Source organism: Jaculus jaculus, chromosome 9, assembly GCF_020740685.1.
Source record: "Jaculus jaculus isolate mJacJac1 chromosome 9, mJacJac1.mat.Y.cur, whole genome shotgun sequence".
Taxonomy (NCBI): domain Eukaryota; kingdom Metazoa; phylum Chordata; class Mammalia; order Rodentia; family Dipodidae; genus Jaculus; species Jaculus jaculus.
In genome coordinates this window covers 62,460,749-62,749,106 of record NC_059110.1, presented here as the reverse complement: position 1 = coordinate 62,749,106, position 288,358 = coordinate 62,460,749, and the positions used below count along the sequence as shown (strand labels likewise).

Genomic DNA, 288,358 nt, shown 5'->3' with positions numbered 1-288,358 from the left:
TTACTTTTTTTGATAGAGAGTTTGATAGGTGTAGACCCTCTTGTACCCCATGATTGATGGTAGCTTGATATTGGAGAGTGGGCTTATGTTTGGGCATGGTTCTGACTTGTTTCCCAGCTCCAGCTATGGGTCTCCTACCACTGAGGGGATCAGTTAGCCAAATCAAGAGCAGTTGGTTCCCCATCATGGCTGTGTGCCACTATTGCACTTGTGTGGGCATCACATCAGGTTATTTGTTGCTAATTAGGTTAGACAATGAGTTGCTTGGACAGATATTGGTCATTTCTCCCAGTTGCCCATGTAGCACCTTCTGGCGCTAGACACGCTGACTGTCTGGGGACTGACTCTCTCCTGGCTTCCAGCCATGCCATTCCATTTTACGTGTCGGAAGCTCTGTATTCTATCTACAACCTCACAAAGTTTGTCTTCTCATGGTAGTAGCAGGTAATAAATAAATAACCAAATTAGCATAATATGTTCAGATAGTAGTAAAGGCCCTGAAAAAATATAAGAGAATAACATGATGGAGTAATGGGTACCACAGGGCTGCACATCTGGACTATGTTTAGGGACTCAGTAGAATCACTTATTAAGCAGAACTTTGGCCTTTCCAGATCCCAAATCCTTTATTCCAGACAGACCAGATATCTCCTTTACCAGTGGGCTAGCCATCATTGCCCCTTCCTTTCTGCCTTTGTTCACATAGTGTTCACACCTAAAGCTCCTACTCATTCATCCAAACCCTCCCCATTTTTCCTTCATCTCTGTTGCACGTCCCTTTGCCTTGCTAGGCCAAACATCCAACCAGAAGCTTATGGTAAGAAAAGGTTTATTTCAGGCTTACAGATTCCAGGGGAAGCTTCACAATGGCAGAGGAAGATGGCTCACTCCATCATACATCCATAGCAGAGAGAAAACTGCCAGCACCAGCAAGCATGAACAGCGCTGAGAGAGCTCAAGCTGGCTCTCAGCAACACCTATTTGAGCTAGACTCAAGATCTGCTCCTAGTGACACACCTCTTCCTAGCAGCAAGCTCAGTCTTAATAACAAATGCCTCAGGCTATGGAAGACATACATTTATATTCAAACCACCTGGTAGATCTCTCTACTGCTCTCCCCCTTAACAAAGCCCTTATCTACCCCACTCATGTTGACTCTTAACATCACACACTGGCATACAAGACTTATCCTATGGGAAGTAATTTCTTTGAGTCCGGTACTCCCTTTGAGTTCTTGGTACTCACTTTGTTTTCCTGCTGTCTGGCACTTGACAGTCATTCAGTTACACTCACCACCCCATGCCTGAGTGTCCAAAACCAAGCCGACTACTGGAGAGTCAAGAGTAGAAAGTTCAGATACACTGATAATCTAAACACATCTCTGTCCCAATCCCTTTTCCCACTTTCTCAATTACCAGATCATCCCAGAAATGTACACACTAAGATCTGAACACTGAGGCATTCTGCAGAACTGTCCCCTAGGGGAATTACCCTTGCCTGGGAGTGGGGCGGGTTGGGGGAGGCAGACAAAAGCAACACACTAAGGCTAGGATTCTCTTAAGGAGATAAGGAAATAGGTCCGGTCTGACCAGTGCCCTCCCCAACCCATTCCTGTACTTCTCCAGGGCATTTGGTTGACTACTGGCTCCCCTGGCTCCACAATCCTAGGCTGCGTGTGTCACACACTTCAAGAGCTTCAGCTATGGCATACTTGTCCCAGGCAGTCTCACTTCTCCATTCCTCAGCCATTGGAAACAGCAACCAAAAGGGAGGGTTTTCAAGGCAGTAACAAGGCACCTGAGCCCTTGTAGAAAATGGGTCACTTAAGGACACATTGTTTACAGTTGATGGGTTTCCTTCTATCCTGTTGCTGTGGACACTCAGTTTGGTGCTTGGCCTATCCTCGGCCTCCTCCTTGATTCTTTCCAAACTTCTGTTTCTAGGAGGAGGATTCAGGGACCAAGGGAGTCATGAAATCCAGGACCAGGAACGATGATGTTGGATTTTTGCTCCTGCACTTAGGCTGGGCCCAGGTTCCAGTACATTGGGGCATGTGACCCAAACAGAGACCGTGGGTCAGAATCAACCCATGAGGGGACGTATATCGGGGCGCTCATGGAGTAATGGAGGCTAAAGCATGCTGGCAGACCTTCCACCCCCGCTCCCGCAACTTCAAGAATTCTCTTCCACATTCCTTCCCAAGTTTACTCCCCTGTCCTTCCATTAGTGAGGCCTGTGAAGGTTAGGAAACTTTCCCCTCCCCCAATTCTAGGGCAGTACAGAGCTCAGCATACGTCCCCCTGGCCCCCCAATCGCGGGACAGAAAAGGAGCGAAGCTGCAGGCTGCTCAGGGTACTTCCCTGCATCCGCCGCAGCGCAGCGCGCTCCCGCCCCCGCGACCTCTCTCCCTCCCACGCCTGGACGCCGCTGGGCGGCCGAGGTGGCGGTCACGCGGGCTGTAGGCGGCACGTGAGGGGGCGTGGCCACGCCCAGGATCCCCTCTCGCGGCTGTGACGTAAAAGTCGGCCGCTTCCCTCCCCTCCCCCACCTCCCGCCCAGAGAGGCGCGCGGGGCGGCGGGGGCGCGCGGGGCGGCGGCGGCGCGCGGGGCGGCGGCGGCGCGCGGGGCGGCGGGGGCGCGCGGGGCGGCGGGGGCGCGCGGGGCGGCGGGGGCGCGCGGGGCGGCGGGGGCGCGCGGGGCGGCGGGGGGCGCGCGGGCGGGGAGCCTCCTCCCAGCGTCTCCGGAGCCTGGCCCGCGGCGCGGTGGGGGGCGGGCCTGGAGCGGCAGGGCCAGGCGGGGCGGAGGGGAGCGCGGCTGGAAGTGAGGACCCCGCCCCCGACCGCCCACGCGCGGCTCTGGGTGCTGACGCCGCCGCCGCCCGCCCCGCCGGCAGGCCCGGCTCGTGACTCTGCTTCGTGCCGACAGAATTCCGCAGCGGCGCTGAGGTGGGGGCGGGAAGCCTCCGATGTCCCCTTGAGCCTCGGGACGGCTGAGCGGCCAGCCGCCTCACCTACCCAGCCCCCTTTCCTGGGAACAAGGCAGGCTGTTCCCCTGCTGAACCCCTCTTCCCGGCCTCACCTTGGGACTCAGCCTGTGTTTCTCGGTTTTGCTAGCTGCTCCCTAGGTATAAAAATTGCTCTTTCTTCCTCTGGATCCCCCTGTCCCCAACCCCGGAGTCTGTGTGAGCCCTGGCAGCAGAGGGGCCAGGAGAGATTATAGAGGAACACACGGACTATCCATACAGCCTCTTTCATGGACACCTTGGAACAGAGCAGTGGAAAAACAAACAGATCTGTTGAACCAGGGGAGATGGAATCAGAACACCAGTCAGTTTCCACCCTCTTTGTTGATCACAAAGCACATGTCAGACCGTGGAGTAAATATTGTGGTTTGATTCTGCCCAGTGCCCTTGCTGCCCCTGGTAACTAGACAGCAAGGCCTATTTGCACTTTGGTATGCGGCGTTTCTAACGCGGGGTCTCAGATGTTTGTTGGACCACATCCACGTAGGGTTAGAAAATAGACATTAAAAACATGAGGTGTCCTCACAAATAGGACCAGTGCTCCCTGACGCAATGCCCTGCAGCATCTTCGCACCTCAGTTAACTTTTGGTGACTTAGGGTGTTCCCTGAGAGTGAAGGCCCACTGTGTTTTAATCTTTATGTAAGGCACTGAGGAAACAGTTATGACATGGGCCCCATGTTGGGGAGTTTGGGGTATAGCTAGAAGGAAACCAATAAATAATTACATCACAGTGTTCTACTAGAATTGGATTGTTCAAGAGGTGCAACGAGAACATAGGGAAGAAATTCGCCCCACCTGCTGTGGTGGCACATTCCTTTAATCCGAGCATTTAGGAGGCAGAGGTAGGAGTATTGCTGTGAGTTCTAAGTCAGCCTGAACTAGAGAGTGAGACCCTACCTCAGAAAAACACTACCACCATCACCACCACCACCACCAACAAAAGAAATCTGCCCTGGAGAGTGCATCAGACAGCTGTGTTAAGTATGCTGTAGTTACAAATGAGCCCAACATCAGTGGCCAAAAAACAATATAGGTTTTCATGTGTCTGACATTTACATCCACCCCATTAGATCTCACCTGCAATTGTGCTTCCTGCTTTCTTCCTTTTGGAACCAAGAACAACAGTGCAGTTCCTATGTGGAGCTGGAAGTCTACTGGAAGAGGGGAATTAGAGGTGATAGAGCCAAGAAGTGACTTCTGCTCCCAAGTGCCACACATCACTCCCATATACATTTCATTGATCAAAGCAAGTCATATTATTTAAGTCAGCTATAAATAGAACAGGAAAAATAATTCTTCTATAGAATCAGACCAATGAAAAATGTTGGTGAACATATTAGCCTACCACATGCAGGAAATTCTTGAAAAGGGAAGCTTATTGACAGTCAAAGAGAGATAAACTGTTCTGACACATTTAGGACAAGCCAATCATCACTCACTGAATAATATTTGCCCCTAAATACACATAGCAGAAGGAAAACACTGCTCACCCTTGCCCACCAAGTAGAGCTTTTAAAGGGCTCACCTTGGCCCCGTTCCAGGAGTTGTCACTAAGGGATGTTGTACCTAGTCCCATGGAAAATGGACCCATATTACAAACAACAACAACAAAAAACATCTTTCATGAATGTGGGAATATCTCTAACAGAGAAATGGTCTTGAAAAGACCCCAAAATTGGGCTGGAGAGATGGCTTAGTGGTAAAGTGCTTGCCTGTGAAGCCTAAGGATTCCAGTTCAAGGCTTGATTCCCCAGGACCCACATTAGCCAGATGCACAAGGCGGCACATGCATCTGGAGTTCGTTTGCAATGGCTGGAGGCCCTGGGATGCCCATTCTCTCTATCTGCCTTTTTCTCTCTCTGTATGTCACTCTCAAATAAATAAAATAAACAAAAAAAGACCCCAAAATCAATTGTGGCTAGGATTTGGCACTCTCCCTGCCATGGCCTGTGTTCAATTCTTGGTCAGGGAACCATATGTTAGATTTTGGAGTTCAGATAGAGCTGGTTTCTTAAGTCTTTATTGTAATGGTAGAGAGAGGATAGAGGAGAGAACTGGAGTACATGCACCAGAGCAGACCAAGATGGAGGGTAAGAGTGAGAAAGAGAGAAGAGTAGATAAGTGGATGCATGCACCTGGGCTAGGAAAGCCAAATAGAGGGCCAGAGAGCAGATTTCATGGAGAAAGAAGGGAAACTGTCCTGCAAGAACAGGACTTAGGGTATTGGGGTAGTGGCTGGACAGGGGCTGGCTAGTGAGGGTGGTATTCCCTCTTCTTAACCCGGAGGTATCCTCAGTTACCATAACAGGAGATGATTCCAGAATCCCAGGATTAGCTAAATCATGGACCAGTGGGAGGGGCAAGAGACAGGGATGGGTAGACAATTCTGAGACTGAGTTACCATGTTTTAATCCTTGAAGACATGGAGTCTGTTGTCTTGAAGAAGCTTTAGTATTATGGTGTATGTTCAAATCTCAGCAGTATATCCACTCTTACCTGGTGACCCTGGTCAAGAAACATCTCATCTCCCCACACTTTTCACTTTCTGCGTTTCTTTGAATGTCAAAGTTGGGACACCTCTTGGCCAAGACCATGTGGTGACAAACACCCACTCAAATGCTGGAAAGCAAGAGCAAAACATGGGAACTGTTGGATGCTGTGCCTCACTCTCTTTCAGGATGTCTTAAGGGTCCAAGTATACTTTCCTCCTTGCCATCCTCTGGTTCCCAAGGTAAAAGAGCTGCACCAGGAAGATGAAATAATGGGCTCATTAGTTGAAAAGCAAATATTCTAAGAGATTTAGGAATTTCATAGTTGCAAATGGCTAAAAAAAAAAAAAAAAATCCAGCTTACTCCACTAAGCTAAAGTCATGGATTTTTAAAATTTTCACATAATTAAAAAGTTAGATTAGATTTTAGGCTTCATGTGTAGCAGCTGAAAGTTCTCACCCTTTCTTTCTGTCTTTCTGTCTCCCTCTCCCTCTTCCTATCCCCCCCCTTCTCTCTATCTCTCTCTTTCTTCTTAAAGCCATGAGGAGTAACATCCATTCTCAGGTAGGGTCTTTCTGCCTGGCTGAAAGGGTTGCACAAGAACTTTGTATTTCACACTCCTATGGATTCAAGTCCAATAAGAAGTTATGGCTGTATCTCTCCCTGTATTTATGTTAAAATTCCATAGGCATCCTGATCTAGGTGTGATAGCTTCTGGGACTATGAGGCTGCATTGACTTGGGCCTAGGCTTTGAGTCTGAGGGGAGCCTTCCTCAATGTAAGGGACAGGAAGATGGAAAGTAGTTGGTTCCTAGATAGATACCAGGATAATGAGCAAAAAAAGGTCAATGGAGGCTGGGGACAGAAACAGAAAGGATCTAATAACTAGCAGCTAACCATTGATACAACAGTGCAGTGACCATCCACCCGACTCAGTGGCTTACAATAATTAATCTAAAGTATTTTCTCATTTGTAGGTTTTTGAGGTCATTGAAGTATTTCTGCTTCAGGCTGTCCAGGTTAGCTTTGGTCAAGGGTATGGGCTAGGCTCATATCTGATCAATTTTATGTCATCCTCATTGGAAAGGGATCCGCGTAGTACTGTATCCTCATGATGAATGGCAGGGGTGCCTGGGAGGGAGCACAGCAAATCTCTCAAGGCCTTGGCTTTGAATGGCCATACAATTAGTTCTGCCCATATTTGACCAAAGCAGTCACTGCTCAAGTACAACATCACTGGGGCTGAGAAGCCTGGAGAAATATCATCATTTCAATGTCACAAAAAGTGAAATCAGGAGACTTCCGGTCAAGATGGCGACCGCCTAGCTGCACTACAGATAACAAGGAGAAAAAAAAAGATAGATGCAGATCCTAAGAAGAGAGCTGCCCCAACATACCTCAAAAGGGGCCCAACTGAAACTAAGGTCAACTGGCGAAATAAGAAAGGGTGATGTTTTCCTGTGAACCGGATACCAGCACAAAGGGGAAGGAGACCAACACAGAGAAAAATCAACTCCTACCAAATCAGAGAGCCAGAGCCTCAGAGGCCCCCAACACCTCAGCACTGAAGCAGACCAAAAATGAACCCAACATGGCTCAGGGAAATTTTGCGGAAGAGGGGGCGGAAAGAATGTCAGAGTCACATGTTGGGTCATGATTTGCAGAGACATTTATCATACCAATAACTGGGGGCTAACTCCACAATGCTCGACCCATTTTCATTAACAAGGAGGGTCTAATGGGAGGGGGTAGATCACAGATGAGCCTAAATTATGGTACCAAACTGCCTGTATTTATTGAAAAGAAAACTAATAAATTAAATTTAAAAAAAAAAGAAAAAAAAGTGAAATCAGGCCTGGAGAGATGGCTTAGCAGCTAAGTCACTTGCCAGCAAAGCCAAAAGACCCAAGGTTTAATTCCCTAATACCCACATAAAGCCAGATGCACAAGGTGGCACATACATCAGGAGTTTGCAGCGGCTAGAGGCCATGGCATGCCTTCTCATTCATTTTCTCTCTCTCTCTTTCTCTCAAATATAAATTAATTAAATATTTTAAAAAGGGAAATTAGTAATAGGATTAGAAAATGTAGCTCTGGGGGGTAGGGAGATGGCTCACTGGTTAAGAGTGATGTTTCACAAGCATGAGGACCTTAGTTCAACCCTTATTACCCAGATAAAAAGTCAGGCATGGCCACACATGCCTGTAACCCACATTCTTTTTTATTTATTTATTTATTTATTTGAGAGCAATAGACACAGAGAGAAAGACAGATAGAGGGAGAGAGACAGAATGGGCACGCCAGGGCTTCCAGCCTCTGCAAACGAACTCCAGACACGTGCGCCCCCTTGTGCATCTGGCTAACGTGGGACCTGGGGAACCGAGCCTCGAACCGGGGTCCTTAGGCTTCACAGGCAAGCGCTTAACCACTAAGCCATCTCTCCAGCCCTGTAACCCACATTCTGAGGGAGACAGAGATAGGAGGATCGCTGGGACTTTCTGGCCAGCCAGTTTGATCAAAAAATGGTAGTTCCAAGTTCAGTCAGAGGCTCTGCTTCAAGAAAACAACATGGAAGAGTGATAGAGGAGGACACCTGATATTCTGCTCTGGCCTTTACATGTGTGCACAGGGTACACTCAATTGCACACTCATGTTCATATTCTGTACATACAGATGCCACACTACACACCCCCTCACACACAAATAGGCTTCTCAGAATTTCCCAAATTCTACCTGCTTGTGGTTTTATTCAATTATCTTTTGCCCGCATGGCCATGTATAAAAAGACTGCATGAGCAAACCTCATATCAAGTACCTGTCCTCTATAGTGTCTTCTTACCCTGGCCCCAACTGTTAAGCTTCCTTCAAATTTTCTTGATTCACTTGGGCTCTTTCAAAAGTACAAGGGCAGTCCAGGAGCTGTGTTGTTAGGTATCAGTAACAAGTGAATAGACACCTGTTTAGAATGTTATGAAAGGCATTCTTGATTGATTTGTATGTAGAGATTGATAAGATTGCTTTTTGAAGTCCTTCCCACTGTAAGAACTCTGACTTTGGGTATCCTATCTCCTTTAGCAGTTGTATTTTAGGATATGAAATATAATTTTTATTATTTATGTGCACAGTGTGTATACAGCCATGTTGGCACCATCGTTAGCCTCCTATCTGTCCTCCCCTCCCTCCAAAGGGACCCTCCTTGTTGGGGAATGAGGGTAGTGAATTATGGGGTTAGCCATCAGTAATGGGGAAGAGGTAATGTCTCTGTGCATAATGTCCCAACCTGTGGCTCCAACAATCTTTCTGCCTCTTCTTCTGCAAATTTCCCTGAGCCATGTTGGGTTCCTTTTAGTTCTACTTCAGTGATGAGATCTTGAAAGCTATCTGGTTTGGTAAGAGTTGAATGTTCTCTGTGTCTATCTCCTTCAACCTTGTGCTGGTACCAGGTTCACCAAAAAAGCAGCTCATTTCCCCAATTACTCTTAGTTTCAGCTGGGGCCCTGGTGAGGTGTGATGGGCTGATTCTCTCCTAAGGTTCTGCATCCATCTGAAAAAGAGACGCAAATTCTCCAATGGAGAATGAAGTCAGCACCAGATAAATGGGATAGCCATTATTATTTTAGAAAGAATTTAATACTTGTAGGCACTCTTGAAGCCCACAATTGATGGGAGCTTGATAATGGAGAGTGGGCTCGTCTTTTGGATATGGTTCTGACTTGTTTCCCAGATCCAGCTATGGGTTGCATTCTACTGAGCAGATCCATTAGCCAAATCAAGAGCAGTTGGTTACCCACCATGGCTGTGTGCCACTATTGCACTTGTGTGAGCAACATGTCAGGTTGTTTGCTGCTGAATATCTTAGACCATGAGTTGCTTGGACAGATGTTGGTCATTTTCCCCCAGTTGCTCCTGTAGCACCTTCTGGCACTAGATGAGCTAACTCTCTGGGGACTGACTTTCTTCCAGGTTCCATCCAGGTCACTCCATGTGCTGTACCAATAGGACATAGTGTCTTTGGCAGTCAAGTCTTGCCACTAACCTTTGGTAGGTCATCAAGTACTCTGACAGAAATCTGTCTTCTTTTGGAAAAGCTTGTAGGTCTCTCTGATCAACAGCTCATTGTGGATGTTAACCACATGCTGGTACTGGGAGTTATAGGCCAGTGCCAAAGAAAAAGAAAGAATAAAAAGATAGGTGATATATAATTTTGATGCAAACTTTTAGTTTCTTTCTCTTGTTGCTCTTAATCCATTGTGTCATGACACTACAATAGCTTCATTTTTTAGGCATGTACACATGTGTATATATGGGAGATGTATGTGTGATTGTATGATTATGCAGAATGTGTATGTGTGCACATTCATATGGAGGCTAGAGGTTGATGTCCGGTGTCTTCCTCAGTGGCTCACCACTGAAGTTCTTGAGGCAGGATTTCTCACAGAACTTGCAGCTCACTAAAAATGTATGCTTTGGGGATCCTCCTATCTCTGCCTCCTCATGCTAGGAGTGTAGGCATGTGCTACCATACTTTTTTTTTTTTTTTTTGCAGTTTTTTAAAAATTTTTTTACATGGGTACTGGGGATCCAAATTCAGGTTATGCTTGCATTGCAATTACTTTAGTGAGTGTCATCTTCCCTTCTCTACAGTACATTCCTATGTTCACAAGAACCCTATCTGTCCTATGTTTCCTGGGGAAACCTCTGAGGGCTAGGAATTGGAAAAAGCCAAGTTTCTCATCAGCCACATTTCTCTGTTTCTTTTAAAATACATTTATTTATTTATTTATTTGTTTGTTTATTTATTTATTTTTGAGAAAGGGAGGAGAAAGAATGCGTATGACTGGGCCTCCAGCCACCTCAAACGAACTCCAGAAGTGTGTATCACCTTGTGAATCTGGCTTACATGGGTTCTGGGGAATTAAATCTGGGTCCTTTGACTTTGCTGTCAAGTGCCTAACCACTAAGCAATCTCTCCAGCCCTCTTTCTTTCTCTTAAAAAATTGTGTGGGGGGGCTGGAGAGATGGCTTCATGGTTAAGTCATTTGCCTGTGAAGCCTAAGGGTCCATGCTTTTCTCTTCAGATCCCACGCAAGCCAGACACGCAAGGTGACATAAGCACACAAGGTAGCACATGCATCTGGACTTCAATTGTAGTGGCTGCAGGCCCTGGCGAGCTAATTCTTTCTCTCTCTCTCTCTCTCAAGCTCTCTCTCTCATAAAAAAAGAATAAAAAAGTTGTGTGTCAGGGTGTTGGTCCTCTTCTTCCACCTTGTTTGATAGAGGATCTGTTCTGCTGCTTGTTTGCTGTTGGGAAGGCCAGACTAGCTGGCCATTGAGCTTCAGAATTCTCCTGGTTCTGTCTCTTGTTACTTCAGGTGTGCTGGAATTACAGATGCATGCATCGTGCGCATCTGGCCTTATGTGAGTGCTAGGGATCTAAACTTTTACCACTGACCCATCTCCCAAGCACCAACAGAATTTCTTTATAATGCATTTCTTTTCCCTTTTAATAGCATCAGGTGGAAGAGCCATCTTGAAAACATTAGTCTGCACCATTATGAAGGAAAAAGGGAGGAGGGGGAGAGAGAGAGGAAGAATAGGTGGAGGGAGAGAGAAAGAAGAAGTGGAGGGAGGAAGAGGGAGGGAAGGGCCTTAAAGTCCTGCATTATTGGCTAACTTGATTGTCAGTGATTATGGCTTCAGGCCTCCCTTGTTCTTCCTTTTTCATCATTGCACGTGATTTAGTCCATGTCTAATGTTAGTTATGAAAACCTCTTCACTTGGTTGCTTCAGAAGAAATAACTGGTACTGTTTGATTTCACATTAAAAACAAATACTGAGTGAGTGTGATAACACTACTCATACTCATTGCAGGTAGTGAGCACAGATTATGACCTGACCCTGGTTCTGTCACTTACCGGGTGTCTGACCTTAAACAACTTACTCAGTTTCTCTTAGCCACAATATCTTTATCTGCAAGATGTGATTATAAAAGGATGTTTTAGACATAAGGGGTGAATGAGTTAATACTTGTAAAGTGCTTAAAATAGTTCCTAGCACATATATACTCAATAAACCTTAGCTATTATTATCCTTACTTTGAGATAGAAGATTTGCTACTGTTCTCAGATAACTCAGACTCAAGGGGAAAATGGTGCTGACCACACAAGGACGCATCTATTCTTGCCTACAGTGATAAGAGAATGAGGGATGCACAGGAACTGAGTGAAGAAGAGTTATAGGGAGGTAGTTTTGCATATCTGTGTGTCATGCACATGCATGTATGTGTCCATGTGGAGATCAGAGGTTGATGTTGGGTGTCATTCTTGACTGCTCTCTTCTTTATTTGCTGATACAGCATTTCTCACTTGAACCCAGAGCTCACCAGGTACTCCATCTCCATCTTTGTCCTGTGAGGGGGCTTGCTTTCCTTATATTTCTGAGTTTGCAGCACTGTTCACCTCCAGGACAACCTGATTCCTTCCTTATTCTGAGACTCTGTATTTGTGTTCTGCAGCACTATCTACTACTGGTGCCCAACAGTCTGCACACCTGCTCCTTGTTGAGCTCTGTATGCATACTGGGAATTCCACTAAGCTTGGCTTCAAGGGGTCCCATTCTCTCCCTCTCGCTCTCTCCCTCTCTCTCTCTCTCCCTCCCCCCCCCTCTCTCTCTCACACACACACACACACACACACACACACACACATTCCCATTTATAGACACAGGGTGTGGTAAAATTAAAACAGGAAATTTACCATTTTAAATGTAGAGTTCAGGTACATTAAAAACTTCACAATTTTGTATGCTCCTCACCACTCTCCATTTCCAGAATGCTTTTATTCTTAACATACTCTGTTCCCAGTAACTCCTGCTTCCCTGTCCCATTAGTCCTTGGTAATCTCCATTGTACTTTTTCCTATGACTTTTCTTATCCTGGGAACTTCAGATAAGTAAAATCATACAGTTTGTCATTTCATGTCTGACTTATTGCCTTTAGCACAATGTCTTCATGATTCATTCATATCATAGCATATATCTGAATTTTATCCCTTTTCTAGTTGAATAATATTTCACAGTATGAACACTGTACTAGTTACTTTTGTTGTTGCTGTGACAAAAGCATTTTAGGAAAGGAAGAGTTTATTTTGGCTTCTTATAGTCCATCATGGCAGAGGAAGCACAGTGGCAGGAGCTGGTCACATTACATGTGCAACCAGGAAGCAGAGAGTAATGAATGCTGGTACACAGTCAGCTTTCTCCTTTTTACGCAATCCAGGTCCCTAGTCCATGGAATGGTGTCACCCACAGTTAAGGTGGGTCTTTCCATGTCAAAGTAATCTAGATATCATCTCACAGGATTGTATGGAAGCTCATTTCCTAGGTGATTCAAGTTGACAACATAAACCATCCCATACACATTGTCTTTATGTAACCATCTCTGGATAGATTGTTTCCACCTTTGGTTATTGTGAATAATGCAGCCATGACACATATATACTTGAGTTCTGCTTCTGATTCTTTTGGGCGCATGTTTGTTTATGCTAGTTTCACTAAAAGTTAGTAGCCAATTTCCAGCTCTTTCTTCTCAGTTGTCCATAGGGTGGTGAAGAGCACCAGCACACCATGTTAAAGATGTGGCAACAGCAGCAGATTAGGCAAGGAATCCAAAACCCAGGTGATGGGCACATGAGTTCCAGGACATACCTGTCTGAGGACAAGGGTAGCTTCTATCCCCTTTGCTGATGCATGTTTAGGACAAGTGACCAGGATGTGGTCAATTTTTTTAAAGAATTAATATATTTTGTGCCTGTATGCTTAATGTTGGAATAGTCTTTTGAATCACCTCTTGATGTCTGCTACTCTTTTTATTTTCTTTCCTTTCCTATCTCTTGGCCACCCTGAGAACCAGACAAGCCAGTCAGTACCCATCCATGTGGTCAGTGACACTTCAGCTGGGTCCCCAAGTGTTCTGTTTACAAGACCAGAGGTGTGATTTTTCCTCAGCAAGGGTGGGATTTCTTTTGACCTCCATCCAGAGCTTGCTGTCTGCAGTTCAAGGAGATCAGTTGGCTCTGGCTTGCGTGAAGAAACACGCCAGGGAGTCTGCTGGAATAGGGGAACATTGGTCCAGTGAAGCTGGTGCGCGCCGCGTGACTGCGGTCCTGCGGTGCATGTGGGAGGAGGTACGGGGAGGGTCTGTAACTTCTACCCAAACTCCCTTTTGTTTAAAAAATGGAGCCTCACGTAACCTTAGTGGGGTGGTGTGCTGTGGCAAACCGCACTTGGTTTAAAAAAGGGGAGCTGCAGTCGAATTCCCCAGTCTGGCTCGCAGGTGGTCTGTTAAGGGGTGTGGCTTAAACCATCGGGTCCTTTGTCCGCCGCTTCGTGCTACACAATTATACAGCTGTCTTTAATAGCACAAAAGATGGGGTACAGGAGGCACGAGGACTGTGTTAGAGAAAGCAGGTGGAGGAAAAACACAAGATAGCCGTCTCTTTCCACCTCTCAGCTTGTTTCAGTTCATGGCGAGGTGTGGCGAGGTGTAGCTGGGTGCAGGAAGACGCTCTGAGGACAAAGGCTTGACAGTGGTGGGGTCGTGTGGCGGTTTGGCAAAAAGAGTTGTTTGTTAGGAGGCCCGAGGCAGCCAACCTTCCTTCTCTCCTCAGAAAGTGCGCAGGATGGAGGGGAGGGGCGGAGCAGGAGGCGGGCTTCCTGGGCAGCAGAGGGTTAATCCCAGGGCGCCCAAGGGTATCTGGGGCTTGGATTGAGGATTTTTGCTTTTTATTGTGTGTGACTTAGGGATTTGGCTCTGTTTTGAATGTTTGAAATATTTAGGGAGGATGAAAACTATTCATGGGGTTAAAGGATAGTGAAAAAGCAGCTTTTGGGGGATAAATCATAACAAATATGTAGGTGGAAACTGTGATTAATCCTTGGCTAGTAACTATATGGTTCTCTGACAGCATCTAAAGAGAGGCTAATGAAGGTGATGCATCAAGGAAAGCCTCTCTGAGGAAGTGATGTTTGAACTAAACCAAGCAGAGGGTATAGAGAAAGAGCATCTGAAACAGAGGGAGCGCCCTAAGATGCTGAGGCAGTAGGGTGGTGTGTCCAGTGAATTTTAAACTTTGTTTGTTTGTTTGTTTGTTTGAGTGACAAACAGAGAGAGAAAGGGAGGGGGAGAGAGAGAGCGAGAGAGAGAGAGAGAAAATGGGCACACCAGGGCTTCCAGCCACTGCAAACGAACTCCAGACACGTGGGCTCCCTTGTGCATGGCTAACGTGGGTCCTGGGAAATAGATCCTCGAACCGGCGTCCTTAGGCTTCACAGGCAAGCGCTTAACCGCTAAGCTATCTCTCCAGCCCTCCAGTGAATTTTAGAAAGGCTTCTGTAGTTGATATTTGCATTTAAGTCATGGAAGGCACTGCTGAGTTTTGAGCAGAAGAGAAACATGACTTTTTGTCTTGAAAGTCGTTGGTGCTAACCTGAGGAACGCTGGTGGACATGAAAGGGACTAAACAGGTCCTGAGCTCCAGGATGGCTCACAGTGATGTGATATACTGTTTTTCAGGCCATCTGAATCTGCCTTGCCTCCATAACACCTCATTGGGCACCCTGTAATGCTTTCAGCATTTCTGTGGATTAAGTTCTAGGTCTGGCCTTCCCCCCCCCCCCCAGAAAGGTGTGGGAATACAATGAAGGAAGCTGTTGCTTGGGACCTAGTACTGGCCCCCGTAGATAGCAAATCTGCAAACCTTTCAGATATGTGGGTGAGGGAATCATCTCGGAAACCTAAGGAATAAGTTGGTGCAATAATATTTGCCTTCTATGTGGGGGGATTGATTGATGGGGTTGTGAAAGGAATCACAGTCTAGCGAGTGGAGGAGGGTGAGCAGGAAAGGGGAGGGATGGTAAAGGATGAGGACAGTCCTCTTGAGACCTGGACCAGGACAGAAAAGATGAAAAGGAGAGAAATCATTACAAAATATATATGGTAAAGTTCAAATTTGTTTGTGAAAATCTAGTTGTGAGTGACATGGGAAAAATGAAATTAGAATGTTTTTAGGAGTGTCTGAGTGGATAATAATGTCATTCCCATGACAAATACTTAAGGGAAAGAGTGTATATTGGGAGATCAGCTCTGTTTTGAAGATGAGATGTCTATAAGACATTCAGGTAAAAACAGATGCCAAAAAATATGAACTTTTCAGGAAAATGGATGGATCTGGAAAGTATTATACTTAGTAAGTTAACCCAGTCACAGAAAGTCAAACATCACATGTACTCTCTATATGTGAATCTTAGCTACAATGATTGGACTTCTATGTGAGTTGGACTAAAACTCAGTAGCAGAGGACAGCAAACTAGAAAGGGGATACAAAGGAAATAGAAAGTGGCAGGGGGACTTGAAAGGATAGTATTGTATATATGTAAGTAGAACAGATTAATGGTGATGGAAAGGCCTAAGTGAGGTCAGAGGAAGAGACTGAGGGTATAAATTAATCATATGGAACCTTACATTTTGGACAATGGAACAACCAGAAGCCATAGATTATTAGAAAATTTTCAGTGCCAGGGATGGAATACCTTATAGTTAGTTGTTGGCCAGGGAGGTCTCTGATGTCCCCAAAATATTACAGGCTATTGCCAAAGCTTTTGGTTTCCCACCAGGAATAGATGGTAAGACTCTATTTCTGAAGACTCCACATACTTGGGCTGCAATGTCACTGAGAAATCCTGCTGGAGCTGAGCTGAAAACCTCCTCCATGTAGACCAGCTGACAGAAAGCTGGAAAAAGTTGTGCTGCATGCAATTCAATGGGAGAGAGAGAAATTACCAGTGCAGATACTCAGCAGTGGACACTGCAAGCCTTAAATTTGGCCAGCCAGGCCAAATGAGCCAACAGGTGCAATAGTGGTATGTCTGTTATGGGGGAAACCAGCTGCTCTCTAATTGGAATGGATGCCTACTCCATGGGAAGGAATACTTCCCTGACACTGAAAACCTATAACAGGGATAGTCATGCACCTGAGGGGTGAAACATCTATTGCTGTCAGGCTAAATGAATATACTATATTCATCAAACTGCCTGGTAAGCACTTCTCTTAAGGTTCATACTCATACATTAATGCTACTCTCACTTTTTAGAGAACCTTCTCTTTTCAGATGGCAGTGACCTTGGAATGACTTAGAATGCACTATGGTGTTGAGAAGAAGTGACAGAGGAGTGCTCAGCACTGAAACATCTCTATCATACCTTTCAAGGCTCAGGGTCCATTGCAGAAGAGGTGGCAGAAGGAATGTAAGAGCCAAAGGAAGGGTAGGACTCCTTACAATGTGCTCCTACAAACACAAAATGGCCTGGATATCCATGATCTCACAGTGCCGGACACTACCTACACAAGACCATCATAATAGGAGGAAAAGATGATGACATCAAAATAAAAGAGAGACTGACTGAGAAGGGAAACATATGACAGAGAGTGGAGTTTCAAAGGGAAAAGTTGGGGGCAGGGAGGGAGGGAATTACCATGGGCTATTGTCTGTAATTACAGAAGTTGTCAATTAAAAAAGTTTAAAAAACAGGTGTCAAAAGTTGTTGGACATAGAGTGGAAAGTCACTGGATATACAGGGGAAAGCTAGGGGTGAGGTCTGGATTAGAGATGTATACTTTGAAACTGTCAGTAGTTGAAGCCATGGACTTGGGTGAAATTATTTAGGGTGAACCATTAGAGTGGGAAAAGGTAGGACTCAGGAAGACTTTGAGGAAATGGACGTTCCATGGTAGAATAAGGAGCCTCCAAAAGAGAGAGAAAGACCACTATATCGTCCTCAAGAAAGGTCCAGGAGGTTGTTAGGATGGCCATGGAGGGTGAGTTACCTCTGTCAGATGTCCTTTAGAGATCAGGGAAGAAAAGGAATGAAAGAAATTTTTTAGATCTAGCCATAAGGTGATCACTGATTATATTAGTGAAGTCAGGTTCATGGAGTGAGGGTAATAGAGATTAGTTTGCTTGAAAAGAAGAGTCAATGGAAAAGGAAGGAATGTGGATGATTCTTTTAGAAAGCATGGCCATAACTCTAACTAGAAGGAAACAAAAACATTGGAAGTTTTGTTTCATTATTTTTTTCTCTCTCTCTCTCTCTCTCTCTCTCTCTCTCTCTCTCTCTCTCTCTCTCTCTCTCTCTCTGTGTGTGTGTGTGTGTGTGAGAGAGAGAGAGAGAGAGAGAGAAAAGGGAGGGGGAGAAAATTAGTATGCCAGGGCCTCTAGCCACTGCAAATGAACTCCAAACACATGTGTCCCCCTGTGCATCTGGCTTAAAAGGGCCCTGGGGAATTGAACCTGGGTTCTTTGGCTTTGCAAGCATCTTATTCTCTAAGCCATCTCTCCAGCCCTTGTTTCATTTCTCATGAAAAAAGCTTGCTGGTGTTCTAATGAGTGAGCAGAGTAAGAAGAGAGATGCATCTAAGGTACAGAGTGAAAGTGGGGAATTTGTGGTCAGAAAAAGGATTGAATCTAGAGCAAAGATGAATGTTAGTCTTGTGGGAAAGCAACAGTGAAGATGATGGTGATAGTGGGTCCAAATACCTTAGACAGGAAGGAAGTTGAGAAGTTGCCAAATGTTGTATATGTATTGCACTGATAGGACTTACAAGAGTCCTCACTCAATGATTGGATGTGAGACCTATTATATAGAAGGGAATTCATACCTAGTACTATAAACCTGGCCAAAAGCCTGAGGCTAGGGACATAGGCCCTAGGAGGGAAACCTATGAGTGTTCCTATGCTAAATAGAAGGTCAATTATCTTCTAAATATTTATGTTTATTCCCATATAATAGTGATGCTCTCGGCCTAAATCACAAAAATGCACAGAGGTTAATGCAGAGATTCATAGCTGGCAAAATTATAGAGAACAAGTGGCTATTGCATGTTCAACCCTAAAACAGGACATCTAAACTATCCCCTCCAAGGCTCAGGGAATCTCATGGAAGAAGAGGCAGGAAAAAAAAAAAAAAAAGTAAGAACAGGAGGATGGGAAGGAGAGCTATGAAATGCTCTCTTGTGGATATAACATGGCCATTATACTCATGAACTCACAGCAGCTCTGGTTTCTTACACACAGTTGAGCCTACCAATATTTCATCAAGTTAGGGGGAGGGCTCATAAGACTCCACACTTCCCCAAGTGGTTAACAGCAGCCAATAGTTGCTAGGGAATGGGAAGTCATGTTCTTTAGTGGTGTACCCACTGGTAATTTTCCCATACCTAAGTAGATAATCTCCCACCTGTCTTCATGCAAGCAACACTAATTTAACTTAGTGGGTGAAAAAAGTATGCTGGGGATTAATTGGCAAGAAAAGATTTTAGTGGGAGATATAGGGGATAAAAGGGTATTTGGGAGTAATCATATCAACATACATGTATGAAAGAATCAAAATTTAAAAAGCTGGAGACTGGTGTGGTGGTGCACACATTTAACCCCAGCACTCAGGAGGCAGAGGTAGATGGATTGCTGAGAGTTAGAGGCCACCTTGAGACCACATAGTGAAGACTTATGACCCTCTGGTGTCCTCAAAGTATGCCCTCAGCTCTCTAGCTCTCTACATTAAAAATTATACATCTAAAAATTGTATATCTATTAGAACAATAATGTAATGTCCCATATATTTTAGTTCTAAGTATCCATGATCAACTACTACCAGTAATTTTTGATGGCATCATTCTAGCTCTGTTGCTTTCTGTTTTCATTTTATTGTGGTCACATATAGCCAGTATTTTATTTATGTTGATATGACACAGCCAATGCTAGGATCTCATTATTCCATTACAAATCAGGAACACATTTCAATAGCAGGATCCTCCACCATCATACATAGCACATATAATATCCTGCAACTACAGTGTTTTCAAAGGGGATTGGTGTCCCTTTTTTTCCCTTCCTTTCCCCCTCCTTTTCTTGCCTTCCTCTTCCATCCCCTCCACACTCCTCCCTTTTCTTCCTTTCTTCTCTATCCTTTTCTTTTGGCTTTAACTTACTTGTGCTGTGATCAAATGCCTGACAAGTAGCATAAGGAGGGAATATTTCAGCTTACAGTCCCAGGGGCACAGTTCATCATGGTGAGAAAAGCATGGCAGCAGGAACAGGAGGCTGGCTATTCACATTGTATGAGCAGTAAAGAACCAGAGGTGAATGAGAAGTAGAGCCACCTTCTATGTTTACTCAGCAATAAATGAAAATGAAATTATAAAATTTGTAGGAAAATAGATGAATCTGGAAAAGATTATACTAAGTGAGATAACCCAGGCTCAGAAAGTCAGTCAGTGCATGTTCTCTCTCATATGTTGATCCTAGCTTCAAATGTTTACATTTCTGTGTGAATTTGCATAAAAGTCAGTAGTAGATGCCAGGAATATAGAAAGGAGCCATGACAGAGGGAGGGAGGAAAATAGGAAGGAAAGGAGGGAAGAAAGGAGGAGGGAAGTGAGCTTAAGAGGAGGATACAGTAGATATGTAGGTAGAATAATCCATATCGAAACTTCTATGCTAGCTAAATTATATATACTATTTATATAATAATATATAAATAACTATATAATAATACATACATATATATATATGTACATATATATATATATACGTCTGGCTCTAACAATCTTTCTGACCCCTCTTCTGCAAATTTCCCTGAGCCATGTTGGGTTCCTTTTAGATCTACTTCAGTTATGAGGTCTTGGGAGCCTCTGTGTCTCTGGATATCTGGTTTGGTAGGAGATGAGTGTTCTATCACTATCTCCTTCACTCTTGTGCTGTTATCAGGTGCACCAAGAAAGCAACACTCTTGTTCATTACTCTTGGTTTCAATTGGGGCCCTGGTGAGGTGTGATGGGCTGTTTCTTTCCTCAGGATCTGTGTCCATCTGAAAAAGAGAAGCAAATTCTCCAATGGAGAGTGAAGTCAGCACTGGATAAATGGCATAACCATTATTAGTTTATAGAGCATTTAATAGGTATAGGCCCTCTTGTAGCCCATAGTTTGTGGGAGCTTGATAAAAGAGAGTGGGATCATTTTTTTTTTTTTTTTGATATGGTTCTGACTTATTTCCCAGATCCAGCTATGGGTTCCATTCCATGGAGTGGATCAGTTAGCCAAATCAAGAGCAGTTGGTTACCCACCATGGCTGTGTGCCACTATTGACTTGTGTGAGTATCATGACAGGTTGTTTGCTGCTGAATAACTTAGACCATAAGTTGCTTGGACAGATGTTGGTCATTTTCCCCCAGTTGCTCATGTAGCACCTTCTGGCACTAGATGAGCTAACTGGGAACTGACTCTCTTCCAGATTCCAGCCATGTCTCTCTATGTTCTGTACCAACAGCATATGGTGTCCACTACACATTTATTGTTTAAAAGTGTGTTGTTCAATTTTCAGGAGCTAATGGGATTCCTGGTGCATCTTTCTTTTTTTTGGTCAATTTCTAGCAATATAGCATTGTGATCGGATATCAGGCAGGAAATTATGTTGATCTTCCTAAATATATGGAGGCAGGCTTTATAACCCAGTATATGATCTATTTTAGAGAAGGTTCCATGGACTGCTGAAAAGAATGTGTAGTCTGTAAATTTGGGGTAGAATGTTCTCTAGATGTCCGTTAGGTCTAATTGATTTTGATTTATGGTTTTGTTGAGCTTTCTCACTTCCCTGTTGATTTTATGTTTGGGTGTTCTGTCTATTGATGATAGTATAATATTGAAGTTCTCAACTATGATGGTGTTGGTGGTTATTTCTGTTTTGTTTTCATGTAGGCTTTGTTTTATGAATTGTGGTGTACCTGTGTTTTGTGCATAGAGATTGATTATTGTGATATCTTCTTGTTGGATTGTTCCATTGATAAGTAAGAGGTGGCCTTCCTTGTCTTTTTTGATTACTTTTGGTTTGAAGTCTATTTTATCCAATATTAGTATAGCTATACCTGCTTGTTTCTTATTTTTGTTTGCTTGGAATATCATTTTCTACCCTTTCACCTTGAGGAGGTGTTTGTCTTTAGTGGTGAGGTGGGTTTCTTGAAGACAGCAGATTGAGGGGTCTAATTTTCTGACCCAGGCTGTTTGCTTATATCTCTTGATGGGTGAATTAGGACCATTAATGTTTAGGGTAACGACTGTGAAGTTTGATTTAATCCCTGCCATATTGTGATGGTTTATGTGGTTTGGTGTTTTCTTGGACTTTGTAGTTTTTTGTGCCTTCTCTGAGTTTGGTTATTGTAGTCTCTTTCTTGTAGGCACTTGAGGCTCATTATTTGATCCTTCTGTGTGGAGAATTCCCTGACATACTCTCTGCAGGTTTGGCTTTGTGTTCATATAGTTATGAAGCTGAGTTTTATCATGGAAAGTTTTTATTTCACTATCTATTATGAGGGATACTTTTGCTGGGTAGAGTAGTTTGAGTTGGAAGCCATAGGTTCTAGACTTTGTAGTGTTCTATTCCAGGTCCTTCTGGCTTTCAGGGTTTCCATTGAGAAGTCTGAAGTAATTCTGATGGAGTTACCTTTATATGTGATATGTTGTTTCCCCCTAGCTTCTTTTAGGACTTTCTCTTTGGTATTAATGTTTAGAGTCTTAATATGTCTTGGAGAATTTCTCCTTTGGTTCAGTCTGTTTGGAGTTCTGTTAGCTTCTTGTAACTCGGTGGGTCTTTCTTTTGAGAGTGTGGGAGTTTTCTCAAAAATTTTGTTGAATAAGTTCTTCATGCATTTGATCTGAATTTCTTCTCCATCTGGTATTCCTAAGATCTGAATGTTGGGACATTTAAGGGTATCCCATAGTACCCTCATGTGCTACTCAAAAAGTTTTTTGAACTTATTGAAACTTTTGCACTCATAAACTGTTCCTTCTGTTTTGTCTTCCAGTTCTGGGTTTCTATCCTCCACATGGCTGACTCTATTCTTGAGAGTGTTTATAGAGTTTTTGGCTTATTCTATTTGGTTTGTATTTTCTACTGCTTGTTTTTATGTGGAGTTTCCATCCCTCTGCTGAGTTCCCTTTTTACATCATTTTCTGATTTTCTTAATGCTTCTTGGAATTCATCTTTGTATTTCTTTATGCTTTCACTGAGCTTAGTCAGCTGGTTATTGAGGTCCTCTGTTTTTTGCTCTCCTTCAGATCATTTAACTGTCTTTGGGACACTTCCTGGTTCTTTTCTATTAGGTCTAATCTAGTGAGGACAGCATTCATGTGATTATCTGCCCTTTGTTGCTTTTCTGCAAGTTCTGCTATTTGCTTGGTCAGGGTTGCATAACTTGTATCTTCATTTTGGGTTTCTGACCCTATTATCTCTTCCATGCTTCGATTAGAGACATCCTTTGTGGGACTGGACAATCTTGTTGGGTTTACTTGCATTTGATTTTTCATGTTATTCCTTTTGCACTGTGGTATGCCCATCACACTGTAGGAGTCTTATTTAATTTAGGAGGAAGCTGTAGTTTACCCTTGATTGTGATTATTTTCTTTTGTGTTTGCTTCCACTAGGCTTCTGATGGAAATGGGGCCTGCATACTCACAGGGAAGGAGCTCTTGAGGCTCTGGTGGGAGCCTGGGAACTTGATGAAGGGGCTTGTTGTTTCATGATTCAGGGTATGGGACTGTGTGGTCAGGTGGCCAGAGGGGACAGGGGGTAGGGAGAATGGGACAAAGCAGGCTGGTGTTGTGGCTGGGCTTCAGAGCATGGGAGGATGGGAGCATATGGTGGTTCTGCAATGCTGAAGGGTGAAGGGATAGGACAGCAGGTTCCTTGGGACCCTGTAGCAGGGGGTGGATGTGACTGCTGGGTTCTGTGACAGGGCAAGGCAGGGATATGAGATTGCTTTCGGTCAGGTGACACATGGAGGTCCCGTGTGGTGGGAGAGCCTAAGGAGAGGGTACCCTAGCTTTCTGGTCTGGGTCTGCATGCAGAGGTGCAGTGGAGGTCCCTGGTGGTGGGGGGACTGCTAGCTTGCTGACCTGGGTCTATGTATGGAGGTGGGGGATGGCGGTGAGTGGGATGGCATTCCCATGTGGAAGTCCCCTGGGGGAATGCTAGTCTGCTGGCCTGGGTCCTTGCATGGGGGTGGGGGTTGGCAGAGTTCTTTTGTGGAGCTCCATGGTGGCGGGAACACCTTGGTGGGTGGGGGGAAGCTAGAATGTTGGCATGGGTCCTCACATGTGGTGGGGGACGATTGTGAGTGGGACAGCATTCACACATGGAGGTCACCTGGGGGAGCGCTAGCCTACTGGCCTGGGTCTGTGCACCCATGGGCGTGGGGGAGCTGCAAGTGGGACAGAATTTGTGAGCTTAGAGGTGTGCATGGAGCTATGCTAGCCTACTGGCCTGGGTCCCCTAGCCTTTGATTAGTCTCTGAGGAATCTGTAGCTGGGACTATGGCTAAGACAGCTGCTTGAGGGGGCTGGGGGGACTGGTGGGCTACCTGAGAGCTTGGGAAACAGCAGATTCTCTAGTTTGTCCCTCTGTCCGCTCCCATTGGAGGTCTATTGGAGTCCGCTCACCCATAGAAGACCCAAAGAACCCTAAATTATTGCCTTTCCTTCCCCAGGAGGTGCAGTGCCTTTAGGAGGATGCCATCTTGACCGAAAGTTGCCTCTACTCTCCCATTTTATTTTTATTTTTAGTTTGGGCAGAAGTATCCTGAGGGGGTGAATAATATTATGATCAGAAACAATAGATTGTTACAAGGAAATTTCAGTTCCAGAGGTGGGATCCCTTCCAAAACATTAAAAACTTCTGCCAAGGCTTTTGGTTGCCCACCCGAACTAGATGATAAGTCCCTATTGCTGCAGATTCCACATGATTGGGCTATAGGTCACTGAGAAATCAAGCTGGAGCTAATCTGGAAGCTTACTTTCTATTGACTAGCTGTCAAGTTACTGGAAAATGCTATGTAGCAGCCTGTCAGGGGAGAAAATTCATCAATGGTCTTAACCAGCTGTGGACCCTGGAAGATTTATGGCAGGCCAGCCAGTCCAAATATACCAAATGGTGCAATGGTGGCATGCCTGTTATAGGGGAAACCAACTGCTCTCTGACTGGACTTGAGACAAGCTCCATGGGAGGGAATTCCTGCCTGATAGTGAAAACTTAAGGTAAAGCCTATGGCTTGGGAGGTCATAAGCCCTGATGAGGAAACTACTACTGTTGTCCAGATAAATGGATATGTCTATTTCCATCTATATCTACATCTATCTCTCCATCTATATCTATCTCTCCATCTATATCTATATCTATATCTATATCTATATCTATATCTATATCTATCTATATCTATATCTATATCTATATCTATATCTATATCTATATCTATATCTATATCTATATCTATATCTATATCTATCTATCTTTCTTTCTTTCTTTCTTTCTATCCATATCTATATCTATATAAATGTATATGCCCCTATATTAATGCTACTCTCACTTTTGGTTAGAGAACCTTCTCTTTTCAAGTCGCGGTGACCACTTGGGAGACTCAAAACTCACCAAAGTGCCAAGAAGAAATGAGTTCAGAACTGAGTGAGACATAACATGTCTATTATACCCTTCAGGGATTGTGGACCATTGTAGAAGAGGTGGTAGAAAGAACATAAGAGCCAAAATCAGGGGAGGACTTCTTTGCAATACTGTCTTCCAGATACAAAGTAGCCCTGGTATCGATGACTGGTGCTACCTATACAAGACCTGCATAATAGGGCAGGAAAAAATGATGACATCAAAATAGAAAAGAGACTAGTTGGAAAGAAGAAGGGATTCAGTGGAGGGGGGATTTGTGTAGGGGAATAGTGGGGTTGTGGGAAGGGATTATGGCCATGGTATATTGTCTATATGTATGGAACTTGCCAAAAAAAAAGTTTTAAAAGAGTCAAAAGGAGGAAGAGGAAAGGAGGGGAAGGATGAAGGAGAGGACAGGCTATAAAACCTCAATGCCTGCTCCCTGTGACCCATTCTCTCCAGCAAAGTTCTACCTCTTAAAGGTTCCAAAACCTTCTTAAACAGCACTGCCAGCTGGGGACAAAGTGTTCAAACACATGAACCTATGGAGGACATTTACTTTCAGTCCACAAAACCTTTCTTGCCCCTCTTACCCCTTCCCTTTCTTTCCTTTCCCCTTTCTCTCCTCTGCCTTCCCCTCCCACTCCTTTTTCATTCTCTTGCCTATTTGCCAAGTTCTTACTGTTATATAAATTTATACAGTTTGGCATGCATGCATCTCTTAGGTACAACACTGGTTTCCTGGATACAGAGGTAATCTTTCCCAGTGGATATGGAGGACCAGTGAGGGTGCAGAGAACAGCCATAGGGTCTTGAAGGATCTGCTACACAGGGTATGGTGAGAAAGGTCATCTTTACTGGTGAGAGAAGTTTGATGGAGTTATGTGGGTTCAGGGTCTTTTTAAGATGTAACTAAATTCTGAATATCATCGTTCTAATTTGGAGGATGGTGATTTTTTTTCTAGCCATTGTTCTAACTTTCACATAATAAAGCTATGAATTCAATGTACATTGTAAGTAAAAAATGTATGAGATGAAAATCTCTATCTGATTTTTGGCTATATTATCTCATTAACTCTAAGGGTATGATGCTATTTTAGGTTAGTCACGATGCTCTTTTAGGATAGATATAGAAAGTCACTGGTTCTCTACATATTGAGCATTGGGTTCATTATTATATTACTATAAACTCCCCTGGAAGGTTGGAAGCAGCCATCCCATACCACAGTCCATGTGTTTCTTGTGGGATAGCTCCCATGAATAAACCAAGTAGGCACAGTCTGGGAAAGGTTGTACTGAAGAGGATCATTCAAGCTGGAAGATAACACTGAGAAATAAAGGACAGTGAGGAGAGGTATCAGTGGATGACCTGGCTTTATGAGAAGGACATGGTGGCAGAGGGTTTGAGCATAGCACTCCAGTTTCTCTAACCTTCTGTCAGTGAGCATTGTGAGCAAATGACTTTACCAGAATTAAATGAAGAATGTCTGCCAAACACACAGTCAGCACTCAGCAAATGCTAGTTTTGGTTTTACTAACTTAAGGGATGAGTAGAAGCAACAGAAGAGGGGGTAACAGAGAAGAGGCAAGTCTGACAATACCAATGAAAGCACAGGAAGGAATGCCACTGGCAAAGATACGTTTCCATCACAGGGCTGAAGAAGGAAGGGTTCTCCCTCTTTTCCTTTTCCACCTCTCAACACCATCCATTGGTTATAGCTTCATCATGTTCTAATGTACTAAAGTTCACATGTCCTAAAGTCAGCCATTTCACTTTTACAGTTCAATGTTTTGAGTATATTCACCTAATTGTGTAAGAATCACTATTGCCCATTATAGAACATTTTCACCACCTCTAAGACAAACAAGACCTAGGGATACAGTTCAATAATGGAGCACTTGCTAAACAAGTGTGAGGCCCTGGGTTCCATCCCCAGCATGCCAACAAAACAAGTAGCCTTCTGCATCCTTCAGCCATTGCCCTCCACCTCAATCACCCTGACCTAAGGAACTCACTATTTGTATGATTTCGGTGTTGAATATTTTGTGTAAATCAAATCAAAATGCATGATAAAGTGAAATATAATAAAATGTATAATGAGCAGATGGCTTTCTAAAATTCCCAGTTTTGTGTTTTTAATATTTTAAATTTATTTTCAAGGAAAGAGAGAGAGAGAGAGAGAGAGAGAGAGAAGAGAAAAGGAGGAGAGAACGGACCTGCCAGGGCCTCCAGCTGCTGCAAATGAACTCCAAATGCAAGCACCACTGGCTTTACTGGTGAATTAAACCTAGGTTCTTAGGTTTTGCAGACAAGCAGATTAACTGCTGAGCCATCTCTCCAGCCCAGTTTTTTTTTTTTTTTTTTTGAGGTAGGGTCTCAATTTACCCCAGGCTGACCTGGCACACACTCTGTAGTCCCTGGCTGGTATTGAACTCACAACAATCCTCCTACCTCTGCCTCCAGTGTGCTGGGATGAAAGGTATGTGCCATCATACCTGACCTAAAATTGCCTTTTTAGTTGGATATGTTTCAACACAAGGAATAAAGTACTAAGGGTAGAGTCTTCAGCACTACTAACAAGTGCCCATGTGTGCACATATATATATATGTGGTAGGGAAGGGCAGGATTTGCAGACTCAGATCCTACAATGCTCTCCTGTTTACCTTTTCTTTTATAATGTACTTAGAAGAGAAAATTTCAAAAGCCAATCAATTATAGCACTCAGAAAGCAGCTAATGAGTCATGGCTGAGTCTGAGACCCTGGTGAACACTGCACCAAGCAAGGCTGGGGAATCTCTGCCTGGGAGCTCCCATCTACAGAGACCATAGGAATAAGAGACTAATGCTCATCTGGATGTGGCAGACAGGATAGAGAGAGGTAACATGAGAGTGGAGTCCATAGCATATGGGATGGAGGATCACCCAGAAGACTGTGAAGAGAGGCCATATGGAGACACTGGCCTGTTCTCTAAGGAGTACACTATGTAGGGAGGACTCAGGACCCATTTGTGTTTCTCAAGATACTGACAGCACTGTGTGGATCTGAAATGGTGTTGGGTGATGTGGAGTGCCAGCACATAATAATATTTAATGCCCTGCAATGAACAATTCTTGACCTTTTAATTCTGTTTCAAGCCTCTAAAGTTGAAAAGAGCACCAACTTGGTGTGGTATGCATCCAACATCTCTCTAATACCTGCTGATTTCCTCTTCCAGTTAAAATAATGAGACTCAGAATCAGGAATCACTCACAGGAGTAGTGTTTTCATCTTGGAATTTCATGACATTTTTTTTTGTTTTACAATGTTTATTATTATATAAAATGCTTGGTAAAGGAGCTAGAGAGATGGCTCAGCAGCTAAAGGTACTTGCTTGCAAAGCCTGATGGTCTGGGTTTGATTTCTCAGTACCCACATAAAGGCTGATACACAAAGTGGCACATGCATGTGCAGTTTGCTTGCATTGGCAGGAGGCCCTGGCATGTCCATTCTCATTCATTCATTCTCTCTCTCTTTGCAAATGAATAAATAAACTATTTTTTTTAAAGTTAACAAATAGCTAGTGATGGGCAGGAGAGATGGATCAGTGTGTACGTGACATGCTAGAACATAGCACAAGTGTCTGTAATTCCAGTGTACCTACAGCAAGAGGGAGGGGAGGTAGAGGCTGTGCCTCAAAAAAATATCGAATCATAAAACAAGGTGGAAGGTTAGGATTGAGGCTGTTTTCTGACTTCTACAAAATATATCAAAGCACAACACTCATATACACACAAATTATATACACACTATAAAAATAAAACAAAATAACCTGGTGATGGACATCTCATATTGTTTAGGTTTTAGTAAGTCAATGTAAAGAGAAACATTAAATAACACCAGGTGGTACATAAATGTGACAAAGATGGCAATTATGGCACACAAAACTACCCAAACCAGGTAAAAACTGAAGAGTGTCATGATCAGCTTCAGTTCATAAAGTTTGTGACACATGAGAACAAGAGAAATGCCATCAAGCTTAGCTTAAGGGACTTCTGACACCATATATATCATGTTTTATTAAAATTAAGTTTACAGCTTCATCACCTAGCAGGCAGACTCCTGTTTCAGGAGGCCATGTCACTGGGGCAGATCTGAATTCTAGCATAGTGGTATGCAGATAGGTTTGGAGTGTTAGCTGTACTTGCTTGTGGTGCTAGCAGCTTGGTGGTGTCTCTCTGCTTGGATTTATGAGTGGGAACCATCTTCTTCTGCCATTTGATGGAACTCCCTCTGGATCTGTAAGCTTGAAATAGCTCCTTTCTCCATAAATGGTGTGTGGTTTGAATGTTCATCCCGACATCTGACTCCAGCATCCTCACTATGTTGTCAGTGCCAGCATGGTGTCGAGCACACAGAAGTTCTTGGGGCTTACTCGCTGAAGGCACTAGTGAATGAATGAGTAAGCAAGCAGTTGTCATCTGGGTTATTGCCCCAACATACTGTGTAGTTAACCTGAACATCTATTATTGTTCATTGCAGAGCTTAACCAAAGTGGCTGCAATGTGCAAGGCACCCTGCCCTAACTTCCTTGAGATGTCTTTATTTTTAGTCAATATTCAATCTACTTATTGTGTATAGCTGGAGTCAAGATGAGATCAGCTGTGGGAAGATGTGATGTCTTCTTCACTTTGCAGCAGGGATGTTGGAACCAGGCAGACCTGAAGCTTCATTTTGCCTCTGATGCTCAGTATCTGGGACACCTTGAACCATTTACCTTTTGAAATGTCCTCTTAGGTGTAAAGTGATCTTAATATACTAACTCACATGATGGTCCTGAGTCACCTCTGTGACTACCACCAATGAATGAAAGAGTCAGAATAAGGGAAAGATGGGATGAAGCACCATGACCCCAGGTCTGTGGGACATGAAGTGGCTCCTCTCCCACAGCAGAGTACCTACCTGTTAGTTGAATGCTGAGGATGTGGCAAAAAGTCCGAAGCCCCAAGCTTTGTTTAACCAAGCAAAGGGAAATTCAGCAAAATGGGCAATATATATACATATACATACACACACATACACACACATACACATACACACACATACACATACATACATATATATGTATGTGTATATGTATGTATATGTATATGTATATGTATATGTATATGTATATGTATATGTATATGTATATGTATATAGTACTAGGAAAATCACTGTGACCCTAAGTCTTGTGGCAGGGCCAACAGCAGGAGCTCTTGGGCAGGTGACCCAAGAGACTTGCTAACTGTTCCCTAGACTGCTAACCATCTGGCTGCTCCCTCCTTTCCCTTTTTCCCCCTGAGGGATGTGGGCAGTGAGATGTTGGCATGGTGACCAGACAGGCTGTTCCCCCTCTTCTGCATCCTGAGGTGACAAAGAGATCCCCAGGAATAGAATGGGGCCCTGACAGTTCCATTGGCTCAGGAATGGTAGGGAGAGCCCAGTTCAGGAACTGAGGTGGGGGGGCTGGTGCTCAACACTACCTGGGAACAATGAAGCCATTGCCCTGGCAACAGAGTACAGCTTCTCCTAGGGCCTCAAAGCTGGGTCTGGGAGGGGGTGTCTGAAGAACAAGAGGTTGGAACCAAGATCCTGGGTTGTTTTCAGAGCTGTCTGTCCCCAGTGAAGGACTGAGGGCCCCTTTCCAGAGAAAATGAGCAGAGCCTCTGCTGGCCCAATCTCCAAGGTCATAATAGAGGTTTTGTTGTAGTAACCTTGCTGAGGGGAGAGGGACACCTCACTGTGGGGCCAAAGAGGATTTGTCCCTATGCCCATCCCCTATCCTGGCTCCCAGGCCTCCTCAGGGCTTGCTAGGGGCAGCTGCTGATTAAATCAGGACATGGGTCTGACAGGATGACAACTGTAACCTTGGGCTGTCTTGAAAACTCTGGTATGCTTGTAGATACTGTGGGCATAATTGGGCACTGTGGCATTGGGGTAGTCAGTGCAGGGCTGCGTTCTCTGTTTCAGGAGCAGATCCTCCTCTCGAGAGCTCCTGCGGATGTTGTACAGGTGCCCACTTCCAGGAAAGAGAGTCTTGACTTCAGATCTTGGCTCCATTATTCCAACTGTAAGACCCTGGGGGAAGTGGTTTCATCCCTTGGAATCTGACCTCATCTGTAAAGTGTGAAGAATACCAGCATGGCTCACAGGCACTGACTAGAGGAGGAACCCCTGAAGTCTTTAGAGTATAGCTGGTCAGTGTGCACCTGCTTCATTTTTCAACAGCGCTCAGCCCATGTGCTTCCCCCTCCAGGCCACTGTGGCTCATTGTAACCCTACAAATGTATCTCTGCTCTACACAAATTGTCCAGAGACCTGTCCATGATGATCTCCATTATTCCTGAAAGGCTCCTTGTTGCTTATGAATCCGTGAGGAGCAGTCTGCAGAAAGGCACCACTTGTGGTGATGGAGCTACTTTGAGAAGATGTGATTACAGATGTCTTTTGCTAGTTTGTATTTCCTTACTCACCCTCTAAACTTGGGGTAATTTTGTCATCTCAAAAGCAAAATGTTAAGAAAACATAAAGCTGCATCTTGCCAGAGGCCTATGAGCTCAGAGGTGTTGGGAGTGTACCTTCTTCCTAAGGCCTGGGGCTTGTGCTCATTGCACTTGGAGAAAGTGGCAGGCACCCGCTCAACTGCTGGCCTACCTGAGCCCTGCATCTCATACCTCACCCACCTCCACAATTATCACCTAATGCCACAGTAAGGTAGCCTGAGTGGATGTTAGAGGAATGGAGGTGGGAGACTGGCTCACAACTAGACTGTGTCTTTTCAGAATCCATGGCTCCCTCTTGTGGTTGTGAGGCCTCATGACCAGCTGCTTTCTATCCCTTGCTCTTGGCAGATGCTCAGAGCAATCAGGCTTGTCTGGAAGGGATGCATCCAGCCAGCCTCAGAGTCTGAATAGAGCTCCAAGGCTCATTCCCACTTCTTCACAAGCAACAATCTTACTGAGGTCAAAATGCAGTTGTTCTGAGAAGGACTTGTCCCTGAAAACTGCACTGCTAAGGTCAAGAGGCTGAGGGCAGCAGATGACTTGGGGTTTTGACCACAAAGCTGATCCCAGAGTGGGAAAGATTTCACGAGAAGTTCATGGGATATTTATAGATACCTGTCAGATCACTATCTTACACTGCGTTCATCATGATGTGTGTGGACATAAACAAACTCAAGAGACCCGTACTTGCTATTCTCAAGTGCTTTAAAGCAGGTTTATGTGTTCATTCCAGTCTGAGGTCCTTAATCCAAGGCCCATGATATGAAAACCATGAGTGCAGGGGCATTTTCTAGGAGAAAGGCCTAACATTGTCATCAGTCTCTTAAGACATTCAAAGAAGAGGCTGGGGAGACAGTTCACTGGGTAACATGCTTGCTATGCAAGCATGAGGAACTGAGTTTTATGTTCAGAACCCATGTAAACTGCCAGGTGTGGTATTGCATGTCTGTAATCTCAGTGCTAAGGTGGAAAAGACAGAGAAAACTTAGGGCTTACTAACCAGTTGTTGAATTGACCAGTAGTTGAATCATTGGCAAAAGACTTTGAATGAATAAGGTGGAGAGTGATTAAGACACCCAGTGTTGAACTCTGGCTTCCACATGTGTGCACCTCACCCCCACAGGATGCCCATACATATATGACATAAACATGTATGCATGCACACTGCACATATACACATGCAATAAAAGCATTAAGACCAAAAACCTCAGCTGAAGCAAATAAGATTAGAACATTCTCTTCCAATGGTGTATGGGCTTCTTCACCATTTTCATCTTGGGAGGTGCAGAAGAATTCACAAAATATTGTCTTTGCTTCTATCTAGTGCTCCTTTGGGTGGAGTTTGAAAGACTCTCAGGCTCATTTCTTTCTAACCACATTTCATTTATGTCCCCAGAATGACCCAGCTTGATCACCCTCCTTAGTCACCAGCTTTGTATCCAAACAACTGTTAGCTGTTTCCCAAAAATTCCATCCATGTTAACAAGGCACAGATTTGTCACTCTCAGGAGTATTCAAATGAATGTGATGGCATTATTGCAAGTACTCTTGAATCTTCCTCCAGTATGCAGAGAGAGAAGAGAAAATGAAAGTATAATCTTTTGAGGTGACTGTTTTGTAGGGTTTGGCATATGAGTCAATAAATGATGAATTTAAATAATAGCTGAACTAGAAATACCCAAAGGTTAAAGGGAAGAGAAAGGAAGGGAGGAGGGTACTTAATAGGTTGATATTGTATATATGTAAGTACAATGATTGTGATGGGGATGTAATGTGATGGAAAATGGAATTTCAAAGGCGAAAGTGTAGGGGGTGGGGAGGGAAGGAATTACCATGGGATTTTTTTTATAATCATGAAAAATGCAAATAAAAGTTAAAAAAAAAGAAATACCCAAAGGTGACCTAAAGGGCTGAAAGAATGTACAGAAGTAGTCAGAGAATGGACAGAAAGGAAGGGTCACTTCAGCCAGGAATGTACTACCATACAGCACTCAGGAGATATTCAGGTCTAAATATATAGCTGAGGTGGTTTGCCTGGAATGCATGAAGCCCTGGGTTTGACCACTATGTAGAACCAGGAGTGGTGCCTTATTCCTGCAATTCTAGCACTAAGGAGGTGGGGGGCAGGAGGATCAGTAGTTCAAGGTCATCCTCACCTACATAGAGAGTGTGAGGACTGTCTGGGCTACATATGATCTTGTCTCACACAAAAAATTAGATATTTAGACACCTGATATGGAATTCTTTGAATAAGACCAGAGTTCCTGGGATGAGATAGAAACACAACCAGGCAAGCACACAACCAGAGCCTGTAGCACATGTTCCAACAGGGACTGTGCAGGCACCATGTTCACAGAGTTCATCTACATGCTACCAAGTTCACCTCAAAGTGACAAGTCTTCTCAGAGCTATGGAGTAGGCAAAAAACAAAGGAAAGAATCTATTTTTCTGGCCCACTGAAGGCAAAACTTGGAAAAAGGTGTGTTAGATCACTTAATAGCCTCAATTCTCCTTGCCTCCCTTGTAGCCAGGCTGGTTGATATGAGACTTTTGGGAGATGGAGAGATTGCTTAGTGGGTAAGGTGCTTATCTTTAGCCTGACGGCCAGGTTCAATATCCCAGCCAGATGCACAAAATGGTATATGTGTCAGGAGTTTGTTTATAGTGGCAAGGAGTCCTGTACTCACTCTTTCTTTCTGCCTGTATCTGGCTCTCTCTTAAACAAACATTTGGGGCTGGAGAGATATAAGACTTTCAATGCTCTCCCCTCTCTGACGATATTAGAATTCTTTACTTCTAGGAAATGAGATAATAACAGACTGGTGTCATTTAAAAGGGCACATGATTTTTAAGAGCCTCTGACATTGACATAAGAAGAATATTCTAGTTAGCTTGCTGGTTTCCAGTAGAGAGTGAGAGCTGTATGAAGCAGAATCGTCCCAGCTAATGTGCCCAGCTCAACACAGCCTGAAGAAGAACCTCTCACCAATGTCCAAAAGCAGATTTCACAATGAGGCAATCATCAGAATCCTGACCCTCACTCTAGCCTATCTCCAATCAGCTTACTCTTTGTCAACCTGGAAAGCTAAGATATGCTATTAAATAGCTGTTGTTTTAAGGTGCTGAATTTTGCTGCTGTTTGTTACACAGTGATAGCTGAATGACACAAAGGCACCTTTACCAGAGATCTTAGTAAGTTTTCCAATGACAAGAAAGTACAGGGACTTCTTAAAAACGAATTTTACTCACCTTTCAGTATCATGTAGCATCCATCCTCTGTTATGTAGAGAGGAGCTGATATAAACATGTAAGTACAAAAAAAGTAGAATGTGGGCTGGGGAGATGGCTTAGTGCTTGCCTGTGAAGCCTAAGGTCCCATGTAAGCCAGGTGCACAAGGACGCAAGCATGCAAGGTCACAGATGTGCACAAGGTGGTGCACACATCTGGAGTTCGATTGAAGTGGCTGGAGGTCCTGGAGGGCCAATTCTCTCTCTCTCATAAAAACTAATAAAAAAGTATAATGTAATTAAAGTGTCATAACAAAGAGATCAAAGGTTAGAGAATCCCAGAATTTTAAAAAGTGTTCAGGAAAGAGCTGTGATTTATTTTAAAGAGACAGAGGTCTTTCTGTGTTGCCCAGGCTAGCTTCAATCTGCTGTGGTTTATTGATATGAACCACCACATCCAGCTTTTGAGATGGGAATCATGAAGGAAAGTGAGGGTTTCAATAGACATTGGACATTCTTGTAGAGGGATTTGGGCTCCATGCTGTAGGACTGGGCTGCTTTCCTCAAGCAGGTCATCCCATTCATCAGGCCAAACTGTTCTTCTACAAGCATTCTATTTCCAGGCAGCAAATCCTCCTTTTGTTTACATGCACGTTGTGTGATGTTTGTGTTCATATGTGTATGTGTGTGTGTGCGCACACACACACACACACACACGTGGAGGCCAGAGGTCAATATTGAGTGTCTTCCTCAGTTGCTCTCCACCTTACTTTTTGAGACAAGCTCATTTATTACCCTAAACCTCACTAATTAGGCCAGACATGCTTGCTAGCTACCTAGCAAGCCCAGGGACCTTCCTGTCTGCCTACTTAGTACTAGGGTCACTGGTGTACACTGACATGGCAGCATTTTATGTGGGCACTGGAGAACAGGCCCTCATGCCTGCATGGCAAACATTTTACCCACTGAGCCATGTCCCCAGTCCCAACATTCCTTCTGAATGGAGAAGAAATGCAGGTCTTGAAGAAAAGCTCCTTCAGTCATCTACAAACCTTTACTGAATGCTATGTCAGGCAGCAGGGACTAGATCCAACCTTGAAACATCTGTGGATCCTGGGAACTCTAGGGAGAGGAAGATAGATGGGTGAGCCCATGATTACAGCAGCAGGGAAGGTAGGAACTCAAAGGAAAGAAGGCACCACTTTGCTTGCTATGGACAAAGAGGGTTCTCAGGCAAGATGGGAACCAAGGTTTTGAGTCTTTATGGGAGATTTTGCCAGACAGACATAGGGTGAGAAGACATTGCTGTTTGTTAGGGCTTCATGCTTTGCCGTGATATCTTTGCACATTATTCTCTCATTCCATTATTGCCTTAGCTGCTGGCATCAACCCCTTTCCCCCAGATGTGGATGGTATCTACACTTATATCTCCACAGAGCTTCAGACTATTTATTACCAGTTGTCTCATATCACTGCATGGGAGCCTTACACCTCAGCTGGCCTCTCTCATGAGAGAGCTCCTCACCTTTATCTTCAAATCAGAATTTTTCATGGAGATTTCTTTTCTCAGTGAATAGCCCTATCTTTTTCTTAGCAGTTCAAGCTAGGCTTTTCATTCTTCTTCATCCCACTGCCAGTGAGTGGGTCAAAAGTCCTCTTGATTGGTCCTTAATTAGTCTTCCCTCCCCCCCCTCTCTGTTTATCCTCCCCTCCTTCCTCTGTTCCTTCTCCTTTTCTCCCCCTTCTCTTTTATTGTAGTAAGCATATATCACATAAAATTTACTATCTCACTCTCTCTCTCTCTCTCTACACACACACACACAGTTTTTACCCGTAACCACTGTCTATTTTCAAAACTTTTAATTATCCCATACTGAGGCTCTGTCCCTATTAGACATTAATTCTCTATTGAACTCTTCTCCAGTCCTGAATAAGTTCTATACTACTTTCTGTATCTATGATTTTGACTGTTCTAGGAACCTCATCAACTGAATCAGGCAGTATCTATTCCCTTATGTCTGGCTTATCTATGGTGTAACAATAGTAGGATTCCATTCACCTTTTAAAACATTTGTTTTATTTTTATTTATTTATTTGAGAGTGACACAGAGAGAGAGAGAGAAAGAGGCGGGGGGGGGGGGGGAGAATGGGTGCGCCAGGGCCTCCAGCCACTGCAAACGAATTCCAGATGCATGTGCCCCCTTGTGCATCTAGCTAATGTTGGTCCTGGGGAATTGAGCCTCGAACCAGTGTCCTTAGGTTTCACAGGCAAGCGATTAACCACTAAGTTATCTCTCCAGCACTCCATTAACTTTTAAGGTTGAGTACTATTCTGTTGTATGTTTAGACCACATTTTGTTTATCTAGTCATCTGTTGATGAACAATTGGGTGCTTTCACCTGTTCATGATTGGGAATAATGGTACTATGAATATGTATAGAAATATTTACCTGAGTCCTTGGTTTCAGTGCTTCTGTAAACAATTCTGCATGTGGAATTGCTCTTTTGGATGGTAATTATTTTTTTGCTTTAAAAAATTTTTTTTACTGACAACTTCTATACTTACAGAAAACAAACCCATGGTATTTCCCTCCCTCCCCCTCCCTCAACCTCTCATCCCCTTCCCCTCCCCCACTTTCTCTTCATAACTCTGCTGTCTGTCATAACTCTTCTCTCTATTAGTCTCTTTTTAAATTTGATATCATCATCTTTTCCTCCTATTATGAGGGTCTTGTGTGGGTATTGCTGGGCACTGTGAGCTCTTGTATATAGAGGCCAAATTCTGTCTGGACAGTTGAATGTAAGGAGTGGTACCCTTCCTTTGGCTCTTACATTGTTTCCAACACCTCTTCTGCAGTGGACCCTGAGCCTTGGTGGGTGTGAGATGTTTCAGTGCTGGACACTACTTCATCCCTTCTTCTCAGCACTATATTGCCTTTTGGGTCATCCCAGTGGTCATCGCCATCTGAAAAGAGAAGCTTCTCTAACCAGAAGTGAGAGTAGCATTAATATATAAGTATGAACATTAAGTGTAGTGCTTTCAGGGTAATTATTGAGAGTAATATATGTATTTATCCAGACAAGAGCAGGCTTTATACTCCTAAGGCTCATGACCTCCCCTGCCATAGGCTTTTGAAAAGGTTTTCAGTACCAGGCATGTATTCCCTCCCACAGAGTGGGCCTTCAGTCTAATAAGAGAGCAGTTGATTTTAGAGAAGACATGTCATTGTTGCGCTCGTTCAGTCATTTGGCCTGTCTGGCCAAACTTGAGGTTTCTAGTGTCCACTGTTTTCACTGCTGATGACTTCTGTCTCCCATAAGACTGCATACAGTGCAGCTTTTTCCAGATTTCAGTCAGCTGGGCTACAGGGAGAAGGTTTTCTGTTCAGTACCAACTTGATTTCTCAGTGACTTTGCCTCTCAGGTATGTCAAGTCTTCAGCAATAAGGTCTTACCATCTCTTTCTCATGGGAACCAAGGACCTTCGCAATAGCCTGGAATGTTTTGGAGGCAACAGAGACCTCCCTGGCCAACAACTCACTGGAAGGTAACCCATCCCAGGCACTGAAAATTTTCTAGTAACAATCTATGGTTTCTGGATGTGCCATTATTCAAGAAAGTAGATTTTCATATGTCTTATACAGAATATCTTGAATTTTGATTGACTCTCCCCCCACACCCTTCTTTTATACAATCTCTTCCTCTGACCTCACTTAGGCCTTTGCCCTCCCTGTAATCTGTTCTTCTACTTACATATATACAATATCATCCTTTTAAGACCTTCCCTCTACTCCCTCCCTTATAGTTGTTTTCTAGCTTATGGGCTCTGCTACTGATTTTTGGTTCCAGATCACATACAAGTCTATACACTTGTAGCTAGGATCCACATATAAGAGAGAACATGCAACATTTGGCTTTCTGGGCCTCAGTTACCTAACTTAGTATAATCCTTTCCAAACTCATCCATTTCCCTGTAAATTTCATTTTTCTTTACTGCTGAATAGAATTTCATTATGTAGATGTACCACATCTTTATTATCCATTCATCTGTGGATGGACATCTAGGCTGCTTCCATTTCCTAGCTATTGTGAATAGGGCAGCAATAAACATAGTTGTGCAAATATCTCTAAGGTAGTGAAGAGTCATTAGGATATATGCCTAAGAGTGCTATAGCTGGATCATCTGGCAAATCTTTTTTTAGAGGTCTCAAGAACCTCCACACTGATTTCCATAATGTCTGTAACAAATTACATTCCCACCAACAGTGCAGAAGGGTTCCCCTTTTACCACATCCTCACCAATATTTAATGTCATTTGTTTTCTTTTTTTTTTAATTAATTAATTAATTAATTAATTTGAGAGCGACAGACACAGACAGATAGAGGGAGAGAGAGAGAGAATGGGCGCGCCAGGGCTTCCAGCCTCTGCAAACGAACTCCAGATGCGTGCACCCCCTTGTGCATCTGGCTAACGTGGGACCTGGGGAACTGAGCCTCGAACCGGGGTCCTTAGGCTTCACAGGCAAGCACTTAACCGCTACGCCATCTCTCCAGCCCTCATTTGTTTTCTTGATGGTAGCCATTCTGACGAGAGAGAGAGAGATGGAATCTTAAGGTAGTTTCTTTCTAAAATTTTTTTGTTTATTTATTTGAGAGCGACAGACACAGAGAGAAAGATGGAGTGGGGAGAGAGAGAGATTGAGAGAATCGGTGCTCCAGGGCTTCCAACCACTGCAAAAGAACTCCAGACGCGTGCGCCCCCTTGTGCATCTGGCTAACATGGGTCCTGGGGAATCAAGCCTCGAACTGGGGTCCTTAGACTTCACAGTCAAGCGCTTAAATGCTAAGCCATCTCTCCAGTCCCTCAAGGTAGTTTTAATTTGCATTTCCTTGATGGCTAAGGATGTAGAACACTTTTTTAGATGTTTATATGCCATCTGTATTTCTTCTGGTGAGAACTCTCTATTTAGTTCCATAGCCTATTTTTTGATTGGATTGTTTGATTTCTTATTGTTCTGTTTTTTGAGTTCTTTGTATATTCTGGGTATTAAGCCTCTGTCATATGTGCAACTGGGAAAAATATTCTCCCATTCTGTAGGTTGTCTCTTTGCTCTATTCACAGCATTCTTTGCTGTACAAAAGCTTTGTAATTTCATGAGATCCCAGTGGTTTATTAGTGGTTTCATTTGCTGTGCAATTGAGTTATATTCAGAAAGTCACTACCTATGTCATATGTTGAAGGGTTTCCCCTACCTTTTCCTCTAGCAATTTAAGAGTTTCAGGTATTATGGTCCCTCATCCACTTGGATTTGATTCTTGTGCATGAAGAAAGACAAGGATCTATTTTCATCTTTCTACATATAGATAACAAGTTTCCCAGCACCACTTATTGAAGAGGCTGTCTTTTCTCCAATGAATATTATTGGCATTTTTGTCAAAAATCAGATGGCTGTAGCTGCCTGGATTAACGCCTGGGTCCTCTATTCTGTTTCATTGATCTACATGTCTGTCTTTGTGTTTGTATGTTTGTTTGTTTACTATGACTTTGTAATATAGCTTAAAATCAGGTATGGTGATATCACCAGACTTTTTTTTCTTGCTCAAAATTGTTTTGGTTATTCAAGGTTTTTGTGCTTCCAAATGAAATTTAGGATTTTTTTCTATTCCTGTGAAGAATGCCACTGGAATTTTAATGGAAATTGCAAACATGTAGATTGGTGTTGGTAAGGTTGACATTTTCACAATATTGATTCTTCCAATCCAAGAACATGGGATATCTTTCCATTTACTTGAGTGTTTTAAAGTTCTCATTGTAGAGTTCCTTCACTTCCTTGGTTACATTTATTCCAAGGTACTTTATTTATTTATTTAATTTGAGTCAATTGTGAATGGGAGAATTCCCTGATTTTATCCTCCGTATGTTTGTTGTTAGTATACAGGAAAGCTACTGATTTCTCTGTGTTTATTTTGTATCCTGCTATGTTGCTAAAAGTGTTTATCAGTTCTAACAGTTTGCTGGTAGAGTTTTTAGGGTCTTTTATGTATAGAATCTTGTCATCTGCAAATAGTGATAATTTGATCTCTTCCTTTCCAATTTGTATCCCTTTTATGAGTGTCTCTTGCCTTATTGTTATAGCTAAGACTCTCAGTACTATATTAAATAAAAGTGTAGAGAGTGGGCACCCTTGTTTTGTTCCTGAATTTGGTGGAAAAGCTTCAAGATTTTCACCATTTAGTATTATGTTGGCTGTAGGTTTGTCATAAATAGCTTTTGTTATGTTGAGGTATGTTCCTTCTGTTCCCAGTTTCTGTAATACTTTTACCATGGAGGGATGTTTTATTTTGTCAAATGCCTTTTCTGCATCTATTGAGATGATCATATCAGTTTTGTCCTTCAGACCATTTATATGATGTATTACATTTGATTTGTGTATGTTGAACCATCTCTGCATCCCTGTAATAAAGCCAACTTGGTCAGGGTGAATAATCTTTCTGATACATTCTTGTATTATGTTTGCCACTATTTTGTTCAGAATTTTTGCATCTATGTTCATGAGGGAGATTGGTCTGTAATTTTCTTTTTTTGTTCTGTCTTTGTCTGGTTTTGGTATGAGGGTGATGCTGGCTTCATAGAAGGAGTTCGGTAGAATTCCTTCCTTTTCTTTTTTATGGAAAAGTTTGAGAAGCAGTGGTGTTAGTTCTTCCATGAAGGTCTGGTAAAATTCACCAGTGAATCCATCTGGGCCTGGATTTTTTTTTAGTTGGGAGACATTTTTCTAACAGCTTGGATCTCAGTACTTGTTACAGGTCTATTTGAATGGTTTATGTCATCTTGATTTAATTTTGGTATGAATCAGGGAAATCTATTTCTTTCAGATTTTCAAACTTAGAGGCATATATATTATTAAAATATGTTATTATGACTTTCTTAATTTCTTTGGTATCTGTTGTAATGATGCCTTTTTCATCTCTAATTTATTAATTTTTGTCTCTTCTCTCTTCTGGTCAAATTTGCTAGGTGTTTATCAATCTTGTTTATCCTTTCAAAGAACCAACTCTTTGTTTCATTGATTTTTTTTTTTGTTTCTATTTTATTAACTTTTGTCCTGATCTTTAATATTCCTTTTCATCCACTGATTTTTGGTTTGCCTTGTTCTTCTTTTTTCAAGGCCTTAAGGTGAAGCACTAAATTGTTTATTTGTGAACTCTCAATTCCTAAATATAGGCACTGAGAGCTGTAAATTTCCCTCTTAGGACTGCTTTCATTGTGTCTCCAAGGGTTTGGTATGTTGTATTATCATCATCATCCTTTGATTCTATGAATTTTATTTCTTTTTTATTCCTTCAATGACCCACTGACCATTCACTAATGTACTGTTTAGTCTCCCTGAATTTCTGTATTCTCTCTAGCTTTTATTGTTGCTGACTTGCAGTTTAATCCCATTGTGGTCAGATAGAGTACAAGGGATTATTTCAATTTTCCTATATTTGTTAAGATTTGTTTGTGACCTAATATATGGTCTATTTTAGAAGTTGTTCCATGTGCTGCTGAGAGAAGTGCATATTCTGCATCATTTGGATGGAATGTTCTGTAGATATCTGTTAGGTCCATTTGTTCCATGACATCATATAATTCAGACTCCTCTCTATTTCTTGCGGGCATGACCTATCAATTGATGACAGTGGGGTATTGAAGTCTCCCACTACAATTGTGTTTGATGTTATCTGTGACCTTAAGTCTAACAGTGTTTGATGAAACTGGGAACCCCCATGTTAGGTGCATATATGTTTAAGATTGTAATGTCCTCCTGCTGGAGAGTTCCTTTAATTGGTATAAAATGACCTTCTTTATCTTTCCTCACTAATGTTGGTTTGAAGTTTATCCTGTCATAGCATTAGGATAGCAACCCCTGCTTGTTTTCTAGGTCCATTTGCTTGAAATACCATTTTCCATCCTTTCACCCTAAGGCAGTGTCTATCTCTATTGAGAGATAAGTTTCCTGGAGGCAACAAATGTCAGGATCCTGCCTTTTAATCCAGTCTGCAAGCTTGTGTCTTTTGGATGGTGCATTGAGGCCACTGATAATCAGAGTTATTATTGAAAGGTATGCATTTATTCTTGCCATTCTTCTTGTTTTGTATTGTTTCCTGTTTTCCCTTTACTCATTTGTTTTAACTGCTATTTTGAGTGTGGTTTATTTTTTTCAATTTCCTCCTGTGTGTGTTTGCTTTCTCTTCAGTATAAAGAATTCCTTCAAGTTTTTTCTGTAGAGCTGGTTTAGTTGTTATAAATTCCTTTAGCCTGTTTTTTGTGGAATGTCCTTATTTCTCTATCAATTTGGATAGATAGTTTTGCAGGATAAAGTAATCTTGGTTGACAGTTGTTATCTTTCAGAACTTGGAATACATCATTCCAAGCCCTTCTGGCTTTTAAAGTTTGTGTGGAGTAATCTGTATTTATTCTGATGGGCTTGCCTTTGTAGGTGATTTGCTTCTTCTCTCTAACTGCTTTCAATATATTTGCTTTGGTTTGTGTGCTTAGTAGTTTACTTATAACATGATGAGAAGAGGTTCTTTCCAGATTTTGTCTGTTTGGTGTTCTAAAAGCTTTTTGTATCTTTATCTGCATTTCTTTCCAGTTTGAGGAAAATTTTCTTCTATGATTTTGTTGAAAACACCTATTAAGCCTCTGGATTGAAATTCTCTTTCTTCTGTTATACCCTGAATTCTTATGTTTGATCTTTTCATAGTGTCCTGGATATCTTGAAATCCCCATTCATGCCTTCCTATTAGCTTGTGTTTCTCTTTGTTGGACTGTATTAGATCTGCCACCTGGTCTTCTAGTTTAGGTATTCTGTTCTCTTCTTCATCCATTCTACTGATGAGACTTTACACAGAGTTTTTTTTTTTTTTTTTTTTTTTTAAATTTCATTGACTGTATTCTTCAGAGCCAGGACTTCAGCCTGGTTTTTCTTCAGTATTTCTATTTCTTTACTCATGTCTTACAATGACCTCCTTATTTCATTAAGCTGGTTTCCTGTGTTCTCTTTTAGGAGTTTGTTTTCTTCTTTAATTCTTTTGTTTTCTTGTTTGATTCCTTTTATTTCTTCTCTGATTTCTTTGAGCATAAATATCATTTTCCTGAAGCCTTTGTCAAGCATTTCATCTAAAACAGTCCCATTGGTGATCATTTCTGATGGATTTATAGTTTTTGGTGGGACTGTATTATCTTGATTTTCTTTGAGCTTCTTGTATTATATTGTAGCAAGTTTTGCATCCTGTATTGATTTGATGCTTGGGTTTTCTACGTATTTGCAGTGTTCGCAGACGTGGCAATCCACTTCTATATACCTTCAGAATATGAGCTCAAGGTGCCAGGTGGAGCTCTTGCACCCCAATCAAGCCACAGAAGTAATCCTAGGGGTTTATTTTGCTTGCTAAGCAAGTATTCTAGCGCACTGGGTGGAATAATTTACTGGCACATTCTAAACTTCAACCAAGTAACATACACAATCAATAAAAACCAACACAAAGTATGCAATTGTGGGGATTAAAACAAACAGATAGTCATATAATGCCAAAATCCCTAAGGGTGTGTGTTGTTCTACACCCTTAATCTTGTCAGCTGGGAGGTAGAGATTTCTGCTCTGAATTGGGTTCTAGGTCAAGCTGGATCTGGATCAGACACTGTCCCCAGTAATGACAGAAGCAAAAAACAAAGGCCCTATATGTATATGAAAGCACCAAAGGCAATAAAATTCAACCCCCAAATACAGGTTATTTAAAAATGGTAAAGCCAACCAATAATATATACCCCATAAACTGCCCTGACACGGAAAGAGAGATTAGCTCTTGCAGGACTGTGTACCTGTTTCCCCCCGCCCCCTCAGTCAGCCTCTTTACCTTTTGGGGTGGCTTCCAATCTCACCAATGCTGACTGTGTGCCTCCATCCCTCCGTGTTGTGCTGTGCAGCTGTACCTCTGATTAGCTCTGCTGGCTGTGCTGCTACTGGGAGCTGAATGCTGGTGGTTTGCGATTCTGATGGTGGGGGATGGGCGAGTTCAGACTTCTGAAGTTGCTTACATTTTCAGTACCTCTTTAGTTGATCTCAATTGTCTTTCCTTCAGATTTCTTAACTTTACAAGAAGGCTGATGGAGTTGAAAAACCTGTTGCTTGGTCTCTGCTGCTGCCGCCACTGGCGTGCCTGGCTGATCTGCGCTGGGCGGACAAGTGAGGATGGGTAGCCACGATGGCTTCAATGGGACGCTGGCCATTTTCCTCCTTTCTAGTGGGTCTTGGCCTCTCTGGCTTCCCTGCTGTGTCTAAGAATAGCCTATACTCCTTCACTTTTCTGAAGAAGTGGATTTTGCTGGGTTTTGGCTTAAATCCCTCCCTAGGCTAATTTGGCATGGCTCCTATGATGCCATCTTTACCAGAAGTTGGTAATTATCATTATTTTTTTTATTATGGCTTTTATTCATGTATGCAATATATTGTGATTGCATTGTCTCCCCCATTTTCCTCCCATGTTCCTCTTACTGCCTATTCCCCTTCACCTTTCTAAGTAATCCCCCTTCTACTTCTACGTTCAAGACTTTTTTTTTTTTTAACAGAAACTCCAGCTAAATTCATTCGGTTATAACAACTATATGTTTTGTCTTTCATAAAGAAAGAAAAGTATTTTTTAAAATACCTCTTAATAGCCAGGCATGGTGGTGAATGCCTTTAAGCCCTAGCACACGGGAGGCAGAGGTAGGAGGATTGCCATAAGATTGAGGCCACCCAGAAACTATACAGTGACTTCCAGGTCAGCATGGGTTAGAGCAAGTTGGTAATTATTTTTTAGAAACTTTTTTATTAACAACTTCCATAGGTATAGACAATAAACCAGGAAAATTCCTCCCACCATACCCATTATCCCCTCGCAGATCCACTCTCCATTGAATCCCTTATTTTTCCAATTAGTCTTTCTTCCATTTTGTGGTCATCATTTTCCCAACTACTATATGGAGATCTTGTGTAGGTAGCGTCAGATAATATGAGGTCATAGATATTCAGGCCACTTGTGTCTGGAAGAGTACATTGTGAACAGTCCTACCTTCCTTTGTCTCTTAACCTTCTTTCCACCACCTTTTCCACAATGGACCTTAAACCTTGGAGGTGTGATAGTGATGTCTCAATGCTGAACATTATTGAATGGTAATTCTTATTTAGTTCTTTGAGGAGCTGCCATCCTTATGGCCACAGCAGCTCCACCACTTACATTCCTACTATGCATGCACATGGATTCCCATTTCTCAGTATTCTTGCCAACACTTGCTTTTATAATAGCTATTCTAATGTGTGTGAAGCAGAATGTCCCATTGTGGTTTTTTACTCTCATTTCTTTAATAATTAGATACTGAGCTGTTTTGTGTGCTTATTTACATTTGAGTGCCTTCTTTACAGAAGTATCTAGTCACCTATCTTGTCCATTTTTGGATTATATTGGTTTTTTGAGCTTTAGAAACTATATTTCTGGGTATTCATCTTTTACAGATACAGGATTCACTAGCATTTTTTCTACTCTTTGCTTTTTAATTCTGGCAAAGCTTTTTTTTACATATAAAGGCTTTAAATTTAGTGGTTTGATTTGTATGATTTTTCTTTTGCTGTCTGTGTCTCAGCTATTCTTTTTTTTCTAGAAATTTATTTATTTATTTGAGAGAGAGAGAGAGAGAATGGGCATGTCAGGGCCTGTAGTCAATGCAAACAAACTCCGGATGCATGTACCACCTTGTACATCTGGCTTATGTGGGTACTGGGAATCAAACTTGGGTCCTTAGGCTTCGCAGGCAAGCACCTTAACCACTAAGCAATCTCTCCAGCCCTCAGCTATTCTTATTGAAACACTCTCTCCTGTATCCCAACATCTCCACCCCCTGGCACTGAACTTCTGACAATCCTCCTGAATAAGCTCCCCACACCACATGTTAGGATCATGGAACTCCAGTAGTTCTCTCTAGAGAATTGTTCTTAAAGGAACAAGTACTCTGTCTCTGATTCACAATGTGACTGTTCCTGCCATGTTGTACTACCATCTGCAACCATACCAGAGGCCAGACATCCCTTGCACTCCGAGACTTCTAAACCATGAGCTAAAAAAATCTTTCCCTTTTTATAAAAGAATGGCTTTGGTTATTTTGTTGTAGTCATGCAAAGCTATCACATGTTACTCTCAGTACTTCACTCAACTCTCCATCTCCTTCCACACCATTATACCATAAAGGCTAGGCCATGAAGCCCACCACTATGGGGAAGAATGGGTGACAATACTGCCCAGAACAAAGCTTCTTGAAGAGGGAAGGGGGAATGCTATAGGTGGGATCCTTATACCAGGATGAGCAAACAGCCATTTGGAGATGAAGAAAAAGCCAGGAGACAGCAGGATGATGGATGAGAAGCTATACCATGGTCAGTGACAGAAGCAATGTCCTTGCTGGGAAGAACAGACTACCTCCTGACAAGGGAAGCAAAAACCAAGGGTGGTATTGGAGAACTCCTAGCTAGGCCATGTCCAAGTCTCATCCAGTGTTTTGATGTTAAGGTTTTCTGTGTCCATATTGCATCTGAAAAGAGAGGAACAAGGGCAAAAAAAGCAATCTCAGATAACTAAAATTTTCCTTAAAGTCACCTCACCAAACTGGACAATAATGATAATATATAGCTGAAAAGATACCAGTCCAATTGGACCAAGTATGTCGAACTGGGAGAATGATAGGGTAGGGAGAACAAAATAGACCTTTTATAACTGAATGTGAAAGAAAGTTGGTTTCCCTTTTGCACCTGAGTTGAAATATATGATCATTCCTTCCACTCTAGAAGCAATTAAGTTTATCACTGCTGGTGGTGAGAGCTAATTAGATAGAGCAAACTGATGGATGGGGAGTGACATGGAGAACTGAGAGAGGCATCTTGTTCTGGCCAGTGCAAATGCCTCAGAGGCAAGGTGACATGTGACTTGATCCTTATGATTAGAGACCACCCAGGGGAGAGCCAATATGACATAGACCCAGCAATGAAATACAAACCCTAAGATCTGGAGCTGAGAATATCTTGAAATGATTGAAGAATAGAAAAAATGCAATCTGTATAGAAAATGATGATGAAGTGGGGAGGCGCCTCTCAATGTGACATAACTTGCCACTGCCACCACAGGCAGGAACCAAGTGTGATTTGGTTTTGGACTCAAAATGTTTGCCTGGCACTTGTTTCTGCACTGAGAGCTCCCAGACTTTGGCTATCTTCCAAGTTTTTTGTCCTGAGCCATGGAACCATGCTTTCCACATGCCTAGTCTATCATGTACTTGGCCTAGAAGGTGGTGGTATGGCTACAATCACCTAGAGTTAGTTCACCCTACTTGCAGAATCAGTTGTGCTTCTTCCTAACTATATACTGGGATATTTAGTGAAGTCAGATTGGTAACTTGAAATAGGCTGGGGGATGGGGGTATTTGCATCACTGGAATTGAAAAACAGTTCAAATCAGCACTCCTTTCCCCTGGAGAGCCAATTGCTGTTCCACATTTACCAGCACACTGCCACCTAGAGGACAAGAGGGCTCAGTAAAAATAAAATGGATACTGGGTTTAACAAGTTCTCAGTGATGTGGCTGGTCTGGGAATCATTACTTGAGAACTAGTGGGTTACAATGCACTGCATGAACATGTTCAAATGAAAGCCTTCCCTCCACCTCTCCTCCCGTATTTCTGGGCCATCTTCCTACTTTCAGAAATCTAGGGATTTGCATGAAGCCTTCACTTCTACATCAGTCCCTGTGGCCAAGGATCTCTAGGTCTTGTAAACCGACCCTCATCAACCCTTCTCCTCTCTTCCATTTTCTGCCCATCCCTACTGTCTGGGGCCTCTCTTTTCTGTGCTTTCTTTCCTTATCAGCCCATCTACCTAGTTTCCTGGGTGAGTCCCCAACTTTCATCCTGTGCCCTTCAGTCCACTCTGCATAATCCTGCCAAGTGGTCTTGTGCAACATCATCATTCCAATCATTGTATCTGGAGTCTGGAAGATGCCAGTGGCTTTCAGCTCATCATTTGCAGGAGTATATCTGTTCAGAGCTTCCATCTCTCACTCCTTACCAGCACTAGACTCAATTAGAACCTGGTCCCCTAGAACTGTCCCCAACCCTCCCCAATTCCAGGCTGTGCTGGAGTCTTATGGGAGGTCTTGGCATTGTCTCTTCTCCTGTCCCAGGGTTCTAGCTCCAGAAGAACTGAGTTCATTTTTTCTAAAGTTCGTTTCCTCTGTTCTTACTACTGTATCTAACATACACGAGACTCTTGGGTGGGGTTTGGGTTGCCCTAGAAAATGACTAACAATTCATTGATTTTAGAAATGCTCGAAGCAACACGAGTAAGGTGGAGTTAGAAAGGGATAGCATGAGCTAGCAGTCTAGTTGTCTCCAAAGTTCAATCTTGGGTATTTGGAAGAAACATGCATCAGAATGGTCTCACTCAAGGGGTCTCTACACACCAATACCTCACCTGGTGGAGACAGAGTGAGGCTCCTGGGACCTCAGGGGCACTTGGGCACTGGCTATCTGTACAGAGGCCAAATGTGCTCCATTAGCCATGTGCCTCACCTGTGTGGCATGTAACCGTGGACACATAGTGGTGGGTACTAAGGGAGGTGAGTAGGCATTAAAGACAGCACTGGACTGTTTGGTGAGTCAACATGAAGGGAGGAACATGCCAGAGAGAGTAATGCTAGGAGCCCATGGGAACAAACCTGCTGCTGTCCTCACCATACCAACTTGTATTCTCCTAGCTGAAAGACTCAGAGCCTGCCCCATTTCACAGCCAGAGTGCTTTTACAGGCAAAAATCACATGGCCAAAGACAGCTTGTGGGAGGAAAGGGTTTATTTTGGCTTACAGATTGGAAGGAAGTTCCATGATAGTAGAGCAAAATCTGGCATGAACCAGACATCACTTTGTGGCCAACATCAGGTGGACAACAGCAGCAGGAGAGTGTGCCACACACCAGTAAGGGGAAGCTGGCTATAGCACTCATAAGCTCACCCCCAACAACACACCTTCTCCAGGAGGCTCCAATTCCCAAATTGCCTCCAGCTGGGGACCTTGTATTTAGAACACATTCATTTATGGGTGACAACGTAATTCAAGCCATAAGCCCTGAGCTGTAAGTTCTGCCTACTCTGGAGGAACAATGATTATTTTCCAAGGAGCCAAGGTGGAGTTGGTTTTGGGACCTTCTTTGAGGCCTTCTCCACTTCAGGCTCTGCTTTGGGTAGAGCTTACTGTATAGAACGGTGCTAGGCAGTGGGACACACCACACAGTGGCCACTGTGACAGTTCACTGTGACCAGTAGAAGGGAGGAACTGATTTGTACAGTGTATTCTACTTTAATGTATTTAAGTGTAAATGTGTATAGGCGTAGGGGCACTGTCCACCTCTCCTTTCATCTGTGAATGACTGTTATTGAGTACTAAGACACAGATCTCCATCTCTGTGCCCAGCTGCCCTCTGTAGGATTTAGAGAGGAATGGACAGAAGTGATAATTGATCTTCCCACCAGACTCCATGGATAGATGCTGGGACAGACTCTGGACTCAATCTCTGAACCCTGAGTGGGCTTAGCAGACAAGTCTCCAGCTCCTGCCAGCCATTTTTATAAGGGTGACATCTGCTAAATGACTGGCTGGGCCTCAATTTCAATAGGAAATTGGACTTACAATGGATAAATTAACTTGACTGAGACCCAGAACATGCACTGTTTTTTTCCGTCCCCTCTGGGTGTGTCTATGAGGGTGTTTCTGGAGACTAGCATATGAATTAGAGGAACAGTAAAGCAGGTGTCCTTCCCTTTCAGGGTAGATCTCATCTAATGTGTGGAAGGCCTGATCAGAACAGAAAGGTAGAGATAGGCTGAATTCTCTCCCTATGATGGCTTGAGCTACAACAGCAGTCTTCTCCTGTCCTCAATGCTCCTGATTCTCATACTTCCAATCTTGGACTTGAATCTACACCCTTGCGGTTCAGCAGCTTTGCGGCTCGCCACAAGCTTTGCAGCTCGAAGAGGAAGGATCATGGGACTTCTAAATATCCACAGCCACATGCCAATACCTTATAATCAAGTACATGTCATATGTATGAATCCCTAATATGGGGCTCATTTAAAAACAAAACAAAACAAAACAAAAAGCTTCCTCCCTAGACATTTTTAGAGAGACAAGGCATTCTGTGGGAGGTGTGTACAGAGATTCTGAGGTTGGAGACCACGTCCTAACTCTAGAAGAGGCAACCTTTGGATTAAAACAGGAGTTTGACCTCACAGCGTTAGTCCATCTGAGCCCTTTTTCCTACTTTAGCCTCACAATGGGTTTGATTTTTATCTCAGTAGTGATGCTTAAGAATCCAGATTTTGGGGAAAGGTCAGGTGTGCTATTGACCTGGCTTCTTTAAAATTCTAGTCACTGTGGTATATAAAGCACTTATATACCCTTACCTCCAACTTTAATATGTACTATGCAGGATATCACATTCCAAAAATACAGCTAACTTAGAACCAAGAAAATGAACCAACACCAGCAATGGAGTGGGAACTGTAGCTTCATAGTGTACAGATCTGAGAATTCCTATAGGCCCATCAAGAAACCATGATGATAGGCCCCAGGAAAGGATGTGAATTCAGCCTCATGGATAGCTGAGAACTGGGCTTCATGTGAGGCCAGGAGCCAGGGACAAGGGACCTGAAGCCGGGCATGGTGGCACATGCCTTTAATCCCAGCACTTGGCAGAGGTAGGAGGATTGCCGTGAGTTTGAGGCCACCCTGAGACTACAAAGTGAATTCCAGGTCAGCCTGGGCTAGAGTGAGACCCTACCTCGAAAAACAAACAAACAAACAAAGAGAGATCTGAAAGCTCTTGCCAAGGAAGTAAAGATATTAGGACCCTGAGCTTCCTGATGGTGAGAAGGTAAGAGTCCTCATTCATAATCTTCATACACTGTGGAGACAACCTAAGTATTTCTTATCCTGAGCCCAAGAAACATAAAAACCTATTAGACTTTGTAGGAAATATGGCAGAGATTATCTCAAAAATTTTCTGATGGGAAAAACGGTATCTTCAACCTCATATAACTCATTAATTATAGGCATTAATTCCTGATGAAAAAAAGGCAAAAAACCACACCAAATATGAGAAAATCTAGCACCATCTATTCACGCATCCTTTTCGTCATTTAACAGTGTTCTCTAGACACCTACCATGTACCAGAATCCAGAGATACATCAAGGTATAAAATAGATACAAATCCTGCATTCTTGATTTTGGGGTGGTAGCTAATAAATATCATAAAAAGTAGACCCCAAAATTATGAGAGCTAAGAAGAGAAGCATAGATAGGATAAGAAATCTGTGGATGAAGTTATTATAATTTAAAATATGATTCAGGAAGGCTTATAGAGAAAGGTGATGAGGTAAGCCAAATGGTGATTTGAGAAAGAGTATTTTAGGCAAAGGGAAGATCAAACACAGATGCCCTGAAGTAGAATCATAGCTGGAAGTTTTACTGCCAGGAAATCAGTGTGTTTGAGGAAGAATAAGATAGACAGTAATAGGAGATGACGCAAATGAAGTGAGCCTGTTTGGATAGTTTTATTTTTATGGGTTTACATGTAATAAAATACATGTTCAATAGATATAATTCACTCCTGATAAACAGTCTAATTTGAAACTATTTAAGTGGTTAATAGAAAGGCTAGAATCCATAATGCAAGGAGAGATTATGAAATATAATCTGATGGATCCAGATATCTTACCAGTAAAAATGTGACTTGAAATAAAAATAGGAACAAATGGGTAAAACAGTAGACTTAACAGTAGATTACAGCTCTTAGTTACTGAACTGGAAGATAAATTTGGAAAAAAATACAATTTGAAAACATAAACATTTCTCCAGGAGTTTACTAGGTACTCTTGGTGCAAGTGCCCCATCCCCCAAGCTTGGAGTCACTGTCTTAAAAAGTCATACTTTTGAGTCAGTGTTCAGAAATGAAACAAAACCCTTAATAGACAGGGAAAAAGTAATTCATTTCTAGAATGGAGGAATACTTCAGTGGCAGGATTGAAGATCTATGCTAAAAAAAGCTAGCATTTGTTGGCATCTGTCCATGTCCCAAGTGTTTTCATATGGGTCAGGAGCAATGGGAGGGTCATATATCCCTGTAGTAGCTTCTCCATACATTTGCTAGTCCTTCCTGTTTTATTTAATCTTCACTGTTCTTTCAGTAGCTCCTATTTCCTGGCATCTCTTCTCTCTGATATTGCTAGAGCTTTTCTATGGTATTGTTGGTTCTGTTCACCATTAATTCAATAGTGTAGGAGCACTTTCAAACAACTGTTATGAGCCAGGCAGGGGATAGACTTCGATTAGACATGGATCTAAGCATCTGACAGACAACAAGATACACAAGCAGCTTATTTCAGATTAGTGTGATGACTATGGGCTATCAACACATGGGCTATCTCAAGCACCATAGAAATGTGACATTTGGTGAATATGCCTTGGAAAACCAGTAGAACTAAGCAAGCTCAAAAGGGAAGACCCAAAGCAATTGGCATCCTAGGTAGTGAAAAAAGCTACATTTAAAAGTATATTGTGTAATTAGGGCTGGAGAGATGGCTTAGCGGTTAAGCGCTTGCCTGTGAAGCCTCAGGACACTGGTTCAAGGCTCAATTCCCCAGGACCCACGTTAGCCAGATGCACAAGAGGGTGCACACGTCTGGAGTTTGTTTCCAGTCCCTCTTTATCTGCCTCTTCCTCTGTCACTCTCAAATAAATAAATAAAACAACAAAAAAAGTATATTGTGTAATTGGAAAAGGAATAACACAGGGACAGGAAAAAGGCCAGTGTTTGCCAAGGGTTAAGGGAAGGGAGGCTTATTTACAAAGGAGCATTATTCTTAGGGTGATAGAAATTTTATTAAGGTTTTTGTGGTGTTGGGATCAAACCCAGGACTTCACATAAGTCAGCCAAGTACTCTACCAAGGAGCCATACCCCCAGCCCATGATGGAAGTTTTACATACTGATGGTTGTGGTGGCTGTGGTACCATAAAGCCCTTGTCAGAATTTGTAGAATGTTACACCAAGTGAACTTATTGTATGTAAATTTTTAAAAAGCCAACAAGCAATTGTTGCTTGCTGTGTCTGAGAAAGATAAATGTGAAACTCTAGCAAGGTGGGCAAATGGTGGACTTCACTTAGGCACACATTGCTTTATAACAAGCTTCCCGATCAGACTTAATATTGTTAGCAACAAATGAGCTTGTTCTCTAAACGTATCTGATCACACTAGAAGTAGCTGGACTTCCAGAGTTTGCAGGCTATGTCCCATCACTCGGCTTCTATGAAGTGATAATCTTCCAGTTCAGTGAATCAGTGTTTGGAACAGTTCTGGAAAAGTGCAGAATGTCCTCAGTGGGGCCCTCTTTCATAGGGAATGGCTCATTAGTACAACTCTCTATAGCTTATTGGGATGAAATGTGAAGCTCAGTGCTCATGTAAGGAATCATTATCTTGTGGCTTATTCTTCCATTCCTGGGAAGGTCAATGTATCATGCTAGGTTTATCCACCAGCAACACCCGGAATGGACCTATGATGGATTGTGTGGCTACTCATCTTGCTGCTGTGGAAAGGAGGACACAGACAATCCAGGAGTAGGGTAGTCAGAGGCAGTTACAGTGAAGCTCTACAGTGCTCCAAACTGGCCTCTATCTAAAGAAAACCACACTACAGGCCTATTTTGCTCATAAACATTACTTTTATTTTTGTTTTCAGTATGTGCCTTTGAAGATTCCAAAATGTTGGCATTTTCTGATTCTTCTGGGACCAAAGGTAAAGGCATATGGAGTCCACCCAACCCTGGCTCGTGGCTCTCCTCTGTGATGTCTCAGAGAGTGAGCTGATAGTCATGCCTTCTTCCAAGATGGGTAACACAGTGAACAAAGAATTAGTAAAACACAGACTCATCTGTAGAGGAACACACACACACACACACACACACACACACACACACACACACACACCTGTTATATAGGATTTCAATGTACTGTTTTCCTCGTGATTTGTAATTAACATACAAATGAGAAAGATGTTACATACTGCTGACTCCCCTGCCTAGCCCCCCCTCCCTCCCCAACACAAATCACTTACAATGGTCAGGTGATCCTAAGAGTTTCTGCTGTTGTAAATAGCTTGTTTTTAAAATCATTTCCCCTTCCTCCCCTGAAAACTACCTCTGAGTTTGTAACATAGCAGCATGAAATGGGTGAGACTGGGGACAGTGAGGACAGCTGATGACTCTAGGGACAACAGAGGCTAAACAGGAATCAGATAATGGGCAATGTGGTTCTGGCCATCCCAAGGAGGAAGCTGGCTAAATCATGGGGAACCCGAAGGGTATGAAGGCTTTAGAGACAATCTCCAGAATTGTACTAGTTCAGTATTTACACAAGTATCTTTAAGGTGTGTTTCCTTTTAAGAAACTTGTATTTCTGAAGGTGCCTCTTTTCTGAGGGTGACTGTGGGAAGAAGGAAGTTAAAAACCAAACCAAACTCATTCCCACATATGGAGAAGTCCTGGTGTAAGTCTTACATGGTTATTTCCACACATCATTAAAGCAGATACTGATAATGGTTGGGTTCTGTTCTGAATCTGTTTGAAAGTGAGAGTGAGGGAAGAGGAGGGTACTAGGGAGAACGCCGTCCCTTCTTCAGCATTAGGTGACACTGGATGGTCTGGATTCGGTTCTTGGCTGGGACAAACTCAGGTTGCAGCTTCAGTGTTGACTCATACCACACCAGTGCCTTTTCAAACTCTTCCTGTGAGGGGCAAGGGACAAATATGAGAGGGATGGCACCATCAAACTATACCTCTTTGTTCTCAAAAAGCACCTAGTGATGACGATATTCCATAGCGTCTTCTTAATGGTCTCAAGTCTGCAGTGAGCTGAGAGGTAGGGAAGGGGGTAGTGACCTCCATCTTCTAGGTACAACATGGTAAAGCAAACAATGGCCAAACACAAAGAGCAGGTGGAATGGGAAGGAATGACTTGCATGAAGGTTAGACTTAGCCATGAGAATCACAGTGGCAGTACTAAGAACTAGAGTCACTGGGTCTCTGGATGTGCCAGGCACTGTGCAAGGGATCTCAAAAAATCCTTCCACTGAGCACAGAGAAACCTCTGAACTCAAGCCCAGTAAGCGCTTATTACACATCTGCCTAGACTTTCTAGCTGGAAAGATGGAGCAAACTTGGGTATCTCAATCAGAATTATAAACTTTGAAGTCTGCGTTCCCTAACATTTAAAAATATGACCAAGGTTTGGAAATAACCACTGCTATACTAAAGGCAATAGTCTTTTACTCAGACTAATACTTTCAAAGAAGAATCCAAACCAACTGCTTGCTGAAGGAGAGACAGCACTGCCCATTCATAGCAGTAGACTTTACATTTACTGGGCACAAAAACAGTCTTCAGTTTTAAGAAGCAGAGAGGAAATCTTTACATTTCATAATACCAACTTGGCCAGATCCTACTTCCTCCCCTGGAGTCAAGAATGACATAAACAGCTGGCATCCAGATTGCTCATTTAATCAGCTGGTAAGAGTGCAGGGAACAGAGCCAGGTGGCTTTTCTAGGCCACACTGGACAGAGAATTGTCTTGGGCCACACATTAGAGCATTAACCTGGCCCTCATGTTACATTTAGTTATGACAAGTCAGGTGGTAAATCACTTGCTTAGCATGTGGCCCTGGGTCTGGTATCTCTTTCTCTCTCTCTCTCTCTCTCACACACACACAGATAAATTATGAAATCAATCTTTATTTTTGACCAGATGAGAAATTTGGATGATGGCTTTACCACTTTCTCTGTAAAAAGTATGAAAGTAGTGGGATTACAATATTTGATAGGCACCTTTACTATGTGTCATACAACAAGATGCCTGAACAGGGAGATGATTAGGAGTCTTATTCCTAAGGAGCTTACAGTCTAGAGGGAGAGACAAAAAACTTTTAAACACTATTAAGTATTTTAAAACACTCATATAGGCCTGGGGAGATGACTCCATGGTAAGAGTCCTTACTGCTTACTGTGCAAGCATGAAAACCTGAGTTTGATCCCAACCACCACATAAAAAACTAGACATAGCTGTGCACACCTATTATCCCGATGCCAAGGGGATGGAGACACAAGGATCACTGGGGCTTGCTGATCAAACAGTATAACTAAAAAACAGCAAGCTTCAGACTCAGTAAGAAAGTCTGTCTCAAGGAAAGTAAGGTGTAAGAATGATAAAGTAGGACACCTGATGTCCTCTTCTGGCCTCTGCAAGGGGGGGGGGGTATGCATGTCTGCTCACACATATGTTTAACACACACACACACACACACACACACACACACACACACACACACACACCAATTACACAAGTACTAGGGCTGGAGTGATGGGCTTAGCAGTTAAGGTGCTTGTCTGAAAAGCCTAAGCACCTGGGTGAGACCAGGGTTTGATTCCCCAGTACCCCACATAAAGCCGAATGCACAAAGTGGCGCATGGAGTTGGTTTATAGCAGCTAAAGTCCATGGCATGCCACTGTCTCTCTTTCTGTTTGCAAATAAATAAATAAAAACATTAAAAACCACTTTTACAACAAGATGAAAATTTGGTAAGGGAAATATGCAGAGGGCACCATGAATACAAGGACAGGGACTTAGCTCAACCAGAAAGCAACAAGAGAGCTTTTGAGCATGTGTCTACATGGAGTATAAGTGAGTTTTTCTGAAACCACTGGTGTTTCCAGAGACTGTGATATAAATTTGTCTCTATTATTAGTGGCAAAAGTTGTAAGAGGTAGCTGGAGAGATGGCTTAGTGGTTAAAGGTGCTTGCTTGCAAAGCCTGAGAGCCTGGGTTCAGTTCCCAGTATCCAAATAAAGCCAGAAACACAAAGTAGCACATGCATCTGGAATTTGTTTGCAGTGGCAAGAGACCCTGGAGTGCCCATTCCCTCTCTCTTGTTCTCTCTCTGTACTTGCAAATAAATAAAAATATAGTAAAATAAAACTTATAATGAAGAACAACATATGGAGTTATACTTAGATGGACTTCATGTTATTGAAAAAAAAAAGTCCAACCTTTCAAATCCCTTTTTCATAAAATTTACCCTTGATAGAATTGGTAATTTTAGAGATACAACTTATGGGAAACTGGAGGTCAATGGTATATTCAAAGAGGTCTTGAAATCAATAATAGGTCTCTGGAGCCATAGCAGAGTTGGTTTGACTAGCTCACACCCCATCTCACCATCGCCACGTAGACGTTGCCCAGTGTAAAGTGGTTCACAGCAAAGTGTGGTGCAATCTCTACTGCCATGGTGGCTACGATGACAGCATCATTCCAGAGCTTGGCATTATGCAAGATGTTGGCCAGGCTAATGAGGGGCACATCCTAGGAGATGGAAGGAGAACAAGAGATGGAATATTGATTGAGCTTTCATCCTTGGTTTTTCTAATTGTAAGGAATATAGTCCCTGGTAAATGATACTGTAGTGCAAGTCTGCTGTGTGCTGTTTGTGTCTGCGACTGGCGCCCAACACTGAAGTCTACACCAAAACATATCAATTACCTCTTTCAATGACAGTGAAAAAAAAACTCTTTCCCCTTGGTACTGGGAATTAAACCCAAGGCCTTGTGCATGCTAGACAAGTACTCTACAAGTAGCTTAATGCCTTGCCTTCGAAGAGCAAATAACGAGCTGGGGAGATGGCTCAGTGGTTTAAAGTGCTTGCTTGCAAGGCCTCATGGCCTGGGTACAATACTCCAGTACCTATATAAAGCCAAATACACAAAGTGGTGCACGGGTCTGGAGTTGCTTTGCAGTGGCAAGCAGCCCTGGTATGCCCATATTCTCTCTCTCTGAAATAAATAAAACTAGTAAAAAAAGAAAGGAAATAAAATTAACATGCTAGATGAGGTATGCAATATGTTGAGTGATGCAGTTGATTTACTCTTGCATTACTGCAGATTGCCTTTAGAAAATCTATGGACAGAAAAACTTGCCCATAAGCCACAATTTGAGTCATGCTCCAGGAGAGTTATTAGAGTATTTTGCGCAAGAACACACTGTATCTCCTACGACAGCAGGCAAACTTCTGCCCAGACCAAATCCAGCTGCTGCCTGTTTCTGTACCCTTTTCATTCCTTGTTTCTGTGGCAGTCTTCATAGTACAATGGTAAGACAAGTGGTTGTAATAGAAGCTGCTTGGACTGTGCAGCAAATGTTTTATAGTTTGGCCCTCTTCTGTTGGCCAGCAGTATGATGCACAGAGTTTCATCCTGAACAACTAGCAACATTAGTATCACATAAGCTTTCCCCTTTCAGTGTGTTATCTGAGTAACTGTTGGCAATCTCCCACATTGTGCTGGGTGCTATAACAGACATAAAAGAGACACAAAAAGGGACTCAACTCTATCCTAACTGGTCATGCTCTGAGTGCATGTCCTTAGATGAGGTCGAAGTCTTTAGAAAGTATGGGATCTGGATTAATGCAGAACTCAGCATACACAGTTAAAAATGTGCTATAAAATTGAACATTTTGAGTCATAATAGTAGCTGGCTCTTTGGATAAAACTTCTGCCCAGGATTGTGTGTGTGTGTGTTAGAGGAGGACTGTATAAGATATGAATGATGGAAATGTGCTTTTGTCTCTGCGTTCTAGTACAGAGAATAAGCCTTACAGTTTGTGGAGATAAGCTAACCCCAGGAAAACTCTGCTAACCACAGGAAAACTCCTAGTGTCAGTCTGCTTAGCCAGGGTAGTCATTGTATGAAGAGGCTCTAAATACAAAAGAGGCACTAAGTAATATATGTCTTGCATGACCTTAAGACCTTCCTTCATGCTCTAACTTGTTGAGAGGGAAGGTGCTTATTAGTGGGGACAGTTCCCAGGCTTGCTGAGCATAGGAGCTAAGTATAAGGAAAGCTGGCTGAAATCTCAGAGAGGACCATGGTGTGGAAGTTTCTCACTTCTGAGGACCACTCACCTTCATCTGGTGTGGAGCATAGTGCAGTGCCTGGCGCAGGCAGTCAATGGCCTTCTTTCCTTGGCCTTTCACTCTCCAGTAGAGGGCTGCCATGCTGGAAAGGACCCAGGATGTCTGGTTCTACAAAAGAATGGTCAGCTAAGGTTGGTGTCTCTTCAATAACATGCTCAATTATTACCACAACTGAGGACAGTAACACAAGTTACCACCATTTACTTGAGGATTTACTAAGTCCCAGCACTCTGCTAAGAACAATTCTATGAGCTTGGTACTACAATTTTGCAGCCTTTTAATAGACAAGAACACTAAACCTTAGAGAGGTTAAGCACTGTGTTCAAGGCCACTGAAGTATTACACAGTAAAACTATATTCATGTCTCTGTTCTATTTCAGAATAGGATGTATGCAAAGTGATGTTGGAGATAAGCCCCTCTCCATTTCTTCTCTGCTATATATAAATAAATACTACTTTTAGTTTCTTACACAACTTTCCATAATTTTTACTTATTATACAAGAAAGTTTGAATAAAAATTATATTCTCATCTTTTATTTATATGGATCAGCATGTTTTCATTTTTTTAAAGTCAATGGTATGTCTTGGAAATATTTCTCCAAGTTTCCTTTTTTAAAAAATTTATTTATTTGATAGCAACAAACAGAGAAAAATGTAGATAGAGAATGGGCACGCCAGGGCCTCCAGCCACTGTAAACGAACTCCAGACACGTGTGCCCCCTTGTGCATCTGGCTAACGTGGGTCCTGGGGAATTGAGCCTTGAACCAGGGTCCTTAGGCTTCACAGGCAAGCACTTAACTGCTAAGCCATCTCTCCAGCCTTTTTTAATAGCTGTATAATATTTCTTTGTATGAATATATCATTATTTACTTGGTTAGGTTATAATTAATGGTCTCCCTAATTTTTCACTATTACAATGTGGCAAAAATAACTTTGTATAAGTGTAATCTTACATTTGTGTGAGGGTATGTATAGGATACATTTCCAGATGTAGCCATGCTATGTCTAGGGGATATACACATTCATTTCACTTGACAGGTACTGTCACATTGCTCTCCACAGGGATGTAACATGTCTAAATATATTATGTAAATGAACATACAACCACACACTCAAAAATCACCAAGGAGACAAGTCTGTGAGTGATTTTGATAGCAACAAACAGAGAAAGATGCAGATAGAGAGAGAATGGACACGCCAGGGCCTCCAGCCACTGTAAACGAACTCCAGACACGTGTGCCCCCTTGTGCATCTGGGTTAGGGTTAGATTGATTACCTACCAAAGGTTAATGGTAAGACCTACTGCTGAAGACACCATACACTCTTGGCACAGACTATGTAGAGACCTAGTTGGAATCCAGAGGAGAGCCAGTCTGCAGACAACTAGCCCATCTAGTGCGGGATGGTACTACATGAACTACTGGGGGAAAGTGGCCAATATCTGTCCAAGCAACTCAAAGTCTGAGAGACTCAGAAGCAAATGACCCAACATGATGCTCATATAAGTGCAATAGTGGCACACAGCCACGGTAGGTAACCAACTGCTCTTGGATTGGTTAACAGATCCCTCAGTGGAAAGGAAACCATATCTGGAACTGGGAAACAAGTCAGAATCATATCCAGATAATGATTCTGCTTTCCATTGTCAAGCTCCCCTTAACCTTGGGCTATAAGAAGGTCTATACACATTAAATTCTCTCTGAATTAATAATGGCTATCCTACTTAACCAGTGCTGACTTCATTATCCTTTGGAGAATCTGCTTCTCTTTTTCAGACAAGAGCTGGCCCTGAGGAGATAAACGATCCAGTGCACTCCACCCTGGCCCCAGCTGAAACCACAGAGAAAATGGGGAAATGACCAAGAGTGCTGCTTTCTTAGTCAAACTGATATCAGCACAAGGGTGATGGGGATAGACACTGAGGACACTCAGCACCTACCAAACCAGAGATTCAGAGGCTCCTAAGTGCCCATCACTGAAGTAGACTACAAATGCTCCTAGCATGGCTCAGGACATTTTGTGGAAGAGGGGGTGGAAAGATTGTTAAGAGCCAAGTTGGGACATTTTGCACAGAAACATTTCCTCCCTCCCATAATGACCCACAATCCCCATGGAGTTGATTTGTATCCCCAACAAGGAAGGCCTCTTCAGAAAAGGGGCAGGGAGAAGGGTAAGCATGGTAACAACATGTGCTGTTTACATACTAATATGTCTATATCTAATAAAAAAAAATATAAAAAAGAAGAAAAAAAACCACTTTATTGTCATGCTTCAATTTGGATAGTTTCTTATAGTATTCTTCTCCTGTTTTTACTAGTTATATATACTGCTGATGAATCTGACTTAACAACAGCAACAACAAAAATGAATAGTTGGATATAGTAGCACACCTTTAATTGCAGCACTCAGGAGGCTAAAATAGAATTGTAAATTTGAGGCCAGCCTGAGATTACACAGTGAGTTCCAGTTCAGCTTGGTCTTAGAGCAAGACTGTACCTCAAACAAACAACCAAACAAAAAATTGCATTACATAAAATTTACCATCTTATTCATCTCTAACTGTGCAATTTGACAGTGCTTAGAATATTCATAGTGCTGTACAACCAATCTTGAGGACTTTGTTTTATCAGTGAACTGTATTTATTAAACAGCAAGCTCTTCTCTCTAGTCTCTGGAAATCCACTGCATTTTCTGAGTATAAAAGTTAGACTATTCTACATATATCTAATAAATAGAATCATTCAGTATCTGCCTTTTGGGACAGGCTTTTTTATTTATTTATTTATTTTTAGGGTGACAGAAATGTTGTTTTATTGGGGTGGGACCACATGAGTGGGTTCACTTGTCAAAATTCACCCAAATGTTATCTTTTTTTAAATCTTATTTTATTTTTTTCTCAATTTTTAAAAACATTTTCCATGATTATAAAAAATATCCCATGGTAATGCCCTCCTGTCCCCCTTTCCTCTTTGAAATTCCATTCTCCATCACATCTCCCCATCAATAAGTCTCTCTTTTATTGTGATGTTGTGATCTTTCCCTCCTATGATGGTCTTATATAGGTAGTGTCAGGCACTATCATGGATATCAAGGCCATCTTTATGTCTGGAGGGAGCACGTTGTAAGGAGTCCTATCCTTCCTCTGGCTCTTACATTCTTTCTATCACCTCTGTCACATTAGACCCTGAGTTTTGGAAGGTGTGATCGAGATGTTACTCGGTACTCTAGTCACTTTTTTCCAGCACTATGATCCCTTCTGAGTCGTCCCAAGGTCACGGCCATCTGAAAAGAGAAGATTCTCTACCCAAAGTGAGAGTAGTCAGAGAATCACTCCCATTCACAGTTGCATCAACGAAAATAAAGTACCTTGGAATAAACCTAACCAAGGAAGTAAAGAATCTCTACAATGAAAACTTTAAAACACTCAAGCAAGAAATTGCAGAAGACACTAGGAAGTGGAAAAAACATCCCTTGTTCCTGGATTGAAAGAATCAATATTGTGAAAATGGCAATCTTACCAAAAACAATCTACACATTTAATGCAATCCCCATCAAAACTCCAAAGGCATTCTTCATGGAAATAGAAAAAACAATCCAAAAATTCATTTGGAATCCAAAACACCTCGAATATCTAAAATAATACTGAGCAACAAAAATAAGGCTGGCGGTATCACCATACCTGATTTTAACGTATACTACAGAGCCATAGTAACAACAATAGCATGGTACTGGCACAAAAGCAGACATGTAGATCAATGGAACAGAATAAAGGACCCAAGATGTAAGTCCAGGTAGCTATAGCCACCTAATATTTGATAAAAATGCCAAAAATACTCATTGGAGAAAAGACAGCCTCTTCACAAATGGTGTTGGGAAAACTGGATATATATCTGTAGAAGGATAAAAATAGATCCTTCTCTCTCTCCATGTACAAGAATTAAGTCCAAATGGATTGAAGACTTTAACATCAGATCAGAAACTCTAAAACTTCTAGAGGAAAAAGTAGGGGAAACCCTTCAACATATTGGTTTTGGCAAAGACTTTCTGAATACAACCCCAATTGCTCAGGCAATGGAACCACAGATTAACCACTGGGACCTCATGAAATTACAAGGATTTTGCACTGCAAAGCACACTGTGAATAAATCAAAGAGGCAACCTACAGAATGGGAAAAATCTTCGCCAGCTATGTATCTGATAGAGGATTAATATCGAGGATATACAAAGAACTCAAAAAGTTAAATAATAAGAAATCAAACAAGCCAATTAAAAATGGGCTTTAGAGCTAAACAGTGAGTTCTCAAAGGAAGAAATACAGATGACATATAAGCAACTAAAAAAATGTTCTATGTCCCTAGTCATCAAGGAAATGCAGATTAAAACTACATTGAGATTCCATCTCACTCCTGTCAGATTGGCTACCATCATGAAAACAAATGATCATAAATGCTGATGGGGTTGTGGAAAAAGAGAAACCCTTCTATACTGTTGGTGGGAATGCAATCTGGTCTAGCCATTGTGGAAATCAGTGTGGAGGTTCCTAAAACAGCTGAAGATTGATCTAGCAAAATACCCAGCTAAGGCTTATTTCACTTATTTATTTTTTCTCAATTTTTATTAACATCTTCCATGCTTATAAAAAATATCCCATGGTAATAACCTCCCCCCCCAACTTTCCCCTTTGTAATTTCATTCTCCATCATATCCCCTCCCCATCTCAATCAGTCTCTCTTTTATTTTGATGTCATGATCTTTTCCTCCTCTCATGATGGTTTTGTGTAGGTAGTGACAAGCACTGTGAGGTCATGGATATCCAGGCCATTTTATGTCTGGAGGGAGCACTTTGTAAGGAGTCCTACCCGTCCTTTGGCTCTTACATTCTTTTCGCCACCTCTTCCGCATCAGACCGAGCCTTAGAAGATGTGATCAAGATATTACTCAGTACTCCAGCCACTTCTTGCCAGCCATGATACTCTGAGTTGTGGAACTGGCTTATTTTATTTAGTCCAATTCCTCAAGTTTGACCTGTGCCGTAACATGTGACAGATGTCTGTCTTTTTTAAGGATGAGCTGAGTACATTACATGTATAGACAATGTTTTGTTTATCCATTTTGTTTGTGAATGACATCTGGATTGACTGGTAGCTGGTATTGCTATGAATCTGAGTGTACAAGTATTTCTTCAAGAGACTGCTTTCACTTACTTTGCATATATACCCTGTGCTAGATATGCTAGATCATGATTTTATTTTTAAAGGGACTTATACTTTTTTGCATAGCAACTATAAATTTTTTTTATGCTCACCAACAGTATAGAGTGCCTCAAATTTCTCTACATCCTCACCAATATTTGTTATTTTATCTTATTATTTTATATAGCCACCCTATCAAATGTGAGGTCATTGCATGTCCATATGGTGATTTTTCTTCTCCTTAAGTTCTAATTCTTTGAAGAAATTATCTTTTTATCTCTTCTCCCCTTTTTATCTATTATTGCTGGCAAATTAACTACTGTTATTTTATAGTCCCTGTGCTAAATACAATGTCTGCATCACCTACATTTTTATTTTTACCCTCTTCTTTTTACTCTGGTGTTAGTCCTCACTTTTGGATGTCTCATATAATTCTATTGAGGGTTTGACAATGCACAGAGACTCTAGATGTGGTTACCTTCTTCAGGGGAGCATTCATCCTTCATCACTGAGGCAAGGAGAGTTGACCACATTAGTCCAGTCACCAAGTGAGTTTACACTGATGGGCCTAGTGGAGAGTCTCCTGCCCATTCTGTCCCTTCCAAAGGAAACCCCCATTAACAGTGGTGGGTCAGAACTCTAATTCTTATCTCCACAGTATGACAAGATTGGCAAAAAAAAAAAAAAAAAACAAAAAAAAAACACAACAACAAAAAAACCTGTTTTTCAAAGCTTTCTACTTTGGTCCCTGGTTAACTGAGTTTTGCAGCCTTAGCAACTAACTGAGTGTCCTGTGAAGATCACTAGACTCCATTCTCTACCATCGTTCCACTGGGAACATGGCCCTTCTAGTGATCAGTATTATTTCTCTAGTCTGCAGGACCTCCCACATCTGTAGGTTTCTGCTGAAATCACAACTCCTGTATTACAACATTGTTTCCTTCTTCCGCACTGCTTTCTTCTTTATGATTCAATTCAAATGTTTTTCATCATTTCCTCTGCTCCAGCGTTAACCCACTCTTCTGCTGTTTAGCTTATCCTTCTAAAAAATTGACTTTTTCTTTTTTTAAAAGCTCCTGACAAGTTTGTTAGAAGCCCTTTGTCACTAATATCAGTTGAAGCTATTGTTCCCAGATTTTCTCTTGCCTTTCATTTTTGTTTATGCTGTTTGATACAAGATTTTTTTTTTAATTTTTATTAACATTTTCCATGATTATAAAATATATCCCATGGTAATTCCCTCCCTCCCCACCCCCACACTTTCCCATTTGAAATTCCATTCTCCATCATATTACCTCCCCATTACAATCATTGTAATTACATATATACAATATCAACCTATTAAGTATCCTCCTACCTTCCTTTCTCTTCCCTTTATGTCTCCTTTTTAACTTACTGGCCTCTGCTACTAAGTATTTTCATTCTCACGCAGAAGCCCAGTCATTTGTAGCTGCGATCCACATATGAGAGAGAACATGTGGCGCTTGGCTTTCTGGGCCTGGGTTACCTCACTTAGTATAATAATTTCCAGGTTCATCCATTTTTCTGCAAATTTTATAACTTCATTTTTCTTTACCGCTGAGTAGAACTCCATTGTATAAATGTGCCACATCTTCATTATCCTCTCATCTGTTGAGGGACATCTAGGCTGGTTCCATTTCCCAGCTATTATAAATTGAGCAGCAATAAACATGGTTGAGCACGTACTTCTAAGGAAATGAGATGAGTTCTTTGGATATATGCCTAGGAGTGCTATAGCTGGGTCATATGGTAGATCAATCTGTAGCTGTTTTAGGAACCTCCACTGTTTTCCACAATGGCTGGACCAGATTGCATTCCCACCAGCAGTGCAGAAGGGTTCCTTTTTTTCCACATCCCCGCCAACATTTATGATCATTTGTTTTCATGATGGTGGCCAATCTGACAGGAGTGAAATGGAATCTCAATGTAGTTTTAATCTGCATTTCCCTGATGACTAGTGACATAGAACATTTTTTTAGATGCTTATATCCATTCGTATTTCTTCCTTTGAGAACTCACTGTTTAGCTCCATAAGCCATTTTTTTTTAAATTTTTTTGTTCATTTTTTATTTATTTATTTGAGAGCGACAGACACAGAGAGAAAGACAGGTAGAGGGAGAGAGAGAGAGAATGGGCGTGCCAGGGCTTCCAGCCTCCGCAAACGAACTCCAGACGCGTGCGCCCCCTTGTGCATCTGGCTAACGTGGGACCTGGGGAACCGAGCCTTGAACCGGGGTCCTTAGGCTTCACAGGCAAGCGCTTAACCGCTAAGCCATCTCTCCAGCCCCATAATCCATTTTTTGATTGGCTCGTTTAATTCCTTATTATTTAACTTTTTGAGTTCTTTGTATAGCCTAGATATTAATCCTCTATCAGATATATAGCTGGTGAAGATTTTTTCCCATTCTGTAGGTTGCCTCTTTGCTTTTTTCACTGTGTCCTTTGCAGTGCAAAATCTTTGTAATTTCATGAGGTCCCAGTGATTAATCTGTGGTTTTATTGCCTGAGCAATTGGGATTGTATTCATAAAGTCTTTGCCAAGACTGATATGCTGAAGGGTTTCCCCTACTTTTTCCTCTAGCAGTTTCAGAGTTTCAGGTCTGATGTTAAGGTCTTTAATCCATTTAGACTTAATTCTTGTGCATGGCGAAAGAGAAGAATCTATTTTCATCCTTCTGCAGATATATATCCAGTTTTCAAAACACCATTTGCTGAAGAGGCTGTCTCTTCTCCAGTGAGTATTTTTGGCATTTTTATCGAATATCAGGTGGCTATAGCTACTTGGGCTTACATCTGGGTCCTCTATTCTGTTCCACTGATATACATGTCTGTTTTTGTGCCAGGACCATGCTGTTTTTATTACTATGGCTCTGTAGTATAGGTTAAAATCAGGTATGGTGATACCACCAGCCTCTTTTTTGTTGCTCAGTATTATTTTAGATATTCGAGGTTTTTTGGATTCCAAATGATTTTTTGGATTGTTTTTTTATTTCCATGAAGAAAGCCTTTGGAATTTTGATAGGGATTGCATTAAATGTGTAGATTGCTTTAGGTAAGATTGCCATTTTCACAATATTGACTCTTCCAATCCAGGAACAAGGGATGTTTCTCCACTTTCTAGTGTCTTCTGCAATTTCTCGCTTGAGTGTTTTAAAGTTATCATTGTAGAGATTCTTTACTTCCTTGGTTAGGTTTATTCCAAGGTACTTTATTTTTTATTTATTTATTTATTTATTTATTTTGTGTGCTCAAAACCTTTATTTATTTTGGTTTTTTTTTTAAATTTTTATTAACATTTTCCATGATTATAAAATATATCCCATGGTAATTCCCTCCCTCCCCACCCCCACACTTTCCCGTTTGAAATTCCATTCTCAATCATATTACTTCCCCATTACAATCATTGTAATTACATATATTCAATATCAACCTATTAAGTATCCTCCTCCCTTCCTTTCTCCACCCTTTATGTCTCCTTTTCAACTTACTGGCCTCTGCTACTAAGTATTTTCATTCTCACACAGAAGCCCAGTCATCTGTAGCTAGGATCCCCATATGAGAGAGAACATGTGGCGCTTGGCTTTCTGGGCCTGGGTTACCTGACTTAGTATAATACTTTCCAGGTCCATCCATTTTTCTGCAAATTTCATAACTTCATTTTTCTTTACCGCTGAGTAGAACTCCATTGTATAAATGTACCACATCTTCATTATCCACTCATCTGTTGAGGGACATCTAGGCTGGTTCCATTTCCCAGCTATTATAAATTGAGCAGCAATAAACATGGTTGAGCATGAGTTTGGTAGGATTCCTTCTTTTTCTATTTCCTGGAAAAGCTTAAGAAGCAATGGTGTTAGCTCTTCCTTAAAAGTCTGGTAAAATTCAGCAGTGAATCCATCCGGGCCTGGGCTTTTTTTAGTTGGGAGATTATTGATAACTGCTCGGATCTCCATGTTTGTTATAGGTCTATTTAAGTGATTAATCTCATTTTGATTTAATTTAGGTAGGTCATATAGATCAAGGAAATCATCCATTTCTTTCAGATTTTCATACTTTGTGGAGTATATGCTTTTATAGTATGTCCCTATAATTTTTTGAATTTCTCTGGAATCTGTTGTGATGTTACCTTGTTCATCTCTGATTTTATTAATTTGTGTCTCTTCTCTCTTTCTTTTGGTCAGATTTGCTAAGGGTTTATCAATCTTCTTTATCCTTCCAAAGAACCAACTCTTTGTTTCATTAATTCTTTGGATTGTTCTTTTAGTTTCTATTTAATTAATTTCTGCCCTAATCTTTATTATTTCTTCCCGTCTACTGATTTTTGGTTTGCCTTGTTCTTCTTTTTCCAAGGCTTTAAGGTGAAGCATTAGGTCGTTTACTTGCGACCTTTCTAATTTCTTAATATAGGCACTCAAGGCTATCAATTTACCTCTTAGAAGTGCCTTCATTGTGTCCCAGAGATTTTGGTATGTTGTGTTCTCATTATCATTTGACTCTATAAATTTTTTAATTTCCTTTTTGATTTCTTCATTGACCCATTCATCATTTAGTAGTGTATTGTTTAGTTTCCATGATTTTGTGTATGCTCTATAGCCTTTCTTGCTACTGATTTGTAGTTTAATTCCATTGTGGTCAGATAGAATGCAAGGAATTATTTCAATTTTCCTGAATTTGTTAAGATTTGCTTTGTGTCCTAATATATGGTCTATTTTAGAGAATGTTCCATGTGCTGCTGAAAAGAATGTATATTCTGCAGCCTTTGGATGAAATGTCCTGTATATATCTGTTAAGTCCATTCCTTCTATGACCTCATTTAGTCCAGATGCCTCTCTGTTTATTCTTTCCCGGGATGACCTGTCAATTGATGAGAGTGGGGTGTTAAAGTCACCCACCACCACTGTGTTTGGTGTTATCTGTGACCTTAGTTCTAATAGTGTTTGTTTGACGAGTTTGGGAGCCCACATGTTAGGTGCATATATGTTTAGGATTGTAATGTCCTCCCGTTGGAGTGTGCCCTTAATCAATATAAAGTGACCTTCCTTATCTTTCTTGACTAACGTCGGACTAAAGTTTACCCTGTCTGATATTAGGATAGCAACCCCTGCTTGTTTTCTAGGCCCATTTGCTTGAAACACCGTCTTCCAACCTTTCACCCTAAGATAATGTCTATCCTTTGTAGAAAGGTGAGTTTCTTGGAGACAACAAATTGTAGGATCCTGCTTTTTAACCCAGTCTGCAAATCTATGTCTTTTTGTTGGGGCATTGAGGCTGTTGATATTAAGAGATATTATTGAAAGGTGTGTATTTATGTTTGCCATTTTTTGTGTGTGTGTGTGTGTGTTTCTGGTTCTACCTGCGCTCTCTTCTGTTAACTAGTATTTGAGTATTGCTTGTTTTTTCTAGGTTCCTTATATGTGTGCTTTTCCTTTTGTTCAGCATGGAGGATTCTATCAAGTATTTTCTATAGAGCTGGTTTTGTCTTCAAATACTCCTTTAACCTGCTTTTGTCATGGAATGTCTTTATTTCTCCATCTATTTGAATGGATAACTTTGCAGGATAAAGTAACCATGGTTGACAGTTGTTATCTTTCAGAACTTGGAATATATCACTCCAAGCCCTTCTGGCTTTAAAAGTTTGTGTTGAATAATCTGCTGTAATCCTGATGGCCTTGCTTTTGTAGGTAACCCGATTTTTCTCTCTAACTGCTTTCAATATTTTTTCTTTGGTGTGTGTGTTTGGAAGTTTGATTATAATATGGCGAGGAGAGGTTCGTTCCAAGTTTTGTCTGGCTGGGGTTCTAAAGGCTTCCTGTATCTGCATTGGCACCTCTTTCCCAATTTGTGGGAAATTTTCTTCAATGATTTTGTTGAAGACGTCTACTATGTCTTTGGAGTGGAGTTCTTCCCCTTTACTATGCTCTGAATTCTTATATTGGATCTTTTCATAGTGTCCCAAATATCTTGAAATTCCCACTCATACTTTTCTATAAGTTTGTCTTTCTCTTTGTTGGACTGCATTAGTTCTGCCACCTGGTCTTCTATCTTAGATATTCTGTCCTCTCCCTCATCCATCCTACTGGTGAGATTTTCTACAGAGTTTTTTATTTCATTAACTGTGTTCTTCATTGTTAGTAATTCTGACTGGTTTTTCTTTATTATTTCTCTTTCCTTATTTATATCTTGTATTGCCTTCTTTATTTCATTAAATTGGTGTCCTGCATCTTCTTCGATTCCTTTGATTTCCTCTTTGATTTCCTCTTTGATTGTTTTGATGTGTTCTTTGACCTCTTTGAACATATTTATAACCATTCTTTTGAACTCTTTCTCAGGCATTTCCTCTAACTCTTTCTCACTGGAGGACATTTCTGATGCATTAATTCTTTTAGGTGGATTTATATTGTCTTGCTTTTTATCGTTTCTTGTGTTATAATGTATAAATTTTTGCATCTTGGATTAAGTTAATGCTTGGATTTTCTAGCTAGCTGTGTATTCTTAGCTGTATCAATCGATTTGACGTAATATATTTTCAGGGTAGGACCTTAAGGTGTTAGGTGTGGCTCTTAAGACTCTCAGAGTATCTACAAAGATGTTCTTAGGGGTTGAGTTTCCCTGCTATAGGAGTATTCAAGCAGGCTGAGTGGAATAAAATACAGGTAGATTCTAAAATTTAACTAAACACTGTACACATTCAATCAAAAACAGCCCCGAGTATGTATGCAAGAGTAGTTCTTATAACGACCAGATCCTCTATCAACAAAGAGGTTAAGATTTCTGGTCTGTTGAGTCAGCTTGCGACCAAGTGAGACCCTTCCCTGGTGCAATCCCAGTTACCTTGGATGATTTTGGTCTCAGTCAAGTTGCTGCTTGAGTCGTCGGGCTGCTGTTCTGATTTCTGGAGCTGGGCACTTGCTTTTCCTGTGGGGCAAACCGAGCCTGGCAAGTGTGGCCCTTCAGATCAGCACCCCTGCTGCTGGAACTGCTGCTGCTCAAGCTGCCCCTGCTGGGTCTGTAGCCACTGCTACTGAAGGTGTTGCTGCTGGACCCACTGCTGCTGCTGCCTCTGCTGCTGCTGTAGCTGCCACTGCTGGAGCCACCACTGCTGCTAAAGCTGCTGCTGCTGTGTTCACTGCCACTGCTCCCCCTGAAGCTGCTGCTGCCGAGTCTGCCATTGCTGCCACTCCTGGGTCTGCTGCTGCTGGGGCCGCTGTTACCGGTGCTGGAGCTGCTGCTGCTGCTGCCGAACTCTGCTCCTGCTTGGGTCCCGCTGTCAGCCCAAGTTGGCGTAGATGGGTCTCGGGCCACTGCTCTGTTCGCCGGAGCTGGGCTCAGGCGGTGGGGAAGGGGAGGGAGTCGCAGCTCCTCTGGTTCTCTTGCTGCTCCAAGCGTTCTTTTACCTCGCAGTCTGCTCCTCCGTTGCTCGCTGCCGCTCTCCCCTCACGTTTCCCAAGTTGCGGAGAGCGCCGGTGTGAAGGAAAGCTCCCGCACCTGGCTTTTCCTGCGGCTGGAGCCGAGCCTGGCGGCTTTCTGGTGCGCCGCTGCCGCGGTGGTTGGCCAAGCTGCCGGAGCCGCTTTTCCTGCCTGCGCAGGCTCTGGATGCTCTGGAACTCTTCTACTTCTCCGCTGCCGCTTCAATTTCCTATACACCTCACTTTTTTGTAAAAGTGTGTATTTTGCTGAGTTTTTTTGGTCTTTTTCCCCCCTAGGCTGCTTTGGCGTGGTACCTACACCGCCATCTTAACCGTTAGTCGGGACCTACTTCTTATGAGACCAATAACTCAGAAAAAAAGTATAACCTGTTAGATACAGTTCCTCCAAAATGGAATGGACTTTTGGAGACTGTAGTGAACTGTCAAGGACTCTTTCTTCTCAGAAGTCAAATGATTTGCTTGAGTAAGTACTGCTGCTGGCTGTTTTGGACCATATTTCTCTGATAAAAAGAATGTCCTTTTAAGTAAATGTATAAAAACTTAGAGGGAACCCAAAACACAGATTTGCAAAATGAAACTATAATAATCACTTTATAGAACTGTAATAATACTTGCTAAGTTTTAGTCTTATTAAATTCTAGCTTAAAATATATGTTTTCTACCCTATTTTCCTTAATGCTTTTTTTTTTTTTTTTTGTAAATTTTATTATTTGTGTGTGTGCATACCACAACATGAGTGTGGAAGTCAGAGAACAACCTTAGGGTGCTTCTCCTCTCCTTGCACCTTCTGAGACAAAGTCTCCCATGTGTCTGGATTCTCCTGACAGTGTCTTTCACATTAAGACTACAATACATACACCACTTTGTGTCCAGCTTTATGTAGGAGCTGAGGAGGACTGAACTTGCATTGGCAGGTGTGGCAGACCGATTCAGGTTCGCTGAGATGAACTTCCAGACCAGGCACAGTTATGGAGGAAGGGATTTATTGAAGCTTACAAATCCAGGGGAAGTTCCATAATGGCAGAAGAAGCTGGCCTGCCTTCACAGGCCCAAACAGAGAGAGAAGTACAAGCCTAAAGGTCAAAAGCCACACAGCACACTTCAGAAACTCCAGCTAGGCACACTTTGCATATCTTTAGATTGAAATCTGAAACCCACCACCACACCTTAAGATCACCCAGTGACATTGCCTCCAACCAGGTAGCCAGCAGATGCAAACTACAAACAATAAAGAACTGAATATATTGGGGCCATCTATTTAAATCACCACAGCAGGTTTGCAAACAAGCACCTTTAACTGCTATGGCATTACCCAGCCCCAAATCTGTATAATTCCTTAATATGTTTCCTTATTCCTCCTCTGTCCTTTTCTGTGTCTGCTATGCTTTCCTTGTTGCTTCTTCCAATTTGTCATTTCTGTAATTATTTCTTTTATTTTTCTATACATTCTGGGCAGGATATGTATACTTGGACTCTATTTTTTATTTTCTGTTTTATATCCCTTGTTAGTATTTTACTTTGTGATATTAGCTAAGAATGGCAATTGTTTAATATGATTTTTTTAAAAAAATATTTTACTTATTTATTTATTTGAGAGAGAGACAGACGACAGAAAGAGAGACTGGGCACACCAGAGCCTCTAGCCATTGCAAACAAACTCCAGATGCATGTGCTACCTTGTACATCTGGCTTATGTGGGTCCTGGGGAATTGAACCTGGGTCCTTTGGCTTTGTAGGCAAGTGCCTTAACTGCTAAGCCATCTCTCCAGCCTATGATTTTTTTAATTCATGGAAAGTCTCTAGACTGAATTGTGATTTTTCTCACCACAGTATTTTTCTGTTAAATGTTCTTTGGTAAATTTTGCTGCTCTCTTATACAATTTCTTATATGTTTGTTGCAGTGTTGGGTTGCTGTTTTTATTATTCAAGATTTCCCTAGAGGAACTACAATGTAGAAAGTTCTTTTCAAGTAATGGACTTCTGACATATTCTGAAATTGCTACCTCAGTCTGTACTCTGCTACACTCCATCTATATGGCTTCAGTGCTGATCTTAACCACATCACTTTTCTTTCTTTTTTGTGAGTCTGAAGATCACATCCATGCCCTAGTTTTATTATGAATGAAAATTTTCCACGTGTGATACCCGAAAGAGAAAGGAAGTTTTTAGCTCCCTCTGTCCTAGTCATACTAGAATGGGAGACAGTTCTTTAATCACTTTGTGTACATAACTTCTACAGTATTATTACAAAAACAAAGAGTTTTAGCCCAAAGTAATTAAGTTAAAATTTGAAAACCCCTTTATACAAATATCACAGACATAGAGAAGTACACAAAGATGTTTTAATTTATATTTTCCTAGGCTGTATGAAAATGTAGTTCTGTATTTGTTTCATGATTTTGAAAGAAAAGATATTTCAAGGGGTATTTGACATCAAACTATCATAATACCAAATTTCTTCATCAGCGCAATACCTAACTTATTTTATACACCTAGGTCCTATGATTCACAACGATACCAATTTTAGCTCTCTTGCCTAGAACAAAGAAGAGAAAACTGGCTGGTTAAGTCTAACGTTAGGAGGTTAGAGAAGATATAGAAAAGAATAAAACCAGTGATGGGCAAGGCAATGAAAATGTGATTGAAACATCCTGAATGCAATTATTTCACATTGTGCTTTTAGTCAAGTGTTTGTAATAAACAGAAGAGGTGAGACCCACTTGGGGACAAATAATCTAGAAAAGAAGTCAGAAAGCGGACAACTGTTTCCATTTTTGTCTGTGGTTGACTTACCTTTTCCAAAACTTTGGCAATTCGGGTACCAATTTGCTCAAGAGACTGTTGTGGATACTGGTCTTTGCCAAGATTCTGCAATACCTGGAAGAGAAGAGATGGCAGATGAGGAGTGAGCACAAGGTAGTATGGAGATGTTGCCCCTGGCCCGCTGCTGCTGTCAAGTTGAGCACTGGATATTTGGATCACAATAGCATGTTGCTTTTCTGAACAGATGGTGTGCTTGGGCTAGTAACAATATGTGGACAAGACACTTGTAGGGCTGTTTGATACCCCTGTACTCTCTTCCTCTTAGTATTGATGGGTAAAAAACATTCAGTTATAATATTAGAAAATAAATGAAGTAAAAGTGATTTGTAGTTTTGTCATCTAGACAGTCACTAGTAATGCCCTTATATATTTTTTCAGATATTTTCTATGTATACATATACATATATTATTTTTCTCACAAAATATGGGATTACATTATATACTATAACCTGTCTTCACATAATATATTTCAAAAATTTCTTCATACCAATAAATATATACTTGACTATATCTTTCCTAATGGTTCCATTGTACTAATTATCTATATTTGTGCCCCAAGTGACTTAGCTTATCTTTTTGTGTGTATCTGTGACATGTCTAATTCTCTTTTGAGGTCCATTCTCTCACAGGGATATGCTGGGTCTGTGCTCCTTCTTAAGAATACCAAAAGAAAAAAGTAACTGCTCCAGATGTTTTTCTCAAGAGCATCTGTCTGGGGGTAGGGCAGGATACTACTCATCTTGAAGGATAAATCATTTACTGTCATAAAAAAAAAAATTCCCTGGGCCTGAAAGAATTTAGATTTGGCCTAAAGTCACCTACTAATAGCTACTCACCATGCTTCCACTATCAGTTGCAAGCTATATCATAACTAAGGCTCACATCCCAACAGACTGAACAAGGTTGAGTGGCTGAGTACTCACCTCTGTTAGTTGGCTCTCACCCGTGTAGTGAAGGCTGGCTCGGTTGGAAACTCCATGTAAGTGGTCCAGGGTGTGCATGCTTGTAGGGAGGTTGCTATTACACAGTGGCTCCATTGCTGGCTGCTGTATGGGGGTGGCAAAGTCTATGTGTTCAGTGATGCTGGAAAATGGAGATTCCATTAGCCAAGGTCAAGCCAAATGGGGACAGACAGAACAATAATAATAGCTGATGATAACTTTCATGTTATTCCCTCCCAGGAAAGTTCTGAAACAGTGGCTTTTCTTCTAGGGAACAGACGGCAGCAATGCCCATAACTGGCTCTTCTTTTTATACACAAGCAATCATCATCTAAAGGTTAGTAAATTTTATGGACACAGTTATATATGTTTAATATTTTATTTTTATTTATTTGAGAGAAAGAGAGAGGGAGGGAGGGAGGAAGAGAATGGGTGTGCAAGGGCACCAGCCACTGCAAATGAACCCCAGATGCACCTAGTGCATCTGACTTACATGGGTCCTGGGGAATCAAATCTGGGTCCTTAGGCTTTGCAAGCAAGTACCTCATCCACTAAATCATCTCTCCAACCCTACAGCTGTATATTTGTTATATTAAGCACAAGATACAAATTCTTCTGTTCTTGACTGCAAGAGGACATTTCTTATAAGCATATGGCACAAATCATCGTATGTACTAATATAACAAGTTGGCACTATGAAATTTTACTTTAAGATTTATATTTTAAAAAGCAATTTTAGCGGGGTGTGGTGGCAAATGCTTTTAATCCCAGCATTTAGGAGGCAGAGATAGGAGGAATGCTGTGAGTTCAAGGCCACCCTGAAACTATATAGTGAATTCCAGGTCAGCCTGAGCTAGAGTGAGACCTTACCTCAAAAAAAAAAAAAAAAAAGGCAAGAAAACACAAAAAAAATTTAGGGCTGAAGAGATGGCTTAGCAGTTGAGGTACATGTCTGCGAACCCTCAGGACCCAGGTTTGATTCCCCAGTACACACGTAAGCCAGATACACAAGATGGCACATGCATCTGGAGTTGTTTGAAGTAATTGGAGGCCCTGGACTGCCCATTCTCTCCCTCTGACTTTCTCCCTTTCTCTCTCTGTCAAATAAATAAGTAAAATATTTAAAAAAAATTAAAAAGCTTAACTAATATTAGAGAATTATTTATTTACTCATTATCTATTTAGAACCTATTCCATGTTAAATATCAGACCAATAATTAAGAAAATATATGGAATTCCAGCTGTTATAGTGCTCAAGCCTTGGGAGGGATTCCATGTGACAAGTTATAAAAGACAAAACCATGGCATACTGAAAATATGCTACAGGAGGGTATGTATTGCCTCTGTCCCATGATAGAGGTTGGTGATGGCCTTCCTAAGGAAGTAAGAAGTAAGTATATATCAGCAGGATGAGTATGAATGAGCCAGGTGAGAACAGCAATGAGAATCATGCTTCAGGCTTTAAAAAAAGAAATTATGAAACAGGAAGGCTCAGTAGATTTGGAGAACTCCAGCACTAATAAGATAGAGGGGGAAAAAAAGAAAGAAAGAAAGTGGAAAAAGGCCAGCAAAAGAGAATGTATGTGCAAAAAGAAAAAGCAGTTTTCAGAAAGGCTCAGTTTGTATCTTAGTAAGTGCTGGCATGTCTAGATTTGCTCTATTTCCCCTAAAGTGTACAACATTCCTAAGGTACTATGGCTTTTATGATCATAAAGAGAGAGATTTGGTCTTCAGTTCAAACTGAGCTATACATGACTTCTGACACATAGCAAGCTGAGGGTGAAGGCACTAAGAAGGGGTGCATTTACTGCTTCCCTATATGGATTAAGTCCATCTATAGACTGTGGACATCAATGGTTATTCTGGCCACTGAAGATAAAGAAGACATCCTTAGAGTCACTTGAGACCTATGAGGTCACACATACACTTCATGAAAGAAGAAGAAGAAAACACTCACTCAATGTTTTTTGAAGAAACTGCCAGCCAGGTACTCACAATGGCAGTTAGCTCTACCCAGCGAAGTTTGAGGCACTCATCTGGACTGGGCCATCCCAGACTCTGGTAGTCATGTTTTTTTCCTGCAAGAGAAGTATGTAATGAATTGACACAGGATACAAGACGCTACTTACCCTGCTGAGGACTTGACCCGCACTGGTATGTTTGATAGTGCCTGTCAGTTTTCTTGTCTTTAGACTATACTATCAACAATCAGGTCTAATTAAAATTTTGGGGGCTGGGGAGATTGCTCAGACGTTAAAGATGCTTGCTTGCAAAGCCTACCTTCTGGGATTGTCTAGCCACCCATGTAAAGCTGGATAGGCATTCATTAGCAGTGGCAAAGACCCTGGCATGCAAACACATACACACACGTGAATAAATGATTAAAAAAATCTTCTCACTCACAGTATTGGGAATAAAAATCATCATTGAATAAAGCTTTATTTTCAAAGACAGTGAAGTAAAAATATAATCCTTCATTGGACTTAAAGTTGATTAACTTAGTGGGACATGGTGGAGCATGTCTTTAATCCCAGCACTAGGTAAGCCTAAGTAGGAGGATTACTGTGAATAGAAAGCCAACCTGAGACTACATAGTGAATTCCAGGTCAGCCTCAGCTACCTCAAGAAACAAAGAAAAAAAGAAAGAAAGAAACAAACAAACAAAGGCTGATCAACAAAAAGATGCTTAAATGCTATTCACCACATTTAATTTTTACCCTTCTAGATTTTGATTTTATAAGAACAACTTTAACTTAACAGAAATATGTATCTCTAAATCAGGTTTATAACCTGGTAGCTGTCAACATTTTGAGCAAGATGCTGCTTTGCTGTAGGTGCCTGTGTTGTGCACTGAAGGATGATTACCAGCACTTGGCCTCTAACCACTAGAATTCAGTAGTAGTCTTCCCCAGGAGTGATACCCAGAAATGTCTCCATATCCTGACAAGTGTCCCAAGAGCAAAGGCGCAACATCCTCCCTGGTACACAGCCACTGCTAAATGAAGTGTCAGTATGGGAAATGATGATACCATAGGGTTAGCATTTAATTCAACAGCATTTACTATGTGTTCGGGTTCTGGGCTAAGTGCTTTGAATTAATAATATCATGAGGAAGGCTCTAACTGTCATGTTTCAAATGAGAAAACAGAGGCTTAGAAAATAAGTGACTTTTGCCAAGTTCTCTAGTGGCAGAGCTCTGATCCAGATCCTGGTTGTTCAGCTCTATCATGCATGCTCCCAATTGCTATGCTGTTTAAGGGTACTATACCTTTTGGATTCAGCCCCTTTACTAAGATCAAGTCCTCAAGAAAGAGCAAAACCAAATTTTACCTGGGAAAAGGGCTTCTGATGGGGATGGACAGAAGGAGAATTATAGCTCTGAATAGCATTTTTTAAACTATGAAGATATACCAGCAATAGAAAAACATTTGAGGTACAAGCAGGGGTTTAGATTTAGATTTTATGAAAATGAAAAAAAGAACAGCTTTGAAGAATTTCATGTTAACTCTGTTTAAATTAATCACTTTAAACAAACCATACACTTCACAATAAAGCTCATTTTTCTTTTATATTTAAGAAATTCATTTGAAAAATATTTATTGAGCACCTATTATAAGGGTCTAGGACTGTGTAAAACACTAGGGTACAGACAGGAACAGGTAGCCTGCTCTTGAGCTCACAGTCTAGTGAGGGAAGTGAACACAAACAAATCACACTGTGACAGGGAAAGTGCCAGGGCGAAGGACTCACAGAGCTGCATGGAAGGCGCAGCTAATTCTACATGATGGTACCAAGGAAGACATGGCACTCTAGTGTCAGGTGTAAGGGTGAGTGATATTAGCACCACAAGGTTGGCAGAGAGAATAGCATGTACAAAGGCATGGACATAAAATAAGAGCATGGCTGGTTTAAATACGGTGCTGAAGGGTAGAGAAAGGCTGGTTTGTAAAGGGTCTTGAATGCCACACCAGGAAGTTTGCACTCTATCCTGTAGGCAGTAGGGAACTTCGAGCCCACATCTCTCCATCTTGTTCCCAAGGGTATCATAAGAGGCTCTGTTAAATGCCTTGCTGAAATCCAGTTACATTATGTCTATGGCACTTCCCTGGTCTTCCAGTCTAGAAGCCCTAGCCAAAAAAGGAAATGAAATTAGTAAATGTTAGTATTAGTTCTTAGTGTATCCATTATGACTTGCAACAATCTCCATTTCTCCCCCACAGGTTTACAATCTGCTTAGCAATTTCTTTTAGAATGTTGACAGGATTTACCAGGAAACTTATTGGCTGGTAGGATCTTTATTTACTAAAGAAAAGGGATACTAAACTTATTTAATATTTCTGCATCTCTTCCACATTGAGAACATTTTACTTTAAGGAGAGTAAGTAGTTTCAAAATCTTATCTGCAAGTCTACCCAATGCCTTACTTGGGCCCACCAACTTGAGTCCACTGAAAACTGCATACATGGGGTTGGGGGAAGCTCAGTGGCTTGCCTAGAAAGTTCAAGGCTCTGATTTCAATCCCCAACATTGTAACAACAAACACGCAGATTATAACCTTTCATATCATCTCAACCACATGGGGCTTTAATTTTCAATTTTCTAAGAAAATTTTACTTTAAAAAAAAAAAAAGAGGAGGGGCTGGGAAAATAGCTCAGCTGTTAAAGGCACTTGATTGAAAAGCCTGTCTGGCAGGGTTCGATTCCCAAGCTGTAAGTCAGATGCAAAAGGTGGTACAAGCATCTGGCATTCATTTGCAGTGGCTAGAGACTCTGGTGCTCCTGCACACACAAGCACACACATAAACAACACACACATAAATAAATAATTTGGTTAAAAAAATAAAAGTAATATAGGCTTACTATATACTATTTTAAAATTGGAAATGGCCATAAAAGGATATCAAGATTATCTATAGCTCTCTCAGCACCCAGAGATGGCCATTTATAACATTTAGGTGAGTGGGTTCATTCTAGACTTCTATCTATGTGCTTGTTTATTATGCTGTACTTCATCAAATCTAAGAAGTCAATTCTATGATGCACATTACTTTACACAGTTTAAGAAAGAAAAAAAAAGCCTACTTATTAATATCTAAAACATAATTAACTATAATGTATCTCAATTTTTAATACTTGGGAAAACAATATATCCAGTAAGATAGCATATTTACTATTTTACTAGAATTGAAGCATTCTCTAAACCACTTATAAATTACTTGTCTTCACACACAGCGTTATATACCTTGGCTGCATAGCATAAGATAAAGAAATGTAATTTCTTTAGGAAATTGCAACATTTAGTTTGTTTATAAAATTTTATTATGATAATCAACCCCATAACCAATACCTTTGTACATATGTCTTTGGTTCCTACAAGGAGTATTTTTTTTTTGTGTGTGTGTTTTCTTTTAATTTTTATTAACATTTTCCATGATTATAAAATATATCCCTCCCCACCCCCACACTTTCCCATTCGAAATTCCATTCTACAAGGAGTATTTTTAAGAAGTTTTATTTATGAGTAAATTAATATAAGTAGAATTACTAAATTACCTTAAAATTCTTCAAACTATCTCAAATTTTACTTTTTTTTTTTTTTTTGTAGGTAGGGTCTCACTCTGGCCCAGGGTGACCTGGAATTCACCATGTAGTCTCAGGGTGGCGTTGAACTCACAGGGATACACCTACCTCTGTCTCCTGAGAGAGCTGGGATTAAAGGTGTGTGCCACCACGCCCGGCTGATCTCACAAATTTCTTACACATTAAGATAATTTGGCAAACAACAATGTCAACTGTTTATGTTTCTGTCAGAGGTGTTAGTGAGGCTGAACATATAGGTAGTGCCAAGTGCATTCTGTGAAATATCAGCATGTATTTTACTGAAATACTGTACTGTATATTTTATATGAGATGTAGTGTGTGTGGTACATGCACAGTAAGTACTTGTGTGTGCAGATCCATATGCCCAGTGTTTCCTTCAGATGAAGTCATTCACTGAACCTGAACATGCTACTTTTTCACATAAACTGGCTGACTAGTAAGCCCCAGCATTTTTCTTTATTCTGTACAGGTTTGGGGCTAAGATGTACATGGCTATACCCAGCTGTTTACATGGGTGGTGGGGATCGAATTGAGGAGAATCAGGCTCTCTCAGATACTCATGTTTGCACAGCAAATGCTCTTATCCCCCGAACCATCTCCCCAGTCCCTATACTCATACTCTTTGTTGATGCTATGCTATCACTTTGCTTCAGTCTTTCTAGTATCAGAATTATTACCATCTTTCTTGACGTTAGAAAGTCCTTCACATTAAGAGCACATAAATATTTAAATTTTCTTCCTTTATGTTTAACTCATAAGAATTTTCATTTCCATGTTCTATAGTTTGGACATATTTTTCACTGTCAGAGACAGATCTAAATCAGTAAGTGTTGTTTTCTTTCTGTAAGTTAACAAATGTTAGCTTCCTTTAACAGCACAGCTGATTCAAGCTTTCCACTCCAGTGATAACAAAATACTCTTCTTGGGGACCTTACAAGCTCATTCTGGGAATTGGCTCAGTTCTTTCTATTTTTGAAAGCAAAGAGCTTTCAGCTTTGGTAATTACCTGTACCAAATTAAATAAGGCACATATGAATAAATCAAAATTTCAGTACAAGATAGTACAAGTATCTATTTTAAAAAGAAATAAGATTTTTAGAAAGGATTTCTATTGTCACTATTAAACTGCTAGAAAAAAAAACTGGGAACATGGAAATGGCTTTCAACCTAGAGTAGTAAAAATATAATCTAGTCAATGGCAAAAATCAAAGCCTGAAAATAATATTTTTATACAAACTACTAGAATTGCCCCTTTTATTTTTTCATTTAACCTGTTCTATGTCACAAAATACATCCCATATGAGACGTAACATAGTGAAATCAAAGATAGGAATCTGGCATCTTCAAGCTTACCTGGTGGTCCAGGAGATACCACCTTTGGGCCAGTGATTTCCAGGTTTGCTTGGTAATGATGCCCATTTTCTGCTTGATTTGATTCTATCTTTTTCCTAGAAGGTTTTTTATGATTTCCTTTGGGTTTCTTTACACGTTTGACCTGGAATGTGATCTGTGATTAAAAAACATATTAGAAACAAATGAGACCAATTTGCAAATCTCTCACTCATTATAGAGTTCAGAGACTTTAAGAACAACCCAGGTATATATGGAATTACCCTATGGCTCACTGTACAACTATATGGAAATATCCATTGAATATGGAATTATTCTATGGCTCACTGTACATTCACAGTGTATTCGTATAAGGAAATATCCAATGAATTATAGAATTACCCTATGGCTGCCTATACATTCATTGTATATACTATATGGAAATACCCTCTGAATATAGAATTACCCCATGACTCTGTATATTCACAGGGTATACATGTGTGGAAATACCCACTGAATATGAAATTACCTTATGTCTCACTGTACATTTACAGTGTATACCTTAATGGAAATGTGCATTGAATATGGAATTACCCTATGACTCATCATACATTCACAGTGTATAGATATATGGAAATACCCACTAAATATGGAAATTACCCTGTGGCTCACTGTACATTTGCAGTGTATACATGTATGGAAATATCCACTGAATATAGAATTACCCTATGGCTTACTATACTTTCATAGTGTATAGCTGTGTGGAAATATGTATTAAAGCCTATGAATATATATCATTACTATGGATAAATTAAATTTTTCTTAACTATACAGTTTGAAAAGGAAAACATCTTCCCAAACTCTTGTTAAGTATATCTATAAGTCAATTCACCTTTTTATAAAGATGGTGATCTTGATATGTTACCCAGACTGGTTTTGAACTCCTGGGCTCAAGTCTGCTTAGGGTCACCTCTGAGTACTAAGACTACAGGTAGATACTGCATCTGTCTAAGTTTTAAAGTGTTAAATGAGAAATAGGTAGTTAAAAAAAAAAAAAAACCAAAATCATCTAGCCTTGAAGAACTTATAGAGTAACTAAAAAGAAAAGGACTGATGTACATGTATTCATGTGGGCTTTGATTGGGGCTTCATATGTCTCCCACCTCTTCCCAGAAGAACCAGCAGTGCTTGGAGAACAATACTGACAGCTGTCCTGGAGTATGGGGAAAGTAATGCCACATACTGAAAGCCTTCTCACTTGTTCACTTTGGGTCCTCCAAAACCTGGGCAACAATTCTGTAAGGATGGCATTGGCAAACTATTACCCATTCTGTTGCTTCATCATCTTCACTTCTGCAGTCTCCATAGCAAGAGCTTCTGGCCACTTCATCCTGAGGACCTTTTTTCAGTACCCGTATCCCCTGCAAGTCTAGACGACGCCCCTTCATCTCTAGTGCTCCCCCAAAACCTTCCAGAGGCCATGCCTGTTGAAATTCATCCACCAAAGCCAGTATTTCTTCTGACATCTTTGTCTCTTCTGAATTCTCCAACTCATCAGAACCATTGTTTTCTTCAACCACTGTACCTGAAATTCAAGTATAAAAGTTATATGGCATTTATTCTAGGACTTAAATGACACTAAGCCTACTTTTGGGGAAGTTCTGGCTCTGTTTCAGGGCACTTCTGTAGCCCATCTTCATAAAAATACTATTTAGCATCTTCAAAATTCGTAACAGAACTTCCTATCACATAAATTGAGAACAAGCAGCAGCCAGGCAGCAATCACAGATGATGTCACTATTAAGTATGAGGACAGCTATTTTATAAATTATGAAAGATCTATTTGCTCTATGTACAAGATATAGTTGGCAGAGATAAAATTTATTATGCTCTATTATTTATTTAATATGTAGGACTCTTCATACTTAATTCAATAATCATGAGATATAGTCATTTGTCTAGCCTATTTAGCTGCTTAATTGCCTTAACTGAACAATGATTTAATAGAAAACTATTCTAATTCCACACTGAAGGCTTCCATTTTCATTAAAGACTGATATCAAAAATAGCAATAGGCCAGTGTAATTTTTCCAAAATGATTACTAAAATATTATTTATGTTTCTCAACTATATAAGGACTCCCATGGATGTCTCTTAGTGTAATGGCCTAGCAAAATTCTCTCTCTTGAGAATTCAGTATGTTTTATTTTCTCATGAAGCCAACACAATCCTCCAAGTTCTCTCCCATACTGAGATAACAAGGAAGCTCAAAGAAGATTATCCCAAGTTTCTTAATACAATGTATTCCTTTATAAAATGGCTTATAACTTAACTTTGGCTATTTATTTCAAATTTATGACTGTATCTTACATTGCATACTCCATAACAATCATCTTTCACCCCTTTTGGAAATGGACAATAAATAACATAATACCTCCTTTTACAACATACAACAGTTAACCTGAGAGCTCTGGTTGTCAGCCCACACAATGCCAGTCTGTTATTCCAGTGTAAATGAACTTCAGCTGGCAATTCTAGCTTGTTTAGGAACTCAGAATATGGTGTCATTAAAGTCAATGACAGGAAGTTCATCCACATATAGAAGTACAGTGAGCAATGCACCTTAGAAATACAGTTTTGTTTGTAAGGGAATTGTGGCTGACTGCCACACTTGAAAATGACTGGAAACATTTTGAGCCACATTTGTAGGTCAGTAATGTCACCTGAAGTTTTGATGATATCTTTGCTTTCTGCTTCAATTTCTTTTACAGAAAATAGGATTTCAGGTCAAGCTCTAGGTACTATTAGATAACTTTAAATGTTATTCTTTGAAAAAGAGTCAGGGCCTTTCCACTTATTTGCAAGTGAGTACACAATGTTCTCTTGTCTTTTCAAGTAAGTTCCTTTCAGGACTTGATATTTTTTTGGGTGGGGGGTAGGGTTTTGCTCAGCCTGAAATTCACTATGTAGTTCCAAACTGGCCTTGAACTCACAGCAATCCTACTTTGGCTTCCCAAATGCTGGAATTAACGGCATGTGCCACCACACCTGGCAGGACTTGACACATTTTAATTTTTAATATTTTTATTTTGAGGGAGAGAGAAATTGAGATAGTCCATGTGGGCACATTTCTTGCTTTATGTGGGATCTGAGGAACTAAACCTGAAGCCGGCAGCTTTTGCAAGCACCTTTAACCACTTAGCTATCTCCCCAGTTCTTCTTTCAGGTTTTATAAGCCAATGTGGCTTCTATTTGTTATTTAAATTTAAATTTATTTTTGTTTATTTTTACCTATTTATTTGAGATTAACAGAGAAAGAGAGAGTGGGGGGGAGAGAATATGAATATGAATATGAGAATGGGCATGCCAGGGTCACCAGCTACTGCAAACGAACTCCAGATGCATGTGCACCCTTGTGCTCCTAGCTTCGAGGATCTGCTATTCCTGCCCCTGCCTCAACCTGCTGGAAGTGAAAGACTTTTAGATTCTAATGCTTATCGAGTCAGGTGTTCACATGATAAAATAAGCCCTGGATCTCAAAGTCTTCAACTCAAGCCAGCTAGAATGGCAGACAACATAACATCAAGTACAAATCCCTCCGAAAAGCAGCTGGATAGGGCTGATATTGGGATAATAAGCAACTGCAATGGAAGAGTTGCCTGACATCTGACTAGTGGTGTTCATTTCCAAGTCCTCATCTGACATCAGGTTCTCCTACTTCCTTCTCTTATGGACCTTCTCCTGAGCAAGAAAGGTTTCTTTTTTTCCTTTGTGTGTATGTGATATGGCATTTATGTGCACATGGTGTGTGCATGCATGGTGTTTGTGTGGGTGGTGTGTGCACATTCAAGCACATATATGGTGTTTATGTGTATGTGTGGGTGCACGCACATGGATGGTGTTTGTGTATATGTGATGTTTACACATGTATAGTATTTGTGTGGGTGGCGTGGTATGTGCACATTTTGGATGTGTATGCTCTTGCAGCACCCCATGGGCTCTCCTATGTTGTCTAGAGCAGAACATGGGGTGTCCCAATCCATCACACTTATGCCCATTCTTTTTTAAATTTTATTTATTTAGTTAAATTTTTTTAAAAAAAATTTATTTGAGAGCGACACAGAGAAAGATATATATATATATATATATATATATATATATATATATATATATATATATTCTCTTGTCTTTTCAAATAAGTTCCTTTCAGGGCTTGATTTTTTTTTTTGGGGGGGGGGGGCAGTGTTGTGCTCAGCCTGAAATGCACTATGTAGTTCCAAACTGGCCTTGAACTCACAGCAATCTTCATTCATTCATATATATATATATATGAACTCATAGCAATCCTCCTATATATATACATAAGGTTTATATACATATATAAAGTTTGTATAGATATAAAGTTATATATAAAGTTAGAGACACAAAGCTATATGCATTTGTGAGTACAATTAATTTTTCTTCTAGAAGAAAAAATGTACTCAAATATTTAATGTTCAAAAAACCTGCAATAATCAATGCATCCTATTGCTATAGGATTTAGACAAATACTGGGCTAATACAGAGGGTAGTTTGTAAGGTGGTACTTTCTTAAAAACACACATGCTCAGGTACCCATGTATCTACACAGAGATACAGACATGCATAGAAGCATTAATAATTGTAAATTAATTAGGACAAAGAATATAGGTGGTATCAGCAAATAATATTCACAGAGAAGATGGGTGGGTCAGAAGAGAAGTCCTTGTAAAAGGAGTCTCTAATTTCCTCTGAAGAATAGTAAAGGTGTTTAGTGGCATGAATTTTCCCCTTATGACTGCCTTCATTGAGTCCCATTGAGTTTTGGTGGGTTGTATTTCATTGAGTTTTGGTTGTATTTTCATTATCATTCAAATCTAGGAACTTTACAATTTCTTTTTGATTTCTTCCACGACCCCTTCATTGTTTAAAAGTGTGTTGTTTAGTCTCCAGGAGTTGGTGGGGTTCTTGATGTGTCTCTTGTTAATTTCTAGTGTTAAGACATTGTGACCTGACATGATGCAGGAAGTTACTTCAATTTTCCTAATTTTACACAGGCATGCTTTATGGCCTAATATATGGTCAGTTTTGGAGAAGGTTCCATGGGCTGCTGAGAAGAATGCGTATTCTGTAGAGTTGGGGTGGAAAATTCTGTAGATACTCATTTGGTCTAGTTGATCTATGATATTGTTGAGCTCTATTATTTTGCTGTTTATTTTCTGCTTGGAAGGTTTATAACCAGTAAGATGATGATGATGATGATGCTCAAAGTCTGTTAATAGTAAATCAGTTGGTATGGGGAGGGTATTGCTAAGGGATAAGAGATGAAAGAAAATAAGAACTAGATTAGGAAGGCACTTCATGGCATATGGTGAGCTGACTTTGGATAAAGGCAAGAATTTTTTTTAAAGGGGTGGGAAGTATATAAAGAAATTTTAGCAGAGGAAAAAATGTAGGATTAAAGAGGATTTCTAAATTTAAAAATTTTTTTTGGGGGGGGGGATCAGATCTCATGTAGAATTCAACTTCTGATCTTCCTGCCTTAATTCCCCAGCCCATTTTAATACTAAATTAGGGCTATAGCTCATAGGCAGAGAGCTTGCCCACTATGTCCAGGCCCTCTGTCCATCCTCAAATGGCCAGAACAAATACCCCTTTATTTTTTTAAATTTTTTTTTCATTATTTATTTATTTATTTGAAAGTGACAGAGAGAGAGAGGGAAAGAGACAGATAGAGAGGGAATGAGTGTGCCAGGGCCTCCAGCCACTGCAAACGAACTCCAGATGCGTGCGCCCCCTTGTGCATCTGGCTAACGTGGGTCCTGGGGAAACGAGCCTCGAACCGGGGTCCTTAGGCTTCACAGGCAAGCACTTAACCGCTAAGCCATCTCTCCAGCCCAAAATTTAAAAAATTTTAAAGTCTAATGTGAAATAGCAATTTTCTTTACTATGTGAGTATAAACTCACTATCTGAATATAAAAATGAAATGCTATTTACAGATACAATGGAGTTAGGCAAAGGCAATAGGATAGAATTGGGATTTTAGAAATTTATTAACTTATTGGTATATAGCAATGTGTTGAAGGCTGGGATAGCATAGCACACGTAACTTCAAAATGTAGACTAGAATTGAAAAAAGAGCATATCTGTAGACACTGTCACATGCAGAACATTGTCTGGTACAATTATCCTCTACAGTTGGAAATACAGACTACTTGTGTGGTGATAGGTCAAGATTATAGAGGAATTTAAGAAGATTTCATATAATGCTTGAAGCAAGAAACAGGAGTAGATCTTAGGCTTGCTGCTTGTGGGACAGATAGTGTGACATAAACTAGAAACAGAAAGTCTGAGACCCACATCTCTGTATTTTTCTTTATCTTCTTTACCAGGTACCATCCTGATACTGGGGAAAAGACTATACATATTGTGATGTTGAAAAGAACATTGAACATCCACAGTGAGTTCACATGAGTTCAATTAAAAAATTATTCATTTGAGAGAGATAGAGAATGAGGCAGATAGAGAGAATGGGTACACTAGGGCCTCCAGCCACTACAAATGAATTCCAGATGTATGCACCACCTTGTGCATCTGGCTTACGAGGGTACTGGGGAATTGAGCCTTGAACCTGGGTCCTTAGGCTTAATAGGCAAGTGTTCAACTGTTACGGCATATCTCTAGTCCAAGTTCAATTTTTTACTTGGATGAAGTCTATCACAGGGTGCTAGGGAAAGCTACAGTTGAGTTTGAACCATGCTAGATATATTCTGTCAAGAACCACAGAGACTAGAAGTGCTGAGAGATGGAGATAACCTATGTGGTTTTCACTGAAGTCAACTTAGCATAACTTTGTTCTAAACACACCTGGAGATTCCTATTTAAGTCTGAGGCACCTCAATTAAAGAGAATCCAAAGAAATTATATTTCATGAAAGTCCTTGAAATATGTTGAAGGAAGGACAGAAGAAACTGAGGTTGATACATGGCAAGAGTAGTTGCTTATAGCTGGGCGTGGTGGCATACACCTTTAATCCCAGAACTCAGGAGGCAGAGGTAGTAGGATTGCTGTTGAGTTCAAGGCCACCCTGAGACTACAGAGTGAATTCCAGGTCAGCCTAGGCTAGAGTGAGACCTTACCTCAAAAATCAAAAATCAAAAAAAAAAAAAAAAAAAAAAGAGAGAGTAGTTGCTTATATACCGTAAGAAAAAATTAGGCTTCACATATATATTGTTATAAAGATTTTGAAAACTTCCAGTGAGCCTCAAACTTAGAAAACATTGTGGAAAATGAGACTGAAAGACTTAAAGAACTACAGGATAGGAAGGAGTGCCAGGGAACTCTGTTGCCCAGACAGCACAAGGCCACTGTATTCACAAACTCATAGCGGCTCTGGTTATCTGCGTCAAAATTGAAACATGATGAGGCTAGGTAACATTCTTGTATAGATGAGGGGCTTAAGAGGCCGTTCCCATACCCACTGAGCTAGTCACAGATATGAGAAGAAAGGGACATAGTGGGACTGAGGAGGTTAAGGGAGGGCAATGCGGGATACATATGTTCAAAATGCAACATATATGTACTAAAAATTAATTTAAAAAGTGCAAAAAAGAAAAACAGCCTGAGTCCAAAACAAAACAAAAAAAATAACAAACAAATAACAACAGCAACAACAATATAAAAACAAAACAGAAAAAAAGGAGGACAGTGACTCAGGATTAACACTTAAAAGTTGTCTGGCTTTATACATTTGTATGCATACCCAAATATAGACACACATGCACTTGCATTCACACACAAAAGAAAGAATTTTGTTAACAAGAAATTGGCAAGAGTGGCTGTTTCTGCTTTTAAAGTTCAGTGCATTCTTTTGCTCTCTGTGTTAGTTTGTACATATACATATACATGACTAAATAAAAAGGCTACAGTTAGTAAAACAAATCAAGAGGCTATTATAATAGCAAAGGCAGAAATAAAAAAGTTAACTAGGGAGTAGATGAAGAAATGATAGACTGAACACATTTTACAAACTGTTGGAACAAAGTGGTGCCTCAATGAAGTGTGATGCATCAAGATAGACTAGAAATAAAAGAATTAGAAGCATTCTAGAAAACCAGGCAAAGTTCAGGTCAAGCTCAACTTTGAATATATTAAATTTAAAGTACCCATGGTGTCAAGATAAGAAGCCTTTGAATAAAGATCTGAAGTTGTAGAGACTGTCTCAGCTGACAACACACATGGGAATCACTGATGAGTTTAAAGGTACATGTATCACCACAAGACAAGACATTGAAGAGTAAGAAAATAAGATCATGGTTAGGACAGTGGGTAAGTGAAGAAAAATGAAAAAGATGGCTTGAAGACAAGCAATGTTAAGAACAAGTGATCCCATAAGCCACAAAGAGCAGAATGTATTTGTTCCAAATGGAGGAAACTAGTCAAGTGGAATGAATCTCAACAATAAATTGTTCACTTTGGCAATTCTGAATGGACTGATTAACATGGCTGAAGCGTGGTACTAAAGCTGAATATTAGGAGAAGAACTGACAGATATGCTAACTGTTTCAAATGTTTCAATTTTATTGGGCTAATATCAATGCAACTGATTTTCATTTTGTCAATGACTCACTTGATAGAACAACAGTGAGAACAAAGACTGGTGCATATGTGAATCAAATCTGTAAGTATAGAGAACTTTCACACTATACTGGGTCTTCTTCCTCACCATTTGAGGGACATCTGCATGATTCTATACCAAGAATGGGTGTTACCAGAAGGACAAAAACTCTCAAAGGGAGAGAAAAGCTTAAAGCTTGAGAGTTGATTTTTCCCCAGAAGCACAGCTCAGGTCAAATCAACTTACTTTCAAGCCTAACGGCCTCAGAGTCCCTCTCTGAGTGCTCAACAGAGAGCATGGGGTCCTCCTCTGGCCCTTGCAGCTCTTCTTCAGCATCCAGTGACTGTGAGTTGTCATGGCTGTTGTCCCAAGTTTTCTCATGACAATGACCTCAATGATAAGAGACACAGATATGCACATTAGAAACATCTCTTGTTGTCCTACAATGCATAGGTCTCAAAACATCAAGAACAAAAAGGTGACAATCCAATGCTCTGATCATGAAGTAATGTTGTATTTGTTAAAGGATTTTTCTGCATCTATTGAAATGATCATGTGGTTTTGGTGTTTAAGCTTATTTATGTGGTATATTAAACAATCACTCAACCACTAGGATCTCATGAAACTGAAAAATTTTTTAAGCAGAGCCAACAGATTTCCCACAGAATGGGAGAAAATTTTTGCCAGCTACACAACTGACAGAGGCCTAATTTTTATAATCTACAAAGAGCTCAAAAACCTAAACAATAAAAAGTCAAACAACCCACTCACCAAATGGGGCAGAGAAATGAACAAGGAGTTCTTAGAGGTAGAATACAAATGGCAAACACACACTTAAGAAAATGTTCAACATCTCTAAGGGGAATGCAAATTAAAACAACTCTGGGATTCCACCTTACCCCAGAAAGGATAGCAAACATTAAAAAATCAAATGAAAACAAATTCTGGTGAAGATGTGGAGAAACAGGAACTCTCATTTACTGTTGGTGGGAATGTAAGATGGTATAACCACTATGGAAAGCAATACAGAGACTCCTAAAAAAGCTGACTATAGAGTTACCAACAGACCCAGTTATTTCCTTACTTGGCATTTATCCTAAAAGCTCCAAGCCTCAGTTCAGAGAGATCTGCTCAACCATATTTATAGCTGCTTAATACATAATAGCTGAGAACTAGAATCAATCCAGATGTCCATCATTAGATGAATGAATAACCAGTTGTGGTATATCTACATGATAGAATTCTATACAGCAGTAAGGAAAAATGACACAATGAAATTTGAAGAAAAATGGTCAAACTTGAAACAGAATCTCAGCCAATTACAGATAGACAATCATCATATGGTCTCACTCATCTGTGGCTCCTAACCTGAATCTGCCTGAGATGCTGACATACCTATTAGGCATTTAGAGGACTGGACAACAGGGAGGGTGGGATGGGAGGAAAGGGTAAGGGGAGGGGGCACAAAACTGGACCCAAATGGATATGGTACTATAAAATCCTATATCCTGAAAGACAAACTAAAAGGTTGAACCTTCATCAGGTCCTTAGAAGGAACACCTGAATCAAAGGGCCCTGGAGAGGGTATGATGAAGACTAACCTTAACCTTCTCCTGTTTTTTTCTTTCTCTTTTATATTACATATCTTTTTCTTCCTTCTTTTCACTTGGCACCGGCCTGTAACTCCCAGTACCAGGCTGCGGTTAACATCTACAATGAGCTGTTGACCAGACAGACCTACAAGGTTTCCCAAAAGAAGACAGATTTCTGTCAGAGTACTTGATGACTCACCAAAGGCTCGTGGTAAGACCCTACTGCAGAAGACACCAGATGTTGTTGGTACAGAACATGGAGTGACCTAGCTCGAATCTGGAAGAGAGTCAGTCCCCAGACAGTTAGCTCGTCTAGTGCCAGAAGGTGCTACATGAGCACCTGGGGGAAAATGACCAACATGTTTCCAAGAAACTCATGGTCTAAGCTACTCAGCAGCAAACAACCTGACGTGATGCTCACCCAAGTACAATAGTGGAGCAAAGCCAGGGTGGGAAACCATCTGCTCTTGATTTGGCTAACTGGACTGCTCAGTGGAACAGAACCTATAGCTGGAACTGGGAAACAAGTCAGAACCGTATCTAAAAATTGAGTCTACTCTCCAATATCAAGCTCCCACCAATCTTGCGCTACAAGAGGACCTACACATATTAAATTCCCTCTAATATCATAATGGTTATCCCATTTATCCAGTGCTGATTTCACTCTCTGTTGGAGAATCTTCTCTTTTTCAGATGGATGTAGAACCTGAGGAGATTCAGCTCCTCACACCTCACCAGGGCCCCAGCTGAATCCACAGAGCAACTGGGGAAATAAGCAAGAGTGCTGCTTTCTTGGTGAACCTGGTACCAGCACAAGGATGAAGGTGATAACACACAGAGAACACTCAACTCCTACCAAACCAGATATCCAGAGATACAGAGGCTCCCAAGACCTCATCACTGAAGTAGACCTAAAACGAACCCAACATGGCTCAGGGAAATTCATGGAAGAGGGAACAGAAAGATTGTTAGAGCCACAAATTGGGACATTATGCACAGAGACATTGCCTCTTACCCATAACTGATTACTAGCCTACAATGCATGACACACAATCCCCAATGCGTAGGGTCCTATCGGAGGAGAGAGGACAGGAAGGAGGTTAACAATGGTACTAACATGGCTATTTACACACTGAGTATGTACACAACTAGTAAAGAAAAAAAAAAGGTGACAATACAGTCAGTGTACCGAGGCACTCAATGCTAGATCATTGCTGTGATTCGAGACTTTGCATTGAAATTCAAGTTTTGCTTGTTAGCTATTGTAAGAACCAAGGATGTGGAGGCAAAAGCTGACAACAATATCAAGCCTTAAGATCTTGTTTCAGCGATAACATTTGTAAAATATTCTGTTGAAGCTAAAAAAATATCAAAGGCAAGAAATGTAGTACCTGAGTAAGTCTGAGAAAGATGAATTATAGCACAGACATATACTATTCTTTCATCACAGATTAAAAAGAATATATCAGAAGACAAGGAATTGTTAAAACAAACAAACAAACAAAAAATACAACAAAGGAATTTAAAGAGTGATGGTAGGGATTACACATTTAAGACGGCAACATAAAAAGGTACCTGTTTTTCTTCTAGAAAATAAGTTCTGGTTATATGGATAAAGATTTTTCTAAGCACAATGTTGACTCTTGACAACAATCTGAGTACTAGGATACTTTTTGACCCAAATAGAGAAACTGATTTCTACTATATTTCTGTCAGTGAGTATAAGGGTTTTGATTCTACTAGGGACTGTATGTTAACAGGAAAAAGACTTTTTGGGTAAGGAGTACTAAATAAGCTATGCGTCTGACTTAACTATGATCTGCCTAAAACATCTCTCCTTTGATACTGGTGCATTCCAGATGATCTGGCTCATTGAATGGATGTCTTTTTTCCTTCCTTGTGTTCTCTGATGCATGATCACTAGAAAGCTGCAGATTTAGAGGACAATTATTTGGTTCAGAATAAATCTGTAGTTGCTGTCCTTTACCAGGACATCCAAGCAAGACCACATATTAGGAAATCACTTCCATTGTTCTTCAATTTTATTCTTATACATTAGAGGCTACCACATATAAGACTATGTTAAGGGGTGAATATTCTGTTTCAAGAGTTTTAGCTTTCCAAATATAAAGAACAGACAACAAGGAGAAGGTACTGGGGTGGGGCAGGGGTTGGCAGAGGAGAATTAGGGAGAGGAGGGGGATGTGCATTTGAAACTGCCAGGCTGAATGATCCCTAAATCTCTGTATGCCAACAAATTTTTTTAAAAAAGTTAAAAGCTGGGCTGGAGAGATGGCTTAGTGGTTAAGCGCTTGCCTGTGAAGCCTAAGGACCCCGATTGGAGGCTCAGTTCCCCAGATCCCACGTTAGCCAGATGCACAAGGGGGCGCACGCGTCTGGAGTTCGTTTGCAGAGGCTGGAAGCCCTGGCGCGCCCATTCTCTCTCTCTCCCTCTATCTGTCTTTCTCTCTGTGTCTGTTGCTCTCAAATAAATAAATAAATAAATAATTTAAAAAGAAAGATGGATGGAGGCAAAAAGAAAGAGGAAAGAAGGGCATACAGTCCCTTAAAAAAAAAGTTAAAAGCTCAGCTTTTAAGGAACTTACAAACTTGGGAAGATAGTAAATATAAAATAATTCCTACTGAGGTAGAACGTTACACCAAGTTAATCAGAGGTAAGAAAGGCTTTGAGTACCCAGAAATTGAATTCTGAAGCATAGGTAAGCCTATAAAAGGGGGACTGGCAAGGAACAGTGCCAGTATTTATGAAGTAGTTTGGTTTTCTCCTTCCACTTAACCCTCCTAAAAACATTATGAAGTAATATTAATTCTCATTTTAGATATGAGGAAACTGATTCTTAATGAAAATAAGAAACTTGCTTACAATGAAACAGTAAGTTAAGTGGTAGTTCTGGGATTTGTGTTAAGTCTTTCTAACGGAGGACCAAAGGAGCATTTCAGACAAGAATAATGTATTGGAGTAAAAGGAATTCTCCCCTGTGTTTGGGAGGCAATGTGGAGTACAATTTGACAGTGACAGAGGATGTGGTATCGCTCTCTCTTTCTCTCCCTCCATCTCCCTCCCTCTCTCTCTCTTTCTGTGTCTGCGTGTCCATGGAAGGTCAATGGGAAAGAAGCCATGAACAATGGTAGTGGCATTCTTTCCTTGATTTTCCTGGAAGAGGACAGAGGTCACTGATTTGATTCTACTTCTGTTTTCACCATCCAGTGTGAACAGTTATGTACAGAGGAACTAAGCACAAGTAAAATGAAATAGAATAATGACAGCAAACAACTCCCCAAGCCCAAGTGACCGTAATTTACTATGAAGATCTTATTTCTCAGAGGAAGCTGTACAGGAACGTGATGCTAGAGAACTATAACAGCTTAATCACAATGGGTTCTCCACTCAGCAAGCCTGATGTAATTTTCAAGTTGGAGCAAAAGAAGAACCATGGCTGGTCGAGGCAGAAAATTGCAGAATTGTTGAGCATCAGAAAACCCAAGACAGCCACTTGAAACAAGTTGTCAAAAAAATAGGTACTGAAGAAGCTGAAGAGTGTCCTAGGAAACTGGCAAATGCATGTCCTGAAAACTTAGATTTTACTCCTTCCAGACACCACCTCTGTGAATATAACTGCTTTGGAAAGTGTTTAGAGAATAATTTTGATTATCATAATAATGTGAAACACCTTGTGAAAGAGGAACATTTTGAATATGATGAAGCTAAGAAATCATGTGGCAGTGGTCCAGCCCATTTTGTTGTGACCCCCTTTAAGTGTAATCATTGTGGAAGAGGCTTTATCCAAACATTGGACCTTATCAGACACCTGAGATTTCATACTGGAGAGAAACTCTATGAATGCAGCAAGTGTAAAAAAAGTCTTTAACCACAAGGAAAAACTCACTAAGCATCATAAAGTTCATCATAGAGAGGAGTGCTATGAGTGTAATGAATGTGGGAAAACTTTCATTAAAATATCGAATCTTATTAGACATCAAAGAATTCATACTGGAGAGAAACCCTATTCATTTAGGGATCGTGGGAAATCCTTTAGCCAGAAATCCAATCTCATTGATTATGAAAAAATTCATAATGGAAACCTTATGAATGTAGTAAATGAGGAAAAGCGTTCAGCCAGAAGCAAAGCCTCCTTGCACATCAGAAAGTTCACAGTGGGGAGAAACCCTATGCATGTAATGAATGTGTTAAAGCCTTCCTTCGAATTGCTTCCCTTGCTCTTCATATGCGAAGTCACACAGGAGAAAAACCTTATAAATGTGATAAATGTGGAAAAGCCTTCTCTCAGTTTTCCATGCTTATAATACATGTGAGAATCCATACAGGGGAGAAACCGTATGAATGCAATGAATGTGGAAAAGCCTTCTCTCAAAGCTCAGTGCTTACTGTACACTTGAGAAGGCACACAGGTGAGAAACCCTATGAATGTGAAGAATGTAGAAAAGCCTTCAGCCATAAGAAAAACTTCATTATACATCAGAAAATTCATACTAGAGAGAAACCTTATGGATGTAGTGAATTTGGGAAAACAACCAGAAGCAAAACTTTATTACACACCAGAAAGTTCATACTGGAGAGAAGCCATATGACTATAATAAATGTGGTAAGGCCTTCTCTCAGATTGCATCCCTTACTTACTCTTCACCTGCGAAGTCACACTGGGGAAAAGCCTTATGAATGTGATAAGTGTGGGAAAGACTTCGCTCAGTGCTCATTACTTAATTTACACATGAGAAGTCACACAGGCAAGAAGCCTTATGTGTGTAATGAGTGTGGAAAAGCCTTCTCTCAAAGAACTTCACTTATTGTGCATATGAGAGGTCACACTGGTGAGAAACCCTATGAGTGTAATAAATGTGGAAAAGTGTTCTCCTAGAGCTCATCCCTGACTATACACATACGAGGCCATACAGGTGAGAAACCCTTTGACTGTAGCAAATGTGGAAAAGCCTTCTCTCAGATCTCGTCTCTTACTCTTCATATGAGGAAGCACACAGGAGAAAAGTCCTATAACTGTATTGAGTGTGGCAAAGCTTTCAGCCAAAAGTCACACCTTGTTAGACACCAGAGAATCCATACCCACTAAAAACTCTGTGGATATGGGGACACCTTGAGAAGGAATTAACACCTTATACCACACTATATGACCAGTTCCAGAGCAGAAAACTGAATATACACATTTGTTAAACATTAGAGATTTCTCACTGAGGTGACCAGTTTATGAGAGAGGTGACCATCAGAAACCTAGAGTAGATAACATTGATAATATATTATTATTATTATTTAAATCTGAAAATCTGTTGCAACACATTAACATGTGAGCTTCTTGTCAATGTATTAAGAAAAAGAAGATTGGAAAAAATAAGAACTATTAAAGCTAACCTTGTATAGGCAGTGTGAGACCCTGAGTCAAAAAACTAACCTTTGACAAAAGAGATAATTAGAAACTGTGTTGAAAGAAAATAATTATGTGGCATTTATTTATACAAAGTTATAAAACATGTTGAAAGACACAAAAAAACACCTGAAACTGAAATGACTTGAAATTATAAAAATATATTATCCTTCAGTTCTCTTAAAGTTTAATCTACTTCCACTCAGAATTTACATATTAGTTATATTGTAAAGAATTTCATGAACTGACTCAGTTTGTGTATGGGAAGGCAGTAGACAACTGATGCTAAAATAAACCTGACATAGCAAAACAACCAGGGACAATGTGTACCCCTGGATACCACATACTGCTGTCATCTAAAACTTAAATATTTTGAAGAACAGACTATCAAAAGTAAAATTCTAAAACTATGGAGGAAATAAAGTAGAATACTTTAAAGTCAAACTTCTTTAAAAACATGTGAACACAACAGTTGCTCTTCTGTGCACTGGCCTCAGAGTCACCCTATCTGCAGAGATGGCTGCCACTGCTCACTGCACCAGAGTGGTTTGCTTACATTGGACAGAACATTTACGTCAGTGCAGGGTTAGGTCAGTAAAATACCATGGAGTATTTGGAATATATAAAATCCAGGGCTGGGGAGAAAATCCACATGTGTTTCATGCGTAGACCACAATATGAGAGAAGAATGCAAAAGACAAACCTGGCATACTATTTAATTCAATAAGATGGTACAACCAACAGTATTCTATATTGATCACAGGTCCATTTATGACATTGACTGCCTTTTGGGGACATGGCAAGGTTTTGTGAGAGTTGTTACATTAATCTCTATTATTTCTTTAATAAAAGAACTAAAGAAAAAAAAACAAGCATCATAATGAAGACACTGATAAAGCACATTCTTAACTGCAGTGTATTTTGAATAGTTCAGAGGAGGTCAGCAAAATGCAACTTTTATTTTCTTTAAAACTTAAACTATGTAGAATGACTTCAAGGTTCAAGTCATAAATGTACAGAAATTTAGGCTAAAGACCACAGACTAAAATCATAGGCAATGAAGTAAGTTATGAAAGGATATATGAAATAGAAATAGATGCTGTAAGTACAAAAATCTGAGAAAAATACAAAATAATCCATCTATACACTGAAGGTTATTAAAGTTTATATGTGATTTGAAAATTGTTCTGTTTCTTTTGTCTAGATAAAAATTCTATCAAAGAAGGTATTTTCTATAGAGACTTGCACACAATTCTAAGAACAGGCTGACATTCAACTCTAGGCTATTCTGCAGAACCTTTATTCACAACATCTAAAGATCTGGGCTCATACTTTTAAATGGATGGTGTTTCAGTGAATTAACAAAGGACTAGAGCTCAAAAATCCTAGCTTGAAAGTTCACATATGCTTGGTAAACATTAACATTGTTGTATGTGGCCTACCTGTAAGCAACTCATGCAAATGAAGTGTGATAAAATAACTATTGGTCTAAAATAATGGTTTCAAATAAAATGAATGTAACATTGAAACATATTAAAAATAAAGTAAAATTATATATAATTTTGGCTGGGCGTGGAGGCACACACCTTTAATCCCAGCACTTGGGAGGCAGAAGTAGGAGGTTTGCCGAGAGTTCGAGGCCACCCTGAGACTACATAGTGAATTCCAGGTCAGCCTGGGCTAGAGCGAGAGCCTAGCGGAAAACAAACACACACACACACAAACAAACAAACAAAAAAAGTAAAATTATACATATTCTAGACATAGTAATATATATTCTATACTACTTAATGCAAGAAAATACCTTTGCTAGGTATAACTTTACTTGCAAATTAGTAAAGTAGAAAGATGAAAGCACTATGAGATGTTTAAAATGTTTTGAAAATACTCCATCATGTTAAGATGCCTTATCAGTGTATCTTTAAAACCTTCTATAGATTTAACAGTTAATCATTTTTCTCATAGTTTTAAAAATTATTTTCCATTACAGCTTCATGATCCCTTTTTAGTCTCACATTAAGTTTTTTTTTTTTAATGCTGAGTATGTCTGAGACCTTGTTTTTATTCAAAAACATTATGCATTAAAATTTAACAGGCTCTATTTTCCCTTTAAGAACCAAACAAGTTGTATCTAAGTATGAGTTTATCAATGTACCAGTTCAGTTCTACCTAAGTTAAATAAAATAAAAAATAATAAACTCATAACTGTGAAAAAACAGAATATATTTCAAAGTAGCCAAAATATAATGTTTAGTTAAAATTTGAAGGCATAAGGTCCTGGGGTTGACCCAGTATCTAAAAATAAAACAGAAAAAAGCTTTAAGAATTAATTTCTTTCTTACAGTCACCTGCTGAGTGGGCAATTAAGAGTCAAACTTTTAGGTCTTGTCTCACAACATCTTTGAAATTATGACGACGAGAGGGATTAAACCCTACTCAAAGGAGAAATCATAAGGGGCAGTTGCTATAAGAATATATGCACCTGGTGAATAGCAAGAAAAACTATCAGATAAATAATTCTGTAACTTTTCCCCAATTACAGAATTTTTAAGAAAGGTGAGAGAGATGGTAACAGTTCAAATGACTTCCTAGAATTCAAAGAAATTCATTAGGAAAGGCAAAATTCTGTTTATAAGCTGTTCTTAGGGGACCTACAAATATTTAGAAAATTGTATTTCCTAAAAGTAAATAAGATAAAGACCATGATCTGCATGTTTGGAGTTCTGAATACATTGTATTCACTATTAACTGCTAATACCTTTTTATCCAGTATCTACTATATAATAACAATCTCATTTAATTTTCTAAGCAAGTATATGATAGAGGTCTCATTGTCTTTCATTGAGTAGATAGGCATTTAAGTCACTGGGATCACAACATTATGGCTGAACTGGGGCTCAGATATGAATTTGTATGATTCTAACATGGGCTGATTGACTGTATTGCCCTGCTAAAATACTGTCTACTCTTTTAGTACTCATGGAAAAACTCTTAATTCATACTGGGCCCCACACTGACAGACAGCTGAGATATGACATTATATTGCTGAACGACTTGGTTTGTTGTCTAAATATCTGGACTCTGATATTTAACAATACAAGTACTATTTATTCCCATTCCATTAAAATTCCAAGTCCGTCTGGTAAAATGAATCAGGAAACCAATTTCAGGTCCTTAGTCTACTACTAATTATCACAGACTTCAAGGCAAGTCACCACATGAATAACTGGGTGTCACATTATATCCTAATATCCAAAGTGAAGGAATGAAAATGCTAACTCTCTGTTGAACACCACAATCAAATCTGAGCAGTAATGGAGCACCACCATTGCTCTACCCAGCAATGGCTAGGCACTGAAGATCCACATACATGCAGACCGTACCTATCATAGTTCAGGAAGTATCAAATTAATGATTTTCGGGCTGGAGAGATGGTTTAGCGGTTAAGCGCTTGCCTGTGAAGCCTAAGGACCTCAGTTCGAGGCTCGGTTCCCCAGGTCCCACGTTAGCCAGATGCACAAGGGGGCGCACGCCTCTGGAGTTCGTTTGCAGAGGCTGGAAGCCCTGGCACGCCCATTCTCTCTCTCTCTCTCTCTCTCTCTCTCTCTGTCTTTCTCTCTGTGTCTGTCGCTCTCAAATAAATAAATTAAAAAAAATTAATGATTTTCTTTTCTTGTTGTGAAGGTTAAATAACAAATAACCAAACACTATGTGATACTTAAGAGTTATTCTGAGTCAGGTTTCAGTATTAGCTCCACTGGGGTAGACGCACTAGAGGAAAGGACACCTATCACTCACAGTCAGGTAACTATTTTTTTTTGATTGGAAAATATCATATTAGTATCAAAATTTTACATTAGCATTTTAGAATAATATTACTATTTTAAAGAAGAAATGTGTCCAAGAAAGACTGGTGTGAGATTCTGTACATAGAAACTTTGTCCACGTTGTTTCAAATCACATAATATTTTTCTTGATAAAATCATCCACTTTAAATAAATGTCTATTATTATCACAAAGAACACAATATCTTATCACAATTACATGTTTAAAAAATATAAGGAAAATAAGAATATGATATTTTACATTTATCCCTGTTTTATAAAATATTTATTTTTAACAAAACTCACTTCTGAAATGCTATGTTTTTATGCCAACAATTGCTAATGTATTTCCTTCAAAGTATTGGAAAGAGAATTAAATTGAAAAAGCAAATGATAGGATATGTCCTTTCTCAATATTTTTATTTAACATTCAAACTTAGATTTCACTACAATATTTTCAATAGATATTTTTTCTTGATTTTTATTCACCTTTCTGTTTTCCCAGCATCCTGTCCCCTTGCACCCTTCCTTTCTGCTTTCATATCACATGTGTTCTATTCTGTCCACAACTTCCTCCTGCCTTTTTCAGGTAACTATTTTGAAGGTGCAGCAAAGGTCTGAATCACCCTCACTTAAAGGCAAGGGGTTACAGAACTGCTTTAACTCTCATAACACACTTTGATTTCACAAGCAAAATAACCCTTTATTATGACGATAAGTCATTATTAAACAGAAATTTATGGGGAGAGGAAAAACACAGCCCTCGCAATCTCAGAAGAATTTACTTTACACTTTAGTCAACGCTTGTTTTTCCTTTTTGAAGTTGTTCTTAACCAGGGTTTTGGGAAAGAAATAAGCCTTAATTCCTTAATTTTAGTAAATAATAAATTAACTTCTCTGCTACATTTTAGAATTATAGGAGCTACACTAAATCCTTGGAAAATTCAGAAAATTATGTTTTGTTGCACAGAACAGGAATACCGGTTGAGCTTCTAATTTTTCTAGCATTTAACAGCTGCTTACCACTACAAACAGAAGAGGTGATGTTGTACAGAAAAGGATAAAACTGCATGCAGCGAATTAACTTCAGGCTGTCCTCACATTCGGGGCATTTGCTAGTTAATTTCAAAGCCTGTCTAAAGGCTTCAAGTGCCCCAGTGATATTCTTCAGAGCAAGGTAAGCATTTCCCAGACTCAAAAAGGTCAGGGGCTGTGAAAAGAAAAAAATCAGCAAAATGTTAATGAATTATATTTTCTGGGAGTTATAAAACCTTTGTAGTGTCCATCTTTGAGGTTTTCTTTTGTTGCCCATATAGGTTAATGCCTCATAAAGGTCCATTTCACTCACGTCATACAATTCTAAACTATGTCTCTCTCACACACACTCTCTCTCTCTCATACTTTTTACAAATATAAAAAAATAAAGTACATATTGTATACTAGTCTTAAGTATATAGTTCAGTGAATTTTTACGTATGGACTTATCATTATAGCTGCCACTCAACACAATATATAAAACATCTAGAATGCATGTAGTGTCTGTCCTAGAAGGTGCCTTGGGTAATCCCACTCCAAAAGAAACCATTGTTATTATGTTGTTTCTAACTCTGACGTTCTTTAAGTTCTTATGGATGGAATCAACCAGCATGTTTTCTTATATGTAAAGACAGCACACATTCTTTTACAGCATTTCACTCAATCTGAAATTCATTCATGCTTCTGTATCAGCAGACTACTTGCAGTTAAACTGTCATAGTGTTCCACTGTATATCAGTTGTTCAACATTCTTTTGCCCATTGGCATTTGGGCTGTTTCCAGCTTCTGGCTATTATGAATAAAGTTACTATAAGCATTCTTATAAATATTTTTTAAGAAGTGTGTACTCATTTTTCATGGTTATATAATACCAAAGAGTGAGCCATAAGGTTAGAGTATATTTAGTTTAAGTAGATAAAACAAAGATTAAACCATTGAAAACAAAACTAAAATTGAATTGTTAGCAATTTAATGAAATATCTGCACAGAAGTCATGCACAGAGGTCAGTATTTTCAAATGTTGCCAGCTTGGAAAGGGGTACTGTTGAGAGGTATTTTTGGTATACTAACCCTCTTCTACTCATCTATGTTTTATTCTCATAGCAGCACTATAGCATTTAATAACTAAAATTTAAATATAATTTTAAAATATACAAAGGCAACTACTCTCTGAGGTGGCTCTTTATTCCCCCTTTCAGAAAAATATGATTCAATTACCTTAGCTGGTCCCACTAGAAAGTAAACCAAAAGAAGTATTATGGGAATAAAGCTGTACTGAGTCTTCCACTGAAATGTCTACTTGATCACATCACATACCATATGCTTATCATATGTTCTCACTGTACCGGTACCTTGTAAGTAATAAGTATCATATTTGATATACTTATTAGCAACCTGAAAGCAGAGAAATTACTATCTTTGCTTAAAGTCCAGTTGAAAATTTGTGTAATCCAAAGGAAACTCTTAACAGGTACTATTTTATTCTCATATTTTAAAAATTATTTTTTTGGGGGTGGGCTGGAGACATGGCTCCATGGTTAAAGTCATTTGCTTGCAAGGCCAAATGGCCTAGATTTAATTCTCCAGTACCCACATAAGGCCAGATGCGAAAGTAGGGCACATATCTGGAGTTCATCTGCAACGGCAGGAGGCCCTGCACATGCATTCTCTTGCTCTCCCTTTTTCCTTTTCTCTCTCAAAATAAACATTAAAAATTTTATTTTTGTGGCTGACGAGATGGCTTGGTGGTTAAGGTGCTTGCCTGCAAAGCCTATCAACCTGTGTTAGATTCCTCAGTATCCACATAAAGCTAGATGCACAGTGGTACATGCATCTGGAGTTCATTTGCAGCAGCCAGAGGCTCTGACATACCCTCGCTCTCTCTCTCTCTTTTCCTATTTGCAAATAAAAGCAAATTATTTATGGAACCCAAGTAATTTTTTCCTTTTTTATATCTCCTTTCCTCACCATATGGATAGACAGACAGACAGACAGATAGACACATGTAAAACACTAATAAGAGGAAACAAATATACAAAGAAGCAGTCCAATATGAAGAGTTCATGGTCATCTTTTTACAGTTCCTTAGACTCATGGAGAGGATTGTATAGGAGTACTTCACAATCTTGAGATTGTTCATGTCCATACTGACAGCTGAACAATCTAGTTCTGTTTCATGTCCACTCAAAAAGTCTGTATTTTCTATGTGTATGACAAACAAATAAACAAATTAAATAACACAATAATCATTTTTGGAATTTAAGGTAGTAAACCTAAACTATTTATCCACACCTCTTCTAAAGCAGTTTTTAGCTATAAAAACATTTAAGTACTAGGAAAGATCAATTTAAATGTATATTGATTGTAACTATTTCATCAAACTTAATATGTCAAGTAGTAGCATGTATTGTGATTTCAGAGGTGATAGAATATGATAAAACAGAAGTGGTGCCTTAAAACTAGGAACTATGATAAATAACAAAGCAGTGATGTTGGGAGGAATGGTAGCACATGCCTGTAATCCAAGCACTGAGAAAGCTGAATCAGGAGGACTGCCACAAGTCCAAGGCTGGCATGAACTATAGAGTGAGTTTGAGCCCAGCCTGGTTAACATGGTAAGATCCTATCTCAAAGATAAACAAATACTACCCAAGAAATAACTCTCCCAAACCTATTCAAAGCCAGCCAACCAAACAAATCAGTAACATAACTTCACAGCCTGACTTTATGTGGGAAGTTCAAGGCATAAATATCTATCTATCTATCTAGCTGTCTATTTATCTATCTTTTTTGTATTTGTTTATTTTTGTAATGTTGGTCATTTGGTTCTTAAACTTACTGCAAGCCAGGTAAGTCCGCTGAGCTATATCTCCAGGCCTGCACCTATTTATCCATTTTTCAAAACAACCTTTAAATTATGCTCTGGCTTTAACAGTGTAACTATAAGTTAAATATTATAAATAGTCTAATATTAAGCAATATGCATGCAGTAGTGAGGATAAAATCAGAAGCATGTGTTTCAGACTGACATAAAGTATGATGGTGTATTTTTATAGCTATGTTATTCTCATTTGTGTATTATGTGCATATGTTCATATGTGTGCAGGTGCAGGTGCATGTAGCAAGAGGACAACTCTGAGTGTAGTTCCTCTCATAATGAAGACTGAACTCAGGCCCTAAGGCTTATAAGACAAGCACTTTAGGAACTAAATTCTTTCCCCATTTTTTATGTGTAAGTTTTAATTTTGATTCTGTGTGTGTGTTCATGTGTGAGCAGTTGTACATGCACGTATGTGTTGATACACATGAAGACCATGGAATAACCTCAGGTGTCCTTTCTCAGGTGCTGTTCACGTTTTTGGAGATAAGTCTCTCACTGAATAGAAGCTCATCAATTAGGCTAGTGTGGCTGGTCAGTGAGTCCCGGGGATCCAACTGTCTCTACCCACACCCCAGCATTGGGATTGCAAATATCATGCCCAGCTTTTATTAATGTGGTTTATGGGGATCAAACTCAAGTCCTCATGCTTGCATGGTAAGCACATTACTGACTGTGCTCTCTCCTCAGCCTACATGTATGTGTTTAAAAGAGTTAACTAGGGGCTGGACAGATGGTTCAGCACTTAAGGTGCTTGCCTGCAAAGTCTGAGGGCCTGGGTTCAATTTCTCAGTACCTAAGTAGGGCCAGATGCACAAAGAAGCATTTGCATCTGGAGTTCATCTTTAGTGGCCAGAGGCCACTCCCCCCACCTCTCTGCAAGAAAATAAATAAAATGAATAGAGTAACTAGGTGGCAACTAGCATGATGACACATGGTTATAACCTTGGATCAGGAGTTTAAGACAGAAAGAAACTTCATGAGGTAAACTTGGATTAGATGGCCAGACTCCACATTTAAATAAAGAATCAGGGCTGGAGAGATGGCTTAGCAGTTAAGCGCTTGCCTGTAAAGCCTAAGGACCTCAGTTCGAGTATTGATTCCCCAGGACCCACATTAGCCAGATGCACAAGGGGGTGCACACGTCTGGAGTTCGTTTGCAGTGGCTGGAAGCCCTGGAGCACCCATTCTCTCTCTTTATCTCTCTCTCCCTCTCTCTGTCATGCTCAAATAAATAAACCAAAAAAAAAAAAATTAAAGAATCAAAACAAAACTATATAGTCTTTTAACATGTGCAAATTCTGTTCTGCTAGTCCTTTGTTATACCCTTTCTAAAAAAGAAATACACATTGTACTCTAAAACTGAGTTAGTCTATATAGTAAATGAAATTATAAGTTAAAAAAAAATCAATAAATAAAATCTCACCTCAGAGCTATTGATGGCCAGAGCTTGCAGGAGTAGCTTAGTAGCATCAAGATGAAGGCCATAGTGAATCAAAAGGTTGGCCAGGTTAACAAGAGGAATATCCTGGTATTGAACTGGCGCTAAATTCAAAGCCCTCTGCAGACAGGCAATAGCAAAAGTGCTGTTTCCTACTGCTCTCCAATAGAGTCCAGCTTCATTGAGAATGAGCCAGACAGGGGCATTTGGCTAAAAATATCAAAATACTCCAATTAGTTAAGAAATACAACACTATTTAACCTTTAATTATAATTACTAAGCATTTAAATTTTAGATGTCCCATATGACTTACCTTGTTAATAGCATGAAATAAGAAAGACCCAATTTCTTCTTCTGGGATAGTATAGTTATTGATACGGGAAAGCAAAATCTAAAAATATCAAAAAGAAGCTTGGCTCAATTGAAAATAACAGGGAAGACATTTATAAAGCATCTCTATGGATATAAGTTTGTACATGAGTTCCAGAGGTACAGTTATTTTGAACAGATTTATAAATAATCACTCACATATATAATGAGGCCATTAACCTACCAATAAGTATTGACCTGATCACATGTTTGTACTAGTGTTCTTTAACTAAAGCAAAGGTCATGGCTTACTTGCCTTTAAATTCCAAGAACCTGAAACAGTACCTGGCAAGTAACTTTTTTCTGCTTCAATAAATGTGCTCTGAATTTAAGTAGTAACTACATGTAGTTTTGAATTTTACTTTAATAGACTGATTCCATTATGTAAACAGTTCAGTTATTCATCTTCAGAATCCTCTCAGTTGGAGGAATGAATAGTGCTAAGGGGAACCATGTTATCAGTAGCCCCAAGGAACATTTCCTGTCCCCCTATTAATGAATAGCATGACTGACTTATCAATCAATTCATCAATTCTTTAATTCTAGCCTTCAGTTTTATAAACTTAGAAACTGTCTTCCTTCAAATTTCTGTTCCATCTAAGAGGCTTCTGAAGTCACCCAGAATGGATGGCAATAAACACCAGCCTACATGAACCTTACTTTGCGTGCATGGTCATCAGGTATTTTGGCTTTCAGATCCATGCGAACCTCTAATTCTTTGACTAAGTAGGACACAGTGTGGCTTTTTCTGAAGTCAGTTAAGGAACAGTCAGGGGTTTGGGTCTCTTCTTCTGAAGAATAATCGTCACTGCTGAGTTCGTGGATCCTGGCACAAGAAAAAGGAACAAGATTCATATTTTCAAAGTTCAGTGAGTCCAAGATAAAGACTTAACCTTTCAAGTCCAAGGCTGGTTCGCTCAAAGCATCGCAGAAGACAACCATGCTGAATGTGGTGCTATGCCAAATCCATCAGCACTTGCCTGAGTCCTTTGTTCTCCGGGGGCAGAAAATATGTTGGCAATTCCCCACCAACAGGGACTTTAGGGTAGCTTTCTGTACAATCTTCTCTTTTAGGCCACAGAATATGCTGTTTGTTCTACGAAAGGAAAAAAGGTTTCTCATAGATTACTTTGGAGTCAATATCTTAAAATGTTAAGTGAACTGTTAAAAACCGAGGTATACAAGAATAACTTAACAGGAATATAATATTTTAAGATAAATACAGACACTGGTGGATTTCATAATATTCTTTCCACTAGATTATCTAAAAAGCAGTTATTCCACCTGCTTCACTGCAAATTGGTTCACTGTTGTACAGTCCTAAGCCAGTTGAGCCAAGAAAAATACAAGGGGAGATTTGTTGGCATTTCTGGGAACAAAAGCAAGCCTAAACATAAAAAAAAAATTTTTTTTTTGTATTTATTTAGTTATTTCAGAGTGATACACACAGAAAAAGGCAGATAGATTGAGAATGGGCATGCCAGGGCCTCCAGCCACTGCAAATGAACTCCAAATGCATGCACCACCTTGTGCATCTGGCTTACATGGGTACTGGGGAATTGAGCCTTGAATTGGGGTCACTAGGCTTCACAGGCAAGCACTTAACCATTAAGCCATCTCTCCAGCACCGCAAGTCTGAACTTTTATGATGCATATAAACCAAAGGCATGCTTCTCCAGTTGCCACTGGATCTCATCTTGTAACTAAGAGGGAAGTAAGCTTTGAAGTGACACCAATACTGTGCATGGCAGAGTAAAGAAAAGTAAAGAAATAAGTCAGTAGTGCTATACCTGGCCACTGGGATCAAACAAACCCAAAGTGTATCTCAAGATCTTCTGTATTAATAACAGTTTCCTGTCATTTAAGTCAGTAGGAGATGCAGCTTGTTATCTTTTTGTGAAAGCACACATATACTCAGAAAACTAACTTCCTTTGCCAGTGTCAAAACCTAAATTTGTTTAGTGATTTATATAATGTTCATTTTTCTATATGTAAGTAACTGTCTAAGACAGCTACCAAACATATCTTAAAGTTAACAAACTCTGGGGAGTTTGTGTTATGTAGAAATAAATCTAATGGCTGAATTTATTCAGTTAGAATAAACAGACTATATTCTAAAAACTAAATGATGAATACTACACATTTTTGTCCTCATGTCTTGGCATTGTCATTAGCTAGCATAGAGCTTTTTGATAGCTAGCCTACAATTGCATTTATCAACCTATTTATTGTATGCATCTTCCATTAGTATACAAGCTTAAAGAGAATAAGGAGCCTACCTACTATATTCCTAGTATCAGCTACACACTCACTTGGGAGCTTAACAAAAGAATGCTGATTAAGTAAGTAAAGAATATACAAATTGGTAATTTTGCTCAGTATGCAATGCTATGAAATGAAATCAGGGTTTCTATCTATCCCACTTGGCTGGGAAGAACTTAAGCTGGAGTCGATCTTACTGATTCACTATCTAGGAGGATGCTTTCCATTTAATAGCAAGTTTAACACATGTATGCTGTACTAAGCTGAACTGTATGGGGCCAAATTCCTGCTACAGTAGAGACCACTGCTTTAAGAGATCCTGTCTCTTCATGCTTCATTTTCTATATACTTACCCTGTATGCATCAGAATCCTGGCCCCAGATCCAGAGAACAGAATGGGCAACAGGAGAAGATTTGCCTGAATTACCGATGTCACTGTGATTTGCTGGAGCATCAAAGTTCACAGACATCATACTGGAAGTTGATGAATCATCACCAAACTAGAAAATGATAAATTCATTCAATTATGAGTAGAAAGGGAGCTGTTACCGAGATGTTACTCAAACTAAAAATCTAGTGACTATTCATAATTAGTAGGTCAGCAATAACATAATCGGATTGTTTAGTTTTGAGAACAGTATTCTCTCATGTACAACAGTTAACTTTCAATCAACTGTGCCACTAGTATGAGAAAAATAGCAGTTTTCTTGTCTTTTTACTTCCCTTTTATGATTTAGACTCTTAAATCAATGATTAAATAATCTACAGATCTGCTTCATTATTTCCCCATCTGTCTAGACTAAAATAATAATAATTTTTGTTGTTGTTGTTGTTTTTGAGGTAGGGTCTCACTCTGGTCCAGGCTGACCTGGAATTAACTCTGTCATCTCAGGGTGGCCTTGAACTCATGGCAATCCTCCTACCTCTGCCTCCCGAGTGCTGGGATTAAAGGCGTGCGCCACCACGCCCGGCTTTAAAATAATTATTTTTATATAAAATTAGTGCTGCATTTAGAAAAGGGAAGTTTAAGAAAGGAGGTTTAATATAGCTGTCAATTAGAAATTATAGACTACTGTCAATTCAAAATGCAAGTTTTAGAGGTAAAAAACAGGAAACTAGCAAATAAAGGCACACCAACACACACACACACACACACACAATCTTGTTTGTAAAACAAGGTAAAGGTAAAATAAGGTTTGACATACTTATAAGATTAGCATTGTATTTTTCTATGTTCCTGAGAAGTTGCTGGATAAGAAAATGGGATTAGGAATGGTAAAGATATGAGAAAACAGAATGAGTATTGTGAATGTGAAGCCCTAAGTCTTTATAAATAGAGATAGGCTCTTTTTCATGTGAATACAGAATAATGGAAACAACACTGGTACAGGGCAGTCCAGAGACCATCAAGACATCTAAGAGTTCTACTGGGTTTCAATCTGTATTTCTGAATATTTCTTCCCCCACCCTTAAAATGCACGGTTTAAGACAAGGAGCTACAATTTCAGATGGTGTGCATTTGTCTTTTCTTTTTTCTTGTTTTTTTTGAGACAGGGTCTCACTATAGCCCAGGCTGGTCTCAAGTTCATGGTGATTCCCTTACCTCAGCCTCCTTAGTGCTGGGATTATAGGTGTGTGCCACCATAACTTGCTCCCCCTTCCCTGCAATGTGGGTTCCGGTGTTTGAACTCAGGTTCTCATGCTTGCAAAACAAGAACTTTACCAACTGAGCCATCTCTGCCCTGCCTGTTCTTTTTCTTTTTTCTTTTTTTTTTCTGGGAAAAAGCAGTTTATTTTGGCTTACAGGCTCAAGGGGAAGCTCCATGATGGCAGGGGAAAACGATGGCATGAGCAGAGGGTGGACAACATAAGGTGGACAATAGCAACAGGAGAGTGTGCCCCTGTTCTTTTTCTTAAATGCCAAACATAGGATATTGCTAAGAACTAGTTTACAAAAATCATAGGGAGCCTTTGGTCTATATTACTAGTTTCTCCTCTCCCTCTCATCTCCTCCCTTCTCATTTTCTCTTTTCCTTGTTCCTTATTCTCTTCTTTTCTTCCCTTCCTCTTGTTTCAGGCAGTGTCTCATTCCAGTCCAGGCTGGCCTTGAACTCATGGCAATCCTCCTATATCAGCTCCTGAGTGCTGTAATTAAAACATGAGCCACCATGTCTACCTCCTTCTTACTTTCTCTCTTAAAATATCTATTAATTTTTATTTATTAGTTTTTCTCAATGTTGTCTGGGTCACTTTCTTTTCCAAATTAAAGGGTACACATTTGTATCCCTATAAATGTCTTCCTGATTTTTAAAGTGCTTACCTCTGGAAATTTTTACAGTTATAATACGGCAAAATGGATTCTGTCTAGGATAGAATAAATGCTATTTTTATTTCCAATACTCTTTTAGGATATCTGGAAATCTAGCTGACCTTACTTCCTTTATCATTTACCTATAGTAGTTATAGTATCCAGCATCATATTTAATGTATTCCTTCCTCCTAATTAGACAGGCTAGGATGGCTTTCATGTGTGTGTATATGAGTATGTGGGTATATACAGAGATATGTGAGAAAAAGCACACACCTAGCAATGGTGCTTGGTAAACATTTTCTGCTGATAATGATCACTCTGTTGGTGTTTTTGGTGGGCAATGTTACAGGAATGATAACTTCAGGAAAGACAGCTCTCTCACACATCTTAAATATTACTCACAGCTTATATGGAGAGATGAAAACTTTGAGTTAGATGTAACAACAGCCTAATTCTAGCTCCCTTGCTGAAGGAGATGCAATACACAATATATACATATACAATTATTTTGGGAAATTATTTTGTCATCCAGTACACTGTGTACTCATGACAAAATCTGCTTTCATAAAAATATAGCCACTCAAATCTAAAAAGATCTAAAGGAAATAACAGGAGGAAAACAGTACTATTCTCAGGTACACAAAAGTTAATAAGAACTAGAACAGACTAAGAAAAAGACCTGAACATAATCCACATTTTCAAAGATGTCTCCTCGATGGTAGCGCACAGGCTGGTCCCCCTGGCAGTGTAAACTATGCTGCTGGTTGACCAGACGGCATATCTGGTGATTTCCTAAAGTGGAAAAGAAGTGACACAGATGAGCAAGGTCACACAATGCCAACATGCTTTTCTTCATGTAACTCATTAATTTTCAACCTGTGTCTCTCAGAGCCTTAGGAGAGTACTTATTTATGGGTACAGGCAGAAAAGCACTCATTAATGGTTAATTAAATGAAATCAGTAAAGAAGTCCCAGTTTCTCTACCTATAAGGAACCTCTACCAGTTGCTTTATTAGTTCCTAATTTTGTTTTAGATTTATATGCAAAAGCTCTGGTTTCATTTACTATAGCCTGATCAGTAAATCTCAAAAACTGAACAAAATCTGGATACTTAAAATAGCAAAGAAAGAATGTTGATGAAATGTATAATGGACAATAAATGGTTACAGGTAAGGTCTGATGCTTATGAGTCTTTCCAGACCAACATTTTCGTTTTGTTTTGTTTTGTTTTGTTTTGAGGTAGGGTCTCACTCTCACTCAGGCTGACCTGGAATTCACTATGTAGTCTCAGGGTAGCCTCAAACTCATGGCGATCCTCCTACCTTAGCCTCCCGAGTGCTGGGATTAAAGGCGTGCGCCACCACGCCCAGCTCAGACCAACATTTTTATCAAGGCAGAATAGTGTTGAGTTGCTAGATATATTCCCTTAGGATTTAAAAAGAAACAAAACATTCTGGATATAATCATATCATTGATCTCCTGCTGACTTTTTTGTTTTGTTTTTTTTTTTCAAGGTAGGGTCTCGCTCTAGCCCAGGCTGACCTGGAATTCACTATGTAGTCTCAGGATAGCCTTGAACTCACAGCGATCCTTACTTCTACCTCCCTAGTGCTGGGATTAGGGTGTGTGCTACCATGGTCAGCTCTGAGATTCTGCATTTTGGGGAACAAACTCTAAGAGATCTTAATAAAAGCGATATACTACCTTCCCAGAGCAGCAGCAGCAGCAGTAGCAGCAGCAGCAACAAAATCCATGCATATCAGCAATCATTTAACGTGTGTGTGTAGGGTGTGTGTGGGGGAGGTCCAGGCATGTCATGATGTGTGTGGTCAGAAGACAACCTTGGAGTGTTGCTATGCTCCTGTCACCTTATTTCGTGACAGGACTTCTCTTGGACAGACTGGGTGGCTAGCAAACTTTAGGACTTTCCTGGTTCTGCCTCCTACTGCTGTGAGTTGGGATCCCACCTGTGCATCACTGTATATCTGGGATCACATATATGTGCATCATCACTGCACATCTGGTTTTCTGCAGGTGCTGGGATCCAGATCCCAGTAGTCAGCCCTGTACAGCAAACTCATCTGACGACTGAGCCACCTTCCCACTCCTTACATTTAATTATAGAAATTATTTCAAGAACCCCTTTTAACTAATTCATTGGCTCAGGCTAAGAGATCCTACCTGGGGCAAATTTTAGTCTAAATTCTGACTTCTAAAATGGTGCTTCTCTTTAAGCAAGCACGAAAAAACAAAAAAGATGCTTGCTTTCTTGCTAGTGGTATCCAGAGGGTATATGTGCTGGTGCTGTTGGTCTGCCTGGTGTTTGACTGGTATAAGGCCTTATTATCCACAGTGCAGGTTTTAGAAAAGCAGCAATAGGTATCACCAGGTCAGGAAGGTAGGATCTGCCCTATCTCCAACACATCCGAATCTAAATGTATTCAAATCTCCAGGGGAGTGATATTCAAGTTGGAGAAATACAAGACTTCTGGAATCTTAAAGATCAGGTTTTTATTTCAAAATGGGGGTTGGGAGAAAGTTAGCCAAAGTAGCTTCCCATGTCTCCTGACATACTACTGTGATGAAACTTGATTTTGATATCTAGAAAAGTCAATGACACAATATTATACTGCTTTAAGGCTGCACAAGAGCTATGACAGTAGGGCAAGCTAGAAGTGAATATCCTGTTCAGCCTCCACTCCCAAAGAGACACTACGTACCTAACTGTGCCTCTTTAGCCATCTGAGTCTCATGGATAATATTTCTTAAGATTTGCTCCTCCTGAATCAGCTTGTGTTTCTCTAGGATCTCCTGCTGTCTCAGGTAGTGGTCATGCTGCTTCTGGTACTCCTTTAACTCATTCAGTGTTCGCTGAAGAGATCTTAACATTATTTTAATACCAGAAAAAGTTAAAACACAGAATTAAAAAAATAAAACAAGCTTAAATGCGATCTTTACTGTGCAACATAACACCCAAATCGTACTAATTTGTGGGCCAAATAATGTCTCTCAGTGCCTCTTAACTAAAATAATATCTGACCCTAGAGAAGATCAAATACTACACATATGAGTTTACCAACATAACATATTTTATGAAAAAAAGTCAACAAGATTACTACATATTTTCAGCCTACTCATCTGCATCTAGCTTTATGACAACAAGTCATAGCCAGAATTATAAAGGTTTCAGCTAGGTATGGTAGCTCACATATAATCCTGGTACTTGGGAAGCTGAGGTAGAAGAACTACTGAGCATTCAAGGCCAGCATAATGAGTTTCTAGGTCAGCTTGGGCTGTAGAGTAAGATCCTATCTTCTTTCTTGTAACGTGCACGCATGTACACACACACACACACACACACACACACGCACACACACACACACACAGATCTAAATGACTTTATCGCATACATTCTCCAGTTCCGGGAATCAAAGGTGTTGGAGTCCTCAATGCAATCAGTTAATTATGCTGAATGAATTTGAAGAAAAGGAATAGGACTTGCAGTATACGAACTTTCTTCCTTAATTCTCAAGATCAAATTAAAATTGCTACTACCAAACACTATTCTAACCTAAGGGTCTGTGGTGCTGGTAGTTCAGTGATATTTTTTATTTCAGTTACCTATGTTGAGCCTCTAATTTCTGCTCAAGTTTTTGCTGACACAGGACAGCATGCTTCCTCTTTATAGCTTGCTCAAACCCAGGTTTGGCCTGCAAAGCATGGTCATAACAGAGCACTGAATGGTTATACTCCCCAAGCATCTGAAGAGACAAAAACAAACAGATATACACACAGGGAAGCATAGTTAGCCAAGGCTGGTTGCACCTGCCCAAACTGCTAATGATTTATGAAATCACATCTACCCTTCACTTTGCAGTGAAAACTGTTTGATCCATGACCAAATCCTCTCAATATGAAGGTATTGCTATCTATAAAAGCTTTATTCTGCAGCTTAAAATTCCAATCATTTTCTTTTTCTTTTTGCATAGGCTAGGACAATTATGATATAATATTGAGGATTTTTTCTCTTAATTTCTGCATTTCTCTTCCTCAGAATGAAAAAAAAAGGAAAAAGGAAACATTCTACTGAAAAAATAGTCTCCCCCCATTTGGTATAGTACATTGGTAAAACGAAGCAAAAAAGTAGTATTTACTGCATATATATTCCCCAACGTGTAGTAGCTGGTGAAGAAATCGCTGTCATCCAGAGCTGCATGGACCACAACAGCAGCATCAGCAGAGAAATGTGCTCTGTGGAGAACATTTGCCAAATTCACCAGGGCAATGTCTTTATTGTGCCTAAAAGAGAAGAAATGTAACTAGCTAGTAGGGTGAATGTATTCTATAATATTGTTTAACTACCTGAGCAGGAAAAATGACACTATGTTACTTAGCTTAGGAAAATAAATTTAAGTATGCTAAAAGGTAGAGGAAGTAAGAGAGTCATAATGCTTCATTAAAAAAAATTAGTGATGCTTACTAAATCCAAGAGCTGCAAATTTTGCCACAAAAATAAGGTCTCACAGACATAATTTATAAGCTCATCCAGGGTTTACATTTTCCTTAAGAAAAGCCATTTTTAATTTATGGTAATTTATCCAGTACTTGCAACTGATGTCTTGTGTGAACCACAGACTATCTATACTATATATATATATGTATATATATTTTTTCTTAATGAAAAAATTAATTATGTTAAACAATTTTCATTATTGTATCTCAGACTGGCCTTGAACTACTAATCCTCCTCCTTTGACCTGGAATCACAGGAATGCACAACCACACCACATGCTGGAGATGGAGTACAGGACTTTGTGCATGCTATGAGACACTACCAATGGGGCCACACTCCAGCCCAAGTATCACTTTGAGCTTTTTGAAAGGGATGGAGGAGGGTATAAGTATAATACAATCATGCTTTTTAATTTTCTTCTTATATATTTCTCTTTAACAGTTCTGAATGATGTGGAAAATCATCAGTCCCCAACGAAAACGGATCTTACCTGGATGAGAAGTGGAGAGCTCGCATGGTACATTCCACAACTTGATATGGCTCATTTTTTATTCTCCAGTAAAATGAAGCCATGTTATATAGTACCCAGGAAGAAGAGTTCTAGAGATTATACAAACAAGGCAACAGTCAAAATCAGTACAAAATGGCTATGTTCCCTGAGAATATATAAAATGAGCAAAACCAAAATTCTGGCCCTTCTGAAATTTAAGATGAAGATGAGGTATAGTAGCAAGAATGCAAAAATGAACTACACCTGCCCAAAGAGCCTTGCAGAGCTGCCTATAATCTCAGCATTTGGGAGACTGAAGCAGGAGGATTGTTGTGACTTCAAGGCCAGTATGGGCTACATAGTGAGACCCTGATTCAAACAAACAAAACAGTCATGTGATCAACTGAAGAGAACACAGGTAGAATTTATGTATAAATCATCCACCTCCAGGCTATCATTCCAAGGAAATAAAGCTGAGATACTGATTATATGCCCATAACTTATCAGGCCCAACTGCAGGATTTTAGAAGATTTAGCCTACTTAGAGATATCAGCAGCTTTAACAGAGATTCCCGAAATTAATATTGTTCAAAGTTTGCTGTTTATGTAAGTGAAGGGCCTAATTTCAGTGAACAGCTTTAGAATGTTGTACAAGATTAATTTTTTTTATTTGTCATGTTATATGATTAGAAAAAATTCAAATCTTTAAGTTGATGAAAACTAAACCCTCATAGTACTTAACTGCATTATTTAGTCAAGTTACATAGAAGTTCAGATAGGCTTCTTTTATTGTGAGGCTTTTTCTTCCTCTATCATTTCAACCATAATAAACTGGATGCTATAAAAACATCAATGTAGGGCTGGAGAGGTGGCTTAGTGGGTAAGTGCTTGCCTGTGAAGCCTAAGGACCCTGGTTTGAGGCTCGATTCCCCAGGACCCACATTAGCCAGATGCACAAGGGAGCACATACATCTGGAGTTCGTTTGCAGCGGCTGGAGGCCCTGGTGTGCCCATTTCTCTCTCTCTGCCTTTCCCTGTCAAATAAATCAATAATGAAAAAAAATTTTAAAAAGTCAATGTAGGGCTGGAAAGATGGCTTAGCGGTTAAGTGCTTGCCTGTGAAGCCTAAGGACCCCGGTTCGAGGCTTGATTCTCCAGGACCCACGTTAGCCAGATACACAAGGGGGCGCATGCATCTGGAGTTTGTTTGCAGTGGCTGGAGACCCTGGCGTGCCCATTCTGTCTCTATCTGCCTCTTTCTCTCTGTCTGTCGCTCTCAAATAAATAAATAAAAATAAACAAAAATTTTTTTTAAAAAGTCAATGTAAATAAGTTTAAACCCAAATAAAGACATTTTAGATTTTTGTTAAGAAAAATGACACACTGGAGAACATATTTACTATATATAGTTAAAGATTATAATACCTTTAACATAAAAAGAGCTCATTAAAAATATCTAAAGTGGCTGGGTGTGGTGACACACATCTTTAATCCCAGCACTTGGGAGGCAGAGGTAGGATGATTGGCATGAGTTCAAGGCCACCCTGAGACTACATAGTGAACTGCAGGTCAACCAGGGATAGATCAAAACCCTACCTCGAGAAAGCAAAAAAGAAACAAACAAACAAACAAAAACTAAATTGACTGGGTTTATAGCTCAGTGGCAGGGTGTTTACCTTGAATGCTTGAGGCCTATGGTAGTTTGATGTTTGATTCAGGTGTCCCCCATAAGCTAGTTTCCCAGCTGATGGAGATTTGGAAATTAAAACCTCCTCGAGGCAGTGTATTGTTGGTGTCAGGCTTATGGGTATTACAGTCAGTTTCCACTTGCCAGTGTTTGGCACACTCCTGTTGCTATTGTCCACCTAATGCTGGCAAGGAGGTGATGTCCACCCTCTGCTCATGCCATTGTTTTCCCTTGCCATCATGGAGCTTTCCCTTGAGTCTGTAAGCCAAAATAAATCCTTTTTTTTTTTTTTTCCAAAAGATGTTCTTGGTCAGGTGATTTCTGCCACAATGCAAACCTGACTGCAATAGTAATGTTGGTACCGAGGAGTGGTGTCATTTGCTACTAGACACCTAACTGTATGGTTTTGCCCTTTTGGAGCTGGGTTTCAAGAGGAATATGGATGAAATTGAAACCTTGGCCTAAGAAATGCCTTGCAATGGTGTAAGTACAGCTTGATGGACTATTCTGGTCAGAGTTGAAAGACCTGAATGTATTAAGAACTATGGATTGTGAGGTGAGGTTTATGAAGGTGAAAAGGTGCTTTGTCTGGACTGGGTTAGAAGTACTTTGTGTAAGAGGCTTGCTGTTATATCCATGTCCTAAGAACTTGTGCAGTGTAGCAGTGCATAGAAATGGACTGTTGTGTGCAGAAGGATATGGCGCAGAAAGAAATCTTTGGACCCAATCTGCTGCCTGTTCAGCTGCAATTATATGAGAGATTACAACCACTGAGATTGGGCCAGCTGACCTGCATTGGGACAACAGGAAGAATGTGGACTCTTGAAGGGGCTGAGTGCTCAAGGAGTGTCCTGCATTAAGAAATTGGCAACCTACCTGGTATTATAGAGTAGGAACAGATGCAGGAAAGAGAAGGTCACTGAATATGCAACATAGTCTTGTGTTTTGGAACCGGCCATGGACAATGTGTAGCACGTTTGCTGGATTGCCTGCGTGGAGACCTGATGAAGCTGTATAAACTGAGGACTGCAGTGGAGACCCAGTGGAGATGCTGGGACCATGAGATGGCTGACAAGTAAAGCTGCCGGCGCCAGATGAAGTTTTCCAGGACTGTGAGTAGCTTAGCTGGAGGGGCAGAACTGGAACTCCAGAGACTTGTTGCTATTTAGAATATTGGACTTGGAGATTTGTCACTGACTAAAGTTGTTGGACTTGGAGCTACAGAGTTTGATGTTTGCCCTGTTTAAATCATGTATTAGTTGAATATTTCTTTGCTATGCCCAATGCCATCTTTTGCAGTGTGAATGTGTTTTCTGTGCCATTATGGATTGTTTAGTACTATGGCTCAGTTAAAAGACCTTGGACTATGGAGATGTTTGAAGATCATTGGGATTGATAAAAACTATGGGCACATTTAAAGTTGGATGAATGCATTGCATTTTAAATCATGTATGTTTATCAGTTTATGGGGGCCAGAGGCGGAATGTGGTGGTTTGATTCATAAAGTTAGATATTCTGAATGCTAGCCTCCCTAGCTGATGGCAACTGGAAATGAAAACATCCCAGAGGGGTGTATTGTTGGCAAGCTTATGACTATTATAGCCAGTTTCCCCTTGCCAGTGTTTGGCACACTCTCCTGTTGCTATTGTCTACCTTATATTGGCCAGGAGATGATGTCCACCCTCTGCTCATGCTATTGCTTTCCCCTGCTATCATGGAGCTTACCCCCAAGTCTATAATACAAAATAAATCCTTTTTTCCAAAAAGCTGCTCTTGGTTGGGTGATTTCTGCCAGCAATGTGAACCTGACTGTTCAATCCCTAGTACCATAGGAAAAAAAAATTCTTGCCAAGCATGGTGATGCATGCCTTTAATCCTAGCACTTTGGAGGCAGAGGTAGGAAGATCACCGTGAGTTCAAGGCCACCCTGAGACTACATAGTGTTCAGCCTGCACTAGCTTGAAACTGTGCCTCCAAAAAACAAAATAAAACAAAAAAAATCTAAACTTGAAAACAACATCTCTAGCTCCTAAATGCCTGCTGCAGAAGCAGAAGCAGGTCTTTTGCTCCTGCTTCCTGATTGACCTGCCCCTGGGTCCCTAGAGAGTGTGTGTAAGAAATGAGTAAGCCAGAACTACCTATTAGTTCCCCACCTCTGAGTTCCCTGGCTTTGGTACCCATGTTGCTAGTTTGGGGCAGCCTTGACCCTGTGTGTATGCTGTGGAAGCAGGCCTGTTGCTCCAGCTTCTTAATTAACCAGTCCCTGGGTTCCCAGAGGGTGCACATGTGTTCAGATAACAGGGGATGGTCCCCAACTCCTTTTATGAAGCTAGCACCAACCTAATGCCAAAACCAGGCAGAGATATAACAAGAAAACTATAGGCATATATCCCTGATGAACTGAGATGCAAAGATCCTGACAAAATCCTCACAAACTGAATTCAAAATCACATCAAAAGCATTATCTACCTTGATCAAGTAAGCTTTATCCCATGGATGCAGGGATGATTCCACATACAGAAATTGGTCAACATAATATACCACATAAATAAACTTAATCACAAGAACCACACGATCATTTCAATACATGCAGAGAAGGCCTTTGAGAAAATAAAAATCACTTCATGATCAAAACGCTGGAGAAGAATAGGCATGAAGGGTTTATATGTCAACACAATAAATGCTATATATAAAGCACCTAAAGCCCAAATAATACTTAATGGGGAAAGACTCAAGAAGTTCCCATTGAAATTGGGAACAAGACAGTGTCTATTCTCACCACTGCTCTTCAACATAGTACTAGAAGTCCCAGACCAAGCAATAAGACAGGAGAAAGAAATAAGAGAGATACAAATAGGAAAGGAAGAAATCAAATTAGCCCTGTTTGCAGATGATATGATGTTATACATAAGTGATTTGAAAATCTCAATCTCAAAACTTCTAAAGGCAATTAATTCCTTCAGTAATGTGGCAGGATACAAAATCAACACTCAAAAATCAGTAGCTTTTCTATATGCAGAGGACAAATATACAGAAAAGAAATCAGTGAAGCTGTCCCGTTTTCAATAGGCACAAAAAATATCAAATCCCTTGGAATGACACTAATCAAGAATGTGGAAGAACTACACAATGAAAACTTAAAAACACAGCTACTGGGCTGAGGGATGTCTTAGCGGTTAATGCCTGCAATGCCAAAAGACCCAGGTTCCATTTCCCAGGACCCATGTAAGCCCGATGCACAAGGTGGCACAGCATCTAGAGTTCATTTCCAGTGGCTGGAGGCCCTGGTGCACCCATTCTCATTTTCTCTCCCCCTGCCTCTTTCTATCTCTCAAATACATAAATAAAAATAAAAAAAAATAGTTACTTATCTTGAGAAAGGTGTCAATAATGTACACTGGAGAAAGGACAGCATCTTCCAACAAATGGTGCTGGACAAACTGGATAATCACATATAGAAAAATGAAACTACGTTCATTCATCTCACCATACACAAAAATAACTCCAAATGGATTAAAGACCTCAATATGAGACTCAAATTCTTAAACTATTTGAAGAAAAATAAATAGAGGAACTTGCCACAATATAGGAGTGGGGAAGGACTTCCAGAACTATAGTCCAATAGCCCACAAAATTAAATAATCACTCAATCAGTGGGATCTCAGGAAGCTAAAAAGCTTTTGCACAGAGCTGGAGAGATGGCCTAGCAGTTAAGGTGCTTGCCTGCAAAGCCTAAAAACCCACATTTGATTCCCCAGGACCCATGTAAGACAGGTGCACTGGATGGCACATGTGTCTAGAGTTCCTTTGCAGTAGCTAGAGGTCCCGGTTCACCCATTCCCTCTCTCATTCCCTCAAATAAATAAATAAATATTTTTTGAAAGACCTTTTGCACAGACAAACATACCATAAGCACAGCCAATAGATTACCCACAGAATGGAAGAAATTTTTTGCCAGCTATCCCACTGACGGGCCTAATACCTAGAATCTATAAAGAACTCAAAAAACTAAGCAATAAAAAAATTAAGCCAGGCATGGTGGCACATGCCTTTAATCCCAGCATTTGGGAGGCAGAGGTAGGAGGATCGCAGTGAGTTCAAGGCCACCCTGAGACTATGTAGTTAATTCCAGGTCAGTCTGAACCAGAGTGAGACTACCTTAAAAAACCAAACCAAAAAAAAAAAAAAAATTAAATAACCTACTCAAAAAATGGGGTAGAGAACTGAATAGGGGTTCTCAGAGAACAAAATACAAATGACTAACACACGCTTAAGAAAATGTTCAACATCCCTAGCCATCAGGGAAATGAAAATTAAAACAACTATGAGATTCCATCTTGCTCCAGTAAGGACAAAAATCATCAAAAAAAAAAAAAAAATCAAATGACAACAAATGCTGGCAAGGATGTGGGGAAAGAGGAACCCTCATTTACTGTTGATGGGAATGCAAACTTGTACAACCACCAAGGAGATGAATATGGAGATTCCTAAAAAAGATGAATATAAAACTACCAACAGACCCAGTTATTCCCTTACTGGGCATCTATCCGAAATGCTTACGCATCAATACAGAGACATTTGCTTAACCATGTTTATAGGTTCTCAATTCATAACAGCTAAGAACTGAAATCAACCCACGTACCCATCATTGGCTGAACGGATAATGAAGCTGTGGTACATATACACAATGGAATTCTACTCAGTAATAAAAAATAATCCAATGCCCTTATTTCATGTACCTAATTCCTCAGCTTCTGAACTTCTAAACACACTAACTAACGTTTAATTTCCACTATTAACCAATTTTAGTACAAATAATCTTCATTTCTCTTTTGAACTACTGGCAAAAGATTTCTAGTCTGTTTTCAGTTCTGCCCATTACTTCTCTGTAACTATAGTGAACATTTAAAACCATTAATTGAATTGTAGCATTTTTCTGCTCCAGCTTGTGAACCTATCAGGAACATACTCCAGAGTCTTTACTTGCTTTCACAGCCTCCAAGAACCTGACACTGGCTTACTTCTCTGGCTTCATTGTCTCCTTCTTGCTCATCAGATTCTAGCTGTACTAGTATGAATGTGGTTACATGACATCAGTTACACTGATGAATGTCTATACTCTGATCTCTTGTGACATATCAAAGTTATACAGGGCTTGTGAGGAAGGAATAAAGGGTAAATGAAGTCAGAAATTGGGGCCTAAAATTCAACAGGGGCTGGGGCAATAGCTCAGTAGCCCAAGAACCTGAGTTCAGATCCCCAGCATCCATTAAAAAAGCTGGTCCTTGGGCTACCAATGTAAGCTTAAATCCAGCCACCCTCAATCTTATTTTCAGTTGAACACTTAACCTTCCTCTATAGGATTCTGCAAAATCCTAAAACAATTTTTCTGATTAGTCTATTAAGTTTTGGAAATACAAATGTTTTATATTACCTTCAGAAAAAAATATAATGCACTTCAAAGTCAAACTGCTTTATAACTTGTATCCAAAATTACCCCTTGATATAGAACAGTGTATTTAAATGAACTACATAAAAATCTTATAATTATGTATTTTATTTAATACCACTATAACACTGTTTAAATATTAAATTCCATTTATGATAACCCTTAGGCATAGAGAAGAACCAAAGCTGTTTCTAAATTCTCACACTGTTCTGAATGGTATACTTAAGAGTCCTGGGTCATGCTATACACTTCCTCACATCCTGTTCTTTAATTTTTTGAAATTTTATTTATTGATTTCTGGTGTGTGTACAGTATATATAGTGTGGTGTGTATATATATAGCATATGTATGTGTATGTGCAGGCCTGCAGAAGCCAGAGAAGAAGGTAGGGTATCCTGTTGTTGCTGTTCTGCTTTGACTTCTGGAGACAGGGTCTCTCAGTGAACTTCAAGCTGCTATCGGTCAGACTGGCTGACCAGCCAGCCCCACAGTCTCTGGTTTCTGCATCCCCACCTCCCAACAGTACTGAGGTACAAGCTTGCAGGACCACAGCCAACTCTTTACATGGGTGCTAGGGATCAGCCTCATGTACTCATGCTTATGCAGCATATACTCTCACATAATGTGCCATTTCTCCAGCCCCTGCTGACATCTATCCTTTCCTTTCTCTCTCTTTCTTCCTTCCCTCCTCCCTTCACCCTCTGTATCTGATATATTCTATATTCTATGTAGTCCAGGCTGGTCTTAAGCTTGTATGTTTAACAGATCTTCCCAATTCAGCCTCCTGAGTAGCTGAGACTATAGACACATGCTATCATGACTGGCTCTCCACCTCATTTTTTAAATTTAGAAGTTCCTTTAAGAGGAAATTTTAGAAGAGCTTATTGTTTGTGGTAATTTCTTAGATCAGAGAGCAGAGATAAACTATGCATTATGTATAGCTATATCAATGTTAAATTTTCTTCTACTCTCAATAAGATTGATTGAATCTTTTAGGTTATTTTAGCAAGAGTTAGTTTAAATTAATCGTTCCAGCAGCTCTTCCTGGTAAAGGAAATTACTATACCCACATTTTTCCCTCCTGTCAGAATATGTAGTTTAGATTCATGTCATCTTAACTTAAGATCATTCTCTAGACAAAAACAGGTGAAGTGGGTATTTTCTGAGAGCAAAATATCACTGTTGACATGAAAACTTTTGACTCATTAAGTTACTGGTGACATACCTTCTGCAGGCCTTCATGAATGAGATGGCCTATGTCATCTATATTCCTTCCTAACCGTTTAGATAAATAGGTGAAGACTGGATCTTCTTTAGGTAATAGAGGGGCAGAAAGATTAATCCTCTCTTGTACACCCTAAGGAAGAAAATAATTTCAAGAACATAGTGAGAAAGTGAAAAAAGATATTATAGAAGATAAGATCACAAGTAATGTATTTGTTTTGAAAGAATTTAAAAAATAGGAAATGGTTGTAAATTTATAAAGATGTTTAGGAGAGAAGAAAAGTAATTTTCTTAAGCATGGGATTGAATGAAAGAAAAATAAATTCCCCAACTCTACAGCTGTCCACTTACTCGTAAGTGCTGGAAAGCATGTATACTGTATGGAAGTTCTAGAATTTTAGTACAGTCAGGTTGCTCTGGGTCTGGAGGGACAGGTGATTCTGTGTCTATATAATCTTCAGGGCTAAAATCAAGAAGCAAGAATAATGAATGAAAGGGGTGATAAACATACTTTAAGAAATGTCAAAATTTCTCCTATAATCTTGACTTTATAGTTAATATTAATCAAAATTCATAGTTTTTCACAGAGCTACAATAAGAAATGCAAAATTTTGGAAATTCAAATTAAAAGGGGAAAGGCAAGAATTAGAAAATAGAGGAGTTAAGACTGTAGACTTTCAAAAACTAATATAGTAATACTGCTAAATTCTAGAAATGTTAAAACAATATACACATGTATTAAAAGCCTTTACATTTGTACCCATTACTGATGTTTAAATATTTTTTGTAACATGGTAGATGAAAATTATTTTTTACTTGATAACATCTGAGGGATATTTTTCTATGTTTACTAGATAATTGTATTTATAATAAATGTTTAATTTTATATTAAGATACTAAGTATATTTAAGTGATTTCTAAGGACTTTAATATATCTTGAACTTATTTCAGTAACTCAATTGTGACTGAAATATATTACATAAATGGTTTCTATTTATATATTTGTTTTTTTTTTTTTTTTTTTTTTTTTTTTTTTGGTTTTTCGAGGTAGGGTCTCACTCTGGTCCAGGCTGACCTGGAATTAACTCTGTCATCTCAGGGTGGCCTTGAACTCATGGCAATCCTCCTACCTCTGCCTCCCGAGTGCTGGGATTAAAGGCGTGCGCCACCACGCCCGGCTATTTATATATTTGTATGTGTATGTGTATGTTTGTCAGGATCTCTTGCTGCTGCAAGTGAATACCCATCTGGCTTTATGGAGGTGGCTAGGGAATTGAACCTTGGCTGGTAGGCTTTACAAGTTTGCACTTTTAACTGCTGAGCCATTTCCTCATCCCCCGGAACTAGTTTCTTACTGATTTCAGAAGGATCTGCTTGGGGAAACAACTGTAGTTTAGAAAAGAGAATCATTTTACCTGATGTCTTTGCTCTCCAAAGTTATGTATGTGCCATCATACAGATCCAGGTCTCCCAATGGCACCTTGGCTTTGATGCAGTCTGGATCTTCTTTATTGTGTCGTTGTTCTAGTCCTGTGTCTCTGTCCTCATTCTCCTCTATGTGGATTTTTTGAGCAACTAACTGCTTCTGGAGAGAAGAAAATAAAACAGAATGGATTTTTATAATGCTTTAGCCTACAGACCACTGAAAACAAAGAATTTAATGAGTACTGAGCAAGTCAGAGAATCTATAAAGACAAGGATGCTGTAAAAGCCCTTAATTAACTTAGCAACCATCCACAAGCCTTTCTAAAAGAACTTGCCATGTTGTATTTACTCTTAAAATATTACTTTAGGCCCCGCACGGGGGCATGGGCCTTTAATCTCAGCTCTTGGGAGGCAGAGGTAGGAGGATCACTGTGAGTTCAATGCCAGACTCAGAGAAAAGAGTGGATTTTAGGTCAACCTGGGCTAGACAAGGCCCCTACCTCAAAACTTCTCCCAAAGTTACTTTAGTAATATATACGTATTTCCAAAATATCAAAATCTAATTATATAAGTTATATCATAAATCACTGTTCTACAACTTTTAAACTTAACACTGTTACTTCACTATATATACTACGTACATAACTAATATTTTTAAAAAGTTAAAAAATAAAATATGCAGAGTGCTTGAGCTCTGCCTGAGGTTCTCAGAGAGTGATTGCTTATGGTACAGGTGATGGCTTTTCCCTCTGTGTGGATCTGTGTAAAGGGGGCCAGCTTCCTCTGCCATTATAGAACTTCCCCTGGATCTGTCAGCTTCAAGTACATCCCATTCCTCTAGTAAACTGTCTGGCTTGGAGGTTCATCCCAGCAATACAAAGCTGACTGCAACAGGCAGTATGGTCCCATGTGACTTTTTGTTGGAACACACATTTAGAGTCATGTATCTTTCACTCTAACTACTGAGAATGTTCTTTCCCTTCAGCTACTGAGAATGGAATACTGACAGTGGCTATTGTCAGCCTGGGGTCTGGCTTACGGCTCAAAACTCTGAAAAGGTCATAAAATGATGGTTTAGCATGATCTTAATTGTTTTAAGTCATTAAGACTCTTTATTTTTGGTTTTTCAAGGTAGAGTCTTGCTCTAGCCCAGGCTAGCCTGGAATTCACTCACTCTGCAGTCTCAGGGTAGCCTTGAACTCAGACAGTCCTCCTACCTCTACCTCCTAAATGTTGGGATTAAAGGCAGCACCACCACACTTGGCACATTAAGGCTTCTTGGGAATGTGATTACGAAGGTGATTCATGCTTATAATTGCAGTACTTCGGAGGTAGAAGCAAGAGGATTAGGAATATAAGGCTAGCCTCAGCTACATAGAAAGTTTGAGACTATTCTGGGTTATATGAGACCCTGCCTCAACAACAAACAAACAAACAACAAAGGATTTTTGTATTCTTATTTTATTTTTGACGATGTCCATAATTATAGACAATAAACCATGATAACTCCCCCCAACTTTCCCCTTCATAACCCCACTCTCCAACATATCCCCTTATTAAAAGAATACCATATATTTAATGTTTCTAGCTTATATTAGCTTGGATGGAATATAATCAATGGATCTATAAGAAATATAAATGTATGTAGGACTTTCAGTGAAGCAATATATATTACACTTCTCTCCTCTGAAACTTCAGTGGGGGAGATTGCTCTGATGGTAGCTAATAAGAATTTTGTGACACTCGGCCTGACCCCTTTGGACAATACATAACTACCCTAGCACAGCAGGAGACGGCTGTCTTTACTTAATCTTATTTGACAGAACCCTACACTTATGGATGTAAATCTCTCCCCTCTCTAAACAGGGGAACTTCAGACAAACCTTGTAAAAGGTATGTAAATCTACCACAATCTGAGTTCAGGGCCTGTGTCAGGTTTTTGGCATTAGCCAGCAGAGTTCTGTTCATGAATAAAATTTCTCTCCCTCTCCCTAAAGTGGATGTTGTCTGATTATTCTCATTGACTCACTCATTAATTCCTATAACATAGCTGGTGCTGATTGGCTGGGAAATTGAGTCACGAGGGTCTTGCAAGCAAACTCCTGGCCCTTTGAGCCACTGGCATGGTCAGCCAAGCTGCTGTGGGGGATGGAGTCTCCAAGGAATTTGAAAAGCGCTCACCCTGATGGTTTCTTGGGCACAAACTTGGATCAGAGCTCTGCCCTCCCATGGCACCAGAACTCCAGACCAGACTTGGAAGAGAAGATGGAAGAGCCACCAGACAAACAGCCAAGGAGGTCCTGGAGGGACCAGAACGCATGCTGGGATAGAGCCTGATCAGCTCTAGGGCCATTCCAAGTAGACCCAATGTGTATACAGGGTTGAAACAGTACCTGACAGGGGGCTCCATGTGTATTCTGAGCTGACAGACTGCTTCCAGTACATTTCGAGCTGACAGGCCTGCCCCATGTATAGTTGGAGCTGAGAGGACTGCTCCATGTGTATTTGGAGCTGACGAGACTGTTCCATGTGTTTTTGGAGTTGCTCCATGTGTGTTTAGAGCTGACTGGGAGCACCATGTGTATTAAGAGCTGAAAGTTAAAGCTTTGCAGAGGCCCAACACGGGATCTTTAAGAGGCATTTACATAGTGACAGCCAGGGAATTCTCATAAGGAAGAAGGGAACTGTAATTTAACCTCTGTGTGAATGTGTGAGTGAATGGGCAATTCAAGCCTGCTTGCTTTCTGAGTTTGAATTTGTAGCCCTATGGCTGAGCATCCTTAACATTCCCACTAAGACCACAGAATTTGAGTGGGCTCATTCTGTGGTACCGTGGCAAGTGGCATAAGGTCTCATGGTGGGTTTGGAATACTATCAAATCACAAATCACAAGCTGAACCCACTATGGCCAAGTGCTGCTTAAATTCCTCTGGGACATGGTCAGAGGAGCATCTGAATGGCTTCCAACCCCATCCCTTGTCTGTCATGCATCACTGAAACCAGGAGGAAAACACAAGAAGGGATAAGCACCGTGATGCCTCTTAATGCATGTGTGTATGTGAATGTGTATAAGAGCCCTGAACCCATGAGTATGCAGGTAAGGAATAAGGAGACATGCACTGTGATGTCTCCTAGTTTGGGCTGTGTGTGTGTGTGTGTGTGTGTGTGTGTGTGTGTGTGTGTGTGTGTATGCATGTGTGTCAGTGTCTCAGGCTGCGAATGATTTTTTCCAGGGTCTCTCCTCCCTGAGCAGAGCCTGGAAAAGACCTGAGATCCCAGGACTAGGAGCCTATGAATGGCACAGAAGGTGAGCTCTGTGCTCTAGTCTCTTGGGAAAGGGAACTGCAACGTTAGCTTTGACACAGCTTGTGCCAACGCTACTGTGTTCCTGGGTCCCTGGTCCTTGCTATTTCCTCAGTGTCAGCATTTAAGTTCATCTAAAAAGTTGGGTGCTGGGCTGGAGAGATGGCTTAGCAGTTAAGTGCTTGCCTGTGAAGCCTTAGGACCCTGGTTCAAGGCTCGATTCCCCAGGACCCACGTTACCCAGATGCACAAGGGAGCACATGTGTCTGGATTTCGTTTGCAGTGGCTGGAGGCCCTGGCGCTCCTATTCTCTCTCTCTCTCCCTCTCTGCCTCTTTCTTGCTCTGCCTGTCGCTCTCAAATAAATAAATAAATAAATAAATAAATAAATAAATAAATAAAGGGGTGGGTCGCAAGCTATTACAGGTTCCCTTGCGAATCCAAGGGTAACTTCTTAGAGAAATTGTGAAAGAATTTGCTGTACCTGTTTTAGTACCTTTTATCTTCCTTGGCCTGTAAAAATGGACAATGGGGGCACTGGAAGGAGGCAATGCAGGTCTCACTTGGGGGGGCGGTATGTTATCTCACTGTGTTCCCCAGTGGTGAGGGTCTATCAGAAGTTAAAACACTAAAGCTGTGTGTGTGTGGGGGGGGGTGTCACTGAAGTTTCTGGGTAGCCAGAGCAGTCCAAGATGGGGGGGGGGGATGGAGATAAAATTAAACTTCTGGCTGTTTACTTTTCCTTGGAAGTGGGTAATAGGAAGATAAATTCTCCTTTTGTTTATTAATTGCCTGTTGAAGGGATTAAAGCTATTCCCTAGGTAGCCTGATAACTCCAACGTCAAATCTGGCTATCTGTGAGCCTGTAAGTTTTCTGGTCAAAAAGGAGGTCAATGGTTCATAAAACTTTCAGTTATGTTGAAGTCTTATGATAAGGTGGTAAGGAGTATTCTAAGACATTGTTCCCCCACAGAGAATGGCTGATGCATCAATGACTCCACTGTGTAAATAAAGACCAGAAAGGGTAAATAAGCAGAGATGGATCTTCAGAAGACTTGAGAGGAAAATAAAATGCTACACATCAGCCACACTAGGGTTGATTAGAAAAGGAAGACTGTTACAAAATTTACAACAGGGAAATGTGTTTTTAAGAGATTATTTTTACCATTCAGTGTAGTTTCCTTTTGTTGGAACATAAAACTGTATTAATTACACAGATACATGGACAAAAGGTCATCTTGGATCTGCCAAATAGGTTATCTTTCTTTGCTACTTGATATTAAATTATTTAAAAGTGACCAAAAGATCCTACCTGGTTTTGTAAATTAAAAACAAAAACTTATGGGAATTATAACCCAGAGCAACAAATGTCTCAATTGGTCACCAGAGATGCCAGGTTACACACAGAAAGACAGTAAATTGATTATTCTGTGGGTCAAATATAACCCAAGGTTATTAGGCTCAGGACATACAGCAATTAATTCTCCTTAACTGCTGAAGATGAAGGTTTAGCACTTAGGAACTTCAGTTTTAGTTCCTTTTTATGTGCTGGACAGGCACAGAAACCACTCTTCAGAAAAAGTGTGCTTATCAGGGCTGGAGAGATGGCTTAGCGGTTAAGCGCTTGCCTGTGAAGCCTAAGGACCCCGGTTCGAGGCTCGGTTCCCCAGGTCCCACGTTAGCCAGATGCACAAGGGGGCACATGCATCTGGAGTTCGTTTGCAGAGGCTGGAAGCCCTGGCGTGCCCATTCTCTCTCTCCCCTCTATCTGTCTTTCTCTCTGTGTCTGTCGCTCTCAAATAAATAAATAAAAAAAAAAAATTAAACAAAAAAGTGTGCTTATGAGAGCCGCCAAGGACATAATTCCATGGATTATATTCAGTTTATTTGCCCCCATAGCCTGGCTATTACATTATATAACCTTTCTGTATGTGGCATGACAATTACAAGTTACAGAAATATTATATAAAGGTCAAAAATGACAATTACAAGTGAGAAAAACAAGTTCTGTATATAAAAAGAGACATTAACTTAGATAAAGAAAGTTAATTAAAATAAAGAGACAAATAAAAGTACTTAGTACAGGCAAAAGATCTAGAGATATGAAAGGATGTCAAACTAAAAAGACTAAAGGCTCAGGCTCGAATCCCCAGGACCCACGTTAGCCAGAAGCACAAGGGGGAACATGCTTCTGGAGTTTGTTTACAGTGACTGGAGGCCCTGGCGCGCCCATTCTCTCTCTGTTGCTATCAAATAAAATAAATTAAAAAAACAAAAAAGACTAAAGGCTTGATTATTTTGTCATGTTTTATATAACCAAGAAATTATGAGCCTTGTATCATTGGACCTAATGTTTGTTGAAATTAATTTCCCTATTAAATGAAGTTTTGTCTAATAGGAATGATATGAGATCAAAACAATATATAGTTCCAGTCAAGATGGCGTCAGCCTAACCTCGCCTCACATCAGGGGGAAGAAAAGGCAAGATCCTTTAAGGTTGGAGGGTGTGATGGGGGCCTGTGGGGTTATGGGTGTATTGTTTGTTTAGGAGTTTGCTGATTCTAGTAGGCTTCCAGGGTGAGGGTGTAGATGAGCAAAATAGGGAATCAGCTGATTCCCACACTCTCAAGTAGCCCACCTGTACCCCAATCCCCTCAAGCAGCTGTCCTAGCCCAGTCCCAGTAGGAGGTCCCTCCTGCACTAACCACAGGCCAAGTGGACCCAAGCAAGCAGGCTAGGTCATATGCCCTAGGCTTCCCATCATTTCTGTCCAACCTTGCTGACCCTTGCGTGTGAGATTCCCTAGTCTGCTGAGTCTTGCTGTCACCTGCCCACATGTGCGATCACGGTTCCCCAACCCCAGCCCTGCTGTCCCCCCACGCTCACGATGGCCATTCCCCTAAACTTTGCTGTGCCCCGCCTGCTCTGGTGATGGACATACCCACCCAACCTTGCTGTTCCCTGCAGCGCACACGCAGCGCATGCGATCACCATTCCCATCAAGCCTTGCTTGTCCCCGGCAAGCGTGTGCCATCGCCATTTCCCCCTGCCCAGCCTGCTGTCCCCTGCCTGTGCATGTGATAGTCATTTCTTCCTACCCTTGCTGTATCCTGCCCATGCACGCCATTCACGTTCCCCACCAGCCTTGCCGTATCCCGCCAGCACAGGTGATCACCATTCCGACCCATGCTTGCTGCCCCTGCCTGCACATGCTTGATTGCTGTTCCCACCAAGGCTTGCTGTCCGCTCCCTGTGCATGTGATCAGGTTACCCTGCAGGCCTGTTGGCCCCTGCCTGTGCACGTGCGACTGCAGTTCCCACCTAGGCTTGCTATCCCATGCCCAGGTATCCAATGCCCACGTGCATGATTGCCAGCCCCACCCAGCCTTGCTATCCCCCTTATGCAGGCACAATCATCATTCCCGACCAGTTTTGCTGTCCTCCGCCCTGCGGCTCGATCACTGTTCCTGCCTACTGTTGCTATCCCATGCTAGTGCACTTGAACTTGAACCCCACTCCTGCCCAATGCCTGTGCATGCACCATAGTCGCTCCCGCCCAGTCTGGCAGTCCCCCACCACCCATGGCTATTCCTGCCTAGCCTTGCGAACCCCTGTGAGCAAGTGCTATTGCTGTTACGGACCCCACCCCCCCAGCCTTGTAGATCCCCATGCATCATTGTGCGGCCCAGTAGCCATTACTTCCCAGCTCATCTGAGGCTAGCACAAATTGCCATCCCACTTGCTACTGCCCCCTCCCACCCGCAAACAGGGACCTGGCTAGTGTCTCCGCCCTAGTCTTTATGAATTCCCTTGGTAATAGTCGTCCCACTCACTGCTGCCCCACACCCTCCCCCTCCCCCACAAGCAGGGTAGCATCCCACACCCTAGGCTTTCTGAAACATTGTGATGGGCAGACCACAGGGAAAAAGGAATAGCACAAAAAATCAGATGCAAGTCAATCCAGCTAGATTGTCCAGTCCCAAAATGGATGTCTCTAATCAAACATAGAAAAGATGTTAGGATCATAATCCCAAAATGAAGAAACAAAATATGAAACCCTGGTCAAGCAAATACCAGAACTTGCAGAAATTAAACAAATGACTAATAATTGTATGAATGGCATGCTCACTAGACTAGACACACTAGAAGAGAACCAGGAAAGGTTCCAAAGATAGTTAAAAGATCTGAAGGGGGGATGGAGGTCTTCAATAAACATCAGGCTAAGATCAATGAAGACAAAAAGAAATACAAGGATGAGACTTCTGGTTAAGATGGTGGCATAGGAACCATGCCAAAGCAGGATAGGGGAGAAAAAGCCAAAGAAAACCCAGTAAAATACACACTTTTACTAAAAAGTGAGGTGCATAAGAAATTAAAATGGGGCTGGAGAGATGGCTTAGCAGTTAAGCGCTTGCCTGTGAAGCCTAAGGACCCCGGTTCAAGGCTCGGTTCCCCAGGTCCCACGTTAGCCAGATGCACAAGGGGGCGCACGCGTCTTGAGTTCGTTTGCAGAGGCTGGAAGCCCTGGCGCGCCCATTCTCTCTCTCTTCCTCTATCTGTTTTTCTCTCTGTGTCTGTTGCTCTCAAATAAATAAATAAAAATTAAAAAAAAAAAAAGAAATTAAAATGGCAGCAGAGAAGTAGGAGAGATCCACAGCATCCAGAGCCACACAGGCAGGCGGAAGCAGCTCCTGCAGTGTCAGCCCGACTCCAGCAGCAGAAGCGGCAGAGGCTATAGCAGCTGCAGATCCAGCAGCGGCATCTCAGCAGCAGCAGCAGCAGCAGATCCTGCAGCAGTAGCCACAGCAGCAGCAGCAGCAGATCCAGCAGTGGGGGTGCCAGTCTGCAGAGACACAGTTGCCAGGCTCAGTTTGGCCCACAGGAAAAACTAGTGCCCAGCTCCAGAAAACAGAACAGCAGTCCAGCGACGCAGCCAGCCTACTTGACTGTAACCAAAATCATCTAAAAAGGTAACTGGGATTGCAACAGGGAAGGGTCTCATTTGGTTACAAGCTGACTTGGAACCCTCAACAGACTAGAAATCTTAACATCTTTGTTGATAGAGGACCTGGTTGTTATAATACCTACTCTTGTGTAAATACTTGGTGCCGTTTTTGAATTGAATGTGTACAGTGGTTAGTAAACTTTTAGAATCTACCTGTACTTTGTTCCACTCAGCCTACTTGAATAATCCCAGAGTAGGCAAACTCAACCCCTAGGAACACTTTTCTAGATACTCTGAGAGTGCTAAGAGCCACACCTAACATCTTAATGTTCTACCCTGAAGATACATAACATCAGATCAATTGATACACCTAAGAATAAGCAGCTAACTAGAAAATCCAACTATTAGCTTAAACCAAGATGCAAAAATATATACATTATAACACAAGAAACACCAAAAATCAAGACAATATAAACCCACCAAAAAGTATTAATGCATCAGAAATGACCTCCAGTGAGAAGGAGTTAGAGGAAATGTCTGAGAAAGATTTCAAAAGAATGATTATAAATATGTTCAAAGAAGGCAAAGAAGAAATCAAGGGAATCAAAGAGGAAATAAAAGGAATCAAAAAAGACACAGGAGGGCTGGAGAGAGATGGCTTAGCGGTTAAGCGCTTGCCTGTGAAGCCTAAGGACCCCGGTTCGAGGCTCGGTTCCCCAGGTCCCACGTTAGCCAGATGCACAAGGGGGCGCACGCGTCTGGAGTTCGTTTGCAGAGGCTGGAAGCCCTGGCGCGCCCATTCTCTCTCTCGCCCTCTATCTGTCTTTCTCTCTGTGTCTGTCGCTCTCAAATAAATAAATAAATAATTAAAAAAAAAAAAAAGACACAGGATACCAATTTAGCAAAATAAAGAAGGCAATACAAGACATAAATAAGGAAATAGAAATAATAAAGAAAAACCAGGCATAATTACTAGAAATGAAGTACACAGTTAATGAAATAAAAAACTCTGTAGAAAAATCTCACCAATAGAATGGATGAAGGAGAGGACAGAATATCTAAAGTAGAAGACCAGGTGGCAGATCTAATACAGTCCAACAAAGAGAAATACAACCTAATAGAAAAGTACGAATAGGAATTTCAAGATATTCAGAACACCATGAAAAGATAAAACATAAGAATTCAGGGCATAGTAGAAGGAGAAGAATTTCACTCCAAAGGCATAGTAGGCATCCTTGGCAAAATCATAGAAGAAAACTTCCCCCAAATTGGGAAAGAGGTGCCAATACACATCCAGGAAGCCTTCAGAACACCAGCTACACAAAACCTGGATAGAACCTCTCCTTGCCATGTTATAATCAAACTACCAAACACAATACAAAGAAAAAATAGTGAAAGCAGTTAGAGAAAAAAATCAAGTTACCTACAAAGGCAAGCCCATCAGGAACACAGCAGATTACTCAACACAAATTTTAAAAGCCAGAAGGGCTTGGAGTGATATATTCCAAATTCTGAAAGGTAACAACTGTCAACCAAGGTTATTTATTCTGCAAAGCTATCCATTCAAATAGATGGAGAAATAAGGACATTCCACGACAAAAGCAGGCTAAAAAAGTATTTGAAGACAAAATCAGCTCTACAGAAAATACATGAAAGAATCCACCATGCAGAAGAAAAGGAAAAGCACACATATAAGGAACCTGGAAAAAACAAGCAATACTCAAATCCTAGTTAACACAAGAGAGCAAAGGTAGAACCGGAAACACAATAAAAATATGGCAAACATAAATACATACCTTTCAATAATATCTTTTAATAACAACAGCATCAAGGCCCCAACCAAAAGACAGAGGTTTGCACAATGGGTTAAAAAGCAGGATCCTACAATTTGTTGCTCCAAGAAACTCACCTTTCTACAAAGGACAGACATTATCTTAGGGTAAAAGGTTGGAAAATGGTGTTTCAAGCAAATGGACCTAGAAAACAAGCAGGGGTTGCTATCCTAATATCTGACAAGGTAGACTTCAGTCCAATGTTCGTCAAGAAAAATAAGGAAGGTCACTTTATATTGATTAAGGGCACACTCCAACAGGAGGACATTACAATCCTAAACATATATGCACCTAACACAGGGGCTCCAAAATTCATCAAACAAACACTCTCAGAACTAAGGTCACAGATAACACCAAACACAGTGGTAGTGGGTGACTTTAATACCCCACTCACATCAATTGACAGGTAATTCTGGGAAAAAATAAACATAGAGGCATCTGTACTAAATGAGATCATAAAAGGAATGGACTTAACAGATATATACAGGACATTTCATCCAAATGCTGGAGAATATACATTCTTTTCAGCAGCACATGGAACATTCTCTAAAATAGACCATATATTAGGACACAAAACAAATCTTAACAAATTCAGGAAAACTGAAATAATTCCTTGCATTCTATCTGACCACAATGGCATCAAACTACAAATCCATAGCAAGAAAGGCTACAGATCATACAAAAAATCATGGAAACTAAACAATACACTACTAAATGATGAATGGGTCAATGAAGAAATCAAAAAGGAAATCAAAAAATTTATACAGTCAAACAATAATGAGAACAAAACATACAAAAATCTCTGGAACACAATGATGGCAGTTTTAAGAGGTAAATTTATAGCTTTAAGTGCCTATATTAAGAAATTAGAAGATGGGTGTGGTGGCGCATGCCTTTAATACCAGCACTTGGGAGGCAGAGGTAGGAGGATCACCATGAGTTCGAGGCCACCATGAGAATACACTGTGAATTCCAGGTCAGCCTGGACTAAAGTAAGACCGTACCTCGAAAAACCAAAAAAAAAAAAAAAAAAAAAAAAAGAAATTAGAAAGCTTGCAAGTAAACAACCTAATGTTTCACCTTAAAGCCTTAGAAAAAGAAGAACGAGGCAATCAAAAATCAGTAGATGGGAAGAAATAATAATGATTAGGGCAGAAATTAATAGAAACAAGAAAAAAAAAATCCAAAGAATTAATGAAACAAAGAGTTGGTTCTTTCAACAGATAAACAAGATTGATAAACCCTTAGCAAATCTGACCAAAAGAGAGAAGAGACACAAGTAATAAAATTAGAGATGAAAAAGGTAACAACACAACAGATGCCAGAGAAATTCAAAAAATCATAGGGACATACTATAAAAGCATATACTCCACAAAGTATGAAAATCAGAAAGAAATGGATGATTTCCTTGATTTATATGACCTACCTAATTAAATCAAGAAGAGATTAATCACTTAAATAGACATATAACAAGCATGGAGATCTGAACAGTTATCAAAAATCCCCCAACTAAAAAAAGCCCAAGACCAGATGGATCCACTGCTGAATTTTACCAGACCTTCAAGGAAGAGCTTACACCATTGCTTCTTAAGCTTTTCCATAAAATAGAAAAAGAAGGAATTCAATCAAACTCCTTCTATGAAGTCAGCATCACCCTGATACCAAAACCGGGTAAAGATAGAACAAAAAAAGAAAATTACATACCAATCTCCCTCATGAATATAGATGCAAAAAGTCTCACCAAAATATTGGCAAACAGATTACAACAATATATCAGAAATATCATTCACCCTGACCAAGTAGGCTTTATCCCAAAGATGCAGGGATGGTTCAATATATGCAAATCTATAAATGTAATACATTATATAAATGGATTGAAGGAAAAAAGTCACATGATCATCTCATTAGACACAGAGAAAGCGTTTGACAAAATCCAACATCCCTTCATGATAAAAGTCCTACAGAGACTGGGAAGTGAAGGAACATATCTCAATATAATAAAGGCTATTTATGACAAGCCTACAGCCAACATATTACTAAATGGGGAAAAACTGGAAGCCTTTCCACTAAAATCAGGAACAAGACAAGGGTGTCCATTGTCCCCACTTTTATTTAATATAGATCTGGAAGTCTTAGCCATAGCAATAAAGCAAGAGACACACATAAAAGGGATACAAATTGGAAAGGAAGAGATCATTTTATCATTATTTGTAGATGACATGATTCTATACATAAAGAACCCTAAAGACTCTACTAGCAAACTGTTAGAGCTGGTAAAAACCTACAGCCATGCAGCAGGAGACAAAATAAATACACAGAAATCAGTAGCCTTCATATATGCTAACAACAAATACACAGAGGATGAAATCAGAGACTCACTCCCATTCACAATTGCATCAAAAAAATAAATAAATAAAGGACCTTGGAATAAACCTAATCAAGGAAGTAAAGAATCTCTACAATGAGAACTTTAAAACACTCAAGCGAGAAATTGCAGAAGACACTAGAAAGTGGAGAAACATCCCCTGTTCCTGGATTGGAAGAATCAATATTGTGAAAATGGCAATCTTACCTAAAGCAATGTACACATTTAATGCAATCCCTATCAAAATTCCAAAAGCATTCTTCGTGGAAATAGAAAAAGAGGAACCCTCCTACACTGCTGGTGGGAATGCAATCTGGTCCAGCTAATGTCGAAATCAGTGTGGAGGTTCCTAAAACAGCTAAAGATTGATCTACCATATGACCCAGCTATAGCACTTCTAGGCATATATCCGAAGGACTCATCTCATTGCCTTAGAAGCACGTGCTCAACCATATTTATTGCTGCTCAACTTTGAACATCTGGGAAATGGAACCAGCCTATTTGTCCCTCAACTGATGAGTGGATAATGAAGATGTGGCACATTTATACAATGGAGTTCTACTCAGCGGTAAAGAAAAATGAAGTCATGAAATTTGCAGAAAAATGGATGGATCTGGAAAGGATTATACTAAGTGAGGTAACCCAGGCCCATAAAGCCAAGCGTCATATGTTCTCCCTCATATGTGGATCCTAGCTACAGATGATTGGGCTTCTGCGTGACAAGGAAAATACTTAGTAGCAGAGGCCAGTAAGTTAAAAAGGAGATATAAAGGGAAGAGAAAGGAAGGGAGGAAGGGTACTTAATAGGCTGGTATTGTATATATGTACGTAGAATGACTGAGATGGGGAGGGGATATGATGGAGAATAGAATTTCAAGGGGAAAGTCTTGGGGGGAGGGTATTACCATGGGGTATTTTTTATAATCATGGAAAAAGTTAATAAAATTGAGGGGAAAAAAAAAGAAATACAAGGATGAATTCCAAGAAGCATTAAGAAAATCAGAAAATGACATGAAAAGGGAAGTTGACAGAGGGTTGGAAAGTATACATAATAAAACAGTAGAAAACATGAATGAAGTTGAACAAGCCCAAAATTCCATAGACGCTCTCAAGAATACAGTCAGCCATGGGGAGGATAGAAACTCAGAATTGGAAGACAAATCATAAGAAACAGTTTGTGAGTCTAAAAATTTCAAGCTCAAAAGTATGTGTGAACAGAACATGAGGGAACTGTGGAATACCCTTAAATGTCCCAAAATTCAGATCATGGAAATTCTTGTAGGGGAAGAAATTCAGACCAAAGGCATGAAGAAGTTATTCAACAAAATTATTGAAGAAAATTTTCCCACTCTCTCAAAAGTAAGGCCCATCAAGTTACAAGAAGGTAACAGAACTCCAAACAGACTGAATCAAAGGAGAAATTCTTCAAGACATATTATCATTAAGACTCTAAACATTGATAACAAAGAGAAAATCCGAAAAGCAGATAGGGAGAAACAACACATTACATATAAAGGTAACCCAATCAGAATTACTTCAGACTTCTCAATGGAAACCTTGAAAGCTAGAAGGGCCTGGAGTGGACCACTCAAAGTCGAAGAACCTATGGCTTCCAACCCAAACTACTCTACCCAACAAAAGTATCCCTTGTAATAGATGATGAAAGAAAATCTTTCTTGATAAAACTCAGGTTTACAATTGTATGAACACAAAGCCAAACCTACAGAGAATACTTCAGGGAATGCTCCACACAGAACCCTTAAATAACCAAAATAACCAACCTCAAGTGCCTACAAGAAGCAGACCACAATAACCAAACTTCAAGAAGGCACAAAAAGTACAAAGGCCAAGAAAACACCAAACCACATCAACCACCATAATATGGCAGGAATTAAATCATACCTCACAGTTATGTCCTAAATATTAATGGCCTTAACACACCCATCAAGACACATAAGATAACAGGGTAGATCAGAAAATTAGACCACTCAATCTGCTGTCTTCAAGAAACCCACCTCACCACTAAAGACAGACACCTCCTCAGGGTGAAAGGGTGGAAATGATATTCCAAGCAAACAGAAATAAGAAACAAGCAGGTCAGCTACACTTGTATTGGATAAAATATTCAAACCAAAAGAAAACAAAAAAAGACAAAGAAGGGCTGGAGAGATGGCTTAGCGGTTAAACGCTTGCCTGTGAAGCCTAAGGACCCCGGTTCGAGGCTCGGTTCCCCAGGTCCCACGTTAGCCAGATGCACAAGGGGGCGCACGCGTCTGGAGTTCGTTTGCAGAGGTTGGAGGCCCTGGCGCACCCACTCTCTCTCTCTCCCTCTGTCTGTCTTTCTCTCTGTGTCTGTCACTCTCAAATAAATAAATTTAAAAAAAAATTAAAAAAAAAAAAGACAAAGAAGGCCACTTCTTACTTATCAAAGGAATGATCCAAGAGGATATCACAGTTATTAATGTTTGTGCACCAAATACAGGTGCATCACAATTCATAAAACAAAACCCACTTGACAATAAAACAGAAATTAGCACCAACACCATTAAAGTTGGGGACTTCCATACTCCACTATCAGCAATAGACAGATCATCTAAACAGCAAATTAACAAGGAAATAACAGAGCTCAACAACACCACAGATCAATTGGACCTAACCAACACCTACAGAACATTCTACCCCAAATCCACAGATTACACATTCTTCTCAGTGGCCGATAGAACCTTTTCTAAAATTGATCATATACTGAGTCCCAAAGGCTGCCTTCATATTTTTAGGAAGAATGACATAATTTCCTGCTCAATATCAGATCACAATGCAGAATTGTTAGGAAACAACAACAAAAGATGTACCAGGAACCCAAGCAACTCCTGGAAACTGAAGAACACACACTTAATCAATAAGTGGGTAGTGGACAAGATAAAAAATGAAATTGCAGAATTTACAGTAATGAATGACAACAAGAACACAACATACCAAATCTTATGGGACACAATGAAGGCAGTCCTCAGGGAAAAATTCATTGTGCTAAGTGCCTTCATAACAAAGACAGAAAGACCCCAAATCAATAACCTAACCATCCACCTAAAGGCATTGGAAAAAAAAGAAGAATCCAACCCAAAAAGCTCCAGATGGAAAGAAATATTTAAGATCAGAGCAGAAATTAAGGAATTGGAAACTAAGAAAACAATTAAGAAAATTGATGACACAAAGAGCTGGTTCTTTGAAAAAATAAGCAAGATTGACAAACTCCTGGCTAACTTGATAAAGCTAAAAAAATAAATGCTTCACATTAACAAAATTAGAAATGAAAAAGGAGAGATCACAACAGACATAAATGAAATTGGGAGAATCATCAGGACTTATTTCAAAAACCTCTACTCCACAAAATTGGATAAAAGGATAAAATGAATGAATGTCTGGACACATACCACCTATCAATGATAAACACAGAGCAGACTGATCTAACCAAACCTATCACAAACACCAAGATTGAAAGAGTAATCAAAAACCTTCCTAAAAAGAAGAGTCCAGGACCAGACTGCTTCTCAGCTGAATTCTATCAAAACTTCATGGAAGAAGTGAAATCAACTTTTCTCAAATTGTGTCACACAATCAGAGAACAGGGAAACCTCCCAACTCCTTCTATGAAGCTAGTAGCACCCTAATACCCGAGCCAGGCAGAGATGCCATAAGGAAAAAAAAACAAAAAAACAACTACATGCCTATTTCCCTTATAAACTTATATGCAAAGATCTTGAACTAAATCCTCACAAATCAAATTCAACAACACATCAAAAGCATTATCCACCTGAATTGGGCTGGAGAGATGGCTTAGCAGTTAAACGATTGCCTGGGAAGTCTAAGGACCCCGGTTCAAGGCTTGATTCCCCAGGACTCACGTTAGCCAGATGCACAAGAGGGCACATGCATCTGGAGTTCATTTGCAGTGGCTGGAAGCCCTGGCATGCCCATTCTCTCTCTATCTGCCTCTTTCTCTCTCTGTCTGTTGCTCTCAAATACATAAATAAAAATAACAAAATTTAAAAAAAAAAAGCATCATCCACCTGAATCAAGTAGGCTTCATCCTAGGAACACAGGGATGGTTCAACATATGGAAATCTGTCAATGTAATACACCACATAAATAAGCTTAAACACAAAACTACATGGTCATTTCAATAGATGCAGAAAGGCTTTGATAAAATACAACATCACTTCATGATCAAAACACTGGAGAGAATAGGCATGGACAGTCTATATCTCAACATAATAAAGGCTAAATATAGAGATCATAAAACCCAAATAATACTTAATGGGGAGAGACTGAAGGAATTCCCATTGAGATCAGGAACAAGACGGGGTGTCCACTCTCTCCTCTGCTCTTCAACATAGTACTGGAAGTTCTAGCTCAAGCAATAAGACAGGAGAAAGAAATAAAAGGGCTACAAACTGGAAAAGAAGAAGTTAAGTTAGCCCTATTTGCAGACATGATTCTATACATAAATGACCTGAGAACCTCCATCTCAAAATTCCTAAAAGTGCTTAACTCCTTCAGGAAAGTAGCTGGATACAAAATCAATGTACAAAAATCAGTAGCCTTTCTATATGCAAAAGACAAGGACACAGAGGAAGAAGTAAGTGACATTGTCCCATTTTCAATAACAGCAACAACAACAAAGATAAAATAAAATAAAATACCATGGAATAACATTAACCAAAGAGGTAAAAGACCTTTACAATGAAAACATAAAAACATTCAAGAAAGAAATTGAGGTAGACTTTAGAGAATGGAAAGACCTCCATGCTTCTGGATAGGCAGAATTAACATTGTTAAAATGGCAATCTTAACAAAAGCAATATATAGATTTAATACAACACCAATAAAAATCCCATCTTTCTTCAAAGAGAAAGAAAAAAATGATCTTAAAATTCATATGGAATGGCAGAAGGCCTTGGATATCGAAGCATATCCTCAGCAAAAGAAACACCATGGGAGGCATCAACATACCTGATCTAAAGCTATGCTACAAAGCCACAGTAATAAAAACAGCATGATACTGGCATAAAAACAGGAAAATAGACAAATGGAAAAGAATTGAGGACCCAGACTTTGGGTCAAGTTACAACAGCTACTTGACATTTGACAAAGGCCCTAACAATGTAAACTGGAAAAAAGACAGCATCTTTAACAAATGGTGCTGGACAAATTGGATAACCATATGCAGAAAAATGAAACTAGATCCGCACATTTCACCATGCACAAAAATCAAGACCTCAATATAAGACCAGAAATTCTGTTACTACTGGAAGAAAAAATAGGAGGAAATTTCCATGATATAGGAGTGGGGAAAGACTTCCTGAACAAACCCTGGCAGCTCAGGAAACTAAACAATCATTCCACCATTGGGATCTCAGGAAGCTGGAAAGCTTTTTCACAGACAAAAAATAGGCAAAGGCAACAGATTTCCCATAGATGGGAGAAAATCTTTGCCGGATATGCATCAGACAGAGGCCTAACCTACAAAGAACTCAAAAACCTAAACAATTGCTTGATTCCAAGAGTCCAGCTTGGGCCACAGTGATATCCCCCATCTCAAAAATAACAAAAACCGAGCTAGAGAGATGGCTTAGCAGTTAAGGAGTTTGCCTGCAAAGCCAAAGGACCTTGGTTTGATTCCCCAGGACTCACATAAGCCAGATGCACAATGGGGTGCATGCATCTGGAGTTCATTTGCAGTGGCTAGAGGCCCTGGCACACCCACTCTCTTTCTCTCTGTCTCTTTTCCTCTGTCAAATAAAACAGTAACAAGAACAACAACAAACTTAAACAATAAAAAAATCAACCCACTCACAAAATAGGGCAAAGAACTGCACAGGGAGTTCTCAGAGGAAGAAATACAAATGGCAAACACACACTTAAGAAAGTGTTTAACATCCCTAATCATCAGGGAAATGCAAATTAAAACAACCCCCACAATGCAATATTCACAATCTGCAGGCAGGGGGATGACAAGGAGAAGGCTAACGATGGAACCACCATGGTTGTATACACACTATATACATAATACTAATAAAAAAATGAAAAAAATAAATTATATACATATGTAGAAGAATTTATTTATTATATCAAAACAGCCAGTTTGTTCACTGGTAAAACATAAAAATTTAACATTCAGGCCTAACTCTAAATGAGAATTATTGAAGGCTTCCCTGAAAAAAGATTATAATATTTTAGAGGACAAAATCTTGTCTTTACAAACAAAAGAATATACAATCAGGGATTAATTAATTAAAAAAATGAATCTAAAGTTCTGTTTGAAAACAACTTTTATAAACATCAACAGTAGCATAGCAATATCTAAGAGTAAAATTGGATTCAATAAAGACTTGAATTATGGTTATGGGAATTTAATATTCCCTAATAATACCCTCTAATAATGTAATATTAACTAGTTCTGGGAACAGTCCTGTGGTTAGAAGAAAGTAGTTCTTTTTAATGTTAATAAAACTAAGTCAGTCTTGGCCTTTGGGCCTAAATGATATCTCTGTATCATTCCTTTTAAGAGTTAGAAACCCTAATAATTTGGAGAATGGATGTTAACTCAATCTCACTTCTCTACACTGGAAATAGGTAATAAGGATTTATAAAATCTTTACTTTTATGGGGTAGGCCTTGGACAACCATAAGAGGAAACTCAGAAAGCCAACTATAGTTAAAAATAAGTTTTACATTGGTATGTGATAGCACTGGGATTTTAGCTTTGCAGCATGAAAGATACAAACCTATAAGGTAATATGTAATGTGTCTTGTTAGTAAAATTTATACCTTGGGGCTGGAGAGATGGCTTAGTGGTTAAGCGCTTGCCTGTGAAGCCTAAGGACCCCGGTTCAAGACTTGATTCCTCAGGACCCACATTAGCCAAATGCACAAGGGGGTGCACGCATCTGGAGTTCATCTGCAGTGGCTGGAGGCCCTGGCATGACCATTCTCTCTTTCTCTCTCTCTCTGCCTCTTTCTCTCTCTATTGCTCTCAAATAAATAAACAAAATTTAAAAAAATTATACATTGATTTGATCCTAAGAAATGTTTCAAGAATGTCTTATAAATGTTAATATATAATGTACAATTATGTTACAGAGGTCAATGATCATAACAAGAAAAATAATATGCTGATTTTGGAAAACTGGTGAAAATATAGAGTACCACTTCAAAAAATAACTTTTAAATAAAACTTGATAAAACACAAATATATTTAAAAGTAGCTTAACATTTGGAGACATTTATAACTAATAAATTTAATAGGACAGCAGATATTAAAAGTTGTTAATTAAGCTGGGCGTGGTGGCACACACCCTTAATCCTAGCACTCAGGGAGGCAGAGGTAGGAGGATCACGGTGAGTTCGAGGCTACCCTGAGACTACACAGTGAATTCCAGGTCAGCCTGAGCTACAGTGAGACTCTACCTCAACAAACAAACAAAAAAGTTGTTAATTAAGATGAAAAATATGTATCTGCTAAACAGTTATGTCATGGTATCCAGGTTACAAATTTTGATTCCCATGCCTCAAGATGTCAAGTTTATGACTTCAGTTCACTGATGTTAACCTGTGCTTGGTAATGTTTGTAACCCAGTCAAATTAGCTATGTTCGTATGTCAACCTTTTAACTACTAAAAAAATCTGAGCCTTAACATAAAGGTTTACTTGTTAGCATTTAATCTTCTACAAGAAGATTATTATATGCAAAGACACTGTAACTATGAGATGTCCCTGTCTTGTTCATGCTGGTTCTACTAGGTGGTCATTGCTGAAATTATGTCCTATGTCTTATGAAAATGATTTAGTGATTGTAAACTGTTATAATTGTTACAAAATCACCCAATGGTTAGAGGTACTTAGTTACAAATTACTTTATGTCTGTTAAAATGTCTCTAATATATGTAAAATTCAAGTTGACTTAGCTCAACAACCAGGTTCTGCTTTATTCTTAAGCTGTGTGTAATCAAAGTCTCAGTCAAGGTTTTAGTTAAATAGTTGTTTCATTACTACGTTTATTGCTTATAGATATATTGATACTTAAGACATGTTCCCAGCTCTAGGACACAGACTCATGTCTAAGTGATCTGCTCTTCTGTTTCCAGTTTTACTAAAGTTGTTTTCAAATACAGATGCCAACTTTTTATACTGATTTGTCTTTTCCTGACAGACAAGTTCTAGATCAAATCAACAGTTGTTTTCAGGGCTACTAATATATTCCGCCTGTACTTATAACTGACAGATACTTAAAAGATAGAATATGTATGTTTTCTATTTTCCAGATATGATTTATTATCACCTGACAATTAAACTTAAATATTAATCAGAATGATTTAAACTTCTGTGTTATTCTCTAACCAGATCTGTCTTATTACCTAGATATGTTCTGCACTTCTTTGAGCAGATCTGTTTAGCTAATTAGGCGTGTATGTTCTCTCTGAGTGGATTAATAACACATGTAGAAACCAAAGTCATAGTTAAGAGGATAGCCAATATTTTGATTCCTACTCCAAGGTCAGAAGGCCAAAGGATATGATGGGACACTTCTAACCTCTAGCCTCTGGTAAGTTACCTCTCTTCTTGGTCAGAGAGAACATAGAAGCCCAGAGACCACGAAATAAACTCCACGTCAGTATATCTGCAAAAGAGTCACTACAGATGCTTCTAAGAGAAAACACATGGTCAGCGTGGCCTTGACTCATCCTAGCAGATGATACAATAGTGAGAGTTCTAGAGCTCGTCACAGGTCCCTAAGATTCTCTTCTACAGAGCCATACTGAGCTCTAAAATACAATATATTGTTAATTATGGCTGCCTGTATGGTATTAAACATCCAGTAAGAGAATATAACCACAAAATATTGAAATACAAATGAAAATGCAGACTAATACATCTCTTGGTCTGATGTTGGCTTACACTGCTAAGCTTTTATGTTAATTTACATTTTCTTCTGCCTATGTCTAGTTCTGGTTTATTAGCCACTGTTTGCCTTCAAATTAAAAAAAAAAATTTTTAAAAGGGGAAAACAAAGGAAATGAAATGCCTAAGGGTAAAATTCACCCAGGAAAGGTGCAATGAGTAAGAATACAAATTCTTTAAAAGGAGCTAATTCAGAAGGAAAAACCTAGAGGTAACCTATTCTACACTAATGGCTCAGGATGGGATGTTTGACCAGGCTGTTATCAGCTCAACTGGAGGGGTAAAATAAACAATCCAAAGATTGCCATTACTGGTTATGTTTACCTAGTGGTTATCAATTTATATTGGCCCACCTTCTTCTCACTATGCTTTATTACAATGAAAACGCTTACTTTTCCATCATGTGTTAAAATATGTAGCTTATGGGCTGTAGGGATAGCTTAGCAGTTAAGGCATTTGCCTGCAAAGCCAAAGGACCCAGGTTCGATTCCCCAGGACCCACATTAGCCAGATGCACAAGGGGGCACACATGTCTGGAGTTTGTTTGCAGTGGCTGGAGGCCCTGCACACCCATTCATTCTCTCCCCCCTTCCTTTCTAGTAAATAAATAAAAAAGTAAAATATTAAAATAAGTTTTTAAAAAATACGTAGCTTGTTTTGATTTTATAGGATCAATAGTTATCAAAGTCTTAAATCTCAGATGAAGCTTGAAGCTTTAGAACTATCTTGAAGTTGGTTAAAGGTTATTGGGATTTGTAAAACTAATCAAAATACAATTTACATTATGAGAATGTCATGAGTCTATGGAAAACCACTTCAATGGTTTAAATGTGTGGGCCCATAAAATCAAACCTAAATCTTATTTCCAACTGACAGAGCCCCACCAAGTATAAAGGTATGTTTGGAACAAATCTGGAGCCCAACCATAAGATTTAAAATACTAGTGATGCTGGTTGTTTGATGGTGTTCCCTTGGAATGTGTAACACAAAGAGAACCACTTACCCCTAGGAAACTGGACACACCAGCCTGGATATATCATCTAAATAACAGATTGGAAGAAGGAGCCACTCCAGCCATGCTAGGTCCTCATACTATAAAATGTCACTCTAGCTGCTATTAAAGATACAGGTGCCACTCTGCATTCATAACACTTGGGTCAAAAGGTCCATGCAGCTGAAGGGAACACGTCTTGGGTGGCACACAATGTCCACACCAGCCACTCTGAATCACCCTGCAGAGGCACAAGCAGTGCTCCAAAAATATGCAGCTCTGCTCTGACCACACACGAAAGCTGGTCAGTCTACACACTGTTGAAGCTTGAGGATCCACAGGCCTGCACCAACTGTAGAAGCTGGGAGCCAATTGGCCCATGGCTGAAAGCTTGAGGAAGTCTATGGGGAGCAACTCTGTAACATGGTCACAGTGTCAATCTATCCAACTGGGTCTGGCAATTGTACCACTACTGGTATTCTCAGTGGGATGGGGGCAATGGCCCCAGGGGTTTAAAACTTGAGAAAAAGAATACCAATATTCCTATTCTACATAGTGTCAGAAAACACTACTGGAGGTGCTACCTATTTTTGTAGAAGTCTATGCCATATCGAGCCATACAGTACTGGGAAGCACCAATGAATAGGAACTAAAAATGAAAAAATAGGAGTCTCTACACACTTTTAATATACCTTGTCTGCTAAATTCATGGATAATGTACACCAAATAGCCAAGTCATTGATAGACCTAGAAAACCAGCGAGGCCTGAAACTGTTTACAGTTGATAACGACTATGCTTACTTAAATAAGGAATGCTACTTTATACAAATAAACCTGGAGTTACTATGAATAGACTCCAAAGATTTAAAGTGTGGCAAAAGGAGAGAAAATTAATAAACTCCTGTCATGGGACAGCTATTGATCATGGGCTAGCTGGTCTATGCCCCTGATCAGATAACTAACAACAATCTTCTTAGGATTATTATTTGGGTCTTGCATCTTGGACCTCCTAAGTAGACTTATCACTACTAGATGCTCTCAGCCCAAGGGCTCATTATTATCCAATGAAACAAGAAGACTCAGATTTATAAATATTGTAGCCTTTTATATAAAATCAACAGGACTTTAAAAGGGGGGAAACTATTAAAGGAATACCATATATTTAATGTTTCTAGTTTATATTAGTTTGGATGGAATACATTCAATGGATCTATAAGAAATGTAAATGTACCTAGGACTTTCAGTGAAGTGGTAATTGTTGCACGTCCCTCCTCTGAAATTTCAGCAAGGGAGATTCCTCTGATGGTAGCTAACAAGAATTCTGTGACCCTGAGCCTGACCCCTTGGACAATACATAAGTAACTTATCTCAGCAGGAAGACAGCAGCCTGTACTTAATCTTATTTGACAGAAGCCTACACTTATGGCTGTAAGTCCAGCACAATCTGAGTTCAGGGCCTGTGTCATGTTTTTGGCACTAGCCAGCATGAATAAATGCTCTCTCCCACTCTCTGAGGTAGATTTTGCCTGATTATTCTCATTGACTCATTAATTCCTATAACATCCTCCCTCTTTTATTTTGAGGTCATCATCTTTTCCTACTTTTATAATGTACTTGTGTCACTAGTCCCAGGCACAACAAGGTCATGCTTATCCAGGCCATTCTGAGTCTAGAAGAGTGCATTGTAAGGAGTTTTACCCTTCCTTTGGCTCTTACATTCTTTCTGCCACCTCTTCCAGAATGGACCCTGAGCCTTGGAAGGTGTGATAGAGATGTTTTCAGTGCTGAACATTCCTCTGTCACTTCGTCTCAGCACTATGGTGCCTTTGGAATCTTCCCAGAGTCACTGTCATCTGAAAAGAGAAGCTTCTCTAACCAAAAGTGAGAACAGCATTAATATATGGGTATGAACATTAAGAGAAATGCTTACTGGGCAGTTTAGTGAGCATAATATATGCATTTAGCTCTCAGGCATTACACTCCTAGGTCTCATGACTTCCCACATCATAGGTTTTCAGTGTCAGGGATGTATTCCCTTCCACGGAGTGGGCCTCCAGTCCAATTAGAAAGTGGTTGGTTTCCCCATAACAGACATGCCCCTATTACACCGATTGGCTCATTTTGGCTTGGATTTGCAAACTTAAGGCTTGCAGTATTCACTGTTGTTTATCTCCACTGATGACTTCCCTCTCTCATGGAGCTGCATGCAGTATAGTTTCTTTAAAGCTTTCTGTCAGCTGATCCACATGGAGGAGCTTTTAGCTCCAGCAAGATTTCTCAGTGACCTTGCAGCTCAAGCATGTGGAATCTTCAGCAATAGGCTCTATAATCTATTTCTGGTGGGAAACCAAGAGCCTCAACATTGGCCTGTAATGTTTTGAGAGCACCAGAGACCTCTCTGCCCGACAACTCACTGGACAGTATCCCATGCCTGGAACTGAAATTTTTCTAGTCACAATGTATGGCTTTTGTGTGCATCATTGTCCAAAAAGTAGGTTTCCATAGGAATTGTTCATACCCTCTTGGATTTTCCTTAACCCTTCCCCCACGCTTCCTGTACTCAATCTCATCCCCTGACCTCACTTAGGCCTTTCTACCCCCAGTAATCTGCTCTTCTACTGTGTGTCTGTATAAAGTGCCCCCTTAAGTCCTCCACTCTCGTCCCTCTCTTATAGCTGCTTTCTAGCTTACTGGCCTTTGCTGCCATGTTTTGTTCCAACTCACATACAAGTCCAAACATTTGTAGCTTGGATACACACATGCAGGAGAACATGTGGCACTTGGCTTCCTGGGTCTGGGTTACTTCACTAAGTATAATCCCTTCCAGATCCATCTATTTCCCTGCAAATTTCATAACTTCATTTTATTTTTTTAACTATTGAGTAGAACTCCATTGTATAAATGTGCCACATCTTCATTATCCACTCATCAGTTGAGGGACACCTAGGCTGGTTCCATTTCCTAGCTATTGTGAATAGAGAAGCAATAAACATGGATGTGCAAGTATTTCTCCGGTAGTGCAGTGTGATCTTAGGATATATGACTAGGAGTGGTATAGCTAGGTCATATGGTAAATCTATTTTTAGCTATCTTAGGAACTGATGTCCACAATGTTTGTACCAGATTACATTCCCACAGTGTAGAAGGGTTCCTCTTTTTCTTTATCCTAGCCAGCTTTTATTGTCATTTGTTTTCATCACAATAGCCATTCTGATAGGAGTGAGATAGAATCTCAAATTAGTTTTAATTTACATTTCCCTGATGGCTAAGGATGAAATTTCTAAAAGATAGTTATGTGCCATCTGTATTTCTTCTTTTGAGAACTCTCTATTTAGTTCCATAGCCCATTTTTTTTTAAATTGGCTTGATTTCTTATTGTTCTGTTTTTTTTTTTTTTCTGAGTTCTTTGTATATCCTGGATATTAATCCTGTCAGATGTATAGCTGACAAAGATTTACTCCCATTTAATAGGTTGCCTCTTTGCTCTATTCACATTGTACTTTGCTATATAAAAGCTCTGCAATTTCAGGAGGTCTGAGTGGTTGATGTTTTATTTCCTGAGCAACTGGGGTTATATTCAGAAAATCATTGCCTATGCCAATATGATAAAGGGTTTCCCCTACTTTTTCCTCTAGCAGTTTTGGGTCTGATATTAAGGTCTTTGATCCACTTGGACTTAATTTTTCTACATGGAGATAAGGATCTATTTTCATCCTTCCACAGATACATATCCCAGGACCATTTGTTGTAGAGGCTGTCTTTTCTTCAATTAGTATTTTTTGTTGAAGATCAGGTGACTATAGCTGCCTGGACTTAATCTGGTCCTCTATTCTGTTCCATTGATTTTTGTGCCTGCTTCTGTCCCAGTACCATGCTGTTTATGTTACTATGGCTCTGTAATATAGATCATAATCAGGTATGGTGATACCACCATTATTTCTGTTGCTGCTCAGAATTGTTTTGGATATTCAAGGTGTTTTGTTCTTTCAAATGAATTTTAGGATTGTTTTTTCTAGTTCCATGAAGAATGCCATTGGGGTTTTGATAGGGATTGCATTATATGTGCACTTTTGCTAAGATTGACATTTTACACATATCACAATATTGACTCTTCCAATCCAAAACATAGAATATTATTCCATTTCCTAGACTCTTCTAAGATTTCTGTCTTGAGTGTTTTAAACTTTTCATTGCAGAGATCCTTCACTTCCTGGTTAGGTTTATTCTAAGTAACTTTATTTATTTATTTGCTTTTTTTTGAGGCAATTGTGAATGGGAATAATTCTCTGATTTCATCCTCAGCAATGCTTGCTGTTATTATATAGTAAGGCTACTGATTTGTGTGTTTATTTTGTATCCTGCTACATTGCTACAAGTGTTTATCAGCTCTAACAGCTTGATGGTCGAATACTTAGGGTCCTTTATGTAAAGAATCATATCACATTAGGATAGTGACTCCTGCTTATTTTCTAGGCCCATTTGTCATCCTAAGATAGTGTCTGCCTTTTATGGAAAGGTGAGTTTCTTGGAGGTAACAAATAGATGGATCCTGCTTTTTAATCCAATCTGCAAAACTGTGTCTTTTGGTTGGGGCACTGAGGCCATTGATATTAAGAGTTATTATTGAAGGTGTGTATTTATTCTTGTCATTCTTCTTGTTTTGTACTTGTTCTGATTTTTCCTTTACTCTCTTGTATTAAGTATTACTTGATTATAGTTTATTTTTTCCTGTTTCTGTATTTGTGTGCTTTTCCTTCTCTTCAGCATGGAGGATCCTTTCAGGTATTTTCTGGAGAAGGTTTAGTGTTCATATGTTCCTTTAGCCTGCTTTTATTTATTTATTTATTTATTTATTTATTTATTTATTTATTTATTTATTTATTGGTGGGAGGCCCTTTTTCTCTATCAATGTGGATGGATAACTTTGTAGGATAAAGTAATCTTGGTTGACAGCTGTTATCTTTCAGAACTTGGAAAACATCACTCCAAGCCCTTTGGCTTTTAAAGTGTGTTGAGCAATCTGCTGTTATCCTCATATGCTTGCCTTTGTATGTGACTTGACTTTTCTAACTGTTTTCATTATATTTTCTTTAGTTAGTTTGTTTTGTTGTTTAATGGTGAACTTTTCTTCTGTGATATTCTTGAAAATACCTGCTGTCTTTTGAGTGAAATTCTTCTCCTTCTACTATATATACCCTTAATTCTAATGTTGATCTATTCATAGTGTCTTGAACGTGTTGAAATTCCCATTCATATGTTCCTATTATTTCTTTTTTATTATGTCTATTATTTCCTATTATGTCTTTCTCTTTGTTGTACTGTATTAGATCTTCCACCTGGTCTTTGAGTTTAGATATTGTGCCCTTTCCTTGATTCAGTCTGTTGGTGAGATTTTCTATAGAGTTTTTTCTGTTTGACTTACTCTGTTTTTCATTTCTAGTATTTCTGATTGGTGTTTTTCATTATTTCTATTTCCTTACTCATGTCTTTTATGGACCTCTTTATTGCATTAAGTTGATTTCCTGTGTTCTCCTTCAGGAGTTTGTTTTCTTCTTTGATTTCTTTGAACATAGATACAATCTTTTTTTTTTTTTTTTGAAGTCTTTGTCAGCCATTTCATCTAAAAATAGTCTCACTGGAGGTCCTTTCTTTTCTGTTGGGACTGTATTTTCTTCATATTTTTGTGTATTTCTTGTATTATAGAGTTTTTTTTATATTGAGTTAATTAGATGCTTATGTTTTCTAATTATCTACAGTGTTCTTAGCCATGTGAATCCGACTTTATAAATATTCATGGTAGGAGTTTAAGGTGCCAGGTATAGCTCTTCTAACTCCAACAGAAACAGCAGAAATGATCCTAGGTGCTGAGTTTGCCTGCTATTCAAGTATTCTAGTAGACTGGTGGAGCAATTTACTGACAAATTCTAAAATTCAACTGAGAAATATACACTCCCAACCAAAACCAGCACAGAGTCTATATTCAAGAGTAGGGATTAACACAAAAAGATAATCTAATAAAGCCAAAGTCCCCAAGGGTGTGTACTGCCCCACACCCTCAATCCTTTCAACTGGGTGGTTGAGATTTCTGGTCTGCAATGCATTCCAGGTCACCTTTGGGTAGAGTCAATATACAATGAATATATAATATATATACAATATACATTATTAGGGCTGCCCCAATGATGACATAAGAAAATGACAAAGGGGGCTGGAGAGATGGCACAGCGGTTAAGCGCTTGCCTGTGAAGCCTAAGGACCCCGGTTCGAGGCTCGGTTCCCCAGGTCCCACGTTAGCCAGATGCACAAGGGGGCGCACACGTCTGGAGTTCGTTTGCAGAGGCTGGAAGCCCTGGCGCGCCCATTCTCTCTCTCTCCCTCTATCTGTCTTTCTCTCTGTGTCTGTCGCTCTCAAATAAATAAATTAATTAATTAATAAATTTAAAAAAAAAGAAAGTGACAAAGGCTCTATAAATCAGGAAGTGTCAAAGGCAACAATATTCACTGCTTACTTGAGAATGGCAAAGCAAACCAAGAATATGTAACACATAACCTGCCCTGACCTAGAAAGAGAGATTAGCATTTCTAGTGCAAATGTATTTATCTGCCATTGTCTAAGTAGGCCCTGTTACCTTTTGGGATGGGTTATAATCTCCCCAATGCTGAGTGCCCACCTCAATCCTTCTTTCCCTGTTGTACTGCGGATCTAGTGTTCCAATTGGCTGTGCTCTCTTCAAGGTTCACTTAGTATGTTCCTGTGTCCTCTGTACTTTGTAAATGTTGATATCAGGATTCAGAGTAAGAACCTTTTTGTTTCATATATTATCCTAACAATCTAATAAAGCCTACAGACTTCTCAGAATAATCTTTTTATTTTATTTTATTTTATTTTACTTTATTTTATTTTGAGATAGAGTCTTACTCTAGCACAGGCTAACCGGGAATTCACCCTGTAGTCTCAGGGTGGCCTCAAACTCATAGTAATCCTCCTACCTCAGTGCTCCTGGGTGCTGGAATCAAAGGCATGCACCACAACTCAGCTAGAATAATCTTTCAGAGAGATAAAAAAAATACAGAGTAACAAGGGAAGTAAGAGTGAAATCAGACAGTTGGGCCCTGAAAGGCCCGGGTGTGAGGCCTAGTGGAACTTCCTGAGCCTAGCTAAAGTTTGGTGATCTGCCTCAGACTCAGCAAGATGCTTAATGGCTTCTGGCCTGCTACTTCTGCGCATGAGTTGGAATTATCATTTCAATAGTCACAGTTTACTATTGACCCTTACCTTTCCCCCCATCCTAAAATCCCCACCTTCGTCCCTAACATTTTATAGGCAACTGCTTGTAACAATAAAGTGAGTTCCTGCTTCCACAAGACTCCTGACTCAGTGTGGTTTTTCTCTGGTGACTAGGAGAGATTCTGGGTCGTCAGACGTCCACCCCTTGTGGGGGGGAACCAGCTGGCCTGTTCCCTCCTCAGCACTACCTGCCCACTGGGGAGGAGCCCGGCATTGGACTTAATTATTTTTGACAAAACTGCTTAAACATGGTGATAGTCTTGTATTTAACATATTTGCCAATCAATTTTCCAGTAGGGTTTTAATTTATTTAATATTTTTATCTTCTCCCAAATACTACAAAACAATTTAAAATGCTCTAACTAGTCATGGATGACGCCTCAACCTAAGTGGATACTATTAATTTTAGCTTTTAGATCACTACAAATAAATACCTTTAGAAAGTTTTTCCTTGAAGATTTTAAGACACCATTATATATCCTCTGTACCTCTATGAGGTTCAATTTTCTTCTTATAGGAGTATGTCCTGTTTTAATTTAAATGAGGGTCTGTAGTTATTAAATTTTGTCACTGTGTATCAGAAAACATCATTACCTTGTCCTCACTTTTAATACATTTTTATTCCATTTATTTATTTATTTATGGGAGAGAAGGGCAGACACAGAGAAAGAATGGGCATGCCAGGGCCTCTAGCCATTGCAAATGAACTCTAGATATATGTGCCACCTTGTGCATCTGACTTACGTGGATACTGATGAATAAAACCTGGGTCCTTAGGCTTCATAGGCAAGTGCCTTAACTGCTAAACCATCTCTCTGCATCCCCTCCCCTTTTTGCTGTTTTTTATTTTTATTTTTTTCCTTTTTTTCAAGGAAACATTTCACTTTAGCCCATACTAACCTGGTACTCACAATGCAGCCCCAGGATGGTCATGAACCCATGGTGATCTTCCTACCTCAGCCTCATGAGTGCTAGGACTAAGGACGATGTGCACCACCTTGCTTGTTGTCCTTAATTTAGAGTGATTTTTATATGAGGCTTTTTTGTGACTGGCTTTCCTGTAGAAATTTTGAAGCTACTCTTCCATTGTCTTCTGTATCTGAGAATATCAAGCAGGGCTTGACTCAGTCTTATAGCTTCGAGCCTGTTAATGACCTGCAAGTTTGCAACTTCAGCTTATACCTCTCCCCTTAAGGCTATACTAAGGAACTATTCCCTCAAGAAATTAAAGTCAAACTCTTCCTTGGTCCTGAATCTTCTTTAGGTGTCTCTATTCAAGATCACATCAACTTCATTCTTGTAATCAGGTCAAAATCTTTCAGTACTCTTTCATCTTTCTGTCACTTCCTAACTACTCCATGACATTTTCTTATGGCCAGTAGCTTTGTAATTGCTTCTAGTTTCTACCTAGTTCCCCAAGACCAGAACCAGATATTGCAATTTTGCAATTCCTATCTTGATGTAATATTTCTCCATGAAACGATATTCAGGAAGTTAAGAATACAACTACAGAAGTACTGGGTGATCTTTTTAATTCATCAGGTTTACCGTGTCATTCTGCTATTAGTCTCAGACTCTTTAGAAGAACAAAATCGACCATCCACTTTCAAGTGGCAAGTCTGGTTTTGTTCCTTTGTCATACACAGAAGATGGTCAGTTTTCTTTATCTCCTGAAATACCAGACACTATAGCCTATTCCTGGCTTTGGAGTCCAACATGTTTGTCCATACCATGACTACCTTCCCAATTTAGTGTTTCAACTCATTTATTTCTGCTTTCATAGAGATGATTACATCACCTTTAAGCCTGGCTATTTTTTAATCTATGTTTCTAATTTACCTGTCATTTGTATGTATATAAAGTAACAGGATATTCTCAGTATAAACTCCTATACAACCTTAATCCAATATATTTTTCATTTGTATTTTCACTTATTGGGTGAACTGTATTTTTCCCTCACATAGCATCTAAATTCAATCTATTTATATGACTAAAAAAAGAGCAATAAGTATATAGCAAGTGCTTATGCATCTTAAAGTAAAAATTAACTTCTGAACCATTACTTTTTGTTCCTTTTTCTAAGACAGTCTTACAATAGAGACCAAGCTAGCCTCTAACTTTTTATGTAGCCAAGGATGATCCTGAACTCCTGATCCTACTGTTTCCTTCCTTCACATTTTGAATGCTGGGATTACAGGTGTGCAACACCATGCCCAGTTCAATCCCCATGGTGCTGGGGATTGAACCAAGGATTTTGTACATGGTAGGCAAAAGCACTGTACCAAGTGAACTATATCCTCATCTCTGCACCACTGCATTTTTTGAACACTACATTTAAATAAAAACAGGACAAGCTTCAAAGCACAAGTTCCTACAAATTTATCTACTGCTGTATGCCCAGTACTATTTAAAAAAAATGAATACTTCTAAATTTTAAGTGATAAAAACAGTAGTATCGAGGTGAGAGTCTGTCTGAGATATATTGGTGTGTTTTATAAATATTGTACAAGTACTACTACCTATGTAGTGCTTGTACTAAAAGCTTTTCCTCTTTATTCATGCATACTACATATATATACATTTGTAGGCATACACATACTAATAGATGTTCAATTTGAATTTATATAAGTGAATCCCAGTGAAATGAAAACATATAACTAGAAAATAATTATTGGCCTGATTTAGTAAGAAGCCAGGATTTAAGCTAAGAAATATACCTTTTTAGAAGCCAGCTGCGGTAGTTAATACCTTTAATAACAACACTTGTGAGGCAGAGATAAGAGGATCACTTTGAGTTCCAGGTGAGCCTTGACTAGAATGACACCCTGCCCCCATGAGAAAAAAAAAGAAAGAAGAAGAAAAAAAGAAAGAAAAGAAAGAAATACCCTTTAGACTGGAGATATAGTTCAGTATGCACAAGGGTTTGAATTCAATACTGCAAAAGCACAACAAAACCTCTTAAAAAAAAACACAAAACAAAACACAAGGATTTATTTTCCTCTGGTTCTGCCACATCTTGTTATGTGAACTTCAGTAGTTCACTGTCTTTAAGCAGATTGTTTCCTTGCTTCTACATGGAAGGCTTTTTTTTTTTTTTCTTTGAGGTAGGGTCTCGCTCTAGCCCAGGCTGACCTGAAATTACCTGTGTAGTTTCAGAGTAGCTTCTAACTCAAGGCAATCCTTCTACCTCTGCCTCTCAAATGCTGGGATTAAAGACATGCACCACCACACCCAGCTTTATGATTCCCTCTACTGTTAATGCACTTGTAATGGGGGTGCTACGGGTCCAGGAAAGTCCTTGAATACCAAACCCTAGGTTTGTTTCTAATTTTAATGAAAGAACTGAATAAAAAAGAAGAGTGAGAAGGATAATTATTGAATTACGATATTTGTTAAGGGAAATACAGAGCCAAGGAAAGGCACCTGTGTGGCCAGGGATCCCATGTGTAGTGCCTGGAAAAACTGTGGAAAGAGACAAAAGAAAAAAAAGTTCAAGGAACTCCTGCCATGTGGGGAGCTGGAGAAGGTAAAGAGTCCATGTGAAGAGTAAGGGCTAGAGGTCCTCCCTTCTGCACAACCTGGCTGGGCCCAGATGAGGGAAAAATTCACCCAAAGCTGAAGTTCCCAGGTGGACAGAGAGCCTGTCCTCTCCTTGCAAAGATATTTATAACCTTATAATGGTGGGCTGTCTTCTGGCTCAGGTGAACCAGAAGGACAGCTGGTTGAGCTGGTTGATTAGGATTAGGGGCTGTCTAAGGAAGAGGTTAGTCCAGGCACCAAGTTCTGGGGCCTGGACTTGACCTACCACAATGTTTAAATCCTATAAAAGACCTCCCTCCCAGGAGGAGTCCTGGTCGTTTGTGGAGAAACAGGTCTAGGCAAGAGATAAGAAATCAGATCATCTTTGATTTCTAGTGTGCAGACTTTCCTGCTTATCTTACTTTCAAAAGTCCAGTCACCCTAGCTGTACCCCCATCTCATACTCTTCCTGCTCCTACTTATTCTAAAACTTTCTAATTCTTACTTAGAAAATGGTGTACTTTACCTATAACACATAGTTCTCTTAAAATTAAGGTGATTTGGGCTGGAGAGGAGAGATAGCTTAGTGGTTAAGGCACTTGCCTGCATAGCCAAAGGACCTAGGTTTAATTCCCCAGTACCCACATAAAGCCAGAAGCACAAGGTGGCACATGTCTGGAGTTCACTGCAATGCCTAGAGGTCCTGATACATTCTCTTTCTATCTGTCTCTCTCTATCACATAAATAAATAAATTTTATAAAACTAAGGAAATTTTATGGGAAAAATAAGGTTGTTAAGGTAATTGTTTGTTATTTATCAAGCCTAGCTTACAGAAATGAGAAAGATAAAAATCAGAGTTTGGATTGGGGAGATGCTCAGTGGGTAAGAGAAATTTCTGTTCAACCACAAGGACCTGAGTTCAATCCTCAGTATTCTCATAAAAAGTAAGGCATAGGCATGCATGCTTAAAATGCTTATAACCCTAGTACTGAGGCAGAGACAGAGGATCACTGGGGCTTCCTGGTCAATGAGTCTTAACCAAATAAAAATGGGGCACTACAAGGTTTCTTTTTGGTTTTTCAAGGTAGGGTCTCACTCTGGTCCAGGCTGACCTGGAATTAACTATGTAGTTTCATGGTGGCCTCAAACTCACAGTGATTGTCCTACGTCTGCCTCCTGAGTGCTAGGATTAAAGGCATGTGCCATAATGCCCAGCTAGGTTTTTGATTCAGGAAAGCAAGATGGAAGAGTGATAGAAGAAGATGCCCAGCATCTTCCTGTCCTTCACATGAGTGTACATGGGATACATGCAACTGCACAGATATGTGCATACGCCACACATACATACACACATATTATAAACACACCCACACAAGTCATATTAAGCAAAGAGAGATGGAGAGAAAAGATACATACACACAGAGAAAGAGAGAGAGGGGAGTGTGTGTGTGGGGGAATGGGCATACCAGGACCTCCAGCTGCTGCAAATAAACTCCAAAGGTGCATCTGCCTTTATGTGGGCACTAGGAAATCAAACCTGGGTCCTCAGGCTTTGGGTAAGTGCCTTACCTGCTGAGCCACATCTACAGCCTGATTAACACTTTTTACGTCAACCACAAGAACAAACTATAGTAAGATCCTAGTCTTTAGTACCTGGAAATGAGTGAAATTCTCATTTTTAGGTTAATAAACCTTCCCTTGCATTTCTCTTTTTTCCATTCTTCCTCTCTCCCTCCTTCCTTCATTCCGTTTTCTCCCTTTCCTCTTCCTTCCCTGCCTCCTTCCTTCCTTCCCTCCCTCTCTTTCTCCTTCCTTCTGTCCATCTTTCTCTTTTTCTTCTCTCTTTCTTTCTTCTTTCGATAGTCTCACTATATACCCTCAGCTGGCCTACAGTTCAATGCAGGGCCTAGAATTATGGATATGTCATTATGTACTCTAGGCTGGTGTAAAGCTGAAGGTGAGGGCTAGGCTTATAGATATGTGCTACCATGCCCAGCAACTTGCTTCCTTTTTATATTTTAGCCAAATTCTCATAACACTGTCATCAGAGATTATTTAACCTCTTCATACTTTATAGAATAAAAATAGCAACTGGTCAAGGATAAAAGAGTCAAGCATCAGTCATATACCTATACCAGGGTACTCTGTTACTCTCACTATTGCTTAAAAACTCACGTTGAGGGATGGAGAGATAGCTTAGTGGTTAAGGGAGTTGCCTGTGAAGCCTAAGGACCCAGGTTCAACTCTCTAGATCCCATGTAAGCCAGATGCACAAGGTGACACCAGTGCACATGCATACTACAGGCACACACATTTGAAGTTTGACTACAGTGGCTAGAGGCCCTCGTGTGCCAATTATCTCTCTCTCACACTCATAATGTTTTTTAAAATAAAAAAAAAACTCACTTTGGTAGTCAAAAAGGAAAAAAAAAAAGCATGATCTGAAAGTTGCACATTCTGGCAAAAAACAGGAGAATTAGGCTTAAGAAACTATGGGCTTTAGGTCTCCTTTGAACACCGCAGCGCCTCTGAGATATAACAAGTTTTAGCATCATATCCCAGGTGTCTTACCTCCAATTCTTTGAGGTAGTTAACTGTTGTTTCCTGTCTCATTAATATGACCAAGTCATGGGGATGCTTCAAGTTCATTGGTGAGTCAACCTGCAAGTAAGCAATAAATAACTACATTAAACTTACATTCATTAATGTCTATTTGGATTACTGAAGTTTCATTTAATATGATAAAAATCACTGTTCTATCACCAATATAATTAGTATTAGTTGCTCAGTAAATTTCAAGGCATATTTCAAAAGTGATAAAATGGGGCCTAGGGAGATAGCCACTGGGGAATCAAACATGAGCCCTTAGGCTTCATAGGCAAGTGCCTTAGCTGCTAAGCCATCTATCTACCTAGCCCTCCATTGACATTCTTAAATAAGTAGAATCTTCATACAAAGATAGGCTATAAGGAAAAGAAACTAATTTTTGTGGATTTTGTGAAGGGGAGACAAAAGCATGCAACAAAGGAGATATGTAAAAGCTAAAGCCAATGGCCAGAATGCAGAAGAGCTTTCATCAGAAGCCAGGGAAGTCTTTGTACAGCTGTGTAACAGCTCCAGTAGTAGGGGACTATCCTAAATGATATTTCTAGAAAATCAAAAATAAAACAAAGATGGGCATGATAGGCCATGCCTTTAATCCCAGCACTTGAATGATAGAGATAGATGGATTGTCATGAGTTCAAGGCCATCCCAAGACTACATAATGAATATACTGAATTCCAGGTCAGCCTGGGCTAGAGTGAGACTCTACCTTGAAAGACCAAAATAAGTAAGTAAATAAATAAATAATAACAAAATCTGGATAAGAGGAAAGGAATAAAGTTTCCATATCTAAATGACAAATATTTGAAAAAACTGCAAGAAGAATGACAGAGATGAAGATTTACATTTCGTACGTATTTAAAGAATAATCTTGGGCTGGAGAGATTGGCTTAGCGGTTAAGCGCTCACCTGTGAAGCCTAAGGACCCACTACCACACCTTAAGATCCAACCAATGACATTGCCTCCAGTCAGGTGGCTGCAGATGCAAACTACAAACAATTAAATAAATGAATATATCGGGGAGCATCTATTCAAACTACCACAATCAGTAAACCTTTTTTTTTTTTTTTTTTGAGGTAGGGTCTCACTCTAGCCCATGCTGACCTGGAATTCACTATGTAGTCTCAGGGTGGCCTTGAACTCACAGCAATCCTCCTACCAATGCCTCCCAAGTGCTGGGATTAAAGGCGAGAGCCACCATGCCCAGCTAGTAAGCCTTATTTTAAAATATATTAGACAAGCCGGGCATGAAGGTGCATGACTTTCATCCAAACACTTGGGAGGCAGAGGCAGGAAGACTGCTATGAGTTCTGAGCCAATCTGAGATTACATAGTGACTTCCAGGTCACTCTGGGCTAGAGATATACCTCAGAAAAAAAAAGGGGGGAGGAGGATAAGAGATAGGAGGGTGGGACAAAAGGAAAATGGGAGGTCAGGGGAAATAAAAACAAAATTGCACCCAAAATAAACTGGTATCATAGAAACCTTTCTCCTTGATAGTAGATTAAAAGATATAACCCTCAACAGGAATATGGGAGGATTATCTGGTAAGAAGGTAAGAGGGTGGGATAAGGCACCTAACTTTAAAGTATTTTTTTGTGGCCCGTAACCCCCAGTACTAGAAATTGGTTGCTACCCACATCGGGCTGTTGATCAGAGAGAACTAAAGTCTCCAAAACAAGGTGGGCTTCTGGGGAGGGAGGGCATTACCATGGGATATTGTTAACAATCATGGAAGTTGGAAAAAATAATAAGAAAAAAGGCAGATGTCTGTCAAAACACTTGATTAACCATCTGAGGTAAAAGGTAAGACCCTATTGCTGAAAACACCTCATGCTGCCAATACAAAACACCAAGAGTCCCAGCTGGAATCCAGAAGGGAGCCAAGCCCCAGATGGTTAGCTCATTTAGTGCTGGGAATGCCTCATGAACTTCTGGCAGAAAGTGGGCAGCAACAGTGTGTGCAAGCAGGGGTCTAAGCTACTCAGAAGCAACCAGCCTGACAAGATGTACACACCTGTGAAATAGTAGCACACAGATTTGGTGGGTAGTAATGGCTTTCTGACTGGCTAAGAGATCCACTCAGTGGAAAGGAACCCATATCTGTAACTGGGAACTAGGTCAGAATCCCATGGAAACCAAGATTATGGTCTCCAGTGACAAGCATTCACTAGTTTTTGGCTAAAAGAGGGGCCATAACCATGAAAACCTCTCTAAATTAAGAATATTTATCCCAGTTAGCCTATGAAGACTTAATTCTATATTGGAGAATCTGTTCTTTTATGGAAGGTATCAAGACCCAAGAAGATAAATGATCCCTCGGACTTCTGCCAAGGCCCAGGTAAAACCACAGAGTGCTGCCTTCATGGAGAGAGCCTCACAAGCTGCATCAGGAAGGAGACAGATGCTGAGGATACTGAACACATACCAAAGCAGAAATCCAGAATTCCTGGGAGCTTAACAGTGAAGTAGATTTAAAACACAGCCATGATAGCTCAGGAAACTTTGCAGAAGAGCGGTTGGAAAGACTGTAAAAGGCACAGGTCAGGAGGGCACACCCAGAGGTACCCCCTGTACACTGCAATGACTGACTTCTGCTCTCACAATGCATGACCTACAACCCCACGGAGAATACCAGCACCTAATTGTGGTGGATTGATTCAGGTGTCCCCATGAACTTAGGTATTCTGAATGCTAGGTTCCCAGCTGATGGAAATTTGGAAATTAATGTCTCCTGGAGGCAGTGTACTGTTGGAGGCTGGTTTATGGGTATTATAGCCAGCTTCCTCTGGCCAGTGTTTGGCACACTCTCCTGTTGCTGTTGTTCAGCTCACGTTTGCCAGGCAGAGATGTCCACCTCTGCTCACGTCATCATTTTCCCTGCCATCATGGAGCTTCCCCTAGAGTCTGTATTCCCACAAGCTGCTCTTGGTGTAGTGTTTTCTGCCAGCAAAGCAAACCTGACTGCAGCAGTAAAGTTGATACTGAGAAGTGGTGTCACTACTGTTAGACACGTGAGTATGTGACTTTTGGCTCTGTGGAGCTGACTTTTGAGAGGAATGTGGAAGGATATAGATATAGGAAGCCTTTAGAACACCAAAAGACAAAACCTGGAAAGAAACTTTCCTTGCCATATTACAATTAAACTACACACAAACCAAAGAAAATGTACTGAAACCAGTTTGAGAGAAAAATCAAGTCATACACAAAGACAAGTCCCTCAGGATAACAGCAGATTACTCAATATAAACTTTTCAAAGCCAGAAGGGCTTGGAGTGATGTATTTCAAATTCTAAAAGGTAACAACTGTCAACTAAGATTACTTTACCCTGCAAAGCTATCCACTCAAATCAACAGAGAAATTAGGACATTCCACAACAAAAGCAGGCTAAAGGAATATTTGAAGACATGAACATGTCCCCAAAACATTACAAGCCATTTGTTTCCCACCAGGAATAGATGGTAAGACCCTATTGCTGAAGACTCCACATACTTGGGCTGCAAGGTCACTCAGAAATTCTGGTAGAGCTGAGCTGAAAACCCCCTCCATGTAGAACAGCTGACAGAAAGTGGGAAAAAGCGACTCTGCATGCATCTCAATGGGAGAGAGAGAAATTACCAGTGGAGAGACTCAACAGTGGACACTGCAAGCCTTAAATTTGGCCAGCCAGGTCAAATGAGCCAATGGATGCAATAGTGGCATGTCTGTTATGGGGGAAACCACCTACTCTCTAATACTGGGGGCCTATTCCTTGGTAGGGAATACATGTCTGATACTGAAAACCTACAACAGGGGTAGTCATGAACCCTAGGGGTGAAACATATAATGGTGTCTGCCTAAACATGTATACTATACTCACCAAACTACCTGGTAAGCACTTCTCTTAATGTTCATATCCATATACTAATGCTACTCTCACTTTAAGTTAGAGAAGTTTCTTCAGATGGCAGTGACCTTGGGATTACTCCGAAGACACCATGGTGAGGAGAAGAAGTGACAGAGAGGTGCTCAGCACTGAAATATCTCTATCATATCTTCCAAGGCTCAGGGTCCATTACAGAAGAGGTGGCAGAAAGAATATAAAAGCCAAAGGAAGGGTAGGACTCCTAACAAAGTGCTCCTCCAGACACAAAATGGCCTGGATATCCATGACCTTGCAGTGCCTGATACTACCTACACAAAACCATCATAATAGTAGGAAAAGATGATGACAGGAACTTAAAAGACAGAATGACTGAGAGGGGGAAATGAGTATGATGAGGAGTGGAGTTTCAAAGGGGAAAGTGAGTGGAGGGAAGGAATTACCATAGGTTATGGTCTATAATTTTTGAAGTTGTCAATAAAAAATAATATACAAAATACATTAATTAAAAAAATAACTTACATTAGTGTGTGGTGGCATTGGGATTTTAGCATTGCAGCCTAAAAGACAAACCTCTGGCTAGGTGTGGAGGTGCATGTCTTTAATCCCAGTATTTGGGAGGCAGAGGTAGGAGGATCACTGTGAGTTCAAGGCCAGCCTGAGAATACATAGTGAATTCCAGGTCAGCCTGGATTAGAGTAAGACCCTACCTCAAAAAAAAAAAAAAAAAGACAAACCTTTAAGGTAATGTGTCCTGTTAGCAAAATTTATACATTGATCTGATCATAAATATTTCAAGAATTTCTTATAAATAATAATATATAATATACAATTATAATACAGAAGTCAGTGATCATAAGAATAATATGCTGATCTTGGAAAACTGGTGAAAATAAAGTATATAGAGTACTGCTTCAAAAAATAAAGTTCAATAAAAGGCAAACATATTATTTAAATGTAGCCAAATAACATTTGGAGACATTTATGATTAAGTAATTTTAATAGAGGGATAACAGATATTGAAAAGGTTGTCAATTAAGATGATTAAGATAAAATTTTCATGTTTCTGTCCAAAAGTATGCATTTGTTAGCTAGTTATGAAAGGGTATCCAGGTTATAAATTGTGATTGTCATGCCTCAAGATGTCAAGGTTAAGACTTCGGCTCACTGACGTTAACCTGTGATTGGTAATGTTTGTAATTCAACCAAGTTCGCTGTGCTCCTCTGCCAATCTTTTAACTACTAAAAAAGAAGGGAGCCTTAACATTAAGGTTTATTCACTAGTATTTAATCTTCTACTAGATTATTATATGTAGAGATACTATAACTCTGATATTGAAAAGGTTGTTAATTAAGATGATTAAGATAAAATTTTCATGTTTCTGTCCAAAAGTATGCATTTGTTAGCCAGTTATGAAAGGGTATCCAGGTTATAAATTGTGATTGTCATGCCTCAAGATGTCAAGGTTAAGACTTCGGCTCACTGACGTTAACCTGTGCTTGGTAATGTTTGTAATTCAACCAAGTTCGCTATGCTCCTCTGCCAATCTTTTAACTACTAAAAAAGAAGGGAGCCTTAACATTAAGGTTTATTCATTAGTATTTAATCTTCTACTAGATGATGATTATACGTAAAGATACTATAACTCTGAGATGGTCCCTGTCTTGTTCATGTTAGTCCTGCTAGGTGGTCATTGGTGAAGTTATCTTATAAGTATTATAAACATGATTTAGTTATTGTTAACCATCATAAATTAAGCAATGAAGTTGCCCAATGGTTAGAGATGCTTGCTTACAAGATTTCTTCATGTCTGTTAGAAGGTCTCTAATGTATGTAAAATTCAGACTGGTTTACCTTAACAATAACCAGATTCTGCTTTATTCTTAAGCTGTGTATAATCAAAGTCTCAGTCCAAATTTTACTTAGGCAGTTGTCTCATTATTGGTATCTTAAGTTCATTGCTTATGTAGATACTTAAGACATATTCCCAGGCTGGAGAGATGGCTTAGCAGTTAAGAGCTTGCCTGCAAAGCCAAAGGACCCCGGTTCGAGGCTTGATTCTCCAGGACCCACGTTAGCCAGATGCACAAGAGGGCACACACATCTGGAGATCATTTGCAGTGGCTGGAAGCCCTGGCGTGCCCATTCTTTCTCTCTCTCACTCTGCCTCTTTCTCTCCCTGTCACTCTCAAATAAATAAATAAAAATAAATAAAAATTTTAAAAAAAGACATATTCCCTACTTTAGGACACAATTTCATGTCTACATAAATGATCTTTATTGATAAAAAATAATCTTAAACTTTACTGTTCTACTTCAAGTGTTGGGGGTAATTGGTACTTACATAAGTATACAGACTAGCCAAAGTTGTTTTCAAACACAGATGCCAAGTTCTAGATCAAAATCAGTTGATTTAAAGTTGTTGGTAAAGAATTGTTTTCAGGGATACTAACATGTTCTGCCTGCACTTATAATTGACAGATACTTAAAAGAAAAAATATGTATGCTTTTTATGTTCCAGATATGGTTTATACTATCACCTGACAACTAAATTAAAATATTAGTCAGAATGATTTAAACTTTTGCATTGTTCTGTAACCAGATCTGCCTTATTAAACAGATATATTCTCCACTTCTTTTAAGCAGAACTGTTTTGCTAATCAGGTGTGTATAGTCTCTCTGAATGAATATCAACCACATGTAGAAGACAAACTCAATTGGAAACAGCAGGGTTAAGAGGACAACCAATATTTTGGTTCCTACTCCCAGGTGGAGACAATGGAACACTTCTAACCTCTAGCTTCTGGTAAGTTACCTCTCTTCTTGGTCAGAGGACATGGAAATCCAGAGATCAGGAAATGGACTCCAAGTCAGTATATCTGCAGGAGAGTCACTGCAGATGCCTCTAAGGGAAAACATATGGTTAGCACAACCTTGACTCATCCCTAGCAAATGGCACAATACTGAGAGCTCTTCACAGGTCCTTAAGATTCTCTCCTATAGAGCCATAACTGACCTCTAAAATACAATATATTAATCATGGCTGCCTGTATGTTCTTAAACACCCAGTAAGAGAATGTAACTACAAAATGCCACAATATAAATGAAAATTGAGAATACTAGGTTCCTTTGTTTGATGTTGGCTTACATTACTAAGCTCTTATGTTAACTTACCTTCTTCTGCCTATGTCTGGCCCCGATTAGTCAACAAATGTTTGCCTTCAAATTAAAGAACCAGTTTAAAAACAAAATTAAGGGAAAATGAAGAAAAGAAAATGCCTATGATTAACATTCATCCAGGAAAGGTACAATGAGTAAGAATACAAATTCTTTTTTTTTTTTGGTTTCCTGAGGTAGGGTCTCACTCTAGCTCAGGCTGACCTGGAATTCACTGTGTCTTCTCAGGGTGGCCACGAACTCACAGCGATTCGACTACCTCTGCCTCCCAAGTGCTGGGATTAAAAGTATGTGCCACCATGCCCAGAAAGAATACAAATCATTATTTATTTATTTATTTATTTTTAAATTTTTATTAGCATTTTCCATAATTATAAAAAAAATCCCATTGTAATTCCCTCCATCCCCCCCACACTTTCCTCTTTGAAATTCCATTCTCCGTCATATTACTTCCCCATCACAATCATTGTACTTACATATATAAAATATCAACCTATTAAGTACCCTGCTACCTTCCTTTCTCTTCCCTTTATATCTCCTTTTTAACTTACTGGCCTCTGCTACTAAGTATTTTCATTCTGAAGCAGAAGCCCAATCATCTGTAGCTAGGATTCACATATGAGAGAGAACATGTAGTGCTTGGCTTTCTGGGCCTAGTTACCTCACTCAGTATAAGCCTTTCCAGGTCCATCCATTTTTCTGCACATTTCATAACGTCATTTTTATTTACCGCTGAGTAGAACTCCATTGTATAAATGTGCCACATCTTCATTATCCACTCATCAGTTGAGGGACATCTAGGTTGGTTCCATTTCCCAGCTATTATAAATTGAGCAGCAATAAACATGGTTGAGCACGTACTTCTAAGGAAAGGAGATGAGTCCTTCGGATATATGCCTACGAGTGCCATAGCTGGGTCATATGGTAGATCAATCTTTAGCTGTTTTAGTAACCTCCACACTGATTTCCACAATGGCTGGACCAGACTGCATTCCCACCAGCAGTGTAGAAGGGTTCCTCTTTTTCCACATCCCCGCCAACATTTATGATCATTTGTTTTCATGATGGTGGCCAATCTGACAGGAGTGAGATGGAATCTCAATGTAGTTTTAATCTGCATTTCCCCGATGGCTAGTGATGTAGAACATTTTTTTAGATGCTTATAAGCCACTTGTATTTCTCCCTTTGAGAACTCTCTATTTAGCTCCATAGCCCATTTTTTGATTGGCTTGTTTGGTTCCTTATTATTTAACTTTTTGAGTTCTTTGTATATCCTAGATATTAATCCTCTATCAGATATTTAGCTGGCAAAGATTTTTTCCCATTCTGTAGGTTGCCTCTTTGCTTTATTCACAGTGTCCTTTGTGTGTTTGGAAGTTTGATTATAATATGGCGAGGAGAGGTTCTTTCCAGATTTTGTCTGGCTGGGGTTCTAAAGGCTTCCTGTATCTGCATTGGCACCTCCTTCCCAATTTGGGGGAAATTTTCTTCTATGATTTTGTTGAAGACGCCTACTATGCCTTTGGAGTGGAGTTCTTCTCCTTCTACTAAGCCCTGAATTCTTATATTGGATCTTTTCATAGTGTCCCGGATATCTTGAAATTCCCACTCATGCTTTTCTATAAGTTTCTCTTTCTCGTTGTTGGACTGTATTAGGTCTGCCACCTGGTCTTCTAGCTTAGATATTCTGTCCTGTCCTTCATCCATTCTACTGGTGAGATTTTCTACAGAATTTTTTATTTCATTAACTGTGTTCTTAATTGCTAGTAATTCTGACTGGTTTTTCTTTATTATTTCTATTTCCTTATTTATGTCTTTTATTGCCTTCTTTATTTCATGAAATTGGTGTCCTGTGTTTTCTTTGATTTCCTCTTTGAGTACCTCTTTGACTCCTTTGATTTGTTCTCTGACTTCTTTGAACATATTTACAATCATTCTTTTGAAATCTTTCTCAGGCATTTCCTCTAATTGTTCTCACTGGAGGTCAGTTCTGATGCATTAATACTTTTAGGTGGATTTATATCGTCTTGCTTTTTAGTGTTTCTTGTGTTATAATGTATATATTTTTGCATCTTGGATTAAGTTAATGCTTGGATTTTCTAGCTAGCTGGGTATTCTTAGCTGTATCAATTGATTTGATGTTATATATTTTCCGGGTAGGAGCTTAAGGTGTTAGGTGTGGCTCTTAAGACTCTCAGAGTATCTATAGGGGTGCTCCTAGGGGTTGAGCTTCCCTGCTATGGGAGTATTCAAGCAGGCTGAGTGGAATAAAATACAGGTGGATTCTAAAAGTTAACTAATCACTGTACCCATTCAATCAAAAACAGCCCCAAGTATGTATGCAAGAGTAGTTATTATAACAACCAGATCCTCTATCAACAAAGAGGTTAAGATTTCTGGTCTGTTGAGAGACCTAAGTCAGCTTGTGACCAAGTGAGACCCTACCCTGGTACAATCCCAGTTACCTTGGATGAGTTTGGTCTCAGTCAAGTTGCTGCCTGGGTCATCAGACTGCTGTTCTGATTTCTGGAGCTGGGCACTGGCTTTTACTGCGGGGCAAACTGAGCCTGGCAACTGTGGCCCTGCAGATCAGCACACCTGCTGCTGGAACTGCTGCTGCTAAAGCTGCCTCTGCTGGGTCTGTAGCCGCTGCTGCTGAAGGTGATGCTGCTGGGCCCACCGCTGCTGCTGCTGCTGTAGCTGCCACTGTTGAAGCCACCGCTGCTGCTAAGTCCACTGCTGCTGCTGCCACTGAGGCTGCTGCTGCTGGATCTGCTGCTGCTGTCTCTGAAGCTACTGCTGCTGGGTCTGCCGCTGGTGCCCCTACTGGATCTGTTGCTGCTGGGGACACTGTTACCGGTGCTGGAGCCGCTGATGTTGCTGCTGGACTCTGTTCCTGATTGGGTCTCGCTGTCTGCTCAAGTTGGCGTGGCTGGGTCCCGGGACCGCTGCTCTCTTCACTGGAGCTAGGCACAGGCTGTGGGGGAGGGGAGGGAGCCACAGCTGCTCTAGTTCTTTCCTGTTCCATGTGTTCTTCTACCTTGTGGTCTGCTCCTCCGTTGCTCACTGCTGCTCTCCCTTCACGTTTCTTGAGCTGCTGAGAGCACCAGTGTGAGTGGAAAATCCCCGCACCGGGCTTTTCCTGCGGCTAGAGCCCAGTCTGGCGGCTTTCTGGTGCGCTGCAGCCACTGCCACGGTTGGCGGAGCACCAGGGCCACTTTTGCTGGCCTGTGCCGTCTCTGGATGCTCTGGATCTCTTCCACTTCTCTGCTGCTGCTTCAATTTCCTATATACCTCACTTTTTAGTAAAAGTGTGTATTTTGCTGAGTTATTTGGTCTTTTTTCCCCCCTAGGCTGCTTTGGCGCCAAGAATACAAATTCTTTAAAAGGAAATAACTTAAGAAGAAAAGGAAAAATCTAGAAGTAACCTGATGGCTCAGGATGGGATGTTGGACCAGATTGTGATCACCTCAATTGGGGGGGGGGAATGAAACAGACAATCCAAAGATTATCATTACTGGTTATGTTTACCTAGTGGTTATCAATGTGTATTGGTCCAGTCTCTCCTCATTATTCCTTATTACATTGGAAATGCTTATTTTACCATCATGTATTAAAATATGTAGCTTGTTTTCATTTTATAGGATTTACAATTAATGAATAGTCCTAAATCTTAGATGAGGCTTGGGGCTTTACAACTACCTTAAAGTCGGTAAAAGGTTATGGGGACTTATACAGCTAGTATAACTATAACTTATATTATGAGAAGGTCATGAATCTATGGAAAATAATTTAATGGTTTAAATGTGTGGGCCAATAAAATCAGACTTAAATGTTGTAGCCAATGGATAGAGCCCCACCAAGGAAAAAAGTGTGTTTGGAACAAATCTGGAGCCCAGTCCTAAGATGTGAACTCTGATGCTGATTGTTTCATGGTGTTCCCCTGGAATCTGTAACACAAGAAGACCCACTTACCCCTAGGAAATTGGACACACCCTCACCAACGTGGGCATATGATGTAAATAAAACTGGAACAAGGAGCCACTCTAGCCAGTTTGGACTGGGTCTCCATATGGTAATCTCACTCTAACTGCTATTTACAGGTGACACTCTGTGGATTCATCACACTTGGGTAAAGAAGGCCCACACAGCTTAAGGGAGTATATCTTGGATGACACAACACTGTTCAGACCATCCAATCTAAATCACCCTGTGGAAGCACCAGGAACACTCTAAAGATCTGAATCTTTGCTCTGACCATAACTGGAAGCTGGTCAGTCTACCAACAGTTGAAGTTTGAGAATCTACAGGCCCACAGTAATTGTACAACTGAGAGCTGACTGACCCATGCACAACCAGAAGCTTGAGGAAGTCTACAGGGAACACCTCTGGACCATGGTCATGATGCCAATCCATCCAGTTGGGTGTGGCAGTGGTAGTATAGCTGGTATTCTCAGTAGAGGTGGGGCCAGTGGTCCCACAGGGTTAAAACTTGGGGGAAAGAATAACTATAGCCCTATTCTACATAGTAACAGAAAACACGATTGGAGGAGCTATCTGTTTTTCAAGCCATACAGTACTGGGGTACATCATTGAATAGGAACTAAAAGTGAAAAAAATAGGAGTTTCTACACACTTTTTTTTTTTTTGAGGTAGGGTCTCACTGTAGCCCAGGCTGACTTGGAATTCACTGTGTCATCTCAGGGTGGCCTTGAACTCACAGCGATCCTCCTACCACTGCCTCCCGAGTGCTGGGATTAAAGGCATGCACCACCACGCCTGGCTTTCTACACACTTTTTAATTTAATTTTTTTTTATTTGAGTGACAGACAGAGAAAGAGGCAGATAGACTGAGAATGGGTGTGCCAGGGCCTCCAGCCACTGAAAACAAACTCAAGATGAATGCACCCCCTTGTGCACCTGGCTTACGTGGGACCTGGGGAATCGAGCCTTGAACTGAGGTTCTTAAACTTCACAGGCAAGCACTTAACCAGGCAAGCACTTAACCACTAAGCCATCTCTCCAATCCTCTACACACTTTTAATATACCTTGTCTGTTAAATTTATGGATAATGTACACCAAATAGCTGAGTCATTGGTAGATCTCCAAAAGCACCTAAATTCCCTGGCCTATGTGGTTATATAAAACCATAGAGGCCTGAATCTGCTTAGGCCTGATGAAGGAGGACTGTGGTGGTTTGATTCAGGTGTACTTAGGTGTTCGGAATGCTAAGATGGAGATTTGGAAATTAAGGCCTCCTGTAGGCAGTGTATTGTTAGCAGCGGGCTTATGGGTATTATAGCCAGTTTCCCTTTGTCAGTATTTGGTACACTCTCCTGTTCCTGTTGTTCACCTGATGTTGGCCAGGAGTTGAGGTCCTCTCTCTGTTCATGTCATCGTTTCCCCGTGACATCATGGAGCTTCTCCTTGAGCCCGTAAGCCAAAATAAACCCTTTTTTCTAGGTTGGGTAATTTCTGCCAGCAATGTGAACCTGACTGCAACAAACAGTAAAGATGGTACCGGAAGAGTGGGATTCCTGCCAGGATCCTGAATGTGTGGCTTTGGCCTTTTGAAGCTGACTTTCAAGATGAATGTGGAAGGATTTGAAATCTTGGCCTAAGAGATGCCTTGTAGTGCTGTAAGTACAGCTTGATAGACTTTTCTGGTCAGAGTTAAAAGACCTGAATGCAGTAAGAACTAAGGACTGTGAGATTTAGCTTAGGAAAGTGAGAAAAAGCTTTGTCTGGACTGGGCTAGAAGCAGTTTGTGTGAGCTTACTGTTATGCCTGTTTCCTAAGGATGTGGGAAGACTGGTGTGAGCAGATGGATATGGCACAGAAATGAAATCTTTGGGCTGAAACTTCGGCCTGTTCAGCTGCAATTATATGAAAGATTACAACCAATGAGATTGGGCCAACCGACCTGCATTGGAACTACAGAAAGAATGCAGTCTTTTGAAGGGGTGTGAATGCTGAAGGAGTGTCCAGTTCTTCAAAATCTGCTTTATTTCCCTCTGGATTAACAAAGTGGCACCCTTCCTGATAATATGGAGTAAAAGAAATTCATGAAAGGGAGGGTCATTGAATTTGTAACACGATCTTGTGTTTTGGAAATGGCCATGGGCAGCAAGAAGCAGATTTGCTGGATTGCTTCTATGGAGACCTGATGGAGCTGTGAGGTTGGAATGGAGACCCAGTGGAGATGCCAAGACCACGAGGTGACTGCTAAGGAGAGCTGCTGGCCCTGGATGAATTTTCCAGGAATGTGAGTAGCCTAGCTGGAGGGGTGGAACTGGAACTCCAGATACTTGCTGCTTAGACTTATTGGACTAGGAGATTTGTCACTGGCTAGAGTGATTGGACTTGGACTTACAGGGTTTGTTGTTTGCCCTGTTTGATTCTTGTATTGGTTGAATGTTTCTTTGCTATGCCCAATACCATCTTTTGCAGTGTGAATGTTTATTCTGGGCCATTATGGGGTTTTGGTTTATTTTTGTTATTATGGCTCAGTTATTGAAAGATTTTGGACTATGACGATGTTGGAGCATCATTAGGATTGATAAAAACTATAGGGACTTTTAAAAATGGACTGGATGCACTGCATTTTACATTATGGGTGGTTATCATTTTATGGGGGTCAGAGGCAGAATGTGGTGGTTTAATTCAGGTGTCCCCCATAAATGTGGGTGTTCTGACTGCTAGGCTGCCAGCTGATGGAGATTTGGAAATTATTGCTGGCAGCAGGCTTATGAGTATTACAGCCAGTTTCCCCTTGCTAGTGTTTGGCACACCTGTTGTACACCTGATATTGGCCAGGGGGTGATGTCCACCCTCTCTCATGTCATTGTTTTCCCCTATCTTCATGGAGCTTCCCTTCAAGCCTGTAAACAAAATAAACCTTTCTTTCTTTTTTTTTTTATGAAAGCTGCTCTTGGTTGGGTGATTTCTGCTGGCAATGTGAACCTGACGACAACAAGGACTATGCTTATCTTCATTAAGTAATTCTGCTTTATACAAAGAAATCTGGAATTGCTATGAATAGAGCCCAGAGATTTAAAGAAAGCATGAATAAAGGAGAGAAAATTAACAAACTCCTTGTCATGGGACAGCTACTGGTCATGGGCTAACTGATCTATGCCTCTGATCAATCACTAACAAAGTTGATCTTTTTTCCCCCCACGAAGTAGGGACTCACTGTAGCCTAGGCTGACCTGGAATTCACTATGTAGTCTCAGGCTGGCTTCAAACTCACAGTGATTCTTCTCCCTCTGCCTCCTGAGTGCTAGATTAAAGGCATGTGCCATCATGCCAGGCTCCAGATCTTAGGATTATTTGAGTGTTGCATCTTACACCTCCTACTAGACTTATCACCACTACATACTCTCAGCCCTAAGTGGTTATTATGGTCTAGTGAAACAAGAAAACTCAGATTTATAAAGGTTGAAGTCTTTTATACAAAATAGACAAGACTTCAAAAGGGAGAACTATTGAAGGAATACCACATAACTAATGTTGTGAGCTACATTAGTTTAGATGGGATATAATCAATTCATCTATAAGAAATACAAATGTGACTAGGCCTTTCAGTGAAACAATAGATATTGTGCTTCCTTCCTCTGAAACTTCAGAAGCAACAAGATTCCTCTGATGGTAGCTAACATGAATTATGTGACTCTGAGCCTGATGCCTTTAGACAATGTGTAACTACCTACCTTATCTCAGGAGACAGCTGCCTGTACTCAATCTTATTTGACAGAACCCTACACTCTTGGATGTAAACCTCTCCCCTCTCTAAGCAAGGGAGAATTCAGACCAAGAACTGTAAAAGGTATATAAGTGTAGTACAATCTAAGTTTAAGGCCTCTGTTGGTTTTTGATGTTGGTCAGCAGAGACCGTGCATGAAAAAGGCTCCCTACCTCTCTCTGAAGTGAATTTTGCCTAATTATTCTCATTGACTCATTAATTCTTCTAACACCCTAAGATTGGCCCAGAGAAAATTCCTCCAGCTAGGGGGTTAGAAATCCAAGAAGTTTTAATAAATTCCTGTATCTATTGGGGGACATTTATTCAAACTACCACAGAAACTCTTGGCAGAAAATGAAATGCCTGTCTGAAGACTAATATATAGCGGCCCCTGCTGCCCACAGTCTAACAGACAGAAGGCTTATGCAAGCTGGCTCTGGGATCCATCCTCCAAACTTATCAACCAATCAGGCCTTTACCTTGACTATAAAGGCTGTCTTCTTCCTGCTGCTAACTCCACCTAAATCCACCCCACTCTGCTCAGCTTTGCTTTTTCCTTCTGGCTCTGATCTACCTCTCTCCCCTCTGCCACATGGACACATTTGAGTGTTTTCCTCCTCACCAGGCCTGGCTGTGTGTGCAGGGGGAGCATAAAACTATTCCTTATTTTGGATCGTGTTTCTGATTGTTTCTGCTTTATAGTTTGGGATTATTTCTCATTTTTTATTACATACATGATTTTCCTCTAGTCTATGATCTACCCTGTGGGTATTCTCATTATTTCCAGGCATGCTTCCTGTGTAGTTTCCTTAAACATGGAGAAATCATGAGCATAACCCTCACTACTTGTTTCTTCTCTAAATCTCCTACTCTTCTGCATTCATATATGCTCTCTCATTTTTCCTTGAGCCTCACCATTTGTTTTCTTAACTTCTCTAAAAACACATGGAAGATGCCAACTGGGTTCCTCCTAAGTCTTCCTATACAAGCTCCTAGATACTGCATCTCATGTGCCAGCAGCTTTGCTCTAATATTTCTTCAAATGCCTCAGTTTCTTTTAAGTCTACGTGCTTATAACTTTAATTTTTCTTTGAAAATGTCAGTTTCTCTTAAGTTCACGTGCTTATGGCTGTAATCCATTTTTTTTGCACAAAACCTCAATTTCTCTTAAATGAACCTTATAAATTATGCAGTGCTTCTGCATGAGAATGTGTTTTTTATTTATTTATTTATTTTTTTAATTTTTTTTTATTTATTTATTTGAGAGCGACAGACACAGAGAGAAAGACAGATAGAGGGAGAGAGAGAGAATGGGTGCACCAGGGCCTCCAGCCTCTGCAAACGAACTCCAGATAGCTGACTCCCTGGTGGGAGATAAACTATCCTTCCCACATCCTCTAGAGCCCAGGTGAAATGCTGAGATGAGCAAGAGTACTGCTTCCATGGTGAGGCTGACAACCTGCACCACGGTGGAGACAGACACTGAGGATACTCACAATGTACCCAAAGCAGAAATCCAGAAGCTGCTGAGAGATCAACATCAAAGTAGACTTAAACATACTTAAACATGTTACCATGTATCCAGAAGCATTGACTGACTGCTCCTCTCACAATTCATTATCCACAATTCTATGGTAAATACCAGCAATCATGCAGAGGAGGGCCCTCAGTGTAATGGGAGCAGGGAGGAGGGAAACAATGGTACTAACAGATAATATGTCCATACAATGTTTCTACTTAATAGAAAATATATTGCACTTGAAAAGGATTGCCTTTTCCACAAGCAATAAACAGCCCTACAAATTTCCATTTTCAGACATTTTAATTGATGCTTAAAATGACTTGAATTATAAAGGGAAAGCGGAATTGTTTCCACTTACTCTATTTAAGAACATTAATATAAAACATATTTAGAGCAAAATTTATACTACAGGGAAAACTGACCAACTATTTGATGACTTTGCTCTGTGAAATTATATTATCTATATATAATATAGATATATATCTATATATACCTATGATTCATTCTGTAGGATTTTCAGGTAATGTTTCACTATTATTGTATCATGAACACCAAATTCCTGCACCCTATTTTGTGTGCAGGTTAAGGGGTAGCCTGGGAATTGAGCTCAGCCCAGCAGGCTTGGTAAACAAACACTTTTAACCACTAAGACATCTTACAAGCCCCTAACTTAATTTCTTCTGATTAATAAACAAGATAACTACCACTTCAACACAAGAAACAAATAACTTTTTATAAAATTATAATCAGCATGTATTTTTAAAATTTATATCATGGTAAACATAAAATTAAATAAAATAGACCACATGCAACATTGTAAGGGAAGAAAAAAAATGTTAAATTGGATCATAAGAGTTAAGATGGGTGTGGTGACACACACTTTTAATCCTAGCACTCAGGAAGAAGAGTCAGGAATACTGCAAACCTGGGTCTACAGAGTGAGTAAATGAGTTCCAGGTCAGCCTTGGCTAGAATGAGGTGCTACCTTGAAAGCTAGTACCAAGAACCACTAAAGAACTCATCCACTCCCCGCCACATAGAATCTAGCACAGCAAATTAGAACACCAGATCCACAGCACAAGAGAGAGAGATCAATGTGGGCACTCAGCATTGGTGAGACTGGAAGCCATCCCAAAAGGTAACAAGGCCTACTTATACAAAAGCAGGTACGCAAGCCTGCATTCTAAGTGCTAATCTCTCTTTCCATGTCAGGGCAGGTTAAGTGTTATATTTCAGTGATATATTCTTTCTTGGCTTTACCATTCTCAAATAAGCTGTATTTTGGTGTTGACTATTATTGCCTTTGATGCTTCCTGATTTATAGGGCCTTTGCCTGTTTCTTCTGTGAGATTATTGGGGGCAAGGTCTGAATTGGCACCAGATGGACCTGGAACCCATTTAAAACCACAAATTGTAACTAGCAGTTGATAGGATTGGGGTGTGCAATAGCACACACCCTTAGGGACTTTGGCTTTATTAGGCGATCTGTTTAATTCCCATTCTTGCATAAATATTCTGTGCTGGTTTTAATTGAAAGTGTATATTACTCAGGTGAATTTTAGAATTTAACACCCAGTCTACTAGAACACTTGAATAGCAGGCAAACTCAACATACAGAGTCACTTCTGCTGTTTCTCTTGGAGTATAAGAACTAGACCTGGCACCTTAAAACTCCTATGCTAAAGATTTATAAAGCTGGATTTACATGGCTGAGGACAATACAGATAACTAGAAAACTCAAGCATCTAATTAACTCAAGCTGTGAAAATATCTACAAAATATCACAAGAAACACAAATCAAGACAATTCCACTAAAAGTTATAAGCTTATCAGAAATGACCTTCAGTGAGACTGTTTTAGTTGAAATGCCTGACAAAGACCTCAAAAATGATCTTATCTATGTTCAAAGAAACCAAAGGAATCAAAGAAGAAAACAGAGCCCTGAAAGAGAACAAAGGAAACCAAATTAAGGAAATAAGGAGGTCAATATAAGACAAGAGTAATGAAATAGGAATAATAATAAAATATCAATCACAAATATTGAAAATGAAAAACAGAATAAGCCAAATACAAAATGCTGTAGAAAGTCTCATGAGTAGTGAAAGGCCCAAGAATTTAGAAGCTAAGAAATACTATCATGTTCCAAGGGGAGCTTAAGCGGGCTCCCTGTATACTTTAAACTCCAGGCTTTACTCTCTGTTAAAAGCAAGTGAAGAATCCCTCTTCTCACTATAACAGAGCCCGCTCCTAATATAAAACTAGGTAAAAGGACATGAGATAGCCCTCAAGGATGGGAAATGAGTAATGAAGTGAACCACTTATTTGGTTTCTGTAAATAGCCTACACTATAAGCCTTACACTATAAGCCTTAATAGCCCACACTGTAAGCCTTAGTAGCTCGCACCATAAGCTGTAACAGCCTGCCTCAGACCACCAAGGTCATAGGAGGCTGATACCACACTCTGCTACTCCCACCCAAGGACCTGCGCAAATGCCGACCATCAAGGTCATAAAAAAATGATTGGCCCACGAGGGGCTTGAACAAATTAAACTAATTGGCTTAGAAATTATGGGGTGACACAAACTGAATGGCCAACACCCTGCAGGCTCCTAATATTAGAAAATGATTGGTCTAATACACAGGCTTTGTTAGAAACCCTATAAAAACTGTCCTGTTCCTGCATTCGGGGCTCTGCAGTCCTCTACCCCTGTGAGGTGTACGACTGTGGGCCCCAGTGCACTTGGAATAAAATCCTCTTACAGTTTACATCAAGACCGCTTCTCGTGAGTGATTTGGGGTGTCGCCTTATCCGGGCAGAGCGTGGGGGGCCCCCTGCGGGGGTTTTTTCCCACAGTAGAATGGATCAAGGAGAGGAAATAATATCAGTAGTGGTTTGATTCAGTTGTCCCCCATAAACTTAGGTGTTCTGAATGCTAGGTTCCCAGTTGATGGATATTTGGGAATTAATGCCTCCTGGAGGGAGTGTACTGTTGGGAGCAGGCTTATGGGTGGTATAGCCAGTTTCCCCTTGCCGTGTTTGGCACATGCTCCTGTTGCTATTGTCCACCTTATGTTGGCCAGGGATTGATGTCCACCCTCTGCTCATGCCATCATTTTCCCCTGCCATCATGAAACTTCCCCTCGAGCCTGTAAGCCAAAATAAATCTCTTTTTCCCAGAAGCTGCTCTTGGTTGGGTGATTTCTACCAGCAATGTGAACCGGACTTCAACAATATCTAAACTAGTAGACCAGGTGGCACATCTAATGCAGTCCAATAAAGAGAAAGACCAAATAATAGAAACTCATGAATGGGAATATCAAGACATTTGGAGCACTAAGAAGAGATCAAGCATAAGAATTCAGGACAGAGAGAAGGAAAAGAATTTCACTCCAAAGGCATAACAAGTATTTTCAAAAAAATTAGAGAAGAAAACTTCCCCCAAATAGAAAAGTTGATGCCAATACAAATACAGAAAGACTTTAGAATGACAAACAGAAAAAAAGCAGGAAAGAATCTCTCACCATCATATAATTAAACTACTAAACACACAAACCAAAGAAATGAAAGAATGAAAGCAGTTAGAAAAATCAAGCCACATACAAAGGCAAGTCCATCAGGATAACAGCAGATTACTCAACACAAACTTTAAAAGCCAGATGGGCTTGGAATGATGTCTTCTAAGTTTTGAAAGATAACTACCAACCAAGATTACTTTATCCTGCAAAGGTATCCACTGAAATTGATGGAGAAATAAGGACATTCCACAACAAAAACAGGCTAAAGAAGTATATGAACACTAATCCAACTCTACAGAAAATACGTGAAAGGATCCTCCATGCTGAAGAGAAAGAAAACCACACACATAAGGACCATACTCAAATAATAGTTAATACAAGGGAGTAAGGCAAAAAGTAGAAGAACTACAAAATAAGAATAGCAAGAACAAATACATACATTTCAATAATTAACTCTTAATATCAATGGCATCAGTGCCCAAAACAAAAGATATAGTTTTGCTGGTTGAAAAAGCAGGATCCTTCTATTTGCTCCCTCCAAGCAACTAGATGGATACTATCTTAGGGTGAATAGATGGAAAACGGTATTTCAAGCAAATGGGACTAGAAAAGGAGCAGGTGTTGCTATCCTAATATCTGACAGGGTATAATTCAAACCAACATTAGTTAGGAAAGATGAAAATGGTCACTTTATTTTGATTAAAGGAACACTCCAACAAGAAGACATTACAATTCTAAACATACATACATGTAACATGGGGTCTCTGGCTTTCATCAAACACTATTAGAATTAAGGTCACAGATAACACCAAACAAAGTTGTAGTGGGTAACTTCAATACCCTCCTCTCTTCAAATGAGAGGACATCCCAGCAAAAAATAAACAGGGAAGTATCTGGATTAAATGAGGTCATTGAAAAAAATGGACCTAAGAGATATCTACAGAACATTTCATTCAAATTCTGCTGAATATGCATTCTTTTCAGCTGCACATGGAACGTTCTCTAAAACAGAAATGAAGTGAATCTTAAAGAAATGCAGGAAAATTGGGCTGGAGAGATGGTTTAGTGGTTAAGCGCTTGCCTGTGAAGCCTAAGGACCCCGGTTCGAGGCTCGGTTCCCCAGGTCCCACGTTAGCCAGATGCACAAGGGGGCGCACACATCTGGAGTTCGTTTGCAGAGGCTGGAGGCCCTGGCGCGCCCATTCTCTCTCTCTCCCTCTATCTGTCTTTCTCTGTGTCTGTCGCTCTCAAATAAAAAAAAAAGAAATGCAGGAAAATTGAAATAATTCCTTGCACTTTATCTGATCAAAATGGGATTAAACTACAAATCACCAGCAAGAAAAACTATAGTACATACACAAAATCATGGAAACTAAACAATACATTACTAAATAATGAATAGGTAAATGAAGAAATCAAGAAGGAAATAAAAAAAATTCATAAAATAAAATGATAATGAGAACACAACATACCAAAACCTTTGGGATATATAATGAAGGCAGTCCTAAGAGAGAATTTTACAGCTTTAAGTTCATATAGTAAAAAATTAGAAAGGTCACAAGTAAGCAATTTAATACTTCACCTTAAGACCTTGGATAGAGAAGAACTAGGCAAACCAAAATCAGTAGTGAGTAAGAAAAGATAAAGATTTGGACAGAAATTAATAAAATAGAAACCAAAAAACGATACAAAGAACCAATGAAACAAAGAGTTGGTTCTTTGAAAGGATAAACAAGAATGGTAAGCCCTTAGCAAATCTGACAAAAAAAAAAAATAGAGAAGAAACACAAATTAATAAAATTAGAGTTGAAAAGGCATATTAAAACAGATACCAAAGAAATTCACAAAATCTTAAGGATATGCTTAACATATACTCCATTAAGTTTGAAAATATGAAAGAGATGAGTTTTTTCCTACATTTATGTGACCAACGAAAATTAAATCAAGATGAGATTAAGCACTTACATAGACCTATAACAAGTACAGAGATCCAAGTAGTTATAAAATATGTCCCAACCAAAAAAAGTGCAGGTCCACATGAATTCACTGGTGAATTTTACCAGTTCTTAAAAGAACTAACACCAATGCTTCTCAAAACTTTCCCATAAAATAGAAAAGGAAGGAATTCCACCAAACTCCTTCTACAAAGGCAGACATATATCAAAACCAGACAAGGACAGAACAGGAAAAGAAAAAAAAAAAGGAAAGAAAGAGAAAATTACAGACTACTCTCCCCTCATGAGCACAGATGCAAAAATTCTCAAGATATTGACAACAGAATACAAAAATATAACAAAAAGATCATTCACCTCAACCAAGTAGGCTGTACCACAGAGATGCAGGCGTAGTTCAATATATGCAAATGGATAAATATAAAACAGTATCTAAATGGACTGAAGGGCCAAAATCACATGATCAGGGCTGTAGAGATGGCTTAATGATTAAGGCGTTTGCCTGCAAAGCCAAAGGACCCAGGTTTGATTCCCTAGGACCCACATTAGCCAGGTACACAAGTCTGGAGTTCGTTTGCAGTGGCTGGAGGCCCTGGCACAACCATTCAGTCTCTCTCTCCCTATGACTTTCTCTGTCAAATAAAAAAAATATTTTTTAGAAAAATCACATGGCCATGCTGCAGTGATAAGACACCACAGAGGGTTGGGCGTTTTTGCAATACCTGAACAGCGCTGAAATCTGCAGCGTGCTAAGGAAGTTAAGTTTGAATGTAACCACTTTATTTAAAAAGTTTTTTTTTTCCTTTAACTTAAATGAGATGGGGATGAAGTGAACATGATTTTGTCAACCATGTTCGTAAATTACAGATGGGATATGCATTGGTAGAATCATGATGGTCTTTTGTGACACTTAATTTTTACATATCCCAGTCAGTCTCTGTGTGTCTCATAGGAAAAACAAAAACAAAAACCTCCAGCTTTGCTTCTATTGAAAGTCTTCCAGGACTGCGTGTCTGCCCCTGAGCTTGGTTTTAAGTATATGTACCCTTTGTTTGTATTTTGTATTAAAGAATAAGGAAAAGAAACCCTTATTGTTGAGTATGTTGGCATTGTCCCCCCTTTTTTTTTCTCTTTAGGGGACATAAGAAGCAAGTTATTCTTTTTCTGTATCTTTTTCCCTTTTGTAAACTTTTTGTTTTGTTTAAAAATGGCTTTATAAAAGGGCTTTTATAACCCCCCCCAAAAAAAAAAAATCACATGGGGCTGGAGAGATGGCTTAGCGGTTAAGTGCTTGCCTGTGAAGCCTAACCCGGTTCAAGACTCAATTCCCCAGGACCCACGTTAGCCAAATGCATATGGGGGCGCATGCATCTGGAATTTGTTTGTAGTGGCTAGAGGCCCTGGCGTACCCATTCTGCCTCTTTCTCTCTCTGTCTGTTGCTCTCAAATAAATAAATAATTGATTTTTTAAAGTTTTTTTTTAAATCACATGATCATCTCAATAGATGCAGAAGAGGAATTTGATAAAAATCCAACATTCATTTATAATAGAAGTCCTGCAGCAACTGTGAATAGAAGGAACATATTAATAAAGGCTATTTATGACATACCTACAGCCAACATAAAATGGGGGAAAACTTGAAACTTTTCCACTATAATCAGGAATAAGACAAGGGTGTCCACTGTCCCCACTTTTATTTAAAATAGTACTGGAAGTCTTAGCTATAGTAATAAAACAAGAGATACACAGAAAAATGATACAAATTAGAAGAGATCAACTTATTATTTTTTGCAAATGATATTCTTTTTCTTTATTAGTTACGCAAACAGTGTATACAGTCAAGTTGGTGCCATTGTTAGCCTCTTCCCCATGTCCTCACCCCTCCAAGGGGACCCTCCTCATTGGGGAATATAGGTTGTGCATTTGGGGTTAGCCACCAGTTATGGGTAAGAGGCAATGTCTCTGTGCATAATGACGCAACGTATGTCTCTAACATTCTTTACATAAAGGACCCCAAAGACTTTACCAGCAAACTATTAAAGCTGATACACTTTTATTACTGTAGCATTATATATCATAAACACACAAAAATCAGTAGCCTTCTTATACACTAACAACAAACAAACTGAGGATGAAATCAAGAGAATGACTCCCATTGACAACTGCCTCAAAATAAATAAATAAATAAATAAATAAATAAATAAATAAATAAATAAATAAATAAAGTACCTTGGAATAAACCTAACCAAAGAAGTAAAAGATCTCTACAATGAGAACTTTAAAACACTCAAGACAGCTGGGTGTGGTGGCACACACCTTTAATCCCAGCACTAGAGAGGCAGAAGTAGGAGGATCGCCGTGAGTTCGAGGCCACCCTGAGACTACAGAGTGAATTCCAGGTCAGCCTGGGCTAGAGTGAGACCCTACCTCGAAAAACCAAAAATAAATAAATAATAGTAATAAATAATAATAAAAGTAAAAATAAATAAATTAATTAAATTAAACTGGGCTGGGGAGATTGCTCAGTGGATAAACTGCTTGCTGCATGATGCAACTAACTCTGAGAACTTGAGTTCAAATCCCTACCCCCCCACATAAAAAAATTAAAAAAAAATAAAACACTCAAGACAGAAATTGCAGACAACATTAAGAAATGGAAAGATATCCCATGTTCTTGGATTAGAAGAAACAATATTGTGAAAATGACAATCTTACCAAAAGTCATCTACACATTTATGCAATCCCCATCAAAGTTCCAATGACATTTTTCATGGAAATAGAACAAACAATCCTAAAATTTATTTAGAAGAACAAAAAAATCTTGAATAATCCAAACAATTTTGAGCAACAAAAATAAGGCTGGTGGTATCACCATAGCTGATTTTGACCTACACTACAGAGCTATACTAACATAAACAGCATGGTACTGGGACAAAAACAGACATGTAAACCAATGGAACAGGATAGAGGACCCAGATGTAAGTTCCGGTAGTTACAGCCACCTAATCTTCGACAAAATTGCCAAAAATATTCTGTGGAGAAAAGACAGCCTCTTCACTAAATGGTGCTGGGAAAACTGGATATGTATCTCTAGAAGGATAAAAACAGATCCTTACCTCTCTCCACGCACAAAAAATAAGTGTAAATGCATCAAAGACCTTAATATGAGACCTGAAACTCTGAAACTGCTAGATGAAAAAGTGGGTGAACCCTTCAACATATTGGTATAGGCAACAGCTTTTTGAATATAACCCCAGTTGCTCAGGAAATAAAACCACTAAGCAACCACTGGGACCTCTTGCAATTACAAGGCTTCTATACAGCAAAGGGCACTGAATAGAGCAAAGAGGCAACCTACAGAATGGAACAAAGTCTTTGACAGGTATATATCTGACAGATGACTAATATCCAGGATATACAGAGAAATCAAAAAACTAAATAATAAGAAACCAGACAATCCAATTAAAATTGGGCTATGGTAGGGCATGGTGGTGCATGCCTTTATTTAATACAAGCACTCAGGCAGCAAAGGTAGGAGGATCGCCACGAGTTCTGTGCCACCCTCAGACTACATAGTGAATTCCAGCTCAGCCTGAGCTAGAGTGAAATCCTACATGAAAAAACCAAAAAGGGCTATGGAACTTGTCAGAGACCATGACCCGACCGCCCTAGGACAAAAGAAGAACTAACAGCCCTCATATGGCCCCTCCCCGAGGGCAAACAACAGCTCTGGGAAAATGTCACAAGACGTTCCATTCCAAGATGTTCCAGAAAGATTACGGCCAGGTGGCCCTGCCTCCTTGTGCCCCCTGCTTGACCCCCCTGCCTGCTGACTGATTATAAAAAGGCTAAAAAATCCAACATTAAACGAGACCTTGACAAAACCTCCGCTTGGTCTCCTTCTTCTTTCCTGCCTGTTCTTTCAGGTTGCAGCCCTCCTCGACCACCCCGCGTAACATTGGCCCCGCAGGTTGGGGGCAAGTGGCGCCTGATGTGGGGCTCAAGGCACAGGTCTCGACCGGACGACTAACTGCGCTGGAGATCTCCTTGGGACACCCAGAGACATTTTGAAGAGCGCCCCGCCATTTCGTCGCTCGCGATTCCGGCTACGGGACATGGTAAGTCAGTGCCCTTATTTTTCATTCTCATCCGATTTTCAGAATGGGCCAAAAGCTTAGTAAAGAGGCTCTTTTTCTTAAGGATTTAAAGAGCTCACTCAGGGAAAGAGGAATTAGAGTTAAGAAAAAGGACCTTGTTAATTTTTTTGTTTTCATTGACAAAGTGTGTCCCTGGTTCATTATTTCTGGTCCTGATATTCATCCTGAAAAATGGCAAAAGGTCGGTAAAGACCTAAATCGCCGTATTCTAGAGGAGGGACCTGATTCCGTTCCCTCCACGATTTTCTCCTACTGGGGACTCATAAGAGACATAGTGGAGGAAGCGCATTCAGATCCAGAAAAACAACTCCTTTCTGTCACTGAATACTGCCTCCACCCTCTCTCGCATGGCGTTTCTTCAGTTTCGCTTTCTTCTCCTCCTGAGAAATCCCCTTGCCTGTCAGTCATTATCGATATGGGTTGTAGCTCCAATAACTCTGATGCCACTCGAACAATAGAAAAGTTATATCCACCCTCACCCGAGCCTATTCCCCCCGAAACTGCTTCTCGATGTACGCCCCTCATTAACCCAGCTTTTTCGAAAAACTGTGATCCCGAGCCACTCGATCCGGGTGATGCTGATTCTCTTGAAGATGAGGCTGCTAAATACCACAATCCCGACTGGCCTCCAACTGCATCAGCACTCCCTTTTAGACCCCCTCCTTATCCCTCTCCAATTTGCGCTCCCACCTTGTTGTCCTCGGGGTTTTTTCCCTCTGCCCTCACTGGCACTAAGGAACATCTCACTAAACAAATAACTGAATTACAGGATGTTCTTAAACTACAAAAGTAGTTTGCCCAACTCTCTTCAGATTTAAACTTACTGCAAAATTCAATTAATGAGGCTATATTAAAGCCCCTAAACAGTCTTCAACCAAAAACGTTAAAAAAATCTCTTGCCCCACGCTGTCCCTTGGCTTTCCCAGTGATTACGCGCTCCACCGCCACACCCCAGATTTCCTCCTCGGATTCCCCACTAGAAGATTCTCCTCCAGTCTCGGATAATGAGGAAACCTCAGAGGCAGAGGAAGGGCTCGAGGAACTCTTAGTGCCCCCTGTTAGAATTCCCACCGCTGCTCCGGGTGCTCAACCCCTGAGACTCACTATCGCCCCCTGCACTTTAAAAAGGTTAAAGAATTCTACTCTGCAGTACAGGCTTATGGCCCAACAGCCCCCTTTACTCTTTCCCTTCTCGAGGATCTCTCTGGGGGAGGTCATTTAACCCCGGGAGAGTGGACCCGAGTTGTTCAGTCAGTTCTAACCCAAGGACAATTTTTGTCATGGAAGGCGGACTTTATGGATAGATGCCAATCAATTGCTTCAGTTAATCTAAGGGACCCCAACTCACCCACAGCAACTTGGACCCTTGATAAACTAACGGGTCAAGGCAGGTATGCCACTGAGGCTCGCCAACGGGGCTTTCCCCCTGGCCTCCTGGTACAAACTGCTAATGCAGCTCTTGCTACCTGGCGTATGATCCCTACATGGGGCTTGGTTACCTCCCCCTTGTCAAAGATTACTCAAGGTGCCCAAGAGGATTATACTGATTTTGTGGGCAGACTCATTGAAGCAGCAGAACGTATTCTCGGCCCAGGAGGCGCCGAATCTAAGTTCCTAAAACAATTAGCTTATGAAAATGCAAACTCAGCTTGCAGGTCAGTCCTGCGTGGCAAAGTTAGAACAGCCTCTCTTGAGGACATGATTCAACTTTGCAAAGATGTTAATACCTTCACCCACAAAATTTCCCAAGCTGTCAATCTTGCGATTGGGGCCACTATTCAGCAACCATTTTCCAACAAAGCCTGCTTTAAATGCGGCCAAATTGGGCATTTTTCCAGACAATGCCCCAATAATTCTAACATGACAGCTGTGACCCCCTTGCAGTCCGCAGGGCCACAAACAAGCCCCCTCCAACCTGCTACTCTTTGCCCTTGTTGTAAAAAGGGCAAACACTGGGCCAATACCTGCCATTCTAAGACAGATATCTCAGGAAACCCCCTACCTCCTCTCCAGGGAAATGGGCTGAGGGGCCAGCCCCGGGCCCCTCAGCCCATCCGTTTCCTGCCGGCCTCGGGGAACAGCCAGCAGTTCACCCCTCTGTACCTGACTCCCCAATCCTCCCACCCCCCTCAACTCAACCCACCCCCTACCTCTATCGAGCCACAGCAGGAAGCGCAGTATTGGACTTGTGTTCCTCCACCAATACAATATTAATACCAGGGGATGGAGTCCATGTCCTCCCCACAGGAACCTTTGGACCCCCCCCCCATATGTTCTTTTTAATCTTGGGAAGAGCGTCCTCCACCCTTAAGGGGCTCACCATTCATCCTTCCATAGTGGACAATGATTATACAGGGGAAATAAAAATCCTGGCCAGTGCCACCCTGGGACCCTTAGTTATATCCAGGGGCCAAAGAGTGGCACAAGCCCTCCCCCTCCCCTCACAGACCAATGGCCCTGCCCTTCACGGTCCTCGTGGAAACACCAACCCAGGCTCCTCTGATATCTACTGGGTCCAGGCTATCACCCACGACCGGCCCACCCTTTGCCTCCAACTAGATAAAAAATGGTTTCTAGGCATCATTGATACAGGAGCCAATGCCACTGTAATTTCAAAAGATCATTGGCCCTAGGCTTGGCCTCTTCAGTCCTCTGTTACCCACTTACAAGGAATTGGTCAATCTCAGAACACTTTACAGAGCTCTAAATTTCTAACATGGGAGGATCAAGAAAGAAACTCAGGGACAGTCAAACCGTTTGTGGTTGATGGCTTGCTTATAAATTTGTGGGGGCGTGATATACTAGACCAAATGAAGGTCATTATTTACAGCCCAAATAAGACAATCACTCATCAAATGCTATCTCAGGGCTTTATACCAGGGACAGGACTAGGAAAAAATAATCATGGCATTACGCAGCCTATTATTCAGCAACAAAGACCTACTCGCTCAGGCTTGGGGTATCACCATTTTTCTTAAGGGCCATTGCACCTCCTGCACAGCAGGCAGATAAAATCACTTGGAAGAATGACTCTCCTGTTTGGGTAGATCAATGGCCCCTCTCCTCAGTCAAGTTGGCTGCGGCTACACAGTTAGTGCAGGAACAGTTAGCCGCTGGTCATATCGAGCCATCTACTTCCCCATGGAATACTCCCATTTTTGTTATACAAAAAAAGACAGGAAAATGGAGACTACTCCAAGATCTCAGGGAAATTAATAAAACTATGGTCCCCATGGGGGCTCTATAGCCGGGCTTGCCCTCCCCTGTGGCTATTCCTAAAGGGTACCAAAAAATAGTCATTGATCTCAAGGATTGCTTTTTCTCCATTCCCCTACACCCAGAAGACTGTAAACACTTTGCCTTCAGCCTTCCTGTTGCTAACTTTGTTGGACCTATGCCTAGATTTCAATGGAGGGTCCTACCTCAAGGTATGGCTAATAGCCCTACGCTCTGTCAAAAATATGTTGCCCAAACCATTGATCCATTTCGCCTCCGTTGGCCTTCTCTATATATTATTCATTATATGGATGATATTTTACTAGCAGGACCTGATGCCTCCCAATTTCATGCTGTTTCACAACAGCTTATAAAAGCTTTACAACAGAGAGGCCTCCAAATTTCTCCCGATAAGGTTCAGATAAATTCCCCCGATTTGTTTTTAGGCTTTGAATTATTTCCACATAAGATTGTCTGTCAAAAGATACAGCTAAGAAGAGACTCCTTTCATACCTTAAATGACTTCCAGCGACTCCTAGACTGGCTACGCCCCTATTTACACCTAACCACTGGCGAATTAAGACCTCTGTTTGATCTCATTAAAGGAGAAGCTGATCCCTCCTCCCCTCGACATTTTACCCCAGAAGCCATTAATGCCTTGGGTTTGGTGGAGCAAGCTATCTCTGCCCAGTTCATTAACTATTTTTCCCCTGACAAGCCTTTACATTTCATAATCCTCCCTACCCCCTTTTCTCCTTCTGCACTCTTCTGGCAAGGCAACCCCCTTTTATGGGTTCATTTACCCGCCACCCCTCCGAAGGTCCTCCCCACCTATACGTCCTTAGTAGCACAACTGATTTGCTTGGGGAGGGAACAATCTCGAAAACTATTTGGGAAGGATCCAGAAGTTATAATAACCCCATACAATACATCCCAAGTATCCTGGTTACTTCAGAATGATGATCAATGGGCAATAAGTTGTGTGTCCTTCCAGGGAAGGATGGATAATCATTACCCACCAGATAAATTAATCCAATTTCTACATAAAACACCTATTATTTTTCCAAATATTACCAAACATCTTCCAATCCCAGGTGTTGATCTGGTCTTTACTGATGGCTCTTCCAATGGCAGGGCCGCTTATTCTATTAATGGTAAAGTAACTCCACTGATTACACCATATTCCTCAGCTCAATTAGTCAAGTTACAAGCCATTATTGAAGTCTTTAGGGTCTTACCACATTCGCCTTTTAATCTGTACACTGACAGCTCATATCTAGCCTACTCTGTTCCCCTCTTAGAAACAGCCCCCTATATTAAGCCCACAACCAATGCCGCCCCCCTGTTTTTGACTCTTTAGTCTCTCATTCATAACCGTATCCACCCCTTTTTTATAGGACACATAAGGGCACACACTGGGTTGCCAGGGCCCCTGACTCAAGGCAATAGACAGGTGGACCAAGCTACACAACTTATAGGTCTCATGCAGAATCCTGACCTTAAGTCACTGGACCCCCTACAACAAGCACAGGCCGCCCATAATTTACACCATCTCAATTCTCAGACACTTAGGCAAAAATTCCACATCCCTAGGGAACAAGCCAGACAAATAGTCCGTCAATGCAAAGGATGTTTAATCTTCTTACCTGAGGCACATTTAGGTGTAAACCCCCGCGGGCTTATTCCTGGGGAACTATGGCAAATGGATGTTACCCACATGCCAACTTTTGGCAAACTAAAGTTTATCCATGTCACCATTGATACATATAGTGGATTTATCTTTGCCTCCCTCCAATCTGGGGAAGCCACAAAAAATGTAATTAATCATGTTCTCACTTGTCTAACAGTCCTCCCTCAACCTAAAACAATAAAGACAGATAATGGACTCGGGTACACAAGTAACACATTTAAACAATTTTGCTCACAGCTCGGCATCAGACACATCACAGGCATTCCCTATAATCCACAGGGACAAGGAATTGTTGAAAGAGCTCACCAAACTCTCAAAAATACCATTACCAAACTACAGTCGAGTGGGGGAATACTATGCCCACTTACAGGAAACTATAAAAATCTGCTTAATCATGCATTATTTGTAATAAACTTCTTTACATTAGGTCAAGAAGGGAGATCTGCTGCAGACCGTCTATGGCACCCCTCCACTATTGATAACTATGCACAAGCCCTTTGGAAGGACCCCTTGACACTCAAATGGCAGGGACCCAACCCTGTGCTTATTTGGGGCAAGGGACACGCATGTGTCTATGATACACAAAGCAGCAACGCCAGGTGGCTACCTGAGAGATAAATAAAGTTATATAACCCACCCAGGGAAAAACCCTGAGAAGTTCCTTAATTGTGCTCTGTTACAGGAAAGTCAGAACAATGAAGACCACCAAGATACTGGTCCTACTATTGACAACCTTACATTCACTGACTAATGCCACAAGAACAATATATCAGGTATTTAACTACACATGGCAAATAATAAAAGAGGCCAATGACATTGTTAACGCCACCTCTCAGGTAAGTCATCAAACCCCCTGGCCCACTCTAGAAGTGGACCTATGTGCCCTCGCCTTAGGAGCCAACCCACTGTGGGGCACCCCAAACCATTTCTGGCCACAAAGCAAACCCATAAATACTGGAGGTCAATACCTTCCCCAGTATGGGTGTGGCAGCGCGGTTGATAGAACCCTTCTCACCGCGGCCCCAATTTATGTCTGCCCCGGACCTTCCCATAGGCCAAGAACATCAAATTATTGCGGCTATAATAAAGATTATTTTTGTGCTTCCTGGAGATGGGAGACTACTGGAGATGGGTACTGGCATCCCTCCTCTCCATGGGACTATATTACAGTAAAAAGAAAATACCCAACAGAGGAAAAAGACTTACCCAAGACCTTCCTTGGGAGGCAAGGAGGAATTAGGATACTTCCCCTGAAAAAATGTAACAATTGGTGCAACCCCATACTGATATCCTTCACGGAAAAGGGAAAGGAAGCACAATGGGAAAACCATAGAGGATTTGAGTGGGGCCTTAGGTTATATGTCTCTGGGACAGACCCCGGCCTCACTTTTAAAATTAAACTTAAAAAAAACCCTCAATTCTCTAAAGTTGCTATAGGACCAAATCCCATTCTTCATCAGCCCCCTCCCAGCCAGGCTAAAAACATACACCCCCCCCCCAACACCACAAGCTGTTACTGATGTCACTCTATTTCGACTTACCCTACCGTTAGGATTGCCTTCATCGGCAGACCTTATTCTGACCATGGTTAATGCCTCTATAGAGGCCATACATCAGACCAATATATCTGAATTTCAGGAATGCTGGGTATGTTAATTCACCGCGACCCCCTTTTTATGAAGGGATAGCCTTATATGCAGAATTAACGGTGACCAATGACACCATGGCTTTACGGTGGCAACGGCAAGATGGGGTTGGCGTCACGGTCGCCCAGGTATGTGGGTGTGGGGTGTGCCTCCTGGGTCCGTCCATGCTTCCCCCTATAGAGCTTCAAACAACCTGCAATCTCACTCATGTTGTTAACTCTAGCTTTCTCTATATTGTTGCCCCTGCTGGCACTTACTTTGCATGCTCTACTGGTCTCACTCCTTATGTTGTAACTTCCACCTTCTTAGCTCACAAAGATTATTGTGTCCTTGTACAACTCTTCCCCAAGCTAACAATACATTCCAAAGATGAGTTCCTCCATTTTTGGGAGGGAGGAACATCTCTGTCACGTGCCAAACGGGAGCCTATCACTGCCATCACTCTTGTTATCCTGGGGTTGGGTGCCGCTGGAGCAGGCACAGGCATCGCTTCATTAGTCACCTCCCAACAACAATATAATCAACTCTCTTTGGCAGTAGATAAGGACTTGCAGGAATTACAAAAGGGTCTTCAAGACTTAAAGGACTCTATGGTATCCTTGTCTGAGGTGGTCCTCCAAAACAGACATGGGCTAGACCTAGTCTTTCTACAAGAGGGGGGACTCTGTGCTGCACTTAAGGAAGAATGTTGTTTTTATACAGACAAAACTGGCCTAGCTCAAAATAGTATTGACAAGGTCCGTTCCAGTTTGGAGGAACGAAAGTGTAACTGGGAAAAGCAGGAGTCATGGTACCAAAACTGGTTCTCCTCTTCTCCTCTGTTTTCCACATTACTCCCCTCTATTCTTGGTCCCTTTGTAGGACTCCTCCTCCTTCTTTCTTTTGGACCTTGGGCATTTAAACGACTAACTTCTTTTGTCAAAGAACAGGTTGATTCTGCCACCAGAAATTCGGTGTCTGTCCATTACCACAGATTGCAGCTACAAGAAGAAGAGGGCCAAACACATGAGGCACCCCTCGGCTCTCCTTCGGCCTGACTTGATTTTTCTTCCTTGGCTAACAATAGGTCATGGTTTCAATTCCCTAAATGGCTGCGAGGCTCCCAATGACGGGATTATTATGGTACCAAGACCAGGGGCACACCGCTAAGCTATGGCCGCAGCCAGAGATGAGAATATTGTAGGGCCCATTCCCTGGAGGCCATCCACATAGCCTAAGACAGGCGGATCACCTTCCATGAGCTGTGATCGTGGCCAATGACAGGATTATTGTGGATCCAGGGGTGGAGGCAGCCCACATAGCTTAAGACAGGCAGGCCATCTTCAGTAACTGGTGCTGGGACTGGAAGCATACCATATAGCCTAAGACAGGGTACCTCGCCCATTTCAATTATATAAAGAGGGAGGAAATGTCAGAGACCATGACTTGACAGCCCTAGGACAAAAGAACTAACAGCCTTTATATGGCCCCTCACCGCCCTAAGACAAAAGAAGAACTAACAGCCCTCATATGGCCCCTCCCCGAGGGCAAACAGCAGCTCTGGGAAAATGTCACAAGACGTTCCATTCCAAGATGTTCCAGAAAGATTACGGCCAGGTGGCCCTGCCTCCTTGTGCCCCCTGCTTGACCCCCCCTGCCTGCTGACTGATTATAAAAAGGCTAAAAAATCCAACATTAAACGAGACCTTGACAAAACTTCCGCTTGGTCTCCTTCTCCTTTCCCACCCGTTCTTTCAGGTTGCAGCCCTCCTCGACCACCCCCCGTAACATTGGCCCCACAGGTCGGGGGCAGAACTAAGTAGAGTTCTCAAAAGAAGAAAAACAGATAGCATATAGACAGATAACACCAAACACGGTGGTGGTGGGTGACTTTAACACCCCACTCTCATCAATTGACAGGTCATCCAGGGAAAGAATAAACAGAGAGGCATCTGGACTAAATGAGGTCATAGAAGGAATGGACCTAACAGATATATACAGGACATTTCATCCAAAGGCTGCAGAATATACATTCTTTTCAGCAGCACATGGAACATTCTCTAAAATAGACCATATATTAGGACACAAAGCAAATCTTAACAAATTCAGGAAAATTGAAATAATTCCTTGCATTCTATCTGACCACAATGGAATTAAACTACAAATCAGTAGCAAGAAAGGCTATAGAGCATACACAAAATCATGGAAACTAAACAATACACTACTAAATGATGAATGGGTCAATGAAGAAATCAAAAAGGAAATTAAAAAATTTATAGAGTCAAATGATAATGAGAACACAACATACCAAAATCTCTGGGACACAATGAAGGCAGTTCTAAGAGGTAAATTTATAGCCTTAAGTGCCTATATTAAGAAATTAGAAAGGTCGCAAGTAAATGACCTAATGCTTCGCCTTAAAGCCTTGGAAAAAGAAGAACAAGGCAAACCAAAAAGTAGTAGACGGGAAGAAATAATAAAGATTAGGGCAGAAATTAATGAAATAGAAACAAAAAGAACAATCCAAAGAATTAATGAAACAAAGAGTTGGTTCTTTGAAAGGATAAACAAGATTGATAAACCCTTAGCAAATCTGACCAAAAGAAAGAGAGAAGAGACACAAATTAATAAAATCAGAGATGAACAAGGTAACATCACAACAGATTCCAGAGAAATTCAAAAAATTATAGGACATACTATAAAAGCATATACTCCACAAAGTATGAAAATCTGAAAGAAATGGATGATTTCCTTGATCTATATGACCTACCTAAATTAAATCAAAATGAGATTAATCACTTAAATAGACCTATAACAAACATGGAGATCCGAGCAGTTATCAATAATCTCCCAACTAAAAAAAGCCCAGGCCCGGATGGATTCACTGCTGAATTTTACCAGACTTTTAAGGAAGAGCTAACACCATTGCTTCTTAAGCTTTTCCAGGAAATAGAAAAAGAAGGAATCCTACCAAATTCCTTCTATGAGGCCAGCATCACCCTGATACCAAAACCAGGCAAAGATAGAACAAAAAAAGAAAATTACAGACCAATCTCCCTCATGAACATAGATGCAAAAATTCTCAACAAAATATTGGCAAACAGAATACAAGAGTATATCAAAAAGATCATTCACCCTGACCAAGTAGGCTTTATCCCAGAGATGCAGGGATGGTTCAACATACGCAAATCTATAAACGTAATACATTACATAAATGGGTTGAAGGACAAAAATCACATGATCATCTCATTAGATGCAGAGAAAGCATTTGACAAAATCCAACATCCCTTCATGATAAAAGTCCTACAGAGACTGGGAATAGAAGGAACATATCTCAATATAATAAAGGCTATTTATGACAAGCCTACAGCCAACATATTACTAAATGGGGAAAAACTGGAAGCTTTTCCACTAAAATCAGGAACAAGACAAGGGTGTCCACTGTCTCCACTTCTATTTAATATAGTTTTGGAAGTCTTAGCCATAGCAATAAGGCAAGAGTCACACATAAAAGGGATACAAATTGGAAAGGAAGAAATCAAGTTATCATTATTTGCAGATGACATGATTCTATACATAAAGGACCCTAAAGACTCTACTAGCAAGCTGTTAGAGCTGATCAAAACCTACAGCAATGTAGCATGATACAAAATAAATACACAGAAATCAGTAGCCTTCGTATATGCTAACAACAAACACACAGAGGATGAAATCAGAGAATCACTCCCATTCACAATTGCATCAAAAAAAATAAAATACCTTGGAATAAACCTAACTAAGGAAGTAAAGAATCTATACAATGAGAACTTTAAGACACTCAAGCGAGAAATTGCAGAGGACACTAGAAAGTGGAGAAACATCCCTTGTTCCTGGCTTGGAAGAATCAATATCGTGAAAATGGCAATCTTACCTAAAGCAATCTACACATTTAATGCAATCCCTATCAAAATTCCAAAGGCTTTCTTCATGGAAATAGAAAAAACAATCCAAAAATTCATTTGGAATCATAAAAAACCTCGAATATCTAAAATAATACTGAGCAACAAAAAAGAGGCTGGTGGTATCACCATACCTGATTTTAACCTATACTACAGAGCCATAGAAACAAAAACAGCATGGTACTGGCACAAAAACAGACATGTAGATCAGTGGAACAGAATAGAGGACCCAGATGTAAGCCCAAGTAGCTATAGCCACCTGATATTCGATAAAAATGCCAAAAACACTCATTGGAGAAGAGACAGCCTCTTCAGCAAATGGTGTTTTGAAAACTGGATAAATATCTGCAGAAGGATGAAAATAGATTCTTCTCTCTCGCCATGCACAAGAATTAAGTCCAAATGGATTAAAGACCTTAACATCAGACCGGAAACTTTGAAACTGCTAGAGGAAAAAGTAGGGGAAACCCTTCAACATATTGGTCTTGGCAAAGACTTTCTGAATACAACCCCAATTGCTCAGGCAATAAAACCACAGATTAACCACTGGGACCTAATGAAATTACAAAGATTTTGCACCGCAAAGGACACAGTGAAAAAAGCAAAGAGGCAACCTACAGAATGGGAAAAAATCTTCGCCAGCTATATATCTGATAGAGGATTAATATCTAGGATATACAAAGAACTCAAAAAGTTAACTAATAAGGAATCAAACAGGCCAATCAAAAAATGGGCTAAGGAGCTAAATAGAGAGTTCTCAAAGGAAGAAATACGAATGGCATATAAGCACCTAAAAAAATGTTCTACGTCACTAGTCATCAGGGAAATGCAGATTAAAACTACATTGAGATTCCATCTCACTCCTGTCAGATTGGCCACCATCATGAAAACAAATGATCATAAATGTTGGCGGGGATGTGGAAAAAAAGGAACCCTTCTGCACTGCTGGTGGGAATCCAATCTGGTCCAGCCACTACAGTGTGGAGGTTCCTAAAGCAGCTAGAGATTGATCTACCATATGACCCAGCTATAGCACTCCTGGGCATATATCCAAAGGACTCATCTCATTTCCTTAGAAGTACATGCTCAACCATGTTTATTGCTGCTCAATTTATAATAGCTGGGAAATGGAACCAGCCTAGATGTCCCTCAACAGATGAGTGGATAATGAAGATGTGGTACATTTATACAATGGAGTTCTACTCAGCGGTAAAGAAAAATGAAGTTATGAAATTTGCAGAAAAATGGATGGACCTGGAAAGTATTATACTAAGTCAGGTAACCCAGGCCCAGAAAGCCAAGCGCCACATGTTCTCCCTCATATGGGGATCCTAGCTACAGATGACTGGGCTTCTGTGTGAGAATGAAAATACTTAGTAGCAGAGGCCAGTAAGTTGAAAAGGAGACATAAAGGGTGGAGAAAGGAAGGGAGGAAGATACTTAATAGGTTGATATTGTATATATGTAATTACAATGATTGTAATGGGGAGGTAATATGATTGAGAATAGAATTTCAAACGGGAAAGTGTGGGGGTGGGGAGGGAGGGAATCACCATGGGATATATTTTATAATCATGGAAAATGTTAATAAAAATTTAAAAAAAAAAAAAAGAAAAAAAGAAAAAAAAAAAAGAAAACAAATGACAATAAGTGCTGGTGAGGATAAGAAAAAAGAACACTTCTACACTGTTGCTGGGAATGTACTCTGGTATAGCTATTGTGAAAATCAGTGTGAATATTCCTGAAAAAGCTAAAAATAGATTTACCATATGACCAAGCCATACCACTCCTAGGAATATGTCCTAAGGACTTGTTGCACTACCTAAAGAGATACTTGGATATCCCTGTTTATTGCCGCTCTATGCATAATATCTAGGAAATAGACCCAGCCTAGATGTCCCTTACCTTATGAGTGGATAATCAAGATGTGGTACATTTATACGGTGGAATTGGATTCAGTGGTAAAGAAAAATAAAATTAGAAAACTTGCAGGGAAATGGATGGACCTGGAAAAGATTATACTTAGTGAGTCAACCCATTGCAGGGAAACGGATGGACCTAAAAAGGACTATACTTAATGAGTCAACCCAGGCCCAGAAAGCCAAGTGCTGCATGCTCTCTCTCTTATTTTGATGACAACTATAAATGTGTATGTGAGTTGGAATAAAACTTGATAGCAGAGGCCAGTAAACTAGAAAGGGGCTATAAGGAAGGGAGGCGAGGAGAAGACTTAAGAGGATGGTATTGTATATATGTAAGTAGAAGAACAGATTACTGGGGCTGAAAAGGCCTAAGTGAGGTCAGGGGAAGAGATGGAGTAAAGGAAGGGTGAGGGTAGGGGTAATAAAAATTTAAGAGGGGGCTTCTATAATTCTGTAATCCCACTGCACCTACAGTAAGAAAGGAGGTTGTGGTGGTTTGATTCAGGTGTCCCCCATAAACTTAGGTGTTGCGAATGCTAGCTCCCCAGCTGATGGATATTTGGGAATTAATGCCTCCTGGAGGGAGTGTATTGTTGGGGGCGGGCTTATGGGCTTTATAGCCAGTTTCCCCTTGCCAGTCTTTGGCATACCCTCCTGTTGCTGTGGTCCACCTTCTGTTGGCCAGGGGGTGATGTCCACCCTCTGCCCATGCCATCGTTTTCCCCTGCCATCGTGGAGCTTCCCCTCGAGCCTGTAAGCCAAAATAAATCTCTTTTTCCCAGAAGCTACTCTTGGTTGGGTGATTTCTAACAGCAATGCGAACCAGACTGCAACAGTAAAGTGGTACCGAGGAGTGGGGTTGCTGCTAGACACCTGACTGTGTGGCTTTGGCCTTTTGGAGCTGATTTTCAAGAGGAAAGTGGAAGGAGTTGAAACCTTGGCCTAAGAGATGCCTTGCAGTGCTGTAAGTACAGCTTAAAGGACTATTCTGGTCTGAGCTCCAAGACCTGAATGCAATAAGAACTATGGACTGTGAGGTTTGGTTTATGAGGGTGAGAAAGAGCTTTGCCTGGACTGGGCTAGCAGTTTGTGTGAGAAGCTTCCTCTTGTGCCCATGTCCTGAGAAGTTGTGCAGGGTTGCTTTCCGTAGAAATGAACTGGTGTGTGCAGAGGGGTATGGCACAGAAAGAAAAATCTTTGGGTGAACTCTTGCCCGTTCAGCTGCAACTGAGAGATTACAACCTTTGAGACTGGGCTAGCTGACCTGCGCTGGGGCAACAAGAAGAATGTAGACTCTTTAGAAGGGGCCTGAGTGCTCAAGGAGTGTCCTGTTCTTCAAAGTCTGCTTTATTCCCCCCTGGATTAACAAATTGGCACCCTACCTGGTATTGTGGAGTATAAGAAATGCTGGAAAGAGGGTCATTGAGTTTGCAACACGGTCTTGTGTTTTGGAAATAGCCATGGGCAGTGTGAAGCAGGTTTGCTGGTTGCCTGCATAGAGACCCCATGGGGCCATGAAGATGAACCGTGGCTTGCAGTGGAGACCCAGTGGAGATGCCCGGACCATGAGATGGCTGCCGAGGAGCTGCCGGCCCCGATGAAGTTTCCCAGGATGGTGAGTAGCCTAGCTGGAGGGGCGGAATTTGAATGCCAGAGACTTGTTCCTCGTTAGAATTATCGGACTTGAAGATTTGTCACTGGCTAGAGTTGCTGGACTTGAAGCTACAGAGTTTGATGTTTGCCCTGGTTATTTAAATCTTGTATTGGTTGAATGTTTCTTTGTTATGCCCAATGCCATCTTTTGCAGTGTGAATATTTATTCTGTGCCATTATGGTTTTTTTGAGGTTATTTTTTGGTATTATGGCTCAGTTAAAAGATCTTGGACTCTGGGGATGTATGAACATCATTGGGATTGATAAAAACTATGGGGACTTTTAAAGTTAAATGAATGCATTGTATTTTACATCATGTATGGATATCAGTTTATGGGGGCCAGGGGCGGAATGTGGTGGTTTGATTCAGGTGTCCCCTATAAACTTAGGTGTTGCGAATGCTAGCTCCCCAGCTGATGGATATTTGGGAATTAATGCCTCCTGGAGGGAGTGTATTGTTGGGGGCGGGCTTATGGGCTTTATAGCCAGTTTCCCCTTGCCAGTCTTTGGCACACCCTCCTGTTGCTGTGGTCCACCTTCTGTTGGCCAGGGGGTGATGTCCACCCTCTGCTCATGCCATCGTTTTCCCCTGCCATCGTGGAGCTTCCCCTCGAGCCTGTAAGCCAAAATAAATCTCTTTGTCCCAGAAGCTACTCTTGGTTGGGTGATTTCTAACAGCAATGCAAACCAGACTGCGACAGAGGTAGAGATAGAAGAACATTCCGGAAGCTCATAAAGCATGAAAGAGAAAGGAAGAAAATATTTAGATGCAAAAGTGTCACTAAAGAAATTATCCAGGATGCAACATAAAGAGGCAGAAATATGAAAAAGACAAAGAAAAGAGAAAGCAGTTCTAAAAAGTGGAGAACAGAAAAAAGAATGGATCACATTAGCCAAGGTTTGCTGTAGCAGATTGTGTGCCAAGTGTCCCATAAAGCCCAGTCTCCTTGTTTACACCGTTTGTGCAAAGTTAATTTGTAGGTCCAGCCAAAAGCAAGTCTGTTGGGCTGAGAAGGCAAAGTGGTTAGAGGCACTTCCTTCCAAGGTCTGATAGCCAGGTTCTATTTCCCAGCAACCCATGTGAAGCCAGAAGCACAAAGTGGCACATACATCGGTTTGCAGTGGCAGGAAGCCCTGGCATATCCAGTCTCCTCCCTCTCCCTCCCTCCCTTCCTCTCTCTACCTCTTTCTGCTGGTAAATAAGCAAATTAAAAATATTTTTAAAATTAAAAAAGTTCACCTGTTATATTCTTTTTGCCACCCCTCCTTAATGTTCCCTGTTCTTTTGTTAGGAACCAACTGGTGCATGCCAGGCCCCTCAGTAATCACCGACATCCCTACAAGACCTGCACTATTCTGAGCAGGTTAACATTTTGACATGGAGGACAGAGACAAAAGGCATGATACAACAAAACAAAGAAAGGGTAACCTTGAAAGAGATGGGTCCTCAGTGGAATTGGGGTTGTGGGGAAGGAACAAAAAAGGATCATGTGATGGGAACACAACTAATTACAGCATGTTCATATATTAATGTTATCAATAAAAATTTTTAAAAAGAAGAAATTAAAAGAAATTTTACAAAGAGGAGGACTGTTTCCAAATCCCTAGAATGTGTACTTGTCCCAAATTGCTCTGACTAGTAGAGTGTGTCAGAAAGGACACTGTGTAAGCTCATTATTCAAAATAAAATTATCTGCTTATATTTTCAAAAAGAATTTTAAGAGGGGAAGAATTATACATATGGAAACCCACTTTTTTGGACAAAGACACACACAGAAGCATAGATTGTTGCTAGAAAACTTTCATTTCTATGGATGGGATACCTTCTAGTGAGTTGTTAGCCAGGTAGGTCCCTGATGCTTCCAAAATATTACAGGCCAATCCTGAGGCTCTTGGTTTCAAGAATAGATGTTAAGACCCTAATGATGACGACTCCACATGCTTGGGCTGCAAAGTCACTGAGAACTCTTGTTGGAGCTGAGCTGAAAACCTCTTGTGTGTAGACCAGCACACAGAAAGCTGGAGAAAGCTACATTGCATTCAGCTCCAATGGGAGAGAAAGAAGTTATCAGTAGGGATAAATAACAGTGGACAATGCAAGCCTTAAGTTTGACCAGCAAGCCAAATGAGCCAACAGGTGCAAGAATAGCATGTCTATTAACAGGGAAACCACCCATTCTCTAATACACTGGATGTTCCATGGGAGGGAATACATGCCTGATACCAAAAATGTATGACACATGAAGTCAAGAGCCTTAGGAGAGGAACACCTACTGGTGTAGGCTAAATGCATATATTATGCTCACCTGCCTGGTATGCACTTCTCTTAATGTTCACACCCAAAAATTAATGCTTCTCTCACTTTTGGTTAGAGAAGCTTCTCTTTTCAGATGGCAGTGATGTCTGGGATAATTCTAAAGGCACCATAGTGCTAAGAAGTGACAAGAGGAGTGCTCAGCACTGAAACATCTCTATCACACGTTCTAACATTCCAAGGCTCAAGGTCTATTGTTGAAGAGGTGGTGGAAAGAATGTAAGCATCAAAGTAAGGGTAGGACTCCAATCATCCAGACACAAAATAGCCTGAATATTCATGAGCATTGCAGGGCCTGGCACTACCTACACAAGACCATTATAATAGGAGGAAAAGATGATGACATCAAAAAAAAAAAAAAAAAAGAGACTGATTGAGAAGGGGAGAGGCTATAATAAAGAGTGGATTTGTGAAGGGGAAAGTGATGGGGAGGGAATTATTATGGTGTAGTATCTACAATTATGGAAGTTGTCAATAAAATTTTTTTAAAGTTATGAATTTTTTGTTTGTGTATTTCCTGATACGGGCTGGCCTCTAACTCACTATGTAGCTGAAGATGACCTTGAATTCCTAATCTTCATATCTCTTCCTCAGAAGTGCTGGGGTTACTGGCATAGCTATTTAGTAACTACACAGTAATTTTTTTTATTATTATTATTGGTTTTCTAAGGTAGGGTCTCATTGTAACTCAGGCTGACCTAGAATTCACTATGTAGTCTCAGGGTGGCCTTGAACTCACAGAAATCCTTCTACTTCTGCCTCCCAGGTGCTGGGATTAGTGGCGTGTGCCACCACGCCAAGCAAAACTACACAGTAATTTTAATTCAAGCAGCAAAAATCTACTCAGCATAGTAGGAAGTGGAATAATGACCCAACATATATTTTCATACACCAATCCCTAAACATGGGAATACATTAACATTACATGGAAAAAGGAGATTAAGATATAAACCAAATTAACTGTTACTAATAGACTGCCTTAACTAAGACAGAGAGCATGGCTTTGGTATCAGGTAGAAAGAAGGTAATCACAAGGTCCTTGCATAGAATGTTTAGAGAGAGACAGTACTGGTGGTGTAATGAAAGTGGCTTGGGCTGCAAGATGGCTCAGTGGTTAAAGGCACTTGCTCGCAAAACATGATGGCCTGAGTTTCATTTCCCAGTATTCACAGATGCACAAAATGGCAAGTATGGAATTCATTTCCAGATCTTGCAGGAGCCCTGATATACCCATGTTTCTTCTCCCTTTTTCTCCCCCTTAACCTTTCTCTCTCTCAAATAAATATTAAAAGAACAATGTGGCCTAAGAGCCAAGGAATAAGGGCAGCTTCTAGCCACTAGACAAGGCAAGGAGTGAAAGCATCCAAAAAGTTGGACTGTACTGCTATCGTCTGGACTGTGCCCAGTAAAGCACAGAGCAGACCTCTAGCACATAATAAATTGTAGCTGCTTTAAGTCATTAAATTTGTGGTTATTTTTTACAGCAGCAATAAAAAATAAAATATTTGTAAGCAATACTCACTAAATTCAGATATAAGGCAGGTGTGAGCTTCATAATTCTTAGTCAGATACTTAGATATTTGAAAATAAGCACTGAAGTCAGTACCAAAAATTGGACATTATTGTAACTTAGGTAATAAAAAACTCAGTGAACAGAGAATTACTTTTCTATCTCATGCTAAAATGACTGCTCTAAAAGAGAGGCAGCTGAATGCAATTCAACTTGATTGCTTACCAAAATATTAATGGTGTTATAGTTACCTTCTTGTTGCTGCCACAAAACATCTGACCAAAAGCAGCTGATGGGAATAAAGGTGGGTTTTTTTTTGTTTGTTTTGTCCTTTGGTTTATAGTCTCAAGGACAAGCTCCACGATGGCAGGGAACAGCATGGCATGAGCAAAGATGGACATCACCTCCATGCTACAGCAGGTACACGATACCAGCAGGAGAGTAAAACAAACTAACACTGGCAAACTAAGAGGTAATAAGCCTCAAGGTCTAACCTCATCACACCTTCTCCAGCAAGGTTCCATCCCCCAAATTGCCAAAATACATGAGTTTATGGGGGACACCTAATTCAAGCCACAAGTGGTATCCAACCTTTGGGACAAGGTATTAGTATGATTAATTTCTTTTACTGCAATCACGAGTATAAAATGAACATTAATAACAAGAAAACTTAACTGAAGCTTCCTTTTTGGCCATACTGCTGTTTAGCTAAGAGCATTTAATGGACTAAATGGCCTTTTTACAAAAGTTGTGTTGTGAACAAAGGTTTTATCATCCTAAATACTGCTAGGTACTTTCTAGTACTACTGACACAGTGCTTTAGTGGGATAATGTGACAATGACCAGAAAATTAAACACAAGGCATTCATTTACTTTTTTTTTTTTTTGTATTTTTTATGAGAGAGAATTGGAGCACCACGGCCTCCAGCCACTAAAATCAAATCCAGACACATGTGCCATCTGGCTTATGTGGGATCTGGAAAGTCAAACATGGGTCCTTGGATTTCACAGGCAAACACCTTAACCACTAAGCCATCTCTCTAGCCCCACAATGCTTTCTTAAACCAGGTAATTACATTTCTATGAAAAAATATATACATATACATACACATACACACATATATGCATGTGTGTATGTATATGTACATATTCTTTTACCTCAGCATAGGTTATGAAGTAAAAACCTGAAAAGGTAGTTTAAAAAAAAAACTTTCTGCATATGTATGTATATGTGGTATGTGTGTTATGCATGTTTTCGTGTGTGGGGGCACATACGTGTGTGTAGACCAGAGTTTGACATAGGATGCCTTCCTGATCACTCACTACCTTGTTTACTCAGCAGTGTCTCTCACCTGACTCCTCACTAATCTGCCTAGCTAGGCAGCTTGCCCTCTGGATCCTGTCTCTATATTGTGAGAGCTAGGATTACAGGTTGGCCACCCTATCTGCCTGGCATTTATGTGGGTGCTGGAAATCTGAACCCAGGTCCTCACAATTGTGTGATAAGAACTTTATCCAATAAGCCATCTCTCCAGCCCCCAAAATAGTTTTGTATTTCTCATGTGGACAGATGTCTAAGTTTTGAGTTACTAAAAGCTAGCCAGCAGACAAAATGGTCCCAGTTCTGTTTAAAAGGCAAATATGTAAGTGTATGCAAATACAGAGTAACTTTAAGGAAAATATATACATGAAACATCCATTGGGACTGCAGTCAGGAACCATTTTACAACTCTGTTCAGAAACACCATATTCTTAGAGAAAACTAACATTGTCCAGTGAATTCGTCACCTTTTAAGTAAATACACTGTTCTTGCTATAGGCCACTAAAATAATGGTAGCCTTTCAGTATTCTGACCAATGTAAGCAATATTGCAGGTATAAATAACTGCTTGCTCATGCATACATTCTCTCTCACTTATTCAGTATTTCCTGAGTGTGTATCATGTGCCAACCACTGTTTTAGGTCTTGGGGTAACTTCTTCCATGAAAACAAAGTTGCGACCTATTTGTGGAGCCAGGAATTAAAATATATGCTATAAACAGTGCCAGAAGTACTTATGAATAAAACAGAGGAAAAAGAGGGAGTAATGTATAAGAATAATAATAAGAGAGGGGACAAATGAAGAGATGTGGCAGAAGAAAAGAGAGGAGTGGATGCTGCTTGCTACACAACCAATCTGCCAGGCAAGATATGCCCACAGGTATAATAGTGGCATGGCTTATAGGGGTAACCAACCACTTTCTGACTGGAATTGAGGGTCACTCCATGTGAAGAATTTATGCTGGGCACTGGAAAACTGGTCAAAAACCCATGGATGGGGAGGTCATTGGCCCCACAGGGAAGCTACCATTGTTATTTTGCTAAATGGAATCACGCACAGAGGATCAGAACTATAATCCCAGCAATTAGCAGGCTAAAGTAAGAGGACTACCATGAGTTTGAAGTCAGCCTGAGCTACAGAGTGAGTTCTAAGTAGCCTGGGCTACAGTAAATGATGCCATTAGACAGCTAAGTGGAAGAACACATGGAGCTCAAGGAGAGGTGAAGACTGCCTATGAGATTTGAGAATCCATAGATTAGACATGGCATTTTATGCCATGAGACTGTACAAGATCATCCAGTGAGCACCTGTGTCGCAGGAGAAAAGGCACACAGCAACATTTAAGATGCCTCAAGGAAAAGGAATTCAGCAGGAAAGAATTAAAAAGTCATTGCCAGGGGTTTAGAAGAAAACCCAAATTTATGGTAGGTGTGGTAGCACATGCCTTTAATCCCAACACTTGGGAGGCTGAGGCAGGAGGACTGCGGTGAACAACCTACCTTAAAAAAAAAAAAAAAAAAGTAGGGCATGGTAGTGCATGCCTTTAATCGAGCCTTGCCAAAGGCTGAGGTAGGAGGATCACTGGAAGTTTGAGGCCAGCCTGCTGCTACAGAGTAAGTTCCAAGTCAGGCTGGGCCTGTCTCATAAAAAGAGAGAGAAAGCCGTGCGTGGTGGTGCACGCCTTCAATCCCAGCACTCGGGAGGCAGAGGTAGGAGGATCGCTAAGAGTTCGAGGCCACCCTGAGACTCCATAGTGAATTCCAGGTCAGCCTGGGCTAGAGTGAGACCCTACCTCGAAAAACCAAAAAAAAAAAAAAAAAAAAAAAAAGAGAGAGAGAAAGACAGACAGAGAGAGAGAGATAACCCCCCCCCCCCTCAAGTCTATGTACTGAAAGCCATGTAAGAAAATAGTAAAATAGTTAAGAAAGGCATGAGGAGAAATGCTAGCTAGGTTGCTAAGTGGTTAAAAGTACTGAGAATTGAATTTGACAATGAGGAAAGACCAGGGAATTTCGAGGAGAGCACTTGTAGGGAAGAAAGAGTGGACTGGCTTTATGAGAGGGGTAGAGAGAGAGGTAGCTAGACAAAAAAATACCACACACAGAAATGTCCTTTGGTTTTACCATAATGAAGTAGAGGTTAGATGTAGGTCTTTCTCTCTACATTTTGTTCTACAAAGCTATACTAATTTTTTTAATTGTACTTTAATTTTTAAAAATATATTTATTTGTAAGAGAAAACATGGGTCTCTTCCCACCATGGCCTCTTCCCACTACTAACTCAAGATGCATATACCACTTTGTGTGTCTGGCTCTACATGAGTACTTTGAACTTGAGCCAGCAGGAACTGCAAACAAGTGCTCTTAACCACTGAGCCATATCTTCAGCCTAAATGTACTATTTCTTAAATTTATTTATTTGAGAGTGTGTGTGCATGCCAAGGCCTCTAGCCACTGCAAACTAACTCCAGACACATGCACATCATGTGCATCTGGCTTACATGGGTGCTGGGGAATCAAACCTGAGTCCTTAGGCCTTGCAGGCAAGTGCCTTAGTGCTATCTCTCCCACCCCAAATGTACTAATTTTTTACTTGATCTGCTAGCAAGCCTTTACTCTCACTACCAGAGTGTAACAACTACTGACTCCATCACTGACCCTAACCCTCTTCAGTAGTGTGTTGCCACTCCTCATCTGTACTGCCAACCTTATCTTACTCTCCTTTTCAGCTTTTCTTCATTGTGTTTTCTTTCTTGTTGCTTTTCTCTTTATTTTTAAAAATATTTTATTAAGTTACTTGCAAGGAAAGGAGAGAGAGAGAGAATGGGCATGTCAGTGCCTCTAGCCACTGCAAACCAACTCCAGATCCATGCACCATTTGAGCATCTGGTTTTATGTGTGTACTGGGGAACTGAACCCAGGTCATTAGGCTTTGTAGGCAAGTGCCTTAACCACTGAGAAATCTCTCCAGCCCACTTCTCTACAGTTTTTCACATTTGAGCAATAAAACTAAAACTGACCTTTTATAAACAAATTCAGTGAGAAGGATGATTTCCTTTGTACTGATCACCTAATCAAAGTTGACAGGCAACTGAATGGCCTCTGTTGTCCTTCACAACTGCTGAACAAGTCTTCTGCACTGATAGATTGCTTAGAGCTTTGAAGATCTTCCAGAGGTCTGAGGCTTCCTTTAGGTTAAGCCTTTGGGTGATATTCACAACAGTAAATACTGAAAGATTTCATACAGGTAATTCTAAGTGTCTAAAAGGTAGAAACCACTTATCACACTTGCTTATATCACTCAACCAACATGTACATGTTGAGCCTATATATTTTGGCAGGGTAAGGGACACTAGAGTTGGAGAGATGATGCAATCTTTCCATGGAGGATGTTAGTAGTCTAGAAGGCTACTTATTTAGTTATATAAACAAAACAAAGTGCAGTAAAAGCTTTTATAAAGAAATTCAGAGAGCCGGGCGTGGTGGCGCATGCCTTTAATCCCAGCACTCGGGAGAGGCAGAGGTAGGAGGATCGCCGTGAGTTCAAGGCCACCCTGAGACTACAGATTTAATTCCAGGTCAGCCTGGACCAGAGTGAGACCCTACCTCGAAAAACCAAAAAAAATAAAATAAAATAAAATAAAAAAAAAGAAATTCAGCATGCTAGGCAAACACAAAGAAAGAACAGCTTATTTGAATTTGGGCAACATAGAATCTTCACTGAGATACTAACAGGTTTAAGTTGTAAAGTGTGAGTTAGTTAGATTGGAGTATTAGGGAAAAGGACAACAGGCATAAAGGCCCAAGAAGCAAGAGAGAATTTGGCATATCTGGGGACACTCACAAAATCCAAACATGGTATAATGAGAGTGTGTGGGGAGGGTAATAGGTACTCAAGAATGACTAAATACAAGACTACAGAGAAGGAAGGGAGAAGTCACAAGACACGATAAGGAATTTGGGTCCTATCTTGTGGAAGACACAGTCTGATAAAGGTAGTTTTCTTCAGAGTGAGCACGGGTAGAATAGTGGGGACTTAATTATTTCAAATACTCTCATGTTACATGTTTGTTTTTCTAGTGCCATATAGAGATCTCAGTGAAGGTTAGCAATCATAGCTTGGAAACAGCATTGGTTTATAAGTGAAATTTTAAAAATATAGATTGGAAGAGGCACAAGATTAGAGGCATGAAGGGCAGTTATGAAGTTGTAGCAATAATTAGGTAAATTTGACAATGGTGGCAATGGAAAAAAATATGATATAAAGTTAAATGGAATGATCTTGGGAAAGGGCAAAGGAGATGGAAGAATGACAACTAGATTTTAACATGGGCAAATCGATGAATGTTTAGCAAAAATAAGGAAGGCATGACACAGGTTTTGGAGATTAAAATGAGTTATGGCCTGTCATATGACTTGCATATTAAGCTTGAGGTATCTAGGGGATATTCCTATGGAATTCAAAGTTAATTTTACAGGCTTCAGCTCTAGACCTCTGAGGAAAAAAATCTGAGTTGTAGACAGTCTTAGCATATACAGGGTAACTTAAGTCAAAATGCATTTACTTTGGAACATATAAAAAATAAAGAGGGGAAAAAAGTTAGAACAAGATCCAGAAGAACAGCAATATTTAAAACGTAATTTCTCGAAAGTTATAGCCGCCTAGCTGCATCACTGCCTCCTTAACAATTTCATAAAAAAAAGTAGAATCCTCCATTCCACCAGAGACTTAAAGACACTCTCAGTGACCTGGGATTTTTACATCTTAAGCAAAAAAACAAACAAACAAACAAACAACAACAAAACACTCAAGAAATTTTTTATGTTTTGTTTTTTTGAGGTAGGGTCTTTCTCTGGTCCAGGCTGACCTGGAATTAACTATGTAGTTTCACAGTGGCCTCAAACTCGTGGAGATCCTCCTACCTCTGCTTCGTAGTGCTGGGATTAAAGGGGTGCACCACCACACCCAGCTCTCACTTTTGGTACAGAATCTTCTCTTTTCAGATGGCAGTGACCTTGGGACGACTCAGAAGGTATCACGGTGCTGGAAAGGAGTTACCAGAATGCTCAGTACTATAATATCTCTATCACACCTTCCAAGGCTCAGGGTCTATTGCAGAAGAGGTGGCAGAAAGAATGTAAAAGCCAAAGAAAGGGTAGGACTCCTTACAACGTGCTCCCCCCAGACACAAAATGGCCTGGATATCCATGACCTCACAATGCGATTACCTACACAAGACCATCATAAGAGGGGGAAAAGATCATGACATCAAAATAAAAGAGACTGATTGAAATGGGGAGGGGATATGATGGAGAATGGAGTTTCAAAGGGGAAAGTCATGGGAGGGAGGGTGTTACTGTGGGGTACTTTTAATAATCATGGAAGTTGTTAATAAAAATTTGGGAAAAAATTGGCCAAATTGGCTAGGCATGATGGTGCCTTTAATCCCAGCACTCAGGGGGCAGTGGTAGGAGGACCACTGTGAGTTCAAGGCCACACTAAGACTATATAGTAAATTTCAGGTCAGCCTGGGCTAGGGAGACCCTACCTTTAAAAAAAAAAATGGCAAATTCACTTAAAATTACTATTCACATCTTTGTATTTTCAAGCTCCTCCCCCACTCCACAATGTAAACAAATGTGATTACTTATAGTAACAGACAATAATATAGTACCTTATGAAAGTAGGCAATATGTCACATTCTACAACATAAACAAATGTGATAACTTTCAACAGTGGACAATAATATAGCAGCTTATGACAGAAAAATGGCTGAATCACAATCACCTAGGCGCCAATCTCTAGGGTAAATGGCATAGACTCAGCAGGCACCTAGAAGTTGAGTGTACAACCACCAACACCTTTTTGGTTTCAGTAAATTGCTGAAGTGTATAACATGGAAACAAAGCTCTTTGAGCAAAAGGTACCAAAATAAAGCTGTCTGCTTAATAGTGCCACATAAATACTCTCTCCAAGACCAAATTCCAACCACTCTTCTACTCACAACCTATTAAAAAACCAGTACACAGAGACTTAGCTTGTTTGACAACTAAACTGCTATCTCTTTTTTTGGTGGTCTTTGCTGAGTCACTTATCAAGCACACCTGGCCAGTAGATAAACCTCACGGCATCACTGTCAGGAACCTCATTTGGTATGAGCAATTAAAATGATCACACTCCCTAGACATTTACCTGACTAAAGGCAAAATAATCAAGTAATCAGTGAATTCACAGTTGAAATTTTTCTCTCTCACTTACACCTAACCTGAAACTTATGACAAAATACTTGGCTGAGATAACTAAAACAGGAAGAAAATGGGCTGAATAATGAAATGTTGATGAAGTTATTTCATTATTTCCAATTTTACTCCTGTTTCTTTCCATCTCTTTTCTTCCCATGAAAAAACATACACTTCAAACAGTACAAAGTACATGCTAATGTAGATTAATATGCCTTTAACTATTGCTCTTATAAATGCCACTAATTAGTTGTGTGACTTTAGGCAACTTGCCAGAGATGTATCATGCATTCATTTAACAATTTCTTTGCCACGGTTGGGGAGATGGCTCAGTGGTTAAAAGCACTTGCTTGCAAAGCCTGTTGGATGAGAAGAAATAATAAGGATTAGGGCAGAAATTAATGAACTAGAACCACCTCTAAAATCTAAACAATCAATGAAGCAAAGAGTTCTTTGAAAGGATAAACAAGATTAACAAACCCTTAGCAAATCTGACCAAAAGAAAGAGGGAAGAGATAAAAATTAATAAAATTAGAGATGAAAAAGGTACCATTACAGCAGATTATGAAGAAATTCAGAAAATTATAAGGACATACTTTAAGAATATATATATGGTAGCTGGGTGTGGTGGAGTACGCCTTTAATCCCAGCACTTGGGAGGCAGAGGTAGGAGGATCACTGTGAGTTCGAGGCCAGCCTGAGACTATATAGTGAATTCCAGGTCAGCCTGGGCTAGAGCAAAACCCTACCTCAAAAAAACAAAAAATGCCAGGCATGGTGGTACACGCCTTTAATCCCTGCACTCGGGACGCAGAGGTAGGAGGATCACCATGAGTTTGAGGCCACTTTGAGACTACATAGAGAATTCCAGGTCAGCCTGAGCTAAAGTGAGACGCTACCTCGAAAAACAAAACAAAACAAAAAAGAGTGTGTGTGTGTGTGTGTGTGTGTGTGTGTGTGTGTGTGTGTCTGTGTATGTGTGTGTGTACTTGAAATCTGAAAGAAATGGATGATTTTCTTGATTCATATGACCTACCAAGATTAAATCAAGACGAGATAAACCATTTAAATACGCCTATAACAAGTATGGAGATTCACCAGTTATAAAACATCTCCCAATTTTAAAAAGTCCAGGCCCAAGTGGATTTACTGGTGAATTTTACCAGACCTTCATGGAAGAACTAGAACTGTTGCTTCTTAAACTTTTCCATGAGTCAGAAAAGAAGCCAGTATCACCCTCATACTAAAACCAGGCAAAGACAGAACAAAAAAAGAAAATTATAGACCAATCTCCTTCATGAACATAGATGTAAAAATTCTGAAATATTGGCAAACAGAATACAAGAATGTATGAGAAACATTATTCATCCTGACCAAACCAAGTTGGTTTTATCCCAAGGATGCAGGGATGGTTTAACATATGCAAATCAATAAATGGAATACATCATATAAATGATCTGAAGGACAGAAATCATGTGCTTATCTCAATTGATGCAGAAAAGGCAGTCAACAAAATCCAACATCCCTTCATGGTAAAAGTATTACAGAAACTGGGAATTGAAGGAACATATCTCAAAATAATAAAAGCTATTTATGACAAACCTACAGCCAAATTAATATTAAATGAGGAAAATCTTGAAGCTTTTTCACTAAATTGAGGAACAAGACAAGACTGCACTATCCCCACTTTTATTTAATGTAGTACTGTAAGTCTTAGCTATAGCAATAAGGCAAGAGATACTCATAAAAGGGAATACAAATTGGAAAGGAAGAGATATATTATCACTATTTGCAGATGATATGGTTCTATACATAAAGGACCCTAAAGACTCTACCAGCAAACTGTTAGCACGGATTAACACTTTGAACAGTGTAGCAAGATATACAATAGACATACAGAAAGTAGTAGCTTTCCTATATACTAACAACAAACATGGGGAGGATGAATCTCTCCCATTCACAAATACTTCTAAATAAATAAAGGAAGGAAGGAAGGAAGGAAGGACGGACGGACGGATGGACGAACTTGGAATAAATTTAACCAAGGAAGTAAAGGATCTCCACAATGCAAATTTTAAAACTCTCAAGAGAGAAACTGCAAAAGATACTAGGAAATGAAAAGACATCCCATGTTCTTGGATTGAAAGAATTAACATTGTATGGGCTGGAGAGATGGCTTAGCGGTTAAGCGCTTGCCTGTGAAGCCTAAGGACCCCAGTTCGAGGCTCGGTTCCCCAGGTCCCACATTAGCCAGATGCACAAAGGGGCACACGCGTCTGGAGTTCATTTGCAGAGGCTGGAGGCCCTGGTGCGCCCGTTCTCTCTCTCTCTCTCCCTCTATCTGTCTTTCTCTCTGTGTCTGTCACTCTCAAATAAATAAATAAATAAAATGAACAGAAATAACATTAAAAAAAAGAATTAATATTGTGAAAATGTCAATCTTACTAAGAGCAATCTACAAATTTAATGCAATCTCCATTAAAATTCCAATGACATTCTTCACAGAAATAGAAATAACAATCTTACAATTCATTTGTAAGAACAAAAAAGCCTCAAATAGACAAAGCAATTTTGAATAACAAAAATAAGGCTGGTGGTATCACAATACCTGATTTTAAGTTATATTATAAAGCCATAGTAACAAAAACAGCATGGTATTGGCACAAAGACAGACATGTCGATCACTGAAACAGAATAGAGGACCCAGATGTTAATCCAGGCAGCTACAGCCATCTGATTTTTGACAAAAATGCCAACAATATTCACTGGAGGAAAGAGCCTCCTCAACAAGTGGTGCTGGGAAAACTGGATATCTATATATAGAAAGATGAATATAGATCCTTGTCTTTCTCCATGAACAAGAATCAAATCCAAGTGGATCAGGGACCTTAATATCAGACCTGAAACTCTGAAATTGCGAGGAAAAGGTAGGGGAAACCCTTCAACATATTGGCATAGGTGATGACTTTCTGCATATAACCCCAATTGCTCAGGAAATAAAACCACTAATCAACCACTGGGATCTCATGAAATTACAAATCTTTTGTACAGCAAAGGACACTGTGAATAGAGCAAAGAGACAACCTACAGAACAGGAGAAAACCTTTGCCAGCTACACATCTGACAGAGGATTAATATCCAGAATACACAAAGAACTCAAAAACAGAACAATAAGTTATCAAATAACCCAATTAAAAAATGTGCTATGGTTCCCCTCAGATAAAAAATGGCAATGGATATCCATAACCTCACAGTGTCTGACACTACCTACACAAGACCATCATAATAGGAGGAAAAGATCATGACACCAAAATAAAAGAGAGACTGATTGAGAGGGGGAGGGGATATGATGGAGAATGGAGTTTCAAAGGGGAAAGTGGGGGAGGGAGGGCATTACCATGGGATATTGTTTACAATTATGGAAGTTGTTAATAAAAGAAAAAGAAAAAAATGTGCTATGGAACTAAAAAAAGAATTCTCATTGGAAGAAATACAGATGGCATATAAACATTTAAAAAAGTGTTCTACATCCTTAGCCATCAGGGAAATGCAAATTAAAACTACTTTGAGATTCCATCTCTCCTCTGTCAGAATGGCTACAATCAAGAAAACAAATGTCAATAAATGTTGTCAAGGATAAGGTAAAAGGGGAACCCTTCTACATTGTTGGTGGGAATGTAATCTGGTTCAGCCATTGAGGAAATCAGTGTAGAGGTTCTTAGCTAAAAATAGATTCATCATATGATCCAGCTATAGTACTCATAGGCATGTATCCTATGACTCTCCTTACTACCTTAGAGATATGTGCACAACCATGTTTATTGCTGCTCTATTCACAATAGGTAGCAAATGGAACCAGCCTATATGTCCCTCAATAGCTGAATGAATAAAGATGTGATACATTTACACAATGGAGTTCTCTTCAGTGGTAAAGAAAAATGAAATTATGAAAGTTGCAGGGAAATGGATGGATCTGGATTGTATTAAGTGTGGTAACCCAGATCGCCAAAGCCAAAAGTCACATATTCTCTATCATATGTGGATTCTATCTACAAATGTACAGACTTGTGTGTGAGCTGGAACTAAAAATTGGTTGCAAATGTTAGTAAGCTAGAAAAAGGCTATGGGGGAGGAAGGGGAAAGGATAAGGAAGGACTTAAGGGGATGGTATTGTATATCTGTAAGCAGAACAGATTTCAGGGAGGGTAAACACTTAAGTGAGGTCAGGAGGACAGACTGTGTAAAAGACGGGCAGAGGGACACTGGCAAAAGGACCGAACAAATGCAATAGTGGCATGTCTGCTATGGGGGAAAGCAACTGCTCTCTAACTGGACTGAAGGTTCACTCTTGGGGTGGCAATGAATGATTGGTACTGAAAACCTAATCAACAGCCTATGACAGGTCATGAGCCTTAGGGGTATAAAGTCCGCTCTTGTCTGGATAAATGCATATGTTATTATTATTATTATTATTATTATTATTATTTTGTTTGTTTGTTTTGTTTTGTTTTTGAGGTAGGGTCTCACTCTGGCTCAGGCTGACCTGGAATTCACTCTGTAGTCTCAGGGTGGCTTTGAACTCACAGCAATCCTCCTACCTCTGCCTCCCAAGTGCTGGGATTAAAAGTGTGCCCCATCACACCTGGCTGGATAAATGCACATATTATTCTCACCAAATTACCCTGAAAGTACAACACTTAATGTTTATATTCATATATTAATGACACTCTTACTTCTGGTTAGAGAAGCTTCTCTTTTCAGAGGCGATGACTACTGGGATGACCCAAAAGGCAACATAGTGCTGAGAAGAAGGGATGGAGGAGTGTCCAGCACTGAAGCATCTCTATTACACCCTCCAAGGCTCAAGATCCATTGCGGAAGAGGTGGTGGAAAGAATACAAGAGCCAAATAAAGGGTATCACTCCTTATTTGCAACTGTGCGGAGAGAAATTGGCCTCGATATCCAGGACCTCGCAGTGCCTAGCAATACCTACACAAGACACTCATAATAGAAGGAAAACATGATTACATCAAATTAAAAGAGAGACTAATGGAGAGAGGGAGGGGATATGAGGGAGAGCAGAGTTATGAAGGGAAAAGCGCAGGGGATGAGAGAGAAATATCATGGTTTTTTGTCTGTATGTATAGAAGTTGTCAATAAAAAACACATACATGGGCTGGAGAGATGGCTCAGTGGTTAAGTGCTTCACTGTGAAGCCCAAGGACCCCAGTTCAAGGCTCGATTCCCCAGGACCCACATTAGCCAGATGCACAAGGGGGCACACACGTCTGGAGTTCATTTGCAGTGGCTGGAAGCCCTGGCGCGCCCATTCTCTCTCTATCTGCCTCTTTCTCTCCCTCTCTCTCTGTCACTCTCAAATAAATAAATAAAAATGAACAAAAATATTAAAAAATGCATACATTAAAAAATGCTTAAAACAAAGAAAAATCCAATTACTATGCACTTCTGGTAAAGACTCCTTGCTGTACTTATAAAGATGGACAATGTCCCTATTTAAATATATACTTTGAGCCATTCTGATTTATACTTCATACAAATGTCTACACATTTGCTTTAGAACATAAAAGTCCTATGTTTAATATTGACAATTTTAAATAACAAACAGAATAGGCTGGAAAGATGGTTTAGAGGTTAAAGGCACTTGCTTACAAGTCTAGATAGCCCAGGTAAAGCCAGAAACACAAAGTGGCATGTGTTAGAGTTCATGTGCAGTGGCAGGAGGCTCTGGCAGGCCTGACTCCATCTCTTTCACGCAAAAAATTAAAATATATTTTTTAAAAAATCAGAATTTCAATCAGAACGGCACTGGCCACTCTAGTTTTGTAAGATTTTTTCATTTCAGTTTGCCCTTGGTTTCTTTCCAATGCTAAGTCATTTTAAAATTGAACTCAGACTTCTCCTCTCAGTCATATAACAGAACCAAGAGTAAGCAGCAGGAATTTGACATGTCACTTAGGAAACAATACACACACTACACTTCTGGTTATGTTTCTGAATGTACAAACAGAGCTACAGTATACTCAAAGCCATGTACTAATACTAGTTCTCAATTCCTTAAATATACCCAAATGTGATCACTGATTCTTCCTATATTCAGCTTACTGCCAGGAAAGGATGCATGAGTAATGCAGTTTTCAGCGACTAGCTCAAAAACATCCCATGATTTCCAACTTCTAATTTATATGTACTGCTTTCCCCTCACATTAGTCCAACTTCCCTGCTCTAGCTTATAGTTGCTAAATTGCAAACAGCAACTTTACTTCTTTTTGGAAAAAAAAAAATCATGGCTGCCTGAATTTAACACTGCAACTGTGACATATAGCAAAGTACTGGAAAATTCAATGAAAAGGATCATTAAAAAAGACATGCGCTCTGATCACTTGGGAACTTCCAGCTGTGGGTGAGTTTTTCCCTTTGCTGGGCCTGGGCTGGCTTGACCCAGGCACAGGCTGGAAGCCCCACTAACCCTTACTCTCCACATGGGTTCTTTATCTCCCCACCCCCACAAGGCAGGAGCTCCTTGAACTTTCTTCTCTCTTTTCTTTCCACACTTTTTTTCCCCTAGATTGTATCTGACCATGTGGTATACTTCTGTTCTCTCCACTTTTATCTCCCCTTACCTCCAAGCCTTCCTTTCTGAATAAAATGTATTTTAAAAATCAAACAAACAAACAAAAAAGCCGGGCGTGGTGGTGGTGCACGCCTCTAATCTGGGAGGCAGGGGTAGGATGATCACTGTGAGTTGGAGGGCACCCTGAGAATGCAGAGTGAATTCCCGGCCAGCCTGAGCTAGAGTGAGACCCTACCTCAAGAAATCGAAAACCAACCAACCAAACAAAAGACATGAATTTGGGATGGAGAGATGGCTTAGTGATTAGGGTGCCTGTCTGCAAAGGACCCAGGTTCAATTCTCCAGGATCCACATAAGCCAGATGCACAAGGTGGCATGTGTGTCTGGAGTTCTTTTGCAGTGGACAGCAGCCCTGGTGTGCCCATTCTTTGACAGTCTTTCTCTCTCTCTAATAAGTAAATAAAAATTTAAAAAATTAATTTAACAAAAAGACGCATTAAGAAATCTTGTTTTCTTAACTTGAAGTCTAACTACTGACTGCAGAGATGACTTGGCAGAGATCCAGAAGGTTTTTCAGATTTTTCTCCCTTCTCTGAGGCAAATTACCAATAATTCCTCTTTCCCTACTAAAATATATGTTTCCAATGTGCAAAAGAAGAACTTTTGTTTAAAAGAATACAACCAAATATCAGATAATCCTATTGCAATATTCAGAATATCAATAATCCATCTTCACCAGGGCTTACTTTTCACATGGCTGCTTTCTCAGCTGGGTGGCAGGGCACCAAATTGGGAAGTCAATGTCATAGAGTAGAAATAGAAATAGCATAAAACAAAAGAGCCAGCAGGAGAAAGACTCCTTAAATTGCAGGGCTGAGTTACTTAATTCAGCATTTTCCTTTGTAAGCACCTCAAGGAAAACCATGAGAAAACAGGAAGACGGATGCAAGGAGAATGACAGAGATTTTCCAACCTTACCAAAACAACAAACAGCCTGACAGTATTTTCTACAGTTTCTGTGACACACGTATTTATAAGCCTCAGTTGGTATGGCCATAAAAAGAAAATATTTTCTAAAGGAAATCAGATATAGACACAATGATGTAGACAATATAATGAAAACACAAAGACTAACTTTTAAATTATCTTTTCCCTCAAACATTATAAGACTTGCCACTGCATGGCAAAGCTAAATCTAAGTCTCGTGTCAAACAAAAAAAAAACCTTATGTGTTGGTCACCATTCAGTACAAAGGATCCGTAAGTTCACAATTGGTGAAAATATTTATGCTTAAATTGCCTTGCACATGCACTTCACTTTTCAAACGTCTGGAGGACATTTTTTAGCTCGTTCTCAAGTGCTAGAAGCCAGGAAGTTTGCCAGGATTGTACGGTGTGGTGTGCTCACACTGGGCACCAGCGAGCACACGCAACGCAGGCACCACAGTTACATAAGACCGTTCTCTGCTCCCGGGAGTCGGTGTCGAAAGAGCACAACCTGTGAGCCGCACATCTGAGCGCAGGCGGGCCTGGGACCCAGGAACCAGGTAAAGAAGCAAAGCAAAGGTCCACAGAGCAACGAGACCAAATCGACCTCGCCTCCGCCACCGGAGGCAGCTTCTAGCAACCCCGGGAGGGGAGGGGAGGGGAGGGGAGGGGGGCAAGAGCGCGAGCCAGCGAGTGTGCGCGTCAAGGAGTCCCCGCTGACCAGGGTAACGTCACAGGCTAGAAGCGCCACACAAGCAACAGATGCCATCATGTGGCGAACAAGACTGACCAGTGTCGCCCTAGCTGTCAGCACCGGGCCGCGCACCGGCCGCACCTGCTTCCTCCTTCCCGGGAGGGAAGTGCAGCGAGGGCCGGGGCAGCGGACGCACAGCGAGGGGACGAGCGCCCATCGACGGTCCCGGGTCCCGGCCCGCCGGCGGTCCGAGAAGGCCCAGCGCCTCGGCGCGAAGCGGCGCGGCGGGGGCCGGTGGGGAGCGGGCGGCAGAGCCGCGGGCCGGAAGCCCCGGGACCACCCGGCCGGTCCCGAGGCAGGCAGGCCGGGGGCGGGGCCGCGCGGAGCCGCTCCAGAGGGGCGCCTTGCTCGCACGCTACCTGCTGTTGGATCTTGCCGTCCTCGGTGACGACCCAGTGCGTGGTGGCGAAGGCGCCCCGAGCCGCCGCACTCAGCAAGGCAGAAAGACCTAGGAGCCATCCTGGGCCGGAGCAAGGCGACAGCAGACACCGGCTGCGGACCCCCACTGCAGTCGCCATCTTGCCCTCCCCGCCCCGACGCTCAGACCGGAAGCGGAAGCGGCTCGTCGCCGCCCGCCATGTTGGGGAGGTCGTTGCTGGGAGCGCGCTGCGAGCTGACCAGCCGAGGCCTGGGCCCGGGTCTGGGCGGCGTTGCCAGCCAGACCTTCAAGCAGGAAACCATTCTTTGGTTATTGATTTCCTGTAGACGATACGCTCTTTTTTTTCAAAGCGTGTTCACCAGAGGGGGATAAAAGCAAGACTAGGTGGCGATGGGGCCGAAATGAAAACACTTAGGGTAGTGCTGTTTTTAGTTTTAACAACTGCTTATGTTAAACAAGTATTGGTGGCTGGAGAGATGGCTTAGCGGTTAAGCCCTTGCCTATGAAGCCTAAGGACCCCGGTTCGAGGCTCGATTCCCCAGACCCACGTAAGCCAGATGCACAAGGGAACGTCTGTGTCTGGAGTTCGTTTGCGGTGGCTGCAGGCCCTGATGCACCCGCTGTATCTGCCACTTTCTGTCTGTCTCTCTAAAATAAATAACAACAAAAATGTATTACGGGGCTGGAGAAATGGCTTATCGGTTAACGTGGTTGCCTGCGAACCCTAAGGACCCAGGTTTGATTCCCCAGGACTCACCTAAGTGGCTCACGCGTGTAGGGGCCCTGGCGTGCCCATTCTCTCTCTCTCAAATGAATGACTAAATAAAATTTTTATACAAAAAAATATAATAATGTAAACTAGGCAACTACCTAACAGTGACATTATTTTTTAAAGGTTCGAAAGGGGGAGTTTTTGCCAGGGCTGCACGGTCCATTGATACTAATGCATGCACTTGTGGATAGCACTAATTAATCCATCACACAAAATGTTAGTTCAAAATCAGCACACATGGGCTGGCGAGTTAGCGGTTAAGGCACTTGCCTACAAAGCCGAAGGCCCCAATTTGTATTGATTCCCCATGACCCACATGCAGGTTAAATTTTAAGATTGATTTTCCTCTAGTGGACAAACAGGCAGGCAAGCAGCTACCTAGTTTAGTTCCCAGCTTCTAAGGATGTGTTGTTTTAGGTATTTCAATGCTGCATACTAGCATTGTGTGCTATTTTATACTGGTTTGTTTCACTTTTGATTTTCTTTTTGGAAAAAAGCATAAAAATATATTTAATGTGGTGCAGAACAACAAATAATTGAGGTGTGATTAAGCACTACTTATGCAATGGAAACAATAACCACCACATTGTTTTTATTTTTAAATATTTTTATTTATTTATGAGGAAAAGAGAGAATGGCTGAGCTGAGTGTGCCAGGGCCTCCTGCCACAGCAAAAGGACTCCAGACACATTGGCCACTTTGTGCATGTGGCTCCATGTGGGCACTGGGGAATCAAACCTGGGCCATCTGGCTTCACAAGCAAATGCCTTTTAACTGCTGTGCCATCTCCCTAGCCTCTTAATATCTCCTTAGTGTTGAATACATCTTGGGTCCTATTAATCATTACAATTCATCAGGCTTTGGCTTATTAACTAACTTGACCCAGATCATAGTTAGGTGGTAAAGCTCAGGTTTGGACTCACCTGCCTGAGTGGAGTCTAAGAATGAAAGCATGATGGTAAAAATTTGAGATGACTCGACATCACATATTTTGGATATCAGCAATTTCTTTGACACTAATCACTGCACTTTTAAAGAAACAGAATTAGGGCTAAGGAAATAATGGCTCAGTGGGTAAGAGTGCTTGCCCACAAGTATGAGTTTCTGAGATGGCCTGGGTTCAATACCCAGCACACATATAAACAGCCAGGCACAGTCACTGGAGTTACACCTATAAAATGAATCCTTTGGTGGGGTGGAGAAAGGGGAACAGTTGGGGTTAGCTGGTCAGCCAGTCTGACCAAAAACAGCAGCTCCAGATTCAGTGACTATCTCAAGGAAACACTGATAGTGGAGAGAATACCTGATGTTCTACTCTGCCCTCCATGTGTGCATACAAGGCACACACACATCCACTTGTGCATACACACACCATATCACAGTACTACATATGCATACATGTACACACACATGGACATGCCAAAACTTAAAAGAAAAAAAGAATCAGCTATGACTTTCCACCTCTAGTTTTCCTTGATGATAACCCTTTGAGATCCCTCCTTGGCTTTCTGTTGCTGTGTAACTAGCTGCCATGAACTTGGCAGCTTACCACATTGTTTCTGTGGAGCAAGAATGGCATTGCATGTCTTGGTTCTGTGCTCAGTCTCACATGGCTGATTCCAAGGCTATACTCTGAAGCTTGTGTGTATGTGGTGTGTCCTGTTTCAAGCTCATTCAAGTCCTTGGCAAAGGTTAGGTTTGCCTTTGTAGGACTGAAGTGTCAATTTTCTTGCTGGTTGCTGACTCTGGCCTTTAATGCCAAGGGTACCCACTGTTTCCTGTCATGCAGCTCTATCAACATGGCTGTTACTTCTATGACAGGGCAGGAGAATGTGTCCATTACTTGCTTACCAACTTTCATCATCTCTAGGCCAGATTTAAATTTAATCGTACAATTAGATTACCCACTTGGATAGTCTCCCTTTTGATTAACTCTATTTTCATTGATTTGTAACCACTGATGACATTTGCAAAAACTCCTTTTGGATTCTTAACAGGATTGATACAGGTACTGTTGCAGTCAGGTTCTCACTGCTGACCAAGAGTAGCTTGTGGGAAAAAAAGGTTTACTTTGGGCCTGGAGAGATGGCTTAGCGGTTAAGCGCTTGCCTGTGAAGCCTAAGGACCCCGGTTTGAGGCTCGGTTCCCCAGGTCCCACGTTAGCCAGATGCACAAGGGGGCGCACGCGTCTGGAGTTCGTTTGCAGAGGCTGGCGGCGTGCCCATTCTCTCTCTCTCCCTCTATCTGTCTTTCTGTGTCTGTCGCTCTCAAATAAATAAAAAATTTAAAAAAAAAAGGTTTACTTTGGCTTACAGACTTGGGGGGAAGCTCCATGATGGCAGGGGAAAACGATGGCATGAGCAGAGGGTGGACATCACCCTCCAGCCAACATATGGTAGACAATAGCAACAGGGGAGTGTGCCAAACACTGGCAAGAGGAAACTGGCTATACTTCCCATACGCCTGCCCCCAACAATACACTGCCTCCAGTAGGCATTAATTCCCAAATCTCCATCATCTGGGAACCTAGCATTCAGAACACCTGTTTATAGGGGACACCTGAATCAAGTCACCACAGGTACATTCCCTCCCTTACTCAAGGTAAACCTTTGAATACCTCAGTTTTATTAAGGTCTAACTGAAAACAAAAATGGCATACATTTACAGTTATGTAATATGTATGTTATATATAGATTTTGTGAGGCAAGGGTCAAATGGAGTCATTTTAGAATTTTGCCTATGACATAATACAAGATCCTAACTGCCAAATGCCATTTCTCTAGTGTTTTACTGAACTGTCTTAAATATCACACAGTAAAAAGTGCTTTTGCTTATTAACTTTGTACTTCCTTTCCCAACCTGGTATTTGAGGTACAGTTCAAATCCTAGTCCATAAAAATGCCTGTCAGCTTTGATTGCCATCTTTGAATTTTGTAGTACTGAGATAGGTATTAACATGCTTCTTTGTGATACTACAATACACATTTGAACAAAATTCATGCAAAGACTCTTAGGTTTAGTGAGACAAAACACACAGTAAACCAGGAAGATGAAATGTATGAGATAGGCAGCAACAATGTATAGAAGTTCATGAACCAATCCAAGTTGGTCTTCCAAGCAAGGTTCCGGAAAGCTGCCCAGGGCAGATGGAGTGTCCTATATTGCACCACGTATAAGAAAGCCTGAAAGCACCCTGCCCTGGTGTTTATGCTCGGGTATTACTGGACTTATTAAGCCCAAGTATTGTAAAAGCTATTATTATGGAAAGAATGATACAACCCAGCATTGGATACGTATTTCTTTCCCTACTTTAGAACATTGCATTCTTAGTATATTCTGCTTGAAAGCAGTACAAAGAAAAGCTGGCTTAGGCAGCTTTGTCCTCTAAAATTCTTTGGTTCACTTACCTAGACTTTTAGTGACCAAAGGCAGAAGACATTTCTTGTGCCATTGTATTTTTATATTTTATTGAGCTCTCATATTTAGTTTGTTGACAAATTTTTCAACTCCTCCCAAAGGTAATTTTACCGGTTTTTTTTTTTTTTTTTGGTGTGTGTGTGTGTGTGTGTGTGTGTGTAGTATATGCAAGTGTGTGCAGATGCACATGACCCACTCCATTCATATGAATTAAGGCCAGAGGAAAATGTGAGGTGTCTTCCCCTACCATTCTTCCACGTTTGAGACAAAATTTCTCACTGAACACCAGAGCTTTTTTCAGGGAGACTGGTGGAACAGTGATTCCCAGTGATTCTCGTCTCTGTAATCGCACAGGGATGAGATTACAACAGGCATACACGGCCATGCCCAGTTTGTTTTATGTGAGTGCCGGGGAATCAAACTCAGGGCAGGCACACTGGACCCTCATGCTTGTATTTCAAGTGCTCTGACCTGCTGAACCATCTCCTCAGCCTTATCTTTCCCATTCAAAGTGCATGCGGACAACTACAAGTCTCAAACCTACATGTGTTATTTTCTTATTGCTGTTAACAGAATACATGATATACTTTATACAGATTTTCCTTTTTCCATATTTACTCTTTTTCATGACAGAACTTATAGAAAATAAGATGGCCACAGAAAAAACTGCCAGTATCATTGAGTCAAATCTTAAATTGAACAATAGGAAAGCTTGAACTGTGGGATAGGATAAACAGAATCTTCGTGGAGTAGGAATGAGCACTATAATATTAAATTGGATACCTTGACTACTTAAAAGATGGAGTTGTGTGAGTGACTCTAAGGATGAATGCCTTAGGGGCAGGTGTGGAGGCATTGCAAAAGTCCCAAGGAAAGTGGGTGTGTCTTGGCTTACTTTGTATAAACCCAACTGGCCTAGCAGAGTAACCAGGAAAAGAAGCTGAGGTCAGATTAAAAACCGTATGAATGTTTTTAACTTCTATTCTGAAATAGGGAGCCACTGAAGTTTCAAGTAGATGTATAGACAGCTCTTTGCTGATGTATTTAGAACTGACTGTAAAGTAGGTATTAAGTTTAATACATTAAATCATGAAACCCTGGGTAAGAATTAACAGATACAAATTTGCCAGTTCTTAGCATGTGGTATTTCAAAATAACAGGACTAGGAATTTGGTTATGTTGCCCTGATCTACTTAAACCTTGGGGTTTTAAACATTCCTAAATCTCTTTGGAGCTACATGAGGAAGACTTTAGTGAAGGCTAGTATTGAATTGGTTAAGTTCCAACTTGCTTTATGTATTTCATGAAAATCTGACAACCCCCCCCTAAGTATTTTATTGATTCAAAAATATAACCAAAACATAATTTGTAAGATTGTAACAAGACTGATCTCCTTAAAGGCCAAGCACTGTTTTATCCATCTTTATGTTTTCAAGGTCTGGCACACTGATTGCCATGTAGTATCCAAGCATCTGAAGCTATATCCATAACACATGAAGACACAAACAAAATTACAAAAGGAAATTTATTTCAAAAGCTTAGGGAACATTTACATTTAAACAAGGTGGTAAACAGGTGTCTCACAGAAGAAAAAAAAAAACCATGGCATGAATTCCATTAAAGTTTATGAAGCATAAAGAACTCTAAGTTGTGTACTATTACCTTAGGAAAGGGAAACAATGAGGGAGGAGAAGACCACATCAACTTAAGTGTCCATATGTGAGATCAGGTCACTCCTGCTCAGCTCTGAGTTTACAAATATGCTTTACAAAAGAGAAAGAGGTAAATTTTTACTTGATGCCCATAATTTATATAGCTGTAGTCCAATTACAGTTTCTGTATGTGCAGTGGCTTTAGACCACTGGCTGACCTATCTCTGAGGTCCAGACTAGGTGGCCAGATTTCAAATATTCCTACATCTTTTGAGATTCCAAGGGAGCCTAAGTTCAGCTCAGTCTTATAGTATGTTTAAGAGATTATTGCCACGTAGTCAAGCTGAACAACCTCTTGTGTTCACTTGTATCATTCTAGTCTTTCAGGAAGATTTTCCCCATACACATGTGCAATCATTCCATCAAAGGGGTTTTGCTTTTTTCCCAGTGTAGAAGTAATGTTAATGAAGACACCTGTGTTGGAATTACAACCTATTCCTCAAAAAAAAAAAAAAAAAAAACCCTACTAGATATGTCATTGGGCATTTGATTTGCAAACGTGGGGAAGGGAAGATTAACTGTGGAACAAAAATATATGAAACATTCAAGTGCAGAGCAAAGGTTCTATGCTACTAAAAATGCCCAGAACATTAGACACTCCACAAACCTCCCATCTGTTGTTTTAACCTAAAGACTCTATCAGCTAACTTATGCAATAATCTGATTAATAACCTGAGAAGTTAAAATGTTGAAAGTGGCAGAAGCAAACAGAAAGCCTTCCTTTTTTTGGTACTATATTGTGAAGTCACTTTCCTGGGGAGCCCTGGTATTAAATCTCCAGATTTTAAATGATACTGTTTCATCCTGTAGAAGCCTGTACATCAGATGGAATGGCACTGCAACAAGGGTCTTCAAATCTGTCTCTGAAAATGCAGCTTTTATTTTTAGTTTTAAGTAACAATAATCATGTAAATGCAAATGACCTGATTCCGCTTTACTGGGAGTAAAAACCCAAATACCAAGTCAGTAATGGATTCAGCCTCAAAAAGGATAATCATCACATCAAAAACTATTGACTCCTAGAATTTAAAATAACCGATTTGTTGTGTATGCACGCTGAAAAGCATGTGCATATGTGTGTATGTATATATATGAACACACACAACATATGTTTACATTTGTATGTATATTATACATATGCACTCCTAGTCAACTAAGATCCTATGTTCAACAGATGTACCCCAATATATGGAGAAAAGTGAAGGAAGCCGAACAGTGGCTCACTTCTTCCCAAGTGTACCACTATCACATGTACATTTTTAAGGAAGCTGGTATTCAGTTCTATATGATACATGGGAATGCTGCAGCACTGCCTAGCGGTTTTCTTGAAAATAAAATGTCAAAACCATTGCTTTTCTCCATACACTGGGCAAAAAAAGAGTGGGAAAATAAAACTTAGTTACCTTTCAAAATTGGTGGTCTTTACCAGATAACATAAATAGACTGAACTTCATTACATTTTTAGATTTGAACAGCTTTCAATAACAAATTATCAAGATGTTTAAAAGATTCACAAGATAAAGCCTGAATAATGAGGATATTGCAAAAGAAGTCAAGGTTGCAGACAAAGCATCCAAAAATATTGTTGTGGTTTTACCTTGGACACAACCATGGTCTGTTACAAAAGTAGATCATACATATAAAGGTATAAAGAACATTAAGTTTTCAGCTGAATGCAGCAGTCCTTTTTAAGGGACATCCCCGGCAATCCAATGAGTAGTAGAATTTAAGTATATTATGCACATGACAATGCTGAAGACTGTGTGATGACTTAGTAGAGTCTTCCTCGACTACGGTTGCCTCGTGTTCCCCAACCTCGACCACCTCTACTTCCCCTGAAGGCTCCTCTCTGCTCTACGAAAAAGCGAACAATGGTTTAGAGACTTTCTACCGTGATTTTTTTTTCAGCAAAATATATTTTTAATATCAATTAGTAACTCATAATGTGTGTTTGTATAATTTTTGACAGCACTTTGGAAGCTCATGCAGATGATAAAGCAACGAAATATCTCAGTATTTGTGTCTGCATTTATGTGAGGGTATCTGAGTGCTTTAACACCTTTCATATGCAGCATACAGCCCATTTCTTTTGTTATGATCACACTAAAGTCTCTGACCTATTACTCAGTCACTTTTATATACACAAAAAATTATTCTCAAGAGTCTTTCCGGTGAAGAGCATACTAAAAGAATGAGTTAAGAGGAAGACTAGACTTTTCATTGTATACAAATGAGATAAATCTTGCTGAACTTTCAAACTCACTGTAACAATCTTGTTAGCACCAATAAAAGGTAACTATTTCCTTATTTATTACTTTTTGGTCCATAATCCAGTGACTTTTTTTTCAAGGTAGGGTCTCACTCTACTCCAGGCTGGCCTGGAATTCACTATGTATCTCAGGGTGGCCTCGAACTCACAGTGATCCTCCTACCTCTGCCTCTAAAGTGCTGGGATTAAAGACGTGTGCCAACACACCTGGCTGACTTGATATGTTTTAAGTCAATTTTTCAATTCATTTTTTGCCATTATTACTTACCTGAGTGATGGTTTATTGTCTTTTTTTTTTTTAAGAAAAAGAAAGTAATTCAGGGCTGGAGAGATGGCTTAGCAGTTAAGCGCTTGCCTGTGAAGCCTAAGGACCCCAGTTAAGGACCCCAGTTCGAGGCTCAATTCCCCAGGACCCACATTAGCCAGATGCACAGGGGTGGGGAAGAGGGGGGAGGCACACGCATCTGGAGTTTGTTTGCAGTGGCTGGAGGCCCTGGCGCACCCATTCTCTCTCTCCCTCTATCTGCCTCTTTCTCTGTCTGTTACTTTCAAATAAATAAATAAAAATAAAAATAAACAATTTTTTTTTTAAAAAAGTAATTCAACTCTGAGGTAGGAAACTAAGTAGATATTTTTCCCAGTTTAGTCACCATTTTTCTATGTAAAACAGCAGAATTTGACTCAAAGTAACCTTTTATGCAATGGCATATTTCTATTAGTGGACTGGTATGCAAATCATTATGAAATGAAATTTCATTTAATATCCTAGATAACACATTCAAGGCTATAACAGTGTTATAACTGTACCTAGTTTCAAAATAATTGATGAAAATATAAATATTTCTTTGCTTAATATAGTATTAATAAAATTTAGTGTAAAATATCTTAAAATTATCAAGATCAGTTTTGAGAAAGAGGTTTCTCTGGACAAGACTCTCACCGACAGACGTAGTGACTGCAGGTGACTTCAGGGGACACAGTAACCTTTGGTGGGCTCAAACTCCCTATGTTTCTCATTTATACTTGGGCCCATTAGCACAGGTATTCTGCACATTTCCACCCTATCATATAATCATTACAAAATCTTTTTAAACAATATATTATTGTTGGGCTGCAAAGATAGCTTAGCAGTTAAGGTGTTTGACTACAAAGCCAAAGAACTCAGGTTCGATTTTCCTGGACCTAAGTAAGCCAGATGCACAAGGAGATGCATGCATCTGGAATTCATTTGCAGTGGCTGGAGGCCCTGTCATGCCCATTCTCCCTGCCCCCACCACCACCTCTCTCTGTATCTCTCAAATAAATAAAATTTTTTAAAGATATATTATTGTCTTTATTGTATATATTAAAGGTACCAACATGCTCTCTTTTTTCCTTCCCATCCTTTCTCCCCCACCACTTTCTTGTGTTGAGATTGAACCCAGGGCTTTAGGCATGATAGGGAGGGCTCTACTAAATGTAACCCCAGCCCACTGAGGCAGGGGTAGAAGGATCACTGTGAGTTTGAGGCCAGCCTGAGACTATATAGTGAATTTCAGGTCACCCCACTCAGGTTAGAGTGAGACCCTACCTAAGAAAATAATAAGTAAATTCCAGCTACAGAGATGGCTTAGCAGTTAAGGCACTTCCTTGCAAAGCCTAAGGATCCAGGTTCAATTCTTCAGTATCCATGTTAAGCCTGATACACAAGGTGGTGCATATGTCTGTAATTTGTTTGCAGTGACTGGAGGCTCTGGCATGCCCATAATCTCTATCTGCTTCTCTTTTTCAATTAAATAAATAAAAATAATTGAAAAAAATCTCTTCTTTCCTTCCCTTTCTCTCTTGTTAAATATCAACATACTTAGGAAACTAATGCACAGAATTATTAGCATAAGCTAACTACTAAAACCTACCTTTTTTCTTTCTTTAAAAATTTTTTGGGTACATTTTTATTTATTTATTTGAGAGTTTCGGAGACAGAAAGAGGCAGAGAGAGAGGGGGAGAGAGAGAGAGAGAGGGAATGGATGCATCAGGGCTTCCAGCCACTGCAAAGGAACTCCAGACACATGCGCCCCCTTGTGCATCTGGCTAATATGGGTCCTGGAGAATCAAGCCTTGAACCGGGGTCCTTAGGCTTGACAGGCAATCGCTTAACCGCTAAGCCATCTCTCCAGCCCGCTTTTTTCAATTATTACTTTGTTCCAAAGGTAAATGCAGGAAAAACTTTTTTTTTAGATTCTCAAAGGAATCTTTTTTTTGATGAGCATATACTCTGCCACTGAACTACATCACCACCATTAACTTTTGAATGAAACTATTACTCACAGTTAAAATTTTACATTAAGAGGACTGGAAGGATGGCTAAGCAGTTAAGGCACTGCCTGTGAAGCTTAAGGACTCATGTTTGACTCTCCAGATACCACATAAGCCAGACACACAAGGTGACACATATGCAAGGTTGCACATGCACACATGGTGGCACATGCATCTGGAGTTCAACTGCAGTGACTGGAGTTCCTGGCATGCCAAGTCTCTCTCTCTCATTGAAAAAAAATGTGTAAAAAAATTGTATGTCAAGAATTATTCTCTGGTAGGAGAGAGGGCTTAGCAGTTAAGGTGGTTGGCTTCATAACCAAAGGACCCAGGTTCAAGTCCCCAAACCCCACGTAAGCCAGATGCACAAGGTGGCACATAAATCTGGAGTTCATTTGTAGTGGCTGGAGGTCCTGGCATGCCCATTCTCTCTCTTTCAAATAAAATTAAAAAATTTTTAATTAAAAAAAGAATTATTCTCATATTCTGAACAGATTAAAGGTAAAGGGCACAAATCGCAAAGTGTACAGTATTTACAACTTCTGTACTAGGAGGCCTTGTGGGCAGAAAGGAAACTCAATGAGTATGTGTTTATAAATAGTTTTCTTGGAAATGCACCAGGCAAGTGAGCTAATGTGAACTACTCTGTGAGAAACCAATGCTATGTTTATAACACATAAATAAATCAAAATCATCACACTGGATGCTGATAAAGATTTTCAAGTGAACAGGTAAAAAACCTTCATATTGTTATTGTGAGAATACACAGACCCAATCATGTTCAACACTTAAATGTAGAACGCTGGCAGAATCTGCTCCTACTTTCCACAAGAAGAATGAGCTTAGCTTGTTCTGCATGTTACTTTGCCTTCAATTACCATGAAGGCTACTCAAACAGCCAAAGCTGTACCACCTAGATTTTTGCAAATACAACTGTTCCTCCTCCCACATTAAGTTTATTCATGTAAGCCAAAGCACTGTATTTTCTGCATTTCTTTTCTACTTTTTATCAGCTAGATAATGAATTTTACAGATAAGAAGCAAAGAGATACACATTTATATATTGTCAGATAAGTGAAAGACCTCAGTGATATTTCCTAACATTGTGCCCAAAAGTTTTGTGTGAAGGATTCATTTCTCAGTGTACAATTGGCTTTCTCTACTCTGTCAGCCATTATAGGAGGAATTTACTTCATGTCACAATTATCTACCTTGGAAACAGAATTATAACGTGTATAGTAAAATATGGTTTAGAATGTACATAATTTAAAAAAATACTATAGAAGCTGGATGTGGTGGCACGTGCCTTTAATCCCAGCACTCGGGAGGCAGAGGTAGGAGGATCACCGTGAGTTTGAGGCCACCCTGAGACTACATAGTTAATTCCAGGTGAGCTTGGGCCAGAGACCCAACCTCAAAAAACAAAACAAAATAAATAAACAAACAAAAACCAACACATAGAATTAATTGTAATTGGTAAACAAAGCTACCCACAGCAGATTTGGTTGTTACTATTGTTACTGTTTTGAGATAGGGTCTCATATACTGAAGCTAGACAAATACTTTAATCGGGGCAAAGGGAGAGACTGCAATATATAACACCTTCCTGGTCAGATGATGCTTGACTATCTGATTCTATTTCTATATCATCTCTTTGAACCATTTACAAAAAATGTGAGGACACGGGCTGGAGAGATGGCTTAGTAGTTAAGTGCTTGCCTGTGAAGCCTGAGGACCCCGGTTCGAGGCTCGATTCCCCAGGACCCACGTAAGCCAGATTCACAAGGTGGCGCATGCATCTGGAGTTCGATTGTAGTGGCTCAAGGTCCTGGCGCGCCCTTTCCCTCTGCCTGTTTCTCTGTCTATCACTCTCAAATAAAACTAAGTAAAAAAAATGTTTTTTAAATGTGAGGACAAACAATAAAGACCTCAATGTCACCTGTGCCAGGAGCTATCTCCATTCCGGCCAGAAAATGCACACATTTTCCTTACAGCTAGAAATAGGAAAATAGGAATGGATGGCTCATGCCAACTTCCTTTGTTTCTACTGGCTCCTCTGAATACAACAAGCATATCTTTCCTTTTTTGCATGTTTCATTTGTTGAGCTCATAAGAGACAAATGGGATACATTATTTCCCAAAAAAGCTCTAGTTCCTAGAAAAGTCACATGATAGAACTACGGCACTACATATAGTTCATAATTAAAAGCAAGTACTAACTTCTATCTAATCTTCTACAGTGCCTGTACCCAAACGGAAACGCTCACCATAATTAAAGTTGCCCAAGTTGCTGCTGTACTTCCCACTAGGAGGATTATATATCTGCCTGGCATCCCGTTTTGGTCCTGCTGGAGGTTTCTTGGGTGGTGAACGTGAAGTTGTATCTTCACTGGCTCTCTTTTGCCTACAACAGTAGGAAGAACATCAACTAAGATGCAGTGTAGGGACTGGGGAGATGGCTCATCAGTTAAAGGTGCTTGTTTGCAAAGCCTGCCAGCCCAGGTCCAATTCCCTAACCATCTACCTAAAGCAGGAAGAGACCCTACACGACCCCCCCCAACACACACACACAAAAATAAAATGAAGTACTTCATTATGCCAGAAACTATCAATACATTGCTAAGTTTGTTCTAGAACAAAGGAAATAATGTGCTGTGTCAACAAACTGGAGGCTGGTTGCACAGATCTACTCAGAACACATTTCTGAGACTTTAAAGTAACCTGAAATGTGCAGCTTAAGAAGCTTATAGGCAAGTGATTCATTTTTATATAACTCAGAGAAGTCTAGAAATGCTATAGGAATATAAACCTGAGTGTTCCAGGGTTGTGTTCTACCAGCTTATATTACAAATGCTGGAATTAGATTTGGTATTTTAAGTAGTGCTTCTAATAGTCATATATTTTCTTGGGAACTATTTAATTAACAGTATATCTCTTGTAAAGTAACAACTGAATTCAGCTTGATAGCTCTCAATTACCCTTTACACATACTTCTTACCCAATCTCAACCTTCTGTACAGGTTTCCAGGACAGTGTTACTGTGCTCTTATAAGAAGGAGGAATGTGGAAGAGATCCTGTAGAGAGAAATCAGACAGGATTTCTAATGTATGTGTGGGAGGCAAGGAGTTAGCAGTGAGGGAATGAAGCAGGAAGTTTTATGTCAGGTCCTGGATTCAATCCATGGGCACTTTCTAGATAGTTACAAGGATTGGGTAAGAAGGAAAGACTTACCTTGATTAAAACATTGATATTGTTTGTTATTTTCAATGCAACAACTTTGATTTTATTCTGTAAAAGGAATATGAGATCAAATTAACAAGCTAATAATTTCTATGTGCATATCCTGTTCTGCATGGAGCAAGAATAATAAAAGTTATCTCTCAGAATCATACCTTTGTTTAAATCTATACATAATGCTCATTGCTATTTCTGGCCTCTATGCAAGTCTAACGGTAGCAAAGAAAGCAAATTATCTGTTTCCTCAATAAGCTGGAATAACAAGGTCCTCTACAGATTACTTGAATGTATAAGAAACACAGATATATTGTTATTTTTAAAAGAAAACAGTTATTTAATGGAAGACTTAATGAAAATTCAAGCTTATTTCACTAGAACTGGGATGAAGACATAAAGTCCCAACACAAATCTAAATAGTTTGACATAGAATTAGTAGTTTCTGAGACATGTGACAATATTCTTACCTCCTCTGTTTTTAAGGCTTCACCAGTTTTACCCTGAAGAGCCAAACGAAGTTGTCTGATATAAACCTGAAGGCCCCGTGCAAAATACTGAAGCCTAAAGGGAAAGTATTTAATTAGTAATTCATGACCTCAATATTTTCTTAAACTCAATCTTTAACTGTAGGAAAATGATCCAAAGTACAGAACATGATTACATGATCAATGAAGAATAATTTATTAACTAGTTTGTTTCTGACCAAATGTTTCATAAAGGATTTGCTGTCGAGATGGATTTCTGCTATGTTGCCTAGGCTGGCGTTCAACTCCTGCACATAAGTGACCATCCTGCCTCAATCTCCTGAGCAAGAGAGACTACAGACGTATGCAAAATGTGTGTATAATTGATCAAATAACAAATCATTCTTATTGACATAGCTCATATATTTCAAAATATACAAGAGGTAGATTTACCAATAAAACCATTCAATACAGTCTCTATAAAAATTACCTATCTAAGCTTGGCGTGGTGGTGCACGCCTTTAATCCCAGTACTCGGGAGGCACAGGTAGGAGGACTGCCAAGAGTTCAAGGCCACCCTGAGACTACATAGTGAATTCCAGGTCAGCCTGAGCCAGAGTGAGACCCTACCTTGAAAAACTGAAAGAAAAAAAAAAAAAAACCACCCTATCTAGACTTCTCTAGAACAGTTTCTCTAGTAACATTGTATTATCAGCAATTGCAGCTTTAAGTGCTATTATCTACCATATGTTGAACATTGTATTACATTCTACTATCTTCACTTTCATTGAGTACTCACATTTCTACTATCATTCAAATTTACCAGATGAGGAAAATTTGAGGTGTTAAAGAGGTTAAGGGAACTTGTCTACGAACACACTGCAAGTAAAATGAGCCAAGCTAATTAGTTTTTTGTTTTTGTTTTTCAAGGTAGGGTCTCACTCTAGCTCAGGCTGACCTGGAATTCATTATGTAGTTTCAGGGTGACCTTGAACTCTCTGTCATCCTCCTACCTCTTCCTCCCGAGTGCTGGGATTAAAGGCATGTGCCACCACGCCTGGCTTGGAGCTAATTAGTTTTAAAGTTCATTTTCCCCATGGATTTATGATATCACATCTCTCATATGTTTACAAATATATCTGTTTTCTGGATCCTCCATTCTGTCCTACTGCATATGGCAGTGTGGTAAGAATTTCAAGATCAATCACTGTTGACCAGGATGAAACCATCTCAATAATGTTATCACCTGATTTTGAAATCTTTGAGCTTTTCTGCGTTCAGCTTGGCTGTTAAGAAATCTGGAAGTTTTCGGCCCAACTGGTGAAAACTGTACAGTAAGCATTCCACATAACTGAATTGCAGCTTAGGTTCTTCATTGCCAGCATTCTCTCCATTTTCGGCTTCTTCTGGAGGGAGAGGCATGTACTCCTAAGAGATGAAAGTATACAGATGTTTGCTGCAATATGCTCTAAATGCACTTAATTAAAAGAGATACCCATGTAATTGTGAGGCATGCTTTGAAAACAGCATTAAAAACTACCCAAACCAGAAACTTAACCTTTTCCCTTCCAGATCAATGTTCTGACATGTTAGCAGCATGTTATAGCTGCTACTACTAAAAATGAAAATGGCTAACAGAAAGTTGAGAGGATCAAAGTTCAGATTTAAGATTCAATACAGGTCTGACAGTAGAATTTATATTCTTTTTTTTTTTTTTTTGGTTTTTTGAGGTAGGGTCTCACTCTGGCCCAGGCTGACCTGGAATTCACTATGGAGTCTCAGGGCGATCTTCCTACCTCTGCTGGGATTAAAGGCATGTGCCACCACGCCCGGCTAAGTTTATATTCTTAATGAATGAATGTAAAATATTTTCTGAAACCCCTACAGTATATACTGATGCTCATTACATTGAAAGTGACAAAGGCATTCAATGCCACTATTATAACACTGGGATAGGTATATAGTACTAAATGAGCAGCTGATATTGTATTATGCTAAATGCCTAAATGTTGACTTTATTTTCCTGGTTCCTAAAGTACTTGGCCTTAGCCAACTACCTAGCCTGAAAAATTGACCTTTTCAACGTCAACCTGAGTTTTGAGACTATTTAGCACAATCAGAAAAGTTAACATTACTTTCTTTAACATGGACATAAAATTATTTGGATTCTGGAATAAGAGAAAGCTCTCTCTAAATTTTGTATGATATTTATGTGAAGTGACAGGAACAGAAGAAATGTCAAGATTAAAACAGATTATTATTTTTTTTTAAAAGAAATTTTTTTTTTAATTTTTATTTATGTATTTGAGAGTGACAGACAGACAGAGAGAAAGAGGCAGATAGGTAGAGAGAAAATGGGCACGCCAGGGCCTCCAGCCACTGCAAACGAACTCCAGACGCGTGCGCCCCCTTGTGCATCTGACTAACGTGGGTCCTGGGGAATTGAGCCTCGAACCAGGGTCCTTAGGCTTCACAGGCAAGTGCTTAACCACTAAGCCATCTCTCCAGCCCAAAAACAGATTATTTTTATTAATTGTTTCATTTATTGAGACAGAAACAGTAAGAGAGAATGAGTATAGGCGTGCCAGCCCCTTCCCACTGAAAACAAACTCCAGATGCATGTGCCACTTTGTGCATCTGCCATTACATGGGTACTAGGAAATCAAACTCAGGTTGTTAGCCTTTGCAAGAAAGCACCCTTAACTGCTGAAGCTTCTCTCTAGACTCCCAAGCAGATTTTTTTACTAGGTAAATGTGGTTGGAACAGCTAACTGAAGGGCTAACAGCCTTTCCTGAAAAATAGAGGGAACTAAAGAGTTAATAACTAACCTTAAGATGAGAAGGCCATAAAGAAGGGAGACATCTAGTCCTCCCTAGCCAACTCTGCTAAAGAGCCTATTCTGAATAAGTAACTTCGCTGCCTTATCTACTTCCCTTGGACCTGCAACTAATTCCATATGCTTGCCTTAGGACCTCCTTATAAATTTGAACCCCAGCCTGACTCAGTGCTTTAGCCTTCATCCTGCAAGAAGGCTGCTGCCCCTTACTCTACCTCTCAATAAACTGTCTATAGAGACCAAGTCCAGTGTTCGTTCTTGCTTTTCTCCTACACTTTCCTTACACTAATGCTCATTAGTATTCTTTAGTGAAATTTTCAAAAACTGGTTCTTCATCATCTAGAAATCAATACTCAGTCTTTAAATCAGTCTTTAAGGCTATATATTGACCAGCCCATAGGAAAGAAGAAATTTCTTACCAACAATTTATCAAATAGTTTTCTTAAATTTGTTTCTAGCTTCTCCATGTCTCCACAAAATGAACTCATCTCTGCCAATAATTTTAATACCTAAAATACACAGATTTAAATGAATACTATTTTCCAGACGCGTACAGGCTATAAAATGAGAGTAATTCCTATTTAAGACTTGCTTATTTTCAACTATACTTTTAGAGAATCCTACTATTTGAACTAAAAAAAAAAAAAAGAAATCCTTAGAGATGTAACCCTACAGTTTACTACTGAATTAGAGATTTGTGACCTATCAAAGTCAGTGTGTCTATCAGAGCACATCCATGTCTCAGGAGTCCTCATATATCTGTGGGAAGCAATGAAAACACAACACACATGACCCTTTCTGCTGTAGTTACCTAATAACAATACAAAACAGTAAATACATTAAGTAATTTAGCTTGTATTACTGAAGAGACACTTAGAATTCTCAATAGCAAGGAATTATTAAGATTTAAGGTGGACTTCACTGTTGTTCAAGTTAGACTCTAGATACTATCTGAAAATATTAGTAATTGCAATATTTGGAATGTTAATGCCTGCTATACCCAATGCCAGACAATGTCCAGAACACTTGAAGCAAACTACTGTGTCAGTGTGTACTAAGACTAACCTGTATAGCAGAGACCTCTGGGGAAAATGGCACTTGCATTTCTTTTTTTTTTTTTTTTTAATTTTTTTGTTGTTTATTTATTTGAGAGCGACAGAGAGAGAAAGAGTATGAGAGAGAAAACAGGCGTGCCAGGGCTTCCAGCCACTACATAAGAACTCCAGATGCCTGCGCCCCCTTGTGCATCTGGCTAACGTGGGTCCTGGGGAGTCGAGCCTTGAACCGGGGTCCTTAGGCTTCACAGGTAAGAACTTAACTGCTAAGCCATCTCTCCAGCCCGGCACTTGCATTTCTAAATTTCACTCAAATCCAATCTACAGAATCAGGCTGAGTACGAGATTCTGTGATACAGATATGTTTCAAATTAAATGTAAAAATGTAAAAAGTGAAATCATAAATACATGTAAAATATTGCAGTTATTGTGAAAAATGTGCATGTACACAGTTGAGATATGAGGTAGAATAGTCTTTACATTGGAGAATAAGACAAAAAGTCTGGTTCTGTAAGCGTGAATAGAGATGGAAACTGTTATGATTAAATACCAAAGGTATAGAATGTCTACACGAAATTTACAGGCTTTTTTTCTAAACACAGAATTTACACCTCACTGCAGCAACTATAATTGAATCCATAAATCACTCCCACACAATTAATCCTGGCCTAGAAGATTACTGGCTACCCATTACCAGACATTTAAATCACCATCATAAAAATCAGTTCTAAGTTGGCAATTCACATTTTTGCTAAAATATGGGAATGCCTTTTCAGTGATGAAAGTAAGAATTTCCTCTTACCTCCAACTGTATATCAAGACCCTCCACTGGGGTAGTCAAGGTACTGAGATTAGGGAGAACTTGCTCACAGAAATAAGTCACAAATCTTGTGGAATGGACATTTTTCTGGAAAATCCAAAGAATATAAATTATCACAAAAAACAAAATATTTTCTCAAATATTACAGCAAAATTTTGTTCAGAAGTGTTAATTAAACACCACAGCATCACATACTGGGACAAGTATAATCTAGACACCAGTGTACTCCACATATCACTGCTGTGGACACAGTGGGTATTTTCTTGCCAAGTCACACCTTTGAAAGCTTCCTTGATTTTTTCAAATTAAGTTTGGTGGAGCATTTTAGTGCTGGATTTTTAAATCACATACTTCTCAAAAAGACTGATTCTCTTAATGTCTTTCAAACTAAGGTATACATATATCTCAAAAGATTCATGCCAGGGTAAACACAAAGGCAGAGATAGAAAGAAAAGTTTTCATAGCAGTAAGCAAACTATACCCCACAGAATAAAGAATATTGCATATCCATGGAAATGTAGTTAATAGTGTTCAAAATGCCAGCTACGTAAAACAAAGAGCTTACAGAAAAAAGGGGCACAGCCTGCCGTGTGCACTGTAAGAGTCTGTCAACACAGTCAGGATCCGAGGGGTTGAAGGTCTGTTCTAGGTCAGCCTGTTCCGCCACTAGCTCTACCAGCTGCTGTCTTCCACTCACTGTTTGTAAGCTTTTTAATCCAGACAATATCTTCATGAACAGAACAAATTCTTCACCAGTCACATCCTCTAGGACCTGCAAGGATATGATGCAGAATAACAGTGTTTTCATCACTTGAGTGGGACAGATCAATATTGAAAGAGTCACAAATTTACTTCAGTTACATATTTATACTTTCAATGCATTCTCCAAAGGGACAAAACTTGGCTCTTAAGAAAATTTTACAATTTGTCATGTGCAAAACACAGAATATAAATAGGAATATAGTCTACACAAGGAATTAAATTTCACATCAAGCCGGGCATGGTAGTGCACACCTTTAATCCCAGCACTCGGGAGGCAGAGGTAGGAGGACTGCCATGAGTTCGAGGCTACCCTGAGACTACATAGTGAATTACAGGTCAACATGAGCTACAGTGAGACCCTACCTCGGAAAACCATAAAATGTCAGAAACCCCAATAGACTCATTGGTTTGCCAAAGTAAACTTTGATGGAATCAACCTTTAGTTTGCCAGGGGTGCCTGGCTGGGAGGATCAAAGGCTCTGTGGACTTCTCACCCCAAAACAGTTTGCAAAACACCAATCCTGGCCTTTGCAACTATACTAGATGCTGGAAGAACAAATAAGCATGGTTTTATACCCCTAAAAGTGATGAAAAATGAATTATTCCAATGAAGCAATATTTTATCTTGAAATGATCCACAACACTTTCAGAACAAATGAAGTGTATGGAGTAAGAATTAGGAAAATGTTCCTAAAGATGATTTGTAGATACATGTATTTTGAGAACAGCGGCAAAGCTTGAAATATGATTACGTACTTTTAAATCAACTCAATGACTCACTGCTACGAAGTGCTAGATACAATGCAAGAATAATCCTGACATTTTATGGTGGTTCCAATGGAATTTATTATCTTATATAGAAGCCACATATAACTGATTAACATTCTTATTTCAATAATCTACCGTTAGAGAAGTTCTCTAAATGATGACTGAAACATACCTTTTTGGATTCAGTTAATATAAGTTCTTCTACTTCTTTTATTAAGACTTCATCTGGTAAAGTCTTAAGTTTTGTAGAAAGGAATTTAATTGCACGTTCTCTAACAATGTCCTCTCCTTGAAGTATTTGACTAAATAAGCCACCTAAAGTTCCTGCAAAACAACAGAGTTGCTTGTAGCAAGTAAAATGCCTAGTATGAAGTGTTTCAAATCACTTTACTGAACAACTTTTCAAAGAAGTTAACAAATATCCTGAACACCATCAACACTGGTTAAAGATAGTTTGAAATTTTTATAGTCCTAACCCTGAAAGTGATCATCACATGGCTTTATTCTGGAAAAAGTCAGCTTGTGCTGACTTTAATAATTTCTCTTCATTAATAATAAAACCCAGGTATAGGGCTGGAGAGATGGCTTAGCGGTTAAGCGCTTGCCTGTGAAGCCTAAGGACCCCGGTTCGAGGCTCGGTTCCCCAGGTCCCACGTTAGCCAGATGCACAAGGGGGCGCACGCATCTGGAGTTCATTTGCAGAGGCTGGGAGCCCTGGCGCGCCCATTCTCTCTCCCCCCCTCTATCTGTCTTTCTCTCTGTGTCTGTCGCTCTCAAATAATAAATAAATAAAAAATGGACAAAAAAAAAATTTTAAAAAAACCCAGGTATATTAAAAGAATTTCTTTAAAGTTGCAAAAGAAGGTTTTGTAACAGATTTCCAAGAGAAACGTTTAAACTGTTTTTGCTTCTTTGGAAGTCACAAGCTTCTTGAGTTAGAGAGACTTTTTTTCAGAATAGCTATTTTATGAAACATAGTTCTGGAATTAATCACAGTTTCTTCTGCATGAATAAGGCCAAGCTTCTTGATTTTCTAAGACATCAAGCACCATTCAGAATAAGAACTGGCTTTACCTTTTGCATCCATCTTAAATATACTTAATAGGGCGTTGTTCACTAAGTTAAATTCTGCAGAGTCATCTGGATAGAGGAAAAGGAGCACAATGAAGATTTAAATTTAAAACACAGTCTGCTTCATTTTCAAATTTAACACTCAACATAGTCTTGCACAGTTTACAGTAACAGGAAAGCTTACCTAAGGAATTCACTTTAGAAACAAAAGACACATGTCTTTCTAAGAATACTGGAGTTGGAGAGATGGCTCAGTGGTTAAGACACTTGCAAAGTCTGACAGACTAGGTTTGATCCCCCAGTACCCACATAAAGCCAGATACACAAAGTGGTGCATGCATCTGGAGTTTCTTTGCAGTGGCAAGAAGCTCTGGTGCTATTCTCTCTCTAATAAGTATATATAAACAAACAAGCAAACAAACAAAAAACAACCAGGGAACTTGAACCAGTGCATGGTAACTTTGATGCTATAATGGTACAATTACCAAACCATAGGAAATTGAGGTAAAATGATGACTTATTGTAATTTCTGAGAATCTATTCATTATGCCTTTATAAGAATTAAAAATACATCAGCAGCCTAGTGTGGTGGCACACACCTTTAATCTCAGAACTCAGGAGGCAGAGGTAGGAGGAGGGTTGTGAGTTTGTGGTCAGCCTGGGCTAGACTGAGACTTTACCTTGAAAACCCAAAAACAAAAAGAAAATCAGCAAAACTTACAGACTCAGAAGTGATAAAACTTTAAGCTACTAAATGAAGGAACCTCTGTGGAAGGCAGGTCCAAAGCACAGTGCTTCACATGTAAAGAGAAGCTACTAATAAAATTCCTTACCTGTCTGCAAAAGTTGGGTTAGTATATCTGCTACTCGGGGAAGATTTTCTCCAGTGGCAAACTGAGGCAGTTCTTTAATTGCCTGGCGTCGTATCTGGGCATGATTTAAAACAAAAATTAAGCAAAATACTATAACCATTAAAATTTAAACGACCAGTATTCACTTGTAAAGAAAACTAAAACCAGGAAGAGACTATAATTAGGAACACATGAATTATAAAAACGTGTTTAGTAATATAAAAATAATTTGGCCAAGCATGGTGGTGCATATCCTAAATCCCAGCATTTGGGAGGCAGAGGTAGGAGGATCGCCATGAGTTTGAGGCCACTCTGAGTCTACATAGTGAGTTCCAGGTCAGCCTGAACTAAAGTGAGAACCTACCTCAAACTAATAATAATAATAATAATAATAAAACAATAATTTGCTTCATGCTATTTTATTTTTGAGACATGATATCACTATGTTGTCTAGGCTGGCCATGAATGTCAGGGTTTAAGAGATCCTCCTGCTTCAGCTGCCTTAGTAGCTAGGACTATGTATTTGTGCTACTTAATGTGGCTCACTTTGTTCCAATTTAATGTTTAAATTTTAAAGAATAAATATAAGAATTGTACTGGAAAGGTGTTAAACACAACATGAGTAGACAGACTGAGAATACAAATGCTGGTCCATTATACCTATAAACACATAATACAGTGTTCCTTTAGAATGGCTTTCATGACATAACTAGGAACTATTTATTTTAGAATTTTCAGTATTGATTATTTAACTTTGAATGAATTTCAAATATTGGTCTGAACTTACTAGATTTTAGTTAATTCCAGATGCATGTGCCTAACACCTTGTGCACTTGGCTTATGTGAGTACTAAAGACTCAAATCTGGGTCCTTAGGCTTCGCAGGTGAACGACTTAACTGCTAAGCCATCTCCCCACATACATATACTATATACACACACCCCACACATACTAACCCTGAAAAATTTATAAAATTTATATCTAGAAAATTCTGTATGAAATGTTAGTAATTCACTGATTTCATATGAACAGTCAGGAACTAACAGCTAAAAAAAATTAAAAGCCTTCATTAGCAGCCATAAATGGTAACGGTTAAGTCTGTTCCAAGGAAACATGCTCTATCCTTAATCTGGTATTCAGTTACCACTACTAGAGAAGACAATTATTTTTCTGCCACTTAAAACAAATGGGTGTAAGACACATTAACTAAGTCTCATTTCATAAGTAGCAATCACTGACAGATATGAGCCATGATCCTTTTTTTTAAATTTTATTTATTCATTTGAGTGAGTGAGGGAGAGGGAGAGGGAAGGGGGAAAGAAGGGGGAGAAGGAGAGAGAGAGAGAGAGAGAGAGAGAGAATGGGCTTGCCAGGGCCCCAGCCACTGCAAACAAACTAAAGATGCATGCGCCACCTTGTGCATCTGGCTTACGTGGGTCCCAGGAAATCAAACGAGGTCCTATGGCTTTGCAGGCAAATGCCTTAATGGTTAAGCCATCTCTCCAGCCCCCATGAACCATTTGACAGTGGAAAATGGAAAAGCAAAACAAAGCACTTGGACTCCATAACTTTTTCACAGAAGGTGGTTAAGTAATACATTTTCTCAAATGTAGATTTAACCTTGGATATGGTGTAATGTGACCACACTGTGATATTTTACTGTGCACTGATATGATTACTACTTTGGTTATATTACCCACACACAAAATTCTGAAAGCTTGCCAAAAAGCACCAATCATAAACTTACTGATACGTCTTCATCCTCACAGAGGTCTAACTGTGCGTTGATAGCAGAGTCAGCCAATTCTGGAAAATGTTTAAAGAATTTCGGAATAAACTGAGCTGCTAATCGTTTTTCCTTGGTACCACCTTTCACACCATCCAGTATCACCTGATAAGCATCTTTATGCTGAAAGAAAAAAAGAGAAACACAATTTTGAAGGATGAGATGTTAATTGGAAGAATTTAACAAATTGTGCCCAAGTTCACTAGAATGAGGTCCTACCTCAAATAAATAAATAAAATACCCATAGCCAGGCATAATGGTACACACATGTAATGCCAGCATTTGGGAAACTGAGAGAGGAGTCTTGTAAGTTACATGGCAGCCTGGGTAACATAGCAAAGCCATGTCTCATTCCTTTCTCTTCCCCTCCCCATATACCTGCTTCAAATTAGCATGTTGAGAAAAGTGGAGGAATATATTTCTGAAATTAAGCAATTCTAGGAACCACAGTATATTTTGATGTATATTTTAGGATATGAAAACTGTAACAATTTATTCTACATAGCCAGCCAATTTTGGATTAGGGCAGATTCTAATTTTACATATGAGAATAACACAGTAAATGCTCACTTGTTTCCTTTAAAAGCAAACCACTTTAAGTGCTGTCTCTCAAATACTGATACAGCTAAAAGCCCATTCTTTCATATCTAGTTGTTTCCAAACATAATTTTATTAAAACAACACTGGTCAAGCTGGCAATTGATAGCATAAACACAAAGTATGCCAGACAAACATTTTCTGTTTACGCACATGAATAAAACTTGTAGCATGTACAAAACCTTTAAGATTGTGATCTTTATAGCAATGCTGTAAATGTGTTACACATGTGCACTTCACATCATGCACTTAGAGAAGACTAATAAACATCCAACAAATTACTCAATTATAATTTAAAAATTTTTTTTTTCATTGACAATACTAAGATGAGTGGAAAAAATAAAGTAGAATGAAAAGTTACCACTACACTAAACAAAAGACTAACTTCTAAGTAACAGAAATTGTAATAAACAGGGGTAATGTCTTCCTAAAATGCAGATATGACAGCACTCACTGGGTGTCTTTCTTTTTATCCTTTTTTTGTTTTTTGTTTTTGAGATAGGGTTTCACTCAAGCCCAGGCTGACCTGGAACACCTGCACCTGCACCTGCTATAGTTTCAGGCTGGCCTCAAACTCAGCCATCTATCCTCCTACCTCTGCTCCTGAGTGCTGGGATTAAAGCCACATCCAGCCAGAATGTTATTTTTGTTTTGTTTTGTTTTGCTTTTGGTTTTGGTTTTGGTTTTGGAGGTAGCGTCTAACTCTAGCCCAGGCTGACCTGGAATTCACTATGTACTGTCATGGTAGCCTCAAATTCACAGCCATCTATCCTCCTACCTCTGCCTCCCAAGTGCTGGGATTAAAGGCATGCACCACCACAACTGGCTCCAGCCTGAAGTTTTTAGTTGAAAATGAATAACATCTTTTTTAGTGCAAAGATTCAAAAGATCATGGCTGACTTTTCACTATACATTCTTACCATCTGAGTTCTAGACAAGCTTCATAAAGTTAAATCACAGTTCTCACGTCCTTTTAGCAAAGTATCACAAATCTAATTTCATTTAACTCAAAGTTTAAAGTCACTTGGCCAGAACCTTACCTAGTCTGAAATTAAATGAGACACATCTATTTGTAATAAATCTTCCTCATGCTAAGAAAAGAAATTTGGAATAAAAAAAGGAATCCTTAGAAACATTTACAGCAAGTCTACCAGGGACTTAGTGATTTGCTGCCTACATGCCTCACAGTGAGTAGCAGACCCAAGATCCAGCAAGATCCAGTAAGTTCTACTTGCTCTAAAGTCAAGTTCTTTTTTTTTTTTTTTTTTCCCGAGGTAGGGTTTCACTTTAACCCAGGCTGACCTGGAACTCACTATGCAGTCTCAGGGTGGCCTTGAACTCACAGAGATCCACCTACCTCTGCCTCCCGAGTGCTGGGATTAAAGGCGTGCACTACCACGCCTGGCTTAAAGTCAAGTTCTTGACCTAGGAGAGAGTCTTTCACATTCATGTTCTGGGTTTTATTTAACAAGAGGGTATAGCTTCTCAGACCCAGAATCTTCAAAAATAAAATTTAAGCCAGATGTGATGGCATATACTTTTAATCTCAGGACAAGGGAAGCTGAGGTAAGAGAATCCCTGTGAGTCTGAGGCCAGCCTGGAGCTACAGATTGAGTTCCAGATCAGTTTGGGCCTTGGAGAACAACGAAAAAACAAAGCAACAAACACACACACAGACACACAAGAGTAAAAGGATTAAGGCCTAAGCAAATGCTTCACAAAGGCATCAAGGCCATAGCACCACACAGTAGGGCCCTTGGGAAGTTACATCTTTCAAACCAGAAGAGCCAGAGAGAGCACATCCAACATCAACCAACATCTTCCTCTGCCCTCAGCACCTGTGTGTGTGTGGAGTATACACATACACACACAAAGGCAGCTCAAGACTGCCAAACTTAAATTTAGTTTCTCATAAGTATCCACATAGTTGTATGTCAGAAAACTTAAGTCTGATTGTTTATATTGTAAGTTAACACAGTAATCAGGCTTTACTACAACCAAGATGTTTTCTCCTTAAAATATTTAATGGTATTTTCTCCATTAACTTAGCTCTTGCCTTTGCCAAATTGTTCCTACATCCCTACATTCCTGCATGAATGTTAAAACAAGAACAATACCCAAAGACAGAATATCTTTTTTGCTAAGTAGTGCTAGGCATCTTTTCTAAAAGGGAAGAATTACACAAGAGCAGAATTTGCAGGCACTAGTTTGTCCAACTTCAATTCTAGAATTCATGTGCTGGAGAAAGCACTGTATTTGCTTATATAGAGAGAGATCTTTGTGTCTTAAATTGTTGCTCTACGGTTGCCATTACAGTGATATGAAGATCCTCACCCAGCACCTACAGGTCATCATGCTAAGTTTCAAGTCCCCGCAATGCTTAGTACATAGCAGGTGTTCATTAAATGAAAACTCCTGGTTCTGATTAAAGTCCAGAAAGAAAGCAGTTGGTGGTGATGCACACCTTTAATCCCAGCACGAGGGAGGCAGAGGTAGGATTCTTGTGAATTCGAAGCCACCCTGAGATTCTAGGTTAGCCTGGGCTAGTGAAACCCCACCTCAAAAAAAAAAAAAAATGCCCATCTTCCATTTTTCAAACTTCTGTCACTTAAGCATTCTTCCTAAATAGCAGCATTTTGTCTTGCCTTGAGGAAAACATTTTGATCTCTTGGGGAGAACTTTCAATTCAGTCTGGTTTTATTTTATTTATTAATTAATCTTTTACTATTCTTATTTACTTATGAGAGAGGGGAGGGAAAGAGAGGGAGGAATAGTAAGAATCAATGTGTGTGCTAGGGCCTCTAGCCACTGCAAATCAACTCCAGATGCATGCACTACTTTGTGCATCTACTTTAAAGGGGTACTGGGAATCGACCCATGCCATCAGGCTTTGCAAGCAAGTGCCTTAATCTACTGAGCCATCACTTCATCCCTCAATCTGGTTTTTATAATTTAAGACGACATAAGAGAGAATTCTGGACAGCTCTCATTTTTCATAGTATGGGTCATTCATGTTGACACTCAAACTCTTTCACACTTTGTAACAGTTTGGGCTTTAGGTTGAGGATTCTTAACTTATTCAATCTATGAAAATATCCCAAATCTGAAAAAAAAAAATTGAAATGCGTGGTTCCAGACATTTCAGAAAAATGACATTCTCCTTACACATATAAATTCTAGTTCAGCCTCCATCTACCCTAAGAACTCTTAAGTAAGTGGTTGTGAATTTTTTCCCCCTACTTCAGCAAAAATGAATGTGGGGACTGAGACAGTTTCTAAGTGTTTCCTGAGAGACTCCTTACATATGTGTTAGGAAGATGCCATCTACAAACTAGTTGAAAGATCACTGTTTTGGCTTCCATTCTATTCTCTCTTTTTGCTGCTAGGAAACAAAATTCAAACTCGGCAGAGCAATTTGCTACACTCTTCTCCAACTAAATAATAAAACTATCATTCTTTCTAGGAATAACAAATTCAAATTACACACCTATAACGGAACAGATTTACATTTCTGGTAACTGAAATCCCCTACCAAAATGAAAATAATCCGGAATGAAAAATCACTAGGAATTTGAAGCTGATACATTCACAATCCTAAGTTAAGGTACAAGAAGGGGCCAACATATCCACCTCCCCTCCCCCCAAGCCCTCAAGCTTTGGAAGGTACTACTTGGATCACACACGTCCAAGAAAAGGGAACAGGAAGGATTCTTCTATCACCATGCTATACTGTGAGACTCTGGATTTTGCACTTTCCACTCTGGGACGTGAACAGAGAGATCACGAAGGCTCTAAAATAATCAGGAAGGCCTGCACCGCCCCGTGTAAGGTACACCTATATGACCGCAACGCCTCAGGTTCAATGTACCCACACAAAACATGCAGGCTTGTAGGAACAATCTGACAGCTAGGAATCTGAGCAAACACAGCAGGGCCCTTGCCAGACCGTGAGCCTCACATCCCCTCTCCGCCGCCACCGCACGCCCCTCACTGCACAACATTTCTCACGGAAACAAGACAAAGCCCATCTCCCTTATTCGTGCATCACTCTTCTGGCGAAGACCACGAATGTACCTCCAAGGGCCGCCGACAGCGCCGGGGGGAGGAAGCGCTCCGAACCGGCGTCGAGAACACGAGATGGAGAGTTCGGTTCCGACCCGGCCCTCCGGCTCTCGAGAGCAAGCTTGTCCCCTGGGGCACCCTTCCTAACCAATCGCAGCTCTGCCACCAGAGTGTAAGATCTCGTCACCAAACTTTCGCTCCACCTCGCCCCGAGTGCTGTGCGGGAAGGAGCCCGCCTTCAGATGCAGGCTCTGGAGGGCGAAGGGCTGACGCGAGCCTGGCGGGCTGCCGAGGCCCAGGACCGCGCTGCGTCTCGTGGAGGGGTCCGCTCTGCTCGGGGCGACGCGGCCGTCCGCCCCGAGCCCCGGCGGCGGCGGGCACAGGCCGCCGGGCCCTGCAGGCCGCCTGGAAACTCACCTGGCCCACTTGCTCCGTGGCATCGGCGAGGATGCCATAGTTGCGGTAAAGCTCCTCCACCGTCGGCATGGTGAGCTTCTAGGCCGGGCCCGCTGCTGCTGCCCGAGTCGTTGCCCGCGCCACTGCCGCCTCACAACTTGTCCAAACCCACCGCCCGCACTGCTGCGCCGCCAGCTGCCGCCACCAGTCACCGCGTACCGCACGGCGCGCCCAGCCCCCAACGTCGACGCAAAGACCAGCGCGTCGGGAGCGACCTGCAGCGGCAGCCAGGCCGCTGACGGGGCTCCGACGCCCTCTAGCGCTGGGAGGTGCAAAAAGCAGCAAGAACGGTTAAATCAGCTCACACCGTTTTTTTCAGATTGCAGCTGGCTAGATTGTGGTCTGGGCTGCCGGTAAAATTTGCCAAGATAATTGCTTTTCTGCCCTCCCCTAAAGAGCTTACATTTGCCATAAAAGTGACCTTAGAGGAGAAGATACAGAACAAGAAGTTGGAAGATCAGTTGTGCGAACTCACAAACTCTATGAACTTCTGTTCATTTGGCACTAAAATGGGCTGGATCTATACCTCAATGGTAAGAATGTTTGCATAACATGCAGAAGGCCTGAATTAAATTCCCAGTAAGGCCTGGACAAAAACAAATCAAAGTCAATAAATAATAAAAATATAAATCCCAATACACTCTTGTGTAGAGACAACTAGACTACGCCCTCTCTCAGCTGGACACACTCCCCAACCTTGTGGAGACTGCAGGGCTCCTGAGTAGGACATTCAGCCTCCAGGTGAGTGATCCTCACGCCCCATTCAGACACACTGGTTTAAATTGGCCTGCACACTCCCAAATTGGGGATCAAGCCTATTTGGCACTGTCCCCACTCCCTGATGGGCCTGTGCCCTGGCTCTTCTTGAGTAGGGACAACTAGATTAGACTCACGCTCGCTGGTTGTATTCCTCAGCCCAAAACCTTGGTGGGAGACTGCAGAGGCAGTGCATAGGTCAGTCAGCTTCCAGGTGAGCAGCCCCTCCCCCTTCAGTCACACAGGTACAATCCCTGCCCAAGCACACCCGGATTGGGCACCAGGCCAGTATGGAGCGCTCCTCATTCCTCACTCCACCTACTAGTGCCACTCAGAGTAGGACCAATTAGACTAGGCCCTTCCTGAGCTGGTCACCCTTTCCAAGCTAGTCACATCCTAGAATGCTTTACAGAGTATGGAGCCTGCTAGAACTGAAGGGCTATGCAGACAATATTGACTCCATTTTGTTAAACCATCCTCCATTTTGTTCATGTACTCTTATTGACCTCCAGTTCCAAGAATAACCACAAGGTATTTCCATGTAACTAAGCCAACCAATAAGAAGTAAGATCCTCTCAGAATACCCTCTATGCTTGCCAACATCTTAAAACCAAACAACTAGTCCCTTAACTACAGTTACATAGTTTCAAAGTATTTCTCCACCTGCAACCCACCAATCCTATTAAAGGTCACCCAACTCCTCCCTGAAACTGTTACTATGTTTGCCCAGGACCTGGTTGTGGTTTTTTCTTTAAAAAGACTGAGCCACTCCTTGGGGGTGGTAATTCCAGCTCCTGAGTCTGGCTGCATCCTTGATCGATCAGTATTGTCTTGCCATGGCTGTAATAAACTTCTTTCTGGTTTTTGTTGAGCTGGAGCAGGCTCTGCCTCATTATTTGCATGACTCCTGACCCAACACTTTGGGGGCTCATTCAGGATTGCTCAACTTGAGGCATGGGACCCCTGGTTCCAGGCCGGCCTCTAGGTCTATTTTGGTTTTCTGGTGTCTAGACAGTCTGGGGCACAAAGGAGAACAGGCAGATGCGCTATTGGTCTCAGAGACGGAGGGGACTGGGGGACACCATGACCCCTACACAGGCCAATGGGTCATACACTTGCGACCGTTTGGATCTGGTTTAGGGTCACCAATTATTGGTGACCCCACGCAGTGCTCTCCCTTATATTTTGTCTGGCTTGTCTTATTGTTACTTTTGTTTCATCACTGTCGTCTTTGTTATGGTCCTTTGTTTTTCCGTCTCCCTCAACTTTATTTTAACCATGGGACAATCTTCCTCTCAGCCCTCAACCCCCCTTGATCTCCTTCTCTCCCACTTTAAGGATTTCCAAAATGCTGTAGCAATCTCCGCAGCCAAAGTGAAACCTGGAAAACTCCTGACCTTCTGCTGCCTTGAGAGGCCTGCCTTCCAGGTTGGCTGGCCACCAGAAGGAACTTTTGACTTGAACCTGATTCTTAAAACCCAGTCTGTCATTTTTGGCCTCCCCAGCCACCCCGACCAAGTACCCTATATTGTGGCTTGGCGCTACCTCCTCTTTGGTTAAAACCTCTGGTTCCTTCAACCAACAAGTCTGCCATGCTCTTGCTCCTACCCAGGGGGAATGAGAACAAGAATCACCCTTCAAAAGTACTCCCTCCTTCAGGCTCTCCTGAGGAAGATCTCCCCCCCAATATAATCCACAGCAAGGCCCCTCCAGGGCTGAGCGGAGCCCATCTCCCCAGCCCTCATCTTCTGTTCCTAAAGCCCTGGCTCCAACCGGGGATCACTCGCCTAGTCCCCTTCATACAATTCAGGAAAACCCCATCCCCCAGCCAGGGTGGCCCTTCCTCTGTGAGCTACTGGGCCACCTCATGATGGGAATCACTTATTTTTCCCTTTCCCACCAGTGACCTGTATAACTGGAAACTTCAAAACCCTTCTTTTGCAGAGAAACCTCAGACTCCCATAGACCTCATTGACAGTGATCCCTTTACTCACCAGCCTACCTGGGAGGACTGCCAGCAGCTCCTCCAGATTTTGTTCACCACAGAGGAAAGGGACTGTATCTGGAGAGAATGCCAGAAGCTGGTGCCAGGGCAGGATGGATGCCCAACCACTGGTGAAGCCTGCATTAATGCAGCTTTTCTGACTTAGACCCAAGAGAATGGGACCCCAACTCACCTGGAGGTAGGGAACAGCTCAAAGTCTACCACCAGGTTCTAATGGGTGGTCTCTGGGCTGCTTCTAAGAAGCAGCCCACAAATATGTCAAAGGTTAGTCAGGTAATCCAGGGGAAGTATGAATCTCCTGGTGCCTTCCTGGAAAGGTTATTAAAGGCTTAAAGAACTTACACTCCTCTGGATCCAGAGGCACTACAAAATCAGATGGCCATCAATATGGCCTCTGTTAGCCAGGCCACCCTGGATATTAAAAGAAAACTCCAGCATCTAGATGGGTTTGAAGGTAAAAACTCTCTTTGAATTAGTTGCAGTGGCTACTAAGATTTATAACAACAGGGGAAACCCAGAGGAATGACAGACAAAGGGAGCAGCTAAAATCCTCTTGGTGGCAGGGATAGGGGATAGAGGGACTCAGGGGCTACAAGGGAGGCCGACCATTTAGGGGTACCAACCACAACAACTGCAGAGGTGCCACCTTTCGGCCACCTATTAAAGAAGTATGCCTATCGCAAGGAGCCAGGCCACTGGAAGGGAGAATGCCCCCAAAGAAAATGGAGACGAGTGAGTTCTTGGAACCCACCAAAGGTACTAGAACTGGCTGGATTGGATGACTGAGGCTGTCAGGGCTTGCCTCCCCTCCTCAAGACTTGGGTAACTTTGAAAGTGAAGGGACAACTGGTCAACTTCCTGGTAGACACAGGGGCTCATCACTGTTCTAAAATCATCCATGGAACCCCTGTCAGTGAAGGAGACCTGGGTCTAAGGAGCAAAGGGGACCAACCTACACCCGTGGATCACCAAACACTCAGTGGATCTGGGGAGAGGGAAGGTATCTCACTCCTTTATGGTTATCCCGGATTGCCCATACCCACTTCTGGGAAGAGTCTTGTTGAGCAAAATGAAGGCCCAAATTCACTTCAGTGGGAAGGGGGTGACATCTCCCCATGGCCTGAAGTATTTTGTGTCTTGGATGATGATATGGAGGAAGAGTATCACCTCTTCTCCAACACATTGACTGTCCAGCCTCAGGCCTTTTTGCTCGAATTACAAAGACAAATTCCTGAAATCTGGGATGAATCCAACCTCCTAGGGTCAGCAATTCATCAAAGCCCCTGTGATTGTAACCCTTAAGCCTTCAGCCTCATCTGTCTGGGTAAAACAATGACCCTAGAGACCCACCAAGGGATTCACAAGCATATAGATAGACTGAGACAACATGGTATTCTGATCTCCTGCAAGTCCCCTTGGAACACACCTCTAACCTCAGTCAGGAAAGTGAGGACAACAGATTATAGGCCAGTACAATATTTGAGGTAAATTAATAAAAGGGTTGAAGATATTTACCCTATGGTGCCTAATCCATATACCCTCCTGAGCTTACTGTCTCCAAAATTACAGTTCTACACTGTCCTAGACCTAAAGAATGTCTTTTTCAGCTTGCCACTGGCTAAAGAGAGTCAACCACTATTTTCATTTGAATGGCAAGACCCTGTACAGGGTTTCAGAAGCCAATTGACATGGATTTGCCTCCATCATGGATTCAAAAACTCACCTGTAATATTTGATGAGGTCCTACACTGGGGCCTGAGTGAGTACTGCGCCTCCCACAATGAGGTGAGTCTCCTCCAATATATTGATGATCTTTCTGTGGCTGGTAAAGACCAAGAAACTTGCTTCCAAGCAAGTAAAGACAAAAAAAAAAAAAAAAAAAAAAACCCTGCAAACTTTGGCCACCATAGGGTACAAGGTGTCTGCCAAAAAGGCCCAAATTTGTGCCTCAGAGGTTACCTCCCTGGGTTACATATTAAAGGAAGGAAAACAGTGGCTGACCCCAGCTCGCAAACGTACCATCCTTGGGATCCCAGATCCAAAGACACGAAGACAGTTACGTGAGTTTCTAGGTTCAGCTGGCTTCTGTAGACTTTGGATACCTGGTTTTGCAGAAATGGCTCAACCTCTTTATTAAGCCACTCAGGGTAATGAAAGTTCCTTTTCTTGGAATGAGGCTCAACATCAGGCTTTCCAGGCTATTGAAAAGGGTCTCCTTGAGTTACCTGCCCTTGACCTTCCAGATGTCTACAGACCCTTCCAACTCTTTGTGGACTTAACAACTTGGTCCCTGGAAACAACCTGTGGCCTATCTAAGAGACTGGACTCAGTGGCTGCTGACTGGCCAGGTTGCTTACGCTTCATTGCTGCCACTGCCCTTTTGGTAAAGGATGCAAATAAACTAACTCTAGGACAACCATTAACCATCACCACCCCCCTACTCTATCAAAGGGGTTCTCAAAAACCCCCAGACAGGTGGATGACAAATACAAGACTAACTACCAAGCTTTGTTATTCAATCCTCTGAGGATAACCTTCCAGCCTACATCCACCATTAACCTAGCTACCTTGCTGCCCATCCCTGACTTGTAGAAACTGCATGAATGCACAGGAGTACTTCAACAAGTCCAGGGAACTAGGCCAGGCCTGACAGCTGTACTCTGGAAAAAACCTGATGTAGTTTTCTTCACAGATGGAAGCAGCTTCACTCAGGATGGAACAAGGTATGTTGGGGCAGCTGTGGTGACTCTAGCACCGCCAGCACCACTCAAGATTGCTGGCTGTGCTGGACCCTAGAACCCCCACTACATAGGGGTGGCCTTTTGGGACCCCCTTCTGTTTTCCAAACTAAAAACTGTTCCCTGTAACAATTCCCACTCATGCCCCTGGTTATCATCCATCATTGTGGGTGATATCTTCGGGAATGGTACCTGCTTTCACTCTCACAACTATCAGCTAGAGGATTCCCCTTACTCATCACTATGCCATCCCTCCTTCACTCATGTTGTTCGAGTCTCTAACTCCTGGGGAGATTAGGTGAATATACTCTATTTGCTGCCCCCAATGTGGCATACTTTGCTTCCCTCCTAGGACTGACACCTTGCCTCTCAGTATCTTTTTCACAAAGAAAAATAGCCCTGAATTCTGTATTTTAATAACTGTTGTATCCAGGATATTCTATTACAGAGGAGAAGCAGGCCATCAACATCTAATGCCTTCTCTTGGCCCCTACCATTTTCAGAGGGCCACTCCCATCCTAATCCCCGTCTTAGTGGGAATAGGGATAGTGGGGTCCACTGCCGCTGGGGCCACCTCATTGGCCATCAGAATCTCTAGTCATCAACAGCTCACTGAAGTGGTAAACTGGGACTTAACAAGACTTCGTGAGACAACAGCCTTATTAGAAAGCCAGGTTAATTCCTTGGCTGAAGTAGTCTTTCAAAACAGAAGAGGCTTAGATCTCTTGTTCCTTATGGTAGGGGGACTATGTGCAGTATTAGGAGAAACCTGCTATTTTTATGCTAATCATTCAGGAGTCATCAGGCAGATGCTAGAACTCCTAAAAACAGACATAGAAAGTAGACAACAAGACAATAAACAGTCATGGTCTTGGTTTTGTTATGCCCAGTTCTCAGCGCCCCCAGTGGCCACCAAGGAGAACCAAACATGCATGCAAAGGCAAAGTGCTTTATTTCAGGCTTAAGCTCAGACTATTGACTTCACTAGCACAGTGGATCCATGCAAGAGCCCTGAGTAGTGGGAGGACAGGGTTTTTATAGGGATTTGAACAAAGAAGTAGGGGGTGGTTACATGACTGGTTGGTTTAAACAGTGACTGTACTTGTATTCTTTTGATTGGCTGGGGCAGAGATGCAGAAGGGACAAGTCTTGGGCAAGTCTTGGGCATGCTTTGGGCATGGTTGGGCATGCTTGGACATATCTAGGGCTGACTCAGGTCCTCTGCCTAGGTGGGAATTTGAAACTTAGGCCTAACTGGGGCAGTGCCTTACTGAAGCCTGTCATGGTGCCAGTCTGGTTTCTGGGTCTTTCATTCCCCCCTCTACTTGTAACTTAAGGGGACCCAATCTTGGGTCTTTGTTAGGGAAGAGGTTGTAAACAATGGTACTGGGTTCTTAGCACTGTGAGTTGTACTGAGTTAATACATTCCCTGGTAAAAGAGATTCGTTTATTGATTATGCAGGGTCCAAGGGTTAGTAACAACAATAATAGAATCAGGGGTCCAGCTAGGGCTGAAAGCAAGGTTGTTAGCCATGAGAGCCAATAAAACATGGATTCATACCAGTTTTTTGATTCTGTTGTCTAGCTTTAGCCCTTTCCTCTAGTTTCTTGTGGACCATGGATAAGCTATCTCAAATGATATCTGAATTGTTGGTATAAAAACAACATTACTCTCCCAGGGCTTGGCACAGTCCTCGTTGTAGGAAATGTAGGTCTAATCCCTTTTTATTTCACCCTCTCATGAGAAGACACTCTAACTGCTTTAGGGGACTGGGATGAAGACATCAGATCATTTATTCTTACCTGCTGAATGGGACACGAAGTGGGGACTTGTTGAAGTTAGAGAGTTTCTCCCAGAGAGGTTAACTATTTTAATGGACCCCAGAGTGTAGGAAGATAGTCTTGGAAGAGAACATTGTGGAGAAAGAATGAAAGTAAGGAGCTAATGAGAAGTGAGCACACAGCAAACTGGTACTTTTTGAGGTCGAGGGAATCCAGGTAGACAAGCTTGGATTGTCTCAGGACCATCTGAGGAAGAACTTGCTGAGCTTTTCTTCCAGAACTGTTCATTAAATGGCAGAGTAGTATTCAACATGGCTTGTAAAACAGATGAGATATTAGAAGAATTATCAGGAACATATACACAACATTTAACCTTGATAATAGCTATTGAGTGCTGTGCAAACATATTTTTTTGGTCTCAGCACTTATTTATATATTTTAGATTTGAAAATAACCATTTTGACATCTATATTTTTTTTTCTTTATTATAGAATTAGAACTATGGGGAAAAGATGTCTTAAATGTTTGTTTGTTTCCCTTCTTGGAAATCTCTTGTTGTATTACTTAATAGGCCATTCATATATTTAAGGTATATTTTATCTTTGGTTATACATTTCTCTCTGAGTGTTTAAGACCATGCAGATAGCCAAATTTTAGTTAAGGATTAATTTTGGAGGTCACTAATGGCTCTCTAAAGAGACTTTAGGGACACAGGAGTAGCCCCATAGCTTACTGGTGTTTTATGTCTGTTAGGATGAGTCAGGGTCATGCTGGCCAAGTAGTTTTCCCTTCTTTGGGAAGTTGGGAGTACTGATTGCTCCTCAGTTATGACTCTCCTGTTTCAAACTGTACTCCAATTTTGTTTGGGTCTCCATATCCTCCCTGTTCAGGAAGACAGGTGACTTACCAGGGGGCCAGTGTAGAAGTGTCCCATCATTTCCAGTGGCCTCATGACCTGGGAGCACAGGCCAAAATATTGGTGCCTCTTGCTTCAGTGATTCCAATTGGCTTTGGCTTCTACATAGGTAATTAACACACTTAGAAAGGAAGTTCCACCAGCCTGGATGTATGTACATATAGGGCATATTTGATTACTGAAGTAAATTTAGTTAAAGAATGGCACAAGGGCTCCTAAATTCATTTTGTCCAATCTTTAAAATTTTTTTTGTACTGTGGCAGCATAAGCCTTATATATGAGGTATAGAAAGTAGGCACATCTCACATTTTAAATATCTAACATTTATAAATATAGGCAGAACCTGTTACCAGTCTTGAAAACAGTACCAATTGATTTACATTTAACCTAGAAATTGTCAGAAAAGGACAAGTCAGATAATGTCTTAGCACCTGTGTTTGAAAACATCTTTGATTAGTTCAGATACCTGTGTGGGTACAAATTACCCAGAGAACATTGGAAACAGAACCACAGAGCTTGAATTTTTTTTTTTTTTCCTCAGATGAGGACCATTGTTTGAACATGAGGCTGTATCCTAAAGTAGGGAATATGTCTTAAGCGTTAATTTTGTTATAAGCACTGTACTTACATACAATAGAGCAGAATCTGGTATTTTTATTTTTTAAACCAAAACAGCTAACTACATTCTCATATAACCCTTGATAAATATTTTTGGAAGAAAAAACATTATTTGACAACTAATGATTTTGGCTTAAACTTGATAGCTATTGATTTTCTGTACCACAGAAATTTTTATTAACATAAAACAATTTTATATTTTACCAATGACTTAAATTTGATAAAGCTTAAACAAGTGATCCCAAAATATTTTAGTCTGAAAATTATTTTCTATATATGCACATCTTTATCCACATACTTTAACATTCTGATCTAAGTACCACTCAGAAAGCATTTTTTTTTCTTTTTTTTAAATTTTAATTTAAATTTTATTTTTTCTTTCCACAATTTTTATTAACATTTTCCATGATTATGAGAAATATCCCATAGTAATACCCTCCCTATCCCCCTCCGGCACTTTCCCCTTTGAAATTCCATTCTCCATCATATTACCTCCCCATCTCAATCATTCTACTTACATATATACAATACCAACCTATTAAGTACCCTCCTCCCTTCCTTTCTCTTCCCTTTATATCTCCTTTTTAACTTACTGGTCTCTGCTACTAAGTGTTTTCCTTCAGAAAGCATTTTTAATGAACATTCTATGTCCCAACATTGAAAAATTCTTTCCCAGTTCTTTCAATCAACTCATTTCATCCTATTATTAAACATTTTTCTTATAAAAAACTATACCAAATTGATCCTATTACTCACTAATGAGAGAATTCTGTTGTTTTTAATAATCCTTTATGTAAGTTGAAGTTGACCTTGAACTTAAATTCAGTAATTATATTTATGATATCATGTAACAAATTATGGCATAAAACTTCAGTTCTTTATAGGCTGTAGTTAAATGTGACCTTTTTTTCCCTTGCTTGACACTTTTTGGTGCACTGTGGTGGCTGGGCAGGGCTTGCATACACCTTAGATCAGCCCTGCCCTACTCCCAGCACTTACCCGGGGTCGGTCTAGTACACAAGGAGGTAATGGCTGACATGACTGCTAGGAGTCCAAGGACTCTGGCTACCTGAAGGGGAAAGAAGGGAGGGTAGAGTGGAGGGAAGATCAATTCATCCTCCTGCAAGTTCAGAAGTACAGGATGTAGAGGAGCAGAGGGGGAAGAAGAGGAGGAATCATCTGGTTTCTCTTTCTTAATTGCCATAATAGTGGTGGTCTCCTGTGGAGGGGGAAGAAAAGGTTTAACCCAAGAGGGAAGTTCTTCCACAAGGTCCTGTCAGACCAGAATATAGGGGATTTGGTCTGGGTGGCCAGGAGGTTCCTGAAAGATGTTTTCCTGTACTCCCCATATGATCGGTAAGTGCAAGGTGCCCTCTAGTGTCCAACCCACATTGAAGGTGGGCCATTCGCTCCTGCAAAGAATGATATGTTTAGTTTTATTTATTTCTACACTGAGATTATGAGCCCTAATTTTAACGTCCTGAAAGGGGTCCATCAGTAAAAAAAGTGGGGTTGTCTGCATCTGTCCCATCTGTCCAATCACACAAATAGTAATTCCAACAAAGAAAAGGCAAAAAAATGGGCACGCCTGGGCCTCCAGCCACTGCAAATGAACTCCAGATGTGTGCGCCCCCTTGTACATCTGGCTAACGTGAGTCCTGGGGAATTGAGACTTGAACTGGGGTCCTTAGGTTTCATATGCAAGCGCTTAACCGCTAAGCTATCTCTCCAGCCTTTTTTTTTTTCATGCCCAGCTTTTAAAAAATATTTATTTATTTGACAGAGAGAAGAGGGAGAAAGAGGAGAGAATGGGTATACTAAGGCTCCAGCACCACCTGGTGCATCTGGCTAACCTGGGTTCTGGGGAATCAAATCAAAGTTCTTTGGCTTTGCAGGCAAGTGCCTTAACTGCTAAGCCATCTCTCCAGTCCTAATAAATAGATATTTTAAAAAACAAAATAAACCGGGTATGATGTTGAATGCCTTTTAATCCCAGCAGTTAGATGGCTGACATAGGATCACTGTGAGTTTGAGGCCAGCCTGGAACTACAGAGTGAGTCCCAGGTCATCCTGGGCTAGCGTGAGACCCTACTTCAGGAATACATAAATAAATAAATAAATAAATAACAGCAGTTGCAAGGGAAGGCAGCCACAGGGTGTTTAAGCCAAGGAGAAGAGCTGGGAACAGTAGGAGAGAAAGTCACAAACCTTATAAACATAAGGTCACCCATATGAATTTGATGAAGACTTTCTTTTCTGATATGATGTATTGGTTTGAATCAGATGTTTCCCATAAACTCATGTGTTTTGAATTTTTGGTCCCCACTTGGTGGCAATTTGGGAATGAGAATCTTGCTGGAGGAGTTATGTTGTTGGGAATGGGCTTATGGGTGCTATGGCCAGTTTCACCTTTGCCAGTGTTTGGCTCAGTCTCCTGCTGCTGTTGGCCAGGAGGTGATGTCCACCCTCTGCTCATGCCACGATTTCCCTGTCATCATGGAGCTTCCCACTGAGTCTGTAAGCCAAGATAAACTCTTTTCTCCCACAAACTGCTCTTGGTTGGGTGTTTTCTGCCAGCAACAAGAAGGTAACTGCAACTGATGATAAGCAGGGGAGTTTTGATCTCTGAACATGAGATCCCTCTCTTGGCTGGGCTGAATCAAAAGCACCATGACCAGTGGTGGACACATTAGGGACAGCTGAAATACTGCAGGGCTGGGTCATGAGGTGGGGGATATGAGCTGGCCAGACAAAGTTTTCATGTAGAGGATGGCGCCCACAGGACTTGCATTGGATGTGCAGTAAGGAAAGGGGATCGAGTAGGGCTTGGCTGGAACATGCAGGGCCGCCTTAGCTGGACATAGAGCAACACTTGAGCTATGTACTCACAAGCCTGCCACCTGAACATGCCACACAGCAATTCTCTCAAAGCACTATGGTGGTGAGCGTTACTCAAGCTGCCCAGGTGGCAACCATGTACAGTCACTGGTGAGACCAGCTGAGGATAGAGAAGCCACAGGCTGAGATGCAGAAGACTTGGGGGAGCATGTTGTGTCCATTTCTTGGGGGACAAGTCCCACTGGAAAGCCAATGAATACACCTAGAAGCATGATGACTCCAACGTTCATTGGTCTGTAAATTTCCAAGACTGCAACTTAGAGGTTGTCCTTCACACCATGGTCACCCCTGAGACCCATAGCTACCTGAGCTTGCCCTTTCCTCCCAAGCCTATTTCTCTTAGGTCATTTAGCATTCATAATATCAGACTGTATTTATTGGAGCTCAGGATTCACCACCCTACCATCCTGTCAGTGTCAGGGGTTTGATAGATATGTGTTTGGAGGAAGTGTGGTGCTTCCCTTTGGGCATCAATTGACAGAGGAAAAAGCTTTTCATAAATTCTTCTCAAGAAAAGACTGTCATAGGTCACAACTCAAGAATAACTGTAGAGCCTAAAGTATCCCAAAGTGGGCCTACTCTGGGGTATCTGATGGACTAATTCTGGTCTAAATTACATGTTTCATTAAATTGCATGATTCAATTGGTCAAAAAAAAAAAAAAAAAAAAGAAAGAAAAAGTAAAAAGAAAAGGCAAAAGAGACAGCAAAAATTTCAGCTGGCCAGTGACAACAAAACCAAAACTGAGACAACGGCTTCTTGCTGTTCCATGGTAGCAACCCACATTGCCTCTGCAAATCTACCAGGGGAATGAAATCCCCCTTGGGTGGGCCTGGGGCACCCAGGACCCACCGTTCAGACAGAGTGGCGTCCAGGGGCACGTCCTCCCAACCACAATTTTCTGATGAAAGGAGAGACAAAGGACAGGATTGCAGGAAAGACAAAACACAGAAGCACACTTACCAGCCAGTGACCTGAGCTCCACGTGTTGGTGTTCCTCAGAGGGGATCCCGGATGAGCCCCTAAATGTTACGCCCAGTTCTCGGTGCCCCCAGTGACCACCAAGGAGAACCAAACACTCATGCAAAGGCAAAGAGCTTTGTTTTGGGCTTAAGCTCAGATTCTTGACTTCACCAGCACAGTGGATCCATGCAAGAGCCCTGTGTACTGGGAGGGCAGGGTTTTTAGAGGGATTTGGACAAAGAAGTAGCGGGTGGTTACATGATTGGTTGGTTTAAACAGTAACTGTACTTGTATTCTTTTGATTGGATAGGGCAGAGATGCAGAAGGGACAAGTTTTGGGAATGCCTGGACATGTTTAGGAGCTGACTCAGGTCCTCTGCCTAGGCAGGAATTTGAAACTTAGGCCTAACTGGGGCAGTGCCTTACTGAAGCCTGCCATGGTGCCAGTCTGGTTTCTGGGTCTTTCAGTTTCACAAAATGTTCAGTTGGTCCCCTTTGGTAACTACCCTGCTTACTGCCCTCACCAGTCCATTAGTTCTCCTACTATTAGGATTAATCACAGGACCTTGCATCCTTAATCAGTTGATCCAATTTATTAACAAAGGATTTCTTCTGTAAAATTCATGGTACTCAGAACCCAATATAATCCCCTGGTCATAGTCTTATTTAAAGGACATAATCTTGAATCAAAGGATTGATTCAGTCACAAGTCAAAGGGGAAAAAGAAGGGCTGTACAGACTACACTGACTCCATTTTGTTAAACCATCCTCCACTTTGTTCTTGTTATTGACCTCCAGTTACAGGAATAACCATAAGGTATTTCCCTGTAACTGAGCCAACCAATAAAGAGTCAGATATCCTCAAAATACTCTATATGCTTGCCAACACCCTGAAACCAAAATACTAGTCCCTTAACTACAGTTACATAGTTAAAAAGTATCTCTCCACCTGGAACCCACCAATCCTGTTAAAGGTCATCCAACTCCTCCCTGAAGCTGTTACTTTGTTTGCCCATCACCTGATTGTGGTTTTTCCTTTCAAAAGCCTGTGAGCAACTCCTTTGGCATTGTAGTTCCAGCTCTGGTGTCTGGCTATATCCCTGATCGATCAGTTTTGTCTTGCCTTGGCTGTAATAAACTTCTTTATGGTCTTCATTGAGCTTGAGCAGTCTCTGCCTCATTATTTTCAGGACCCCCCCAACCCAACAAGAACCCTATCCTATGCACTCCAGTACTGGGAATCAGGCCCATTTGGTGCTGTCCCCACTTCAAAGCCTGTCAGCCAATACCTGCTCTGAGTAGGAACTAGACTAGGCCATAACAGAACTGGTCTGACTATTAACTCTCTGGAGGGTGCCCAACCCAGACTCCCATGGTGAATGCCCACTCACAGAGTAGGCTGCTCAGCTTCCAATGTGCCCAGCTCAGACCTCTGGATAGACCCCCAGCCCACACCCACACAGATCAAGGCTGACTAATGCCACTCTTGCTATATTCTCAACAAGACAAAGGGATTACCTCTATATGGGCAATCACAATGCAAAACAAATAGCAAAAGAAACCAAGACAATATATCCCTACCAAGTTTGCCTAGTCCCATGGTGGAAGCTTCCAATGAAAAGTACTTAGAGGGAGCTCCAGACATAGAATTCCAAAATGCAATTCTAAGAATGTTCAAGTGCTGGAGAGATGGCTTAGTGGTTAAGGCATTTGCTTGGGAAGCCTAAGGACCCATGTTCAACTCTCCAGATCCTCAGGAGCCAGATGCACAAAGATGAGACAAGTGCAAGGTTTTACATACCCATTAAGTGGCACAGCATCTTGAGTTCAATTGTAATGGCTGAGGTCGTGGTGCACCAACTCTCTCTCCCTCTCTAAAATATAAAAAAGAGAATGTTTAACAAACTTAATGAGGCCATGAACAAATAGGTGAATGAAATAGAAGAGAATCACCAAAAAAGAACACAACATACAGCAAAATGAACTCAAAGAGGACATGATCAAATGCCTGAATGAGTTCCAAGAGAGGACAATCAACTAAATGCAATGGAAAGTCAAACCAAAAAAGGCAAATGCTGCTTAATAAAGAAATAAATGGTGAAGAAAAAAACTAATGGAAATAAAAAAATAAAATAATTAAAAGGCCTCTAAGAAAGCATCACCAACAAAATAGATCATGTAGAGGACAGGCTATCAGGGAAAGAAGAAAAGACAAGAAATTAGAAGGCCAAAATCAATGAGAGGTTTGAAAAGCAAATGAATAGAACATGAGAGAAATGTGGAATACCTTGAAAAGAACAAACATTCAAGGGCTGGAGAGATGGCTTAGCCGTTAAGCGCTTGCCTGTGAAGCCTAAGGACCCCAGTTCGAGGCTCGGTTCCCCAGGTCCCACGTTAGCCAGATGCACAAGGGGGCGCACGCGTCTGGAGTTCGTTTGCAGAGGCTGGAAGTCCTGGCTCGCCCATTCTCTCTCTCTCCCCCTCTATCTGTCTTTCTCTCTGTGTCTGTCGCTCTCAAATAAATGAATAAAAAATTTAAAAAAACCAAAAAAAAATTAAAAAAAAAAAGAACAAACATTCAAATTGTGGGCATACAAGGAAGGGGAAAACTATAGGATATGTTCATAGAGAATATCTTCAATAAAATTATAGAAGAAAACTTTCCAAATCTTATGAAATAGAGGTCCAACCAGGTTCAAGAGGAACACAGAACACCAAATAGAGAGGACCAGAAAAATTTCACCGTATCACATTAGAGTTAAAACCCTAGGGCTGAGGATATGGCTTACCGGTTAAAGACACTTCATGCAGAGCCTGCCAGTCTGGGTATAATTTTCCAGTACCCATGTAAAGCCAGATTCATGAAGTGGTGGCTGAATGTGATGGCAAGAGGGTCTGGTAAGCCCATGCTTGCAAGCTCTCTCTCTCTCTCCCTCTTGAAATAAACATATACTTTAAAAAAACCCTAAGTATAGAAAATAAGAAGTACTAAAATCTGTAAGAGAAAAACTGCTTGGTACTTCCAAAGGTAAGCCATCAGAATTGCATTCAATTTTTCCAATTGAAATAGTGAAAACCAAAAAGACTTGGAATGCAGTATTTCAAATTTATAAACACCATGGCTTCCAGCTCAAACAAGTATAACCAGCAAAATTATTCCTCATAACATACGCTGAAAAAAAAACTTTCCACAATAAAAGCTAGTTTTATGAATATATCAGTACTAAATCATCCCTACAGAGAACACTGGGTGGAATACTTTTACCTGAAGAGAAGAGTAAACATACTCAACTGGCTACAGAAGGAAATAAAACAATAATCAAAGCTAGAATAAATGTGAATGTAAATAAAGATCATGAAAAAACCAAGCTCCATAAGGTGTTCAAGTTAATGGGGTTTAATTCATACGTTTCAACTATAATTGGGACTATCAATGGGCTCAACTACACAATCAAAAGACACAGGTTGATGAGTCCGGTCAAGATGGCGACCGCCTAGCTGCACTACAAACAACAAGGGGAAAAAAAGGCAAGTAAGTATTCAAGGGAAATTAGGAACTTTTTGAAGAGGGAGGACACAGATTGGGATAAAAGAGGGAAGCACACACTGCCGCGAGCCACGCCCCGCCACCCCACCTGTCGCGAATCGCCGCATTGGGCGCGGCCCGGTGCCCCGTGCACACCAAGCCCCACGTGCCCTGGCGGCCCTGCACGCCCCACAACCCCCGCGCCCCACGCCCGCGCACCCCGCGCCCCCTCCAACGCGCCCCTCCCCCACAGCGCGCCCCACGCTCCCTATCCACATGCGGCCCCAGTAAACCGAGGCTTCCGGCGCCCCGGGCGCCCAGGCCTGTCCTGTGACCCACGCCCCCTGCGCACCCCAGACCCCCGCGCCCCACCCCCGCACGCCTCGAGACCCCCTGCGCACCCCATCCCCCACGCGCCGACCCCCCCCCCCGTGCACCCCATGCTCCCTATCCACACATGGCAGGCGTGCCCCAAGCGCCCTGCGCCCCGGGCGCCCAGGTGTGCCCCGCACCCCCACGCCCCACTCCCATGCGCCTCGAGACCCCCCCCCCCGCACGCCCCGCCCCGGCCTCCCCCCGCGCGCCCAACGCTCCCTACCCACATGCGGCAGGCTTGCTCCAAGCACCCCGCAGCGTCATGTGCCTGGGCGCCCAGGTGTGCCCCGCGCCCCCTGCATGCCCCGAGAACCCGCGCCCCACCCCCGTGCTGCTCGAGGCCCCCCCGTGTGCCCCACCCCCACCGCGAGTCCAGAGTGCCCCGTGGCGTCCCACAGTGTCCCGCGCTCCATCTTACCTCAGTGTGCTCCACGCCCCCTGCGCGACCCGCGACCCCCCTTGACCCCCTCCCCCACGCGACCCGCCCCCTCCCCCCTGCAAGTCCAGAGCACCCCGCAGCGTCCTGCACTCCTAGTCGCCGCCCCTCCCCGCGTGCCCTGCCCCCCCACCCCAACGCACCCCGGAGCATCCGCGCCCTGAGCCCGTACACCCTCAGGCGCTCCCTGCGCCCCCAACACCCCCACCCCGCACGCCCCTAGTCCCCCCGTCGCACACGGCCCGGGCGCCCCCACGTGCCCCGCGCCCCCGGTGCCCCACCCCCACGCGTCCTGCGCCCCGGTGTGCCTCAGCGTACCCCGCCCCCGTCCACACCCCGCGCCCCCCTCGTGACCCCCTCGACAGCCCCCCGCAAGCCCCACCCCCCGCGCGTCCAGAGCACCCCGCGGCGTCACTTGGCATCCCGCACCCCGGTGTGCCCTGCGCCCACTCACCCCACGAGCACCCTGCGCCCCCCCACCACCCCGCGCACTGCCCACGTGCCCTGTGCCCCTAGCCACCCCGCGCCTCCCGCATGCTCCCCTGCGCCCCCCTGCGCACCCCGTTACCCCCTGCGCGCCCCGCGCTCCCCCCCCACGCCCCCCGGGTGTCCCGCACCCCCCCCGCGCCCCGCACACCCCCCCTGCATGCGCACCCCCTCGCACCAACAGCTTGAACCTCACCCCCTGACTGATCAGAGCGCCCGACGCCCCCCGCCTCTCCAGGGCACCCCACCCCGTGCCCCCTGAGCCCTGCCGCCTCCTGCACACCCCACCCTGATTGCCCGGTGCCCTGGCGCACGCCGCCCCCCCCCCCGCCGCATGCCCCACTCGCTCCATACACACCATCGCACCCCGCGCCCCCTTCCGCCCACCAGCCCACGCACCCTCTGCACATCCCGCATGGCTGTGCTCTGATCGGGCACCCACCAGTCACACCTGCCAGCCTGCTGCACTGAAGCTGAGACCTCCTACCTCGCCCTTGTTCTCTGATCCTGCGAGTAGACCAGCCACGTGGTGCTCGGTTCGCAGGCCTGTGGGGGCCACCCCTGCCGTGCATAGTTGGCTGCCAGATCCCCTGCTGCTGTGCTCACATCACTTGACGCCGGTCAGCTTCTGCTGTGTCCTGATTCCGTACCCACATCATCTGCCTCTGCACTACAATTGCACGTGCAGCGGGCCCAGTCCCACAGCAAGAGCCATATAAGTCCACACTGAGTCTAGCGCCAGGGCAGGTGCCATCCCCTACCTGTACATTGCCACCCATACCCCACTCCCCTGAGGCGGAAGAGCACAGACTGTTTACAGACCCCAGTGTACCCAGCCAGAATCTAGGCACCTTCAGGGCTTGCTACCTCAGTCCCCTTTCAAGCTCAAAGGCAGGCAGCTTAGGTGCATTACTGGGTGAGAATTCAGGCAACTTTGGTGCCCCTGTCAGCCTATAGGTAGGTGGCTTTGGCAAGAGTGAACAAAAACCCAGGCTGCTTACAACTGCCCCAGGCTGCCTTGGATTCGCATTAAGCTAGATCCCAGGCTGCTCCACCCACCTACCTGCCCATACACTGACATGGGTAGACCACAGTACAAAAGAAATAACACGAAAAATAAAATGGAAGAAAATCCAGACAGATCACCCAGTCCAACAAGGATCACAACTAACCAAAACATAGAAGAGTGTTTAGGATCAGAACAACAAGTGGAAGCAATGAACAATGCAACCCTGATCAAACTACTGCTAGAACTGACAGGAAAGCTACAAAGGATAGATAATCGTATGGATGCTACCATCACTAAGCTAGAGCAATATGATAAGACACCGGAAGGAATTCAAAGAGAGCTAAGAGAGATGAGGGAGAGTGAAAAAAAAGAGGACACAATAATTGAAGAAAACTTCCCCCGTCTCTTAAAAGAAAGGCCCATCAAGATTCAAGAAGCAAACAGAACTCCTAACCGACTAGACCAAAGGAGAAACTCCCCAAGGCATATTATGATTAAGACTCTAAACATTGACACCAAGGAAAAAATCCTAAAAGCAGCTAGGGAAAAACAGCACACCACTTTCAAAGGAAACCCCATCAGAATTACTTCAGACTTCTCAATAGAAACCCTGAAAGCTAGAAGGGCCTGGAATGATACTCTCCAAGCTCTAAGAAACTATGGCTTCCAACCCAAACTACTCTACCTGGCAAAAGTCTCCCTTATAATAGATGGTGAAAGGAAAACTTTCCATGACAAAACTCAGCTTTACAATTATATGAACACAAAACCAAACCTACAGAAAGTACTCCAGGAAATTCTCCACAGAGAAGAAACAAATAAACAAACACAAATGCCTACAAGAAGCAGATCACAGCAACCAAACACAGAGTAGTTAGAAAAAAAAAAAAATTAAATTCCATGGAAATGCCAACACACCTCTAACACCACAACATGACAGGGATCAAATCAAATCTCACAGTCATCACCCTAAACATTAATGGCCTTAATTTATCCATCAAGAGACACAGGCTAACAGGGTGGATCAAAAAATTAGACCCCTCAATCTGCTGCCTTCAAGAAACCCACCATACCACTAAAGACAGAAACCTCCTCAGGGTGAAAGGGTGGAAAACAATATTCCAAGCAAATGGGAATAAGAAACAAGCAGGTGTAGCTATATTAACATCAGATAAAGTTGACTTCAAACCAAAAACAATCAAAAAAGACAAGGAAGGGTACTTCCTACTTGTAAAGGGAACAATCCATCAAGAGGATATTACAATCATAAATCTGTATGCACCAAACACAGGGGCACCGCAGTTCATAAAACAAAACCTACTTGACAATAAAACAGACATAACCACCAACACCATCATAGCTGGGGACTTTAACACACCATTATCAGTAATAGACAGATCATCCAAACAGAAGCTCAACAGGGAAGTAAGAGAGCTCAACAAAACCATAGCACTTAGATCTAACAGACATCTACAGAACTTTCCATCCCAAATCCACAGACTACACATTCTTCTCAGCAGCCCATGGAACATTCTCTAAAATAGACCACATACTGAGTCACAAAGATAGCCTCCACATATTTAGGAAAATCGACATAATTCCCTGCATGATATCAGATCATAATGCTATATTCCTAGAAATCAACAACAAAAAAACCAACAAGAGCCCCAACAGCAACTGGAAACTGAATAGCACACTCTTAAACAATAAATGGATAGTGGATGAAATAAAAAATGAAATTGCAAAATTCCTGGAATTGAATGACAATGAGAACACATCATACCAAAAGTTGTGGGACACAATGAAGGCAGTCCTCAGGGGAAAATTCATAGCACTCAATGCCTTCATAAAAAAGACAGAAAGATCCCAAATCAATAGCCTAACCATCCACCTAAAGGCATTGGAAAAACAAGAAAAATCCAACCCAAAGAGCTCCAGAAGGAAAGAAATAATTAAAATCAGAGCAGAAATTAATGAATTGGAAACCAAGGAAACAATTAAGGCAATTGACAAAACAAAGAGCTGGTTCTTTGAAAAAATAAACAAGATTGACAAACCTCTGGCCAATTTGATCAAGCAAAAAAAGGAGAGACTCCAAATTAAAAAAATTCAAAATGAAAAAGGAGAGATCACAATAGACATCAGTGAAATCGGCAGAATCATCAGGACTTATTTCAAAAACCTCTACTCCACAAAACTGGAAAATGTGGAGGAGATGGATAAATTCCTGGATGCATATCATCTACCAAAGCTAAAATCAGAGCAGATCAACCACCTCAATGAACCCATCACGCTCATGGAGATTGAAAAAGTAATAAAAAATCTCCCAAAAAAGAAGAGTCCAGGACCAGATGGATTCCCAGCCGAATTTTATCAAACCTTCATGGAAGAACTCAAACCAATCTTCCTAAAACTGTGCCACACAATTGAAGAACAGGGAAAACTACCCAACTCCTTCTATGAAGCTAGTATCACCCTAATCCCAAAACCAGGCAGAGATGCCACAAGAAAAGTAAACTATCGGCCTATTTCCCTAATGAACATAGACGCAAAGATCCTCAACAAAATTCTCGCAAACCGAATCCAACAACACATCAAAAGCATTATCCACCTTGACCAAGTGGGATTTATCCCAGGAACACAAGGGTGGTTCAACATACGAAAATCTGTCAATGTAATACACCACATAAACAAGCTTAAACATAAAATTCACATGATCATTTCGATAGATGCAGAAAAGGCCTTCGACAAGATACAACATCACTTCATGATCAAAACATTGGAGAGAATTGACATGGCCGGTTCACATCTTAATATAATAAAGGCAATATACAAAGCTCCAAAGGCCCAAATAATACTTAATGGAGAGAGACTGGAGGAATTCCCATTGAGATCAGGAACAAGACAGGGATGTCCTCTCTCACCTCTGCTTTTCAATATAGTTCTGGAAGTCCTAGCCCAAGCAATAAGGCAGGAGAAGGAAATAAACGGGATACAATTTGGAAAGGAAGAAGTTAAGTTAGCTCTATTCGCTGATGACATGATTGTATATGTAAGAGACCCGACAGACTCCATCCCAAAACTCCTGAAGGTGATTAACTCCTATAGCAAAGTAGCAGGATACAAAATCAATGCACAAAAATCGGAAGCATTTCTGTATGCAAATGACAAAGACACAGAAAAAGAAATAAAGGACATAGTCCCATTTTCAATAGCAACAAAAAAAAATAAAATACCTTGGAATAATGTTAACCAAGGAAGTAAAAGATCTATACAACAAAAATATAAAAACCCTCAAAAAAGAAATTGAGAAGGACTTGAAACGATGGAAAGACCTGCCATGCTCCTGGATAGGCAGAATTAACATTGTGAAGATGACAATCCTACCAAAGGCAATATATAGATTTAACGCAATTCCCATTAAAATCCCTAGTGTTCTTCACAGACATAGAAAAAATGATCTCAAATTTCATATGGAAAGGCAGAAGGCCTCGCATATCCAAACATATCCTCAGCAAAAGAAATACCTCTGGTGGCATCACCATACCCAATATAAAGTTATACTACACAGCCATATTAATAAAAACAGCATGGTACTGGCATAAAAACAGGAGTATAGACCAATGGAATAGACTTGAGGACCCGGATTTTGGGCCAAGCAACTATAGCTACTTGATATTCGACAAAGGCCCAAACAATATAGACTGGAAAAAAGATAGCATCTTCAACAAATGGTGCTGGACAAACTGGATAACCACATGCAGGAAACTAAAACTTGATCCACACATTTCACCATGCACAACACTCAAATCCAAATGGATCAAAGACCTCAACATAAGACCAGAAACTCGAAAACTACTGGAAGAAAATTTAGGAAGTACTTTCCATGATATAGGAATGGAAAAAGACTTCCTGAATAAAACCCCAGTGGCTCAAGTTCTTAAACAGTCACTCAACCATTGGGATCATATGAAGCTGAAGAGTTTCTTTACAGACAAGCATATAATAAGCAAAGCCAATAGAATACCCACAGAATGGGAGAAAATATTTGCAGGTTATCCAACTGATAGAGGCCTTATCTCTAGAATTTACAAAGAACTCAAAAGTCTAAACAATAAGAAGACAAATACACCACTCACAAAATGGGGCACAGAGTTAAACAGGCAATTCACAGAGGAAGAGATACAAATGGCAAACACACACCTAAGAAAATGTTCATCATCCCTAATCATCAGAGAAATGCAAATTAAAACAACTATGAGATTCCACCTTACCCCAATAAGGATAGCCAACATCAAAAGGTCAAACGAAAATAAATGCTGGCGAGGATGTGGAGAAGCAGGGACACTCATTCACTGTTGGTGGGAATGCAGGATGGTACAACCACTTTGGAAAGCAATATGGAGACTCCTGAAAAAGCTGCCTACAGAAATACCAACAGACCCAGTTATACCATTACTGGGCATCTACCCTAAAACCTTCAAACCAAAAGCCAGAGAGATTTGCTCAACCATGTTTGTAGCAGCTCAATTTGTAATAGCTAAAAGCTGGAATCAACCCAGATGTCCATCATTAGAAGAATGGATAACAAAAATGTGGTGTACCTACACAATGGAATTCTATACAGCAGTAAGAAAAAAACGACATAAAGAAATTTGAGGAAAAGTGGTTGAACCTGGAACAGATCATTCTCAGCGAACTTACCCAATCACAGAAAAAAAATCGACACATAGTCTCACTCATCTGCAACACCTAACCTGAATCTGCCCAAGATGCCTTACATACCCAGCAAGCACCTCATGGACTAGACAATAAGATGGATGGGAGGGCGGGGAGGGAATCAAAGGGTGGAAAACAGTAATCCGGACCCAAACGGCAATGGTACCATAAAATTCTACTTCCTAAAAGACAGACCAAATGGCTGAACCTTCACTAGACCCTTACAGGAAACACCTGAACCACAAGACACTGGAGAGGGTAGGATCAAGACTGACCTAAATCTCCTACATCTTCCCTCCCTCCCTCTCCCCCTCTCCCCTCTATCTCTCTTCTCTCTAACTCTTGTATATTAGTTATCTTTTTCCTCAATTTCTTAGTGGACACTGACCTGTAACCCCCACTTCCAGCTTGGGCCTACCATCCACAACGAGCTTTTGATCAGAGAAACCTACAAGGTTTCCCCAAACAATGACAGACTTCTGTCAGAGTACTTGATGACCCACCAAAGGCCAGTGGTAAGACCCTATTGCTGAAGACTCCATATGCAGCTGACGCCTAAAATGGAATGACATGGCTGGAAGCCAGGAGAGAGTCAGTCCCCAGACAGTCAGCGTGTCTAGTGCCAGAAGGTGCTACATAGGCGACTGGGGGAAATGACCAAGATCTGTCCAAGCAACACATTGTTTAACCTAATTAGCAACAAATAACCGGATGTGATGCCCACACAAGTGCAATAGTGGTACACAGCCATGGTGAGGAATCAATTGCTCTTGATTTGGCTAACTGATCCACTCAGTGGTACTAGACCCTTAGCTGGAGCTGGGAAACAAGTCAGAACCATACCCAAACACAAGCCCACTCTACAATATCAAGCTACCATCAATCACGGGGTATAAGAGGGCCTACACCTATCAAACTGTCTATCAAAAAAGTAAGTGTTATCTCAATTTTCCAGGTGCTAACTTACTCTCCGTTGGAGAATCTGCTTCTCTTTTCCAGATAGATGCAGGTCCTGAGAAGAGAGCTGCCCCAACATACCTCAAAAGGGGCCCAACTGAAACTAAGGACAACTGGCGAAATAAGCAAGGGTGATGTTTTTCTGTGAACCGGATACCAGCACAAAGGGGAAGGAGATCAACGCAGAGAAAAATCAACTCCTACCAAATCAGAGAGCCAAAGCCTCAGAGGCCCCCAACACCTCAGCACTGAAGCAGACCAAAAATGAACCCAACATGGCTCAGGGAAATCTTGCGGAAGAGGGGGCGGAAAGAATGTCAGAGTTACATGTTGGGTCATGACTTGCAGAGACATTTATCATCTAATAACTGGTGGCTAACTCCACAATGCATGACCCATTTTCATTAACAAGGAGGGTCTAATGGGAGGGGGTAGATCACAGATGAGCCTAAATAATGGTACCAAACTGCCTGTATTTACTGAAAAGAAAACTAATAAATTAAATTAAAAAAATATGAAATTAATATGACTGACCTTCAAAATATTAAAAAAGAGAAGGGAGCCGAGGGGGACTGCTGACTCAGGGAAATGGGAAGACAGAAAATCAGAATTGAGACAGCCTATTTATAATTAACCATAGGGACAAAAACAACCCCATAAAAACAGAAGTTAAAAAAAAAAAGGTCATTTTAAAAGTCTTATGGTAAGAAAGGTTTTGTTGGTAGTTATGAGGTGAACAAAGGAAGATAAACTGGAGAGGAAACTTTAAATGTTGGTAAATGTTTGATGAAAAAGATTGTTACAGAGTGGTTACATAGATTGTAAGGTAAAAGTATGTATATGAAGGTATGAGTAAGCTTAAATAGAAGGTCAAAAATAAAGTTGATTAAGTCTTAAAGTACTTGATCATATTATAGCCTTCTTTAAATATATAATATGACTATTAAACTAGGCCTTATATCAGATTAACAAAGGATGGTCCTGGCTGGTAGCAGGATGCTATGGCATTCACGTGGTAAACTTAAACAACCCTAACCTATTGAGGTTAATCTGGTCATGATAATGGTTGTGAAAGACTGACTTTAAAGTTTACTATGATCCTCTATTTGTCAACCTTTTACTATTTAATAAGATTATTGTATCTTAAAAAAGAAATAAAAACTATAACCTCAAAAAAAAAAAAGACACAGGTTAACAGTATGGATCAGAAAACAAGATGTGTCCATTTGCTGTTCTCAAGAAACCCATCTTACCATTAATGGTATATACTACCTTATGGTGAAAGGATATAAAAAGACATTCCTAGCAAATGGAAATAGAAAACAAATAGGAATGGCTATACTAATATCTGATCATATAATCTTTAAACCAAAATTAATCAAAAGAGGTAAAGAAGGCCACTTTCTACAGATCAAGGGAACAATTTACCAAGATGATATTAAAACTCTAAATACAGATGCATTTATTTTGTAAAGCAAATTGTACTAGATGTCGAGTCAGACATAAATCCCACCACAATAAGTGAGTGACTTCAATACTGCACTATCACCAATAGACAGATTGTCTAATCAAAAAATAGAGAAACAATGGAGGCAAATAGCAACATAAAGCAAATGGACTTAACAGACATTGACTGAATATTCGATCTAAACACTACAGAATGCATATTCTTCTCAGCAGCTCATGGAATTTTGTCTAAAATACATCACATATTAGGACACATAGCCTGTCTCAAAAATCTATGAAGCTTTAAATAACTCCTTATATGTGTAATCTCCATGGAACAAAGCTAGAAATCAACAACAAGAGAAACAAAAGAAAATACACAAACTCTTAGAGATTAAACACACTATTGAACAATGAATGGGTTCTTAAATAAATCAAGAAGGAACTAAAAAAAAAAATCTAAAACTGAATGAGAATTTAAATGTAACATTCCAGGAGCTGGAAAGATGGCTTAGCACTTAAAGCACTTGCCTCTAAAGCTTAAGGATCCAGGTTCTAGTCTCCAGGTCCCATGTAAGCCACATGCACAAGGTGGTGCATGTGTCTGGAATTTGTTTGCAGTGGCTAGAGGCCCTGCTGCACCCACTCTCTCTTTCTTTTATCTCTCTTTTTTTCTCTCTCCCTCTCTGTCTGTATCTAATAAACATAAACACACACACACACACACACACACACACACACATACACACACACACGACATATCAGCTGGGCATTGTGACACACAGCTTTAATCCTAGCACTTTGTAGGCAGAGGAAGGAGGATTGCTGTGAACTTAAGGCCACCCTGAGACTACAGAGTGAATTCCAGGTCAGCCTAGGCTAGAGCAAAACTGTACCTCAAAAAACTAGTAAGAAAAACAAGAAAAAGAATAAAAGAAAATATGCCATACCAAAACCTATGGGACACAATTAAAGCAGTCTTATGTAGGAAGTGTATATCTAGCTTTAAATGCCTGTATTACAAAACTAGAGAGATGGCAAATAACTAACTTGATGGTCCTTATGAAAGCAATGGAAAACCAAGAGTAAACTAAACATGAAAGATGGAAAGAAATAATTCAGATCATGGCAGAAATCAGTAAATCAGAAATGAAAACAATTTTAAAAATTAATGAAATGAAAAGCTGGTTGTTTGAAAAACACAAATGAGTAGTAAAAGATTGGTCAAATTGATTAAAAGAAAGACAGAAAAGTGATAATTAAAAAATAGAGATGAGGGTCAGGCATCATTGGTGGCACATTCCTGTAATCCCAGCACTAGGTAGCCACAGGTAGGAAGATTGCTGTGAGTTTGAGGCCACCCTGAGACTACATAGTGAATTCCAGGTCATTCTGAGCTAGAGCAAGACCCTCCCTTGCGGGGGGAGGGGGGGGAGAAAAGAAAATAGAGGAGAAAAAGAGATATTAAAACAGATAATGAATTTAGAAGAATCATAAGGGAGTATTCATAAATCTAAATTCCATAAAATTAGAAAACCTGGAAGAATTAGATGAATTTCTTGACTCATATCACCTACTCAGGCTAAACATGGAAGAGATAAACTATCTGAAATGAGCTATTGCATCTAATGGGATTGAAAGACTAATTAAAAGTCCCCCATTGAAAAAGAGTCCAGGCCCAAATAGATTCACTGCTGAATTCTACCAAATCTAAAACTAAACTAAACTAAATCAAAACTAAAACCATTGTTTTTCAGGCTATTTCATAAAATTGAAAGAGAAGGAATGCTTGCTAACTCCTTCTATGGATCCATCATTATATTAACAATGAAACCAGACAGAGACACAAAAAAATTACAGACTGATATCCTTGATAGACTTAGATGCAACACTTCTCAGTAGAATTCTTGCAAACTGAACTTGAGAGCACAACAAAAGTATTATCCAGGCTGGAGAGATGGCTTAGCAGTTTAGGCATATGGTGATTTGAATGGATGCCCCCCCCCCAAACACTCAGGAGTTCATTAAAGCTTGTACTTTAGATCTCCAGTCACTTGGCTGGCCAAGGTGTCAATGCGGGTGGATTTTAGGGTCCAGTCCTAAGGCAAATCTGATTTTCAACCTAAGATTTATAAAGTACCTGAGTTCTGCATGGGTTCCCTGCAGTTTGGTTGCAGGTATTTTGCTCTTGCTTTTGGTGGTGGCTTTTCTCTGCTTGGACCTGTGAAAGTGGGCCAACTTCTTCTGTCATTACAGAACTTGCTTTCTAACTGTAAGCTTCAATAAATCCCTTCCTCCACAACTGTTGCTAGTTTGGAAGTTCATCCCAGCAGCTTAAGGCAGACTTCAACAAGGCATTTGCCTATGAAGCCAAAGGACCTAGGTTTCATTTCCCCAGTGTCACGTAAGCCAGATGTACAAGGTGGCACACACGTCTGGAGTATGTTTGCAGTGGCTGAAGGCCCTGGCATGGCTATTCTCTCTCTCTCTCTCTAAAAAATAAATAAATAACTAAAATAAATAAATGAATAGAAAAAGTAAAATTCACCTTCATTATTCCAGAATTCAGGGATCATTCAACATACAGAAATCAATAAGCATAATTCTTCATAAAATTCACTTAAAGACTTGTGGTAGTTTTAAAATGTATGGTTCTGTTATGGGGTCTGGTGTTGGATAAAAAAAGAAAGAAAAGATGGGGGGAGGGAAGGAATTAACATGGGATTTTTTTTATAATCATGGAAAATGCTAATAAAAATTAAAAAAAAAAAAGAAAGAAAAGAAAAAGAAGAAAGTCTGGTATATCAGATCTGTGTGCCAGAGGTAATCTCAGGGGGCAGGACCCCTGAACTGTTCAGAGTATCAGCTTTTATTGGAAATAACCACATGATGTTAGGAAAAATTCAGGATGTGAATTAAATCCTAAATCACAATTTACATGTGACAGTTATAGCCATACAAGTTAAAAAAAAAAAAAAACGAACTTGTAAACAGATCTCTTGGTCAGTTACAGGAAGTGCTGCCCAGGGATTGCAAGGTAGGCCTGTGACCAGGAGTTTCCTGCTTATCCAAATTCTGCAATACCCTACAGCTCAGAAGACTTCTCCGATATGTCTCTTATTGGGGATTTGAGTGATGGTCTTAATCATAGAGGCTGACAGCATACTTTTACTTTCTTGGAGTTTGTATCCCAAGTAGGTTGCCTTATGCACACACAATTGAGCCTTCCTGGCTGATACGTGATAGCCTAGATGTTGTAAACTGTCCAGGAGATGCCCTGTAGCAGAGAGGCATTCTTCCTCTATTTCTATAGCTGGGAGAAGGTTGTCCACACAATGTAGCAGAGTGGCCTCAAGCATTTCTTGGCAAAAAGACTGCAAGTCTCTATGAAGAGTCTCATGAAAGAGTGTGGGGGGATTTTTAAATCCTTATGGAAGCCTAGTCTGTGTTAGTTGCTCACTGGTGTCTTGTTCTGAGCCTGTCCATTCAAAGGCGAAAAATGGGTTGATTTCTCTTTGCCAATGGGATACTAAAGAAAGCTTCTTTTAGGTCCATCACAGTATATAGTTGCCTTTCAGGTAGAATCATACTGAGCAAAGTATAAGGGCTATCTCATGGGGCCTTGTGCCTTCTGGAAGGTAGCCACCATAACCTTAGCTTGTCTATCTTCTGGAGTGTCTCTATTATTATATAACCTGGAAGCAATCTCTATTAACTCTGAAATAAGCTTACCCCCAAAGTCTTCTACTTTCTGAATCTTCTTTTTCTAATATCTGGTGAAGACTGAGTTATAAAAGCAATGTTAATGCTTTGCCTATTCTCAGGAGCCTCAGGATCTATTGGGGGGTATGTCCTATATGCTTTTTGCAACCTTTCTAGGAAAGCAGTGGGGGAGTCTGAGGGACCTTGGGTCACTTGATTCACTTTGGACAAATTTGTAGGACACAGCGCATGGCTGCCTGGAGACCACCCATCAGAGTCTAGTGAAAGAGGTTAAGGGACCCCCTACCTTCAGTGGTGTTGGGATCCCAGTCCAGCTACGTGGAAGGAAAGACCTCATCAATAACATTAAGGTTCTTCTTGAAGTGGCCGTTGGTTCCCAACACTAGTTTATTGGCTTCCCTTCAGATTCTTTCATGTTTCTCTGTGAAGAGTGTCTGCTAGAAGTGCTGACAGTCCTCCCACGTGGGCTAACAGGTATAGAAGACTGTCTTAAGAAGGGATATCAGAGAAACTGCTTTGGATTAGATTTACGTTTAATAATAAGAATGGGAGTGCTGAGGAATTGAACCTAGTTCTTTAGGCTTCACATATAAGCACTTTAGCCATTACTCCATCATTTACTTAATGCCCCCTTATATCATCTATTATATCCTATTATACATTTTATGTTAGTCTGATGTTTGCCTTATATAAGGACTTTTTAACTTGATCAAGTACCTCAACTCAGTTTACCTATATAACCTTTTGTCTACTGAGAGATTTCATCTAACAGATGTAATTTTAGGTGTTCAAAAGAGAGGAATTATAAAGAGCAACAAAGTTATATGACATTTTTCATTCCCTTTTCCTTATCAGAGGCAATTGGCCATTTTGTCTCTGGACAGGGTCGGGGGAAACATTGCTTAAACATTCATGGGGTCTGAGATAAAGGGGGTGTCATCCCTTTCTCCAGAGTCCAGCTTGTCATAGCTTTAAATAGCATATAACAGTAAGCAAGAGCAAAAGTCAATGACAGAGCAGAGAGCTAAGAATCCTGACCTCCCCTGTCTGACGCTAAGTTGTTTAATTTTTTGACCTAGGAAATTTATTTTATCCATTTGTAATACATAAGGTGATAGGGACTTGTCTATGTCTAACCTGGTTAGACCTCTAAAGAATATGAATTACACCAGTGTTTATGACTTTGTGACCCACCTAGCATAAGACATCACCTGTGTTTAATGTAAGCTGATTTACATTAAGTATATATCCCTATAAAAAACTTATAGAGCATACTTTGTACACACACACATCTTTTTTTTTATTTTTTTGTTCATTTTTTTATTTAGGTATTTTTTGAGAGTGACAGAGAAAGAGGCAGATAGAGAGAGAGAGAGAGAGAATGGGCGTGCCAGGGCCTCCAGCCACTGCAAACGAACTCCAGACGCATGTGCCCCTTGTGCATCTGGCTAACGTGGGTCCAGGGGAATTGAGCCTTGAACCAGAGTCCTTAGGCTTCACAGGCAAGCGCTTAACCACTAAGTCATCTCTCCAGTACCCCCCTCCACATACTTTAACATTCTGATCTAAGTTCCACTCAAAAAACATTTTTTTTTTCAAGGTAGGTCCTCACTGTAGCTCAGGCTGACCTGGAATTCACTATGGAGTCTCAGAGTGGCCTCAAACTCATGGTGATCCTCCTACCTCTGCCTCCCGAGTGCTGGGATTAAAGGCATGTGCTTCCACACCTGTCAAAAAGCATTTTTAAAAAGCATTCTATGTCCAACATTGAAAAATACCTTCCCAGTTCCTTCAGTCATCTCATCTTAACCCATAATTAGCCATCTCTCTTATAAGGCTATTTAGAAAAACTACACCAAATTGATTAATCTTATTACCCACTGACAAATAAGCAAGTAGTCTGACTTCAAAGAGTAAACCATCTTATTATTGGAAATTTGTAGAGAAAAAGCCTTCCTTAGTATTTAGATCAAAAAATATCTCTATCTGACCACCAGACTTGTTTGATAATACCAGCATGTATACATTCAGATATTTTGACCTTATTTAACTTTATTTTTTTTTCTTTTCCCAATTTTTATTAACATTTTCCATGATTATAAAAAATATCCCATGGCAATACCCTTCCTCCCCCCGCTGCACTTTCACCTTTGAAATTCCATTCTCCATCATATTACCTCCCCATCTCAATCATTGTACTTACATATATGCAATACCAACCTATTAAGTACCCTCCTCCCTCGCTTTCCCTTCCCTTTATATCTCCTATTTAACTTACTGGCCTCTGCTAATAAGTTATTTTCCTTCTCACACAGAAGCCCAATCATCTGTAGCTAGGATCCACATATGAGGGAGAACATGTGGTGCTTGGCTTTCTGGGTCTGGGTTAACTCACTAAGCATAATCCTTTCCAGATCCATCCATTTTTCTGCACATTTCATAACTTCATTTTTCTTCACTTCTGAGTAGAACTTCATTGTATACATGTGCCACATCTTCATTATCCACTCATCAGTTGACAGGCAGCTAGGCTGGTTCCATTTCCCAGCTATTATAAATTGAGCAGCAATGAACATGGTTGAGCACATACTTCTAAGGAAAGGAGATGAGTCCTTAGGATATATGCCTAGGAGTGCTATAGCTGGGTCATATGGTAGATCAATCTTTAGCTGTTTTAGGAACCTCCACGCTGATTTCCACAATGGCTGGACCAGATTGCATTCCCACCAGCAGTGAAGGGAGGTTCCTCTTTTTCCACATCCCCGCCAATATTTATGATCATTTGTTTTCATGATGGTGGCCAATCGGACAGGAGTGAGATGGAATCTCAATGTAGTTTTAATCTGCATTTCCCCGATAACTAGTGATGTAGAACATTTTTTTAGATGCTTATATGTCATTCATATTTCTTCCTTTGAGAACTCTCTATTTAGCTCCATAGCCCATTTTTTGATTGGCTTGTTTGATTCCTTATGATTTAACTATTTGAGTTCTTTGTATAGCCTAGATATTAATCCTCTATCAGATATATAGCTGGCAAAGATTTTTTCCCATTCTGTAGGTTGCCTCTTTGCTTTATTCACAGTGTCCTTTGAAGTGCAAAATCTTTGTAATTTCATGAGGTCTCAGTGGTTAATCTGTGGTTTTATTGCCTGAGCAGTTGGGGTAGTATTCAGAAAGTCTTTGCCAAGACCAATATGTTGAAGGGTTTCCCCTACTTTTTCCTCTAGCAGTTTCAGAGTTTCAGGTCTGATGTTAAGGTGTTTAATCCATTTGGACTTAATTCTTGTGCACGGAGAGAGAGAAGAATCTATTTTCATCCTTTTACACATATATATACAGTTTTCCCAACACCATTTGCTGAAGACGCTGTCTTTTTCCAGTGAATATTTTTGGCATTTTTATCGAATATCAGGTAGCTACAGCTACCTGGACTTACATCTGGGTCCTCTATTCTGTCCACTGAACCACATGTCTGTTTTTGTGCCAGTACCATGCTGTTTTTGTTACTATGGCTCTGTAGTATAGGTTAAAATCAGGTATGGTGATACCACCAGCCTTATTTTTGTTGCTCAGTATTATTTTAGATATTCGAGGTTTTTTTGTGATTCCAAATGAATTTTTGGATTGTTCTTTCTTTTTCCATGAAGAATGCCTTAGGAATTTTGATAGGAATTGCATTAAATGTGTAGATTACTTTTGGTAAGATTGCCATTTTCACAATATTGATTCTTCCAATCCAGGAACAAGGAATATTTCTCCCCTTTCTAGAGTCTTCTGCAATTTCTCATTTGAGTGTTTTAAACTTCTCACTGTAGAGATTCTTTACTTCCTTGGTTAGGTTTATTCCAAGGTTTTTAATTTTTTTTTGATGCAATTGTGAATGGGAATGATTCTCTGATTTCATCCTTTGTGTGTTTGTTGTTAGCATATATGAAGGCTACTGATTTCTGTGTATTTATTTTATATCCTGCTACATGACTATAGGTTTTTATCAGCTCTAACAGTTTGCTAGTAGAGTCTTTAGGGTCCTTGATGTATAGAATCATATCATCTGCAAATAATGATAACTTGATCTCTTCCTTTCCAATTTGTATCCCTTTTATGTGTGACTCTTGCCTCACTGCTATGGCTAAGACTTCCAGAACTATATTCAATAAGACTGGGGACAGTGGACACCCTTGTCTTATTCCTGATTTTAGTGGAAAAGCTTCCAGTTTTTCCCCATTTAGTAATATGTTGGCTGTAGGCTTGTCATAAATAGCTTTTATCATATTGAGATATGTTTCTTCTATTCCAACTCTCTGTAAGACTTTTATCATGAAGGGATGTTTGATTTTGTTGGACACTTTCTCTGCATCTAATGAGATGATCATGTGATTTTTGTCCTTCAATCCAATTATATAATGTATTACATTTATAGATTTGCTTATGTTGAACCATCCCTGCATCTCTGGGATAAATCCTACTTGATCAGGGAGAATGATCTTTCTGATATATTCTTGTATTCTGTTTGCTAATATTTTGTTGAGTATTTTTGCATCTATGTTCATGAGAGAGATTGGTCTGCAATTGTATTTTTTTTGTTCTATCTTTGCCTGGTTTTGGTATCAGAGTGATGCTGCCTTCATAGAAGGAATTTGGTAGAATTCCTTCTTTTTCTACTTCTGGAAAAGCCTTAGAAGCAATGGTGTTAGCTCTTCCTTGAAGGTCTGGTAAAATTTAGCAGTTAATCCATCTGGGCCTGGGCTTTTTTAGTTGGGAGATTATTGATAACTGTTCAGATCTCCATGCTTGGTATAGGTCTATTTAATTGATTAATCTCATCTTGATTTAATTTAGGTGTGGGGTCACATAAATCAAGGAAATCATCCATTTCTTTCAGATTTTCATACTTTGTGGAGAATATGCTTGTACAGTATGTCCCTATGATTTTTTGAATTTCTCTGAAATCTGTTGTAATGTTACCTTTTTCATCTCTAATTTTATTAATTTGTGTCTCTTCTCTCTTTCTTTTGGTGAGAATGGCTAAGGGTTTATCAATCTTGTTTATCCTTTCAAAGAACCAACTCTTTGTTTCATTAATTATTTTTGTTTCTATTTCATTAATTTCTGCCCTAATCTTTATTATTTCTTCCTGTCTAATGAGTTTTGATTTGCCTTGTTCTTCTTTTTCCAAGGCTTTAAGGTGAAGCACTAGGTCATTTACTTGCGACCTTTCTAACTTCTTAATATAGGCACTTAAAGCTATAAATTTACCTCTTAGGACTGCCTTCACTGTGTCCCAGAGATATAGGTATGTTGTGTTTAATTATCATTTGACTCTAAGAATTTTTTGATTTCCTTCTTGATTTCTTCATTGACTCATTCATCATTTAGTAGGGTATTGTTTAGTTTCCATGATTTTGTGTATGCTCTATAGCCTTTCTTGCTATTGATTTGTAGTTTAATTCCATTGTGGCCAGATAGAATGCAAGGAATTATTTCAATTTTCCTGAATTTGTTAAGATTTGATTTGTGTCCTAATATATGGTCTATTTTAGAGAATGTTCCATGTGCTGCTGAAAAGAATGTATATTCTCCAGATTTTGGATGAAATGTCCTGTAAATATCTGTTAGGTCCATTCCTTCTATGACCTCATTTAGTCCACATGCCTCTCTATTTTTTCCTGGGATGACCTGTCAATTGATAAGAGTGGGGTGTTAAAGTCACCCACCATCACTGTGTGTGGTGTTATCTGTGACCTTAGTTCTAATAGTGTTTGTTTGATGAATTTGGGAGCCCCCATGTTAGGTGCATATATGTTTAGGATTGTAATGTCTTCCTGTTAGAGTGTGCCCTTAATCAATATAAAGTGACCTTCCTTATCTTTCTTGACTAATGTTGGACTGAATTCTACCTTGTCAGATATTAGGATAGCAACCCATGCTTGTTTTCTAGGCCCATTTCCTTAAAACACCATTTTCCAACCTTTCACCCTAAGATAATATCTATCCTTTGTAGAAAGGTGAGGTTCTTGGAGACAACAAATTGTAGGATCCTGGTTTTTAACCCAGTCTGCAAAT

The 288,358-nt window shown here is 40.6% G+C and overlaps 2 protein-coding genes across 10 annotated transcripts; both read right to left on the bottom strand.

Annotated features, from left to right (window-relative positions):
• Positions 1-46,585: 46,585 nt before the first annotated feature.
• Positions 46,586-223,855, bottom strand: Ttc17 (tetratricopeptide repeat domain 17). Of its 6 annotated transcripts, none has more exons than XM_045159315.1 (25): positions 223,692-223,855; positions 163,602-163,691; positions 127,820-127,989; positions 126,756-126,867; positions 126,406-126,537; positions 118,045-118,154; positions 117,196-117,340; positions 116,663-116,802; positions 115,762-115,922; positions 113,721-113,833; positions 111,084-111,230; positions 109,449-109,564; positions 109,129-109,294; positions 108,413-108,490; positions 108,085-108,309; positions 103,769-103,955; positions 92,159-92,302; positions 84,602-84,861; positions 83,301-83,454; positions 78,304-78,424; positions 76,329-76,488; positions 75,376-75,459; positions 59,929-60,048; positions 58,190-58,333; positions 46,586-47,413 (listed from the first exon to the last, which is right to left on the bottom strand). In XM_045159315.1, the coding sequence occupies exons 1-25, from the start codon at positions 223,848-223,850 to the stop codon at positions 47,387-47,389; spliced, it is 3,465 nt and encodes a 1,154-aa protein (XP_045015250.1). In that variant the 5' UTR covers positions 223,851-223,855; the 3' UTR covers positions 46,586-47,386. The 6 variants fall into 6 exon arrangements, with proteins under 6 accessions (XP_045015250.1, XP_004663392.2, XP_045015251.1 ...); XM_004663335.2 differs by lacking the exon at positions 46,586-47,413 and adding an exon at positions 55,023-55,705; XM_045159316.1 differs by lacking the exons at positions 46,586-47,413; positions 223,692-223,855 and adding exons at positions 55,023-55,705; positions 170,315-170,388.
• A 5,556-nt stretch (positions 223,856-229,411) lies between these two features.
• On the bottom strand, positions 229,412-253,092 carry Api5 (apoptosis inhibitor 5). Of its 4 annotated transcripts, none has more exons than XM_004663331.3 (14): positions 252,902-253,092; positions 247,787-247,948; positions 246,023-246,116; positions 245,193-245,258; positions 244,291-244,442; positions 243,154-243,360; positions 242,571-242,675; positions 241,133-241,222; positions 239,123-239,304; positions 237,880-237,973; positions 237,410-237,466; positions 237,176-237,252; positions 236,445-236,581; positions 229,412-231,466 (listed from the first exon to the last, which is right to left on the bottom strand). In XM_004663331.3, the coding sequence occupies exons 1-14, from the start codon at positions 252,968-252,970 to the stop codon at positions 231,384-231,386; spliced, it is 1,575 nt and encodes a 524-aa protein (XP_004663388.1). In that variant the 5' UTR covers positions 252,971-253,092; the 3' UTR covers positions 229,412-231,383. The 4 variants fall into 4 exon arrangements, with proteins under 4 accessions (XP_004663388.1, XP_045015253.1, XP_045015254.1 ...); XM_004663332.3 differs by having other exon boundaries at positions 231,294-231,461; XM_045159318.1 differs by lacking the exon at positions 236,445-236,581 and having other exon boundaries at positions 229,412-231,461.
• Positions 253,093-288,358: the final 35,266 nt, after the last annotated feature.

Bases quoted from the DNA above. Each gene is read 5' to 3' on its own strand.
- Ttc17 (XM_004663335.2), bottom strand. From the start codon at position 223,850: ATGGCGACTGCAGTGGGGGTCCGCAGCCGGTGTCTGCTGTCGCCTTGC. The intron at 103,956-108,084 runs GTGAGATTTTAT...TTCTTTTCACAG, and splicing joins TGGCCATCAATAGCTCTGAG to CCCCTGACCTTTTTGAGTCT. The intron at 58,334-59,928 runs GTGAGTGGTCCT...TCCATCTCCTAG, and splicing joins ATGCTCCACACCAGATGAAG to GATGTGCCCCTCATTAGCCT.
- Api5 (XM_004663331.3), bottom strand. From the start codon at position 252,970: ATGCCGACGGTGGAGGAGCTTTACCGCAACTATGGCATCCTCGCCGAT. The intron at 242,676-243,153 runs GTAAGCTCTTTG...TGGATTTTCCAG, and splicing joins AGGCTGTGCCCCTTTTTTCT to AAAAATGTCCATTCCACAAG. The intron at 237,253-237,409 runs GTAAGTCTTTCC...TTCTCTCTACAG, and splicing joins ATATCAATGTTTTAATCAAG to GATCTCTTCCACATTCCTCC.